Source organism: Ornithodoros turicata, chromosome 10 (assembly GCF_037126465.1).
Source record: "Ornithodoros turicata isolate Travis chromosome 10, ASM3712646v1, whole genome shotgun sequence".
NCBI lineage: Eukaryota > Metazoa > Arthropoda > Arachnida > Ixodida > Argasidae > Ornithodoros > Ornithodoros turicata.
Genome location: NC_088210.1, coordinates 33365618 through 33609410, shown reverse-complemented (window position 1 = coordinate 33609410; position 243793 = coordinate 33365618). Strand labels below are relative to the sequence as shown.

At 46.0% G+C, this 243793-nt stretch overlaps 4 protein-coding genes across 14 annotated transcripts; 2 read left to right on the top strand and 2 right to left on the bottom strand.

Annotated features, from left to right (window-relative positions):
* Nucleotides 1–7452: 7452 nt before the first annotated feature.
* LOC135370629 (F-box/LRR-repeat protein 2-like) lies at nucleotides 7453–10451 on the bottom strand. Its single transcript, XM_064604409.1, has 3 exons — nucleotides 10072–10451; nucleotides 8468–9961; nucleotides 7453–8273 (listed from the first exon to the last, which is right to left on the bottom strand). Exons 1-3 carry the CDS (start codon nucleotides 10096–10098, stop codon nucleotides 8055–8057), a joined length of 1740 nt encoding a protein of 579 aa, XP_064460479.1. The 5' UTR covers nucleotides 10099–10451; the 3' UTR covers nucleotides 7453–8054.
* Nucleotides 10452–11832: 1381 nt separating this feature from the next.
* Nucleotides 11833–136222, bottom strand: LOC135369968 (polyhomeotic-like protein 3). 8 transcript variants are annotated; one of them, XM_064603590.1, is made up of 18 exons: nucleotides 135893–136222; nucleotides 88136–88185; nucleotides 42924–42967; nucleotides 29944–30119; nucleotides 29199–29468; nucleotides 28235–28582; nucleotides 27149–27451; nucleotides 26025–26105; nucleotides 21316–21529; nucleotides 20312–20673; nucleotides 19421–19507; nucleotides 18180–18902; nucleotides 17475–17717; nucleotides 17206–17308; nucleotides 15435–15632; nucleotides 14083–14171; nucleotides 13398–13616; nucleotides 11833–12660 (listed from the first exon to the last, which is right to left on the bottom strand). In XM_064603590.1, exons 4-18 carry the CDS (start codon nucleotides 30016–30018, stop codon nucleotides 12466–12468), a joined length of 3510 nt encoding a protein of 1169 aa, XP_064459660.1. In that variant the 5' UTR covers nucleotides 30019–30119; nucleotides 42924–42967; nucleotides 88136–88185; nucleotides 135893–136222; the 3' UTR covers nucleotides 11833–12465. The 8 variants fall into 8 exon arrangements, with proteins under 8 accessions (XP_064459660.1, XP_064459664.1, XP_064459663.1 ...); XM_064603594.1 differs by having other exon boundaries at nucleotides 26025–26078; XM_064603593.1 differs by having other exon boundaries at nucleotides 17475–17699; nucleotides 135893–136220.
* Nucleotides 136223–188160: 51938 nt separating this feature from the next.
* LOC135370618 (hemicentin-2-like) lies at nucleotides 188161–191488 on the top strand. Its single transcript, XM_064604394.1, has 3 exons — nucleotides 188161–188497; nucleotides 189017–189160; nucleotides 190032–191488. Exons 1-3 carry the CDS (start codon nucleotides 188252–188254, stop codon nucleotides 191478–191480), a joined length of 1839 nt encoding a protein of 612 aa, XP_064460464.1. The 5' UTR covers nucleotides 188161–188251; the 3' UTR covers nucleotides 191481–191488.
* A 2639-nt stretch (nucleotides 191489–194127) lies between these two features.
* LOC135369967 (urease subunit alpha-like) lies at nucleotides 194128–220726 on the top strand. 4 transcript variants are annotated; one of them, XM_064603587.1, is made up of 23 exons: nucleotides 194128–194366; nucleotides 199085–199218; nucleotides 200456–200522; nucleotides 201208–201290; nucleotides 203049–203141; nucleotides 203318–203497; nucleotides 204123–204200; nucleotides 205353–205432; nucleotides 205781–205886; nucleotides 205946–206029; nucleotides 207617–207703; nucleotides 207909–208034; nucleotides 208133–208404; nucleotides 209825–209874; nucleotides 210080–210152; nucleotides 211604–211685; nucleotides 212811–213055; nucleotides 215025–215139; nucleotides 215917–216105; nucleotides 217515–217614; nucleotides 218151–218257; nucleotides 220246–220369; nucleotides 220505–220726. In XM_064603587.1, the coding sequence occupies exons 2-23, from the start codon at nucleotides 199093–199095 to the stop codon at nucleotides 220624–220626; spliced, it is 2589 nt and encodes an 862-aa protein (XP_064459657.1). In that variant the 5' UTR covers nucleotides 194128–194366; nucleotides 199085–199092; the 3' UTR covers nucleotides 220627–220726. The 4 variants fall into 4 exon arrangements, with proteins under 4 accessions (XP_064459657.1, XP_064459658.1, XP_064459656.1 ...); XM_064603588.1 differs by having other exon boundaries at nucleotides 203037–203141; nucleotides 203318–203467; XM_064603586.1 differs by having other exon boundaries at nucleotides 203037–203141.
* Nucleotides 220727–243793: the final 23067 nt, after the last annotated feature.

The following is a 243793-nucleotide window of genomic DNA, read 5'->3' as shown; positions in this document are numbered from 1 at the left end:
CAAACTGATTAGCGCAGGGTTCGCAACCACTCTGCACCAGCATGGGAGCTTGTGCCAATGTGTAAATCTGTGAGCCTGTTAACGTGTGTTAACCCGCAGCGGTGCATTCGTTGTTGTCGTGTTATTGCCGACCGGATTGCCTGCCGGTGTGGCTGCATGGTGGCTGCCTGGGCCGACTTCGCAGGGAAACAGTGCCAACATTTGCTCTACATCGAACGAGGAACGTAAAAAGCGATCTAATGTCGCGAAAACCGCATGAATACGAGGAGCAGAGGGATTTTGCTCTGTTTCGTTTTCAATGCGCGTCTCCTTCATAGCCGGAAAGCAATAATAAGCCCATAATAAAAATATAAATCAAAACAGATATTTCTCTCGGGCATCCTATTCGCATTCACAATGCGAATTGGTTATATATTTTTTTTTAAACCAGCGAGGCGTGAGACCGTGAGAACCGTTCGACGAAACTTCGTGAATCTTCCCGTCATTCACTTCTAAAACAATGCACGGAGAACCTACCCATTACGTAAGACACACTAACGGCCAATAATTTGCCCCCAGAACACCTCATCTCCGTCTTCCAAATAAAAACTGGGGCAAAAAAAGAAGAAGATGAAAGTAACACGGAAGTGAAGCCACACTTCCCCCATAAATCTTGCCTCCATGACCCGAACCTCTTCACGGAAGTCTGTGAACTTCGAAGCATAACACGCGGCGCCCATCTCAAGACGACGTTATAGCAACACCTCTGTAGAGAGAGAGAGAGAGAGAGAGAGAGAAACGAAGAAGAGTAAAAACGAAAAAAAAATAATAATAATAAATATACAAACATATAAAAGCGAGGTTTCGATCACGTCTCAAAACGAAAACCACTACGAGAAAAAGAAAAAAAAAAGAAAAAAGCAGAAGGCTCCAGGCTCTACCAGAAGGAACTACCGGCAAAAAAACAAGCAACAAAAGTTTTTAAACAAACAGAATAATTGAAAGTTTCTCCCCAACAAAATGAACAGGGACGAAAACTAGGCCACGGCAGCCCGTGGTTACCGGGAAAAAGCACCGTCATGTATACCACCACCATCTTCCATACCACGAGTTACACAAAATCTTCCAACTTGACGGATGGATGAGCTTTTTCTGAGGGCGAGCGACAGACGGGCGGAGGAAGAGAAGAAGACGTACGTACACGATGCTATTCATCTGCGTCTTCCTGTAAGAACTGTCGGTGACCCCCTGCGTGTCGCTCCCCCAGAACAACGGGGTCACCACCACCAGGAACGAACCCCCGAGACGAGTGCCTCTTTTAGGATTTAGCCTGTCTGTAGGTACCCTAAGCCGGATCATCTGGGTGGCTGTGAAGAAGTAACGGTGTTGAGATTTTTCTCTTGTTTGGTTTCTGGTAGTTGCGTGTGACAGTGGTCTGGGATCGGAGGTGCAAAATGTGTTTCTCTTCGGGATTTTTGAGTTGTCCCGGCCGATCAATTCATGTCGATACGGGATTCCGTTTTCGCGTGTTACATGCCGATCAATAACTTGCTTCATCGTCAAGCATGGTCTTGATTCGGCTTTTTCGTAACTTTGTGTAACGCTTGGATAGATTTTCCGCACCAGTTTGGGTCACCAGCATAGACTACGAGGTGGGATATATGTGTAGACGGGTATCTGTGGATTTTCTTCTTTCGGATGGTAGCCTTCTTAGCTTAGTAAATTATAGTTAACTGCAAAATTCATTCTTACAGTCATTTATTCGGTATTCCGCACGTCGTGCCATCTATTGGAGGTTGATGTGGCGCATGGTCAGAATCTTTGTAATGGGATTGATCACGCATTGTGACAGTGATGTGTATGTATTGGGACCTGCTTTACTTAATTTCTTCCCTTCGCCAAATGCATGCGCTTGAGGTCATGAAATGTTTAGCGAAACAAGCACCTTCCAGTTTGCAGTATAACCAGGAAAGGGAAGTATGGTATTTTAGCGTAGTCAAAACTGACTTTGCTAAGCAGAATGCAGGAGAGACACACATAAACAGACTCTCAAAGTGACAGAAAAGAAAAGTAACGAGAAAGTTCAGAATACACTATCCCCTCATGCTCAGCCTAAAAACCGGAGCGAAATTATCTTCACTGCAGTTCCCATATTCATGCCCTCTAATATACGACCCGTTAATTATCGCAGACGACGCAGACCTGCAAGGAAGTCGCCACCGTGACGGGGTCACGCTTACTACCCGGAAGTCAGTCACACACACACACACTAGCTATTCTTTGTTGTCATATGACCGAGGCTCTTTCTCTCGAAACTACAAAGTCACAAACTTTATGCGCAGCGAACTTGTGATTACACAGCTCACACACACACATGAAAACAACGTTCCCGCCCAGCGAACTATCGTTAGAGATGCGATGATGATGACATCGCAGTCACGAGCGCCACCTGTCCTAGTAGAGATGAAGCTCCGTGTCACGCGCAATTCCCACCAGACACGTCGTCTGCGAGTTATTATGCCTGCCTTCTTCCGAAGTGGGGGCGGCGGTTGTGTTGTTATGGCAATTTTTTGCTTCACTTATGCGTTCTCTACGCATGTGTGTGTATATTACAGCGAGGCGAGAAAATGTAATGCAGTGACCTGAAAACGTCAGTCGCGGTTTGGGGGGGAATTCGAAGTCTTCCCACGCCCGGGCGAGTTCACGAATAACCTCATCTGTCTCACGATGTGTGTGTGTGTGTGTGGCTTTTGTTGGGAGCTTGTCGCATGTTGACGGTGCTTATGTGTGCGTTTGATGGCTTTCTCACTTCTGATCGAGTTCTTGCGAGAAGCTTCTTTGATAGAACGGTTTCCTGTTTGATCAATCACCGCACAATATCCCTTATTCACTGTAAAACGTCTGCGTGTTGTGGCTGTGGATTGGTTCAGCCGTTAGTATCGGTCGTGTTGTGCAGAGGTGCCGGGGCGAAACAGTTGTTAAGACAACTTTTATTTTCCTTCAAAATTTTATAACCAAAGTCTAGTACAAGAGCAACTTTTTTTGTTGTCACATTGTGGATCGACAGGTTTTTCCTCTCATTACTAGTCGCAGTGCCATCTAAATTAACCCGAAGCCATTTGTAATGCCGTGAGGGGGAAAGTGTAACGCACCTTTCAATATTATTAGGTGAGTCAGAATGAATGAGTGAAGCAATGAATTGACGAATAACATGGTTCACCATACGAATAAATATGTTTCTATATAAATATATGCGTGCCAACTACAGTCCAATTACAACCTATTACAGTCCAATCGAATCCAGCAACAAGAAGCTACCATTATCCAATCGGAGTGCAAAAATATCCGAGAGAATCCATTAAAAGAAATCTCAGATAAGAAGGGAAAAAAATATAAAACACAAATGTACACTACTGTGTTAAATGTCAGTGAATATCTGAAGAAACCATTGAGATTCAAGAAATTCTGAAGCCAAACATCTAACAATCAGAATGTAATAAAACTGTGAAAGAATGCACATGACAATAAAAAAACAATCAATTGAAAATAAAAATAAAAACCGAACGAGACCACCCAAAATTCTATCAAACAAAGAACTAGAGCATCCATTAAGACTCGTAAATAACCAAGAAAATCCAGAGGAACCGGCAGAATCCAACAAAGGTAGTCCTGAAGGAACCCTTAGGTTTCATCAAATCGACGAAGGGGAACATAATATAATTTCACCAATCGAAACCACGGGATACTTCATGAAAATGCAGGTTTCTCTTTTTTATTCGACAAAGATGTTTTATATACTTAAAAAAACAAAAAAAAAACATTAGAGCTGCATCAATTTCGCTTTCGCAGTTGGGTTACGGCCAGGCGGACATCCCGTAGGACAGTGTATACAACTACTGCAAACTAATTAGCTAAAATTCATTAATTACATTATTAATTAGACGTTTCCTGGGAAATTCGGGACAGTACAATTGGAGCCAGTCATCATTCAAATCGGCCGTCCTTATTACACACCAGCTGTGCCATGCTAACTATACTATACTAACTAAGTATACTAATAATACTACGTCCAGGACGCATACTAACCCCGCTGTCCTCCCTATCCTTCCTGCTGTCCTCTCTCCACCTGCCTACATCTGTACGCCGCTCATATCCACAGTTGCTTCGCGGCGCTACACGGAATAAAAAAAAAATCCGAAACCACGCACTTCTTTGCGCGCAAAAAGAGAGAAAGACGAGGGTCACGTGTTTTGTAGCGACCGAGCTGATTGGCCAGATACGCTCTGCAAGTAACCGAGCGTTCTGCGCATATCTCCTCTCCCGGTTACTCCACTCGGGAAGCCCCATTGGCTACGGCGGCGCCCTCCCTCTTCCCTCTCACTGCCTCCTCTCATGCGCAGAGACGAAGAGATGTCTTTTCTGCGCTCGAGAAGTGCATAGTTCTGGTTTCAACTCCTTTGCGTACCAACGTTGGACGATTTATATACCGAGTGTTTCAGTTAAATCCCCGGGCTAAGTAATTCGCGAACGGGTGCACCAGTAGAAGAACTTTCTGCTTTTACGAGTATCTGTCCGATACCACCTACAAGCTGCGCACCGTGTGAATGAGTGGGAGGCGCTCATTATTTAAATAAAAATTCAAATGTGTTTTGTGACAAAAAAAAAAACGTGACTTCTAAAGCAAGCCGCTGTCGGCATTAAAATGATCACTACCCCTTTTGGGAACTTCACAGGACACCTTTTAGAGAAAAATCTGCCACTGAAGCTGGTCATTTGTTGCAGTAAGTAATCGGTTTCGGTTTACAGAATTTTGTCCCGGCTGGTAGCGGTGAAGCGCAAAAGGACGCTCTTTCACAACAAATGACCCGGTTCGGTGGCAGATTTTTCCCAAAAAAGGTGTCCACTGAAGGTTCCAAAAGGGGGTATAGTACCCAGTTTAATGTCGACGGCGCCCTGCTTTAGAAGTTACATTTTTTTCACGAAACTCATTTGAATTTTTATTGAAATAATGAGCGCCTCCCACTCATTCACACGGTGTGCAGCTTGTAGGTGGTATCAGACATATACTCCTAAAAAAGACAGTTATTCGATTGATGCACCCGTTCGCGAGTTATTTAGCCCGGGGATTTAACTGAAACACCCTCTACATCAAAGTACCTGCTCGCTCAGGATTTTTAAGGAAGAGGGTGGGTCCAAATAATGGTTACCTCCAATTCCGATGTCTCGCATTTTCGCGAAGACATCTAAATAAAAAAGTTAATTAATTTTAGGTAATTAGTTGTCTAGAAGTTGCAGGCCCTTTCTCAGAGGATGTCTGCCTGGCGCGTAACCCCCTCGCAAAAATGGCATCAGTGCTGCTCTCACAGTTTTTTTTTTTTTTTAGTCTGTAAAGGATAAAAAAAGTTTATATTTTGCCACCCTTTGCTTATGTTGCGCTTCTCGTCAGTCATATGATATACATATGATGCTTGCCTGGAGAGTTGGCTTCGACTCTGCTGCTGCTGACATCTACATGCTCTTGCAGTTCAACCATAACAAATTTCCGCGTCTCCGAAAGCTTCGTCGCAAACAGTCCACTTACAATGTTCATGATGCCAGGTAATGAGATAACACGTACGGAACGGATGAATGAGTTACACCTTCATAGTCCGGCAATTAAGGCTCGAGACATCAAGGCTTCGAGCCTTCTAAAGGAAAAAAACAATTGAGGCAGCTCCAGCGCTCCTCATAAACTATTCACAAATCACATCTTACAAAAGGCATTTTTTGTTGTTGCTGTGCCCCCCCACCACCACACCGTCCCCCACTCCATCCTGTTGTTCTCCCTCTCATAGCCATGTAAAGCTCGCGTAAATCCCACCTTGGTGCTGCTTCCACGCGCACCGAAAGCTTTGATACAAATAGAGTGCAAAAAGTTAAAAATATAGCTAAAGAACAGTTATAACTATTGCTCAATAGTTTTAACCACCGCCGATACGATGTTGTTGAACCAGTAGTTGCACTACCATTTCAAGAAGAGGCAGTTACTGCCCATCTCCGCAGCAGATATGGGCATATCCTCTCTCTTACGGAATTCCGAACAACTCCATCAAGGTGAAAATACTACACGCCAAACGGATGCTGGCACGGAGCGAAAAATGCACGTCTTCAATGCGTATATAACAACAACAAAAAAAAAAAAAAAAGAAAAGAAAAAAGAACTATACGTATTACCGTAGAAAACGGCGCTCCTCACGGTAAGCTGCGAGGCGTACCAGTTCCCATGGTAACTGCCTGCCCCTCCGCAGGAAAATTCCCCGTCTGACGCAGCGCTTTGTCTGCGCATTCATTGTATAATATGTTATGTGCAAAAGCTAACATCAAAGTTACAAAATATTATTTTCCCGTTTCCAAGCGTAATATATGACTTGAACATATGCGCGAAATCCGGCTTCAGCCTTGTGGTATCACAGCGTATCCTAGAAGGACGTAGTTGTAACTTACGCCATTCGCATTGCGGACGCAGTAGTAAAAACACCTATATTATTACTTGGAAAGAAACAGAAACACCTACCTCTCCGTGACAACGTCGATGGTAACCCTGCTTGCCTCGAGTAACAATTACAGCTGCTACTATATTGCAACTGGTGTACAAAGTGCAAATGTGCTCACTATGCGTGCAAGTTCATTCTTGCCTGTGCCGCACAAAAAACAATTGAGGTACACTCAAGACACACTCTGCTCACACGTGCTGCGAATGTTTTGTCAGGTACTTCTGGAAATTATCATTTTTCTTAGTGATAGGCTTTCACCGCACGAAACGCCTCACTTGAAGCAAAAGTAACACACAAACTCAATACTACACACACAAAAAGCACATCGTCTGCAAACAAAAAAGAAAAACGGCTTGGATTGGATTTGATACGAGAAGTGCCAGAAGTTGCCGTTATTTTACTTAACTCCGCTAATTTTAGCGGTGGAGATCTAGCTGCTCTAGCTTTGCCGAGTCTGCAGAGGCGATGGATCAGCCCCCGTAGATGATGATAACCATTCCACTCCGGCCGCAAACTAAGCACCGCATCCCATTCCTTCCTGCTATCATCCCCCCATCTTTGCGTTGCTCATAGCCATAGTTGCATCGCGGTGCTAGCGCAGAATTAGAATAAGTGATGTGCTCTCCCCTTTTCTGTAATGAACACTGAAGTGGAGTAGGCAGGATGGTGGCCAAAAAAATATTTCAGGGGGGGGGGGGGGGGGGGGTTCTATGGGGCCTTTACATGGGTCGAGAGGGTTTCCCACTTGCCAACCTCTCCCAAATGCACTACTAAAGGTACGCTTTTGTGGGGGTTGAACCCCCGAAACCCCCCTGGCTGCACCCCTGGGGGTAGGCTTACCAATTAGGTGCAAGAAGGCGCAAGAAACACAGAAATGGAAAGTTAGCAACAGTGCAGCCAGGCCATGATCAAGGCACATCAGACAAAACACAGAGAAAGCAAAACATCAAAAGTATCATTTATTAGACTAAAACCTTTAAAAAAATGTGTCATCATGTCTTGCTTTGACACACACTTTCACAGTTGACTAGCATTTTTAATAGGTAATAAATAAACCAGTTCATTCACCCTGTGGCAGTTTTATGATTTGGGTCTTACATCTTACAGTAAAACCCACTTTGTAACCCTATCAATAGACTTCAGATCAGGTTGGACCGGATTTTCCCACAAACCGAGTCCGTACCAATCTATCGTATAATAAATCTAGCGCAATAGCAAAGCATAAAAAACACGGTATCCAGCAGCGTACATGCGTGTACCACATAGGTTCACAAGAGGTTCTACCATAGCAGTGCGTAGGGTTGTAGAACCAATCCTAACACAAGACTGGTGTCGACTGTTTTCACGGAAGGCACCCCCCCCCCCCCCCCCCACCCCAAAATGCTACCCTATTTATGACGATGATTTCGATTCCTTTTGCGAAGAGGAAAAGATCCTTGTTACTCATATTGGGTTACCCCAACACATATTACTCTAGCGTACCACTCCTTCGAAAGTGCAATGCGCAAAAAAGTAAAAAAAAAAAAAAAAAAGAAGACACAATCAAGTTCTGTAAACTACCGTCAACCTCGCAGCCGAATCTTCTAGAAGACTGACACCGTGCAGCGTCACACCGCAGAGGGACACGTTTAGATAACGCAGTGCCCCGCACCGCGACATTCGGTGAAGGGCCGCGTCCGTCACCTTCGGGCAACCTTGAACGTCCAGGTGGCGCAGCCGCGAGAGCCTCTCGAGAGTTCCAATCACGCCGAAGTCTGTTAGCTGCGAGGTAAAGACAACGTGCGTGGATTACACAGTCCTATGCAGTAGAGCATAGGGCAATCTTTATCACTAGTAACAGCATAGGAGAACATGCGGGCGGTTCTTTTATGAAAACCACGCTTTCCAGCACATTTACGACTTTGTTTCCACCCAAGTCCGTTCTCAATACATGTCGGTGACCGCTACGTTCTCACCAGAATGCACTTGCTCACGACGAGGTGCTCCAAGCTCGGATTGTGGCTACCAATACACGCAAGTCCGACGTCTGTCAGCTTCTGGCACAGACTCAGGTCTAAGTGCCTGAGGCCCACAAACCGAACAGATGCACCGAGGCCGTCGTCGCTTAGATGTTTGCAGCCACGTAGGTTTAATTCCTCCAAGCTCTCGAGCAAAGCGAGAGATTTGCTGCGAGTCTTTCCGTCTTCCCGAGTTCTATCGCTGCAGATCCCGTTATCAGTGACCGTTTCACAGCCTGCCATACGGAGGCAGATCAACCGTCGCATATTCTGGCTTATCACGTGGACCGCTTCGTCCGTCAACAGGGGACAGGACGTCAGGTCGAGGTGCGTGAGATTTGGAAGCGATTTTGCGAGGGCTACGACCGTGTATGTGTCGATGTTGCAATAACTAACGTCCAGCCGTTTCATGCCCGGCCGCGAGTTCGAGCAGAGCGCTTCGACAAAGCCGGCAGACGACACCTTACAGCACGACGACAAGCTCAGCGCTCGCAGTCGCTGCAGACGCGCTATCTCGGCAACGCTGTGGCTCGTGAGGAGTCTGCAGCGCGTCATGTCGAGTTCCCGAAGCTGCGTCAGAGTGTCGCAGATCGAAGCCAGGCTCAGGTCTGTCACGTGATAGTTCTCGGCCAAGTCGAGGACCTCCAGTCCAGGAAGTGTCCGACAGAGAGACAGGATTCCGGCGTGGCTCAACTGGACGCAGGACACCAGACTGAGCTCGGTGAGCGAGTCCGCACAAGCCGCCGCTAGCCTCTGGACAGCTTTGTTGTCCAAGAGTGTTCTGCTGAAGTTGGCACGCTTCAGCTTGATGTTCGCGCGTTCTATGTATTCCACGACAGTCTGGAAAGTAAGGACACTCGAGCTCAGCGCCCGGCCGTTTGGATAGAAACGTTTATATATTCCAGGATGGAACGACATCTGGCAACCAGCCAGTGACAGGTTTTCCAGTTTCCCCACTACACTAACTATACGGTTAAAATCTGCGTCCGAAAGGTAACTGTTATCTGAAAGGTCGAGATCTCTGACGTTCTCGAGAGACGAACACAGACCGGGTGCGTGCTCGGGGCTCTCCAGGAGCTTTCCGGGGATCAGCAGTCCGTCGCAGCGGGATATGCAGAGGCCCTCCAGCTTGGAACAGTACCCGAGGACCATCAGGAACACCCGTTCGGAGACACCACATTCCCTAAACTCGAGACGCCTGAGGTGTGGGCCGACGTTCTCCCAAAAGTCGCGATTTTCGATCTCTTTGTCACCGTCCTTGATGACCAGACCGTAAAAAGTCCTCGACGACTTTGCCAGTATGTTCATGCCTCTCGTCATGTCACCCTGCAAGACGACGCGCATGTCGTCGTACGGTCGTCCGTCAAGGACCGCTCTGTACCACTGCTGGCATACAGCACTTGCAGAAAGCCTGTCAGGAACATTCAAGTACAAGAAGATCTTCCTTAATATCTGAAAGGATGGAGAAAAACTTGTCACATAAAATTTCCAGTTGTAACATATATGGCAAAAGTTGCAAATACAAATATGGTTGTCTCGGGTCAGGGTAGGTTCATACATACCTCTAAAGGCAGGTACTCGTAAGCCATTTTCCCGGTTTAATTTAACACCTGCATGACTGTCTGCTGCAAATTACTCTGACGCACGCCTTCGGTTCAGTATCATGCAGAGACATTGCACCAAGCGAAAAAGGATGACCTACCGGGTCGAGCGTAATTGTTACGAGAAAATACGCACAACTTTTTTTGTGTGCATTTGTGTGACGCTCATGGATTAACGTCATGTAGCAGAAGTCTATCGTGCCAATGCGAGCACGAGAGTGGGCGAATTGTTGTTGGTTTTGTCAGTTTTGTTGTGTCCCACATGCATATGCTACCGAAGGATAGCGTCATTGATAGCGTGAGCGTTGACGCGAATGGGTGTAAACATTAGTCTCGTACAGATGATGTTGCTGCCGATGGATTTCTTCTCGAGTTGGGAGGATCGGAATTTGGAGCAGTTGAGACGATGGCTGCGGCCAGCTGCGGCGCAGGCTTCTGATCCTTCTGATCGCGTATCAGGTAGATTCGGGACGTGAACGGTGGTGGATATTGATTAGTGTAATCACAACATGCACCTGCAATCCTGTGGCGAGGGACTTTCGACCTTTCGACGTCAATGCCGGGAGTCTTTCAGTTGCAGTTTCTATGGCGGGCTATACAGTTTCTTTCGTCTTTTCAGTTGGCTCTGCGCATGCTCTGTGACCCTAATGGTGCCGAAGAGGGTTCCCTACATATTTAATAGATGGCGCCAGCTGTGGCGCGCGCCGATCGTGTTTCGCTGGACAGCCGGTAGTATACAATGAGAGAGTGAAAAAGGTCCACTGCATGATTGGATGTCTGTATTGCTTGAGATCGAGGAAAATGCGTTTCCAATCTGTAACTGCACTTCGCGTTTCATGTTACGAAGAAGAAGTTTGAGAGGCGTGAACACACGTGGACAGATGGCGCGAGGACAGCAGGAATGAATGAGAGACATGGGAGTAAATGTGCTCCCTGGGCTGACTTCAGTGGAAACTTTGCTCACATCAGACTCGGAAGTCTGCAGCAAAAGCCTCAGACAGTGCAGCCAGTGGTAGGATTCAAACTTGCTATCCTCCAGTCTTCAGCCCAACCTTGGCACTATCTTGAGCGGTGAGGATAGCCACACTGCCAGTTGATGTACCGTTTAGCTACAGGCAACAATCACACACTCACATTTGTATGGAGATCTGACACAGGCCGACACAAAAATTGTTTGTGGGCCACAAGCGACTTAACTTACCAACTGGGCAACATTGGTTGCAGACGACGACAAACCATGAGCTTACCAACAGCAGGATTGAGTCCCGAGAGAGGGTAGATTTTGATGCAAGACTGTAACCTCCTCTTGCTGAAGCTGACAAGTGTTTTATTTCAGCAGCTCCAAAACAGGGTAAAATCGGGCAGAAAAGCAGGTTTCTTGGGGAGACAATAAAGAGACTGCCCCTCGCATTTCATGTGAACACCTGATGCCGAGCCGCTCTGTTGAATGCACAACACTTAGGACTGGTTTCACCGACGCTGCTTAACTTCGAGCCAAGATCAAGGTTTACTAAAACTTGAAGTGAACACTCAATTCTCTTTTACAAACGTTAGTTGGTGATGTGATGATTGTTTCGGTGACAATAACTCACTCTAGCGAAGCGGATTTAAGCGTTAAATTCCAGTCTCGGTTCAAACGTTAACAACTACGAAACATCAATTTGGCGTTATGCCACCATAAAGGCCTGGTACGGGGAAAAGAAAAGTGACATTTCAAACGTGTACAATATTATAAAGAGGAGGACGTTTTATTAACATCTTCAAAAGCATATTTAGTACATAATTACATAACATCTCTTTGCCACTGTGACAATAAATACGGGGTATCCGATTTTTCTAAACTTAGGTCAGAGCTATGGCTGCAGCGTAATAAAAAAAGAAATAAGGCTTCATGTACATCCTGCACAGAGTAAATCTTAATTTAATTTACAAGTCTGGGACCGAAACGAAAAACGATCACGTCATAAAACCTCTAACCAGGTTCCAAAGAAAAGAGTCTATGTACATAGTTCCAAGAAAACGTGCAAAGGCGTTACAACAGTTAACCTCAAGAAGCTGCTCTCCGTCGGAATCTTTTTTTTTTACATGGTCTACAACGCGACCTTCAAGGGCACGCATCCAAACACACACAAAAAAACAACGCACCCACAATGTTCCTCCGCCGCGCATACGCTACCGAAGTCACCGCAAAATAAATTAAATCGTGCACTCGAAGTCACACTTTTCTGTTCGCCAACGCGAGGTGTAGGAAAGGTCTCCTGTGGAACAGTGCTGGGCTTGGATTGGCTCGTGACGACACAATGGTTTCATCAACACAGAACACATTCGGTGATGACCGCGCACCGGGACGCACTACTACTGCTCCTCGCGGAGGGCGTTGATCTTGGCGCAGATCTTGAGCGCTGGGCCGAGCTTGATGTTCATGGCGGACATGAGGTGGTCTTCTTTGAGCAAAAGTAGGGCCTGGCCGTCGATTTCCTGCGATCGGAACTCCTCCGCGTAGTCTGTGCAACCCGGCAGCTCCTGGATGTAGTCTGCAACTTCTTGGACCTGTGGAGTCGAGATAAAGGAAGCTGGTTGTAGACAAGTATGGTACCCTCTTTTTCATTTTCATTTTTTTAATTCTGCGGACCAACTGTGGCGATCGGCAGCTGTTGTAGCAGCGATTCCATCCGACATTCTTTTATTTTTTTGCCCGTCGTGTACTTCTTGATGGCTGGGCCATGGACAAAAGGTTTGCACGTAGTCTCTTTTGCATGTCTTTTTGTTGTCTGCACCCAAAAACTTTTCTGATATGGAACCATCTTGCCAACTATACTTCATCTGTTACCGATACTTAATAATAATGTAATGATAATAATCTTCATTTCACCAATCACTCGGTGGGAGGAACGGGTAAAAGGCATCAAGCAAGTAGCATGTTCATAGTTCATTTCACAGTTCAAAAAAGTGTTGTGAGATCACCTTCATGCAACATAGCTTTCATGACATGTTTTGCTTTGTAGTAGTGCCTCGATTTGAATATGATGCTTTGCTTTGCATCACTTTTTTCCGCTTCTTTAGGTTTTTTTTTTGGTAAATTTGTTTTTTTGTATCACTTGTTATTGTCCACCGTGTGTTTAATGCCGCGTAAGCTTTCGACGTAACATTGACAAACAAATGCTTATTGCAATGCATGTCCTTCCTTCTTTAAAACGTCTAAACATGCCTCGCAACCGCCTGCCCATTCCTGATAATGTGACAAAAGTGTTTTGCGCATGCAAGTGCGGCAAAACGAGTCTTCGTACCGTCCATGTTCGTGGGCTCTTGCTTGGCAGAGCTGGAGTTGGTTCTGGAGCATCCACCTCCATCTCGTCACGAGATGGGATGGCAGGGGACACCGCACCTTCCGGTACAGAGGTCGGCTCACAGGTGTCGCCGGCCGCTGTCTCCATTTCAACGTCCCCTTTACCGCCGTTTGCCTCAGTTTCTGTCGGAGTAATGCCATCCAGGCCTGGTGGCTTCGTCTGTGGCAGAAATATTTTTAGCATTTTTTTTAGTAAAGTGGTAGAGCTGCTCGATGTGTCTTATTAAACCAGGGTGTCTACCAAACTGTAGCCTTCCGATTCCTCGACTTTTCCGGCTTTCCGCTGATTATTTCAAGCAAATCCCCCGATCAAAACAAAACGGAACTTGGTGTCTGCTCTTACGTTTTGTTACAGATCACTCATAAAAGAAATCATTTATTGAAAACTGACAATTCCCGGTTTTCCAGGTTGGTAGACGTCCCGTAAATGAACATGGAAAGGTACGAAAGAAGAAGTGAGTGAGTTACAGCGAGTGAGCCACAGCGAGTGAGTCACCGCGAGTGAGTCACAATGAATCAAAGTGAGCTAGTCACAGCGAGTGAGTCACAGTGATGAGTACAAAGAGTGAGACATAAAATGTGAGTGAGACACGTTGACACCAAGGTACGAAGGTCTGAATGCTCACCCATTCGTCTGTACTGTACGATGGAGTTCGGCCACCTTGCAGTTTCCTCCAACTTTTCCTTCCAACTTTCTTCTTCTTCGTCACTTTCCCTGATGAAATTTCGAGAGTTTCGCATGGTTAATGCAAAGATGACTCTACAGCTAGCAACAGGGCAGAGTATTGCCTATCATGATGAAACACCTCAGTAGTCATCATCATCCAAATAAAAAGTGTTGTTCAGAACTCAAACGTCCTGGGAAGCAGTTGGCACGAGCACGTTGCTAACGTTGTTGGGATCTTTCTTGTACGCCATTTTTTGCTTTCCTTTTCTACCCCTAAAGTCAGGAAGTTCGAGGAGTATATGCATGTACGCTACTTCTGTGAAGTCGTGTGCACACTGCTTGTGCATTTTCCTAGCAATGTCCCACGAGGTACTTCTTCTGGTAGCATCGACGTAACTACTAGAAACAACCCAGGAAGGCATTCAACAGAGCCTTTACCGTCTGCGAAGTGCCGGTACTCTTCACGGCCTCCTGCCGTCGTCCTCAACAGATCCTTTACCTTCCGCGACATACCGGTACATTCACAGACGCAAGAACTAGTCGTGACCACATTACCATACACCTGCAGAATCGTCCACAAAGTTTTGGCACCACATTTGCCTAGTTTTTTTTTTTTTTTTACACAAAAGTAGACGTATTAAACAGAGGCTGTTTTGCAATGTACAATATGAGACTGCCTCACAAGCTACAGGCTAGGGTTGCCACCTTTCAGAGTGAAAAATACCGGCCGAGGGAGAGGAGGTGGAATAGAGGGAAAGGAGGAAAGGCTCGTGGGAAAGGGAAAGTGGGTGAGGAACGTTCTAGCTGGGTCGACACAACCACGAGCAGCTTTGCACAACCACTGCTCTTGTACCCTCCGAACACAAGACGTAATGAATAACGATGGTAATAATAATAACAATGAATAATAATGAATAACTAAGAAAACGACTGGTGACTGCGGAGTTTGGTCTGTGCTCCAGATTTATTCAAGCTGCAGTGGAATGTTGAAGGAAAAACCTCGTAAAAGCCCTTATGAAGGTCTTAGCCACAAGTACCAGCAAAAGGCTGCCGGTATCACCTTCCTACCGGCAACCGGCAGAGGAAGCAAATAACCGGCCGTGCCGGTATAATACCGGCCTGGTGGCAACCCTAGCTACGGCCTCAGTTCAAAAATGTGCTTTCACTTTAGATGCAATAAAGCGACTTTGCCTCCGAAGAAGACACACAGGTTTCCTCACCAGAAGCCGACGGGATTTAGCTTGGAGAAAGAGGAGGAGGAGGAGGAGGAGGAAAAAGAGAAAAGATGGCGAGAAGGAAAGCGTCCCTCACCTGGAAAGTCATCGTCATCGGGCTCGAGAGAAAAGGTGAAAATGCCCAGCCGCTCAGAGCATGCAAGGTTATAGCGCTTGACGCAAGAAGATGAGCAGAAGCGCTTAGACTTTTTGAACTTGGCCTTTGTGCCCAGTTTGCCACACATTTCGCACGTGCCCAATTCAACGTGATCTCCCGTCTTTGCCTCGGCGGGAACTGCAAGAGAGGCGTGCAGAGAGAGCGTGCAGACAGAGAAAAAAGGCTTAGTGTGCGTGAGACTCGGATGTGCAGACGCGGTGCACATATAGCCAACGCCTTCAAGACTAAAGAACGCCCGTGTCAATGCGACTTCTTCCTCGATCACCATGCTAACATTATATATAGGGCCCGACTTTTTCGGGTTTTATTTTTGGCCAAATTCGGGGGGTAAATATCGGGCGATATTTTTCATTTTAAAATTCGGGTGTATTCGGGTAAATCCCGTTACGGCATATTCTGTCGTCAGGAATTCGGGTGATTTTTTTCTGTTTAATAAAAATTTGTCTTAACATGGAACTAATGTTTAGCAATGTTATCAAACTTTATTTTAATGCACGCTTATGAGTGTGCCACGCGACCCGGATGTTTTCGGGTAGATTCGGGTTAAACCCGAATTTTACAGATTTCGTTCGGGGGGTAAATATCGGGCGGATACGGGTTTAACCCTAAAAAGTCAGGCCCTAATTATATAATAATTATAATATTTTTCATAGTATTTATTTATTTATTTTTATATATTTTTTAAATTTGTAAATGCTATATTTTGATTATTGTATTTTTAATTTAATGTCTTTCTTTTTTTTTTTTGCAAACGTGCGACGTCAAGTTGCTGTCTGCTTTAGTCAGACGTTGCAGGTTATATTTCGAGCATAGAAAGCTCGTGGTTATGTTTAGAGCCCGAGGTTTTAGGGTCTAACCCGTTTCTTCCTCGAATTTGCACCCCAATTGAAGGTTGCCTCCTTAGGGTGAAACCCTAAGGATCCGGGGCGGGGGGGTAAAAACTGGGTAAATAAACGTGTGATCTAAATTCATGCAAATATCTGATGGAAAAAACTTCCGGTATGCTAAATTTGGGGAGAAATCGAGCTCCATTACTCAAACGAACTGTACTGGTTTGGTACAAACGGTGATGTAAACTGCATTTGCCGTGAAACAAGTTAGTGTTTGTTCCTACAGACGTCTCAACGAATCTGGTTTCGCCCTAAAGAGGCAAAACCTTCAATTCCGGGTGCGTATTCCGCATTCCGGGGAAGAATCGGGTCAGACCCTAAAACTTCAGGCTCTAGTTATGTGGTCATCAGGTGGAAAGTTGTGACCGTCACTACTCCCAGGGACGATGTTACGTTCGAGTAGCGGTCAGGCCTCGTTTAATCTAGATGGCGTTGACGTAGCTCATCTCTAACGGCGAATTCGGTTGGTGGTTTCGATGCTCATCGGAGCCGAACAAAGCGTCCGCAGCAGCGGAAGGGGTCTCGAATTGAACAGTTCACGATCTTTTTTTTGTCAGTTTGTCAAATAAATGTGCTACTTATTCGGCTTACAATCATTCTCCCAAATTCACCGTTAGGATGACTGTGGTGCACCACTTTTGAGTGAGAGGTTACTGCAGACGACAAACTGTTTGCCCCCCCCCCCCCCTTTGTAACGAACAGTGTAAGTTAAAAAAGTTAGAGGAGGGAAGGCATAGTCAACAGGCAATGTCAAAGGTTATTCGAGATGACGAGCAGGAGAATCCCATAGAAGAACTCACCTTGAGCAACTTGTTGAAGGCCATCTACGTCGTTAACTTTTCCGTTGATTTCGGCGGATGGTTTCGGAGATTCGGACTCGGCGATCAGCGAGGATCGACTCACCTTGGGGGGGAAAACGCACCGAGTAAGTAAAGACGACGACAAAAATTGGAAAAGTAAATGTTTTTGATGTCGTTATTAAAGCTTCGAGTACGTATTTTTGCGTTACTCCGCGAGACAGAAAACAGGACATTCTGTCCGTGGGACAGGAATTAAAAAAAAAACTCACGGGGAATGGCTCAGGTCCCTCCTGAATGATGTATCCCTCGATGACGTGCGTCAGGACGTTGGGCTTGACAACAGCCTTCTGCGGTGACTGGTTGACCGGCTCGGACGCGGTGAGCATGGTCATCTGGGGTGTGACTGCGCCTCCGTTGCTTATGGCATCCATCTTCTCTGCCTGCTGTCCTCCTTGCTTGTCGTACGGCATGGCCGCCTCAGGTGGTGCCGAGACCTGCGCATGGCGTAACGTCTGTAGAAACGACAATTTGAATTTGAATTTCTTAAAAGCGCATTAATACCTCCAAGACCACGGTGGTGCACTTCGCTACACACACACGCGCACTTCAACTACATTCTCAATTTCTTTTTTTCTTGAGAAGAGCCGCGTTAAAAACCCGGCAACCGTGTTTGGTGAAGCTGTTACGGTAAAGATGCACCACAATTCGTCGGCCCACCAAAAAATTAAAGGTGCATCATCCCTTCAAGGAGCAAATGCTAGCACAAGGGAGTTGTTGCAAATCTATAAGTTTGAAGCCCAGGCAGATTTGAATTCCAGACTCAGAACAATTACTTTCCACCCCATAAGTTTATTTTGGCACATCTCAAATTATTCTCTGCTTTCTCATTCCGTGGCAGGAGATAATTTTTCTTTTTCTTTTTTTGAAAATCGCAAAAATTCGAACGCAAAATATCGTACCGCACATTTCCTCACCTCAACTTTGTCCTCGGCTGACGACGTCTTCACCTGCGTCGGAGGAGGTGCCGCGATTGGAGGCGATGGCACGTTTGCGCACGTCTTCTGCTGAGGTGCTACGACTGCGTGGTTCGCCGTGGTGTGGCTCGAGGTCACGTGACTGCTCACCACGTGACTGGTTGGTACGTGACTCGTGGGCGCGTGATTGCCGGGCCCGTGATTGACGCCCACGTGACTCGTCGTCACATGTGGGCTCTGCTGCGGCGCCGGTTTCGGTTCAATCGGAACGTTCGTCTTCATGCTCTGCGTCGCCGTGCTCTTCATCTCGGGTAAGATCCGTGGCTGTATTGGTGGGTGCTGGTGATGGTGGTGGTGGTGGTGATGAGGATGCTGAAGGCCCTGTTGTTGTTGTTGTTGTTGTTGTTGTTGCTGCTGCTGCTGCTGTGCAGCCTGCTGAGGAGCCACTGCTGTCTGATTGGCCGCGTCAGCCTTGGGCATTGTCTGCGGATGGTGGTGGTGTACCTGCTGCTGGTGCTGGTGCTGAGGCTGCATTTGATGCTGGAATTGGTGCTGAACATTCTGCTGATGCTGATGATGATGGTGCTGCTGCTGCTGGGCTTGCATTTGCTGAGCTGGGAATGTCTGGGTCTGGGTGTTGGCGGTCTGGGTGTGGATGATGGCTTGTTGGTGACCGGGTCCGGGAGAGGTCCGGTTCGTCTGGGTTCTGGCACGTGGCTTAGCCTGCGTTTTTTTTTGGAAATGAGCGGACAGAATAGTTTATTGAAGTCTAACAAAACCTTTAACTGACTGCGTAATTAGAGCCTGAAGTTTTTAGGGTTTTACCCGACTCTTCCCCCGAGTATGCACCCCGATTTGAAGGTTGACTCTTTAGGGCGAAACCCGATTTTTACCCGGCAAATTCCCCTTACTGGGATGTCCGTAGGAATGCACTAACTTACTTGTTTTGCAGCAAATGCACTTTCGACACAGTTTGTACCAAACCACTACAGTTAGTTAGAGTAACTGAACCGAATTTCTCCCCGAATTCAGCATACTGGAAGTTTTTATCACCGGAATTCGCATTAATTTAGTGCACATGATTTATCCGATTAAACCCCCCTAAAAAAAAGAGAAGAAAAATATTTCCCGAAAACTCCACGCTCTATGCATAATCCAGGCTGCATGCAGCTATGCACCACACACTTTTGTAGACAGTGGCTATGGATGCATGGCATGTAAAAAATTGAAAAGAGGGTTACCTGAGGTCGTGATGGAACGACATGAGAGTTGACGGTGACTGCCGTGGAGGTCGCCGTCTGTGTCGCCACAGAGCTGGCGGGTCGAACCTGTTGTGCAATCAACTGCGTCAGCAAATGGTGTTTTCACCCGCTTTCACTTTTGGAAGTAAATCTCCATGACCTTCAAGCAACGTAACTAGGGCCTGACTTTTTAGGGTTAAACCCGTATCCGTCCGATATCTACCCCCCCCCCCCCCCCCCGAACGAAATCTGTAAAAATCGGGTTTAACCCGAACCTACCCGAAAACATCCGGGTCGCGTGCATTAAAATAAAGTTTGATAACATTGCTAAACATTAGTTCCATGTTAAGACAAATTTTTATTAAACAAAAAAACAAAAACAAAAATCACCCGAATCCACGACGACAGAACATGCCGTGACGGGATTTAATCCGAATGCACCCGAATTTTCGAACGAAAAATATCACCCGATATTTACCCCCCGAATTTGGCCAAAAATAAAAAACCCGAAAAAGTCAGGCCCTAAACATGACCTGCCAAGAACGCGCCCAATTCCACTCTACTTTCAACAATGCAACGGCGTGAATTGGATCAAATCTAACAGAATTTGGATTAGTAATACTAACAGCAGCATAGCTTAGCACAACCTGTACTAGCAACAGTAAGAGAGGTACATCAGGAATTCCCCCCCTCCCCCTCAAATATCTGCAGGAAAGGTTAGAAAAAATAAAAAACTCAAAAGCCAGCAGATATGGGTGCCCTAAACACCCTAGCTTGGCTAACATCTCTATAAACACATAATGATGAAGATGAAGAAGAAGAAGAAGAAGTAGTCTACTGCTTCCAGACAGGGCCGCGTTTGCCGCAACGAAAACGGACATTCCGACAGACCTGTTTCGGCTTGTGCTGTTGTTGCTGTTGCTGCGGATGTTGCTGATGCGGATGTTGCTGCGGCTGAATAGCTTGCTGCTGCTGAGGCTGGGGTTGAGGCTGTATGGGAGGAGCCTGCTGAGGTTGAGGTTGTGGAGCCACCTGCTGCGGCTGCTGCTGCTGCTGAGGTGGGGCGACGGGAGCCGCCACGGGCACAGCGTGCAGCGTGGCGCCACCTTGTTGCAGGAACATGTCAGGCTGCTGGCTGCGGATGTAGATGGGGTTCTGAGCTGTTAGCAGAGCGGCCGTGGGAGACTGCAGCTGACCGGGATTGGCCCAGGTGATTCCGTGCGGAAATGTTGCATTCAGGGCCTGCAGGGAGCCTGGAAAAGAAAACAGAATTGTTGCCTGCACTTCCTAACTGTGTTCAAAGGCAGTACATGACCCTCCCTGGGGACGAGACACTGATGGACTCAAGCAACACTGTCTGCTGCTGCTTTCTGCAACTGTCCTATTTTGTTAGGCCCATTTCTATGTGAAGAGGCGAGTGTAGCAGTGACACCCTGGCATTTCAGTCCTCACCGTCACGATCGTCATTATATTTTTACCGAATTAGCGCGAGCAATTGGGTAGAGTATCGCCTGTGGCAATGAAACACCGTCACCTTTAAAATAAAGTTGCACAGTGTTCCTGCAGAAGCATTCTGCAACATGGAAGAAAATATCACAAAAAAATCTAGAAGACCTCAAATATATTCAGTGGACATTTTGGACATGTTAGGTAGCATAAGTTTACGTTTCAAATATTGCATCTACTAGAGCCAAAAGGTGTTTGTGTGTAGGCAACAGAGTGTACCTTTTTGTCAACATTTTTTTTCTTTAAATGACACCTCAAATTACATGAAAACGCGCGAAAGAACAGCACACGAAGCGCGAAACATTCCCCACCCACCCACCCTACTTTCATGCGTTGCCGGTTAATGGTTATAAGAACAGTAACTATATCTCTGCTTTGAAATCACTCACCCAGCAACTGAGCCTGGCTGATGACAGTCGCCGGCGGCTGACTGGATATCAGCTGGTGCTGTGAACCCTGCTGGAGTTGTTTGAACTGGTTTGGGTTGAGCACCTGCGCCGTGGTTACTCCTGCCCCCTGCTGCACCTGTGTTGGTCCGCCAGCTGTTGCCTGAGTCGTCAGCAGCGGGGACTTGGGCTGCAGAGGTGTCTGCTGGCTCATGACCTGCAGGTTTAAAATACGCAAACGTAACCACGCAGTAAAACATGAACGCTCTAACGTGAGACGCCGGAAAGACAAAGATAAAAGCTGTCTCTGGTTGGGCAAGCACATTGTGTGCTAGTCCAAGGCGTGCAAGGTCCCACATTTGATAGAACTGAGCATAACCTCGCAGTACACTCGACCTTTCGGTTGAAAAAAGTGCCGCAGTGGGGAAGCACGAGCTAAGACAAATGCCGCACCTGCTCCAATATCCTTGAAATGTTTTGTGCACCGTGGAGCAGATAACACAAATAGGGCAGCCTGTGAAAGGCTGTGTTTTATCATTGATATACTCCATATACTGGCTATCAATGTTGTCTGAAGACGGACTCATCTTATTTTTCCAGCTTGGCTGTCGTCGTCTGGTGAAAGTCTACTGTGTTCCTATCAACAAATTTCATTTTTTTATTGGAAGCCGCGATTTGTCTGCGTTTACTCGGAATTTAATGTTCTTATCTTTATCTTAACAGCTACACAGTTTGTTAAACAAACCCTTCCAATTTTTTTGAAGGACTACCCCCCAGAAATAGAAACATGAGAAAGTGAGAACGGAAAGCCCTTGACAAAAACAAAACTATGCAGAAGACCCAACAGGCTCGTTAATGAAAAGCGTCTCGTGTTTGATGGATCCCCTTTCTGACTTTTGAATTAGGACTAAACAGATGATGCCGCATGTTTCATGTGCTTGCTTCATTCTTCCAAGCAGCTGGCCGTATATCACGTAACGAAACGCCGCTAGGGGCGTCAACGTATTTATTTCTAAGTGCCCACGGGAGTGAACGATGGGAGCGCCAATCAGGTGGCTCGTCGTGTGAAACGCCGGAGAGCACACGTACGCGGCGCCCCCTAGCATTTTCAGTGGCAATCGGAGCTCAGTTCCGCGCCACGTCACGGCAGCGTATTGGTCCGCTCTTTCAAAGTCGCGTCGCTTCGCGCATTCCCGATTTTTGAAGTTTTTTTGTGAACTGCGCTTAATCAGAAGACGCATCCACGCCGCGTCTGGCGATCGCCTACGCAGACGACAGCACAAAGCGAAGCCATGTTCGAAACACCTACTATTATTGGCGATTTCGCCTGATCACAAGCGTAGCTTGCGAGAAGCAGGTCACATCATCCTCCTTGTCATTCGCATTATCGGTGTCAATTGAACTTTCATCGCTACTAGTTTCGTAAAGATCCATGCCGTCAATGGTGAACGCAACAAAGAAACAGATGACAGGCCATGTGACAGCCAGACAGCCGCAGGAGCAATACGTAGCAGACGACACTCGCGAGGCGCACATATGCGCATGCTCGCCGTCTAGAGCGGAAGGAGCGGAAAAAACTGCCCCAAATGCACCACCCGAAATCGCCATATGTTTTTCGTTAGAAATGCTCGGGAGGTCTAAGCTCTAAACAAAAAGGCAGGAAATCTGAGGAGACTTGCATGTGCGGAGTTGTAGTTAAAGCTCCCTTGATCGGATCGCAAACACCTAAGTACGCAGCGAAAACATTTGCCTAACTTAACACTAACAATCAATCGTAAATGCAAGCGCTACAGGTGCACGTGTTTACTATGCTGCCGCCTCGCCACATCTCTTCTTCTTTTTCAACCACAGGGATAGATATACCAATACCAACGAAAATTTCAAGACTCATATCATGCTGTATGCTACGACGACAATTTTAACAGTGGTTAACCGAAAAGAATCACTTTCGCTTTTTAATCAACGTTTTAACCACGCAACGCTTCCAGCCCCGGGGTAGTAGTTGATGCGGTCACCGCTTCGCGAAGGATTGGCGCTACTTTCCGTCATCACGTGATTAGCTAACCGAAACCACGGCAATGTTTAGGACGACGAAACACTCAGACACTTTCAGATATATGTCGGCACAGTTCCCTCAGAAGTCTGCCCAGGACGCACATTCCCCCAGAGCGTTAGCCGTGACGTGACACAACCAGGACGACGGAAAGGGCTGCGCGTGCATTGCATGCAGCAGACTGAGCAAGCAGACCTAGATCCCCGTCCCGTTACCTGACGGACGGTAGAATTCTACGAAAATGATACGATAAAAGAAGCTATCAAATCGAAGCTTAGCAATGTGATGTCGATCGTTCCAAAGAAAGATGGTGATTGGCTTATCATGTTTTCGGAACTGTTATCGTGAGCACCTTCCGATGTACTAAAACTCCCTAATTCCTTCCCCCCCCCCCCCTCCAATGACAGCCCAATGATGGAAACCAGCACTTTGGTGGCTCGGACTGTTGAGATGGAGTCGGAGACGACTGTTACGCAAACGGGCCCTGGCATGTGTCTACGGTAGTAAGTTGTGGTTCTAACAAGCAGTCAGCCAACACCTATATTGATGGGACGGTCCCATCCATTACGGTCAATTTCGAAACTATTGTGTCATTTTATTCCTCATTGTCCCACGCGAAATAGCGGCGCAGTTTGACTGCTATTCGATGGAATATGTAGATGAGATGGTATTCCTCCACATGAGTCCTGACCGGCGGTGATGGAATGTCCCAGAGGGCAGAGGTTCGCGGCCTTACGCTAGGACGGTGCCGGTAGAACTAAAGCTTCTTCTGGTGGCGCGTGTCCGTAGCTTTGTGACTTTGTCGTCGTCCACCGGCCGCCACATCACTTCCCCCCTCAGACGCGGAGCCTCGATAATGTTAGAGCGCGGCGATAACACCGCGGGCGAGGATTTGTCGGGACGAGATACGTTACGGAAGGCGTGCACAACACGGCACTCGTTGCCGACACGACATAGCGTCGAATTGCGGGAAAGGCCGCTGGCAGCTAGGTGACGATCGTAGCTAGATATAAGAGCTATACAGCTTTTTCTCCCCACTCCACGTCTACGTTCAGACGAAATAAGGGCTTTTCATTCATTCATTTCATCTGCGGCGAAGTAGCGGAGGGCGCTGTCGAAGTCGATGCCTGGGGTGCCGCAACCGGCACAGGAGCAAGAACTCCAGGGTTCCAGGGAGGGTGAGGCTGCGTCAGCCGAGGCGAGCGCTGAGACGCTAGCTGTAGAAATCGCAACGTATTCGCTCCGAGATCGAACGGTGTCGGCGCGCTGCGGAGAACGGAGAACTATCGCAGTGTGGACGCGTCGTCTGCCTTTACACGTTTATGCCGCGTTCAGTGCCGTAGGTGGAACCGAATAGTATCGTATCATCGCGGCACAAGTGATCTTCCGCTGAATATACACAGGAATTACGGAAAAGAACCATCAAATCCGAACATCGGCCCACGTGTTATCCACACTAGAATGGTGACAGTGTCGCCCCTATAGGTCGATCTCGCAACGAATACCACAATCGGTAGGCGAGTGCGAGGCTCTGAAGATGCGGCCGTCAGGAAAGGCACTATGTTCGGCGTAATTGGAACCAGTACCATCCCAAATTTTGCACCCACCTTACGAACCACCCCGAAAGCCATCGTTGACGGTACTGTGCCCGGGTGTGCGCGTCCAAGGACGCGGTGACGCTCCTCACTCAGTATTCAACCACCTGGCATTCACGACACCGTTCCCCCACCGCACTACTCTCATGCCTGCTTATCGTGACTGCTTATCAGGTCCAAACAAGACAGCACCATTCAGTGCTGGCAAGGGAAAGTCTTAACTTCCGAATTCACACTATGATTAGGGCCTGACTTTTTAGGGTTAAACCCGTATCCGCCCGATATTTACCCCCCGAACGAAACCTGTAAAATTCGGGTTTAACCCGAATCTACCCGAAAACATCCGAGTCGCGTGGCACACTCATAAGCGTGCATTAAAATAAAGTTTGATAACATTGCTAAACATTAGTTCCATGTTAACACAAATTTTTATTAAACAAAAAAAATCACCCGAATTCCTGACGACAGAATATGCCGTAACGGGATTTAACCCGAATACACCCGATTTTTCGAATGAAAAATATCACCCGATATTTACCCCCCGAATTTGGCCAAAAATAAAACCCGAAAAGGTCAGGCCCTAACTATGATGCAGCTCCAGTTACCATTTTCTTACGCACTTTTACATTGTTGTGGCTTAGGGCTTAGTGTTTAGTTCATTAATGTAAGATTTCCCACGCTTTTCCTTCTGGTCTGCTGCACGTTCCAGAGGCTCATTCAATGGAGATTTCACCAGCCGTAGCTCGCTGACAGTGTGAATTCCACGCACAGAAGCCACAAGCGTCGCAACAAAAGGGCCGTTCCTTCTGGACTACAGTTCCAGCAGAAAAGGGGAACACATTATAATTCATGCACACGTACTAAAGGGAAAAGGGTTGCAAGCTTGCAGTAAGGACAGGGAGCACATAGCAACAGAGAACCAGTGGCGGGGCAGAGGGCTGTCGTTATGCACAAGGAGGACATTATCTGACACAAGGACTTTTTCCCAGAAAGGATCAGTGAATGGACACACACGGGATCATTAAGGAGTGCAGTTACTGCTTCCTCCGCATGTTCCTACTAACCTGAGAATAGGAAGTGGGGACCTTCTGGGACATCATAGGCGCATGCTTAACCATCTGGCCAGGAAACGAAAGGACATCACACTATCAAGGACAAGACAAAAAATGTACACCCGTGCACACAGTGCTCACACCAATCATACTTGTTTTTCCTCCTTTACACCCCTATTTCCCACTGCATCATTCCCTGTCCTAACCAGTACGGCCACTACAGATAGTAGAATTAAAATGTTTTCTAAGTGCCAAAGAGGACACCTAACAGAGAGGTTTAGCGAGAACAAACAACGTCCTACTACAACACACGGATGTACAGGATGTGCGCGCCAAATTATTATTATTATTATTATTGTTATTTTTTGTAACAATCGTGTAGTAACAATCAATTTTGTAACAATGACGTGTGGTTACTGCCGGCATCTCAGTGTGCACACACAGTACAGCGAATGTTTCGTCGCTTTGCAGGAATTCTGAGCATCAATAATTTTGGGAAAACTTTCACCACTGGCAACGTAGCACAGCGCAACAAAAGGTACACATTTTCTACGTTAAGGCGCGTGCACCAGATGTAACAGTACTAGTATCACAACCCCTGCATACTGTATACTCGAACAACTAGCGATTCCGTACAATTTTTTTTTTAAAGTTCTTCGATGATATACAGTTTAGATTAGAGTGAGCATTGATACACTCTACCCAAAACATCAATAAAAGGAGACAACACAAACACAAAAAAGCCCATTAATTTCTAGCTTAGCAGGGAGCAAGCACACTACAACAGGCCCACAACACAAGTTTCAAACAGGTCATGCAGAATAGTACTTGTAGAGCACTACTTGTATGAGATACAAGGCCAGCTCAGCAAACGAATCACCCCTAAAAAAATCCTTCCAAAGAGCCACTTTTGGAGTCAGAGTTTGGTCGGCGACTGCAATTGGTGCATTTAGCTGTGGCGCCCCTTCCACTAGCCCTAGTAATCAACCAATGAAACGTGCGACATCTAGGGTGACTCACTAGTGTGAAATCTAGGGTGACTCACTAGTGTGAAATCTAGGGTGACTCACTAGTGTGACATCTAGGGTGACTCACTAGTATGACATCTAGGGTGACTAGGGTGATGTGCGACTCACATAGGGTTTGCCCTTCTGCTGTTCCATGGCCTTGGCACCCTGTGTGGGTTGTGCTGGAAGCAGGCCCTGATGGCTGGAGAGCAACCCCAGGTGGTTGATGACCAGCGTCTGCTGGTGCTGGGGATTGTGCTGGTGCTGGGCTGCCGTGCTGGTAGAAGGAACATAACCGGCTGGCCCCATCATGGCCGTCGCTCCTTTTGCCAGCATCTGACCCCCCGGAAGGCAAGGCTTCCCTCCCGCTACCAGCTGCCCGTTGGATGACACCAGCGTAGGGGCACTGCTGATCGTTACACCCTGGACACCCTGAGGAGATAAGTAGTACACCTGTCTTACCAGGCATCCATGTGGGAAAGAGTGTCAGATGATTGGTATATCTGGGGGATTCTACAAATGCCTGTGTTGAGCCTGGCTCCAAAGACGTGTCTTTTTTTTATCTCTTAATTTTCGCCAGGAGGAAATCGTATTTGTACCCAGGGTACCGAAATGGTGCGTAGAAGGTACCGCAATCCTTCTTTAGCACTTTATTGTCTCATCTCGCTACATTCGCGAGGAAACAAGGCAAACCCTGGAGCCTGGGAACAGAAAAGGCATGTGCAAATCAGATGCTCAAAGTCCCTCAACCATATGAATATTATCAATATTTAACCAGAACAACAACAACAACAACAACTACTGCTACTACTACTACTACTACTACTACTTTACTTGATGATGATGACTGGAGAGTTTCATCGCCTTAACCATCTCAAATGCCTTTTCAAAGCCATTTCAAATGCCTGAAGACTTACACACAAACACCTTACATCACCCAGAAAGGATATACATAAACGGTATACGAAATGTGTAAACACAAAACGTAACAAGTGAAAACCTCTACCAAATGGTCTTTATAATCGTTTTTAATAACACTGACCAACCTGCAAGTCGCTTTTCTCTATTAAGACTGGATTTAGCCCGACAATCTTCGTCGGGGACTAGTTTTTGACGTCCACTCATGCTATAAAAGGTGCAAATCATCATCATCATCATCCTAACCAAACATTCAGCACTGCCCACTCCTTCTCTCTGTTTGACGATTATCCTCACCTTAGCCCCAGTCTGTGCCATGCCGGCTATGGACACGGCCGGGATTATGGTGGCAGTCGCCGTTGCGTGCTGTCCTGGCTGTCCCGCCTTGGTGGGATCCACTGGTGACCCGTGGGGCTTCCCCTGCAGCTGCAGGTTGATGCCCTGCAGGGCGCTCATCCCGTGGTGGCCGAGGGTCAGGTTCCCGGGAAGGAGCATCTGCTGTTGAGCCGCGGAGTACAGCTGGGGAAGGTAGGCATGGTTGTGGAGCGGTTGCTGAATCACTTGTACCTGGAAGCAGGACGGTGTTTCCTGGTCAGCAGCAAAATCCTTGTCCATTGTGTTCCAGTTTTTGTATCCGTTATTTACCTAAATGCAAGCTTTTGTTTTTTTACCAGTATGATCTAACACCTAGTAAGTAACAATGTAACGCAGAAGGTGTCACAAACCCCCCCAAGTCATGCAATGCAATCTTGTCAGGGATTGACTACATGACTTATGTGTTTGCTTGTGTTTGGCCTTTTGTCTATATGCCAAGGTAGTTTTTTTTTTTCTCGTTCCTTCGAAACTGGAGTTTAATTTTTCTTAGAGACCAAAATCTGAGTTCACGCCAGCGCAACCATACGTTTTGAACGCAGCAATTTTGGGTCGCAGAGTAATTTGTTACGTCTAAAGGTAAGTCTCTGTGGTAAACCCGAAGCGTTTTTGAACAGAGCTATAACTTTGATACTTACTATCTCACGTTCAAAAATTTCACATTTCTGCACCAAAGCGAGGTGCCAAACCTGCATTCTAAACATTCCACGAGCCTTAGGATAATTACGAAATTTTTAAGGACCCTTTTTTTTTTGCAATGAGGCACATTTTTGCTGGACATAAGATGCTAGCACGCATGCAACCTTTTTCATCGCAAGGCACTTCCGACTCAACACACTCACATGTTTTCAATTATCGATCCCAGACCAGACAATAACCCCCAACTCACGGGTTGCAGCTGGGACTGGGCCATGCTCTGGATCGTCTGCTGAGGGATGACTGTGCACGTGGATGAATGTTGGGGCATGCTGATCTGGGAGTGGGGCACGCTGATGGGTCCCTGGTGGACGTTGATGGAGGTCTGGGCCATGCTGATGGGGGACTGGGACAAAGGCTGCTGCACAGAGGTGGTCACATGGCTGTGCACCTGGGAGACTGCAGCCACCGAGTTTGCTGCCCCTGCTATCACTCCCACGGGGGATGGTGAATTGTTTACCGGCTGCGGGAGACATGAAAAGTAGCAGGAGGACCATCAGCCACTTAGTGGAACTTAAATCAACTCATGCAAGATCTAGATTTTGGACTTTTTCTTTATAGAGTCATAAATAGTGATGGGCAAAGCACTGCTAAAGACTTTGAGTGAAGTGTAGTGAGAAATGTACTTGAAGTACTTATTAAGTACCCTCAAATAGCTAGCTAGCCTCAATACGCGAGCTAGCAAGGCTCCGAGAAGGATACTTGTATTGTTCAGCAGGATTACTTAAGTAAAGTAAAAGTGTCCCCAAAAAATATACTTAAGTACCCTTAAAAGTACTACTTATGTACCGAGTACTTCAAGTGCTGCCCGTCACTGGTCACAGGATCAGCTAAACCTAGCCCTATTCGTGCAAAGTTACTTCTTGAGCTTCTGCTTCCTTCTACACTGCAGTATCTACCAGATATGTCAATACTGGTAAAGACAAAGATGTGCTCACCTGTTGGATGCTCATCGACGTGCTGACGGGAGGAGGAGGAGCGGGAGGTGGCATCACTGTCTGCGTCGACACCATGTCGCCCTGAGGTGTTGTCGCTGTCTCGTTCAACGCCGAGCTGTCCTGAGGAGACCTCACGCTATGTAGTTCGTGCTGCACAAGACCTCCATGCTCAGCTTCTGAAACGCACGAGGAAACGCAATATTCAGCGACCTGACACGATATACTGTACAAATTAATTGATTGCGCACTTCCGTTTCACATTCTGGAGATTACTCGTAAGCCATCTTGTCTAACTTGATTGATAGGGTGGAAAAATGTTGGAGCGACGAAAACATGATGGTAGCAGTGGAAGAAAAACAAACCAGAAACAAGATAGAACAAACAAAACAACAACAAGACACAACAAAACAACAACAAAAAGAGAGAACAAACCAGAAATCAGCTCCTACACTTCAGAACTGATCATTGCGGGTTGTCTAAAGTGATAAAGCTCAGCTGTAACGTTGCGCTGATCCCCAGGACAAGCAGTGTTCAATACACTATGTCCATGCAGTTCCTTGCATTTGGTTTCACATTTGTGTAATGTAGTATTGTGTTAACCACTCACACGCTGCAGTAATGGCTACTTTATCATATCTTATCATATGGCTAGGATGGCAGGATAGGGTTACAAGTAAGCACTGTAGATATCTGGGGTAGTTGGTAATGCGACGGCACAGCAATCAAGACTAGGGACAGACAACTTAATATCCCTCTGTGTTTGTCCCTGGTCTTATTTGTTGCGGCATGTCTACGTCGGTACAGTGCTGGACAAAAGTTTACGGAACAGTCTCAGGGCCATTCCTTCCTCGGAGCGAATGGTACAGTGTCACTCTGAATGCGCCACAGCTCCGAGAACTTTTGTCCAAAGTAAGAGCGTAGAAACCCTTAGATCTTATCAAGGTGGACCTTATCATGTTGGGTCAACACTTTAGACCTTCATGACATCAAATGTTTGAATGTGATACGTGCATGAAAAGGATTGCAGCTTCTGGGCTTTTACATAAACCACACTGCGCTCATAGCGTGACTGATATCATCATGAGGCCACGCCGGTTCTAATTTATCCAGCAGTGACGGTCGAACTTTTTTTCTTTAAGTCCGTGCTAGTACCGCGAAGCAACTGTCGCTATGAGCGGCGTACAGACGTGGACAGATGGAGAGAGGACAGCAGGAAGGAGTGTGAAAGGACATGCAATGCGTTGCCAGCCTATTCGTCTTGGAAGGAACACAAACGTACTACCATTGCTATTACTTATCTCACCAACGTGTTAAACGTCTGACGTTGAAGACGTGATTCATAAAGGAATGTCAATGCCGACCGTCTGCAGCAACGTGGTCACACGCGCAACCAGTGACCGTTCTGTTTCATTCCACCTCTTTGCTTGCGTTTATTGCCGAGGTGAAGCGGGACAAAGGCCTCTCGAAAGCACTCTTGGCATATGAAAAAGAAAAGAAAGATTAAAATCTAAATCTCTTCCCCTCCTCTACCGTGAGCCATGGAGGACGGTGTGTCGGGCCGAACGCAACATACCGCGCATATTTTGCAGCTCCCAAGCCGTCCATCCTTGCCGCTCCCATAATACCTCGTTGCCATGGCAACCGATAAGCGACAAATTAAGCGGCGTCACGAAGGCACTCCAAAGCCAACGGGCGGCTAGATTTTCTAACGCCCCCCTGCTCCGCCCCTAACCGGGGGAGAGGAGGAGTCACCCAATGAGCGCGCCGCTTCTCTTCTTACTTCTGCGACATGCCCCGCGGCAGCCATCTTGGGTCGTCAATTTCTCTTCATTTTCTCCCTCTCCGCGACATCTGGCAACCTGGGGTAGGGGAGAGGGGGAACCCACTAAATGCAACCTCCCTCACAGTTCATTTCCTTTTTCCGCGGCACTGGGAGAGGAGAAACGCAGTTTTTCTTCCTTTTCTTTTTTTCTTCTCTCCCCCCGCCGTTGTCTGATGGAGACGAGCCGCAGGGAGCTCGTGTTTAAGAGCAAAGTCCTGTGCGTTCCCCGAGAACGCTTCGATCACCGGCATCGAATGGCAGTCAGCAGCAAAGGAAGTATCCTCTAACAAACAGCCATGAAATTCGTGGAAGAAGCTACAGCTGTCTTTTTTGCTTCTGCGCGGTGTATTTTACCGTTTACGTGGACATTGAACCCTCCAATGGTGGGATCCTGGGACTGTTGAGGGGGCCCCCTCCTCCTCGCAGGGAGAGAGAGGAAATAAGCCAAAATATTTCGATCGAAATTCCATCCGAATCTGAAAAATATTGAGTTAATTGCAACTGCTGAAGACATTACCTACCACGGCAGCCGCGGAAGACAGAACCTTAGCGTTCGGTCAACGTTGCCAGCCTGTTTTCTTTTTTTTTTTACGTTCATGAGGGACCAAAAACAGACAATACGATCGCGAGGGACAAAACGGACAAGAAAAATTCAACCCCATCGTCTGCTACGCATGCCAGCGAAACTGCTACCAATATTTAATTCATCCGCCCTGCAGCGTTTTTACGTTTCAACGAGCTCGCTCTTTGGAAACCCCCCTGACAGAGAAAGAACAGGGCATGAAAACAACCGTGAGTAGCTCTTCTCTATAATAGATGGCGCTGCATACCCAGTGGAGTGAGAGCGCCCACGGTGGCGGAGTTTCGTACTACCTCCAGCAGGAATTCTCCGCACGACGGATAGCAGAAGGGCGTCATCATTTCCGCTTCTGCAATCTGTCATTGACAGGTCTTATATTGCTCGGTAATATGGATATTGCGTTGCACTCGTCACAGAGAATCCACGCCGAACAAGTATGAAAGGCGTTATGCACATTTCAAAGTAATTTTATTGTCGTTTTGGTGAGGATTCGAATTTTCGTGGCAAGCTGTAATTGCCTTATCGGTCGCAGGTCACACCACCTACAAACACGTAAAAAGCACTGAGACCCCCCCCCCCCAAATGCAGGCGAGACATCTATTGGTGTAGGGTAGTTGGCGGCAACACAAACTGAAAACATCTTTATCTGCGTCAAAAAAACTGGCCCTTCATTGTAACGTTCCCGACTCTCTCACGCAACACTTGGATTTGTGCAACAGACAGAGCTTCCAAATCCAATCACGCAAAGAGAATCAACACATACGCACGTCGTATCTGAAAAAGAAATAATTCCGCTAGTGGGCGCTTCCGCTTTTAGAAAGAAACAAAAATCACGTCATCGTCCTCGAGCCACAACCCAATCGACCTTCCGCTTTGTAGGGCTACAACGCGACCAACAACAAATACGTAATCTACACAGGAAGCTTCGTGTTGCGTTTTCTTCGTTTTTCCTTTTTTTTTTTTTACTTCCTTGGCACTTCTGCAAAGAAGAAGCAACATCGCCTGAATGCATAAATAGCAAAAATACTCCAGGCAACGCGAAAAAAAAAGAAAAAAGAGAAAGGAGGAAAGCGGGATCACTGCACAGCTCCGCCTACCTTCGCCCTCTCTTTTTTGATAGAGAGAGCAAAAAGGGAGAGGGCGCTACGCTGCGCGTTTTTCTTTTTCTTCGCCCTCTTTGCTATTTTTGTAGGGTTTCTGCTGCAAATGGCCGGTATCACAATTTATTATAAGCAGTTAGAGGCAGTGTACGCGTGTGTGTGTGTGTGAATGAATGATGGGGGAAAGGGAACGTAGCGGTGACGCGGCTGTTGCATTGTTGTGATGGGGAGAGAAGGAGAACGGCTTGCGGGACAGAATGTCCACGTGTGCAAAGAATGGCTCGGGCTCTGTGGTAAACATGACATACAGGATGACCTGGGAGTTACTTTTCTTTTCTTTCTTTTTTTCGATGGAAATATGCCGATGAGGTACAGCTGGTCAAGGTCATCTAGTAAGATCTTAGCAAACGCACACACGTTGTTGCAGACACAAAAGCACAAACAAATACATGCAGGCCTCGTAAACGCATATTTATGTTGTCTAGTTATATCCTCCTCGCGTCAGTTTCACTCCTGTGCCATTTCAACTCCTGCTCATAAATATTTATCATACCCGGAACGAAGAACTGTCACATTATTCTCGGAGCTCGGACTCTGTGCTTCATTTATGCTTCGTTATATTTATCATCTGTACTTTATTTACACCCTCAGAAAGAAGGGAGTATTTTTGGCTTTTTTGGGGGGACGAGATGCTTGCCACAATTTACTCTCGAATGCACAAAAGTTTATGTGACAGTGTTCGGGAGCAAATTTCAGAAATCAGGGGACCAAAAAATGTGGACAATTCCTACCTATGGGACGCTACGCTGCAATTGCTCGCCAAGTAACTGTTCTTTTTTTTTCTTCTTTGTCATATAAGGCGTGCTTCCACATTAAAGCTCCCGACCTTCCGTTCGCTCTCTCTCTCTCTCTCTCTCTCATTTCTTCCTCTATCTCCCCTCGCCTCTACACATCCTCCTGCTGCAGAACGTCCAAAGAGTGCTATGCATGCACCACCGGCCCCCCTTCACACTCGCTTGACCACCCCCTGCTGTGATGCAATAAACCAAAAGTGACCCCCAAATATCTCTCCCTATATCTCTCCCCCTCTCCCCTTTTCGCTCCTTTTATTATCGTCCCCCTTACTTCATTTCCGTCGCGTGTCCCGCGCAGAAACACTCTCGCCCTCTTTCGTTCGCGAGCGAGATTTCATTATCGGGAAAAAAGGGGAACTTCATCGTATACTACGTGTATTTTCTCCGCTGGATTGTCCGGAGCGTATACTTTGAAGGGGAAAAGAGGAAAACTGTGTCCCTCAATTTCGTACCAATTGTTCCTGGAATCCAAGACAGAAAGAGAACTGGACGTTTTCTTTTTTTTTTTTTTCACACTCGCGTGTTTCTTTTAACTTTGGAAGTCAATTGTGCACTATTGTGTCCGGATCCCATTAATCCCGATTTCCCAATTTTCGATTTCCCAATTTTCGATTAATCCCGATTTCCGCCAATCCCTTGCCATCCGTCCAGCTGTATAACAGATCTGGATCCGACGAAAAATAAAGGATAAGGATAAAAAAAAAAGACGGGAAATATTCTTTTTTTAAATCCCGCGTTTGCACTGCGAAGCAACAGTGGCTATAAGGGCGGTGTAAGAGTGTGGGAGACAGGGAGAGGGCGTTAGTAATGCTTCCTGGGCCGACTTCGGTGTGAACAGTGCAGACATCCGTCCGGGAATTTTCTTAGTGTGTCCTCGTTCTCGATCGTCGCTTTGCGAAGCGGCTGCGTTTTTGGCAGTTCCCGATATCGTATAAGTTTGCGAAGTGACATCGATAAAACATTGATCGAATACGCTACGACAGTATACGTCTCTGCGCATGAGAGAAAGAAAATGTTGGAGAGAACACGTGACAACGCGTCTGTCCACTCAGAAAGCAGCAATAAGGGGGCATTCGCAGACGGGCCACAACACCATGGTGAAAAAGATGAAACAACGTGGACCTCACGTGCAGTTGTTGTGGTACCTTATATTCGAGAGCGATCCAATGAGACCGTTCTACGTGCACGAGGGGAAAGGGAAAAGCTGAGGGGAAAGGAAAAAGCTGAGGGTAAAGGAAAAAGCTGAAGGGAAAGGGAAAAGCTGAGCCACTGCACGAAAGGCTGACCTATACTATCATATCACTCTAAGAAAAAAAAAAGGAGTAAAACGGGGAGTAATTGCAGCTTCTACTCCCCTATTCTGCAATTACTCCCCATTTTAGTCCCCTAACCCGACATTTACTCCCCAGGACTGCAAATCGTCACTAAACTTCGCGCACGGTCTCGTGAATGCAACAGTCTACATAAATATGTGCCCTTGGTCAATTTGAGCGGCATAAAAGGCTGTATAACTCAGAGAACGTAGCAATATTCCAACCACACAGAGTAAGAAACAGTTAGCGCATCTTTCTCCGCAAATTGTACCCTATGTATGGCGCAAGATTTTATATCGCGCGATATATCACGGTTGACGGTTTGCTTCAAAGTATTTTCATGCATGTTACACGAATTACGTACCTGGGACTCTTACAACTAGCGCGGGAAATGCAGTTTACACTCTGTGACATTCATTTACTCCCCCTGCACTTACTCCCGAAAGGGACTATTTTTTGTGGCAAGCCATTTAGTCCCCAAAAGGAGTAAAACTACTCCTTTTTTTTTCTTAGAGTGTAGCGTATTGATAAAAAGTGTGTGGTACAACCTCAGACGGCAAAGCCGGAGGTAGCATATTCGAACCCACCACCTCACGGTCTCTCGCGTGACCTCGCAGCTAGCAGCCGTTGATCACAACAACAAAACAAAACAAAAAGTAACGTAGCTGTGCACGGCGTCGTTCCCGGCTGCGACTGCGGTGCAATCTTTCCAGAATACCCATGAATGCACGATGCTAACATTTCGAAGCAAAGTGCGCGCGTTGAAAACAACCTTGGAGTACGCAACCGCAAAGGCGCTCGCAAACAGACGCCCTTGCGCACAACGAGCAGAGCGATACGAGAGCAGCATTTTTTTATTCTTCTCGATATAACCATATCACGGAACAGTAGCAGAAACAGATAAGAAGTGCTTCCCGCTGCTACTGTTGCACAGTCGGTTCTCTTCCGCTTATTTTCACTGTCACGCTGTTCAAGTAAGCCTTTCTTTACAGAGTGAAACTACCATATTCTTTGTGTACGTGCGTGTGTCTGTTAGCGCCGCAAATCATTGAGCGGCGTGCAGACGTGGACAGATGGAGAGAGGACAGGCGGGTTAGTGTGCTTCCTGGGCCGACTTCAGGGAAGACCTCAGGTGCCGGGATTTCAACCCGCGTCAAAGTGACCATCCACTATATGCCACGTGATCTGGTAAAACTACCGCATTCCCCAGCAGCATGTAACTGGCTACGCGCCGAATATAATGTGCCGCTATAAGAGACATATGTACACTTATAAACGCTCTCAGAAATAAATTGCGCCGTTGTAACAGGTGGCGCTGCGGAGGCCTGCCTGCCTGCACATATACAAAGTGTCTCGCCGTGAACCCTGGTTATTATTGACCATGGTTGTTAACCCAAAATGTTGGTCATAACGCGGAATTGTCACATTAACGGGGCGGATTTGCAGAGGTTTCACTGCATTGTTCCCCAGGAGTATATGGTCGTAAAGCGCGTATGTCAGATTATCGGGGGTCATATTAACGAGGAGGGTTCACTGTATGGCATCATGCTTCGTGTGAAAGATCGTGCGCCATGGGCAGACTTCACGGGGAACTGAGCTGACATATTTGCCTTACAGTGCATGAGTGGAAAAACACCCAGTCAGCACACAGCCGGGATTCGAACCCGGATCACCTACCCAGTTCCGGCGTGGAAGTCAACCATCTTAGTCAGTAAGCCACGCGAGCTTGGTTGTGCGGATGGAAGCCAGCTGAAATGTCGTATCCTTGCTTTTTTAAGGGCGTCCTCAAACTCGCCCAGATCTTTTCTTTTGTGTGTGTGTGTTTTGCAAGCCACCGTAAATATGAGCTCCTCTATCCATTCGCCTCGCCATGTCTCCTCAATGTTGCCAGTAGAATCCTGGAAACCTTCTTCTCTCCCTTATTTCGCAGTATCAATTTAAAAAATTGAAAGAAAGAAGGAAATGCACCCTCAAAACAACGTGCCCGGAACAATTCATTTCAAGAGATAAACTGATGTTCTGAGGCTGGAACAACATAGAAGGGACAGATACAAACAAAGCCTCAAATTGCCTAAGAAGTGACTTTCATTTCAGTGGCTCATCTTTCATCGTCAATTCATTTCCCCAGCCTCAGTCCCCATTCCCATAATACAATTTATTTCCCTCTCTTCCTAAAAACACTCTCAGGAAGGAGGGGGGACTTATACCCACCCATCCCGAAATGCATTCGCTTTGTACGACGGTATATATATCCAGTGATGACATCAGGACGGCTTTTACGCTGTGCGCAGCTTTCCATTGGCCACACCGAGAACAATGCGCCATTGGCCGATCCTTTTTGACGCGCGCGGGGTAGGGGGAAACCTGACGAATGACGTCATAGGATTATTTTGTGTACCCCGGGGGGCAAAATTAATTAATTCTCGACGGGCTCTCCATCCCCCTCTTCCCGCTCAATATCCTTCCCCGAGGCTTTACGCAATCACCTGCTCCAATCTATGGCCCCGCCATATTAGAGTAGCGAAGGCGAGGGCGTGGAAAAATTCGCCCCGATACAAAATTTCCTGGCTTCGTGCTTCCCATCACGTGACCATTTTCTTCGAAGGTTTCCGCCGATTCTGAACATACGCGAAATTCCAGTCAAATAAGGGCGCGTACGTGTTTCGCGTTAGCCCCACGATGCAACTGGAGCCCTAAGTAGTGCAAATAAAGCAACGAGCACAATTAAGAAAGAGGGAGGGAAGGAAGAGAGAGAGAGTGAAACTTACGACGTCGCGCTAATAGGAACACAATTAAAAGAAAAAGCTACGTAAAATAACGCACCAACCCACTTGATTCGCCTTTTCAAGCCAAGCAACGCTGTCGTCTGCTTCCTTCGTTTCGTGTTCACACCACGTCCACTAGATGGCGTGCCGGTTTCGCTCGCGTTGCGCCAACTAGTGGTTATGGCACGCAGAAACGAATCGAATAAAGGACACAATACCCGTCTTCAAAATGGGCCAGTGTGGAATTTCACATTGTTTTTCTGGTTCGACCATCTCAACGTCTCGAAATGAAATGGTAATGAAGCCAAGAAACTCGAGTAACGCAACATAAGATTTGACGCGAGAGAGAGAACTGTGATCATGGGTCGGTCTACGGATTAATTCTGCCCACTTGAGAGCTCTTTGGCATGTGCGCCAGAATAGTTAGTACACCGCATTGATTTATTATTTACCCAACCATCATCATTAAAATAAAGTTGTTGTTGTTGTTCTAAACAAGTGGCTGGCGTCCTTCGCCTGGGTCGAATCCGCAAAACTGTCGTCAGCACGAGGACACGGTATACCAACAGAGGGCGGTGGAAGGTCCACTAGGACGTCGTCCGGTACTTTATGGATGCATCCACGTAATTTTTACCGTTAGCAGCAATGCAGCGTGCTCCTACCAGTTTCTTTGAATGTAAAACCAGGCTTGCGAGCAGTATGCGGTAAAAATGCGCCACCGTGAAAAAGTCCAACGTTTCTGTGGTACTCTACTGGAAGAAATCGAAGAATCGCTATTCTACCGCTAGATGGAGTCCCGCAAGCGGAACATTTACTTCGCCGCACTTCATCTTGTGCATTATATATATCGGGGGAAGAATTGTGGCGCTATCTCCTGGACACTTTGATGTGGTGGAAAGGAGAGCCGGAATCGCCCGCCAGGGGGCGGATAGCACGGGCCATTAGTCGAAGCCCCCCAATCAGATTCCCAGGGCAGCACACGTTCATCCTATTAGGTTCTCCCCCACGTTGTCGGGCTTGTCTGATCGAAAGGGTATATGGATATCCAATATACGACTCCCCGCCACTTTCAAATCGACCTGTGTTCGGTGGTGCTGCCCTCTACAGTGGGGGTGACAGACACCCTTTTTCCCCCACACTATAAGAAAAAAAGGAGTAAAACGTGGAGTAATTTCAGCTTCTACTCCCCTAGTCTACAATTACTCCCCATTTTAGTCCCCTAACCCAACATTTAGTCCCGACATTTACTCCCCAGGACTGCAAATTGACACTAAACTTCGCGAATGGTCTCCTGAATGCAAGAGTCTACGTAAATATGTGCCCTTGGTCAATTTGAACGACATAAGGCTGTATAACTCAGACAACGTAGCAATTTTCCAGCCACACAGAGTAAGAAACAGTTAGCGCATCTTTCTTCGCAAGTTGTGCCCTAGTATGGCGCAAGATTTTATATCACTCGATATGTCACGGTTGACGGTTTGCTTCAAAGTATTTTCATGCGTGCGCACCAATTATGTACCTGGGACTCTTACAACAGCGCGTGAAATGCGGTCCTCACTCTGTGACATTCATTTACTCCCGTGCATTTACTCCCGAAAGGGACTATTTTTTGTGGCAATGCAATTACTCCCCAAAAGGAGTAAAAGTACTCATTTTTTTCTTAGAGTGCAGCTTCTTGTCGCTCTCGTTATTTGACAAAGATCAGTCCGCAGCGTTTTCTTGCTACCGAAAAGAGGGTTTCTTATGACGACGCCGAAGCCCGTTTACAGATAGAAAAAAAAACAACGAGCAGATCACGTGGCTTCCTGACGTCATAAGTCCACATTCAAGCTCTTCGCACGGAGATCTCGCGAAAACTGTGCACGACGAACGAGGACATGTGACACGAGGCACATATGACGTATACTTATCTGTTGATCCCTTCTTCCACTTTTCTTTTACGACTCTCGAGAACGCTCTTCATACCGAACGTCACCCCGAAACCCACAAACGCGATCAACAACACTCACGTTTACTGTACAACGACACCGTTCAAAAACTGGCGGATTATTCCGAAGTGATGTTGGCAACCCTGCCAAGCGCGACTGATCCGCGCCCCCCCCCCCCCCCCCATAGTATACGACCCGCCGTCGCTGCAGCCCTACTTGATTCTGATGGATCACCCTCAAAATGACGATCGCTGTATCGCAGTATGTATACCTCCCTGCCACGGAAATACTTCAAAAAAACAACGCAGCCACACAATAAATAAATAAAAAAAAGAACTGCTACTGGCCCAGAAACTTGTATAATAACAGGAATGGCGCGTAATAAAAGATTGTAAACAAAACAAGAAAAAATCTTTTACAAAACCGAAGCACGGACACATCGGTTGTGCTGCTGCGAGGGAGGGATGAAAAATAACCTCCCAATTTTTCGCATCCCTTTTCCTTCGTAGTATCCATACAAATGCGGCGGTTTTGTACGTCTGTGCGGCTAGAGATATGCGGCCGAATAGATGAGGGGACGGCCGCCATCCTTCTTTGGTGGCGCTGCAGTCGTATAAGTAACCACCGCCGCACACTGAGCGCTTTTCTCTTCGTCACAGTATAAGGTGGAAAGGGAAGACGTATGAGAATGTTTTCTTGCGAAACGTCCGCATTAACGAGGCATTTTTCTTTCGGGGACTGCAAGGAGATGTATGTCCCCCCCCCCCCAAAAAAAAGGGATGATAAATATGAGTATGATGAAAGGATTTCTTTTTTTTTTTTTTTCATGTAGCTGTGTTACGCGTGATGCACGTACTAGGGGCATATTAAGCGTCATATTTCTTAGAAAACAGAATAAAACTGGTTCTGTATTCTACTCGCACTTCTTTTTTTTCTCTCTCTCTCTCTATTTTTCTTCCGACTGACTAGCGATGGACGCTTTTCATATATTCCGTTTTATTTTTTTTTTTACATATGTACCAGTGCCGTTGAGAGTTTCGTTTTTTTTTTTCTTCTTTTTGACTGGACATATCACTTATCCTTACATATCCTATCTGTGCTCCGTAGGCCGCAGTATGACGTCTTATCATGACACACATGCGCATGCGGAACACATGGGCGAGCAGTTTCGAAGGTCGACATCAATGTTTTTGGCACGAAACGCCATATATAAGAGTCTGTAACGCGTCCACACAGTTTTGTATATAATCTTCCGTGCGGTGATCAAAAACCAACGGGAAAAAAAAAAAATCCTACTCCCATCTTTTAATTCCGCCACATCTCACCAGATGGAGTCCGTCTCCGAAGGCCCACAAAACCGCCACCTTCCGCACGCTCCTCCGACAGAACGTGGTCTGCCTGCTAAGCAGCCCCGCTAACTTTATGGGAAGGAAAAACAAAAGAATGACCGCCCTACGGCTACGGCGTCCTCGCAGCCCATCGGAGGCTCGATCTCCGCGGCACCAATCGGAGAAAGCTCCAACTAGAGGACGCCACGGTCGGCGGCTCCCGCAGATAACGCTATATACCGTCATAATTGGTTTATGATGACGGGAACAATAGGGAGCCCACTGTCTTTTCTCATTGCCACTTCCGCCGCCAGGGCGAGTCTCGCGTTATTGTCGTGGTTCGTTAATCCGTACGCCAGGATTAAACGCACGGCTGACCACACACTGCCGGGTTGAACGCTCGCAGGTTGCCAGACAAGAACGAGAAAGAAAAGCGAACGGAGGACGTCACCTACGTTCGGTTATTTGTTACGATCGATACCACGACCGTTTGGCGGTAGGAGGTATGAATGAAGGAAGAGGAGGGGGTGCGTATAATGGAGCAGTATTTAGTTGTGGCGCAAGGCCAGGCATGGCAGCGTCTTAGTCAACACAAGCCAAGCCAAGCCAAAGTGGATGATGTGACGTCATTTGCGGAAGAAGAAATGACGTCGCTTCTGCAACAGGCTTCGAACGAAGACGAACCCGCAACCTTGACACAACTAAGCGACGCAAATTGCAGAGGCTGAATCAATAATTAGGTCGAACGTAAGCCTTATTAAGGACATTTAAGACTGCGTCGTTTAAGGCAGTTTAAACCTCACCAGCGCCGAACCAATTATCTAAAATGCTGCGTTCGTCATAATTGTTGATTCAGCTTCTGTTCTTTACGTTATTATTACTATTTTTTAACGCCTGCCTCGTCTCGTTGTGAACGTGAAAGTGCATGGAGAAAAATGAAAGAGAATATGTGTCCTTCTCGAATGAGACTTCGGCTATGTTGACGGCAAGTGCACACGTCACAATCTAATCCAGACACGATGATTTTCCACATACACATATCATCAGGTTACGGTAACTTACATCTAGGATATGTGTCCCTGCGTCGTATGCTACGGAAGAGTTCCTTCCAGCTTACTCTTACTAGTCAGTAGTGTCGACAGCATGTCGCTTTGTATCGTGGCATTTGGGTCTGCTCTTGCCATTCTAATGATTAACCCTGCCCTGCTGCTATTGGTTGTGTTCCATGGCAATTCAACACACCAGTATGATACAGTGCAGAGAGTCCCCCTATAGAATACAGACACTTACCCCGCCTTCCAAATCACAAAGGTGACTGTCTACTCCACCAGCATCTGCAAAAGAGCGGAATGGACTCATAATTAGCCGGCAAAAGATAAGGGAGATAGATATACGGTACGAAAGACAAACACAAATGCGCATAGATAGAGGCATACAGGGAACACTGCGTCTACACTCCTCCACCAACCCATCCCTGTAACATTTCCCAAGCAGCACAGCATGTTGGTCCAATATTGGACCAATACTGGCCCAATATTGGTACAATCTTGGCAATACTGGCCCAATATTGGTGCAATCTTGGCAATACTGGCCCAATATTGGTACAATCTTGGGCCAAGAGGTTGTGCTGCTTGGGATTTATCCAGCACTGAATGGGCCTTAGAACTCAGTCGACTGAAGCACCACTCTGGCCACGGTAGCCACCGTATTCGAAGCTGATCCGGATCGCCTGACCCAGTTTACATGACGGAGTTTAGTCGACAGCCGTCGCCTGCTAACTTTATCCCATAGCGATTTATTTCCCATGTGTTGGCCACACTTTTAAGTGTGCTAACTGCTTGGTCCCTGGCCCAATCCAGCCCAGCAAAGATCTGCGCTCAAAGCTCTTTTGACATTTCTGGACACCATCGGACTGCGTTCGTTATTGTGAAGGGGCCAGTCGGTGCTTTCAGGATATTTTCATTGGTGAGGGGCAAATTTTCCCAAGCATCGTTCCCAGCTACCATCATAGGCCTATATAACTGACTGCCTAACACAGTGCATAGAGTCACGTGGCTACATGGTTTCCCCCAGAAGCGCGCGGGCGGATTTGTTTAGCGTTCCATGTAAACTACTCTTGTAATTACTTAGCGACAGCAACAAGAACGACATTTTCTTCTCTCTCTCCAATTTCCCTCTCACCCTCGAATGCTCTTACCCCAAATAAGCCGGTATGGTAAGGGTTCATCACCAGCGCCGGCTGCTGCTGCTACTACTACTACTCAAAGCCAAGGGACGAGCGGTAAATTAAAAGACCCTGCTCAAAGGGGTGCATTGGAAAGAATGAGTGAGTGGGCATAGTTACAACAAAGGCTTCGAATTAGGCGCAAATTTAATTACTTATGCGGGCAACGTTGTGAATTGTATGCGGGTTTGTTACGGCGCGCACTCAGAGAGAGAGCGTCAAGCCGGTAGACTCCACGTCCGGCGTGACGTCATTTCCTTTATGACGTCATATGTTTGTATTCAGTGAGTATAGCGTGTTCCCCGGAGCTTACTTCCCAGAGTTGTTTCCGTGAGGGTTTCTGGAGGTTCAATCATGCGGGAAAGAAGAGGATGAGAAAAGTGTGTATGTGTTGGGGGGGGTGTAAAAGACAGGGGGGGGGGCAAGTTTTGCTCCTTTCGAGACTTCGTAACTTCTCGTTGCTTGAGAAGGACAACACGAAAGCAAAGCTTTACACGCGCGGTTTTCCTCAGACGCTTTCAGACATATGTCGGCACAGTTCCCTTAGAAGTCGGCCCAGGACGCACATTCCCCCAGGGCGTGAGTCGTGACGTTGTCCACATACGTGAGGCCGACAACGGCAAGCCCTATCGCCATCACCACCACCACCTTACACGCGCCTCTTTCTTCTTCTTCTTCTTTATGGGTTTATAGAGATGTTAGCCAAGCTAGGGCTGGCTTGCTACTCTCGGGGAGCATTTTGATACGCTCTGATCGCATATCCACCCGGAAATTTCGAAACTGATCTCCAAATGTCCGGCGACCTCCTCACGTGAATGGCCCTCCCAACGTGAGTTTCTTTGGTAGAAGATTTTTATTGCGACTTTTTATTTATTTTTGAGTTTACAGAAGACTTTTATAGCGAGTTTCTTTTCCCGTCGATCAGAGCGCTTTTTCTCAATTCCTCCCGTTCAATCAATCGAGGTGAAAACGGAATCCATGCTGTCTTTTAAAGAGGTTGCGACAGGTCATCCCAGCATAACCCAGAAAAACGTAAAAAACGGTTCTTTGCACCGATGCGAACCTGCATTGAAAGTTTCACAGCGAAGACGGTAATAATAGAAATGGAGAAAACGGGCTCAGCGGAGACCGAAGCTCACGCGGCTCTGACGTCACAGACCCCCACTGTCGCCGCAGTGAGGCAGCGCACGAGAAGTCACGTGCTTACAGCTCCCAATAGAAAAGGACGCAACTCAGAGGTCTGTGACGTCTGCGCTTTGCTCGGGAGTGTGTTCAAGGGCTTATATATAGCTAAATATGACACGTAGAAGATTTCCTCAGTGTTCTGGCATGCAGTACAGTGTGTCCATGATGTAACGAACCACACGTACGAAAGTGTCTCAACCCCTTTAAGGCAAAGGCCCTGCTGAGACCGCGTGTCAATCACCCCTGTGCGAGGCCAGCGTCTACTCTTCGCCTCTAGGGAGGGGGGGGGGACAAGTGGGAAATTTGCGCCCCCCTTGTAGTCTTGATTTTCTTTCTCTCTTGCTGTCGTCCTGTCCGAAAGGTGTCTTTTTGGCGCCCCTTCTCGCGGGATCGGAGCGGGGGGGGGGGCAATCCCCCCTCCCCCCACCGTAGACGCCGTAACTGCCCCTGTCGATCCTATCTTCTGGTAAGTATGGTCAAGACGCAACCCTGCGCAGGTGCGTATCGCACATACGAGTACAGAAAAAGAAAAAGAAAAAAAGGACCGACTCTTGGCGACCCAAGACACCAAACATGTGATAAATAGAGCCTGAAGTTTTAGGGTTTTACCCGATTCTTCCCCGAATTTGCACCCCGAATTGAAGGTTGCCTCTTTAGGGTGAAACCCGATTTTTACCTGGCAAATTGCCCTCACTGGGATGTCTGTAAGAATGCATTAATTTACTTGTTTGGCAGAAAAATTCAGTTACATCACCATTTGTACCAAACCACTACAGTTAGTTGAGTAACTGAGCCCGATTTCACCCCGATTTAGCATACTGGAAGTTTTTTTCACCCGAATTCACGTGAATTTAGTGTACATGTTTATTTACCCGATTTTTACCCCCCGAAGTTAGAAAAAAATATTTATCGAAAACTTCAGGCTCTAGACAAGAGATAAACTGATGTTCTGAGGCTGGAACGACATAGAAAGGACAGATACAAACAAAGCCTCAAAAAACTTTCTTTCAAAGACTTTCATCGTTGATTTTTCAGGCTCTAGTTATAAACAACTTCAATGTACGCGTGGATGGTCCATAAAGTGAACGACCATTGCTTCAGACGCGAGAGGGGAACCAAAATCCAACTAGTACAGAGGGGGGATGTGGTCGAGGAAGGAGCAAAAAAATACTTTTCCTCTTTTTACGATTCATTAGCGTCACCTGTAGGAAAAGAGGAGCATTCCCACAGTATACCGAGCAGGGCCTTGCCACCAAGGTGGGACATTACCAAAAAATTAAAGAGAATAAAAACAGAGAGCGTGCCACCCGGGGAGGATTTTGAGTGGCCATTTTGAGAGGGGGAACGACTTCGCGAAGGGGGAAATCCCCGCTTTCTGGGCCGTGTTTATTTTTTATTTATGTTTATGGAAGTTTATTTCAACTAGCAACAGCAGTCTGTGGCGTGAAATGGGGTTATTACGTCAGAGTCACGTGCTGTGCTTTGGCCAATTACTGTGGCGCCGCCTGTCGAGTGATTATGTAATTAAATGGCGGCTGATCGTTTTCCTTCCTTTTTATTCTTTTTTTCTCTGTAAATGACGCGAAACGAACTAGTTTGTGACTTGTGCGGGGGTGTCTCGATGGAAGTGACACTCGATGAGTGCGAGGTTCTCCCGTTTACAGTAAATTTTAAAGTAACAAAAAATTCAATCAACCAGTCAATCAATCAATCAACTGGTTAGGTGATCCATATTATAAACACCTAAATGCCAGCGGGACATGGAAGAGTGTTTATGCCCAGAAGCATGACGAGAATTATGCTAACCACGGTTGCGCTAAAAACAGTCTACAGTGAACCCTCGTTAATATGACCCCCGATAATCTGACATACGCGCTTTACGACCATACTCCTGGGGAACAATTTAGTGAAACCTCTGCAAATGTCCCCCGTTAATATGACAATTCCGCATTATGACCAAAATTTTAGGGAACGACCATGGTCACAATAACGAGGGTTCACTGTATATGCAAACGGCTGAACTGTCTCGAGTCTTCCCTATGACTATCTGCCCACTCTCCAGGCGCAGCTGACCGCGAAGTGTGCGAAGGACGCCGACTAACACCCATTTGCGTAGACAGCTGAAAGCACCAGTTGCATCGCGGCGCTAACGCGGGTCGCAAGAATGGATTACATACAAACGACATTCCGGATAAAGTTTTACGCGACACACTCATTAAGAATCACGTTCAAGTATCGGGTGCGGCAGATGCTTCAACAAATAAAGCAAGCCAGGCAGGACGTTCCCGGTCGGTTTCGGCAGAGACACGAGTGAGGCTTAATCACCCTTTAATCGCTCTCCCTTTCCATCTCTTGAAGTGTCTAAACAATAGATTTACCAGGAAGACCAGCAACATGCATCTCGCCCCTTTCCTCTTATATACCATGCCGTCTCGTTATCCCTCTTACGGACTTTATTTTCCTTTTTTACTTTCGCTAATTTACTTGCTCCGTGAGGATTAAGCAGCGCCATCCACCTCCTTCCCATCCTTCCTTTTTAATCTCGAAATCCGAGCACGCAGCTCAGAAACGCGAAACAAGCACGATGGCGAGCCGAGATAATCCCTCCTTCGTTAATTTCCTCACCCCTTATCTGTACTTCTTCTTATAGCTGGCTCGTATAAAGAACCAGTCCTCGCAGTGTGTGTCTCTCTCCCTCTCTCTTTCACTTTGAAGGAATCAAAAATTAAAAGGAGAGGCCGTGAGAACAAGACACGCCGACGAACATTTCCGGTCATAGTTTCATCTTTTAATTATCTTTTGTTTCTTCTTTTCATTCCATGTCCGCAACGCAATGCAACCGTGAACAGCAAGAAGAAATAGGAGACACCGGGGTTAGAATGTGTGTTCTGGGCCGACTTAAGGGGGAACTGCTGCACCGATGCCTCTCTGAGAAGTCGGAAGGACAACCCAGGACAGGTCGCTGGAGGAATGCGAACCTGTCAACTCATAGTCATTCATCACTGTGGACTCGAAGTCGCCACGCACAAGTGGACGGTATACCTGCACCATTGGGCTACGTCGTCGGCCACTAGACACTCCGGTCCGGCCACTAGACACTCCGGTCCCTGGCTGAGCCCCTCAAAAGGAATGTCCAGTCAACGAGAAATAAAGAAAAAAAAAAAAAAAAAAAGAAGAAGGAAATGACAGATTCATGCGCACCCCGTAGCGACACTCTAAACTTCGATGCTGTCTTGTCGCGAACGAGCCGTATTATTTATGATTAGCCGTATTTAAATCTGCATTTAACAGTTACGCTGAAGTTGAAGAAAAGAAAAAAAATTCTCACAATCTGAAACTGGATAAGATCTGTAAAAGTACGAGCCCGGTTCAGATCGCTGGTTGAAATCGAATCTCCAGGAGGTTCTGATCCGGCGGAGAGTAAATGAAAGATGCAGAGATTGAGGGGCGAAAAAAAAAAAAAAAAAAAAAACAAAGAAAAAGAAAAAGGCGGAAAAGAAAGGGGCCGATTAGGGAGAGGGGGAAGCGACGCCGTTGTCATGGTTACCACATCCTTTTTTCATGATTGCACGAGGGAAGGTCGCCCCCGTTGGCGAAGAGCTTTCTTTTTTATTTTAGTTTTTTTTTTTTTTTCTGCTTTCAGCCTTTCCGCAGTCGACTTGTGAGCCGGCCGGCCGATAACAGCTGAGCCAGGACGGGCGTTGTTGCAAACAACCGGGTTGTTGTTGTGCAAATACGGCGCAAAACATGATAAGGAAACGATAGGCAGAACGGGAGGAGGAAAAACAATTTCCGAACTAAGAAATGAATTACTTTGCGGTGGCGAATGAATGCAACGAGAAAAATAAAAAAAGGCGATAAAGGAAAGGAAACGAACGAGAAGGAAATGGCAAAGAATACAAAAGAAAGACCAGGCTCACACTTGAGTCTCTCTTTTTTTTTTTTTTTTCGTCTTTTTTCTGCTCATTCGACTCTCAATATACAGAAGCGCAACAAAAGCCGGAATTTGGAAGCAGGACATAACGAGAGGGCAAAGTAAAATAATTCTGCTTGATTTTTTTTTTCTTTCTCTCTCTTTCGCTTTTTTTGTTTTGTTTGTTTTGAGGTTCCCAATTTGTGGTATGCGTACGGTACAAAAAGAGAAAAAAGGTACTAACACCACAGACAGACGGCACAAAAGACAGAGGGTATAATAAGAGCTGCGGGATACACACCGAAGGGCGGGAAAAAATAGAAAAAGGACGTATAAAAAGGAACACCTGCGCAGGACATTCGCTCCACACAAAAAAATGACATAAAAAGAAAAAAAAAGGGGGGGGGTCTTGTATGAGGGCTGCTAAAGATACCTTCAGCTTCAGCTACTGAGAAAGCAATATGTTGCAAACGAATACTGCTTGATACAACAGCATATAGAAAGGGAGCATGGAAGCGAGACAGGGACATGACGTGGTACACAAAAAAATGCTGCCTCCGTTTTGTATTAAACAGGGTGTCTACCAAACTGTATAGCTTTCGCATTACGTAACTTTTCGAGGTTTTCACCGACTATTTCGAGCGAATTCCGTGACCAAAACAAAAAGGGAAACGTGGTTGTCTGCCTGCTACGTTTTCATACAGATCGCTCATAAAACAGATCGTTTATCGAAATCTCGAATAATACGAACTATTTGTTGAATGAATTCAAACAAACAGAATAAAAAGTATCTTTCTTTCTTTTTTTGTGTGTGTGCAGATTTCTCCAACGAGTAAAATGAGTTCCTGCGAGAGAACGATGAGGGTACACTCTTAAAAATGAACTTCACCGCATAGCACGCTCGTAGCCAACCATAATCTCGAATGATATCGTTATCTGCCCTGATTTGTTGAAAAAGGGGAGGCGTATGCCTTTTTGTGACACTTATAATAATAATAATTGTCACAATTGTCATAAGTGTCACAATTGTCATAAGTGTCACAAAAGGCGCACGCCTCCCGTTTTCAACAAATCAGGGCAGATAACGATATCATTCGAGATTATGGTTGGCTAGGAGCGTGCTATGCGGTGAAGTTGATTTTTAAGAGCGTAGGTGCCCAAAATTCCCATGGAAGTGAGGCGCCAAAGTGTTTATCTCAGGTGCCGCCATGCGAATAAAATTCCATAAACCCTTTTCCTTTGGCTTTTTTTTGGGACCCGGGCATGAATTAGTGGTGGCGGCGGGGGAAGGAAGTGGGCGCCGGTTGGGATCAGGGGTCCCCCCTGAATGCGGGACGTTGCTTCGCCCCTGATTGTGAGAACAAGATGGGCGCAGGGATGGTGAGTGCGGAACGTTTGATGGAGTCCCAGACCGATTCCAAACTCGACGTCACGGATTCAGATGATAATGGCTGGGTGGTGGGTATATAATGCTGACAGGGTATCTCCTTCCTCACACACTATACATCATTATCTCACACCCCTGTCACACGGGCAGTCTTCAATGAGCATTGAAACCAATGACAATTGAAAATGCGTGTAGTGACACCTAGCGTGTGACGTGTCAACCTGTCGGGGAACACTGAATCCAATATTCTTTGGGAAGTTGACACGTTACACGCTAGGTGGCGCTACACGCATTTTCAATGACGATTGGTTTCAATGATCATTGAATACTGCCCGCGTGACTGGCGTATCAGTCGTCGTGCGTCTCAATTACCCGCAGTACTTGAAGCATTGATAGCCATATTATGCTGTGAAGCGAGGAGCACAATTTTCGGTCAGCCAGTCATTTTCGAAATTCAGTTGAAATGTATTCAACTGAGGAACAAAAAGAAATTCTTCAGTTTACAAAAGGAAACAATCTTAAACAGGCTACCGGTCGGACAATACTCCCTGTTGTCACTTCGCAAGTTCCCGTTAGCGATAAGCGCGACATTCTTTTCGCTTTTTTATATTTCCCTTTTTCCAGTGTCCAGTTTCACGCAGCGCCCGGTATTCGCGACCGGGCGCCCGCTTGCATGCGAGCCTGCATCGGTTGCTAGGCAACGGATCTTCCTAGGACGCCACTCCACGTCGCATTCCACGCGCGGTTTGGACAGCGTTACTGTCGCAAATTCTTCACTCGTACAGCCAAATAGTCGAGATTTCCTTCGTATATCCCCCCCCCCCCAGCCATTCGTCGGATCTCACAAGAATCCGCTTCTTCTGCCGAGTTTCGTCTTTTAAGTCTTCATATAAGACATGACCAGAAAAGGCTTCTAGCAGAACCGTAACCAAAGCGTTCCTTTTCTGCTACGTTTCTACGGCGACTGTGTGAAGCGAGCACGACAATCCGTTCGTGTTTTTGTTTAGCGCCACTCTTTGCTTCTGGACCCTCGAGAGTTTTAATGAGAGAACGCGGATGTTCCTTCACCCTCTCATTCCAAGTGAGAGGGTATCACAGCGTATTAGGTTCCACGGAGAACGGCTTACGCTCAACAAAAAGCGTCCCCAAATACTCATTACGGAGTCATCTGAAAACAAATGGAAACATGGAAACGTCGTCTGCAAAGAAATGCGAATGTCGTCTGCTTTTTCGTCGACAAAGTGAGGAAGCTTTGTGGCGGTGTTTTTCCCATTCGTGTGCTTACCTTGGCTACGGTACGTCCCTCATGCCTACACGACACCATATATTACGGGCAAAATATTTTCGCTCAAAAGTGCCTCGTCTCTAAACAACTTCATATACAATAGCGCCCCGAAAAAGATCATTCATTTGCGGTGTGACGTCACCTTGTAGGCCTGATCTGCTGGCGTCACGTAGCATCAACTACAGCGAGCGACCGTAAGCTCCCATTGGCCACTGAAAATCCGAACGATACGCCCACGACGCGGCGCTACTTGTGTCTCATACACTCCATTCCATTCAGCGCGGAGTGATTTCAACATCCCTCATTCACTTATGGGCTCATTGGAGAAGCTCAGTGGGTTCCTAGAGCGTCTCTATCTCTCACTCTCTCTCGCACGCTACAGGTTAGCTACAATCACCATGTAGCTCGCGTTATTTGTCGCACAATCCGCTGCAGTCAAAAACCTAAATATCATGGAAAGGGTTTTTCTTTTTTTGTCGTTGGTCCCTTTGACAAGTTCCTCGGCCCGCCACTATCTCATAGCGAACCAGGAGGAACGCAAGAAAATAAATCTCCCCTCTTCACCGCAACCCCTTTTTCCCGGCAACTTCTCCCCCCAACTCCCGACGGAGCCTTCGTTAGCACCCCAAAACTCGATTGCTATACTCCGCGGGTGGCTGCCATAAAGCTAGGAGTAAACAGCACCTTTCTCCCATCACACCGTCCCATGCGGTGGTGGCGCCAAACTCTTTGAGGCGCCAAACTTTCTTTTTCACGGCACAAACTTGTACGGCCATTCCCCTCAGTCCTATCCCCTCCAAACCGCAACTCCTCCTTTGCTCCCCATTGAAACACCCTCTCCACCTGTTTTGGGGAAGGCAACATCCCTTCTTCCCAAATTACAACCCCATCCCTCCCGTGTCCTTCATTTACCTCATTCAAAGACAGACTTCCCGAACAGCAGTTCCGAATTAACAGACAGGGGAGCTAGGAAACCGTAAAGGATTGTTCCTTCTGCGTCCTTTTTTTCTCCCTTACTGCAACGTTGGCTGATTAATGACCTAATCGCCTACAGTCTTCTTCGGTATATTTAGGCCAAAGCCACACATCTGACGCAATCTTGTTAGAGGTCCCGCCGTAATTGGAGGTCAACTGCAGCCGCCTCTTGATGTGTTGGGACAAACCGGGAGAGGACGTACACTGCTTGTGTAACGAGGTTAAGTACGCGACACAAAATGCGAGCTTTAGAGTAATGAGTGTTGCCGTGTTGCGAACGGTCGTTATGCTAGGGAAGCCCGCCCCAATAATCTGGTTCGGTGTAGGAGCATAGGCGATGGCAAGGAGCAGATGGGCGGTACACGTTACTCAAGTAATTTCAAGGTCTGAAACTGTTTCACGTGTAGCTAGTACGTACTAAGCCTGTAACTACCATAATTTACCGCACATGACGCGCAGCAACAGAAAAATCGATACACGGTACCACGACGTTATGTAGGGACAGTGCGAGAAATATTTCATGCACAACAATGGAGAATCGTATCCATGGCCGTCGAGATATTGTTACATCGGACATAGCTTTATAATTACAGCCGTAGCCAGACCGGTATCCAAAGCCACCATTAAAAACTCCTCCGTGTGCAGACACAGTGCCACCTGCACCTCCGAAACACGTATAATTAACGGGTGAGTCTGCATCGGTGGACCCAGGAACCCAGTCCACCACCCAAATGCCTTCGAGCGAGAGACAAAAAATCTGGACGCAAACAAAACGAGGCCCTTTTTGGGACTGAAGTCCAAGCACGAACCGAAACCCACTCATCTGCTATTTGTGTGCTGTCGTCTGCTACCGTGCGCGCGCCGGACGACACGAACGACTCTCAGGCGGCACGCACTGAACCGATTAGGCTAATCCCAAGCAGCACTCCTTCCCCTTCCAAAGTCCCCCTCATCCTTTCTCAATCCTCTCTCTTCCCCTCTAGCCAGATATCGATCCATCTTTTCCCCTTCTCCTTCTACTCACGGGCTCCTTCCTGCTAGAGGCGCCTTTGTGTTTCTCTCTCCTTTTTTTAAATCCACCTCCTCTTTTCTTACGTGCATTCTTGTATATTTGCTGCCCCTCCCAATCGTCGTCGTCATCATCATCATCAGCTGTGCGCGTGCGTCTGTTTGCGAACAGACTTGACGCTCAAAAGTTCAAAACGGCTCTGGACGCTCAGTTGCAGAGGGAGACGTCTGGCGGACAGCGAGACTGGGGACGATCGTCTGCTACGTTTGTTCGACTGCTGCTATTGCTTCGCAGCGCGCCTCACTGATGCGCCTATCCATTGTTTATATCGCCGCTACAGCTTTGAGCCATATGTGCTTCTGTGGCCGATCTCAATCTGCCGTTCGTCTCTGTAGCGTTGCTTGCGTAAAAGGCCTCAAGCACCAATTCGAAACGTCGCTCAATTATGGAAGAACTCGAAGAAATTCGCAAATCCTTCTGGCCTTCCAGATTTGTAGAAGGACGATATTTGCTGGTTTTCACCGAAATCCTAAACTGCAGCGAAATCTAGGCACGAACCCCAAAATATTTCGAAAGCCAGCGAATTTTAGCAAAAAGAAAAGGTAATAATCTGGTGTCTGAACTATAGAACGACATTCCGAATTGCACTATACTCACCATTCATCATTTTTAAATAATGTTGTTGTTGTTCTGTTTCCGCAGTTTCTCAGAAATTACAGGACAAACAGTAAAGCAATAACACATATTTAACCCCGCTGCCATACCTGCCGCCTACACCCTAACAGACTCTCCCCACGTTCACGAGGCAAAGAGAAAAACAATTTCTTCCTATACCTCACTCGTTCTTATCTGAAAGTAAAAATTCCCCTTTCAAAAAATTTAGCGCCAGCGTGTTCGCGAAATTTCCCATTTCCTTTTATCAAGAAACGACCAATAAACGGCGACAATACAAGCACAGTAACACACTATTCCCCGCACTTTGAAATGAACCAATTAAGAAGCGACAGGCTTCACTTGCTTCCCCCCCCCCACCCCCCCACCCCCAACAAGGCTTCACATTCTTTCGCCCCACCCCCTTGTAAAAACACGCGGCCGGCCATTGAGGGGACGGCACAAAAGCAATCGATAATGCCGGGGGGGGGGGGCACATAATAGTAGCTGTATCGCCCCTCCCGGACCCACATACAAAGAATAAATAAATAAATGAAAGAATTTCGAATATGAAAGGAGCCCTCCCGGGGTATTTTTAATGTATGAGAGAGCACATTATGTTATGCATGCAACGGAGCTGCCCCTCCACTATCTGAATACCTCAAAAAGAACGTTATTGCTCCAAAATAACACGTATCTTTCAAAATTATAGTGGAAAGCACGACGAAATCGATGTTGTGCGCCTTGCGACGTTCTACGGGAGCTCTATCTAGCCACGCTGTTCCACGTTTTTCCTCGATTTTGCGCCAGATTTCCAAGAAGGCGCAGTACCCCGTGAAGTCGCCCCAGGACGCACACCAACACTCTCCTATCTGCCACGCCTTTCCTGCCATACTCTCACAGGTTGTCAACGTCTGCGCGCCGTCACAGCAACATTCGGCTCGCTGTACGAAGCAAGGAAATTTTTAAAAAAAATTTAAAAAATAAGAAGAAAAAGATCATTCCAAGAGTGGAAAAGCTATAAACGCGTGGCTCGCACGAGCTATGTTGCATATATGCCATAATGCCCGTCCGAACTCATACATCGACAATGGCCCCAAAAGCAGGGAGATGTTCATTTTTATGTCCCGGACGGTCCATTATGCATACGTTATCGATTCCTCTCCGAGATATCTTTATCTTTACAGAAGGGTTTTTAGCGTCAACTCTTTCCGCTCCATGCTTTTGTGGATTCGCTCGTTATGTTGAAAGGCCAAATTTGCCGAAAAACTGCGCGCTCATATTTAGTAAACGTGTGAAAGAGACTGAAAACAGTGTATTGACTTGTCTGTCCCCCCCCCCAAAAAAAAACAAATAAAATAAAAATACTTGATGCTCCACAATTCGTAGCACAAGGTCCTTAATGACAAATATGTACATCGCCAGCATCAGTTAGACTATACCAGTAGGCTCTGTTCCGAAGCAAGAGCCGGATATTTATGAAACATGCTGCTAGAAAAATAAATAAAGTATAATAGGTAGCCTGTTTAACACGAAATCAGGAGGGTCGAAGTCAGTATCCGGCACCGATGCTCATTGGCATTTTCACAAATTCCTCGAGAAAAAAAAAAAAAAAAACATCAATCACATATGTTACGCAGCTGGCTTAAGCAAAAAAATGAAGAAAATAAGAAATAACGGGGAAAAAAATAGAAAGAATTGGGTTTCTGCCTGTAGATTGGAGGACCCCGTGCAGGACCCCGCCATACAGAATCGGATTCCCGCTGAAGCCCCATATCCTTCTTCGTAAAAGCTTTTCCATGTGCGGCCATTGCAGAAGGGACGGGGCACATACTATACATAGGGAAGGCAGACGCAGCTGGAGGGCGCAACCTGTCACCATCGCAGAGCGTTGTGGTCACTCTAGGAAGAGCTCAAAAAAAGGTGCACCTTCCCAGAGGAGTTGGCTCCCTTTTTTACGAGTGACAGGGACAAAAAAAAAAAAAAAAAAGAAAGGCCTCCACTCGATGGAATCTATAATGGATATAAAGAAACAAAGCGAAATGAGATGCGCGAGATGAAAAGACCCTGGTGTTGGACGCTGCATTTTGGGAAAAGGGAAGAAAAAAAAGTGCAGAAAAAGAAAGAGAAAACGTGCGAAGAGCTAGTGCAGCAGCGGGTGGGATTTGAACCATTTGATTTCGGAATCTCAATTTTGGTAAGTCGTCGGAAAGCAAGTGTCAGCGTAGCGTAATTGGTCAGCGCGCTCGACCGGCACTGGAGAGGTGCGCGGTTCAAATCCCGCCGCATATCCATCATGTTCACCGGATGGCGCTACCTCGTACAGGTTGGGACCAAGAGTTTAGGGAACACGCGAGCGACGTACTTTTTCTTCGGTGCGACACCCTATAGCGGCTGCCGGAACAGGGTGAGTTCACTGTTTCGGAGGGGTGGAAGAGTGCGCTGCTAGCGACACACTTTGTTAGTTCCTGTGAGGTGTGCCGTGGTTGTGCCTGGGACGCATATCTGGGTAGTAATGTTATTACTGTAATGAAATTACAGTAACGAATTACTTTGTCTGGTAATTTGTAATTTAATGCATTACTTTTGACATTACGTAATTTGTAATGTAATTTAATTACAGTTGGGCAGTAATTTTAGTGACATTACTCGTTACTTTTTAAAAGAAATCGAGTGTGTTTTCTGTGTTGGCACTTGGGTGTTACAATGCATCCTGCGGACGCCGGTCGGACCTGCTACCCCAGTGGCCCTGCCTTGAGGTAACTAGACTAGTGTAACTAGTGACTAAGTAACTAGACTACGAATAGTGCGAGCGAGCTGGCCTATACTTAGGGCCTGACTTTTTCGGGTTTTATTTTTGGCCAAATTCGGGGGGGTAAATATCGGGTGATATATATATAGTTTGAAATTTCGGGTGAATTCGGGTTAAATCCCGTTACGGCATATTCTGTCGTCAGGAATTCGGGTGATTTTTTTTTGTTTAATAAAAATTTGTCTTAACGTGGAACTAATGTTTAGCAATGTCATCAAACTTTATTTTAATGCACGCTTACGAGTGTGCCACGCGACCCGGATGTTTTCGGGTAGATTCGGGTTAAACCCGACTTTTACAGATTTCGTTCGGGGGGTAAATATCGGGCGGATACGGGTTTAACCCTAAAAAGTCAGGCCCTACCTATACTGCAGTAAAATGTAACATTCCCCCGAGTTTGAGGAACACACGAGACGATGACGACAAAATAGGGGGAGGGGAAAATGGAAAGCGGAATATCTTCGTCTCCGGCAGAGCTGGCAATTAACCGAAGCAGTCGAAGGCAGACGGAAAGTCACAGAAACCCACTTTGCTTTTTTTTTTTTTCAACATTTTTTTTTGTCACTTTCATCGAGTCTTGTGTTGTCCTATACCTCTAACTAAGAACTAAAAAGTAAACAGAAAGAGGTTCAACCAGTAGAAATCATTGGCGATCACACGTTAGAGGAGTGATTTGCAGCGTTCCAAAGGCACTTAAAGCTGCCCACACTTTAATCACACGGACAGTTTACCTTGGAAAGCTTTGCGCGCGACACCAAAAGCATCTCTTGGCCTCCAGTTCGCCAGCACACCGCGCAAGGGATGGGTCCAGCTGTGAGGCCGATGGCGTTTTCGTGTTTCTGCTGATTTCGCCGCCAGCAGGAAGGAGAGGGCGAAACGCTGTTATGTCTCTTTCTCTCTTTTTTTCTGTTCTCTCTCTCTCTCTCAAAATAGGCATTAGCTTTCGCGTTACGGTTTCCAGTCGTACGGGGTCGTCGTTGTTGCTGTCGATCGTGGCAATGCGAAAAGTGGATGGCTGTTTCGACTAAACAGATTGAATTCGGGGATTCTTTTCTTACTTTTTTTTTACAGATATAAAGTAATCAGTGCATCTCAGCGAAAATACTAGAGCGGCGTAATACGAACGGAGAAGAAAGTATTTTAAGTAACTATATTTGTAATAAAGCAAGAGGATATGTTTTAGCGCCAAGGAAGCGCTGGTGCTTCAATTTATGATGGTAACTACTCACATGAAAGACAGCGTGAAGCGTGGGTACGAAAAAGCGACGTTCCCGCGTAACACCTAGAGCCATAATAGAGAGGTATATACAGTCAAACTCCTTTATAGCGAACACCTTTTTAACGAAAATACCAGTACAGCAAATTTTTTTGCGGTCCCGCTGGAGCCCTATAAGTCCAATAATGGACATACTTTTTAACGAAAATACCTTTACTGCAAATTTTTTTTGCTGTCCCCTGAGTTTCGTTGTAAAGGAGTTTGACTGTAGTTGTCGCGTATGTTAAATCGCCTCGCGCACGCTAAGGAAATACATACACTCCGCACGCGCTAAACGCAAAACCATGTTCTGTTCTGTTGCACCCTGCACGTAAAACGTAGCTTACAGTGCAACACGAAGGGGTACTCCGGAGATCAGAGTACCCATTCAAGTTCCCTAATGAGATCCCAACGCGGCGCTCCTTCGGTGGTTAGGATCCCGAAAACCGCAAAAGGAGATGCGTCTCTGCCATCTTCTCTGTCAAGGCGGGACCCAAGAAGATAAAGCGACAACGTCTTCGCCAGGTGGCGCGTCTCTGCCATTTTCCTTTTTTGCTTTTTCCTTTTGGATCATGGTGTCCTTTTCGGGTACCTAATTGGGGGCTTTTATAAAGGGGGGTGAGGGGGGTTATATATATTAGAACGAAAGAAAATAAAGGGCGAAAAGGTCAGCCAAACGGGCCGCCGGCTTGCCATTCCACAAAGAAAAACAAGGTATTCCCATGCGCTATGGGATCCCATTGTAATTGGGGTTCGTTACTGCCCATGCTTAGTCGCTAAGGGGGCGGGGGGGGGGGGGGGGGGGCGTACGCTATTTTTCGAACATAGCGTGGGCACCCAAACTCGGTCCAAAGTGAACTTGAGTCGCCCTAGTGCGGTGAGAGACTTTGCGTGAGGGCCACTGAAGCAAAAGAAGCGCATCACTTAATGTAATTATAAATTAAACGCCGATATGTAGGACCAAAAGTAGTGTTTTCTTTTTGTTCTTTTTTTTTCGCAACCTAAACGAATTTCGTTCCCAAAAAGAATACTGTGGCTAAACTTTTGATGGTGCTGCTAGCGCGTTTCTGCGGGGAAACCCTTTTCTCTCGCGCATTACCTTATACACTCTCAAAAATGAACTTCACCTCGTAGCACCCTTTCCAACCATCATCTCGAATGATATCGTTATCTGCCCTGATTTGTTGAAAACGGGAGGCGTACGCCTTTTTTGTGACATTTATGCTGTTCATAATCAGTGTCACAAAAAAAAAAAAAAAAAAGGCGTACGCCTCCCGTTTTCAACAAATCAGAGCAGATAACAATATCATTCGGGATGATGATTGGCTAGGAGCGTGCTATGCGGTCAAGTTCTGTTTTTAACAGCCTATGTGAGAACGCTGATGCAAAAATTCCTGTGTTTCGACAACAGCTACACTCTTAAAAATGAACTTCACCGCATAGCACGCTCCTAGCCAACCATTATCTCGAATGATATCGTTATCTGCCCTGATTTGTTGAAAACAGGGGGCGTACGCCTTTTCTGTGACAATTATGAACAGCATAAGTGTCACAGAAATGGCGTACGCCCCCCGTTTTCAACAAATCAGGGCAGATAACGATATCATTCGAGATATTGGTTGGCTAGGAGCGTGCTATGAGGTGAAGTTCATTTTTAAGAGTGTAGAACTGTGCTAAAACGGGTCCCGTTTTTCTGCTTGATTTCTCGTTAGAGCAGAAAAGTGGTTCGAAGTGCGCACCTGAATGCAAATTCCGCTGAAACTCGCAAGAATATTTGGCACCATCACGCTGCATACTTTTCCACATTATCTGCCGACGATATATATATATGCTCATACTATTCGATGCTATACGAAAGATTTCTACGCCAAATGGATTCTTATGAAATCGAGAAATATGAAAATTTTGAAAATGCCGTTGGCGACATTTCTCTCGCAGCAGCCCACTTTTTTTGCGTTTTCCCAACATTCCGTCGCAACCGGGTTCACACCGCGATATCGACGCCATCCTGAGCACCACACTCTTAAAAATGAACTTCACCGCATAGCACGCTCCTTGCCAACCATCATCTCGAATGCTATCGTTATCTGCCCTGATTTGTCGAAAACGACAGGCGTACGCCTTTTTCTGTGACACTTATGCTGTTCATAATTGTCACAGAAAAGGCGTACGCCTCCCGTTTTCGACAAATCAGGGCAGATAACGATATCATTTGAGATCATGGTTGGTTAGGAGCGTGCTATGCGGTGAAGTTCATTTTTAAGAGTGCACAACGAAGGATTAGTTAATCGTTACGAATGCCTTCTCACTGGTCACGTGATGCCTTCGTCCCTCGCCGCCGAAGCAGACGAAGAAAAGAAAACCGCCAGAGAAAAACGCGAGTGTGAACGGCAAATTCGGCCTCCTACGGCAGGGACATGCCTTCCCGCAACGTATACATAAATTACGATACCCCAAAAACCAAAAAACAAAAAAAAGGAGAACCCATCAATGCGAGAGACTAACTGCGAGGGAAGATCTCGTGTAACACGATGAGATGAAGTTGGGAGCAAAGTCACGTACAACACCTGACCCAAGAGACAGCTTATCTCGCGAAGAGGTACCGTACACACCACCACCACTACCCCCACCACCACGGCTGTACGGGACCCTCTTTTCAGGCATGGATTGCCAGGCAACGATAGCTATCTGCCATCCCTCCACCCCACCCCACCCCAATCCTTGTGCCGGCATTGTATAACAAACTGCCATGATCAAGTAAGAAAAAAAAAAGAAAAGAGGGGAAAAAAAAGAAAGGGAGAAAGACCGTCTGCAGCAGAGGTTTCGTGCTGGTGTTCGTGTCTGGAAGAAAAGGCGCCCATCCAGGTTTCTATCCGTGGCCGTCGGCACGTTTTGCGTTCGTTCTATACAAGGTCCTTAAATCTATATATAATGCTCCTCCCGTTTTCTTAGAGACAGCTCGATAGTAAATAAGGTGGGATTGTCGAGAAGAGGAGAGATTTAGTACCCAGTTAATCTTTTTTATCTTTGGGGGGGGGGGCATTTCTCTCGGAGACAAACATGGAGGAGACAACTGGTCACATTCGTCGCTCGGACAGATTATAACGACGATAACGCGCGGCTTTACACCGCGAGACAACTATCGTCATCAGCAACGCCTGTATCTCCACAAACGGCACACTTGTGCCTGGCGTGACCAGACGACTATAGCACCCAGGGTTCAAGTTGGTATTGATCAAGTATACAGGGTGTTCAAAATTAAGCTTTCACGAGCGCTACGCAAACACAGCGATGACAGGAAACCGGATGATAACTTTACGCTACTTGTGTAAGAAACAGGTGCTGCTAATTATGTAGCACCTGTTTCTTACTCAAGGAACAGAAAAATAGCACCAGTTTTCTTTTGTTCGCCTATTTATCAAGTGCTAGTGAAAGCTTAATTTTGGATATTCTGTATACAACTAAAACAGGGTGCTAGTGGGTGGCTGTCGGCGGAATTCGTATCCGCAACTGTGGGATCAGCGGGCGCGGACTCGTATAACCCGAAAGATCCACCGAGGCAGATATTATTTATGAGCGAATTTATGAGCTGGATCTGGCTATGGACCGAGCAATTTTGACACAGTGAAAGAGGGCGAGAGTCCAGTTGATTTAGAGAAACTGAAAGTGTGGTTCTGCCGCAAAGGTTGCTAGTGCGGGGAATGAAGACGAATGTAGTTTCCCTTCCTTTTCTGAATAACGGGTCTTGGAGTAGCCAGTCCCGAGTGGCTCGAGACTAACATCTCCATTTTTTTTTCTTTTACAAATCAATCAATCAATCAATCAAGACGAATGTGCTCTATATATATCTTTCAGATCGCCGCAGGTGTCGGCATCTTGGAGAGTCACCTCGCTACAAGCGCTAACTTTTTTTTTAATTCCGTGTAAGCGCCGCGAAGCAACTGTGGCTATGAGCGGCGTACAGACGTGGACAGATGGAGAGAGGACAGCAGGAAGGAGTGGGGGACAGGGGGGGTTGTATGCGTCCTGGGCCGACTTCAGGGGGAACTGTGCCGATGTATTGGCCTGGAAAGTCTTCGGAAAACTCAGGGAAAAACCCCAGACAGCACAGCCGGTGGTAGGACTCGAACCCGCCACCTCCCAGTCTTCAGCACGACCTGCCGCAAGCGGTGACGGCATCGAGCTTTAAAAGCCACAATGAGGCGCGCATCCGATGAATTTACGGAGCATCTTGACGAGAGGTATTTCGCGGCGTTCGGAAAGCGAGCGTTCATATACAGGGTGTCTCATGTAACGTGTCAATAAATTTTGTTTAAAGAGAGCAATAAAAGAAGAAAAAAAAAACGACCGTTACTTTTCTGCTACATGAGTTTACAAACAGATGACACTTTTGATGTAACACCTGTTTCTAACTCAAATAGCAGAAAAGTAGCGATCGTCTTTCTTTTAGTCCTCTATTTCAATAAAATTTATTGACACGTTATACGCGAGACACCCTGTAGATTGTCTGTGTTAGAGTCACTGAATAAGCTACGCTTCAGAGTAGCGACACTGAGGCAAAAAGAGCCGCCATGTTGTATCGGATGACCTCCAGCCCCACCTCTCTTTTGGCAGTAGAAATAGATGAAGATGAAGTTCAGCAGTGGAAGAAGACAACACTTCGAAGAGCGCTAAATGGATGGCGCTTGAGGTCATCCGAAACAACATGGCGGCTCAGTGTCGATACTCTGAAGCGTAGCTTATTTAGTGACTCTAGTCTGTGTGTGTGGGGGGGAGGGGGGATGGTCAGTGGTCCATTGGCGCGGGAAGCCAGGGGTGCAACTATAGTCGTCCAAGAATGGAGCGCCGGTCTCCTCTTATAGGGGTGTACTAATATACTCGTCCGTCTCGTAACATCCGCACATTTTCTCATCCGGCGTCCGTTATGCATTTTACGTGCTTTATATGAGCGCGTGTTAGTCATGCATGCTTCGAGGAACGGATTAGAAGGAGCCCTTCCTTGGTATAGCCCCGGCATGCCTTCCTTCCCAGTAAACAAAGTTATAAGCGTCAATTGTGTCTTCTCAAAGCGTCCATATGCCCCACTTCAACGGCTCCCTTTGTCCCAGCCTGTGTCCTCACCGAGAACGCCGCGAAACACGCCGCATGCGGCACATGCTGTTGGTGTGCGTGCGCACGAGTTCAAGGCGGCTCTTCAAACAATGGAGTTTATTCACACGACGTCACACGCAGAGAAGCACTATGGGCCCGTTGCACTAAAGTTTCAACTGTCCTCCTCTAGCGTCGAGCGCCCTTACTAGACCTTCGCGTCCGGCGTGTTCCCTGCCTTCCCGCCGTACCGGGAACGTCATCTCTTTTGTGGAAATCCTCGCGCCACGATTTTTCACAGCCGCAGTGTAGGTGACACACGCCTCTGTACGGAAGATCCTCCGGGGTCATGTCATGTGTCAGAACCGCTAAGGTGTCAACACTATGAGGAAGGGATGACCAGGAGCGTGTTCCGTAAACTTTCGTCCAGCACTGCACAACACCGGAACAGAGTTTCACCTGATCTACATCATAGCGACGGTCCTCTCTTTTTCGAAGCTGGCGCCCTCTACAAAAGTTGTGACGTCAGGGAATAAACATTATACCAGAGGAAGAACGCCAAGAAGAGTGTCTGAACTCGTGCGCGGGGTAAAACGTAAAAGTGGGGCTCTAGTGCTCTACCTCTTAACTGCGCCCTTCCATTTAAAAGCGCTTCTCCCGAAGGCATCATTATTGATGCGGCGCAAAAGGAACTAAAGATGTCCGGTAGACGTCATTTCGTGGAAGCCGCTAGGAATGGTCCAATTCCCACGCAGTTTAACAACCGCTTATACATCTATGACCAAAAGACTTTCGCCTCCAACAACCGGAGATGTCTCTGAACAACAGCACTTTTCCGTAATTGCAATGTAGAACTGTTTCCCTCGAGCGGTTAACGTCTCAGAAGTCTTTCACGCAGTTCACGATCTTGACCCCAATTACGGGGTTCAACCACCTTCGGCATCGGTGAAAATAAACTGAAACTAGGGTTGCCACCAGCCCGGTATTATACCGGCACGGCCGGTTATTTGCTCGCTCTGCCGGTAGGAGGGTGACACCGGCAGCCTTTTGCCGGTATTTGCGGCTCCAAAACCTTTCATAGGGCGGGCTTTTCCGGGCTGTTCCCTTCAACATTCCACTACAGCTTGAATAAATCTGGACCACCGACCCAACTCCGCGCAGTCACCAGTTGTTTCCTTAGTTACTCATTATTATTATTATTATAATTACTATTATTATTGTTATTATTACACGCAGGAACACGTTTTCTCCTATTGTCTTGAGCTCTCTCTCTGGTTTTCTGTGTGTGCTCTTCCACCCCTCACCCACTTCCCTTTCCCCCGAGCATTTCATCCTTTCCCTCTATTCCACCTCCTCTCCCTCAGCCGATATTTTTCACTACGAAAGGTGGCAACCCTAACTGAAACTGAGCCACGGGAACGCGTAAACTATCACCTGGAAGCTTCCAACCAATCACGGGTCGTCCTTGAACTGTTGCTGCGAATTCAAGCGCAGCAACGAGGCGTTCAAACCGCGTCAATTTCTTTTGATTTGATGCTCATATTACAGTTGCCGCGAGGAACAGACCTGGCGAATAAAAGTTAGGGCATCCGAATAAGTTACGAATTCATCCTTGCAGTGCGAGTGTGCAATAAATAGCGTCTTTTATGTTTCGATCGTCCTTTATTATTCGAAAAAAACAAAGAAAAGAAGAAACGACGAACAGAGCACAAAGCTCCGAGACTTCCTGGTAAGAAAATGTTACGAAGTGTCGTAAATAGCCTGTGTAGACGAAGTCTGGCACCACGCTGGACAATTAAAACGTTGTGTCACGAATATCAATAAAAATGAAAACTGGAACAGAGCCTTCAACTGAATTATACGCATACTTTGGAATGTCAAACGTTTTTATTTAGGAACCCCCCTCCCCTTTCCTTATTATTTTGCATCTTACTTTGTTCTTTGCCCTACACAAACTTTCTGTAAAAAAATAATAAAAAAAAGTAAAAAAAACTGTCGCCCCTCATCTCAGTACTCCCACTTCATCCACGCGTGCCGAAAAAGCTGGAAAAGCCCCCCCTTAGGAAAGCCGGAGGTCCCTCTCGCTACACTCTGGGATTTATGAAAGGGAAAGAAAGCCCAGCGTGAAACAATAGAGAAGGCCGACTCACGCTGCGAGCGGCTTGGACCGAACCACTACACCCCACGAGGGAAGGTGGGCAGGCGGCAGACTGTTCCATTTCTCCCACCCCAACTAAAGAGGGGGGGGGGGGAGAAGAAAGTAGCTCCTAAAAGCAATAAGAGAGGAGGAGAGGGAAGACCGCGAAATGAAAAGCCGCCTCTATCTGTCCGGCTATATATATATCTATATATATATATATAAATCCATGGGCTGCTGTCTATAATAGCAGTCTATATATAGCCGCGAACCCAGCGGGGTGTGTGTGCGCGCATGGCGTAGAGTGCGCATGCGCCATCGTTCGTGTAACGACCAGTGGGCGGTAACTGGCACGGAGCACCACGGGGGTGGAGCCGCCCGCGGTGTTTCAGTCATGCGCGTTCTCCTACTTTGAGGAGCCAGAATGTCCGAACCTTCTCTCTCACGACGTAAGAGAGAAAGAGAGAAATCCGAATCGCAATAAAATAAACGCGAAAAAAAAAAAAACGGGGGGGCCTCGCAAGCAATCTCGTCGTCCTCTCTTCCATTCCTCATTTTCGCCCTCTCTCCTCTAACGACACAGAATACTACTTTCCCCCCCGCGCTGCGCTTCTCCTTTCTCTCTCTCCCCCCTCTTCCCTTTCCACTCTAGTTTCTCCCGCATGCGCATTTCCACAATAGCGTCCCGAGCGGAGAACCGCCTTCTTCCACTTTTTTTTAGCACTGCGCTACATTCAGAATTCATCTCCGCCCTTCCCCCCCTTTCCCTCCACACCACCACCACCATCACCACCACAACCCTCCATCACACTTATTCCAACTTATCGCCGTCGTGGCCCCCATTTCCTTCCACGAGAGAGAGAGAGAGAGAGAGAGAGAGGTTTCTCCTCCTCCCCTCACACAAACTTGTGTCCTTTCGAGTAGAAATCGTCCCTGCTTACCCCCCCCCTCCCCCCACGCTCTCATTTCACTCCCCCTCTTCTTTCAACGGAGACTTCTTTTTTTTTTCTGCAGTGCACAGCGGTCGTTAAAATCCATCGCGGAAAATGAATCCGCATTTTTTTTTTTTTTTCGCCCTCCTTCGCGGGGGTATGAGAAATGGAGAGAGGAGGAAGAAAGAGAGAGAAAGGCACTGGGCAATTCGAAATCGATATCTCGATTTCAACCTAATGGGAAATCCAGTTCCCCATTTGTGGCTCCACTGCGAATCGAAATGCAGCGTCGGCCAATCTATGGGGCCCATGAGCCGATATGAAACTATATAAGCCGACTCATATAGTGCCCCCGAGATATCAGCCTTGTCTCGCGACAAACATATCAGATCATACGATGCCAAACTATACTTCAGTGGAAGGCCCATTGATTGGGTGGCAACCGTATAAGTGCCCGGATGCCGGAAGAAGATTTAAAAATTAACATTCCCACAAAGTATCCCAGCTGAAAGATATTCCTGGGCCGTGTACGGCGTATATACATGTTGTTTAGTAATGCTGATGCTGATGAAAAGAACTCTCTACTTGTGCAAGATGGGACTCCGACTATCCGCATAGCATAGATACATTAATGTGAAAAAAAAAAAAGAAGAAGAAGAAGAAGAAGAAAAGATAAGAAAAAGAAACAGTTTTCTTGTATGTCCGTGCACACATCGCAATGCGACTGTGTAGCTACAGCGGTGTGCAGACATGGGCAGATCAGGGACGGTCCCAGCGAAGTACTTTTTTTTTGGGGGGGGGGGGCGACCGCCCCCAACACTCCCCCCTTGGGACCGCCACTGGGACAGATGGGGACAGGATAACAGGAAGGAGTATAGGAGACAGGGCGTACCGGTGTGCGTTCCGGGCCGACATCCTATAGGCAATGTATTTTCTTCAAAATCGACTGCTCCACATTACGGGTTACTATATACTAAAAATAACAACATTTTCACTCTATTTTTAATCTGCTTACTTAACTAACGCCCATGTAAATAAAGGTGATGCAACCCAGCAGAATAAATGGACATGATGGAAACGCGACTGTAGTCCAGAAGATGCGGGTTCGAGTCCTGCAGCTGGGCTAACATTTTCAGTGACTTCATTATTTCTCAGAATAAATGGATTCTTGGGTCGCCGCAGATATATATCCCCGATTCCTATATCGTTACTCTATTTTGCGAACTTTCTACGGAGTTATTCAATAAACAACACTCCATCAGCTGCTTGATCGAGTAACACAGCGTCATGCCTGTTGATAGTTTGATAGTACATAGTTCCAGGCTCACGCTAAAGCTCAGGGGGAAGAGGGTTCGGAGGATTCACTTGGTCTTCTATAAACTTTTCGGACCGTTTATCCTGAAGCCTGCCTCCGAATACTTGCTTCTGCCCTCTCAATCTGTCCAGTGTGAGTCACACCGCTCACAGTCATTGTTGCTTCCCGACGCTACCAGGAGAAAAAAAATCGCCAGCACCGAAAGCTGCACACACGAAAGTAGCTTTTAGTCACTACAAACGTAGCACCAGTAACGCGTGGACCCCATATTCCCCAGTTGCATTTTGGGCTGCCATTTTTACGGCGTTGGAGTTCAACAGAGCGTCGCAGCTCCGCAAGCAGAGTCGATAAACCAAATTCCGCTCTCGAAGTTCCAAGCGCCTTTATCCTACCTTATCTTACGAGGCGAGATAAGACAAATTGCTCTGCACTCCAAAAGTGCTTCAGCGGGTGAAGGTACAGTGCTGGACGAAAGTTTACCGGAGCACACTCCGAAGCAATTCTTTCCTCAGAGTGACAAGCTATAGCAGCGAACGGAACCGTACGGTCTTATACCAGGCATGTGCCGACAGGTAACCCAGTCACCTATATTTGCAAGTCCGTACGAGAGCGTGTTCCGTAAACTTCTGTCCAACACTGTACATATATACTGATGATGAAAGAATGAAGTCACTGAAAAGGTTAGCCAGCTGTATAGGACTTACCAGCTGTATAGAACCCACATCTTCTGGATTAACGGTCCAGGGCTCCTACCAGTGACTGCCTTCATTCGTCCTTATTTTTTTAGGCAGTTGATGGGGAAGGGGGGGGGGATATGTTCATTACAGGAAAAAAAAACGGGGGAGAGGACAGCCAAACGGGACGTTGGCTTGCTATTCCGCAACAAAAAGAAAATTAGTGAAGATCAGGAAAGAAGACGAAGAAAGAAGGCTTGAGGCCTGTACGTATTTGTCGTTTCTATGTGTTCCAGCCCCAAAACATCAGTTCCCATCATGTTTAACATATACATTGAAACAGATTGGCTACGTGAATTTGATCTTCAGTGCAGAAAGCACGCTGTACCACATAATATTTTTACGTCGCGAGACAACTAGGACCATAAGCTATCCCACGTTCCTCACACACCTTATTGAAACACCTCCCCTCGCGGGAGAAATCTACAAGCCTCGGCGAGTCTCACTGTGCCCACCGGATTGCAGACATTCTCAGCCGGATTCGAACCCGCAACCTTGAAAGCAGTAAGCGCTCACAATCTTATCCACCGAAGTCAGCATAAATTAATTATGGACGACAACCTCGGAAAACAGAGAGATTGGTCGGTCTTATTAAACGCGGAAAACCATGCCCTACTATTACCTTCCTCCATTTTCCACTCCCCCTTTCTTTTTATTTTCTCACCGTGCCTCCGGTTGTTTACGTGCAAGCGCGAGTTAATTTTCATCTGATTTGCCGTCCGTGCCACGGCCGCAGCGAACGGCGACAAGGGACACCCGCAGATTCTGACGATGGCAGAGAGAAAACCTGAGGGGGATTCAAACAGGTTCAGGGGGGGGGGTGAATTGTGAATGAGAGGGAACGAAATGCAGACATTAACCGGGACATATATGAAAGAGCTGACAATTTGTTGCGAAACAGCCAGGTAGCCAAAGACAGCGCGTGGAAACAGTGCCAGACACCCAAACCATAGACAGATAACGATATCGAGTTTTTTCTTTTTTTCTTTATCACATCTCCATCACAACGATACGAAGATTTTCCTTATACCTATACCGTTTTTGTTCGCTCTTGTATCATGAACGTAAGAAAGTGTAGTATAGAGGCAGGGACGCCGCTATATGCCATTTTTACGGGAAGGGGCAAGATATTGGGCCCGGCCGCCACACCACAGTCTCACATTCTTTAAGGACAGGTCGTGTGCTGTTTGTCGACGACGGAATGAAACACAAAAATACAAGAAACACGACAGGAACCTTCAGAGATGTGCGGCAGGGCTCTGGCAAAGTCACACACACACACACAAAAAAAGAAATCGGAGCCGGGGGGGGGGGGGAGCTGCCCCTTGCCCCCCTCCACGGCGCCCATAGATATCATTACGGCCGGGGGCCACCGTTAGGCCTATTCTGATAGGAGCAAATAACAGTACAGCAGTGACCGTTAGCTCAAGAGCTAAGAAGAGAACTTTTATTACGAAACGGACACGACGGGGAAACAACAACTGCGAAAATCGAGAATCGACACTCGATAGCCTATACGTCCGTAAGTGTGTTTGTGTGCATAATTTACGAAGAAATGCAGAGAAATGCCTGGTTACATAAACATTATGTAACTGAAAAAAAATGTTATACAAAATTTATGTGTTCGTTTCAAGCGGGCACTGCGAAAACACCATTAAGCACCCCACGCTGCACTCACCGGGTACATTTTGAGCAAGATAATTAGTATACCTATAAACCCCAGTTGACAACAACTTTTTATTATTTCCATCTGCTGCGCGCAACGTGATACACTAATATATAGCAAAGTATTGTTTCAGCAAATTGTTGTATAAGTGTATAAGCCCTGGACCAAAGTGTTGTTACATTACCCCGTCCCACACTCCTTCCTTCTATATCCTCTCCCCATGTGTCCATGTCTGTACGCCGCTCATATAGTTGTTTCGCGGCGTTAACAGGGTAAAAAAAAAGTTGTTAGTGCTGCCAATTTTAATAGTGTTGCCATAACCGCTCTGTGTAGGGACTTGCCTTGATGGTATGGAAAAAAAAAAAGAAAAAAAACATTTCGTCTGTCTCAAATGAATACCCAGAATTTTAAAAGCGATAAAAAAACCCATTGCAGGGGACACGAAAGGACGAGACGGATACGAAGAGCACTGAACTGACAAACAAATTTTTAATCCACCAGACACACACTTACGTACAAGACTGCTCGCACGACCCCTAGTGGGAGCCAAAGAACGACACTAATCACAAAGAACTTCCTCATTCTGTCCTGCTCTTCAGTCAGTGCTCAGTTCAGTTCTGCAATTCAGTTCAAAACAGTTCAGTGCTCTTCGCATCGCCCTCGTCCTTTCGTGTCCCCTGCACTGTTTTTTTTAATCTCTTTTAAAATGTACGACCAAACAGCACGGTTTTTATCGCTTTTTAACATATGCAGGATGCTGTCTCGTAGGACCAATAGATAGATACATAGAAGGCAGTGATGGCCAGCAGTTAACTACGTATAGTTAAACTTCTAGTTAAACTATCTGATTGTAGTTAAAAAGTAGTTATCAACTACTCGCAGAAATGTAGTGTGCAACTACTAGATAAACTACTATTTCGAGTAGTTAACTACAGTCGTTAGGTTACTGCAGGCGCCAACTACTTCCGATTTTGCCGCAAGCTTTACGGCACGATTGTGCTTCCGACTTTTACCTCGAGCTACTTGTTTGGTGAGAACGGAGGTGCAGAGCTATTGTGCCGTGCATGCGTACTAAATCTTCACTTTTATCGCTGCTTGTGATTCATATTTAGGTGTCCGAGAACACTATAGAATGGGATTGGTGTTGATGGACAACGTTAAGTAGTTGGAGGTGTAGTTGAAATACTTTGCAGTAGTTAAAGAAGTAGTTTTAACTACGTCCCCTGAAAAGTAGCTGAACTACTGGTTAAACTGCTCCATCACGAAGTATGTGAGTAGTTATAGTTAAACTACTGTAGAAGTAGTTATAGCAGCCACCACTGATTAGAAAGCAGCGGATACTTGCTTCCATTCACTGGTGTTCCAACAGGTGGGTCCATACAGGGTGTTCAAATTTAAGTTTTCACGAGCGCTACGCAAACACAGCGATGACAGGAAACCGGATGATAACTTTACGCTACTTGTGTAAGAAACAGGCGCTGCTAATTATGTAGCACCTGTTTCTTACTCAAGGAACAGAAAAAGTAGGACCAGTTTTCTTTTGTTCGCCTATTTATAAAGTGTTAGTGAAAGCTTAATTTTGAACACCTTGTAGAACAATTACCGAGCCCACTTTGACAACCAGCCAACCAATCAACCAATTAAGCTGTGACATTTTCAATCACGCCTATACGCTGTATACAGGCGTATACAGCTATAGGTAGCTCTCTCAGCACTGCCCCATCTTTTCTCCAGTCTAGGGGAAGAAATAAGACCCGCTTTGCTGAGAGCTGCATTCTTAAAGCTCATGCTGCGGTGCGGTGCCGAGCCGGAGGGGGATGTGGCTCATTATTTCCGCGAGTTTCATTCGCGGTACCCTTCAAAATGAGTCGCATTCCTTTTTGCTCCGTGCGTCTTCGGCTCAAAATGAGTGCGGTGTTTTGTGCAGACAGCTGCTAAATGTGCGGGCCTGGACAAGAAATATTAGATCATACAAGTATACGGCTTACGGTTGTAAACATACACTTCCCTTTTGCGTGTTTTTACTTCCGGTTGTTTTTTGTACTATCGCTACTATAGTATCTGGGTGTTTGCTCTAACATGTCCAGAAATTTTATTTAAGGCGAGCGATAAAAGAGGAACAGCTACTTGATTAAGAAACAAGTGCTACTAGTGAAGCAGTACCTGTTTCTTACTCAAGTAGCAGAAAAGTACCACTTGCTTTTCTTTTATCGCTCGCTTTAAATATCATTTCTGGACGTGTTAGAGCAAACACCCTGTATATATTATACACAGTACTATGCACTATACTATACTATGAGTCTCAGAACGGGGCTTCACCACAACGCACGCTGAAGACCAACCGTTGTACAGATTGATACCTTTATATAGCAGAGTAAGCGTTTGGGCTGGTTGGTTCATATTGAATTAAAAACAATTAAAAACCGTTCAGTGCCGGTCCTTGTCCTTTTATCCTCCGTCCTTGTCCTACCCAGCACTGGGGGTTTTTAATTGTTTTTAATTTGATACCTTTATCACCCTTGATTTGTGGAAAGCGCGGGGCGTACGCCTTTTTGTGACAATTAACGTAACTGCCCATAAGTATAACAAAACGGCGTACGCCTCCTGTTTTCAACAAATCAGGGGAGAGAACATGTCATTCAGGATTACGGTTGGCTAGCTGCGTGTTGCGATGCAGTTCCGTTTTAAGAGTGTAAGCGCACTAAAGATTGCCACATCTTCCATTCATCCCCGCAACAAGGGCATACCCGCACAATAATTCCGCCTATACAAATACGTATTTTTCTGTCTCCGAAAAAGATTCCCACCGGTCACATAATTGTTAAAAGGTGCCGAATAAGCTTCCGTTCACTGCCCCCTTTTTCGAGAAAAAAAAAATTATTTCACCAATGACACTTGGTGAGGGGATACAGACAAAAAGCTGCAAGAACTTCTGCTTGACGAGGTCTGACCCCCCTTTGTACACTCGACAGATACAACAAAGCAATGACAAATAGCAAACCAGACGAATTACGGAGCGAGACAATGGTAATGAACATAATGCATTAAGATGCATAAAACAAAAAAGCTATGAGAACACACGAAATAATATGACTATCCTAGTGAACATACATGGCCTTTATAGAGCGAATTGAAAGGCAGCTGATGGGAAATGTAAAGAAAACGAACGAGAAAAGAAAGGGAACTGGCAGGTTACTTTGAAGAAGTATTTCCTCGCGAAATGCGATATCAAGAAAGCGGGAAAAAGAAGGCCAAATTATTTTTTCACTACTATTTGTGCGCATCACAACTGCTTTGATAAAAAATGGTATAGGGTTTGTTGCCACACCAAACGGCACAATGTACTGAAAGTGCAAGTGCATATAGAGACGGACAGGTATAGTCTTCGTGGGCAGCTTCGCACCACACTGATAAGACACCTGCAAGCCAGCCCTATGTACTCGAACTTTCGGTGCACTGTCCTGCTTGGGAGGCAGAATTCACCCTCTCCCGGTCCGTTTTCCCTTCTCCTTTTTCATTCACATGTTCGCCTATATACGGCTACAAAATTCGGTCTGCGCTTAGCTTGCTGCTTCACGTAAAGGACTGAACTGTTTACACCCAAACCGCTTGCATTCAACAGGAGAGCATTGCTTTGAGCGTCCCCCGCTCAACAATAAAACAACAAAAAAAAGTAAAATAAACGAAACAGAAGAAAAACGCGCATTCCTCGAAACAAACGTTGCTTGCCGAATGAATACAACGCAAAGAAAACTTCACGCGACAAACACTCGCCCGAAATACCTTGGCGAAACTCACGCAAGGCAGTCGCGCTCGTTAGATACCCAACTTAATCTTCTAGAGGCACATACGCGCATACTAAGGAGAGCTACGCCTCTCTCTAGGTTCCTATCTTCTGTTTGTATGTCTGTCTGTATGCGCGGGAAATGAAAATGGCAGTGGGGATGGAAACTTGATTTAATTACAGACGGCAGGGAAAGACGCCGACGAAATGCCGAGAAAAATTGGTGCACTTAACGGCACGGGGAACTGCCGCGCCGCAACGCCTTCGACGTTTGTTCACGCTAATACTGAAGCGTTAATTCGCGGACGCCGTGACGCTCTCTCTCTCGCGCGCTGCATACTTACGTCACATTTTTCCTTTAAAGAAAAAGTTGTATAATCGAGTGCGTCGTTGTTTACGAAGCGATTCTAAAATGTTTACGGACAGGATAACGAAAAGGTAGCAAGAAGTCTTGGAACGCACACGAGACGACAAACGTGTTCTTTGCAGTCGTGGCTAAGTTACCTCACTTTACAACAGTAACGAAGTTAGTTTGCTCGTAAAAATAGTAACTGAGTTAGTTACGTTTTTCGAGATGTAAATAGATACACCTATAGTTAGCACGTTAAAGCAGCTGAGAACTCTTGTGCTTGTCTTCGTGTCTATTCGTTCCTTCATCATCATGCACCAGTTAGTCTGCGCCCTATCTCTTTGAACGTTAAAGCAACTTTGCTATTTGACAGTTACTTTCGAAAGGAACGAAATACGAGCACCCTTTCCTGACAACAACAGAACACCCTCCCCCATTTTCTAATTATTCGAGCCCCTGTCAAAATACTATAAAAGCGTCGTCAACTAGGTTCCAACTCGCAACCTTGGATATATCAGAAGTAATAAGCGGCGAGCTCCTCCTTGAAGCAACGTCTCACCGATTCATTCTAAATCATTAGATGACAAACACACATCATAATACCGCAATTATGATGTACCCCGTACACGCGTGGATGACGACCTGTACCTCGCGACCAAGTTGTCCGTCCGCGCGCTCGGCGGGGCCGTTCCAAGCCGCAGCTGACAAGCAGAAAGCCTGCTAAATATAAACGCGTACTAAAATCTCAACCCGCAAAACGGACGTCCTTTCAAGCCCCCCTCCCCCCCCCCCCTACAAGAGCGAAAAAGAAAAATCTGACCACAGCACAACACATCCCCGCAGCACCATGTATGTATATTACATGTAACGCACAAAACCTCCGTTGCACACTTTTCCACGTGAGACACACTCGCGCACGCAGCGACCCCTGGCCGCAGCGCTTATTTACGGCCATTCTCAACAGGGTGAGATACAGCGGTGATCATTATTAATAGGATTACCCCGCGTCCTACTCCACCCCAGCACCGCTTCGGGACCATCCAGTCTCCCTCCATCCAATACGCACTGTGTCCCTATATATATATATTTTACGCTCAAGAGTTCAAGCGCTGTGCAAGGACAGAAAGAGGAGAGACACATAACGCGAGGCTTGCCAGAATATAGGCAGTCCATTGCTACTTCTCCTGCACGGAGTGGGGAAAGTCCCAGACGGGCAATAACTACGGAATCACTCGATAGAAGGCAGAGTACGGTCCACTGGAGGGTACGTGCCTGGAGGTCATGTTTGTTCCCACTGTCGTGGCACAAGTTTATTTCGCTAGCCAGCTTTGTCTTATACATATTTAAGCGTGTTATATCTCTATCGCGTATCCAGGTAAACTTGACAGTTGTTTGTCACCGCCGATATTTCGAACAGAGACTGTTCTTCTTCTTCTGGGCGAAGTTTATAGTTTCGGTTTTATGTACTGGCGTGCTGCGGATATAAGACTAGAAAAAGAAAAAAAAAAAAGAAAAGTAAGTTCCTTTCCATCCAGCTTGGTCTTATTCGCGAGCCGCGCGGGACAAACAATACTACGGGCTCCGCACTTGAGATTTGTAGGGGCCGCAAAAGTAAGGATGAAACCGAAACTGATTGGTCGAAGGCTGCTACGTTGCGCCATCTCTGGCATCCGGAGAAAACGAAAGGAGTTTGGCTCTTGACGGGATGGCCGTCATTACAGCTTTCTCATTGGTGTTATCGTGCGAGTCCCGACAGCGTGGAAGATAATTTAATAGTCACGCCAAGCAGGCGCGGAAATTGTTCTACTACCTCTAAGCCACAAAATCTTCGTTGTCTAGAGACGTAAAGCCCAGAATAAGTACACCTTAAACGTACGCAGAACAAAAGCGCGTAGGGCATTGCCGAATCGCCTGCCTGTCACGGAAAATCTCATCCACCATGCACACTTCGGTCACATTTCGTCCACACATGTACAAGATACTCAAAAATGTATTTAAGATAAGATAATAAATACTGACGTTAGAATGTAATTAAGATAAAGTATAAATACATGAAAATTAATGTAATTAAGATAGAGTACCAAATACTCCAAAAAGTATTTGAGATACAATTAAGATACTATTTATCCTTGATCGCAAAACGTCATCGGTCACTGGTCAAATGCAGCAAGTCGCCGCTATGTGACATGAATCACCTAAACCCCGCGCACTACGCTAACCGCCGCCGTGTGATAGGAGTCATCTAAACACAAGTCCCAAAAAGATGACAAAGAGATACCACATAACTCCACTAAGTACATGTGACCCAGAACAAAGCAAACTTCTAGCATGTCCCTGCTCGGCCAGTTCAGAATTCGGCATCACCATGTCAGGGCACACATAATAGAACCCTGACTGGCCAAGGATTAGTACACACGGGGCAAGATCTCCAAATGGGGACTTCCAAGAAGGGCCAATGTCCGGGTCAAGTCCAAGGGACTCAGGAAATTTCCACTGAACAAGCAAGATAATGGAAAGACAAGACACAGAAAGTCTGAGAGGGGGATCCAAAATATGTAATTAGAGTATTGAGTAGAAAATACCATAAAATGTATTTTAAATAGAGTACAAATACACAAAACAAAAAGTATTGAGTAGAGTACCAAAATACCGCAAATTGTATTTAAAATACGGTATTTTAAATACAATACTCCAAATACGCACAAGTCTGATTCGTCACACGGTGGCTCAATGTTACCAGCACGTTGTTGAACCAACGCCGGTGAAGCGCTCCGATCGACGCTATAGACCCGAAGCCACATATAAGCATATTTGATGACCCCCGTAGTTCGTCACGTGTACGGCAGGCGACGCTGCGAAAATAAACAGGCTTTTCTCCCTCTCGAGTAGCGGACAGAGTAATTCCCAGATCGACTATATAATCAGAGCCTGCCGCTACTGTAGTTCCTGCAAGTTCTTTCGAGAGAGAGAGAGAAAGAGAGAGAGAGGGAGTATTCCGCGAAGATGCCGGTCGTTTGGAAAGAGCGTTTTTGGATTTGTTTATTGATTTCCCTCTCTCGGACAGCGGTATAACGAATTTCTTCGTTTTATGGGAGTTGGCCTCGTAAACTAAATAAAGGGGGAGTCCTACGGTTTCCCGATCACGTACGATCCGTGGCCTTTGTTTTGCGTATGCGTTACGGGAACTCACGTGCACCCATAGGACGCAAGACGAAACGATTGATTGATTGATTATGTGTTTAATGGCCCAAAGGCAACAAAGGCCATAGAGCGCCAAAACTATGGTGAGTGTGTCGGAGATGATTATGGGAAAGATGATGTGAGAGAGAGTGTGTGGTAGTTAAAACCTATCTACAGGTATGAGCGATGAGATTGACCAGGATAAGAGAGAGAGGAGGATGACGATAACAAGCGAGCATGGCAGTTAAAAGCTATCTACAAGTGTGACAATGAGATATTTACATGAGGAGTTCGGTGATATTGGATAAAAGCGGAGCAATGCTTATCATCCAAATGCGTATTCCAAATTATTTTACGCGTAAAAATATATGACAAACAAATCGTCCAGAGCATAAAGAAGTTGCATTGAAAGTTAATTTGACTCTATTTCTCGGAAATTAGTTATTTCTGTCGTCACTGTTACTGAAGTACGATTGAATTACAAACGTATAGCTTGTAGAAGCGTTCTTTCGTCGTAACTCCAGTTAATCTATCTAATCAACAACGTTTAGATTACTGCTCGCCTATATAGTTTATCGGACGTATCCGCCTGCATTTATGATCATTTTTAGCAGCGCCAAACTCGTCATGACAATTTACGAATGTCGACACAGTTTCCCTTGAAGTCAGCCCAAGACGTATACTAATTCCCTTGTCCCTCACTCTGTCCTCTCTCCATCTGTCTACACCTGTACGCCGCTCATAGCCACAGTTGCTTCGCGGCGCTTCCACGGAATAAACAAAAATATCATGACAATGACCTCGAAACAAAAGAAATTAAAAAAACAAACAAAATGTTTGGGACACCTCGATTATGCAAATTATTATTATTATTATTATTTGTTTATTTTTGTAACCTTTCCTATTCCAGTTAACATATTCCTTCCCAGTTCCAGGTATCATGTTATGCCCTCGCTTTCGAACCTAAACCACATTTCTGTATATAATATGACCCCCGATAATCTGACATACGCACTTTACGACCATACTCCTATAGGGAACAATGCAGTGAAACCTCTGCAAATCCCCTGTTAATATGACAATTCCGCATTATGACCAAAATTTTCGGGAACGACCATGGTTATAATAACGGGGGTTCACTGTACATAAATGTGTAGAAATAGACCAGGCCCTCATCTATAACCTGTAGCCATATTTTTTATGTTTTTTTTTTCAGCTCCGTTAACCTTTTCGAGGAACTCATTGCATCTCGCGCAGTTACTTTGTAAACGTTTTCTCTTTGTCGAGGAAACCTCCGATCTCTAGAACGTTTGAGTAAAGAAGAACAAAAAAAAAAAAAAAAAAAAAGATGACACTGCAGAAAGTTTACTAGCCGTGACGAACGCACAAGACGAGCTAACCCGCTTTCCCTTAGGAACATAAACAGAAGGCTGATAACGTCCCTCCCCAAAAAGAAACGAGTCAATAAACCACATCGATAGATGTAAAAGAACAGACACAGCCACGGAGCATGCGTGCACCACATAACAAAGCCTAAGAGAGAGAGAGAAGCAACCGCTATCAGCTTGTGGAATGACGGCAAAAAACGGGTTATTAAATAAGGCGGCAGCAAGACACGAGATAAACTCTGTGATGTTGTACGCAAAATATACACGGTTTATACATAGGCTTATCTCGATTCAACAGCCCTTATGCCTGGTTCATACCGCAACCCCTCTCCGTTGCGGGTGCGGTATAGATCGAGTACGGATGTCGATGCGGGTGATGGTGATACGGGTTGTCGTACGACACGCTGTTCAAACGCACGCGTTCTTGATACGGAACACGCCTGTGTTTGACCAATCATGCGTTCACTATCTCTACGTCTATCTCCACTCTCCAGAGCGCCTTCGCTCATTGGTCAGCTGCGTACGTAATCCGTATCGTTGCCATGACAACCGTGCCGAGCCGCATCGGTAACGTGCGAAAATGCAACAGTGTGAACCAGGCATTAGGCAGTTTTAGCACACCGTTGGTAAAGTTATCGTGCCTATCGGAGCCAATCGCAGTCGTGTGTGACTCAGAATCTTATCAACTGATTGGTTCCGGTTGATACGGTTCGACGCAAGCGACGCTATCAACGGTTTGCTAAAACTCTCTATTTACTCTTCCTGCTGTCCTTCCCCAACCTGTGCGTGACCGTGCAGTGCTTACAGCCAGCGTTGCTTCGCGGCGGTAAGGCAGGCAATAATCCCGCTGTTGAGCACCGTTGAACGTACAGGCCTCTCGACACTGCTTTTCTCGTGCCTTCTTCAAAATAACACGATTCCTAATAGTTGAAACGTTCTTTCCGAAATATCGAAACAGACACGTTATAAAGTGACAGTGAGTATTATGGCTTCTCTTTTTTGGCGCTGTTTACGCTACACTTAATCGCCGATTCAAGCCACTGTCCCCTCCCCGTATCCATCGCTCACAATCACCAAGCACAACGCAGTTCCGAAGCTACCTAGCCGGAGGGAATCAAAAGGTCTCGAGCCAACCCGCCACGAACAACAGTGAGTTTTAGCTATAGAGATCGGACGAATCCAGAATTTTCCAGATCCGGATCCGGATCCGAATCCGAATCCAAGGAAGGTTCTGCGAATCCACGAATCTCGAATCTTTCGAATCATTTCTTTTAAAAAAAGAGCTTAAAAACCCAGAAAAATAACTTCTACTGAAAAGCGTTTTTAAAGCAGAATATGATACATTTGTTTAATGAAAAACAAATTATAGTGCAGTTTCAGGAGAAAATATATACCCGTAATTATTTCCATAAAACTGAGCAACTATCAAAAACAAAACCATGTTACTTTTAAACTTGTAATGTAATAGTTCCTGCCTGAACTCTTAGTCCAGAGCAATGTAAACAAACAAACAAACAAACAAGAAAACAGCCGTCGGTCAATGAGGCTTTCGGCGGACTCGTCCTGAGGCGCCAATTTGAAAAAGAAACGAACAAACGTGGTTCGTGGATTCGAAAGATTCGGTTCGCCTTGTTGAGGACAGTGGGATTCGGATTCCCGAATCTCGAATTAGCGCGTCCCTAATTAGCGAATCTCGAATTAGCGAATCTCGAATTAGCGCATCGCACGCTATCGCCATTGCGTACGTATAACGGGTAGCGTGGTGGTTCTGCGCACTGCGCGAAGCTCCCTTTATGCTTTGCGCGTGCGCAGAACCTCCAACGCTATCCTTTGCGTACGTAAGGGATAGCGTTGGTGGTCCTGCGCACGCGCGACACATAAAAAGAGCTTCGCGCAGTGCGCAAAACCACCACGCTATCCCTTATACGTGCGCAATGGCGATAGCGTACGATGCGCTAAAACTCAATAATCTGTTACGCAAGGGTCGTTGTTGGGCAGCAGAAATAACTACACTTGGACCAGCAACTATAAAAGATCACGTCGACGATCACGACGGACTTATCGATCAGCATCGGCAGTTTGGTTTAGACGGAAGATGTTGACAGCTGACACAGCGGATTGCGACAAAGTAATTTAATGTATACATCCCTTATCGCTGGGAATATAAAGTCAACGTTCTCTCTCTCTCTCTTTTTTTTCATCTCTTCACCCTAACACACACACACACTCGTAACAGTTCCTCTCACTCCACCCCACCCGTCGTCCCCGAAAAGAACTCTGCTCCGGAAGTCCTTACATTAGCTCTTCTCCTCTCCCCCCTCCACACACAAACAGAGAGGGCGCTCAAGTCGACGAAAAGCGCCCGTATACTATGCAATAAGTAAATTTTACAGCTCACGGAACCGTGCGTATAGACCCTTTAAAATATTTACTGCATTTCTTCTCCGTTTCCTTTCACTCCTTTTCTCGGAATGAACGCGAGCGCAGCGGCGACGGCGGCGACGAGCATGAGCTGCTGCTGCTGCTGCTGGCGACGTCGACGTTAACAGAGACCCCGGTCGGCTCCATCGTTACACAATGGGGAAACCCTGCGTGCGGTATATAGGCGATATTATTTTTCTCCTAAGCATTGGGAGTCGTAGAGAGGCATATACACTTTCGCGGGACTGTGTGTACGGAGTGTCGGAGCTGTCTTTTTTTCTTCTTCTTCTTTTTCTTTTTTTCGGTACACGACAGTTTCCGTATATCGCACCTTCGAGAAGGAAATGGTTGCCGAGTCCCTTCTTGGTGGCAGCGACACATCGCTTTCATTGTATAAAAGCTCGGAGCCGAACACTGTGCATTTGGCAGCGGCAACAGAAAAAAAAAAAGCTGACGAAGTGACGTTTCTTTGTGATATGAAACGAACTGTGGAAAGCAAAAAATAAAAATAAATAAAAAATAAACAATATAAATAAAGACAGAGACAGAAGCAGTTGTGCATTTCCTTTCTTCAACAGTGTACAGCAAAGTGTTCAAACAATATGCGGGTGACAGTAAAGCACGCAACGGCAATTAACGATCGAATAATAAAGATCGAGAGCTGAGAATTACAACAGCGAATTGAAGCAATTGAGAAAATACTAATTTTTTTAATTCCCCGTTATCACCTCGACACAACTGCGGATTTGAAAGGGATATACACCGTCGAATGTCGTTTCACGTTTTCTATTAATTTTACGTATGCGCTCATTGTGTCGTCGCGCATTATCTTTTATTTACTTTCTACGGCACTACCATAATGATCAATTGTTTGCGATGCAAATCCCCTTCATCGGTCAAAACGTCCGTCACTTTTGAGTCCCGCGACTGCTGGACATTCATTCCCGAGAGAGAGAAAAAAAAGAAGCCTTTTCGGAGATGAACGTGGCGCAGTTGGCTGGAAATCATAAATCAGTTGGGCGCACAGTGCGAAAACGACCGAGGCACGAAAAATAAGAAATCCACACCCTGTTCGCAGTAACTAGCTAGGTGTGACTCCAGAGCAGATAAATCTTTCATCAAACACTGAAGGACGGGAATATCATCCATAATAAAGGGGGGAAATTAATGACACTCCACGACAGGCAGAGACAGCGGCCAAGGTAGGGCGACGTCGCACGGAACGGTACGGTGGTGTTCCAAATACGCGAGGTCAATTAAAATAATAATAATTAACGAAATACGTGGTTCCCACTGAATTTGGAACAAAAATTCGAGGGCTTTTCAATTACCTTTCGTGATTTAGACGTCACTTTGTCTGGGATGTAAACTACAGTTTATGAGCAGGGCTTCAAGTTCAGAAATATTTATCGGCTGCAGGTATCACGTGGGAGAATACATCGGGGACTGCACACTATCAGTTCACAGATGTGACTGACAACTACTGAATTTTAAAGATCATAGTACAGAAAGAACAAAAAAAATTAATAGAAGAGAGGGTGCTGTTCATTTCTTGCTGCTGATTCCTCTTGCAAAGAGAAATAACTTGTGCGGTTTGGAAGCCACAGTTCGGACTCCGGAAAAGCGTAATTTGCAGAAGCAGCTTCGTGAGAACAAGAAAAATATGCAAAATCGAGGGTTATCAAGGACTGTCAAAAAAATTCCAGGTTTTCCAGACCTCGAAAACGGCATTTTCAAATTCCAAGGTATTCGAGGGTTTCAAGGACAAGTGGGGACCATGGAAATAAAGCGGAATAAGACACACACACAAAAAAAAAAAAAAAGAAAAAAAGACGAAGGACATTGTTTTCTTTTTCAGAACATCTCAATCGATGGTCCGACGCAAGCACTCCTATGTACTGAAAGTTCCAATGCACAGGCCCAAGCAGGACAACGTACCAAAGATTACAATGACCGGCAATCCAGAAGATGTGGGTTCGACTCCTACAGCTGGCTAACCTTTTCAGTGACTTTCATCTTTCATCATAAGGGCTGGCTGGCATATGCCTCACAGGATGAGCGCAAGGAAATCCTCAGAGTATCTGTCCAGCGCTAGGTATTTCCATTTCAATTACACTACGCGGCTTAGGGGAATGGTTAGCAGGTGCTTCGTTCTGCGAAAGGTCGTACACCAGGCACCCACGAAAGAACGCCTCAATCTCTGCCCCACATCTGGCAGGCAAACAGGCAACAATGACAAGGTTACGCAGTGGAGGGTAAACAACGTCCATCATCACCTAGCTAGCGCACACCGAATCAGAACTGGAAACACGATCTTTCGAGCCAACATCGCAGCTGTGTTGAGAAGAAAATCGAGGCAGCCGTGTACGCCGAACTTCCACCGCGAGCCACACGATAATTGATGGCTGTACGTCGCGAGACAACTAATGCCATACGCGTGGGTTCTTTACAGTGAGACGAAATACTGGCGGAAGGTTATACGTCTCTGACCAACCTGGGGGCCCGTTTGCGTAAATACACTAGTCTCAGACTCAGAGCTGGGGCCCAAGGCGAATATCCCCCCCCCCCCCCGCCCCGCCTCCGATTTCCAGAACCACGGTCTAAAAATGTTACAATACCCGAAAACGTTTCTCTTCAGAGCTCTAATGATCCCTTGGGGCCTGCTTTATTGCCCAACTTGGCTCCCGGTATATGTGGCGTCCAGAGCCCCCTCTGGGAGAGTCGCCTGGGGCGGCTGCCCCTCCGTAACGCTCACAAAAAAAAAAAAAAAATCCAACGAAACTTCAGACAAATGGCTACCAGTCTGCGTAGTTTTGGGTTTGCTAAACCTTCTAAAAATTCCATTTTTACGATGCGATCGATTAGTGAAGCGTTTGCTAGACCAACCCTGTAGATATACCATAAATAGAAACCGGGAAAACTAGCGGTGACGTCACATAGCCGGTTCCCAATTTCAGCTTCACTTTCTCGGGGTGATGGAACTGGACGCCTCGCCTCATTCTTTCCTCCGTGATGGCCTTAATTCGCACCTCTATCCTCGTACGGACTTGAGACGAGCGTACTCGCTAACGATCCCCCTTATCCCTCGTAATAAGAGCGAAATTCCCCCATTCCCATATAGACCTGCTTCGCCGAAATTGCACCCTCACACTCCTTCTAGCTCTCCTTCTTTCAACTCTCCAGTCAGTCTCCGACGTTACGGCACGTTCGACGCCAACGAGACTCCCCCCTCCCCCCCCCCCCCCTACCTTTTTTTCCCTCCCGAAAACGTCCGATAAAGACGCGTTCGGGGATTACGTTTACTGTGCTTAAATCCTTTTAGTGGGCCGTCATTTCACATTTTACTCTTCTACCCTGCCTCGCATTATAATTCCCTGCCGCTCAGATCACGTGGTCTTATATAGCCCGTATATAGGACTATATGGTGCGTCGGATAGAAAGAGAGAGGGAAAAAAATGAAAAGGAATTTAAAAAGAGGGTGTTGCGAGTCTTGAATTCCGAAGAGACGCGTCTATACCGTCCAACAGTCCGAAGACGAATTCCAGACATTCTTTCATTTTATATCTATACGCCACACGCCAAAAAAAAAAAAAAAAAATGCGTGCCGCAAATGCGATGGGTAACTTGGGAGGGAGCGGAGAATAATGTTCATGATCCAAGCTTTCTTTTTCTTCTTCTTTTCCTGAGCCCATTTAGAGATGCTTTGAAGAATCCGAAACGTCCCTTAATGCGTAGAAGCAACAAATAGGGCCATTTCAATGGCGCGTACGTACGCTATTTTCGGGGAGGATATTCTTCCGTAGGTTATCTGTGTTGTTGAACACAGTATACCCAAGCGCCATGCCCGCAACCCACACAATGCCTCGCGCAATGACGACTCCTTATTTCCTCGGCGCATAGACCCAACGCCTGCTTGGGTACCCACTCTAAAATTTCTTATTGTGCTTTCAGACGCAATCTCTGCAATGCAATATACGAGACGTACAAGATGTTTTCTGCACGCTGAGGTCTCAGCAAATGGTCCCCCAGTGAGAAGCGTGCCCGATCAATTCGAGACAGGTCACTAAATTCTTGGCATCTTCGGCCCGGTTCGAACCGGTCACCTTGAAAATCAGTAAGCGGACATAACCCGTATGTGAAAAAAAAAAAAAAAAAAAAAACAACGCCGCAAGAAGGATTCTACCACTTTCGGACTATCCAAGCATGAACGTACGAGAACGATAAGACGACGGTGTGACACACCGCTTCTTTTTACAGCCGATTTGAACTTGGCTCAAAGTGGACACTTGGCCTGGTAGAATTATATCGATCTATCTCTTCTCGTGCGGACAAAAAGCGGAGGAAGAAAAAAGGCGGAGACGAGAGAGAAAATCGGAGGCCACGGAGGAAGCTGCTACGGCGCGGCAAACACCATAAAATTATAACCACACAAAAACATGCACGCACATACACCAAAAAAGAGAAGTTGCAGGGATGGGGGAGGGAGTGGGGGTTGTTCTTCGGACCCTCTTGCGGAGCAGTTGGTACATACGTTTCGTGTTGCCAGACTGTTTGCTACCCCTCCCCTGACGAGCGACAGAGGGGTAGTATGTGAGACAAGAACCTCCAGACAGCGCGCAAGGCGAGCGTAAAAATACAGTAAAAAAAATTGAAATAAACAAAATCGCTTCGAGCCATAAACCACGTCGCCACTCCCTAGTAACCGGCAGTATAGTCTCGGCAGCAGAAATAAAATTATTCGACGAAAGAAACAAGCTTCGTGAACGCAAGGCGCGAGGCTTCAGAGTTCTGTTCCGGTGATGTCTTGTAGGAATGGTGGTGCCACGGAGGGCACTAGTGAAGACATTGGCTTTGCAGTGTCTCCGTGGCCGTGGCTGGCGTGGGCGGCGTACACGTGTGAACAGTTGGAGGGAGGACAGCAGGAAGTAGTGGGGGACAGGGGCGGGGTTTAATATGCGTCCAGGGCCGACTTCAGGGTGAACTGTGCCGACATTCGTCTGGAAAGTCTGCAGGAAAACCCAGGGAAAGCCTCAGACAGCACAGCAGGGATTCGAACCCGTTTCTCGGCGTGGAAGGCGATCATCCTAACCGCTATGTCACGTGAGCTGGTGGTTCAAGGTTGTAAAGTAAAAGAACGTTTTCATTCGTGGTGGTTAAATGTGTGTTCGCGACGTCTGGATGCTACGCGTTAAGAAGATCTTGGCCAATAATTGTACTAGGGTCTTTAGGGGCGGTGCTCACTGTTAGCAGTAACAAGCTCAACCCGTACTCAGAAACCGGTACGATGCGGTAGCGGCTGCATCGTGACCTGCTTGCCAAGAAAAGCAGGTACACACCACGCAAAAAAAAAGCTACACTGTAACACCCATAAGAGAGAGACCCGTACATGTGATGAATAACTCACGCACGCGCGCGCGCACCGCAGAAGAGGACGTTTCGGGGGCTTCCTCACGGCGCGCGATAAGGACCTGCCTGAGGTTGACGCGCGCTCATAGATCTCGCGTCTTTTTTTTTTTTTTTTTTAGGCGGCCCTCAACCGGTTAGAGCCGGTTCTACGAAGGCGCGTGCCGTGACGAAGAAGCTGCTTGAAGGTTGATGTATGCCACGAGGGGGCAGAAAGAAAAAAAATACAGCAGAGGGCGCTCGCAATTGAATTATGTCCCGACAAAGGCAAGCCACGTCTCATTAGCGAAGAGTGAAGGCATCGCGGCTACAAAAAGATTGGAAATGGATTATATTAGCTGAAGAATGTTCGGCTTAATTTCACGTGTCCTCCACGTGTACGGATAGCGCAATTCAAGAATTCAGCGTGCGAGGAAGTGTCATGGTTCGAAACCCTGTTTCATGCGTAAAGCAGATTATCAGGCGCCCGGCGGAACAGCCGCTGGTCCGGCCAGATCTCCTCCTGCGACGTCAGCAGACCCCGTGTGTCATCAGGTCTGCGTGTTGAAGCAGCCGTAAGCGCTCATTGGCTGCCGAAGATTCGGCTGTTACTGCTACTGTGCTTCGGTGGCGCCGCGTCTAGGTAATGAGTCACATGGTTAGCCCTCCCATGGGGACTGCGAACGTCACGAGTTCCCTCCTTCACTTACACGCTCTTCGGAGGAGTGGAGGGTTTCTAGAGTGCAGAAGATCACAGGTCTTGCGCACGCGCGCGACACGTGATCTACACTCGTTCCTTCCTTCGCAAGGCTTCCCGTCATTTGTTGCACAACACGGAGCTAAAAAAAAAAATGGAGAGGGAACACTTTACTTTTATATTCTCCATCGTGGATGGAGCAGGGGGTGGAACAGGTAGAGGAACCGTCAATAGTTTTTTTGAACTTCTTAGGTGCACGAAGACCGGACGCATTGCTTACATTTGACCAGATCACTCCAGACAGCTACGAAAAAAACAACAACAACAAAAAAAAAAACACTATACCACTATTCTTATTCCAACACCGTAGCAAAATTTATCGTCGACCTCAACGAGCGAAGTAAATTATTTATTTGTGGCAGACGTTCCGAAACTGAACAAAGCGAAATGTTTTCGCTATAAAATATTCACCACAATCAACACTCGTGGCGCTGTGTAATCGACGTCTGACGAAGGCGGAATATCGCATAAGTTTTTCAACCTCCTTCAATACACAAGGACGAAAAGAAAAAGAAAAGAAAAAGAAAACACGCAAGCAAGGCTGGGCAAGGCAGCACCAGCCCACCACACGTCATGCAATATTCAGGACGCGCGACCTCTGCGCATGCGCAGAAGGCGCGCGTGGCCGTCTACATACTAACAGGAAGCAAATGAGCTTAGGATGCGCGCTTACCTGAGGCATGCTGAAGCAAGGGGACCCAAGGAGGCGTGTCGCCACAAATCCTGCGGAGGAACAAAAGGAATTGAGTATGAGAGACATGGCAGAGGAGGTCGCCAGCAAGAGATGGAAGAGAGATCTGGAGCAAGAGATGGAAAGAAGCTTAGCGGACAAATGTGGTCACAAAGAGTACAGTGAACCCTCGTTATTATGACCATGGTCGTTCCCGAAAATTCTGGGCATAATGCGGAATTGTCATATTAACGGGGAGGATTTGCAGAGGTTTCACAGCATTGTTCCCCAAGAGTATGGTCGTAAAGCGTGTATGTCAGATTATCGGGGGTCATATTAACGAGGGTTCACTGTACTACGTTCCCGGGAGCACCCGGGCAGAAAGCACACGTCCACACGCACGAGGGAAGTGACAGATAACACGGCATAAACGCAGGCAAGCCTTAGAAAAAAATCCGATCATGGGAGATGATGAACTGTTGATGAATGCCACTCCGAATGATATACAGTGAAGCCTCGTTAATATGACCCCCGATAATCTGACATACGCGCTTTACGACCATACTCCTGGGGAACAATGCAGTGAAACCTGTGCAAATCCCCCCTCCCCCGTTAATATGACAATTCCACATTATGACCAAAATTTTCGGGAACGACCATGGTCATAATAACGAGGGTTCACTGTAAGTATTCAGCACGCTCACAGTTTCATATATTTTTGAATGAATAAATAAATCGATAAAAATAAAAATGTTCAATTAAAGAATTAAGTCTTTCGACGGCTCTCTTTCTACGATTGTGAAGGTGTTAAAGACTTGATGTGTCTGTTCAGTTCTTTCCTTAGGTGAAGTCTCAGGGACAGTGCATCGTGAAGCCTTCTTGCGCTTAGTTCATGAAACAATACTGTGTCCTCCGCTTCACCAACCAACTCAAAGGAAAAAAATATGCGATAAATACGTCTCATATCCATATTATGACACGAGATCGGCACCATCATCATCATCATGAATTCGTCATCATCAGGCGCTTGTCTGCGTATAGACAGTCGATCTCGGACGCGGCATCATTCACTGCGACACAACAGATTCGATGCCAACCGAACTTCAACCTGCGGCAGGATAAACGGAATATGTAGGAACTGCCGCCCCTTCAAGTGAAGGCTCCGAGGCGGTTGCCCCCCTTGCCCCCCTCGCCCGGGACTGCCGTGCCCCCCCCAATATACACACGCACATACTCAATCGAAAATCCTGCTGAAAACCTGTCCTATTATACCGTCTTCGCAATTTCCCAGAAGGACCACAGGCACAGCCATTCACTTTGCATAACCGCAAGAAGCAAAACGCGAGGAAGGAAAATGTACGAGCTGTGTGCATCCGATGCAGGCTGTGTAGGGGTACATCCGGTACAGCCTGCAGACAAGGCTGGTGCTCGGGTGTCAGGTTCTCGCACGGACAGCAACGCGGCGGCGTCGCAGCGGTTCAAACGCGATTCGTCTCAAATTCAAGTACAGTCAAACTCCTTTACAACGAAACTCAGGGGGACAGCAAAAAAAATTCGCAGTAAAGGTCTTTTCGTTAAAAAGGATGTCCATTATTGGACCTATAGGGCTCCAGCGGGACCGCAAAAAAATTTGCTGTAGTGGTATTTTCGTTAAAAAGGTGTTCGCTATAAAGGAGTTTGACTGTATCTCTGTGGACGGTATAGCATTTTGCTCGAGCTTGTGGAGGTGGCAAGGGAAAACGACCTACTAGATTATAACCACCATGTCATAATCGGCAACTACTATATGAGGAGCCCGTCCGCACGATCCGCTAGGGGCGCAACTCATCGGCCCCCCGCAAGATCTACATCATGATTGGACAATGGGAATTTGAATTTTGAACGCGCAGAAGGGGACGTACGACCCGGGTTGGAATCCCGGTGCCAGCTGTGCTCTCTGGGGGTTTTTCCTGGGTTTTCCTCAGACGCATGAGCTGACGTATGAATTGAAATTGTTATTTCGTCAGAATTTCGATAGCTTTGTAGAGTAATCCGGAAGGGATGTTCCCGAAGAGGACGTCTCCCGCGTTCGCATGTAGCTTGACACACCTTGGAAAACCTTTGACCTTTGGAAAAAGCAAAGTGGATGGCGCTGGTGGGGCTAATGTTACCGGGACCTCGACTCCTCTAGTCACCGTACCGTTCTTATTGCACTGAGCCTGTGCACTGAGCCCTCCGAAGGACGGAAGCATACAAGACGACTACACAGCGTAGAACATACAACTGACCTGCAATTTGTGTAACATCTTAGCAGTTGTAGAGGCCTTTTTATTTTTATTTTATTTTTTTGCATAACGTAACCCTTTATACTTGGCATTAAATCAGTATATTTCTTCCTGTCTTCTTCGCCCTTGCACATGCGATGACCGCACTCACCCAAAAAGGGGGTCACAAGCCCCAAAACGATCGAGATATGGCCACGCAATCTGTGTGGATGTAGCAACTTCGGCTGAGTTTTTAAACGCGTTCAAATGGGACTTACTATCTTTTCGATATCTGTACCATCTGTACTGCTTTGAAGAAATAAAAAAAAAGAAAAGAGTAAGAAGAGGTCCTGTCCTCAGGCAAAGCTAGACGAGTTTCCTTTCGCAATATCAGCCCTCGTGGAAAGGGAGCAACACATTAAAAGCCATAAAAACCTCGCATTCCCTATCAAAGGAACTGAAACGTGACTTCGCCGCGAAACCTTTCACAATTCGCGTACGTATATACAACCAGGGCCTGGCAGAAGTTGCACAAACATTAAAGCTTGACCCCCCCTCCCTCCTCCCCTTCCCTTTCCAAAAGAGAGAGAGAGAGAAAGGGTGGAAGAGTAACGGAAATTGCCGAGATATTGCGCGCGGCAACACTTCGATGGAATGGCTCCAATAACGTAACAAGATCTTCTTTTATTAAGTTACAAAACGAAGAAAGTAAAAAAATAGTAATAATAATAAATAAAGAAAAGCGAACCGAAAAGATTCGGCAAACATTGCCATTTCCTGCACGTCATATAATGTTTGGGCAGATTGGAAAAAAGGGGAAAGAAAATGGGCTCGAAAAACTTTCCCGCTCTCCGTAATGACGGGGCCGTTTTTAATTACATTCGCTGCCAGTTAACAGTAATGACGGTCCGTCCGCGCATGCAGTCATAGAACCGGCGCAATTATGTGCTAAAGACGGCATTGCAAACTCAGTCATCTTTCTCATCTTCTTCTTTTCATCTTTCTCGTCATCATCTTCTCCTTTACGCAGTAAAAGTTCACAAGCTTTGTGGCACACTGAAAGCAACCCGACACACTGTATTGTAACCGACGTTGCACAAATGGGAAAGTTTTAGAGAACTGCCCAAGCAGCACAATGTACTGAAAGTCGAGTGCAACAGGGGTGGACGGTATGTGTCTTATCAGTGTTGTTTTGTTTTCCGGGTCTGTTCAAGGCCTTCCACCTACCCGTCCACCCCCATTGCACTCTACTTTCAGTACCCATGCAGCACAATGTACTGAAAGTCGAGTGCAATAGGGGCGGATGGATAGGTGGAAGGCCTTGAACAGACTTGTGAAACTAAAGAACATTGATAAAACACATACCGGCCACCCCTATTCCACTCGACTTTCAGTACATTGTGCTGCTTGGGTACATTTTGCTGCTTGGGCGTAAACGCCCTCGGATTCCGAATCAGTATGCTGCCAGAGTCAATCAGATATCAGCAACGTGACGTCAGCCACCCCAAAGGAATCCGAGGATTGGCTTACCATGTTTTCAGAAACGTTATCGTGAAGGTTCTACCTTCACCTAAAACGCCAATGATAAAATAAATAGCCGAAGTGTCTCGCGAACAAGATTAAGGCAACGCTGACAGCGAATCAATGCAACGGAACATCCTTCAGGATGGTACATGTACGTAACACATGGTACAGCTTGGGACAAAAGTTCACGGAACAGCGGGATGTGACATTTCTCCACTTGAGCAGCACCCTAGCAGCATACGGGAGCAAACACACATACTATAAGATGGAGAGAAGAGCTGGTCACCTGTTTCTTATTCAAGCTATTCTTGGCAGGTATCACGGGGCCGCTCCGATGAAGAAATACGCCAACGCCGTGTTCCGTAAACTTTTGTCCCAAGCTGTACACGTAAAAGATTCCGTATGCTGCCGTAAACGCTGTAATATGGATCAGCCTTTTTAAGGACCACTTTATTTTTATTTTTTCAAAGAAAAAACTTGTCCCTTTCAAGTAACAAGACTGACTGTCGAAAACCAAGGAAGTCGCGCAAGTTCCCCCCCTTGGTTCCCCCCCCCCCCACAAAAAAAGGACAGATAAAAGGAGGAACCGAGCGAATACATAAACACAAAACAAAACGAAAAAGTGAAACGAAACAAAGCTCGACAAAAAAAATGCAAGATAAATCAAAGAAATGAGAGACAGACAGGAAGGCAATCCTACTACGTCCTATTAGGGTAATAAAGACCTACAATTTCCCCCTCTCTCTCATCGACAGCAGCCGTCGAAATGCAATTTCCAAGGCGTGCGAACGAAACGAGTGGCGCCTCCATCGCCGTCTAAGATTAGACGCAATGAAGGTTAGATGGAGCCACTCCAATTGGGGGACACTGCACTCCTTCTTGGCCCGGAGAGACGAACAGCGATAGCGCGGTGAGGCTCCGAGAAATACGATATCGTCTCCCGTTTGGAAACGACGGGGTCGAAAAAGGGTGTGAAAGGACTGCGGGAATGTTTAGTTCCGTGACGAACTTTTGGGCGCTGTTTATATGGGGGACGAGATTATATCGGAAGAAGGGTTGCTAGGAGGCTTGCGAGGGGACGCCGACGTGAAGTGACGACGAAAGAAGATGGATGACGTTAACATGGCCTCGAGTTTGAGGTAAAACACGGGACGGGACGAAGACGAACACACGACAGAGTCTCGTCGTCTCGTGAGTCTGTCGTGTGTTTTACTTCAAACTCGAGGCAATGTTGACGTCATCAACCAACACCAGCTAGCTCGCCTATTCCTGTTACGAAAGAATGAAGTCACTGAAAAGGTTAACCAGCTGTAGGTTAACTCGAACCCACATCCTCTGGATTACCGATCCAGGGCTCCTACCAATTGAGCTAAGCTAACACGCCTCTCTTGATGCTTTGTATGTATTTGTCCTTTCTATGCGTTCCAGCCTCAGAACATCAATTCCCATCATAATGCTGTTATGTTCATCGAAAGTACAGGTTGTGCCTCATATGCACCAAATGCTCATAACCTCCAAACGCTCAAAACCTCCAAACGCTCATATGCACCGAAAAAAAGTTGGTGGTTTTGAGCGTTTGGTGGAAATGAGCAGGAGGGGAGAAGCTGCTCATAAGCACCAAACGTCCAGAACATCCGAATGCTCATATGCACCGAAAGGCGGGCGACCACAAAGGCCGGGTCTTCCTCTCCCGCATTTGGAACAAGGTCATAGGGTGAGAAAGGTGGAATGAATGGCGACTACCAAGACCGCTTAATGTGTCAGTTTGAAGTTTATGTAACAGCTTGGTCCTGCTTGTATGTAGCCAGAACGAATAGCGCCTTCTCGTTTATGGATCTCAATTTGAGCTTTATTTTCATAGACATGGAGGCAGCCTAGGACAAAAGACTTGATTCTAGCTCGAAAGGCACTCGGCTCCTAGGGCTGTAGCAACAAAAAGCGTGGTCCCCTCCGAACATATGTCCGGGTTCACTTACAGTGCAGAAGATGGAATACGATATTTATATAGGGTTTATATTATGCATACATAGGCCTGCAGTGAACATTTGCGCAAAACCCTTCTTTCGAACAAGAGAGAAACCAGGAAGGTAATCCAGAAGATGTGGGTTCGATCCCTACAGCAGGCTAACCTTTTCAGTGACTTTCATCTTTCATCCTTCTTTCGAGCCTTGTTCTTCGCAAGTTGGTTAATCAATGCATCATAGTCCAGAGATATGATAACCATGTTCTCGGTTGACTACGAACTCAGAAAGCCTGACATCTCTTATGGTTAATTGAGCACAGGATATTCTTGATCGGTCACTTTCATTGTGCTGAGACTTCTTTCAGCATCAGCGACAGTAGCTGGTGTGGTCAGAAAATAGAGTGCTGACGCAAATGCATCGTGTACGTTAAAAATTGTTTGGCGTCTCTTTGTTTGGCGTCCTCTCTTTTTCTCAATGACACAAAAGGATATTCCATTATAAGTTCGCTGGCATCGATGTCTACCATTATTTTTACTTCAAAATTTTTGCTGCGATTCTCCAGTTCAAGTTCCCATTGACGCTGCCTCAAGTTGTTAGCGTTTTACAGAAATCCAAACAACTTTTACCACTCCACGAGTTGGTTGACAAAACAGAAGATATGGCCTGATCAGTGAGAATAAGAAAGAACTGAGATTTGAATTTTCGTTCTGCAGAAAGACGACTCTTCCTTTTTATTTTTTTATTTTTTTCACTTTTAGGAGAAGGTAGCAGACATTGCAGAACTGCTTCATGATCTTGTCGCGTTGTCTGTACTCCGCAAAATAAAGAGAGGAACAGAAAGAACAGACGCAATTTGTACAATACAAGCGGTGCAGCAAATGGAACCGCTTTTATGTTCCTCACTAAATGGCGTCCAGCATTTATTGTTCATTAAGATTAATGCTAATTTAAAAAAGCATGCCTTCCAATTTCGAACAAATGAGGAGTGCGAATGATAGCACTTTATTGGCTATGATTCGGTTTATCAGATGTCCACAACGACGCTCCTGTATTTTTGGGCGCACGGAACCGCGCGCAACCAGGGACCAATTTTTCCGGGACGAACTTTCCCGAGACTATTTTTTTCCGAAACTCCATCCAACATGCTCTACACATTCTCGCTCCTATAGTTATTCTACCTTCGGTCTGGAAGATGACTGGTTTGGTTCTTTGGATGATTGGTTTTCAACTCATTTCTGCTCACCGTTTTAGGCATTCAAGAACAACATTATTACCTCTTATAAGTAGAACTCGGAAATTTACGTGCCAAAACCATGAAAATAGACAGATATTTAGACAAAAAAAAAAAACCTAAACAGGCAAGAACATGCAAAAACAGACACGTTGTAGCACATGCCAAAACTACTTCTAATGTACGCTTCACGACGCAGACTTTATACTGTGGAACTGTAGCGAATGCTACAGAACCATTCGATGACGCCAGTGCCTGACTGCGACGCTGTGCAGCGTCAATCCTCCTTCCTGCACCGCTAGTTCAAGCTCACTGGGTGTTATCGTTGAACCTCTAACATATATTCAGTTTAATGTTATTTCTTCAGTTTATTTTTACTACTCGTTTTCTCTTGTGTTTACTCGTTTATGTAGCTTAAGGCGCTATGGAGTCGACGGCGTTCCATGTTGATATCCGTTCATCGGCCACATCTTCTCTTACACGTTTTGTCAACCACACTCTACCTCAGGTAGGCGAATTTAATTCACTGTGGTGACGATGAAAGGTATCGCCGTTGTTGGCCTCACAGAGGTGGGCAACGTCATGACTGACGGCCTTGGGGAATGTGCATCCTGGTCGACTTCTATAGGAACTGTGCCGACATATGATTTGGTCGAAAGACATTTAATCGAAGATCGAAATGGCAGCGGTCGTTTGATCGATTTTTTATTGGTTCACTTGGAGTGTTGAACGCCGGAGTTCTAAATGCCGTTATCCTAAGCAACATTTAACTGCGTGTAACCCGTTTGCTCGTAAACACATTCCTCATGCTAACCCACTTTGTCAAATAATAATTGATTTCAAGTATTAAACATTCTTGGCAAATAAATAAAAAATAAATTAATGACATTTTTCGATTATTTATTCCTGTTGAATGTGGATAAATTTTAACAATGTATTATTATTTCTGACAATCAAATGACCATTGTATAGGAGAAAGAACAGTTTTAGTTTATTTACTTTTCGCCTATGTGCAGGTGAATCTAAATTTAGTTCTTGCAACAGACATGTAACCGAAGAAGTCCTTCGAAACCTAGACAAGATAAGCAGGGCAGCAGATCTTTGTACTTTCTCTATTTTTTCGGATAGCGTGCATGTGTAGTGACCCAGATCACAGATGCATACACTAAACGAGGTTGAACTAAGGTTTTATATGGTGTTAATTTAATATCTTTCGTTGTGCCATGGCGAAATTTCCTTCTTAGCATCCACAGACTTGGAGTGGCTTTCGCGCACATATGGCTATCCCGTTTCAGACCGTTCCCTTTAAATATGTCACCAGCAATGAGAAGGGTGCTCAGAAGAAACACAGACTGTCGGCTGCTCCCAACCTGGGGCAACTTTCTTCAACATGTGTCCGACTGGTTCGTAAATTACAAACGTCTGCAAGTAACCAGCGGTCTCCCTGCCAAAAAAAAAAATAAAAGAAAAGAAAAAGAAATAATAATAATAATAATGAAAAAAAGCAGAGTACCCTGATTGCCAGCTCCGTATGCTCGAGTCAAAAGTTACAGAAAAAGAGGTGCGGATGACACAGTGCATGCAGTTTTGAACTCCCTTCGAACAAACGTCTTTCGAACAAACGGCATCGATCAACCGGCTTTCGATCAAACGGTTTTCGACCAAGCGCCGTTCGATCAAACACCTTCGATCAAACGTCATTAGACCAAACGGCGTTCGACCAAATAGGCGGACACTACGGCGTTCAAACACCAATTGACTCACGATAGATAAAAATAAACTTCCATAAAAATTCGTTCTGACTACATACAAGCAGGACCAAGCTGTTACATAAACTTCAAACTGACACATTAAGCGGCCTTGGTAGTCGCCATTCATTCCACCTTTCTCACCCTATGACCTTGTTCCAAATGCGGGAGAGGAAGACCCGGCCTTTGTGGTCTCACGCCTTTCGGTGCATATGAGCATTCGGATGTTCTGGACGTTTGGTGCTTATGAGCAGCTTCTCCCCTCCTGCTCATTTCCACCAAACGCTCAAAACCACCAACTTTTTTTCGGTGCATATGAGCGTTTGGAGGTTTTGAGCGTTTGGAGGTTATGAGCATTTGGTGCTTATGAGCTACTACCGAAAGTACATACATACATACATTCAGAAGTTCATGGATTTTAGGGTCTGGCCTCCTTTGGGTCACCGGTTTTCCGAAGTGGTCTTAGTTTGTCTGAGTTGTTTCTGCTTTGTTTCTTCGTGTACCGGCACTGTTTCTTCTTCCCTTTTTTTTTGTGCCTTTTGCGAATCCGTGATATCGCCCGGAAGCAACCGTGGCTTTGAGCTTATTACACACGTGAGTAGATGGAGACAGCTGAAAAAAGTGGTAGCAAGCTCAGTACGCGTATTGGGCTAACTTCAGGTGGAATTGTGCCGGAAAAGCCAGGAAGAGCGTTATAAGACAGTATAGTCAAAATAATTTTTTAAAATTCCGTGTTAGCACCGCGAAGCGACTGTGGTTATAAGCGGCGTGCACACGTGAACACATGGAAGGAGTGGGAGACAGGTGGGCGGGTTCGTACGCGACCTGGGCCGACTTCAGGGGGGGGTACTGTGCCGACATTCGTCAGTAAAGTATTCCGATAGCAGCAGAGTTTGAACGCACCGCCAGCCTCCAGTAGAGCTGTAGTCGTTTGGTCCACTTACCCAATCCATCACTGAAACCAAAGGGAACCGTGAAAAGGAACGTTTTTAAAAGGAACAGCATCCATCGAGTCACAATGCGTATTCGTGACGGGGCCCCCCAAGAACAATGGGTCCTTAATGGGGCAGTCATTGTGTAAAATCTCTCTTCCGTCTCATTTCACAAAAGCCACACCAGCGTCCGACTCTTCTCCATTCAAACTCACCCTAATGGCGCAGAAAAAAGAGGGAGAGAGAGAAAAAAAATTATCCGCGGAAATGAAGTTATCGAGTCTTCGCCAGACGTGGGCCACGTCTTCTCCTCAAAATCTCCTCCCCCTTCATTTTCAAACAGGAAGTCCTCTTTTAATGAAACAATGGCGCTCGAGAAATATTTGCCTTATCCTTACACTCATGCATATAGGGCGGGAAGACTGAAACGTCGTCGCGTACCGGATTTTGTTATATGTGGGGGAAAAAAATCCGGGAATGGCTTTGACAGGATTTTGACAGGTTTTTCGGTCGAACTGGGAGCTAATCGGCGAAAGATGAAAGTCACTGAAAAGGTTAGCCAGCTGTAGGGATCGAACCCACATCTTCTGGATTGCCGGTCCAGGGCTCTACCAATTGAGCTAAGCTAACACTTAGCTTAACAACAGCTTAATAACAATTAGCTTAGCTCAATTGGTAGAGCCCTGGACCGGCAATCGAGAAGATGTGGGTTCGATCCCTACAGCTGGCTAACCTTTTCAGTGACTTTCATCTTTCATCGTTGATTTCTTAGGCAATTTGAGGCTTTGTTTGTATCTGTCCCTTCTATGTTGTTCCAGCCTCAGAACATCAGTTTATCTCTAGCTAATCGGCGATGGGTTTGAAGCGTGATGTCAGAAGGTCACCTGGGACGCGGTGCCCTCCCGTGCGAGTGAGAGCTTCGCCAAGAGAAAGCGTCTGTGGTGCAACGCAAGCGAAAAATAGTAGTACAGGGAGACAAGAAGCTCAATGGGCGGGCGTGCAGTACGTGATCTTGTAACTCAAACGTTCGCCGTATACCAGCAGTGGAGAACGGCTCCGATCCCATTGGGACAACGTGAGCAGTGCGCAGGTAGAGAACGTTCCCGGATATATAATATAGCGAAACTCCAGTCAAACTCCTTTATAGCGAACACCTTTTTAACGAAAATACCACTACAGCAAATTTTTTCTTGCGGTCCCGCTGGAGCCTATAGATCCAATAATAGACATCCTTTTTAACGAAAATACCTCTACTGCGAATTTTTTTTTGCTGTCCCCTGAGTTTCGTTGTAAAGGAGTTTGACTGCAGTTATATTTTTGTTATAAAACCACATCGTCATTTTTGGAAATGTGTAACTATACACCGGCAGCAGAGAAACCAATAAATAATGAACAATTAATTCATCTATAGGGATACTATTTAATAAACTACTACTGTATTTAAGACTATTTTAAACTGCTGTTTATTGAGGGACTACTACTTAAACAGTCACTGCCGCACACTCATTTAAACGCTTAGTTTAAACACTGGTTAGTTTTGTTGACCGTTACGGTTCTCCGCGTTGCATCTATTTGTATCCGTCCGCTCGGTACTTCAACGTTCAGTCAAGGTGATACTCCGCCGTCACGAACAGCTGCACCTAAAAAGAAAAGAGAAACAAAAAAAAAACGGGGGGGGGGGGAACAAGCATGGTGTTACACACTCACTGGCACCTGTCGCGTTCGTGTTAGTCTTCGCAAAGATTTACCTTTACGACGCGAGTGCGTGCTAAGGAGTAGTTAGCACGAGCATTGTTTCATTCTTGTAGGTTTTTACGGTTGCTGGGAGTGATGGTGGAGGAAATCGGGAGTCACAGAGAGACGGTGAAAAGAAAAAAGAAAAAATGTGTGGCTGGAATGAAAAAAAAAAAAAAAAAAGGAGGAGCACCTGCGTTTATGAGGGAATTTCAACACCCCGCTGGGCGTTAATGTTGACAAAGCAATTTCTGACACACCGTATTATTAAGAAGTCTGTTATGGCGACATATGAGTGTCTAAGCATGTGCTGGATGGATAAGAGAAAATTTTAGCGTATACAGCTTGGGGATAAAAGTTCACGGAACACGGCCCTTTCGTATTTCTTCGTCGGAGCGGCCCTCTGCTTAGCTACCAGGAAGAGATCGAATAAGAAACGGGTGACCGTCTATTCCATCCATCTCTCAGTATAGTGTGTCCGTTCCTGTGTGTTGCTAGGGGTGTAGCTCCAACGCAGGAATGTCCTGTGTTCCGTACACTTTTGCCCCAAGCTGCACCAATCAGTCAAACTCCTTTACAACGTAACTCAGGAGACAGCAAAAAAAATTCGCAGTAAAGGTATTTTCGTTAAAAAGGATGTCCATTATTGGACCTATAGGCTCCAGCGGGACCACAAAAAAAATTTGCTGTAGTGGTATTTTCGTTAAAAAGGTGTTCGCTATAAAGGAGTTTGACTGTATACCTACGTCTATCGCTGTTAGCGATATCGCACACCCCTTGATTTGGAAATGCAAAGGATCTGCGTAAGGTGTCGCTGAGTTTGTGTGTGGGGGGGACAGGAAAGGAGGGGGGCGGAGAAGCAACGCCCACTTGATAGCAGTCCCGCTTCGCCCAATACGATTGCGCAACAGTCCCATGTCGCCTAACGCCAGCCACCTATCCCACTAATCCGACAACTTGGATTAGGCGAAACGGAAAGTAACAACCTTCATACTTTCTCTTTAGCGATGCAATCGAACCTCGATGAGAAAACGCACCCCAAAAGTTTATAGGAAAAAAAAAATAGAGAAATGTACGATGTAAAAAGTACAAAAAAAGAAAAACATGCCTTGCCTAAGAACACCTAGCTCTCCCCGTAAAAACTTCCCTTCTGTCTCACTTCAGAGGAACGACCTTTAGCTCATCCTCAGCCATTCCGCAATCTGACCTTCGTCAACTGTCGGACCGTTTTCCCCCAAATTAGAACGAGGAGGAGAAGGAGGAGGAGGAGAGAGAAAAAAGCAGCAACACAGTCACTTGGGCGAAAGCGAAAGTCCTCCTAGCAGACAACAAAAGAAGCATCGCTATACACTCTTTCCCTCGACCAAAACAGAAACGGCGGGGTCAGTAGAACGGCTACCACTAGCGAGTTATAGTATAAAAAAAAAAGAAAGAAATGAAGGAAGAAGAAAAGACAAAAAGGAAGTAAGGGCGAGTGACCGACCCACTAACTGTTCCACCGTGGCCATTAGTACCTCGACACCTTCCCTCTTTCCCTCTAACGAAAAAGAAAGGGAAGCACGAGGGCTGGTGAGAGAGATAAAAAAGAAAAGAGACAAGGAACAAAACTTCCACCAGACAGGAAGCCTGCGCTCCTAAAAAAAAAAAAAAAGAAAACGTTGAAGAAAAAAAGCAAAATCCCCCCCTCCCCGGCTACTCATCCTCCTCTCTCGTAAGGTCGTTTTATTACAGAGAGCCGCGATTGGAATACACACTCTGTTCGGTCCAGAAGCGCTCCCAGGACATCCTTGCCTCCCTCCCCTCGAGCTTGCAAAGTGGGACCAACCCGTCCTCCTCTCTTGCCACGTGACAGAGTCACGTGCCTCGACGTCATGCCACCTCCCCAAGAGGAGGAGGAAGAGATCCAGGAGAGGGTCGGCTACTTTCTTTTTTTTCCTTTTGTCGCTTCGTTGGTGGAAGCTTTGCTCTTTTGCTTGCTCGTCCCATTTTTCTTTTCATTTATTGATTGATCTTTATATTTCCCTCTTGTGTTTTTCTCTTGCGGGTGTTGTCTTCCCGTCGCAGACCCCCCTTCTCTCTTTTGGTTTTCTTGAGAGCCCAAGGGCGAAAGATAGAGAATACGGTCTGTTTCCATTTGGGAGCTTCATAGCTGTGATGCACCGGTTGGGTGTGTGCACGTTTGCGTTTGCCTTTGCGCTGCGCAACCTCTTTCCTTCACCGACAGTGTTCTTGGCTCTCTTCAGAAACACGGAAATGAAAATCCGCCGAATGGTTTCTACGAAAAATGCGGACGAATGTCGCGCGACGGAATGCGCTTTGCCATATAGTATATTTCAATATACACGATAATTACGTGCACTGATGACATAGCGCTCACAAGCACGTGCATGCAACCACAAGCCTTTCAGCCGAATGCAAGGAGGTTGCCAGCAGCTGTTGACCAGAACGTCAGATTAGTGTGTATGCCAGGCAGTTTTAGGGTACGGCAGCCAAGAGCTTCGTCTCCCACTCAGGAACCCACTCAGTATTTTCAGGTTGTTTTTTGTGTGTGTGTGTGTGTGTGCTTGGGGGGGGGGGGGGGCGCACGTTATTTTTCGAAAATAACGTAGGTATTCAAACTTGAGTTGCTCTCGAGATGTTGCGGGAGACTGTGACAAAGACAACGAGGATACTTGCGACAAAAACATGTACTTTTTAAATAAAATTAATTTCCTACTCAAAATCAAAATGGTGCTGGAAGCGGAAGGTGCGTTTTTTTGCCTACTAGTGGACACACGTATCTAAAACTGTCCGCGTTGCCTTCGCACCATTTATTAGGTACGCTAAACTTGCACCTCCCCCCCCCCCCCCCAAATCCTCTATCCTAGTAGTCTCTATAATCTGAACTTGGTAATCCCGTGGTAGGAGATCTCTATCTCTCTCTCTGAAAATGCCCAGCGCAGTGTGCGATAAAAGCTAAGTATCTCCACAGGGGTGGCATCCAATGCGTTGCTCCGTAAACGAAAGCGTGCTGGGCGAACGCAATGCATCCTGGACAGGCCCTGGTCGCACGTCACAGCAAACGTCAAGGCACACGTGACCTTAAAGATGGCGGCGCCCGTGATCGGCGGCCAAACCCGTCTGTAAACAATGCGGTTGTTGTTTCCGCGCGATGTTTTGGATATCTTTCGATCACGGTGATTATTTTTATCCGATAATCTCGCAGTATAATGCACAGTTTTACACATATGGCCTCGTACTGTTGATGACTTTCAAAGATGTGATGACGACCGCGCGTTAAGACTCACTGAGCCGATGCGATGTACTTAAACAAGGAAGAAATGGTCTACCATGTTGCGGAAGAAGCCCCGCGTAGTTTACGCTGGCAAAATACGTTCATCTCTTGGCGTTATGACGACGAAAATATGTCGGTAAGCGGCAAAACGGCATGTAAACAAAGTCACATGACCTGAAAATGACGTTTTTTTATTACGAGCGACCAGGACAAGATGGCAGTTTTGCCAAAAGCACCCGCTTGAGGGTAGTTACAACAATGGCGGGTTTGTGTCACCCCTGTCAGTATCTTGTACCCGGCGTGCGAGTTTGAGATAGCAAAGACGATGGTGCCGCCTTGCGCAAAGACAGGTCTTTATTCTCGCCGGCGTTTCAGAGTCCCAAATTGACGAACGACGCCAGCCGCAAATTAAAGGACGAGCACACCGCCTTAAAACCACTATATCTCTCGCTCACCCCCTGCGAACCAATGTATTTCAATCTAGCTCTCCTTTCTTCCCCATATCTGTCCCTAGAAACCGTCTTCATCCATCTAGCTTCCCGATTTTATTTACGCAGCCGAATTACTCGCGCAGACGACACGAAAGCCCCGCGCACCAATCACGTTCGTGAAAGCGGGTGAGCACGTGACACGTCGTCCAATCGCCCCGCCCCCTTTTTTTTTCTTTTCTTCTTCCTTTATTATCGGCCGACGGGACAAAAAGGCGAGAAGGAAAAGGAGGGAGCGTAATATGGCGTAACAAAGGAAGGTAAACAGACGACAGAAGAGCTTTGGGGGAATAATGAAAACCTGAAGCGAGGTGACAGGCACCAATATCCTCACAGGTGACTCAATCCGAAGTGGGTATGGGAGAGACGGAAGAAAATCGTCTATAGTATATATATGTGTATGTATATATGCATGCAGCACTCATGGATACTTTGAGAGTCAGCCGGCTGAATCCACACGCTTCACGAGTCGAAGGACTACGTGTCAGACGTAATTCTGCATCGCTGGCAGAGAATAATGTATATATATGAAGAATTGACGAGGAACTGTTCGAAGGCTTACGCTCATATTATAAACTGAAGGGTTGAGCCGCTTTCTTCGAATATGAAGTCTGGGTCTTTAATTTCGAACATAGCACATGTTCTATACGCAATGTATACTTTGGATGTTCGGTATTATAAGTTGTACTAGTAACTTCTTTTGTAGTAGTTGTGAAAGGACGAGAATTTGCCAAAAAGAAAAAAAAAAACACAGCGATGCGAATAACGACAACTTTATTAGGAGATTATGAATGGGGAGTTTCATCGCCAGGGGCGCTGGTGGTGATGCAGAGAATGAAACACCTTCACAATAAGGATCGAAGCCCTATGGCATCTAGAAAGGTGAAGAGAGCTTTGAGGTTAAGAGTTTTGAGCGTGCTTCTCTTATCAGCTTTAATAAACAGGACACAAAGAAGTAAACCGTAGAAGCCAAAAAAAAAAAAAAAAACAGCGGGAATGCCCCAAAACCTTGGGATTAGGTTTAAGAATGCCTTCCTCGCTTCGCCGTATTGTCTACAACTCCGGTAATACCGGTATAATGGGGTAACATAATCATACTATTGCAGCTTTCTTGCTTGCTTGCTTAGTTTTACTACCCAACGCTAACGGATCGTGTGAGTACCTAAATGCAGCGTTTAAATTTCCATTTATTTTATCTCTCTTTTTTTTTCGCGAAAAGTGCCCTCTAGGCGGCAGCATCATCAGTAATCTACACATACAGATCCCTTTCCCAGTAAGTACACGTACAGTAGAGCGTCCGTTCGCGTGTAACTCGGAGTTTAAAACGGGACCGTACACTTTTGAAGAGAGCAGAGGGGGGAAAACGTCATTTGCATCGATCGGTCCCGTCGAATTTCCATTCCCAAAAAAAAGAGGGAAAGAATAAAGGAAAGCGGCCATCCCTTTAAGTAGATCGCGGAGAAAAATACAGACGTGATTGGAAAATTCTTCCTGTATTTACATTCGCCAGATACAGACCCTATGGACTCTATCTGTGTGTATATGTATGTCTCTGTATGCGACACACACACACACACTCCCATACTTAGACGAGCTCGCCCTATAAGATTTTGGCGGATAAATCTCCCTTGTCCCATATATCTGCATGCGTGTTATATATGGATTTCGCGTTTTCGAGCTCGATGTGGTTGTTTTGGTAACGCGGGAAGTTTTTTTTTTTTTTTCCTTAAAGGATTGTGAGCTGAATATACGTGAGAATATACAACGAACGGATTGGGGGGGTTCTCCCTCATCGAAGATTGGTTGTTGAACTTTTGATAGGGAGTTGCTTTATTGGAACAATGTTTGAGGGTCGCCAGATGTCTATATATAGAGCCGAGATAATATTGTGTGTGGGGTTGGGGTCGTTTGTGTTTGCGTATAGCGATCTCTGCCACTTTGCATCTTTGATCGTGTATACGGGGACAGCGGAGAATATTTCAATTTCACGTTCGAGGGACGCGAGTATATAGAGTACAGTAAGAAAACTCTCTCTGGTCTCTGTCTTTTTTTTTTAAATACTGCTTGCTACTTATGTTTTTTAATTACAGCGAATCCTCGTTATTATGACCATGGTCGTTCCCGAAAATTTTGGTCATACAGTGAATACTCGTTAATATGACCCCTTGACAATCTGACATACGCGAATTACGACCATACTCCTGGGGAACAATGCAGTGAAACCTCTGCAAATCCCCCCATTAATATGACAATTCCGCATTATGACCAAAATTTTCGGGAACGACCATGGTCAAAATAACGAGGATTCACTGTAACGCGGAATTGTCATATTAACCGAGGATTTGCAGAGGTTTCAATGCAAGGTTTCGTGCAAGCGGGCCCTGAACTGTAAGGGTTTCCTTTCTTTCTTTGTGTGTGTGTAAAACTCGAGGAAGCTAAAGGAGTCCCATGTAGTAGTCCTTCAGTCCCATGCACCTGAACTTTCGGTACACCGTACTTCTCCGGTAGACCTTTAATTTGGCGTGCGATCCAAGTAGATGAAGTGATAACATCTCGTATACCTATCTCACCATATTATATCTTATCTTCACGCACGTTCAATTTTGTCTCCTTCCGATATCGTAAAAAAAAAAAGTTACTAGGGACGCAAACGAGAGAGAGAGAGAGAAACTGCAATGCATTAACTCTCCCAAAAAACGCAGCATTAAAAAAAAAAAAAAAGAAAACTAAATAAAGAGAGTGTCTCCAAGGCAAAGCACTCTACACGTGATAGCTTCTCCCTATAGGTTGTCTCTGTCAATAGATGTCTCGTATCGTTCGTTGCACCAGAGGCTATGTGCTTCGTCTCAGCAGAGACGCATCCCACCATAGCGGATCCCTGTATGGCGTACCTAATGTTTGATGGATGTCCGCAGGAAATGGGACTGGATGGGGGGCTTGGTAATGCAGCCGTCCTTCTTTGTTCCTTCCCGCAGGGGCCTTATATATATGGAGGCCCGTATAATACCGTAGACCCGGCTCTATACCATCACCCTTCACTCGCACACTTTTGAAGGGACAGTCTCCAATCTATAGCGACTCGTTAGATTTTAAATTTTAAAATTACGTTAAATTTTATATCGCGAAGGAAGAAAAAAAGGAGCAGTTTTCGTGCTTTCGGGGACTAGGTGCCATTACTCTATATTTCGGGACTGACCGCGTATTCACACGAGCGACATCCTCACGGAATATTCTAGTGGAAGAAAAAAAGCGAAAACACTGCTCACAGAGCCGATGTTCCGTCCCGTGTTATGTTGAGCATTCACGCGGTGCGGGATATCGGGAGTGGGGCACTGCGTATTTAGCAGACGACACCGTCAGCGTGTTTTCCTGTCGTCTGCTACGGAATATCTTGTGGCGTACTGCGCATTTAGCAGACGACACAGTCAGCGTGTTTTCCTGTCGTCTGCTACGGAATATTTTGTGGCGTACTGCGCGTTTAGTAGACGACACCGTCAGCGTGTTTTCCTAGCTGTCGTCTGCTACGGAATATTTTGTGGCGTACTGCGTGTTTAGCAGACGACACCGTCAACGTGCTTTCCTGTCGTCTGCTACGGAATATCTTGTGGCGTACTGCGCGTTTAGCAGACGACACAGTCAGCGTGTTTTCCTGTCGTCTGCTACGGAATATTTTGTGGCGTGCTGCGCGTTTAGCAGACGACACCGTCAGCGTGTTTCCCTGTCGTCTGCTACGGAATATTTTGAGGCGTGCTGCGCGTTTAGCAGACGACACCGTCAGCGTGTTTTCCTGTCGTCTGCTACGGAATATCTTGTGGCGTACTGCGCATTTAGCAGACGACACCGTCAGCGTGTTTTCCTGCCGTCTGCTACGGAATATCTTGTGGCGTACTGCGCATTTAGCAGACGACACCGTCAGCGTGTTTTCCTGCCGTCTGCTACGGAATATCTTGTGGCGTACTGCGCATTTAGCAGACGACACCGTCAGCGTGTTTTCCTGCCGTCTGCTACGGAATATCTTGTGGCGTACTGCGCATTTAGCAGACGACACCGTCAGCGTGTTTTCCTGCCGTCTGCTACGGAATATCTTGTGGCTGTGTAGCAGGATATTCCCCACGGTTAGCAGTGTATACGTGAAGACACGACGTTGAGTGCTCGCGCTCACGTGACAGCAGAAAGCTATGACGCTTTCCGCATCTTCCGCTTTTGGGGGGAATGTCGCTCGTGTGAACACACGGTAAATGTACGGAGGTTTACGGGAAGTTTCGGGGCTATTTGCAGTGCCGTGCATGGAGTAATTTTTTTTTTTCTCCTTTACTCCTTCTTTCATCCATCTGAGTCCCGGATCACGAGAACGTGACTTTTTTGCGTCCGTCAAAAACAGACCTAAACAGGGTCACGTTCGCGTGGCTGCTATTCGCGTTGTCTGATACGCGCAAAGTCTGACCAGAATGGGACGTGCGGAGACGAACTCGAGGTCTGTGGAAAAAGATGGATGTGTAAAGAGCTCCGTATTGGTTTGAATGGGTCACTCGTCTGTCGTCCATTAAAAGAAGGGAAAACAGACTGACGAGAAAAACATCTCTGTGAATACTGAGGGTTCCAAGGTTTCAAATCTCAGCACGCTGCGCCACCTGTATGACGTCCCTCCCAACTCAACTCAAAAGTCTCTTTGATGGAGTGTCTTAGTTGTAGCGTACGTAATCGCATTGCGTACGCAAGGGAATAGCGTATTCACACCGCGCGTGCGCTGAAACGCAGAGCAACCTTCAGCGCGTGCGGAATGTGCACCCGCTACTTCTTTGCGTACGCAGAGCAACTGTGCAAGCATTAGTAAAACTGTCTAATAACTGTCTTGCGTTACTTGTGTTCACAGCGCAACATGGTTTCTTTCTTTCTTTTTTAATTACATATGTACCTATACACGAGTTGGGAGCACGGCCATCGACCAAAAAACCTAGCAGCTGCGTGCATCATTTCTACGAAAGAAAGAAAAAAGGCCGAACAATAAACAAAAAAGTACAAAAAAGAAGGGGGAGCATGCGTACATATACGTACACCTTCTTTATGACAAAAAAAAAAAAAGGTACATAGTAATGCCGCAAATCCCCGTGCATACGCTGCCAGTGTATATTCTTCCTGTCTCGCGTGTACTCATCGTAACATATTGTTCCGCATCAGAATACACAAATTTTCTATATCGCTATCCAACAGCAGCAGCACCTCTAGCGGTACGCGCTTTCTGAAAAAAAAAAAAAATAATAATAATAATAAAATAAAAATAGAAATAAAAATAGAAAAGCTTTCTAGCCCCGGCTGTCCCCTAATGGTTGAATCCGGTCCCCCAAAACCACGATTTGGAAGAGCGTATATAGAAAGCACGAGTTGATGATGCCTGCTAGGTTACCGCGGACGGGGCCTCATTTCCATATGTGTCTCGCATGAAGCGGCGGAATAATGTTAGGGTGTATATGCGCGCCACACCTTCTTTCCGCTGGCGCCCCCCCGCCCCTCCAATGACTTCCCCCCCTCCGGTGTGTGAATGTTACTGCACGTTAATAGTGGCGTCACGTGACGCGGTATATATGTACAGGGTTATTCTAGCAAACGTTACACATTTCGACCACACTGTAAAAATAGAAGACTACATTTTGCTCATCTCAAACTTTGCAGACTGATAGCCATTTATCTGAAGTTTCATTCGAATTTTTTTGTAAGCGCTATGGTCATGTAGAAAGAAGATTAAAAATACACCAAAATCTCGCCCCATGCATTTTCAATGGCCTATCCCACACAAACACCGCCATTTTTTCTTGTGTCTGCTTGACGTTCACATCACTTCACACAGGTAGCGCTGCCTACAACGATGTGACATGCTGATTTGGACCTTATGCACCCATCCTCTTGTTCTGTATGCTGGTGCCACCTGTGTGCGGTGAAATGAAAGTGAAGCGCACACAGCAGAAAATGGCGACTTTTGAGTGATATAGGCCATAGAAAATGCATAGAGTGAGATTTTGCTTGTTTTTTAATTTTTCTTCTACAGGACCATAATGCTCAGAAAAAATTCCAACAAAACTTCAGACCAATGGCTACCAGTCTGCAAAGTTTCGTGTTGGACAAACCCCGTCTTCTATTTTTAAGATGCGATCAAAATGTGTAACGTTTGCGAGACTAACCCTGTATATATAACGCCTTCGACAGCGCACAGAGTCCCGAGCAAGAATTTCGCCAGATACTCGTGGAACAAACGCGTCTTTTTTTTTTTTTTTTTCGAGTATATAGACCAGTTTCCGCGGGTGACGTCACAAGGTCGGTGTGGGCTAAACAAATTAACGCAGAGTTCGGGTCAATGACAATAATGTGACACTGTTTGCCAGAAATTATCATTCGACAACACCTGAAGCAGTATGCAATTACATACGGCAATCCCGTCCGCGTGGTTGCCCACACAGTAATGGCGTCTTTTGTTTGTAAACGGAAAGAGGCCTTATAGTATAGGGTGCTGGACGAACTGCTCGACACAGCGAAGCTGTATAGATGTGCAATCTCAGATAATTTTATCTCTTCGATAGCGCTTGGTACTCTTCGGACACAATATTTGTCCCAATTGCGCTAATAGTTTTTTTTTTTAAAGAAAATTAAAATTGAAAATAACTGGCAACACTGTGTCGAAGTTGCCACCAACTGCGCATCGCTCGTCAAGTACGGCGGCAAAACTACATTGCATGCTCATAACACTGTGCCTAAAACAAAAGAAGTCATCATGAGCAGCAAGCCAGTCGGGAACATAGATCAATGTTGCTTCACCAATTGGGGATTATTTCCCCACCAGACGTCGCCCCCAGGCGTTTTATCTAAATTTTACTAGCAACTTAAAAAAAAAAAAATCTTTAGCGTTCTTTGTCACGTGCATAACTTGTTGTGCTGGGTTCACAAGCAACACGCTGTTAAACTATATACGCCGGCAATATAACCTGTCTGTCTGCTGCCTTCAGTTACCTTTAAACACCACGACGCAACTGTAGCTGTGATCATCCTAAGAAAGGGGGTGGGGGACGAGGAGGGAGGAAGGGACTAAACTGTTGGAACTAGTTTCAAAGAATTCGGACGCACTGGAGACCTGTATATACATGTACATACATATACATACTGAGGTGTGCCTACGCCTGAGCGTCCGCGTATGTCGATTTGGCGCACCACCCGCGCTGAAGTGTCACAAAGCCACGACCTACTAGATTATAACGACCATGTCACAATCAGAAAACCCTATGAGGAGCCTGTCCGCACGATCCGCCAGGGGCGCCACTCATCGGCACAACACGATTGGACGATGGAAATTTGAATTCTGAACGCGCAGAAGCGTATATGTACGACTACGGTAGCAGACGACAGCGATAGCCCCTATGAAAACGCGTAGAATGATGATGATAATCAACCTCAGAATGAAACCTCTGTGGAACGTCCGCCGCTTGTACAGAAATACTAAGGTAAGCTGAAGTACAAAGTATTGTAGAAGTTGAGGAAGCAATAACTGGGACGATCAGAAGCGCCACCACTACCTTCCAAAAATGCGGCGCATAGAAGGGGTGCGCCTGACATGGTCGTTATAATCTATAGTAGGTCGTGCACAAAGCACATCCGTGAAACAAAAGCCTGTCGGAACAGGGAGACGGCTGTATCAAACGTGCCTCAATGGGGGCTATCTTCCGATCCTGGTCTTCGGGGCGCCCGCAATCGTTTCGGTGCCATTTTAACGTCGTCTTCCTTCTCTCTCCTCAACTGTTACGGACGGACTTACATGGCTGTCGACGTCGGCGGGCCCCAAAAAAGCTATCGCTTTGAAATGTATCGCTTTTTTTCTTCTTCTTCTTCAATGTAAATTGTACTGACTCGTGTATTCCGGGTGTTGTGGTGCCCACTGCGTGATTGTTTACACTTCCTCTGTGACGGTATATATGTAGGGGGTGACTTTCTCAGATTCGGGGGGTAAAAATCGGGCGCTATTTTTAAATCTGTAATTCGGGGAGAAATCTGGCGATAACTGTGCCTTAATGTGTTATCGGGTGTTTTTCTTTCTCCTCTTGTCTATTAAGTACTTTCCAAAATCTCTCTTTTTTGTTTTTGTTGTTTTTTGCAGGATCGTGACCTTTCAGCGGTAATCCCCGAAGGCATAGACAGTGTTGACACACATGGGTGTATCGCTGGGAAAGTAAGTGACCCATTCTTACATGTGTTACACGTAGCGACCTTATTCGTCTTCATTGGAAACGTCACTTGAGGTTTTCATAGTGACTGGAATTCGGGGAGAAATCGGGTTTAACCCCAATTGGTCGGAGGTCAGTTCGGGAGGGAATAATCGGGTTTAACCCGAAAAAGTCACTGCCTAGCAGACTTGTACGTAACGCGTTACAAGTAATTGCGTTACTTGTAATCAATTACATTTTGAGTAACTTTTCGAGTAATCAATTACATTTTTGAACAAGTAATTTTTCTAGTAATTCGATTACAATCTTGAGTAATCAATTACCAAGTAATCAATTACTTTTGAACTAGAGTCTGACTCAAAATAACAATGCTCTGCGACAAATTTCCTGTGTCTTTGTTGGGCTATTCTACTGTAGTAAGCGGGAAAATATTATTGCTACTTCTCACGCGCGAGTCTTTCGCGCTATTTTAGCTGTCTCAATCACGTGGGAGTTGAGGTTTCTTTTTTTCGAAGCACACAGGGGCGGAAATTTTTGCATGAATTCAAAGTAACGGCCCGAGTAACGCGTTACTTTTATACTCTTTACTCAATTACATTTTGAGTCGAGTAATTTGTAACGGTAATCAATTACTTTGGCTAGAAGAGTAACGGTAATCAATTACTTTTTTGGAGTAACGGGCACAAGTCTGTTCCCTAGGTATATATGGTTGCGATACTGTGAGATGTCACCGACGGCTGCATCCTCTGCGGCATCCAAGCAATCCGGATGGTAATATGATGAACTGATGTGGCCCTTCCGTTGTCAGACAACTTTCCATCATGGATTACTTTCGCCCCCACCTGAAGGTTCTCTAATGGGCAGCGAAATCTCAGCACACCGTATTGTCGACGCACTTCGCGAAAGAGGATGTGTCTGAGGAACTTGTACCCTGCCACCAAGTTGCTGACGTCATCCAACGGATCTGAACCCGCAAACCTTGGGACCAATATACGACGTATATACGGACACGCTACTCAAGTTCGTTTGAGTGCTATAGTTGGATCGAATTTAAAGTCTCGAGCCCTTACAACCTGATTTTCTGAAGAATTTAGGGGGTTGCGACCATTCTGGGCATCCTTACGGTTCGTCTGAATCGGTTCCCATTTGTTGAATCGTATTTGGATTCAAGTTATCGTCTCTTAAAATGGCGCAGTGATAACTTGACTCTATAGAAAGCTAGAAAGAGGGTTACTATAGAGCTTCAAATCGATCAGTAAAGTGTTCATATGGAGTATAGCTCTACCTAGCCATATGCATGGTTGACCTCTCTCGACATTTATAAAGAAGCACGTTCTTCAACATAACACGTACACACTTAAAACAGAGCTTCACCACATAGCACGCTGAAAGCCAACCACTGCACAGCATGATATCTTTATCACTGCTGATTTGCTGAAAACAGGAGGCGTGTACGCCTTTTTGTGACACTTATGCAGCTATCTAAATTCTCACATGCATACACATACAAATCTTTTTGCACCCTTTAGGGTGTAAAAGTGGTGTAATTTGCAGATAACACTCCTTTTTTTTTCAGTTACACCCTTTGCTACACCCTTGTAAAACTACAAGGGTGTTTTATGGGCGTAATATGGGTGTGCATTGGAAACACACCCTAATAACACCTTATGACTGTGCTACTGTCCGCTATGGGAAAGCCTAAAAACACCCTTAAGGGTGTAAACAGTTACTATTTACGCCCAGCGCTTTCCACAAATCAACAGTAAAAAAGGTATCATTCTGCGCAATGCTTAGCCTTTTTATCGTGCTATGCTGTGCAGGCATACAACGCAAAATTTGTGTTGTATAAGCCTCTCGCCGTCTTACATCCTGCGTGTATGTCGAAGAATATATGCTTCGAATCGATACCCCCTGAACCAGCTTGAGCAGGTTTCCTCTTCTATCAGAGCCCACGCCGCATGCAATCAGCCCGAACAGCATTGCAACGGCAAAGTGCAACCAGGCGACGCCACACACACACACGGGGAGCTCTCTCCCCAAGGGACGGCCTCCCCGACGCTCTGCAGCGTGCCCAGCGGCGCCTGTCACTGCCAACGTCGTTTCGCGTTACGCCGAGAGATTCGCGTCACAACATCCGGGACACCACCAGTCGTTCTCGTACACATCTGCAAAGCAATTGAACATCAAAACGTTTGCTTTCTTTTTGTTTTGTTTTTTTCTCTCTCTCTCCCTCTTTTTGCACCGCTAAGCAACAGTGGCTTATGAACGAGGTGTGGAAAGACGTATCCTGGGCACTACTTCTGGGGAAACCGTGCTGGCATCCGTCGGCAGCGTTTCCTACGAGTGTGGCAATGCGTATACCTCAGGTGTTGTATTTTTCTGTCGCAATGTTCGGCAGACGTACTTTTTTCGTTTTCTTCGCACCAACGCGAGCCACAAACATTGCAAAACAAAAACGATTGTCACAACGTCTTGCACGGAGTTTGACATGCCCACGGCAACACCGACGTCTAAAAACAAGAAAAACTACATTAGCAATTCCGAATATTTCGGCTAAACTGCGCCGAAAGCTACATCTCGAGCAACAGCAGATCCAACTGCTTCACGAAGCCGAATATCTCTGAGCCGTTATCTTCGCCACAATTTATCCGGCAGGGTCACGTCACATTGCTATTCGCAGAACCAACCAAACAACGCGCCCCTCTATATCACTTCAAGAAGCGCATTAACAACCGCCGCCTAGCGGCAGAGCCTGTTTCTCTCTCTCTCTCTCACTTATCTCTCTTTATTCTCTCACTCCCTTCCGATGAAAATCTACCTTCTCCCAATCGCGCCCTTTCCTCCACAAGTTCCCTCGCCGTTGAGAGTTACGCATGCGCAGAACCGACGACCGAGAGAGTAGGTGGAGCTCCTCTCGCGTCGTCTGCTACGCATGCTGAAAGCAGACGACTTCGATTCCTCGATTTTCTCGCGGGCGTTTCTCTTATATTTTTTCCCCGTCATTCCTTCTTTTTAATGTGTGCAGATCAGAAAGTAAACACGACTCGTTTCCGCGTGTGGGAAGCCTTCTTTCTCTGCCGATTGAGATGAACTTTTCTTCGTATATGCTTCTTTTTTTTTCTTTTTTTTTTGCTGAGGATCAGACTCCCATGACAGGGACGCACCCATTCTCGAGCAGATGTGTTTGCTCGCTTCCAAGGAGACATCATCGTCGACCTCAAAAGACGCAATTAAAGGCCGACATCGAGCGAGGCGAGGAAATCCATCTACGCATTTTCTGGTCCCTGTCACATTGCGGTTTACACAAATAAATTCTGGCAGCTGTGCAGGGATACATCGACTGGACCGGGGCATTGTTGAAGCAGGAGCTTCATGTAGGGGCTGCAGTAAACGAAAGGGCATTCACCCAAGCGATGACAAGTTCAGGATAGATTAGCGACTGGAGTGTTTCCTGTTCTACTGGCGTCCAGTGGTTTCCGCAGTTTCGTATTACTTGGCGAGTTTTCACATTTTTCGCAGCCTTTAGCAAGAAGCACGAGCAGTGGTCATCTAAAAACGTGATGCAGTAAGGCACAGTAGGCGCATGTCGCAGCTGTGTTTGCAGTGAAGATTGATAAGCTAGAAAATTATAAGGACAGGCAAGAAAAACAAGCTAGCTTGGAGATTAAAGCCTATACATCCATAGGTGGGTTCCTAACTTAATGATAATACGCAGATTAAGGATATATGCTTAGAATTCAGCTTATATAAGTCACGTTCATGAATATATATGGGACGCTTGATCAACTCTTAACCGGCGTTGGTGAAACTGGGCCTCATACATTCAGTTCCAATGCAAACTGAAATACAATGCCTCCCTGTCGTTCTTATAAATTATCCGATCAACCTTCCCCACTGCTTCGTGATTAGAGCATACACTCTCCAATAAGTGTATCTCACGTACGCTTAGAGAAGACTCATAAAACCGGAAAGAAAGTGTCAAATATCTCATCGAAAGATTCAAAGTTTGGTCCCAAACTTTTGGAACAAGTCAGATATATCTTCAAAAACGAAACGTTCGTATCTTCCCCCTCTCCCTCGTACAAAGAGCCGCCAAAACCACAGTCCCCCCGCCGTGAATCCGCGCCTGCAGTTTTCTCCAATCGTTATTTCAGCCCGATAACGAACATCTCTCCCGAGAGACCCCCCCCCCCCCCCCCCCTCTCACAAATGAGCGCCGTGCAGAAATAATAAACGTGCAACGCCACCTAGAATGAGATCTGGAACTAGTGCGTATGGGAGCAGCGCCTTCCTCTTCGTGTATATATATATAGTGTGGCAGGTGAAGTTCACGTTTTTACCCCTTTATATAACGGGGGCGAAAAGGGTTGGGTCGTAAATTCAATTTCCCCCGACGGATATACGAGTCGCAGACTCAATCTGGCATTCCTATAGCCCTAGCTATATGGAGCCCGTCGATCACCTAACACGTGGAACAAATGGGTTTTGACGAAATGAAATTGGAAAAAAAAAGTGGAACGAAAGGCCTTCAGTACATATCGCGTACTTCTAAAGGAAACATTTTCCCTATTATCTTTCGGTGCCAACTTCCCTTTTGAAAAAAAGGTGATATCAGGTCTGATGTGACTCGGGGCTATACCTTGATGTTGATCTCGATCTCAGGGCTGTGCTTGATGTGACATCAACATTCAACATCAAGGCGTCCCGGCGTAACACCAGAAAATGCTTCTATTTCTTGGTGTGACATCCGAAAAGTTTGACGCGACCCGAACAAAATTGATCCGCCAAACTTTCGTCGATACTGCAAAGACAACATTACACGCAGGTATTATACCATCACGCACATACACACTCACAAAGAGTACCTTTCATCAAAACTCAACGCCATACCTTGGAGCCAATCAAACGCGCGGGCTTCACGTGCATTCGGCCGTAACAGTATTTAAAGTGAGCATTAATTATAGTCATTACGAAGTCCACGTACCCCCTTCCCACCCCTCGAGGGACGATTACGCCCCTCCCTTCAGCGACGGGGTGAAAACGAGCAAAAAAACATCTTCCCACAACACGCAATAAAGGGAGCAAAAATCACCATAAACATGAGCTATGTTTCCAAAAGGACGAAAGATGATAATTGAAGCGGGGCTAACGTGTTGCAGTTAGATGTAAAAAAAGAAAGAAAAGTAAGCGCTTCATTCATATTCAAGCGAAGCACTGAAGTGCGCATGCACGCGCAATGTTGCTCGACCAGCGACGCAAACGCGTCAATAAACACCACGTTAAGCGCCACTTCCATATGGCTGCTCCGATGTGTCGCTGTTTTTGTAGCAATTTGGCCGGCGTGTGGTTCACGTCGGCAGAAGGCTCGTTTCTGTTCGCGACGTTAGTTTCGATGCAAATCAAATGGGCAGCTAATAGGCAACATTGCGTCACACGTTTGCACTGTATACTGTATTTGTTGCACATCCAATGGGAAACTGGGGGGGGGGGGGTCAGGCACAAAGGGAAGGGTCGTTGACGAGGTACGCAACCCTGATTTTGTGGGAAGATATATGAACTGTTTATGCGTGAACATTCAGATTAGATTAGATGTGAAAAGAAAGTAACGCAGACTTAAGCCTCGACGAATACATACAAAGCCTCAAGCCTTTGTATGTACTTGGCCCTTCTATGTTGTTCCAGCCTCAAAACATCAGTTCTTTCATGTTCAACAGTTGCCGCCTGCGTCCATCCCGTCGTATGAATGTGTGTATGAGTGAGCAAAAATTAAGAGTGAAAGGAGGATGAGTGAGAGAGAGTGGCTGGTTTGTCCCTTCAGATGTCAAAACCCTGGAAGTCGCTGAGAAGGCGTGTTAGCTTAGCTCAATTGGTAGAGCCCTGGACCGGCATTCTACAAGATGTGGGCTCGAGTCCTACAGCTGGCTAACCTTTTCAGTGACTTTCATCTTTCAAAGAGACGGAAAAGAGACGAAAGCAGAGCAAAAGATAAACGAATGAAGAGCTTCAATTAATTTCGACAGTGAATTCAGTGCAGTTGAAAATTTTAATTGCGCACGTACCAGGTGCGACTAAAACTTCCATCAAAGACTCATTCGAAGAGGAATTCCACCAGAAATCACGCAAGAATGGTACCATCACAAAACCCCCTCACATTCTCCACTCCTATCTCTGTGCAGCATGCATTGTACACTTCCTGCTCGACTGTACGCCAGTAGTTTTTTTCTCTCTCTCTCTTTGTTTCCTTTTTCTCCTACAAACTCTTAGGAAGCTCCTTTCTTTTGATAGTTCTTTTCTCTGTGTGGTACCATAGCCTTCGTTTCAGAACCACACGCGAAAGCAATCTCGCTATTTTTACCGAAACATCTTTCTTTCCATGCGTGGCTCTGCCAAAACCACGAGAGAAACAAGCTCACTTTGATACGGCATACCACACGGCAGGACTTGCTCGCTGCACAGAATGCAGCGCTGCAGGAGGGCTGGGAAGAAGTTGATGCGGGAGCTATGCGCATGCGCCATAGAGAAAAAGCCTCTTCCTCCTTCTCCGTGGGCATCAGCTGGCTGCGCGCACGCACGCACAAACACGAAGCGCACGCGAATGATTGCACGACACCCGCGTTGCCAAATATGCCGAAAAGCCGCTAAATTAAGCGGATTTCAGCGGCCACACTCTGAGCGGATGATTGGCTATGGGGAGCGACTTTCTCGGAGGAGTTTTCAAACTTTTCGGCAGAGCGGTGGATCATAATCATTGTAGCGGTGGATCATAATCATATCATTGTAGAGTTCATCGTACTTTTTATCCACGTTTTTGTCACCCGTCTTCTCCTTTGGCGCGCATGCAGTGTTGCTTTAATGACATTGAGAACACTAGTGTGGACATTTTTGCTAATTTTACTTTATTTTTATCCTCTTTGTAACTTTTTATCGTTTTGTAAGTTAATCTTCTTTCCGTGCACCTCTATGTAGGCTCACGCTGTTGGCGGGCACGTGAAACTAATAAATAAATAAATAAATTGGCTGGTTGGTAGGCAAAAAAAAAAAAAAATCTTTTCTCTTCCTTTTTTCTTTTTAAATGCATTAAAACGGAGATGGACACATGCAACGTCTAGTTACGGTCTAAGTCATTCTTTCTCGTCATTTATATGCGCCCCGCCGGCTCCCAACCTTTCAAAGTTCTTTGCTGAACGAGCCCAGCGAGTGCTTATCGGTTCAATGTTATCATACCTGGAAGGCGTGCACTTCTACTAAATCATCAACTCACCCACCCAACTATTTTTTCGTAGCGCCCCCAAATTTTCAGACGAATATGGCTGATATGAAGAAACGAGGACATGCAGAAGCAAATACAGACAAAGGGTTCGATTGATTGATTGATTGATTGATTATGCGTTTAATGGCACAAAGGCAACAAAGGCCATAGAGCGCCAAAACTATGGTGAGTGTGTCGGAGATGATTATGGGAAAGATGATGTGAGAGAGAGTGTGGTAGTTAAAACCTATCTACAGGTATGAGCGATGAGCGATGATTGATTGACCAGGATAAGAGAGAGGAGGATGACGATAGCAAGCGAGCATGGCAGTTAAAAGCTATCTACAAGTGTGACAATGAGATATTTACATGAGGAGTTCGGTGATAATGGATAAAAGCGGAGCAATGCTTATCATCTACATCTGACTAAGAAACCCACACGTGGTCGAAAATTTGATTACGTTATCAAACGGCACAAGAGGGGTGTCACCCAGTAGAAGGGCTGGGTGGAGTGGGACATGGGGGTTCGAACCCACAGCTTTATGATCAGTACGTGGCCATGTTACTCGTTTACCCCTATTTGCAGGGGCACAGTGACGTCATTTCACGCGACAACAGGACCCGCATGTGTATAAATCCGATTCGAATCATTACCAGTGCCTCGTGAAATATACTTCCATATACTATAGACATGTACCGTCGTCCATATAGAGGCTCTGCAATACGGCTATGCGGAGCGTTGAACCGCTAATCGGCCATCATCTCCAATCGCAGACGACCGACCTCTTTCTCGCGGGTGTATACATGTCGTCTGCAAAGGTCACGTGACTGGTGCTTCTTTTTTTTTTTTTTTTACCTCTACGCGCTTCTCGCAACGAAGCCAGCTGGTTCAAATTTATTTGCCGTGACCGCCGAGATCCGCAGCCACATCCGCTCAGAGTGGAAAGTTGGGCAAGTGGATTGTCGTATACACTGAACGGAGAACGAAGACACGAAAAACAACAGCTCTCCCGGCATTGGCAGAGGGCTGCTGGAACAAGCCATAAAATCACAGGGACAGAGGAAGCCAAGCCAAGCCATGTCTCTTTCTCTGTCCCCGTGTGGTTTTGTTGCAAGTACTGTATTTACCGTTTTATAACATGGACGCCCGAACACCCCACAATTTCTGTCGTCACGTGACGCTTGCTGTCCAAGGCCGGACCTATACCTCCTCCTCAGAAAAATCCCGGGTCCGCCCCTGGCTGTTTCCCCAAATGACAACCAACTCCGATAAGCGTTGCTTGCCGCTATCTTTGCTAGATAAGAGTAACGATAAGAGATTTTTGTGCGACGGAGATTATTCCGGGGTGTTGCTCACTCCCTCAAAATCTTGATTGTGCTGCAGTATTTAACGAGGGCTTCCGCTTATCTGGAAGATATCAGAAGAGCGTCTCTGGTAGTTGTTCGTTTATAAACAGCGAAACTGTCGTCACCATCCCTCCTTTATAAACGCCCCAAAGAAAAAAAAAGACAAGACAAGAATCACGTGTTTCGCAGATTTCACTGCGCCTCATCACCTCTTCGTCAAGGGCAGCGCTGTTTCGCACGCCAGTCAGCGCCAGCCAACGTTAACCAACGTCAGCCGCAGGCACGACCTCCACGAGATCCAGATAGTATACGGTTCACGTGCATGCGGGCGTACTTTATACCCTCCGGGCTCTCCCCCTCCCACCCCCCCCCTTTTTCTGCGCGTTCTCCGAATCGATCGCCGCCTCCTTCAGAGCCGTGAGAGAGAGGGAAAATAAGAGCGAGAGAAGAAGAGGAGGAGGAGGAAAGAAGTGAATTCAAACCCCGAACAAACAGGGCGAGGGATCACGCGCCACGGGATGTGGTACAGTATATCGCAGCGTGCCAATAGAATATTTGTCGGATGCGTCCACGAGGGGGAAGCATGAGCTTGGGCACACACGGAGATAGCAACCACAGACGACAGGCTCACATCAACCAAAACGATTGAATGACAGACCTCACGTAACACTCAAGACACCCTTTAAGCCATACTTTATGTCATAACATGGCCAACGCTAACATTCTGTAATTGCAATACAGACCTCCATAGATAGTTATCCTGCTTGACGACAATACAACTCCTCGAAAGACAGTTGCTGATGACGGGTGAGACAGCGTTTTCGTCTCTCGTGGACTTGTGTCAACATAGTCGAGGTTGCTAACTCCCGGGTGAAACTGTTAACAACTTTCTAGCAAGAATGGCATAACTTCAGTGCTTGCAAACGTGCACCGTCTCGCTGCACGTTCTGCTGACCCTTGTGGTCACAAGGTATACAGCACATTAGTGTATCTGCTACTCTCACACTGATATGGCCCCGATAATTAACGCCATGACTGTGTGTAAAATAAACATTCTTTGGCTGGTCGGAGCTTGTAGTGTGTGGTTGTTTCCGTTTGACTATTCTACATTCTCTTCTCACTTTTCTTCTCGCCTCGTTCCTCCATCAGGACGGTGTTTCTAACCGTGTGTTCACGCGAGCGACAACTTCACAGAATATTCTAGTGGAAGAAAAAGCGAAAACACTGCTCACAGAGCCGAACTTCCGTCCCGTGTTATGTTGAGCATTCACACGGTGCGGAATATCGGAGTGGCGTACTGCGCGTTTAGCAGACGACACCGTCAGCGTGTTTTCCTGTCGTCTGCTACAGAATATCTTGTGGCGTACTGCGCATTTAGCAGACGACACCGTCAGCGTGTTTACCTGTCGTCTGCTACGGAATACCTTGTGGCTGTGTAGCAGGATATTCTCCATGGGTAAGGAGTGTACGCGAAAACACGACGTTGAGCGCTCACGCTCACGTGTTAGCAGAAAGACGTGAAGCTTTTCGCGTCTAATGCTCCTGGGGTAATGTCGCTCATACGAATACACGGTAACTGTAGTTAAATTGAAAAAAAAAAAAAAAAAAAAGGACGGACATCTAATGACATGAAAGAAATGACGCGCGATGAAGGGCAGAGCGGTTGGTTGGAGAGGTCATCAAATTCGACACGTTGAAAAAAAAAGGCCATTTTTTTGGTGGGGTTTCTCGCAAGCAGAGCTCACGACGACGCTGGCACGTTTCAAACAAGTGTGCGTTGCCTTACGTCGGTCAAAAGTCGCTAAAAAAAAAACGATTCGCCCGCAGCGCTGTTAGGCTGACTATATACAGACCCGATCCCAGAGCTTTTTTTTAGGAGGGTATCGATTATGCCCACGATACAGTCGAAGCACGGAGAGATAGATCAAGTAGCATATATTACCCTCCTACATGTCTACAACCTCGATGTGATTCCAAGATAGAGAGAGAGATAACCCCACCAACTTATTTCCTTTTTTTTCCCTCAGAAGGGAAGCTGGTAATCCATCAGGAGGGATGCCACTGTAGGGTCGGCGCAACATACGTCAAGACAACACCTTGAGCAGGAAATGCCTGCTGCACGTAACCTGTCTATGCTGCGAAGGCTATAGGATACCCGACAATCGATCCCAAACTGCTCAATGGAATAAAACATTATAAGCAGCAGTAATCCCGAATGTTTTCTCGTGTCGACCTGCTTGCTGATAGCGCAACCTTAGCGCCGAAAATAAGGTGGATTTTGATACAGCAGCTTAATATGCATAGGTCTTCGAGGTATATTTGTAGGAAAGCACTCTTGTGCCTTCACAGGCATAAGCAAAAAAGCCGCGTAAAACTATTTCCAGGAAGTCCTCCTTCCTGACTTTTTCCGTCCTCGTCTATAAAGAAAAACGTCCAACATACACCGTGTAAATCACATCTCTTTGCAGCCTCCCACACATAGTCCGTACATGGTTCCCACTGAATTTTTGAACAAAAAATGCGGGGGATGATCTTGCAAGGACCTTTAAGGCTCAGCCGTCGTTTCGCTTGGGTTGTAAAACAGAGTTTATGACCATGACTTCAATATTTTACAAAAATATTTACAAGCTACAGGAACCACACGAGAGAATCCGTGGAGACTGCACAATAGCGATTGATGTGAAACAAACTTGTGGTTTCCGTTACTCATTCCTATGTATTCATTGAGTGCCAACACCTGTGGTTTCGAAGCTACAGTTCTGACTCCCGATCAGCGGAATTTTGCGAGTTTTAGAATTTAGAATTTGCGAGAATAAGGAAAACATGCAAAATCGAGACTGGTAGATATGCAGCGAACCGCTAAGGAAGTATGAAAGGAATTGCCTCAGGACGCGAGCCGCCGATATTTCGAACAGAGACTGCTCCCAGTAGAAGGACAGTCACAGTTCGAAATATCCGCGGCTCGCGTCCTGAGGAAATTTTCCCTTCGTGCAAAATCGCGGGTTTTCAATGACTGTGGAAAATTCCGGAGATAAACTGATGTTCTGAGGCTGGAACAACATAGAAGGGACAGATACAAACAAAGCCTCAAATTGCCTAAGAAATCAACGATGAAAGATGAAAGTCACTGAAAAGGTTAGCCAGCTGTAGGGATCGAACCCAATCCAGAAGATGTGGGTTCGATCCCTACAGCTGGCTAACCTTTTCAGTGACTTTCATCTTTCATCGTTGATTTCTTAGGCAATTTGAGGCTTTGTTTGTATCTGTCCCTTCTATGTTGTTCCAGCCTCAGAACATCAGTTTATCTCTTGTTCAACAGGTGCCGCTTGCGTCGATTTCCGTCGTATGAATGTGTGTATGAGTGAGCAAAAATGTAAGAGAGAAAGGAGGGTGAGTGAGAGTGAGTGGCTGGTTTGTCGTCCCTTCAGATGACGCACCCCGAAAGTCGCTGGAGAGGCGTGTTAGCTTAGCTCAATTGGTAGAGCCCTGGACCGGCAATCCAGAAGATGTGGGTTCGATCCCTACAGCTGGCTAACCTTTTCAGTGACTTTCATCTTTCATCGTAAAATTCCGGGGTTTTCCAGATCTCAAAATCGGCATTTTCAAACTCCGTGGTATTGAAGGGTTCCAAGGACCAATGGGAACCTTGAGAGAACCATTTCGTTTCCGTGACGTAAAAACCCGGTGTTTCGCAGCGGCCAAGACGCGCGAAAATAGGACAAACTTTGTCGGATCCCAAAATAAACAAACAAAATAGACTGCCTCTTCGTTAACTGACAACTTCAGCCTACTCTCCACAAGAAGAAAGAAAGAGAGAGAGAGAGAGAAACTGGCAGGAAAATAACCTCCTCCTACCTCTCAAGTTCGCAAACCTAATACCGAAACCAGAACCACTCCTCTTCCGTTCCCCCATCTACTCTATACGGAGTAAACACGCCATGGCAACCGACCACCGCAACGAGCGCTGCGCTGCGTTTGAGATTACTTCGGCGCTTCTAATACGGAGCTGGGATACGGGATAGGATCACCGCCGAAAATAATTGGGAAGCTGAAACCACCCTCTTCCCCACACCCTTATCCCTCATACTTTTTTTTTTCTTTTTTCGTTTCTTTTTACGTATAGCCTCGACGCCAGCCTCTTCCACCCGTGCAAGCGTCCTGACGTTGTCATGCCAAGCATGAAGATTATTCATAGAGCTTGACGTCGTCCGTAATTACGTGTCGTAAATTTGGCCGCGCGGTTTTATTCTACTACATGCGAGCTTTCCAACCGAACATGAGCGGGAAGTTTCTTTTTTTCACTTTTTTAAACGTTACTGTCAACCGCTGATGTTTTGCTAACAAGTGGTGCAGCGTCATTCAGGACTGTATACCACAGGCCGCTTGCTACACTAACCCCCTTTAACAGCGCTTCAAAACCTGACAGCGCCCCCCCCCCACACACACAGACAGACATACACGCACAAGACACCGGCGTGGACTAATGCTTGCCAGTTGCACTCGCAGGTGTGTTGTCAAACGCTTTTCTAGCATGTTTAAAGGCGCACTGAGTCAGTGACCAACAGGCTCCAAAAGAAGGCTTTAGTCGTGCGCCGCGTTTTTCAAAGGAGGTACATATGCGCATTCTTTTTTCCTAAAACACGTCCTCATGGCACTTTTCTTCCGTCAAAAGCACTCGAAATACCGTGAGCGACATTCCCCGAGAAGCGGAAGATGCGAAAAGCGTCATAGCTTTCTGCGGTCACGTGAGCGCGAGCGCCCAACGTCGTGTCCTCACGTATACACTGCTAACCGTGGGGAACATCCTACTACACTACACAGCCACAAGGTATTCCGTAGCAGACGACAGGAAAACACGCTGACGGCGTCGTCTGCTAAATGCGCAGTAAGGCACAAGATATTCCGTAGCAGACGACAGGAAAACACGCTGACGGTGTCGTCTGCTAAGTGTCGTCTGCTAAATGCGCAGTACGGCTCGCCTGATATTCTGCACCGCGTGAATGCTCAACATAACACGGAACGGAACCTCGTCACTGTAAGCAGTGTTTTTGCTTTTTCTTCCACTAGAATATTCCGGGAGGATGTCGCTCGTGTGAATACACGGATATAGTTGCAGATTTCCACATTTATTTTGCACAAGCTTACTCGGAGGGCCACGCCTCGTCAGGTACCAGTTTGACATAATTCGAAATTCGATACAAATCACGCGAAGTGTTGAGAATAAACGTTGTAGAAACTTTGACGAACACATCATTCAATCTTCAAAACAAAAGACCGAAATTCCTCAGCACGCGTGACAAGCCCCGCAGAGGCATATGTGGCACGCTGCCGCGTTTCGTGAAATGAACGCAAGAGGGCCTTGTGACCCGTCAGCCTGACGTCACGGAGAAAAGGCTCCAAGACATCATTAAAGGTGCACGGCCAAAAATATCGGAAACTTCGGGAGAATGGTTACGCCATGAAGGTTCAGTTGCATTCCATACTGTCTTTAAATGCACGGTTAAGGCAATTTCAGGCGAGCAAATCAAACCGTGGTCACCGTGCCGCAACTCATTGCGAGGGTTGTTTCGAGACGAAAAATCTCGGATTGTCAGTCAATCAATCAATAAACCGATCGATCGATATGTGAAACTGACACCGAACAAAATTGGCAACCCGTTTTCTTCTGCCTCCGGGCTTGTCTCTCCTGTCCAATTTCAACGAGCTGCTCCCTTCTAGCGTCGTGCGACTAGTCCATTATTCATGGAAATATTCGTAGAGCGTGCAGAGAATCCATAGTTATATACCCGAGGTGTGCTCATACATACCCATAGCCTATAGCAGCAGAGACAAAAATCTCATTTGCCCACTAACTTTGTAGAAGGCTCAGATAATGTAATCAAGGCTCTAAACTCACGTGCGATAGTGCTACGACTGCCTTTTTTTTTTTTTTTTTTTCGTGATCCCTGTGTGCCGGCACCTTTTTCTTTTTTTTTTTGGTAAGAGGACAAATTTGTCTTGAAAAGTACACACAAAGACATGATTTCAAGCAGCAGTCTTGCTGCTTTTAGGCCATCCGTTGTACATAGCCAGTGTAATTTACATTCGCATATCTTGAATAAATTCAAAATTCAAATTCAATTTGTGCAGGTTGGGACCGGAACACGCGTGCGGCGTACTTTTGCTTCGGTGCGACACCCTAGCGGCTGTGCGGAAGCGGGCGGGTTCACTGTTTCGGAGGGTTGGAAGGGTGTGCTGTTAGCGACACACAGCTGTAGTTCCGGTGCCGCTTAGGCGCGCCTGGGAAATTAGAAGCCACCACTGCGTGTCGCCACCAGGGCACCCTTCCACCCCTCTGAAACAGTGAACTCGCCCGCTTCCGGCGGCCGCTAGGGTGTCGCACCGTATAGAAAAAGTACGCCGCTCGCGTGTTCCGTGAACTTTTGTCCCAACCCGTATCCTACACATTGGGTCACACCGCGAGTTCGTTCGTGGTACTACTATATATTTTAAACTCCGTGTTAGCGCCGCGAAGCAACTGCGGCTATAAGCGGCGTAAAGTCGTAGGCACATGGAGAGAGGACAGCAGGAGGGAGTGGGGGGCAGGTGGGTTACTATGCCTACTGGGCAAACTTCACGGGTGGGGGGTGGGGGGGCTGTGCCGACATTCGTTTGGAAAGTTCAGACAGTACAGTCGGTGATGGGACTCGAACCCGCGTCCTCTCCCAGTCTCAGCGTGGGTGGTACGTAAAAAGTCACGATAAAGACGTTTGGAACAGCGTTGGTATTAGTATGGCGATACTACAAAGATACGAGTACTATTGAGTGGAACTTCCTGGGACACCTCATCGTTGGGACGGTCGCGCTTTGTCAAACCCACGCAGTGCCCTCTAGAAGTGTGACGTCAGCGAATAAATCTTACAGCGCCACCTGGGGACGCAACAGGGACTTTCCTTCTCACCTCCACCGAAAGATCGTAGAAAGTCCATCCGAAGTTTCGAGATGAGAATATATTTTATGCGCGGTTTATCCATGCATTTGCCTACACGTTAAATAATTCTGCATTTGCCTACATCCGTGTTTAGTGCAGGGTTTTAGAGCGGGCATTCAATTCGACTGAGGCGCCATTTCAATAAAAGTCACTTTGAGCGACACAGAAATGCACTATCCATCTTGCATTCACGAACGAGGAAGCAGTTTTGGTTGTACAATTAGGAACGAGATGCAACATCTGTACCCACACCGGGTAAGCCAACGGGCAAAAGGGGCAACACGAGCAACAAGTGAAACATCATATACAGGTTTTCCCGCTTAATCTTAATTCAACAGCAAAACTTTTAACCTGTGTACCATATCAAATAATCCAGATGCCAAAATTTTAGTCCAGGTGCCGCACAAATTACTCCAAAAACACACACACACAAGAAAACTAACCACAACGCTATCGCCTTTGCGTACGCAAGGGATAGAGTGGTGGTTCGGCGCACTGCGCGAAGCCCTCTAGGTATTGCGCGTGCGCAGGTCCGTCAACGCTATTCCTTACGTACGCGACAGGGTACGATACACTAAAACTCACGAATATTAAAAGCCCGCCCGGATTTTAACTTTATTTCACTAATATTGCTGCGCATACAAACTTTTGTGTTCAGATAGCGCGGCTGCATGCTACACCCACTACGTTCCTTCAGCGGTTTTAACGAAAAAACTGCGTTCAGTTAATTACGGAACCATCACAAGGTTATCTAGCATCTTTGAAAAGCAACCCATTTTGAGACCTCGTTTCATCTTCCCCGCTGATTTTCCACGCATTAACGGGGAAGCGAACGAGCAAAAAAGTTGTTGAGGCTCGCCAACGCCGAACCCATCCAGCGGTGGCTTCCGCCGCGAAAAACCCCGTTGCCATCGCCCTTTCCTCCCCGGCCCGTCTTCGATAAGCCGACGAGGAAGGCCATTATCCGCCCAATGCATGCTGATGTATCTACGAGTTTCCAGCTTGGATTTTGTAGTCATCCTCGCCAGGATGGCTCTTAACGGCAACACAGATAGCGTCTGCAGAAAACGTCCTTTTTTGTTCGTACATGAAGGGAGGTCTCCCGTCTTATCCGACTTCACATCGCTTCACACGAGAAAACGTGCGATGCTTCATTTCAAACTCAGGATGCGTTAACCGAGATTTGCATTTTCGTCGGAGATATGCCGGCAGAGCGCGAAGGATAGCAGACGACACCCCTGCCAAATGTGGTCGGCAAACGACATTCAATGCAGAAGTCACGGGACATTCTGGGAACGCGTGCAGCATAGCGGACGACATTGAAATAAAAGCGGAAATACAGTAATGCCGTCAATACAGTCGTCTGCAAACAGAAAATACGGCATCTTTCGGCAGTTCCCACAACACTATCAGAAGCAGACGACAGACATGAATTCTGCTAACGCTCTCACAGAACGCGTACGATCCGCTTCAAAATGCGCAATATACGCCGTCCTCTGGCGCCATTCCACAGACGCACATTATGAATTAACAAGAAAATGTTCCGGCACGGATTGAAGCGCTCGAGACTCAGCTTTGTCGGCTATAACAATAGCGGACGTACAAGGAAGTGCTGCTGTAACAAGCTTCATAATTGAGCGGCAAAATTAACGAGTGTTACGGTAGCATAAGCAGGAAAAATGCAGACACCGTTCACGAGCCAAAAACGCCGCTCTTGCTCATGATCTTTTTGTTCCGCGTCTAGACCCGAGCAAACCGTTAGCGCGCAGAAAGTAGCGAGCATTGTTTCGTAAAAAAAGTCCAAATGTAGCGCAACTAGCGCTCCCACAGCCAAGGAAAAACAGTCCTTCCCAGCCATTCTAGCGATGACCGCAATCCTGATCACGACCCCAATCCCCCGATCATTGTCGTGCTGATGAACAACGAGATTCTGATTCATCCTTATCCCGAGAGGTTGGCAGTTCGAACCCTGCTATGTACCAGGTACGTGGCGCCACCAGGCCCTGAAGGGCCATGATTAGCCTATAACTCTACGGATTCCGCATCAACATCTCATTCCCATTAGCGTTATCAGCAAAAATGTCTCTAATATCACGCCTTCACTATTACGTTGCTTTCTTGCCCTTAATCACGAAGTCATCAAGAGCGTTTCAACAGACCACAGAGAAAACAAAATTAAGACCATTATCCCAGGGTTGCCATCGACTTAGCTTTTGCAATGCCTTCTTGCACAATCCTTTTTGTAGCACATTGATTACAGAAAATTGAATGAGTCAGTTTGTGAACAAATTAGCTTCCAGTAATGAGTAGAAAAGCAAGCATAATTGATGTGCACATCAAGAGATTAAAGCAAAAGTTATGTAACAGCATCATTACATTACACACATAATGTAATGTAACGCGAAGCGATTAATGCAACACCCTTTCATAGTATAAAGCAACACAGCTGCAAAGAATGATTTGCTACTTAATAGCTAATGAGTGTCCAACACTGAAAACCGAAGAAAATCAATCCAAGCAAACCAACAGTAAGATATGTCTAGCACTCTCATTTAGCAGTGCTGGATATAGCACATGAAGAAGTTTCACGTAAGAAAATTTCCCATAACATTTTGTAACACAAGCTTTCGGGTACATGTAAACTAAACGTCAGTAGGTGATCAAAGGCACCAGCAGTGTGGCTTTAATCAAAATATGTAACTAGCCATTGTAAGGCCTAAGTGGTGTGACCGCCTTACTATGTTTCCTTGGCCTCAGCTGCAACTAATTACTCTTGGGCAAGGAAAGGTAACAGACATTGAAACAATATTATGACGGAAATATAGCAGGTAACGATAACAGAAACAGAAAAGTATATCACACACTAGGAATACCTGAAATGGAAACGAAAATAATTTAGGACCCGAATTATTGCAACCCTCTAGATAAATTTATGGTATAAAGCTGGATTCAGGTTTAGGAAAAATCTTTCCAGGAGCATTACTGCAAGTAATACAGCCCCGCGACTGTACGGCTGTATTCCAAGACACTGTCCACCAAGGCAGACCGAACTAAAATTAACTGAGGAACTAAAACTAAAATAAACTATCGAACTGGAGCATATAAGGAAATGGTACATAGTAAATAGAAGAAGCATAATTCTTATGGTGACTTGCAAGTTGCAAACATGAGTAACATTCGTAAAAACCATTGTCATATGAGCAGTTCAAAGAAACCAGGTATGTATGCATTAAAAGAAAAAAAAAGTTTGTTGTGCGCACATATCCCTAAAAGTCCTCAAAACAGATTTCACAATATATATGTAGAGGCATTACGTTTTGTCACAATCTCAAAGCTTACTAAAGAAGAAGAAAAAACAAGGGGCTTGGTGGGTACCGAAAACTGAAACGTCACGGAAACGAAAAACATCAATGGTGGTAACAAACTAAAACAAACATGGGCCAGTAACAGAGGCAGTAACAGAAACAAAAAAGATTCCGTTACCTTTCCTTGCTCATGGGCGCAATAATGAACTTGTTTAGCATTCTAGTGCGCGACGGAAATTAACAAAGCAGAGGCAGGCACAGAGACTGAGAGAAACAGTGTCAAGCTTCCAACACCCAAGATGACTAAGTTTTATATAACATAGCCGTAAAAAAAAAAAAAAGTTTTTTTTTTTAGTCGTCACGCATGCAAGCTTACCACTTGACTTATTATTATTGCCTGCTTTGGTGAGGTAACCCAACAAGTAATGCTCATACAAGAACAAGGTGTAAGATGTATGACCACCACTGGTTGAAGTTCCCCCCCAAGGAAAAACACTTGTGTACAAACATACAAAACGGGTGTACAAAGTTCACAGAAACCATGTAGTAGGTGTTATTACTTAAGGTACCAGTTCAATGTATCCAACAATTTCCCCAAAAGCTTACATTGTGGTTTGTTAACTGATAGTACCTGCAAGAAATGAACAAACCTCTAACAAACATAAGAAAAGTAACTGCAAGGAAAAGTAACAAATCTACAGGTGTATTCTCACTAGTAACAACGACACGCTGTGCCGTTCGGGTCTTTCAGGCAGCAGGGCTCACTAGGAATATTCCAGTTGATATTATCCCAGTGTCTGCTCTGCCTTTGCAATGTGACGAAACAGAAGAATACAGCAATAGGTAGTTCGGGATATCTCAATGCAATCTGCATTTAAGCCTTTATAGATTATGCTACTTTAATGCGCCATAAACTTGCACGGATTGCACATGGATAATTTTCACACTTTGGTAAACAGTATGTTCAAAGCAATTTTTCTATGTGAATTAATTTTGTTGATTTCGGGACTTGATTAGCACAGTCGGTGGAAAGAGAAGGCGGGAGACACAACACCGTTCCGTGCACATTCCGTTCCGCATGCACGCATGTGTTTCATGTTCCTAATTTCCGTGCCAAGAGTTCATGCGTTACATTGGTGTCCCAAATTTTATTTAGCATCTAAGTAGATGCATTCCAGAAATAACACTGAAAAAGAGGTTGTCACGTCTTCTCACTGCATGCGCAATGAGCTGTAGTGAGATTTCATTGCAAGTCAAAGAACCCTCTGGTGGACTATGAGAATTAGCCGAGGCAGACTACGAACATGGACGACACTATCACATAAGCCCCGAACGGTGGACAGAATCACTGCAAGGACTGACCACTACGAAGCTGTCATCGTCACGTATAGTCACCAGTTATTAATAAATCTATAAATCGTTCATTAGATGCGCATGCACTCACACGACGACTGCAAAGCTTCTTCAAGAAGACAGTTTTGTTGACAAAGCTACCAAAGCTACGAAGTACTGCACCAGGAACAGAAATCTAACATTACTCATCGCTGCTGAATACATAGCATGCATGCATGTCTGTACGTGTACATGCCAGACAGCCCAAGCATGATCGCATGATCCAAGAAATCTAATCACGTATCATCATTCAAAGGAAAGTCCATTGTTGTGAAGCCACAGTATCTTTTCTAAGCTTTCGAAATGGCTGCCATCTCCAAATGTTTCCAAAGACAAATATCACTTCTGGGTAGCATTTTCATACAAACAGCACCACAATGGTGGTTTTGTTAATTTAAATAATACTCTGAACACACCATGTGAGTCGTGTGCCTCTAATGACTAACAATGTGATTCGATTGGCAGCCACAGTAATAAAAATTCAACCAGTAAAGAGACAAATTAGGGGTACTTAGTATCTGAAGTCACGGCACAATTTACAGCTGGGGGCAAAAGACAGGCGAAACAGGGACAGAGCTATGCAAAATTCACCAACATTGTTTTTACAAAGTTTTTAATCCGTGTTCTAGTTGATCTGAGTGATATAGCACCATTAGTCAAATTTTGTATTCTGCCACCATGGTCCGATGGACGTCCAAACACCATTGCTGTGCTCTAATCTGGAATAGCGAACGGAACGTATGCACAATGATGTGCAACACAAACATGACGCATGTCCAATATCATCACACTGATTAGCATCATGATAATTCAGTCAAATGATACTTTAGTAGGAAACATGACGTCCTGCTCAAGTGCGAAAGAACTTGTACAAACAATACACGGGATCTTCCCAGAAACTTTGCCCCCTTTTTGTTTTACATATTCTGCGATTAAATACATCAGTCACTATTTGAATCCCACGATTTCAAACTAACATTCATGGGGATGTCCCCCTCAAGAAACAAATACAATGTCCAAATAAGTGAGAACCAATACCCCCCTTTTAGATACAAGCATTCGACACAAGTGAAGTGTTGAACACAAACTGCTGCTCAATCCAGCAGTGGGAGGTATTGTAACGACAAAAAGTAGAAAGAATGAAGCACCTGAAAACGATTTTAATGAATGATGTGTTTCTGTGCAGAGTCTACACTTCCACAGGTGCAGAATCTACACGAAACCTCGCCATTCATTAAAAATTTTCCGAGACGCTTCATCCTTTTGTACTTTTTTGTCGTTTCAATAAATGTTCGAGACATGATATCAGGAGAAAAATATCAATATGACGATAATGACACACTGGTAGTTTGCCTAAGCAAAGGAACTAACGCATGGTCTGACGAAGAAAGCAATAATCACATATTCACGGTCATTACAAAAATGTCCACCATGAGCATGCACATGCATGAGTATCAATGCATGTGAGCATGATGTACATGCAAAGTACCGATAAGTGAGAGTGTTTACGTGCACACCAGTTTCAAACATCATAAGCATCAGGAAGGGGGGTTGTCGGAATTTGTTAGTTCAGATATTACTCTTGATTATATGCTCTTCCGCAATCTTTCTCTGATTTGACCACCAGTTCAAGGTTAGCCATTGTGAATGTCACAATGAATGCATTTCCGAAATCTTTCTTCTGTAAGACTGCTGTTCACCGAAATGGTCTCCCTCAGAGTTGGCTGTAACAACGGACTGCCAAACACTTCACAAGTCCATATCTGATGGCATGTAAATCACCAATAAATTCCTGCACACATTTGTGTGTTTTTGTACAATGTGCATGTGCATTGTAATTTTATACGTGTGCATTTTTACGTCGTCCACCCCACTCCCTATACAATGTGCTCAGGAACGCTTGGGGTACGTTGAATCAATAAATAATTTGGGGTAAGGGCACACACAGCACGATAACTCACACGATAACAACAAAACAAATGTCCAAGAAAACCCGCGCGGTGTAGAAGTACTTAGGTCCCTTTGAAGAAGTCTTCCCAAAGACAATGACGGGAAAAAGCATCGACGAATAAGATTGACACAGTATATAGTATCGAGCAAAAATGCACGTTGCGTTGCATTGTGGACAAACGTTCAATCGAAAGTTTTTCAACTGCGTTAAAGAAGAAAACTTCAAGCAAATATAAACAAAAAGATTCCTTAATTTCAAGGTAAATGACAGGAAACTCCAAACTTTCGGGATGCACAAAACACGCGCCGAATCAGACGACACGAATGGCCCTTACGACGGAACACGCTCTTGTAAAGCGAATGAATGTGCGTAAAATAAAGGAATAATTACCGTATATCCATTCCTTTCCAAACACTGAGTTGTTAACACAACTCCCGCTCACACATAGAAGGACACAACGCAGAAGTTCGGCAACTCAAACATAGTAACAAGAAAAGGAAGGAGTTCACCGCCATTTTAAACTTTTTCTCCGGGGGCGCCCAGTCAAAACCTGACACGACAATTTTCAGAGGATCAAAACTGTTTTGTGCAATAAACCAGATGCAAATGTAATAAGTATTACTTCTCAAAATTTATGAGCACTCCTTTGTAGTTACTAACGCCACTTGTTGACAAAAACACAGAACGCTGTCACGCACTTCTCGAGTTGAACAAAATATCGAGCCGGGTTTTACAACCAGCCATTTCCTAGCGAACTTGGCTGCGGCTTGGGCTGTGCGCGTTCGTCTTTGTTTTGTAGTTGCACTTCAGAAAGATGTGTTTCGAATTTTTGGCGCTGAGGAAACGCTGCTATCCGAAAAACGTACGGGACACCGGACTCGCAGGTAACCTGCTGGGATGCCCAGATCTGTTGTGGGGGTTCCGGGTGGCTTTGGTGCCAGGGGGTCAGGAGAGTGCTCGGAGGCTGTTGTTATGCATGCAACGAAAGGTGCTTTCTTCATCATCTACTGCCAATCGCAGACGGTGGGAAGAGAATGTCAAAAAAGTGGGAGGAACTGCGCTGAACGAACGAGCATCGACGGGGTATCTCCACATTTAGCCGGGGAAAGAGCGGAAGAATGAAAAACAGAAATAAGTCTGACAGCGTTGAAGGAAGCCAACTGCGCGGGGAGAGGGAAACTCGAGTGGGGGAGCGATAGTCCAGCACGGAATGATTGGAAGCCATTCCCTTCCCTCGGGATCTCCCCGGCGTGCATATTTATTTCCAACCGTTCCCAGCACGCCGAAGCAAAGAGAATGGCGGCGCGGGAAAGAGAAGCACAGTGGGCGGTCAGGCACCATTTTTGCAGACGACAGCCGGAGGGGCGTCACGGTAGTCATGGCAACCGGTGCGGGTCTGTGGCGTCCTCTGGCGGGTTTTGCGTTTAGTTTTCTCGCTGCCCGCTCTTCCGAATGGCTCTCCCTCTCGTAGCCTTTTCTTTTTTTAGTATTTGTTGCGCAGGAAATGTTTTTGGGTGTGTGCGTGTGATGCGAAAATTATTATTGCAGGCCCATTCGCTCCGTCGCTCCCCAGTAATTACTATGCGAAGTGGGCAGAAGCACGTAAGAGGGGGGTCTACAGCTGTGCCTTGTTGGCGGACAGCCAGGAAAGCAGAGGATTGTTCCACAATGCGATGCAGAAGGAAGGAAAGACTGTATTGATGTGGTGGTGGTGTCCATGGAACTGCTTGCAGGAAGCCACGCTCAGAAGCGTAACTTTCTTTGGGGGCGAATTAAAACCGAACCATAAGTACGTGATAAAAATGCAAAGCTCTGTGCACGTGCAACTAGTAACTAATACACAATAATAAGTACTGCATGCAAAACAGTGGCATTTTGAAAACAACACATGGGACGCCAGAACCGGACGACCCAGAGACTATCCGTCCCTGGCCCCAAATTGCAGCTTCTCGTACTGATTTCACTGAACCGAAGGTGAGAGGTCCATATCGGACACTCGTTTGAACAAGAGATAACAAACAAGATAAGCACCAACATGTGATAACTAAAGAATAGAGTGCATGCGAAGCTCAAGGTGGCAATGCGTTCGACTTGTCAAGTTGATCAACCTGGTACGGTCTCACAGATTGTGTGACACAAACGCTATCTGGCCTCTGCCCTCATACTGACCCTCGAACCCGTGCAATAACGGTGGTTAGGCTTACCTGTCGCACGTTGAAATCCAGCGATATGTCGTGAAAGCGTTCGGAGTATCCAACAGAATGACGATAGCACTCACACACAGCAAGGGTCACGAACTTTTTCCACCACTACGATGGTTCACACACAAATTCCCAGAGCTTACAGTGTCGTCGCACCCAGCAAGGAACTCGGCACTTCTTGAACATCCGGCTGGCCAAGTTTCTGCTCGACGTAACACGCTTGCCATTGGACAGTAGCACGGGTGACGTCATATGTTGCCGTGGGCTGTGATTTTAATTGGATACGCCTTCCATTGCAGCTGCAAACTTGGACAAGGCGGGGCCTCGCTTAAGCCAATGATTGTCTCGGTTTACGACGGTGAGCCGCTTCTGTCATTGGCCACCTTTTCAGGTCTCGCGCGTCGGCGCACTGAGCGGAGGCTTGGTTTGGAAGGGTCCACAGAAGCGAGCGGAGGGGTGGACGGCAAGTGTTTCTCCGTACTTTTCCGAAGCGGTTCCGAAGGCTGTGTATTTGCCGGAGGGGAGGATGTGGCAAGGGCAGTGAGGGGGTTTTGTTGCACCGATATGTAATGCATGCACACTCCCTTTGTGCTCGTGTCGGGTTGGAGATCACGTGATGCGCTGGGGACTCTGCAGATAAGCGAATGCAGGACGGCGTTTCCCCATGGGCCATTATAGCGCAGCAAATAGGCCAGCTCTGCAACGTACATTTTTTCACCATTGGCATCGTCGTGGCGTTTTCGCAAATGACAGTCTTTTCCTTTTTTGTTTTTGTTTTTTTCTTCTTCGGACTACAGCGCCATCATGAATAAGCATATTGGTAAAGACGCTCGCTGGGAAACTTGCTGGCATGCCTGTCAAACAAAGGGGATAGGGGGTGTAAGACTTCCCGTTCTCTTTTTTACGATTCATATTATGCAACAAGGCAGACAGTGCAGCAATTCGCAGGAACAGGACACTTGCAAAAGTAACACAATCTGCAAATTTTCAGTAGCAGACGACAGTAGCGAAGGGATGTCAAAAATGGTGCTTTCTTCGCTCTCACATTGGATGCAAGCAACTGTGTCGTATATTATATACGCCATTTTGGCACAGGAACTCCGCACATTTTCCCGAAAGATGATGATGATGATCCTGGAGGCTATCCCCTTTGTATCGAGTGGACTTCGTAGCATGTACTACGCGTCCCATAGCCAGTCTCATAATAAGAGTAGTTGGTGGTAGTTGGCGAAAAACCAGTGTTGCTACCAATTTTAGTACTCCCTCCAAACTCGAAGATTAACGGAAATGAACAGGTATTGTCGTAATGAGATACCTATATACTTTTGGGGCAACCTCACTTTTATCAGATATATATATAGGCAAACGAGCCGAGGCGAGCTCCATCTATGGACAAACACAACACAGTGACACTCATTGACTTTTTCGTAAATTGCTCGTTTACTTTTTCGCTCTCCGTTTGCTGGGCAGTGGCGTAGCCACAGGGGAGGGGGGGGGTTCGAACCCCCTCCAGAAACTGTACCTTTGGCAGTGCATTTTGAAGAGGGAAAAAAGGGCGGAATTCTCCTCCTCTATGTAAAGTTCCCATCTAACCCCTCCGGAAATATTTTTGTGGCTGCGCTACTGGTGCTGGGTATTGAAACACACACACACACAAAACATATACCGCAACATTACTGATGCTGAGATTTTATTGGAGCTTCGAGCACAGGGCGCAATTTTTTGAGCGTCAAACAAAGCTGGCGCAGTTGGTAACGTGTATAGACACAGTGCAGCCATTTATGAACAGGGACACAAGACAGAGGAAGACACCCTTCCATCAACGTATTTAGGACAAGCCGAAAGCTGACCTCCAAACTATATCCAAACCGGCCTTCCCACCAAGGGAAGAAACAGCTCCCTGTTTCCCGCTGTTTCCTGTCATAAATTCTCCATAAACAACGCGAAGTAGCAGAGGCAGACTATTTAAGGACAAACACGAACACGTAACCTCCAACGCCCAAGAGTCCATGAAATCAAACAGGGGCGGCGCAACGCCCTGAATTCAGGGGGACCCCAGATTCCAACCGGGGTCCCCTTTCATCCCCCGCCGCCCCCACCAGTTCATGCGCGCGTCCCAAAAATTCATGGCAGACGTGAGACTGAGAGTTGTGTAAAACATCCTAGAACCCGTGAACACTTTTCAGGTGATGTCGTCGTGAGTTCTACCGCATCAATCGACAAAGCCTCGATAATGCTGGCAATTTGTTCGATTCAGGAAAAAGGTTTATGGGATTTTATTCGCATGCGGCACCTCAAGAGATAACACTGCCCCTGAAAACAAATAACTCAGGAAAAGAGTATTTGAATTGTTCGATTTTATAAATTCTCCAGTTGTGAATTGCAGTCATTGTGTGCAGTCATTGCAGTAATTGCAGTGTCTTGTCTTCTTCTGCGTTGTGGCCCAGTTCCTAAGTTGCTGACGAAACAAGGGCTATAGGGTGCAGGCTAGCTGGTGTATATAATCCACGAAGAAGACCGAGAGACACGGACACGGAAGACGACACACGCAAGTCCTCAGACGCAGCAATAAGTTATCGGCTCATCTTAACTTAAAAGCTAAAAATCTTCGAAGGGGTGCGAGAGGGATAAAAGACGCACTACTAACTAAGTTTCCCTCTATCTCTAAGGATTCCCGAAGCAACCTTGGGTGTGTGTAGCGTTCCCACGCAATCACGGTTGTGTCCTTGAAGCAAGGCTGGCAACCTCTACAATCCCGTAAGTTATGTAAGGACAGAAATTTTGCTAGAGAACAGTAATATTTGTTGTTACTTTTTTTTTTCTTTTTTCGTATTTTAGGCTAGGACGCGCTATTTTGCGTTGTCTGCCCGCTACAAAGGGTACAGCCACTAGATCATCATCGTCGTCGTCGTCATCATCATCATCATTATCATTATCATCCACCAGCTCCGAAGTTGCTGCACTATGTCTACACAATCGTGTTGTGTTCGTTGAGTTTTGTGCTTCATCCTCAGAACAGTTTCAACGCATCCAACGCATCCGCGCTATCTCTCTCGGTAAATGTTGGGTTTCCTCACCGGTCAACCCATAAGCGTAATGCGCTTGCACACACTAAAAAAATTCACACCTTTTTGGGTGTTAAAAGGGCGTATTGCACAATTTACACCCCACACTTAACTGTCTAACACCCGTTTGAGTGTAAAGGGGGTGTATCCTGCTGTTTACGCCCTTCTGTCTGCGTTTTACACCCCTTCCTGAGAAGGTCATCAGGCCCATAGGGTGTAAAAAGCGGGTGAGCTGCACGCAGCATTTCTGTAATTTTAGCAGCGATGGGACTTATGCACCTTAGCTTCTGTTCGTTCTGTGCTGTGAGGATAGTCCTTGCACTCCAGTGTTTTTAAGTGTGGCACTGAACATCATGCGCATTACTTAGAACTGCAAGTCACGGTCTCAGTCTTTAAAATGCTGTAATAAATTTTCAAAACCAAATACAGAGGTACACCTTTCTAAGGGGTGTAACTGCTTGCACCCTACAGACTTTACACCCAAATAGGTGTGAGTTATCAAACACCATTTTTACACTGGAAAGGGTGTAAAAAAGTTTAGTGTGCAGCAGTAGCAGTAGCCATTCTGTGTACGAAGTTAATCTAACAAGCTTTGGTTCCAAATATCGTCGTTGGAATTTATATGCCGCACTATATACGATCTGTTCTTCTTTCAGTTGTTGTCGGAACCTCTCGCGTGACCTCTCGCGACGCAAGTTGGGAAAATTACTTTGATTTTGTAATGCATTACTCGTGACAGTTCCGTAAAGTCGCTTACTCCGAAATAAATCGTTATAAATAAAACATTTGAAAGATCCACGCTTAAAAATACACCCGTGAAAATTCACTTTCAGAAATAAATCGCTGAAAAAATCCACGCACTCGAAAGAAACACTGCCAAAATAAATCATACTTATAGGCTTAGTTATTTTAAGTTTATTTATTAGTAAGTTTATTTAGTTTATTTAATGTTAATTTAAGGGTGACATAAAGTTGTTTTCAATGCAACGCACAACTCGAACGTTTCTTTTTTTTTATGACTATTTCTACCGTTATTAACGATGTATCTTCTAATAAGTGCTTGAAAAATTGAAATACCGACACTCTTAAAAAAAGGGTGTACTTTAACTCATTTCCTTGCTACATATATAACACCCTTTTGGAGAGTACAATTACGCTCAAAAGGTTGTCTCCTCACTCCCTCAAGGGAGTGTGGAGACACCCTTTTGAGCGTAACTGTACTCCCCAAAAGGGTGTTATATATGAGGCAAAAAAAAAAAAGGAGTTCAAGTACACCCTTTTTTTAAGAGTGCAGTTCAAAAGTGCAAAGGGCGACGCGCGTATGAATACAATTAAGGGCCCTATCTCGGAATCCACGGCCTCGAAAAATAAATAAATAAATAAATAAATAAACTGCTCGATTGCTTACGCAAGACGATATGCGTGAATCCCACATCACTAATGAACCGCTCAGCTTTCACGAGGTTCCGACGTGTCCGCCCTGCTAAGCCTAACGGCCGCGATGTTGATTGATTGATTGATTGATTATGTGGCCGCGATGTGACTTTTCGCAAAGAAAGAAAGAAAAACGTGCGCCCCCGACAACCAAAACACAGATTGGGTTCTGGATATGTGCGCAGCGCAACATCCCCCAATAGACCTGTCCCTGTTTGTAAACAAATGACGTCATAGTGTTCGACAGCGCCACCAATTTGGTAGAGTCGAACTACGCTCGAAGCTATATAGGCGCGAACAAGGTCGCGCAGGAAAGCCACGGTCTTGAGGGGATTACGATGGTCTCTGAAAGGGACGCGACCTTCGGTCCTATTTTTCTTTCAATAGGAGGCAGAGAACAAGTGCCCGTTCGTGGAACCCAGCCCTCTCCTTCCGATTTGTTTCGGTTTCAGTCTGTCTATACCAACGTCACCATGACGTTTCTCGGGTAGAGGTTTATTTTCACTTCAGTATCGCAACACTTGGCTCTCCATTCTGCTGTGGTCTGATTTTAAGGCGGGAACGAACTGCATGTATGTATATACTGTACTGCATAACTGCACTGCGTGTATAAGTAAATGGCAAGTCTCTCCCAAAGACAAAACGGGGTAGAAAAAGCACTTCGGTCAATTGCAAACGCGGCAAGTCCGTAGATTAGATTAGATTAATACCATCAACAACAATAGATGATGACGATGAGATGGGGTGTTTCACCGCGGTGGTGCGGTAACCCTACCCCATTCGATTAGATTAAATTAGATATACACAATAGACCGGGGCTTAATCCCTTCATCGTCGTTACGGTCGTTACGAGCTAACCAGTGGCGGGAAATTCAAAAAGATGGGCACGTGACACATTGCGCGTGACGTATACCACGCTCTTCACGTATCGCGCGAAGAGCGCGCCTTGCACGTGTTTTATCACGTGCGCGTCTCGACGAGTGCCACGCCCCTCGTTAGCTCGGGTCAGAACACAGTTCCCGATGATAACTATACCAGCTCGAGTGGCTGAGTAGTTAGCCTGCTGGCCATGCCACGGCGAGATTTGGAGGTACCCGGGTTCGAATCCCGGTGCCGCCTTTATCCTGGGTTTTCTTCAGCCGCCGTCAGACATATGTCGGCGCAGTTCCCTTAGAAGTCGGCCCAGGAAGCACATTCCCCCAGACGTTGCTCACCTGTGAGGCCGACAACGGCGAGCTCTTTCACCATCACCACCACCACCACTACCACCAAATGACAACTACAAAAAGTGTGAGTTCCATAAGAACAAGCCAGAAAAAACATCGAGTGCAGTGAAAAGGCAGCTGGAAAAAAGTTGCGAAACTATAACTACATGAGTAGTTTAAAGAGTATTTGAAATAGAGTACAAATTCCTCCAGGAGAAAAAAAAAGTCTTGAGTAAGATACAAACAAAAATATTTAAAATACAGCATCTTGAGTATCTGAACTGGTCGTTCTTGGCGGAACTCTCAGACGTGTTTGGAACACGAACGTGCCGGGGAGCTCGAAAGCGTAAAGAACTGAAACAAATATAAAGCGGCAAAGAAAAATAAAATAAAATGACAATAAAAGACACCCATATCTTCATCTCCCGAAGACATTACCTCCTTATTTATCAGCGGTTGTTCGTGTATCTGCGTTTTCGATTTCAACAGCGAGGTATCACATTACGGCGTGCATGCCTGCCTCGTGGTTTGGCATGACGTTGTGTGGTTTCCTCTTACACCATCAACGTGCTCGCGGTGCAACCTCTGTGGTGTTCATCATATTTCTGTTTCTCTTCCTCAAGCTATATACAGTCCAGAACAAATGCCAGACAATTCCCATTCTGTGTTATATAGCGCCACGAAGCAACTGTGGCTGTGTATACGGACGTCGACAGGACAGATGGAGAGAGTATACATTCAGGAAGGAATAGAAGACGGGGGTTAGCGTACGTCCTGGGCCGACTTCAGGGATAGCTGTGCCGAGATCCGTTTGGAAGGTGCGCCGAAAGATCCAGGAAAACCTGAGGCTGCACAGCCTGGATCCCTCCCCTCCCATATACAGTGAACCCTCGTTATTATGACGATGGTCGTTCCCGAAAATTTTGGTCATATTGCGGAAATGTCATATTAACGGGGGGATTTGCAGAGGTTTCACAGCATTGTTCCCCAGGAGTATGATGGTCGTAAAGCACGTATGTCAGATTATCGGGTGTCATATTAACGAGGGTCCACTGTATACGATTCCGATCAACCATTATATAGACCTCGATATGACCTTTAGGGAAACCAGCACATCAACGTGCACACGGCGTTTTCCACTTTACAAATCTTTTAGACAGAGACTTATTGATTGATTGCTTTGACTTATTAATCTGAACAAAATACGGAACAACATCAATTAAGTGGGGCTGCAACGAAAAAAAAAAAGAAAACGAGCGCAAAGGTGTGGGTGGTTCGGAAGTTTATTGAGCCGAAATTTGAGTTGTAACCGTGTTTCCCATGCTGTTGTATTCTTCGCGCTTACACAATGTTCTTTTCTATGGCCTCTTATGTGGAATCTAGACAGTGAAAAAATAAAGAGCTGCGATGCTAACGAAGGGACCTCGTGATATAGCGCAGCATCGGCAACACCAGCAATTAATCTATATACCAGGGGGCAGGAACACGGGGCCGTCCACGCACTATATAAGCGCAGAAATGCATCGCTTATTCTGGCATCACCGATAATCATATATTCTTTTTTATTCAGGGTTAGCGCCGCGAAACAACTGGGGCTATGAGCGGTGTACAGACGTGGATAGATGGAGAGAGGACAGCAGGAAGGAGTGGTAGACATGGGGGGTTAGTGTGCGTCCTGGGCCGATTTCAAGGGGAACTTATGTGCCGACATTCGTCTGGAAAGTCTTGGGAAAACCCCAGGGAAAACCTGAGACAGCACAGTCGGTGAGGGGATTCGAACCCGTGTCACTTATTCCCAGTCTCGGCGTGGAAGCTGGTATATAGTTCTTATTGAGTATCAAGAGTGTACGAAAGGTTCCAATTCGGCACAAGGTTGTGCACGGGCTGGAACAGGGGCGTACACTGACGTCAGCAACTCATTTTTCTTTGTTTTTTTGGGACGTGGTACAAGGTGGATACGGAGGGCTATGGGCATACCTCGAAATAAAGTGATCGAAATCCCCGTTGCAAAATAAACTACTGGAAATAAACGTTATTTGACTATAAAATGCACAGTCGCGCTCGGGAAATTGCCAACAGCGAACTTAGACTAATCTGCACAGAAAAATGCAAACACCAAACTATTTGACTAACCTAATAATAAACTAACCAACGCGCTGTTCCGTCGTGTCTGCCCCGCTAAGCCTAACCGTCGCTAAAATTTGGCTTTCGTTTGCTGTAGAACGACTTGGACAGACATCGAAAACCCGTGAATTTGGGTGGTTAAATAATGATATACCATGTTTTTAAACACGGCATATACCATCTTACGAGCACTCTCCTTGATTTCCCTTAATTGTTTCGAGAACGGGAATTTCCAGATCGGGGATTTCGCAACCGGGAATATCGAGGTCCACCCAGGCCTATACACCCTACCATGCCCTTTACGTAAGCTTCGAAAGGTAGAAAATAGACCTCTCCCTGTTTTTAAACAAATGACGTCATAGTGTTCGAGAGCGCCACCAATTTGGTAGAATTGAACTACGCTCGAAGCCAGGGGCGAACAATTAAGGTCGCGCCCTAAAGCCACGGTCTTGAGGGGATTACGATGGTCCCTGAAAGGGACGCTACCTTCGGTCCTATGCTTTTCTTTCAGTAGGAGGCAGCGAATAAATGCCCATTCGTGGAACCCAGCCCTCCCCTTCCGATTTGTTTCGGTTTCAGTCTGTCTACCAACGTCATGATGACGTTTCTCGGGTAGAGGCCTATTACGTAAGCTGGTAACAGAATACGAATAATGAGGCATTTTAAACTAATGCATGGATTTAATGTATGTATGCACGGTCGCTTCTTGGATCTGACGCATACATCCGCTTCTTCATTCCAGCAATCGACTCTGTTCGTTTGCGTTTCTTCTCAGACATTGTTGGTGTATGCTGTTCGACTGCAGCAGGTCATTCTGAGTTCTTACCATATGACAAAGGACACTGCTCTTTCAAGCACATCAGTCAGGGCATCATGAGTCACTCAGAAAGCAGGCCCGCATTTTGGCCGCTATATACAGTGAACCCTCGTTATTATGACCATGGTCGTTCCCGAAAATTTTGGTCATAATGCGGAATTGTCATGTTATCGGGGAGGATTTGTGGAGGTTTCACTAAATTGTTCCCCAGGAGTATATGGTCGTTAAGCGCGTATGTCAGATTATCGAGGGTCATATTAACGAGGGTCCACTGTACAGGTCAGAAGAACCGCCTCTGCAGTGACCAACGGTCGTAGTAACGAGGGTGAAGTACACATGTTCGCCCCTTTAGTTGTGGTGGATCATTATAGAGAGTTTTAGTATACATCGTACGCTGTCGCCTTTGCGTACGTAAATGATAGCGTTGGTAGCTCTGCGCACACCCATAACAGACACAACCACCAACGCCCTTACGTGCGCAAAGGCGATAGCGTACGTCGCCTCGTTAATATGACCCCCGATAATCTGACATACGCGCTTTACGACCATACTTCTGGGCAACAATGCAGTGAAACCTCTGCGAATCCCCCTGTTAGTATGACAATTCCGTATTATGACCAAAATTTTCGGGAACGACCATGGTCATAATAACGAGGGTTCACTGTACTAAAACTCTCTATTATGCGGAACGTACAGAAAATACAACGTTGTATATACTTCGTTCTGTGCCGGCCTTGAAGACTTCCGAAGAACGACCCGAGTTAGTTACAGTGGACCCTCGTTAATGTGACCCTCGATAATCTGACATACGCGCTTAACGACCATATACTCCTGGGGAACAATTTAGTGAAACCTCCACAAATCCTCCCCGATAATATGACAATTCCGCATTATGACCAAAATTTTCGGGAACGACCATGGTCATAATAACGAGGGTTCACTGTATTTGTGTGATGCGCGTGTTCACTGGAACACCCCAACGTGACAAACTAACAGACAGTCCTCTCAAACTGTAAGATAACACTAGATAAAGCAGGTACAATCGTGCTCGTATATAGATAATATGGGTTTCCGAAAACAAGATCGTGTTAAACGTAATCCCAGAAGCTCGTATAAACAACAGTGACACCGTTGTACTTATAACTTATAAAGTTGTACCCCAACATTTTCTTCATCTCTCTGTCCGTTGAAGTAACCGCCTATATTTGAGAATATTTTGACAGGTATGTGTGAGGTGCCTCGCGATATTTAGTGCATGACTGTTTGCCACTCACTAGTAGCGTGCCGTTGAATATTTTATGGGCGTCGCGACCTTGAACCAACGAAAGACATCCGCAGTCTGACAGCACGCGTTGCATTAATAGTGAGGGCCATGCGCGTGCGATGCAGAGAGACAGACAAAAATAGTGATAAAACTTCATGATAAGTAGCTATCAGAGGTGATAATTGCTTATAGTAACCAATCGTATCAATCGATTCAGACCATGGTGTGCCTATGGTAACTCTTGCGGTCACAAGGTGTCCAGAGCATTAGTGTTATCTACTTACAGGAATCTGATATGGCGGCGTCATATAGGACATCCACTTTGATACCAATACATGGGGACACTAATCTGATATATATAGCGGCAATAGATGAGGACCGTCATATAGGCAGTTCGTCGTTTGTGGTATACAAGGTCAAGCATTGCTGCTTGCCCCATCCTCCAGTTAACAATACAAGGTACTCAGCACGTTAGTGTTGGGCGCTGACACTAATCTGTATATATATATGTATTGGCATCTGTCTGTGACACTAATCTGAGATGACAGCGTCGTACTTGTTGACAATACACACACGATTGAGAGCTGGCCCTTGATCTTCCACATCGGTCAACAATCAACGCACACGATGGCGTGTATTGTATACTTTGAAGACAGCACACTCGTCTTCGCTTCCCTATGCTTGATGAAAATACTCACTGACGTGTTGGTGACAAACTTCGATGGCAACACACACGTCATTTAAGCAATCTCTCGAGTGTTGTCACCCGGTATGTATAGGGTTGTCTATATCTGTGTAAAGGGTACCTCCACAGGTAAATTCTGTTACTTGATCACAGTAAACACACGGAGTAGGTTCCTTACTTGATGACAGTACACGCTGACATGCTGATGGCACACTTTGATGCCAATACACATGATGATCTGAGCAATCTCTGGAGCGTTGTTGTTCGCTATGTAGGATAGGGTAGTCTGTGGTGTACCTGCATAGAGAGATCCCCGCTTGATGAGAAGGCACACGCACTATAGGTTATTTACTTGATGACAATACATATACGCATCGGTGCCGCGAGGCGTATTGCCCACGCCTGCTGCTGCGGTGGAACATGTCACAGACTCAGAAGTTCCTGCCTTGGGTTTAGGTCAGAGGTTTCTTCTCGCCGATGCAGATAACATATCAACCTCTCAATCCGCAACCGCTGCGCAGTCCTTCATATTCAGTAGTCTCCAAAGGAGCCTGTGGTCAGCTGAGAGTGGAACAGGAGGAAGTTTTAGCAGTTCTCTCTGCAATGTACTCCGGAAAGTCCTCTCGCGGATGGTCCTCTTCTTGAGTTTTACAGATGCTTGTGTAGCACCCTCGGGATCCCCAACAACAACAACAACAATAAATGAAGGAGAAGTGATGATGACATGCGGGACGTTTCCTCGTGGTAGCCACATGGCCCTACCCCATTTCACAGAGGTTAATATGAGAGGATGAATTATGGTGAACGCGAAGCGACGACATGTCGGAATTCTGTTTAGAGGCTCTTCTGGATCTCCATGACTATGTAAGGTATTCAATTTCTATACCTTTCGTCTATAGCGACGATAAGATTGTACACGTTGACGTTTCTTCGGTAGAGGTCTATTCAGCTTAGCTCCTGTAGCAAGGACCTATATTCAGCTAGCTCCTGTATAGCTTGTACAGTTTCCTACGAGCTGTTGCTGAGTTCCTCTCCAGCATTGGATTAATGGACGAACTCTAATAGGACACCTTTCCATCATCATCCCTTCCACAAGCACAATGGGGCAGTGTACCGCCATAACGGCGTAGAATTAGCCACCACATCATCATCCCATTCGTGTGTGTGTATGTGTGTGTGTGTGTACAGTTTCCACGCAAATGGGTTACGTTTTTTTTCTTCTAAAACCTGTGTGCCCGGCTCTGCCGTGTAGCAAGCACCTGTTTTCAGCAAGCACCTGTAGAAAGTACCTGTTTTCACTGAAGAGGGGGGAGATATATTTATTAGACCAAAGGAAAAAGAAACGAGGGAAAAGGTAAGCCAAACGGGACGTCGGCTTGCTATTCCGCAAAGAAAACCATAAATGAAAGAAGAAGAGGGCTTCCGACTCTTCTTGAAGCTTGGGTGTAGCAACACGTGTAGGAAGCACCCGTTTTCAGTAAGCTCCCATAAGTACATGTATTCAGCTAGCTCCTGTATATAGCTTGTACAGTTTCCACTGCACATGGCTTATACGGTTTTACTGAAACTTGGGTGCGCGGCTCTCCCGTGTATAGCAAGCACCTGTATTTTGTAAGCTCCTGTATAGCAAGTATCTGCTTTAACTGCAGATAGGGTCACTAAATAAGCTAAGCGTAGCGTATTTAGTGACTTAAAACTGCAGAGGAATTACAGCTTTTCTGGAAACATGGGTGCGTAGCACAGCCGTGTAGAAAGGTAAAGGTAAAGAAAAAGTAAGCCAGGAACCTTACAAGGAAGAGACGAGTTCCGAGCGTGAGGCCTATAGTCGCTATAGACTGACCTCTCTTTTGGCTCTACCGCTGCTCGTACCGAGACAACTCGTACCACACCCAACTCATACCGGGACAACTCATACCAGGACAATTCATGCCAAGACAACTCATGCCAGGACAACTCATACCACACTTAACTGTGTTTTTTGTTTTGTTTCATAATTTTTGTTTTATAATTTATAAATTTTGTTTTGTTTTGAAAATGCTATGAATGGACGATGCTTTACACCGGAACCATGCAGCGTTCCAAAACGGTACCCGGCGAAGGGTACCTGTATACGGCACTTAGAGGGTACTTCGCAGGAGACAAAGCTCAATCTCTAGGAAAGAAGAAGGCAAATGGTAGAAACCCTTTGTACCACGCCGTCTGTATACATTGCTTCTGATCGGACGAAGGAGAATACTACGTCTATTTTTTTCGTCGTGGGATCAGCCAAGGAAAGGCTCTTCTCCTCATTGATCCCGCGTGATGCAGGGAAGCCGCATTACGAAAAGCTTCCTTGCGAAAAACGACAACTTTAGTTTAATGGTGATGAAGGGGGGGATTAATCGCCAGGGGCAATGCTCTACCCAATTGCTGACGGTAATGTGGAATGGAATGGAATGATGAGTTGCCACAGAGCGAAATTCATCTACTGAAATGCTACATCGTCAAAAGCATCGTGTCTTGCATCAAAAATCCATGCGGAAGCTACCGCTTTCCCCAACCCTGGTTCGCCAGACAAAACAAATGTCTTCGGGGGACGTCCAAAGTCTTAGCATATGCCGGCTCCGTACATCCCTGGCGCAGGACGACGTGTCCAGGCGACTTGTATACCACGCCATGAAATGGCCGGCGTTTTCACACAGGATGCTAAGGTCCATTTCATTTTCAGATTAGGCAGCGTCACCGTGTATTCACGCGAGCGACATTCACCCAGAAGCGGAAGATGCGAAAAGTGTCATGGCTTTCTGCTGTCACGTGAGCGCGAGCGGTCAAACGTCGTGTCTTCACGTACACTGCTAACCGTGGGGAATATCCGGCTACGCAGCCACAAGATATTCCGTAGCAGACGACAGGAAAACACGCTGACGGTGTCGTCTGCTAATCGCGCAGTACGCCACAAGATATTCCGTAGCAGACGACAGGAAAACACGCTGACGGTGTCGTCTGCTAATCGCGCAGTACGCCACAAGATATTCCGTAGCAGACGACAGGAAAACACGCTGACGGTGTCGTCTGCTAATCGCGCAGTACGCCACAAGATATTCCGTAGCAGACGACAGGAAAACACGCTGACGGTGTCGTCTGCTAATCGCGCAGTACGCCACAAGATATTCCGTAGCAGACGACAGGAAAACACGCTGACGGTGTCGTCTGCTAAGTGTCGTCTGCTAAATGCGCAGTACGCCACTCCCGATATTTCGCACCGTATAAATGCTCAACACAACACGGGACGGAACTTCGGCTCTGTGAGCAGTGTTTTCACTTTTTCTTCCACTAGAATATTCCGTGAGGATGTCGCTCGCGTGAATACACGGTAACTAGTACCACACTGGACCACATTACGAGACGAACACTAAAAAACCCCTCTCCCGCCTCCTCCCACCCGAGAGTCCGCTCGCATCTCATCATCGTTGGCCTCATTTTTCATTTCGACGCATAGCAAAACAGGATGCGACCCCCCTTATCCTACCAAAGCCCTGCTCTGGACCCCGCAGGGGATTTGTCAGTTTTCCACTCCAATCCCCTTTCCATTTCATCCTCTCTGTTTTCCTCCGCCTCTCATTCCCTTTTACTTCCCGACTCCCCACTTTCTCCCTCCTGTCTTCTCCTACACGCACATCATGCATGCAGAGTCGTTGCCCTCTCCGTTTAGCTGCATACGACAGTCACTTTAGTTGCAGACGACACATTACAGTGTTGCCACACATTACCTAGGTTGCGCTATTGCAATAGAGGGAAATTTGAGGGACTGCGGGCACGCTACGTTCGAGGAATCTGTGCAAATTGTTTTGTCTCGCACTCGCATGAAACGTTGCGCCGGTAAAAGCAGCAGAGGAGTGGTAGCGAGAGGTATTGAAGCTGTTTTCTGTGTGGCTAAAACTGAAACCGAAACACTACATAAGCCCCTCCCTTCACAGACCCTTCAGCCCTTAGAAAGCGCACCTCAACTGATCGGGGAACATATAGGGTATTCTGTCCTCCATTCTGGATACTGACAACCGGAATTGGTTCCTACGCAATGGCCCCGTACGTTACGTTACAACCTTTTACGGGAGCATCTCGCAGGATTTCGACTTGTTCGATATCAAATATGGCGGCGACGCACCAGCAAGCACCAAAGCGGTTCAACGCAAGTGACGACAACGGCGCCAAACACAAAATAACGTGAAGCAAAATAAAAGTGTGAAAAAATAGTGTTAAGATGCTATATAGGCTATGTTGGAGGCTATTTTAGATTTTGAAGGGCGACTGAGGGTCTGAAGGTCAGTTGAAGGTGATGTTCATCGAGATAGCAATGGCGATGGTTATTCCTCGCAATAGAAACATGGCTAGCTTGCAAGACGGGTGTCTTCATAATTCCCCTCGAAGTCGGCCCAGGACGTGTAATAACTCGTTGTCTCCTATTCTTTCCTGCTGGGCTCTTAGCTTCTGTCCACGTTAGACGACTTGCGCCCCTACGTTACGTAACGCCCTCGTGCAAAGCATGCTGATGGGCACTATCAGCTTTATGAGCCAATCAGCCGACACTTTTTTCCCGCTTCTTGCCCACCACAACGAAATACAACCTCGAACCAGTCTTCTCGTGATGTCGCATGTTTGTAAACAGAAAGTCGTCTATAGACCTCTACCCGAGAAACGTCATCATGACGTTGGTAGACAGACTGAAACCGAAACAAATCGGAAGGGGAGGGCTGGGTTCCACGAATGGGCTATTGTTCGCTGCCTCCTCTTGAAAGAAAATTAGGACCGAAGGTCGCGTCCTTTTCAGAGGCCATCGTAATCCCCTCAAGACCGTGGCTTTCGGGCGCGACCTTGTAATTCAACTCTACCAAATTGGTGGCGCTTTCGAACACTATGACGTCATTTGTTTAGAAACAGGGACAGGTCTATTCCGCTCAGATTCACGTCTCAGTCGCGGAACATCGAATACGATAACAGTACAATAACACGGATATAAAAGAAAACTATCATCTCAGGCTGGTTTTCGACTGTACTATTACCCAGAGTCCGGCAATACCAGAGGGTATTGGGACGCGATCCCACGATGCTCGAAGACGTCCGGAAGGAAAAAAATGACGCGTATGTCTCTCGTTAGTCACGCCTTGGAGCCTTGACGAATTTCCGTTTGGATGTCGCGCTCTGTGACACCGCTGTGACGCGTATACGAACCAACCATCTACGCGGGGGGAGTCAAAGGGTACAGGGTGGTCTCGGAATGGATGACAGCAGAATAGGCTGGTGGCGCCCTCTGGTGGTGACAGGTCTTCCCCGAAGCGTACCCCGTTCAGTGATGGATCACGAGAAAATGGGGAGGAAATTTAGAACTTCTCAGAAAGTTCGCTCGAAGCTGCTGGTGGAAATATGTGCATCGATTTCTATGTGCATATTTTCTTCTTCTTCTTCTCCTCCTCTTCGTTCGTAAGGAAAAGCGAGGGGGATTAGGGGGATAACTTGGGAACCGTAGAAAAATTGGATTTTTGATGTTGCGTTAAAATATTCGGCTCTATAGATTCGTGTCCGTGATTTAGTGACGTTTCCGAAAATATTTCTATAACCCATTTTTAACGTGAATAAGAGTCAAAATGCCGGCTAACTGGTGATGCATGATGAACCATTACTGTGTTCGAGAATCTGTTTGTCATCGTCTGTGTTTTCCTTGTCTCGGGGTTCAGTCAAGTTTCACAATTTTTAACATTTCAGATTAAAAAAAAAAAAAATTGTAGTGCTCAATGTTCTTGCAGTATGTACCCTCTTGTGTAGGAGCTTCTGCTGCATGGAGGACTTGTTGTTTGTATACTAACGCGACAGCTTTACAGGGCCAACCACCACGTGACGTGGTCACGTGATATTGCCACGTGGTTCCGTGTTAGCAGTAACGAATGGACTGTCTGTGAGCGGTGTTCAGAAGTGGACCTATATGTATGGACAGGAGGAAGGAATGGTCAGCATGCGTTCTGGAACAACCTTAGGGGAACCATGCCGACCTGAAAGATCTGCTGGAAAATCCAGGGAAAACCTCGGGCAGCACTCACTGAAGACTTGGAGGTCTGGAACTCGTTAAACTATATACGTGTTCAGGTACTTAGACCTTGAAACCTGCGGGGGCTTGCTGAACCACTGAGCTTTATTGTATTGTATGAACACAGCAGTTACATGGTCTTCAACTATACAGGTTCGTGATACTATCTATACTATATAAGTTAGGGTGAAGCGAAATCCAAGCATGAACACTATTTATCGGGATTAAGCATTGCGCTGGAAATTCTTCATTGAACAATGGAACTGTGCTCATTCCGGGGCACAACGAAACCGACGTTTCGAATAAAAAAAAAGACCCTATAGAGAGCGTTTCCGCAATCTGATCAGAGATGGCGCTATACTCGTTCGCAGCGCCCTAAACTATGGTTCAGGGCAAGCACTTTCGGTTTACACCGAAAAGTATGATGGATACACGTGTTTCGTTTTTTTGTTTTTTTTTACGTACGTTTAAATAAATTTTCGTTTTTAACAGAGAAACGCCGACTGTAGGCCAAATATAGGCCGAATATAGGCACTACTACTCGACTACACTGCACTTTGCATTTGCAAAGGAAACAGAAAAAAAGAAAAAAAAACCCGGTCTGATTTGAGTTGAGTCGGTAAGAAAAGAAAAAAAGTGGACAAATAGGCACTCATTAAGAGAGCCGGCTACTCGAGGTCACTTAGGAAAACAAAAGTGGCTAACTACAGTGAAACCAATGATTGACAAAGACACTCCGTCACTCACACACACACATTGTCCACACACACTGTCACACACACTGTCTGTCACACTGTGTCCACCAACTTGGAGTCTCTAAAAAAACGGTCTCTTATGATTGAAAACAGTTGCAGTTTTGTATCCCACTATATCCAAGTTCGCCGAACGTCAGCGGGTCAGCGAAGTACTCGCCGTGACACTAGCAGAAAAACGTCGATTTTTTCGGACGATATTAAACACCGAAAAACATATATATACGTGAAGTTTTTTTTTACCATAAGAAACACACTGATGGCGCGGAATTCACCCACTAGACTGTGCATGTGAAGGAAGCAAGAAAAGCGGGACCCAAACAAATAAATAAAACCCGAAACGGAGAGAAAAAAGAACACCCACGTGACCTGTCGGGAAATGGTGATGGATCACGTGGGGGTAGCGAGACAAGCGGGGATTTCCCCTTCTCCAATTTAATCCCCGGACGGCGACTTTTTCATGGAGTCTCCCTCTTTCCAACACTCTCCTTTCTTCTTCTTCTCTATACGTCGCCGTTGTCTTCCTGTCGCGAAATCTGCGTTGTCGATGTCGTGTAATCAATTTTACATCGATCTCCCGATATCAGTATATACATGGGTTGGTGAATGCGAATCCAGTGTTTCCGCGTCACTGTATGTAGGCAAAATGGGCAATGAAAGCGATTTGTTTCTCAATACTGCACATTCGATTTTTTTTTTTTTTTTTGCCGGTGCATTGTAGGAAAGACGCGTGCAGAGATGGATGAATGATAACGACTTTTTGAGTGGTATATAAGCCTTTCGTGAAGAAGGGTAATGAATAAGAGGAATGTATTGTTTTCCAGGAGGGCTTTTTCGCAGAAATCTTGAGTGACGCGAAGACAGTCTAGAGAGGTGAGACGATATCCATCGAGTGAGATTTTTGTTTCGTAGTCCTTATACATTCAATAAGATAATAATAATATAATAATAAGATAATAAATAAGATAATATATAATAATATATAGAAAATAGATAATAACGCATCAATAAGATAATAATAGCATTAAGATTGCTTACAAATTCACTTTGAGAAATATTTTAAATTTCGTGTTAACGCCGCGAAGCAGCTATGGTTATGAGCTGCGTACACAGGCGACATCAGGAAGGAGTGGGGGGGTAATATGCGTCCTGGGCCGACTTCAGGGAAAACTCTGCCGACATATCCGACTGGAAAGTCTGGCGGAAAAACCTGGGGAAAACCTCAGACAGCACAGCCGGTGCCGGCATTCGAACCAGCGTCATCTCCCATTCTCGGCGTGGAAGGCGACCATCCTAACCGCTACGCCAAGCGAGCTGGTAAAAAATGGAAGTAATGTAAATTAAAAAGCAATTCAATTTTTGTAGCCAAGGCTTCACTGTCAGCAACTTGCAGTTTCTGCTCTGCCAAGCAATCGAGCCACCCATTCGAGACGAAACTTGCCTATCACACATGGGCAAACACTATCTTTATACTTACGTAAACACTGACCAATTGACTGACCAAACACTGACCAATAGACACCAACACTGACCAACACTGACCAATCGCTATTGTCAACGAATGAGGAACAAGAACGACATCATTCTGGCTGACGGTTGTTTCTGAACGTGTCCCGAGCCGTGTCTGCATCGGTGTGTTCACACAAGCGACATTGTCCCAGAAGCGGAAGATGCGAAAAGCGTCATAGCTTTCTGGTGTCACGTGAGCGCGAGCGCTCAACGTCGTTTCTTCACGTACACTGCTAACCATGGGGAATATCCTGCTACACAGTCACAATATATTCCGTAGCAGACGACAGGAAAACACGCTGACGGTGTCGTCTGCTAATCGCGCAGTACGCCACAAGATATTCCGTAGCAGACGACAGGAAAACACGCTGACGGTGTCGTCTGCTAGGTGTCGTCTGCTAAGTGTCGTCTGCTAAACGCGCAGCACGCCACTTCCGATATTCCGCACCGTGTGAATGCTCAACATAACACGGAACGGAACTTCGGCTTTGTAGCGGAAACGACACGACGACGACTTTGTACGAAACTTTGTGAGCAGTGTTTTCGCTTTTTCTTCCACTAGAATATTCCTTGAGGATGTCGCTCGTGTGAATACCCGGTATAGCCAGTGCCGACCGAACTCCTATAGGACTCGTCTCCACTTTTTTTTCTTTTTCCAATCAATCAATCTGAATGTGTTACGCTGTGAAGTTCTGTGCTGCAGTGTAGGAGCCCGGGACCTTCTGCCATGACTACAGGACAGCTTTTATTTGTTTATTTATTTAGAATACGTCAAAGGCCCCATTACATGACTGAGTGGTGAGTTGCTGGTCAGAGATTATAACAAAACTACAGGTTATCAAAAGAGATAGCGAAGCGCTATACACATTAGACAAGAAGACGTAACAATAAGAACTCGAAAGAACTGATTGAAAGCTCAATTGGTAGAGCCCTGCGGACCGGCAATCCAGAAGATGTGGGTTCGAGTCCTACAGTTGGCTAACCTTTTCAGTGACTTTCATCTTTCACCGTTAATAAGAACTTGCTTTTCGCCCCTGACTGGAGCACTTCGTGAAGATAAAACCGGAACACGATTTTAGACTTGAGCCTGGACAGCTCGCCAAAACCCACGTTATCAATGCATATCCTACCCAACGCAACCACAGAGAGACCACAGCATTTGCAAGAACCACATCGCGTTCACGCATCGCCCACAGCCGGAAGGATGGAGGGATAGTTCCAGAAGACGAACGACGCCTGACGGAGCTCCCCGCCGCACACGCCATGCTTTTGCCGGAGAGTTCCGTCGTCCCCCGCCCTGCGTGTTGCGGCTGATACGGTCCGTTGCCTCCAGCAAAAGTTCGCACTCGGTGCGGGTTGCCAGACGTCGTACTAATGGTCGGCATGTTGCATTCATTATGAAGGTGTCTCTCTCGATTAGTGGAAATTGTTCGAATGCTTATGGCTTTCGTAGTCACGTTATCACGGCGCACATGGGAAGGGTCGGCGGACGAACCTGTATGTGATGAAAGATGAAAATCACTGAAAAGGTTAGCCAGCTGTACACTCTAAGAAAAAAAGGAGTACTTTTACTCCTTTTGGGGAGTAATTGCATTGCCACAAAAAATAGTCCCTTTCGGGAGTAAATGCACGGGAGTAAATGAATGTCACAGAGTGAAGACCGCATTTCACGCGCTGTTGTAAGAGTCCCAGGTACATAATTGGTGCGCATGCATGAAAATACTTTGAAGCAAACCGTCAATCGTGATATATCGAGTGATATAAAATCTTGCGCCATACTAGGGCACAATTTGCGAAGAAAGATGCGCTATGTGTTTCTTACTCTGTGTGGCTGGAAAATTGCTACGTTGTCTGAGTTATACAGCCTTATGTCGTTCAAATTGACCAAGGGCACATATTTACGTAGACTGTCGCATTCAGGAGACCATTCGCGAAGTTTAGTGACAATTTGCAGTCCTGGGGAGTAAACGTCGGGACTAAATGTTGGGTTAGGGGACTAAAATGGGGACTAATTGCAGACTAGGGGAGTAGAAGCTGCAATTACTCCCCTGTTTACTCCTTTTTTTCTTAGAGTGTAGGGATCGAACCCACATCTTCTGGATTACCGGTCCAGGGCTCTACCTATACGTAGCGAGATGCACTCGGGTGAAACTCCTTGATGTAACATAACAGTAAGTAAACTAAGTGACAATGAGTAAACAGGAGTAGTAAGCGCGACTGGGATGGGATTTTTTTCCCCGCCTTTGCCAGCGGGACCATTTCTTCCGTGGCCATTTTTTCTTACCCCCTGGTGGACGACTTCCGTAATGAAGGTGCCTTAGGCGACAGCTACTTCGTGTTGTGTTTTATATGTCTTCTGCCCACTGCTCAGGCAACTTTCTTATGGAGTGGAGGGGTCTCACTTTCAGCACACATTTTTGTCCTGTATTTTTATGTCAGCGTTGACGTCAGTTTTGGTTCCGCTGATTGGTGGGAGAAAGATAGCTTTTCCTTGACGAAGGCATATATATATATACAGGATGTTCCAGCTAAATGCGAACATATTTTTTGAAAATATGTATATCACTTTCTCTGAGACGAACTCAATTGCAATATAACATATGCTGAAGGGCACTCCTTAGGAGGGCATTAGCAAACTCCTAAGGCAATGTCTTAATTATCTTTCAATAATTAACTTTTTAATTATAAAACCTACGAAGTTGTCCCAATGAGAACATCTGATCCCTTCGGTGACATGAGACGCGTCTTCCCTTCACCCCCAATGTGAGAGGGTGAAGGAGCACAGTGCCGCCTCATGCGTCGAAGATGAGCTTTAGTAACTTGCGGCAATAAAACAAAAACAAATGTATCGGGCGACTCTATCGGAACTGCCCTTATCTTGGGTTGCATTTTCTGTTTTCTTTTAATCTATTTCCAGGACGCAAGAGGCGATAGTGTGCTCTTTCACCCTCTCACATTGTGGGCGAAGGAAAGTCGCGTCTCCGAAGATGCGCAATGAACAAAATAAAGAAAAAAAATGGCGTTCCTTCACGGATTTTTTGCGGACGATCTATCGAACGAATTTTTGTTCTGAGAACGGCTCCGGTATCACGTGACCGAAGGGACCAGATGTTCTCATTGGGACAACTTCATAGCGTTTATAATTAGAAACTTAATTATTGAAAGTTAATTAAGACATTACCTTAGGAGTTTGCTAATGCCCTCCCAAGGAGTGCCCTTCAGCATATGCTATATTGCAGTCGATTTCATCTAAGAAGAAGTGATATATGTATATTTTTAAAATATGTTCGCATTTAGCTGGGACACCCTGTATAGTATATATATAGAGAGAGATTAGAAGCTTAGGAGGGCGGTTGACCACGAGAATGAAATAAGCAGGAAAAATCAGAAGACTACAAAGAGCTTTACGAACTTATCTCATGTGAAAGAAGGAAGTCACTGAAAGGTTCGCCAGCTGTATAGGACTCCAACCCAAATCTTTTTCTGTGACTTCCTTCTTTCATTTTTAATTTCTTAGGCAATTGAGGCTTAGTACTTGTCCTTCGTATGTGTTCCAGCCTCAGAACATCAGTTGCCATCATGTTATCTCATGTGCTCACGACTTGTATTTCGTCTTTTATAGGTGGTCACTGATTATTCTCGGGTGGACCTCGATATTCCCGGTTGCGAAATCTCCGATCTGGAAGTTCCCATTCTGGAAACAAGGAAAAATCAAGGAGAATGCTCGATTGTAAGATGGTATATGCTGTGTTTAAAAACGGTATCACTATTTAACCACCCAAATTCACGGCTGTTCGATGTCTGTCCAAGTCTCTTTAGCGAACGAAAGCCAAGTTAGGCTTAGCGGGGCAGACACGACGGAACACCACGTTGGTTAGTTTATTATATCAGGTTAGTCCAAGTTTGATGTTTGCATTTTTCTGTCCAGGTGGTAGCCTAAATTCGCTGCTGGGAGTTTCCCGCGCGCGACTGTGCATTTTACAGTCAAATAACGTCATTTCCAGTACTTGTGTGTAGTTCAGTTTGCAGCCGGGGGATTTCGATCACTTTATTTCGAGGTACACCCGTTATTCTCTTTCATACTGCAGCCAGTCAAATTTTACCTGGATCCTGATGAGAAAATACTACCGTAAATTACTACCGAACATTTAATGTAAGGCAACTCTGCAGCGCAAACCATAAAATACCACGCCATCCGAAACGACACAGTCGCGTATACATATAGTGACCGACCTGAATTGATAAGATCGCTCCCTGCGACCCAGCGGGGAGTCCAGGAAGAACACACATCCACATAAAAGGAAGATAGACGGAACCTATAAATATATAGACGTTGAATCCACCGGCTTTACAGTATTTATCCTATATACGTCCATAGAATAGAAGACGCGAAAAGAATGATGGGTAGAAACGTTGCAGGCTTCCGACTGATCCATCAGAAGAACCTCAGGGGGCGCTTCCGTCGTCGCTGACGACGAAAAAAAGAAAAGAAAAGAAAGAAAGAAAAGAACATGACTGGTGCCTCGGGGACACTGTGTGTGACGCTGCAGGCGCAGATGGATTAGTCGTCGTTTGGTTCAGTAGGACAGGGGATTAAACCGAAACTGACAGGCTCTGCTGCATTGTGACACAATTAAAGACGAGAAGGAGGTCATATATACTTTCAGGTCGCGTAGCACGGCGGGTTACTTGTAGGCACCTTTCAGTATAGCTTGCAACTGCAACTTGACACCTTTTTCAGCATCGACATCGTTAAAACAGAACGTGGCCAAATAACATGCTTCTTTTTTTGCTTTTCTTTTTCCAATCCAATCCAATCCAATCCGAATCCGAATCCAATGAAGCTTCTGCGAATCCACGAATCTTACAAATCTCGAATCTTTCGAACCCTTTCTTCAAAAAGAGTTTTGAAAGCCAGGGACAAAAAACTCTTCTACTGAAAAGTGTTTTGAAGCAGAATTTGATATGTTAGTTAAAAAAAAGAAGAATAAAAAAATTCGGGAGAAGACATACCCATCAAATATACCTCTTCCTAAGTGTAACTTATTTAACATGTTGTTCATCGACTACAGGAAACACATAAACTCAGGGGTCTGAATTCCCTCCATAAAACTAAGAAACAATCAAAGCAAAACCGTGTCATTTTTAAACTTGTAAATATCGGAGCTGAATGTTGCGGTTTTGGCGCGCCCCGGGGGGGGCCGCCGGCCAAGAAGGCTGTTGGAAGAGCCGATTTTAAAAAGAAACGAACAAACGGGGTTGGTGGATTCGAAAGATTCGATTCGCTGTTTTGGGCAATGGGACTCGGATTCGCGAATCTCGAATCCCTGCCTAGGATTCGAGCATTCGCGGTCGGTTGGAGCATCCCTATACAAAAGATTGTCCTGTCTGCTGCTCCGTCCTTTTGGCTTTTGCGTCGTGTTTACCTCATCAAACATGCTTCTAACCATCTTCTATACCAATGACATTGTTCTCTCTGCTGATTTATTGAAACGGGGAATGAATTCGGCCCCTTTTTGGACACTTGTATTTTGCAGATTATGTCCAAGAGACATATGGGTATATGAGATACATGGGTTTACGAGATATATGGGTATATGAGATATATGGGTATATGAGGTATACGGGTTTACGAGATATATGGGTATCCCGAAGAAACTACGAAAATACGCTAGGCAATCTAGCAAACACCCAAACTTGACGCCGATACGACGGGCAGTCTCCCCTCAGTATAGCAACCGTCGCTCGTACTGTAACGTATTCCGTGCGGTGTTGCGCGGACAAGCTGTGTTTTAACAGTGTAGTTACAGTAACGAGTTACCTCGATCTTGGGAAAAAATAACTTACGATTCTAAGTAGCTACTATTTTGGGTGAAAGAAACTGTAAGATGTAACTGTAAGTAAGTCGCTCAGGTATAGTGCCGAATTTTTTCGAGACATCTTCCTCAGCACGTTGACCGACGTAGCTCTCCCGCTGAACGACGTTTTTATGGCGGGAAAGGTTGTGAACTGAAGAGACGGAAGTGTAACTGACGGTAACTTCGAAACTAGCATGGGTTGTAACTGCGGTTGGACAACAAAAGTGCAAAAAACGAAGTTTTTGAGAGTTCTATTTACTCGCATTTTGTTTCACAAATGCCAAATGTCAAGTAGCGAAGTCACTTTAAGGTGCGAGATGTATGGTTAATTGTAGCTGCAACTAGGTGCATTTCGAAAAAAGAATAATAATAATAATAATAATAATAATAATAACTGTAACTCAGTTACATTTTTCAGGAGCTGGCTGCAACTTCAGTGCTTTTTTTTTTTTTTTGAGTAAGTTTCGCATGGCTGATCCAGAGACAAACTCTATGACTGTCTGCACGCGTCAGGAACGTTATAACACGCCCTGCAAGTAGACCAGCAGCCTGCGCAGCTCTCCTGTTTTCCACTCTCCCCTATTGTCCGCGGAGCGGTCTAATTGGTCCCTCTCCCAAATAAGGGGGTAGCAGCAAACGGCTCAGGGTACGAGGAGCACGTGGCTTCTTCTGTGGGCGCATGCGGAGAATCACGCGTGTCTACGAATACCCCCTTGTTGCCGCCTTGTGATTGGACAGACGCTTCGTCACGTGGTTTCTCCAAACTTTGCCCTCTTCCATGCGCAGAAATAAACTATGGTAGTAAGCTGTCGCAGCGTATTTCTTTGCAGACGACAATGACGACGCAGACGACAATTCTGTCGTCTGCTTCGAAAATTGTTAGGAAAGAGCAAGGAGATATTCTAGTATTTTGGCTGCATGGTTTTGGAGAGAAGCAGCATAAAAGAAAACAACAACAACAACAAGAATGCATTCCGATGAAACCGGTTTATTAATTTACCAACCCAAAACTACGAATTGCCATTGTCATCATGTTCCCAACGAGCCGGCCCCTGTAGCCGTAGTCAACTTCTAAGGTCCACCACTTCAAGTCTTTTATCTCTGCCTTTAATCTCTTCCTTACACACACCCACTTCTCCTCCAAGCCCAGCCAGCAGAGCACATCGACCGTTCGCCCCCCAAACTGCCATAACCGTGGCGCCATCTCTCGAGAGAAGGCGACCCAACTGAGCTGAAATACAACAAAACGAAACCGACCATCTGTGCGCGCGGGACGGGGCGGTCCGGTCATGACGTCATGCGGTCCGCGCGTCCTGTGTTGCGCAATCAGGAAAGGAGGACAGAGAAGATATGTTATTATAGAGTCTCCTCATTTTTGGGAGGGTCCCCCCCCCATCGTTCGTCTTTTAAGGCGGGGAAATTTATCCGGAGGCTTAATTTTCGTCTCAACGCGCTGCACTGTGTTTCCAGTACCAGTTTGAAGCGAGCGGAAAGAAGTGCCTTTCTTGGGAAGGGCGAGCCGTGATCGAGGCCCTCGCCCAAGAAAAGTTATGTTTGACGTTGATGAAGATGATACGTAGCTTTATGCCGCGACACGGCAACAGGGCATGTGCCGGTAAGCCTACGAAAGTATAGCATTTGCACACGCAACTAAGTTATCTACTTATACCTGCATGACGTTTATGCGAACCTCTTGCGCGTTTATGCGTGCGAAAGCTACAGAAAAATCGTGGGAGCCATACTCAGCGTAAAAATAAATACAAATAAACAGAGCCACGAACACATCGGCTTCCGTGCATTATAGAACAGGGCGACATGGCGGTCTCACAGGGAGGAGAGTTGCGTGCAGTTACCGCTAGGGGCACTACCGATGATCGTCCCCATGGGACATCGTTTCGGTTTTTGCGCCGACAGCTTACCTAGCGGTACCCGAATACAACTCTCGTACGACAGCCATTTTGCCCTATTCTGATGCACGGCAGGCGATGTTTTTGTGGCTCTGTTTATTTTTATTTATTTATTTTTTTACGCAGTGTACGCCGTCGTGCGCCACCGGAAGTTCGTCATGGTAAGCAGACATGAAGTAACGTGTGCAAATGCCACCTAGGTTTATCTGCAAACACCCTGTAAAATCATAAGCGCCGCCAGTGTGTTCGATCTGCGGACGATTTTCCTTACACTTGCCAGGCTCTTTAACGTATACGATGAAATCTCAACGTCTGGTATTTAACGTCCTCAGCAAAGCACGGGGTGTCTGAGCAACTTGTATACTATGTCGTGTTGGTGGCACCCGGTCTCGAACTCGCAACCCTGGGAAAAAACATGTAGCGTTCCCACTGTTCTACACTCTAAAAACAGAACTTGACCGCATAACACGCTGTGCGCCAAGCATTGCCACGAGTGATAGGGTTATCGCTTCTGATTCGAAGAGAGAAGGGGGCGTACGTCTTTTTGTGGCAATTTGGTGACGTTGCCCACATACGTGAGGCCGACAACGGCAAGCCCTATCACCACCACCACCACCACCACCACCACCACCACCACCACCTTGTGGCAATTTGGATATATGAAAATTGACACAAAAAGGCGTACGCCCCCCATTCATCTTCGAATCAGAAGCGATAACCCTATCATTCGTGGCAATGGTTGGCGCACAGCGTGCTATGCGGTGAAGTTCTCTTTTTAGAGTGTATACTTACCAGGCACCACCGTCAATGGTTGACGAGGAAGAACTGAATTAGCCGAAGCTCTTTGGCTGCACGTAGAGAGTATGTGTTTATAAGTACTCAACGCCGCCATACCACGAGCACAGTGCTGTTACGGCGGCGTTGAGAACTTATAAACTTCAATGGTTGAGTAATTCGTACCATGTACTCCATGTGCCGAAGCCTTCGACCAGATTCGAAGGTCAGGAGGCGAGCACTTTACCAACTTGTATATGTATTTAAGAAATTAGTTTGTATTTTTTAAAGTATTTAATGCACGCATTTTTTAGCCTGGTACAGGACAGGTAGTGGTGGTATAGAAGCAGGAAGATACGGCAAAAAGGAAAAAAAAAAGGAACTCGAGCTTTTAAACGTTTCGCTATACAGTATTGGGAAAGTATTTTTCAAGCTTCGGAAAATATCCCAAATCGGGTATCTACATAGACAGCGGTATAGTGGGACGCAAAAAGGATGGAGAAAAACAGAATCTGTTATACGATTCGCTAGAATTCGTAATAATAATAATTCGAAATATAGTACAGTATAATAGAATAGAAGTGATAATAAGTACGCGTGAAAGTGTATACTACTCGAAATCTTCCAATCGAGAGCAACTTGACGAGTCAGGGCGTAAACAAAAAGCTGGGCCTGCAGAACGGAGTCGAATCACCAATGTCGTGACCATCCAAGGAAACCGCAAGAACTTCCGCTTTCTAGCCTTGACCAGCTTCTTCTTCTTCGTCACCCTCTATCCGAAGGAGATTTCAGGCGTCGCGACACCGTATACTCTGATCCTGCTGTCTCACAAAAGTTACAATCCTTTAAAATGACGAGAAAACGAAGGGGGGGGGGGGAGTAAATCGTGCATCTTCCACTTCACTGTAAAGCAATGGAATCAGTGGGCCGACACTCTGACAGAGGGTCAGGAAGAGAGAGAGAGAGAAAGAGATTCGTTTCGCTTCTTGACCCCGAACTGAGCAGCGCCCTCTGCCCAGCGAGCAGTGAAACGAAAAAGGAAGCCTGGCTTAGGGGGACTCGTACAAATACCGAAGCGAGAATACGGCTTCAATGGGACTGTCAAGCAAAAGCCTCGGGGAAAAAAAAAAAAGGAAATTGTGGGGTCTTTTTGCAAAATGCCACGAAAGTTCAGAGGCCGCAGAACTCGGATGAGTTTGTTGATAGGGTCTTTCTCTTTCGTCTTCCGTCCACTGCCCCGTTCGCCATCGTGGTCGATAGTGTTCGACAACGACCTTCGATAAACGCGCTGTCCTGTTTTGTGTGCAACATCCCTTTCTTCATGTGTCTGTAAACTGACAACAACTTTGCATAAACATGCGGCCAACATACCAGGGTTCGAGACGTGTCTTGTCATCGAGAAGGAGAACTACCTAGTACCTATGGAGATGGTTCGATATGTGTGTATTGTCATCAAGTAGGAGAGCTACCTATGGAGACAGTTCGAGATGTGTGTATTGTCATCAAGTCGGAGAACTACTATATAGTTCGAGATGTTGGGCGTATGTTTCCTCTGTACCTGGCAGGTCCAGTTGGCAGGGCGGCAAGGCACATCAAGCAGTCGCGTATACCGTCCTTTACGGCGTATACAGCTTCAAGGATGAACTTGTAAGCACTCAAGTGCACTTTAAGCTCTTGATGGAAGTTAACGCCGGCAACGCCGAATGTCGGCAATGAATGTGCCCGAATGTCGACGAATGTCGGCAGGTTGAAACACATTTACAAACACGTTTTAAAAGTCGATTCGGAAACTAAATATGGCAATGCGTGTTCGGATCTGGAATGCGTAATATGACTGGGCAGACCTGGGCATAATATACATATATGTTATGCAGTCAAACTCCTTTACAACGAAACTCAGGGGACAGCAAAAACAATTCGCAGTAAAGGTATTTTCGTTAAAAAGGATGTCCATTATTGGACCTAGAGAGCTCCAGCGGGACCGCAAAAAAATTTGCTGTAGTGGTATTTTCGTTAAAAAGGTGTTCGCTATAAAGGAGTTTGACTGTATATGTATATATATTTTTTTTCTCTGCTGACGGGCGCAGCACCAATGATTGGTTCCTGTGGAACAGTGGCGGATCCAGGAAGGGGGGTGGGGCGGTTGGGCGATCGCCCCGCCAAAGGTCAATTTATACATTGGATTTCCTTCTCTCTCCTCCCACACTACGCGCTCCGACAATGAAACCGCCCCCCCCCCTCAAACCGAGGTTCTGTAGCCACCCATGCTGTGGAGTCGCCTTTATGCTTCACCCATGCTTGACCTTGCCCCTTTGCCTTTCGGCGAAGGCGATGCGAAAGCACGAACCGCGGGCTCGGAGCGACACAGGGAAGCGATCTCACGTGTAGTCTTTCCGAGTCGTATACGCATGCACGTGCATGTGCCTCACTGCAGTGCTGCGGTAAGGCGACGAACTTCGAAACCGACGGACCCTGATTCAAGCCCTGCTGCCCTGGGCTATGTGAGGCCCCAGGATTATGTGGCGAGGCACAGATTATGTGAGGATTCGAGCTAAAGTCTCGCCGTGTGAATTCATGCTGGTCCAGTCAACCTATTGCCCATTCTGCGTTTTGAAAGTGCCAAAAATCAGCCATGGGGATGATAATGCTGGTGATAATGCGTGGCTTTATGTCGCAAGATAATAACATGGCTGAGTGACGAAAAGGAAAAGAAAGACACACACAAGAAAAAGTGGAAAAAATAGGGGCGTGGAGCATTCCTGGTTGATGGATGATCTCACATATACTGAAGGACCAGTCGCATGGCGTAGCGAGTCAAGACGTCCCGCTCGTTTGTGGTAGCCAAGGCCGTGCTGAAGACTTGGAGGTAGTGGGTTCGAATCCTACCACCGGCTGTGCTGTCTGAGATTTTCCCGGGGTTTTCCGAAGACTTTCTAGACGAATGTCGGCACAGTTCCCTTTGAAGTCGGCCCAGCACGCACACTAACCCCCCGTGTCCCTCACTCCTTCCTGCTGTCCTCTCTCCACGTCTCTACGCCGCTTATAGCTACAGTTTCTTCGCGGCGCTAACATTTAATTTGAAAAAAAAAAAAACATACAAGAGGGAACACAACTGAAAAGAGATACAAGGATGTACGTATCGTTATGTATGAGAGAGAGGACATCACAAGGAGGTTTCTATACGAGCTCCTATATCCCTTGACTGCAAGATGTGGTCAGTATAACGCGTCATCAGTTTGTCAGTAAATATCTGATGATGATCTCCAGAAATACGTCGAATTTGTATTCGCTATACAGTTAGGAGGGTAGGTAGGTAGCTATGAGGACGAACTATGAAAATGAAACCACGCCAAGAGACTTCTCTTTTAAAAGTCATATCGTTCGTTCGACATCATTTACAGACAAAATCGCAGCTTTACATCTCCTTCTCCGAAACAAAAAAAGGGTTAGCAGTAAACAGGACAAGTTTTAGTTTCGGTTCCACATTCTGACGTCATAGTTCACTTAGCGTATCACACTTGGTCAAGACGATTAAGCGCAGCTTTTCTCTGACACGCCTCGATAGGTAAACGCTGAGAAAGCAAAAATGCTAAATGTGTTTCCTCAACTAGACGTTTGGGGGCTTCATGCGCGGCTCTACTGTGACGTCACGACAGAAATACCAGAAACCAAATATTCGCTAAAAAGGCCACGTTCCGACGCAATTTTCCGATGGTCACCTTCTTGTATACAAAGCAGAAGTGGACAATTTATCTTCCAGAACGTCCCGTAAAACCACTTCATGTCGCGAAGCACGAAGCGGCCATGTCCGACACCTGGCGGTGGTCTAAATGGCTCGCTCAAATGTCTCCGTCGTTCTCTTTGTTTCGACAGAACGCGACAGCCGACTTTCATGGCAGCGTAAGAAACCATAACGCCTTACCCACACCATTCTCGATGTGCGCTCCCCCCCACCCCCCACCCCCTCGCATGGACACATATACCCATATAAGCCTAATGACCACATCCCACAGCTGAGGACCACGGGGTTTAGAGGACAGCTTGGACCCCAAAAAGAACGCCGCCGGATTAATGGATGCTCCGTCTCTGTGGATACCCAAGGGACTTGGTTCCCAACCATGAGCCGATTTGACCCGGGGCGACAATCCGCCTAAAAGGGAATGCCCATTACGTGGATCGCCCACTCGTCGTGTAACAGGAGACGAGAAGTACAAGGTGTATATACCAGAACGCGAAAAGAAGGCATTCTGTTCCGTATGAAACCTTCCTCAATGATCCCGACACACGCATCTAGGACGCTACCATGATTGCACCTACTCCCTGCAGTGACAGTTTCTCTTCTTTGTTTATTTTTTTTTTTTCTTGGCGAGAGAGTGGGGTTCGATGTAGAAGCCGTTCCTCTCCTCCTCTGAGGGGAACCTCCATCAAGCCTCGCGCCACGGATCGGCTTGTGTGCATATGAAAGGGGGGGGGGGGGATCGAACCCTGGAACCTGAGCCCTATATTTACGGCACTAATTAGTATACAGATATTTGCCAGCCCTCCGCGGAGAAAATCCAAACGAAGCCTGTAAAGCATAGGTGATTGGGGGGAGGGGGGAGGAAGAAAAATATAGAGATATTAATTGGCTCCTGTATCTAAAGGCCTCCTGATTGAATAAAACCGTTCTCTTGATTTCTTTTTCTTTTCTTCTGAATTTCAGAAGTGAAATATCTTTTACTTACAGATGGATGACTGTTCAAAGGGACAGTCCGTATAGCTTTGGAACGATTTTGAGGTGGGAGTTGTGTAGACGCTAAGTGCGGAGTTTCGTCCTGCAGGATGTAAGCATGGTCTGTATAGCTCCTTGGCGGTGACGTCACAAGCAACGTTGTAGTAGATGAGGCAAATAGTATACGTTGAAGAGAGGGCGTGGAGTATCGCTGACCGCGGCAATCAGAGGGTGTGGGTTCGAATCCCACTGCTGGTTCCTTCTCTTCAACAACCACCATTCAATTGACATCACGAGACTGTGCGACCGAGATAAGGCTGATCGAGAACTGTTATGGTAAAATGAATGGTAAAATAAAATGAATTGAATTTTCTAATCGGACCTTTCGCGTTCATGATGCATCATGACCGCGAAAGCTCCGATTAGAAAATTCAATAACGCATATTTGGCTGCGAATTGAATTGAAATATTTTGCACTATGTCTCTGTGCATCATAAGAAAGCATTGTGACAGCGTTTGTCTTGCTTTGATTTGGGCCAGGACGCGTTGGCGCCGCGAACCAACTGTGGCTATATGAGCAACACGCAGACGTAGACCAATGGGAAGTGAAGAGCAGGAAGCAGCGAGAGAGAGAGAGAGGGGAGTTAGTGTGCGTTCTGGGCCGACTTTAGGGGGAACTATATGTCCACATCTGTCTGGAATGTCTGCTGGAAGACCTATAGAGAAAACCGTCTGACAGGCTGTGTATTTCTAGCACGCTTATGTATGTTTTAGTCTTGCCGGTAGAACTCCTCGACTTTCTTGTTCCGAAGGTTATCCGATATTCTTCCCCGTGATTGATGACGCTCGTGGACCTGAGAGCTCGAGATCACTCACGTTACGAGGTGGGGATGGTTAGAAGCATATTTTTTTGCACCCGCTTAATGTTCGGAACAAAGGAACTCCACCTAAGAAGAAGAAGAAGAAGAAGACGGGGGATGTATGAAGGGGAATGTATGAAGAAGGGCCAACGCTTTCGCGCCCACTCAAGAAGAGCCCAATACCTTGTAAGGCACCATTGTGTTCTCGCGTTGTGTCACCCTCGTTCCTTTCTGCTTTAACACCGCGAATCAACTGGTGCCGGGAGCATGCACTGTACGGGCGTCGACAGGTTGAGAAAGGAGAGCGAGAAGTAGTGAGAGACAGGATTTTTACTACATTAGGTTGACTTCATGAAAAACTGTTCTGACGGATTCTGAAGATTCTGCCGGAAAACGCGAACAAAACCTGAGACAGCACAGCCGGCGATGGAATTCGATCGTTTCACCTCTGAGTCTTACTGTGTATATACACACGAGCGACATCCTCACGGAAGATTCTAGTGGAAGAAAAAGCGAAACCACTGCTCACAGAGATGAAGTTCCTTTCCGTGTTATGTTGAGCATTCACACGGTGCGGAATATCGGGTGTTGCGTATAGCAGACGACACTTAGCAGACGACACCGTCAACGTCGTTTCCTGTCGTCTGCTATGCGACATCTTGTGGCTGTGTGGCAGGATATTCCCCACGGCTACCGCGTATTCACACGAGCGACATCCTCACGGAAGATTCTAGTGGAAGAAAAAGTGAAAACACTGCTCACAGAGACGAAGTTCCGTCCCGTGTTATGTTGAGCAACTCACATGGTGCGGAATATCGGGAGTGGCGGCGTACCTAGCAGACGACACTTAGCAGACGACACCGTCAGCGTCGTTTCCTGTCGTCTGCTATGCGACATATTGTGGCTGTGTGGCAGGATATTCCCCACGGTTACCGCGTATTCACACGAGCGACATCCTCACGGAAGATCCTAGTAGAAGAAAAAGCGAAAACACTGCTCACAGAGACGCAGTTCCGTCCCGTGTTATGTTGAGCAACTCACACGGTGCGGAATATCGGGAGTGGCGTACTGCGCACCTAGCAGACGACACCGTCAGCGTCGTTTCCTGTCGTCTGCTATGGGACATCTTGTGGCTGTGTCGCAGGATATCCCCCACGGTTAGCAGTATACGTGAACACTGGACGTTGAGCGCTCGCGCTCAGAAAGCTGTGACGTTTTTCGCGTCTTCCGCTTCTGCGGGGCATGTCGCTCTTGTGAATACACGGTTAACTTAACGTTGGAGCAATACTGGCGATGCTGTATCCACAAAGCCATGCCGCTGCGCTATGGCACGGCCATATTGGGCGACAGGTCCCGGTCGCTCTCCATTCGTATAACCTGCCTTGTAAATTCCCCCAGCGTTCGATCACAAGGATGCTGGGCCGGCACACCTTCTTTTGAAGTGCCGTCTGTCCAGCAAGTTTGCTTCGAGGCTTACGTGGACACTATGCTTACCTTTTCTGTTGACCGTGTTCAAGTTGAAACAGGTGGAACTACCTCTCCGCGTTGCGAGAGAAAGAAATTATGCAGGAAGCTGACAGCAGGGGCCCGTTTTCGTTTGACGAAAATAGTCGCCGCCTTCAAATTGCCAGCGATGGCTTTCTGAAGCATTCTGCTTGTCGGAGGTAGCCAAATAAATACGCAAAGAAGAAAAGTTGTCAAGATTGAGTGCAGGCCCTGATGATGTGGTGCAAGGAAGGTACAAGATCCAGAGGAAAAGATAAAGGTAAGAGGGCAAGGGGAAGAGAATGCTTTCTGGATGGATCATGGTTGACAGAGCAAAAAGCATCTGGGCGTATATAGATACGGCTCTTGGAAAAGGCGGCTCTGTTGTCCATGGGGGTCACGTGAACTTTCTCATAAGTCTTTATTGATTTCCTTGTACATCCGTATGCCATTTGCCGTGAATTTTAGTACGTCGTAAGGCTATCGCCTTTGCGTACGTAAGGGATGGCGTGCGCGCTGCGCGAAGCTCTCTATGTCGTTTTTCGCGTGCGCAGAACAAAACAACGCTATCCCTTACGTACGCAAAGGCGATAGCGTATACGATGTACTAAAACTCACCAATGAAAAGGTCATAATATCGCCTATGGGTAAACTGCCGTAGCTCTAGAGATCACGTGACACAACGTATATCCGCAAACGACACCTCGCCAAGAAGCAAGAAAATGTTCGGTTCGTCGACACACCGCGGTGTCGACGGCATAGAAGGTATCGGCAAGGTGTAGGTATAGGCGTCTAATTTTATTTCACACCATGAGTGCGAGGAGACACGAGGAAAAATGTCGGGAAAGACTTCACTCTGCCTGAGTCCCCCTTCACCAGCAGGCACTATATATACAGAGACTAGACACCGAGTAAATGGAAACTACACCATACACCATAACGCCAAATAGACAGAAGCTACATCGGAGTACTGACACAAAAATTCTAAAACATATACTACGCTCATTTTAGAGCATAAAATTTGTTCATACTTGGCAATTTTATAGCACGCTGAAAAGCAAAGTTTGTTCGACTAAACGGTGTACAGAAGGAGGCGGAGTTCTATGAGAATAGATGTTATATACCTTGAAGTGAAATGCGACCACCAGTAGTTAATTTTCACACCAACTGCGGATATTATTAATTGCTTTTCAATTTGCCTTCCATGTTAATCCAGCATGGAGAACTTCTCATTATGCGGCCAATGTATTTAAGCCTTTGTCGCAACATTTATTTATTTTAATAATACTGATTGATTTGATTCCTTTGCAGATCGAGGAATTCGCAAATGCTTCCTTTAGCACCACAACTGAAAAGCGTCAATTCTTCGTCCCTTCAGCCGATTTTGATTATTTGACGACTTCAATGGCAATAATACCAGCCAAGTTGCTCCTACCCAGTATTTAAGACGAGACAAAGTAGTATATCCAAGTGTCGGGTATCGGACCTATAGTCAGTTAGTGTGTTTGAGTGAGCGACTCTGATATTTATTTTTTATTTTTTAAATAAGGTATTGTGAGACGAAAGGTCCACTTAGAATGACCATTTGTGTACAAAGTTGTCTTTCCTTCTGTCATATGTTCAGCGTGTCTTTGTAAAAAGCTCCAGTCGGTCTGAAAACACATTTAGGTGCGTGCTTGGGAAAGGGTTGCCAGTCCACGTTCGTCGATTTTGACGTTGGGAATGAGATCACTGGGGTTGATTCCTAGAATGTGAAGGGAGCCTTGTTTTGTCTGTGGATGGTTGGATGGACTGACAGTAGGTGACATAGGTGCAGACCAGCTGGGTGGACTATGGGGTGGACTGTTACGTGTGACCTATGGTCCTATGAAGCGCGTGTCACGTGACACGCGAAAGCCATGATGCGAGATATCGCCGTCCGTGCTTCGCCGTCGTGTTGTAAATAGTTCGTCTGTTGAACTTGGGCTGCTATTCCGTCTTTCATGGCACATGCTGTCCGGGATTCAAGAATTGCGATTAAACAATCATTGCCAGACCCGGCCAGAGAACCAGTGAAGACTCTTCGGTCGAGCCGGGATCTTGTTCTACCTGTTCTTCTCTTCTTGTTCTTCTTCCTCTTAGACAAGAAGAAGATGGGCGTCTCTGGTGTCAGCTGGCCCGGAGCACTCGTTGCCATCGTCCTCCTTATCGTCGTCATATTCAACACCATAACACTTCACCCCCATGACCACCAAACACAATTCACCAAAAGCTTCACTTGCATCATTTGTTGACGCGTGTCACTGTTCAGAGGGATCACTTGCGGTACGTTCCCGCTCTCACGACGAGCAGATTCCGTCTAACCCGACATGTGGTGCACCTAAACCCCAAACCCGAGCACCCAAACTAACTCCAAGGTTCCTTATGTACAGACGCAACACAGGAAACCCTCTTTAGCTAACATTTGTTTCGGATCAGGTGCACGGTGAACCATGTTCAACGTTGGACACGTTCAAATCCAACGCTGGGGAAAGAGACTATATTCAAAACACCGGAAGTCGGTTGTAGTGAACAGCTCTGTTTACTTTATTTATGTATTTATTTTAATTATCCTCAGGGTTACCGCTACAGAGGGGATGAGTGGATTATACTTATACACAGGTAAACACTTATGATTCGAATGCGTGTTACGAAGGTATGCAACAATGGAATAACAATAGAATGAAAAGAAATCAGATCAAGCGTCAGCAAATACAGAAGAGGTAATAATTTAACGCATCATTGAAGTGTTTAATGGAACTGACCTTGCAAATTGATAAAGGAAAGTGATCCCACGGCATGATGTGCGCGGAACAAATATTTCTCGTCATGACTGCCACACCAGCCGTGGGGCAAGCTGCATGATCCTAACCAGAACTAACCTCACTTAGTATATAACCCAATGTTAAATGTACTCGGACTTCGGCGGGCCTGCAATTGTACGCACATGAATTGACTGAGAATAAATTAAATCAAATCAAATACAAATCAAACCAACAAATCAGAGAGTTATATTCATAGTCGACGAGAGTATAACAGAGTGATTCACTATGTACTGCCGCATGTTTACTTCTGGCTTTTCGAACAACAACAACAACTACATGAATGACGATGGAATGAGGTGACTGAGACGAGGTGAGGTGAGGTAATGGTTGAGGTGGGTGAGTTTTTGAACAGCCTCGTTGTCTCGTTCGCGTTGTTAGGTTTGAGCGTGTCCGTGTTGAATATGTGTCATTCCCACAGCTGCATGTCTCGAGCTCTGCTACCGTCCTTGCCGTTAAGTACCGTAACAACAATTTTATTTGAGGATGATGATGATGATGGTGGGGGAGTTTCATCTTCAACACCGTAACAGTACCCCTGTTTATGCAAATTTTGAATCTGTAATTCCGGAGTCCTGGCAGGCTTCCAGCCCGCGTTCCACGCGTTATTTGGTTGTTACTTTATTACTTCGACGCAGCAATTACAGGACGTCTCGGCTCGGCTCGAATGAAAACGAAACAACACAATGTTAGAATGTGTAGAAATTTATTAAATTTATTAATGCCTCACGGCCCTGAGGGTACATAAATAAATAAATAAATAAATAAATAGTGCAGAAAGTAACTCGTGTGTGAGATTGGCGGGCCATGTCGCTCTTCTGTAGATTGGTTCTCTAAATATGCACAAACAGGTGGGAGAAAGAGAGAGAGAGAGAAAAAAGGGGGTATAACGTTACGTTTGTAATCGTGTAAACAGCATGTATAAGAGTACACGGCTAGCCAGGGTAAAAAGTATGCCGTATTTCGTCTGCTTCATAAAGAATACCGCTGGCACGGCAGACACCGGAACTTCTGGCTTCTACATTTTTTCCAGTGCATTAGAAAAAATAAAAAGAACTGCTAGTTCCTTATAAATTGTCAATACCCTATTCCGCCATTTTTTCTTGAGCTGACGGGAATCCTCGGTGGCTTTGCACTTAACTCTACTATTATTTACTAAAAGTGGTGGCATGTTTGGTTCCATCAGTGGTGGAAGGCATTTTTACTAAAAGTGGTGCAACAAAGCTGCATATTATGCTTGGAAATTGCTAGAAAACTGCAAAATAAATATATATAGGTTGCTATGAAACTACGCAAGTGCGCATACACACGAGGCTTAACAGGCGGTATACAGGCCATTGGAAATGTTAAGAGGGCAGCGTTTTTTTTTTTTTTTCACAGTTTTTCACAAATAACTGGACAAAGTTGTAATTACTGTATATAATATTTTTGCGCATCATCCATCTTTCAATGTGTAACTCGGCTTCAAACGCACGTTTTATTCATTTTATCTTCGTGACAATTACCCGGTACTTTATCTTGGCGAACCCTGCACATAAACTGAAATCTGGCTGAATGTGTCGCAAAGTCTCAAAAACTCACAGCAATCCCAATGTTTTGAACTACAGGATGTGCGCTCCTCCTAAAGAATTCAAAAACCACAAGATTCAATATAGGAAGGGAGTTGCCTGAGGACAGAAGCCGCCGATATTTCGAACAGAGACTGTTCTCTGTTCTCTGTTGACTGTTGTCTCAGAACAGTCTCTGTTCGAAATATCGGCGGCTTCTGTCCTGAGGAAACTCCCTTCCTACATCTCTACCGGTTCGCTGGATTTCTAGTTTCTACCCATCTACAAGATTCAATAGGTATTTCGACAAACCTTCTATTGTCTTTAAAACTAGTTCAAGGAATGCCAGCAAGCTCTTGAACCATCTTTAATTGCAAAAAGTAAGCAATTTTATAGGAATTCGACATCTCCTCAGTAAAATTTCTCTACCAAAGAGAGAGAGAAAAAAAAAACGTATAGTACTCCAACTGCTCTACGAAATCTCGCAGTTTGTAAAAAAAAAAAAAAAAAAAAAAAGTAAAAGAAAAGAAAGTTTTTCACCACTTGTCAAGTTTGGTGGAGGTATCCTAAAACGATTTTTAACTTTATACCTAAGGACATCTTTTAAAAAGCCTATGTGTTGACTATGGGGACACAAACAGGGCATCGTCACCATTGTGGTCCACGTAGACTACATTGTAACCCAGGATAAATGAGCGCCAAAAATTTCTTGAAAATCGTTCACAGATCGAGAGATCAAAGTTCCGAAGGGCTGGAAGGCGCCATAACGCGTATAGAAAACGCCACGCCAAATTTTGCGACACGATACGGACGTAATGCACATAGAAGAAACGCAGTCACAATAATGATTTATACTATCGTTCCATAAGTGTCAACTCTATATTCGCGTGAAAGGTTGATATGGACTGACACACGTTGAGATGACAGAAACATCATGAATATGGCCGATCGTTTTCGTTTCCGAAGGATCGCTTCAATACGACAGCTGCGTTCTTGCGTGTTTGCACCACATTGACAGGTCTCACTTTATTGAACTCTGTATGTCGCAGCTTATTCGTTCATGGTCTTTAGAGAGTCTCTGGTATTCTAGTTCTGATTCCCCCAAACTGCATTCACTGTTCGGAAGTACACTCTAAGAAAAAAAGGAGTAAAACGGGGAGTAATTGCAGCTTCTACTCCCCTAGTCTGCAATTACTCCCCATTTTAGTCCCCTAACCCAACATTTAGTCCCCACATTTACTCCCCGGGACTGCAAATTGTCACTAAACTTCGCGAATGGTGTCCTGAATGCAACAGCCTACGTAAATATGTGCCCTTGGTCAATTTGAACGACATAAGGCTGTATAATTCAGACAACGTAGCAATTTTCCAACCACACAGAGTAACAGTTAGCGCATCTTTCTTCGCAAATTGTGCCCTATAGTATGGCGCAAGATTTTATATCACTCGATATATCACGGTTGACGGTCTGCTTCAAAGTATTTTCATGCATGCGCACCAATTATGTACCTGGGACTCTTACAACAGCGCGTGAAATGCGGTCTTCACTTTGTGACATTCATTTACTCCCGAAAGGGACTATTTTTGTGGCAATGCCCCAAAAGGAGTAAAAGTACTCCTTTTTTTCTTAGAGCGTAGAACGTTGACAAAATGAGCAAAGAGTTGTTTGCTATACGAGAGCGACCACGAGCTGGACAGCTGTTTCTTTCTTTTTGAGTGCGTAAGGAGAGGTTAGCCTATAAGCATGTCGACTCGCTACACCTGCAGCAGGCCCGGCGTTTCATGAACTGCCGTTCTTGCATCGGGTACTATGCAAATGGGTGTGGTATATGGGCCCTTCTGGGTCTCGTTGGCTTCAGATACAATTCGCGACATTGCTCACATAAGAGTTCAGTGAGAAAATATCTAAATGGCAAATCAAAAATAATTTTATTGTCAGATGATCGCACTTGCGAGTTTGAGACTTATGTCCTGAAGCGTATTGGTTTGCGGCCACCTCTCTCAAGCGATAAAAAACTTTGATCTCCAGCTAAGAGTATAACTGTATATACTTCAAATTTACACACATACCCCGAATAAGAAATTCATGTTCCTACTTGTGCACTTTTTACTGACTCGCGTTTCTACATTTTTGTTCCAGTTCACTTCGCGTGACCAGCTCAGAAGTCAATGCTGTTGTTCACGCTGTTCTTGTGCACCTGACAGCAGGTACAGAACACGGAGAATAAAAAATGATGATGATTAGCTAAATATTAACTCCACGCGATGTATATTGAATCGATGGAAACGTGCTTTCAAAGGAAACCGGAATGAAAATTCAAAACATATACGGAGACTGATATCCAACACTGGATATCGATGTTCTTTCTTGTTCTGACCGCAAGGACCCATTCCCGAAACCCGCGAGAACTGAATTTTTAGTAGTAACTGCGTTACAGTTACAGTAAGCCTTTTTGAATGTAACTATAGTTGTAGCTAAGTTACAAAGTTAAAGTAAATTAGCTACTTTACAGTTACCGTGTAAGAATCGATAGTCAACGCAACGCTCATTTTAGTGTTTGTACTGACCAAAATTACATCCCATGATTGTTACACTGGAGCAGCTTTTCGTGCCCGAAGAATACAATACTACACTCGTAACATATAATTACAATTGTTTCTTCCAGCTGGTTTACAGTTATAAGTTATTTTCTTATGAGAAAAAAAGTGACCCGTTACTGGAACTATAGTTACCGGAAAAGTGACTATATAGTTATTGTAACTTAGACACCCCTTAGACACCCCTGCAACTAAACAACGTCACCGCCATCTCATTCTACAATGACAAACATCCAGAAATATTTCAAAGTTTTGCTCGAATATACCAACTCATCATTGGTATACGCAGGTGCAATATGCCGCACTAAACTAACCTAAAATATCGCTGGTTTTGGTTAGTTTATGATATTTTAGGTTAGTTTAGGTTTAGGTTTAGGCTAGTTTAGGGATATTTGAAGTGAGTTTGGTGTGTGTTATAATTTAGGTTAGTTCAGTGCGGCTTTGGCAGTTTGCCTCGCCTCCCCAAAAACAATTTCGACAGTCAGTAGTTTCGGTTAGTTTATTATATTTTATGTTAGTTTGACTGGTATTTGAGGTTAGTTTAGTTCGGCTCTAGCAGGGGTTTACCTCGAACTAAAGTGATTGAAATCCCCGTTGCAAAATAAACTGCTGTAAATAAATGTTATCTGACTATAAAATGCACAGTCGCGCGCGGGAAATTGCCAACAGCGAACTTAGACCAACGAGGACATAATAACGCAAACACCGAACTCGGACTAATCTAATAATACATTAAAAAAACGTGGTGTTCCGTCGTGTCTGCCTTACTAAGCCTAACGGTCGCTAAAATTTGGCTTTCGTTCGCTAAAACGACTTGGACAAACATCGAAAACCCGTGAATTTTGGTGGTTAAATAGTGATACAGTGTTTTTATAAACACTGCATATACCATCTTACGAAGCAACTGAGCATTCTTCTTGATTTTCCTCGTTTCGAGAACGGGAATTTTCAGATCGGGGATTTCGCAACCGGGAATATCGAGGTCCACCCGATATTGCATATGACGTGCGCGGTTTCAGTAGGGCAGTATTGCGATCAGAGAATCAATGCCGATTAAAACGTGAAATATTACCAGAACAATAACATTGCTGGTATATGGCTAAACCCCTTGAAGGAGATCGAGTTAAGTGAGAGATTATTTTGTGCATAACCAGCTTCGTCGCTGTATTTCTTGAGGGGATCGATATACTGTATTCCAGCAAAATGGTTCGACAACACGCGGTACTGGAGCCACAGAAAGTACAACATTTACAGAACGATACGTACAAATTGAAAACACTTTTTGGGTGTCAGTACTTACATAAGACTGGTATCAAGTAGTATTGTAAAGTAGCAACAAATATATTGAGGTTGAAGCTAAGAACTTAACCGGTGGAGTCATACTTTTCCTGCTAACCGTACACTCTAGAAACAGAACTTCACCGCATAGCACGCTTCGCGCCAATCATTGCTACGAATCATAGGGACATCGTTTCTGATTCGAAGAGAGAGGGGGCGTACGCCTTTTTGTGTCAATTTGGGAGAGTGGTAATTGACATCTGATGAACATGAAACCCTAACGATGCTTCACAACAACAACGACATGAATGACAATGGGATGGAGGCTTCACATGGTGCTTTTCCAATATACAAATCCCCACAGAAGAGATAGAAAAAAAAAAGGTTAGAAAGAAAGCTTATGCGCAAAGCAGAGGAGACAAAATCAGTGACTATCCACAGACATGACCACCATCAGAACCACATCCCTGACACATCCCAGAAAACAGAAACACTCAATATCCTGAAATGAGACACATTTAGGCCAACATTTAGGCCGCAGGAATTGTTTTCCGAAACATATCCACAGAAAATGGCCGACGACAGACACAATCACCGCACACCTTGATCACCACATCAGACGGCACCGAAGCAGACGACACCGAAGCAGACGACACACCAACCTCACGAGCCAAAGAACGAGACGGCGCAGAAAACACGTCTGCTATGGATGCATGTCCCACTTTATGTTTTGCCGCTTTTTAACTTGCACCACTCCCTCCCCACTCATCCCCTTTCTAATAAACGCAATAAAAAGCGAAGTAAAACAGCAATAAACAGAAACGAGGGAGGGCTGGTTGTGCGGGAGCGAAAAAAAAAAAAACGAAAGAAGAAAAGAAAAAAGGAAAAGCAGAAAGAATGAAGCCGGCTTAGTTGGGCTCTTCTTGATTGAAGGCTTCCCTCTTCTCGGAATCCCTGGGCAGTTTTTCTTCTATTTCTTTTCGATTTTTTTGTTTCTTTTTCTTTTTCTTTTTGCATTTTCCTTCTCCCTTCGGCTGGAGGCGACCTTGAAGTCCTTCCGGCGACGTGATGGGGCAGCAGATGGGGGGAACACTCTGGGCCTGTACAGAGGGATGCATCGATTTCGTGAGGGGCGCAGGGTTTTATTGCCGTGCATACGGGCTTCGATGGTTGTTACCTCCATTCAGTTTTGCGGTTCTACATACAGTGACTCACGGCTGCAGAGTTCGCGCTGATGATGTTGATGATTGGATCGAGAGAGAGTGAGAGAGAGAGTAGGATTGATGTCTGCATTTTTTTTTTCTTTTTCATGCTAGTCGTAGGTAGTATAACGTAACTTCACAAAAATGTCTGTGCTGATCGAACTCAGCAAAACAGATAAGAATCAGAGCAACGACACGCTGTGGAAATGGATCATGTTTGCGTTATCGCTAACAGATAAAGGAACAATCTCCCAAGGAGTACCATGCTCCTGTTTCAGACGCACCCTTTCAGCTGTTCTCGAAAAAAAAAAAATGACAGTGAAGCTTTCTAAAGATTTACAAGCTTTCCCGTGGTGAGCCACGCTTCATCAGGTACAAAATGAAATGGTGCACTTATACAAACCTATGCCAGTGCAGTGCCACAAAGCAGTGCCAACTGTCATCAACATCTCAACGGCAGTTGACTTCAACTGAGACCAGCGATTTCAGTTCAACCAAGGTGACTAACAAGCCTGCGCCCAATACTGGGATGAGCGTCTAACTTCGTGTGGAACGAAGCCTCTGCTGTACTGTCCCGCGCGGCTTGTATATATGGCTTAGTTGCGTGCTTGAGAATGCAAAAGCGCGATATAATTGCCGTTGGCTCCAACGGCAGCTAAGACGGGACCTTTTATGTGTGGCATCTGTAGGGCTCAGTAGGCACAGGTCTTGAGCTGAGAATGCTCGTGATACCGAGGAAGTCCGTCACCACCTGTCCAGCTGCTCCAAGGACCGCTCTTTTACTCTATGTTCTGCACCCGATTGTACCTCATTACGGCCGAAGTCTCATATGGTGGATGCTTCTTTTTTCTTTTTGGCCGTAATGAAAAATCTTCGGCCGAAATGAGACTACCATCGGCCGTATTGAGACTTTGGCCGTAATGAGACACTTGGGGATTAAAGGATTTTCGGCCGTAATGAGACTTTCGGCCGTAATGAGACTTCGGCCGTAATGAGATGTTACCCAGCACTCTGCAGGTTCCTGCTCTAATAGTCATTGGGGGTAGATTCACACGTAAGGTGAGTGATCCTATATGTCCTTGTGTGGCTGCAGAATACACGTGCTGCGGGGTATAGGACTGCGAATAATTTCGACCACTTGCGGTTCTGCGGTATATCGTAAAGCAGCAGGCAGACAGGTTATCTTGACGGCGTAGTTTAACAGCTTGTTGCTTGTAAACCCAGCGCAACAAGTTGTACATATAACAGAGGACACTTGATATTTTTAATATATATATTTTCGCTAATAAAGTTGCAGTAAAATGACCCGAGGCGACGTCTGGTGAGAAATAATCCCCAATTTGTCGAGCAACAGTGATCTATGTTCCCGACCGGTTCGCTGCTCATGATGACTACGTAGCCGACTTCTTTTGTTTTAGACACAGTGTTATGCGCATACAATGTAGTTTTGCCACCGTACTTCACAGGCATTGCGTAGATGGTGGCGAATTCCGACACAGTGTTGCTCGTAATTTTTAATCTTCATTTTCTAAAAATATGTTAGCGCAATTGTGACCGAAAATTATGACGTAAGAGCATACTAAATGCACGGGCTATCGAATATATAAATTTTCTGAGATTGTGTGTATTGTCATCAAGCAGGAGAGCTACCTATGGAGGTAGTCCCCTTTGGACAGTCGTATTGCAAACTGTAGGATGGGACAAGCGAAAGCTTGCCCACATCACATTTCAAAAATAGTACTGCCCTCGCCCTAGAAACGAAGAGCAGGGTCAACTAGTGCTAGGCAATGCCAAACATCCCTCAAAAGCCTTCATTAACTAACTAATTATTGTATTGTTGACTGATTAGACGAGTGACAAAATTAGTGAGCCCATCTTCGTTGTCGTTTTAGCCTACCATTCGCTTCATCCTTAATTTACTGATTCGCTTTATTTTTCCCAACCAAGTCAACAACTGAGGTCAGTTCTAAAACTCTGCTCCATTGCTTTCGCACTTGAGTAATTCTAACTAATTCTATCTAGCAAAAGTGAATAGGCACCAAATGGAGGCCGGCTTCCTGTAGCATCTCAGACTCGAACAACATTCTGAATACATTCACGATTGTATTGTCATCACGTACCTATGGAGGTAGACCCCTCGATTCACGATTCCCCTACATTCACGATTGCATGTATTGTCATCGAGCAGGAGAGCTACCTATGGAAGGGGGTATCCCGAAATGCCGCCGTTAAGAATCCACCGTTTAGGATCCCATATGCCCAAAATCCCAAACGGCGCTAGAGTATAGTGTTGCTTGCGTGCCCAACTATGGGTAGCCCCCCCCCCCCCCCCCCCCAACGGCGTGGTGAACTGTAAAAAAACATCTAGACTAACCTAACCTCTGAAAACTAACCTAACCTAACCAAAATCTGATAATTTTTGCTGCTCTGATGTGACCGCCTTGCTAAGCCCAACGGTCGCCAAAAACTGGCTTTTATTCGTGACAATGATTTCTACTGACGTCAAAATCACGCAAAACTTCGAGGTTTGTCAGTAATACGCATTATTCAACACTTATCATTTCGCCATTCTTCACATTAGAGCTTTAATTTAGAAATCTGGGATTTTGAACATCTGGGATTTTAACCAGTGGAATTCTTAACGGTGGAATATCTTGGCATCCCCCTATAGGGAAGTACGTTTGCACGTGTATTGGCATCGAGGCAGTACGTAAGGCAATAGGAAAGTACGTTTGCGTGTGTGTATTGGCATCGAGGTGGAAGACTAGTCACAAGGACTGGCTCTCATGTAATTATCTCAACAAGCTATATAGGACTAAAACTAGAACTAGTGCACTGCGAACTCCTGCTTGTGAAATCACGTCACGTTAAGGATTGCTGTTCGTGCTTCTCGTCGCCATGCAACGGACCAAGCCTGCGGAGAGTAATGCTTAGTATTGGACAACGTACACTGTAAACTGGCACCCTTATGGGTGTAAATAGCTTGTCCTGTAACTCACACCACTTTTTACACCGTATGGTTAAACACCCTTTTAGGAGGGTGAAATATTGTTAAACACCATCCTAAAAGGGCGTATGAAGGGAGAAAGGGTGCAAAAGACGGCATTTCCAAGGAAAAGCACCCTTTCAAAGGGTGTTTTACACAGAATACACCCACTAAAAGGGGTGTTCCAGACCATACGGTGTAAAAAGTGGTGTGAGTTATAGGACAAGCCATTTACACCCATAAGGGTGTTTTTCAGTTTACAGTGTACCTTCCATGCGTTTCTTCGAATAGCACAGACGAAGTTAGCCAGCCAGTTAGTTAGCCAGCACGTTTGCCACTCGCTCTGTATTGCCACAGCTTCTCTACGGTATACCTTTAACCTGGAAATCTTCGACACAGGGTGTGTCCTTTACGAGACGGAGGTAGAAGAAGAACAACAACTTTCTCGGTGTGCGCGGCAGCAGCGTCAGCCAGAGTAAACCACAACCGAAGCAAACGACAAAGTTCCCACGCTGCTTTGCGCCACGCGCTTGGTGGCGCGTGTATCTTCGTAAAATCGGAGCAAACTCGTCTATTATTCCTTCTCACGGAATTTTCTTCACGGCGACATCATCTTCTTCTTCAACTTTCTAGAAGTTCATTTCCAGGTGCTACAGGCACGTACGCGCAACCATGACGTCATTCCAGTTCCAGCAAGATACACTATTGAAGAAGTTTTTTAGAATCATAGCGAGATTTCTGTGTCAAAACGCGGACCCATATCCGTTTGCTAATAACAACAATAATAATAATAATGATGATGATGATTTTAATAATGGACATTTTTCGCTCTCGCGCCCTATCCTAGCGGCCGTCCAGCGAAATACGCTCGGTGCGCGCCAAAACACAGCCAAGTCGAAGCCATAGCGTTCGCTGATTCCCAATCTTGCCTGGAAAAGAAAACACACAGGCACTTCGTACGACACCACCACCAACAACAGATTTATCATCATCAATTAAAATAAAGTTGTTGTTGTGAGATCATTGGATTTTATTTACAAAAAAAGGGAAGAGCCTCAAAAAAGGAACTTTGGTCCTTGTTCTCACGTAATTTTTGGGAACGGGTGCAGGTGCCTCGCCCCACAGTCGAAAGTAAGATGGACTCGAGTGGCTCAACCACCACTCCACACAGATTCGACCGACTCGGACGTAGAAGTTCCCACGCATGGTTGAAATGCGAGTACATCAGAATAACACTGCAAACTGGAAAACACCCGTATGGGTGTAAATGGCTTGTCCTATAACTCACACCACTTTTTACACCGTATGGTCTGGAACACCCTTTTCAGAGAGTGTATTCTGTGTAAAACACCCTTTGAAAGGATGCTTTTTCTTGAAAATGCCTTCTTTTGCACCCTCTAAACACCCTTGAAGGAGGATGGAAAATTGTTAAACACCCTCCTAAAAAGGTGTATAAAGAGTGCAAAAGACTGCATTTTCAAGGAAAAGCACACTTTGAAAGGGTGTTTTACGCAGAATACACTCTCTGAAAAGGGCGTTCCAGACCATACGGCGTAAAAAGTGGTGTGAGTTATATAGGACAAGCCATTTACACCCATAAGTGTGTTTTTCAGTTTACAGTGAACGGCTAATCCGCAGAGGCACATCGTGACCTTTGAAAAGTCCATCCACATGCTCGATTGGCCTCTGAGTTAGAGAGCGCCGTAGTTGTGCCATTGGCTAATAACTACGAAACAATGAAAGCTCTCTGACATTTTCGTATATAGACACATGACTGTCCAGTCGTCTTTAGCAATGTCACGTGTTTGTGTCAGTGTTATAGTGCCGTGCACTTGGGTGCAGTTGTTTATAGCCAGAATCGCAAGCACGGAAGTGCTGAAAAACAAAAAAAAAGGTTGCGGGGGGAGGGGGGGGGGGGGTCATTATAAACAGTTGCGTAAAAAGCTTTATGTATCACTACAGGCCCCTCTGTCGCTCTTAGAAGAAGGGTGGAGCGGTTACACCTTTTAGGAGGTAATAGTTGTCGCATATGTTGCGCCTAAAAGGTTGCAAAGTTGTACCTGCTACCTGGTTGCGGTTTGCGCAACAGATTAGCGCAAATCCCAAAACAAATTTTAGCTGCAGTTACCTTCGTTGTACACAATGTGCTCAATGTCTTCTGCACTGTCAATACTGGGAAAGCAACCCACTCCCTGAAAGTGCATTGCTTCTGTGCGCATTGCATTTTGCGCTGTATATACCTGCAAAGAGGCGGTAACAGGCAAGGTTTACCACCCTTTCACACCCTTTCGTCAGTAGGGGTGCAGAGGAAAGAAAGGCGGGGGGTGTCACCGAACATTTGGGTGTTGAGGTGCAGGGGGAGTCTGGAGCTTGGGTGTATCACAGAAACTGGGCACTTCTGCTTTCTCTACTTTCACAGGTAGCACCTGTCTGCAAGTCCTAGCAGCTAACAATCCCATATGTTCGAGGCAGTGTTTCGGTTTAAGCTCACGTCACTCCAGAGGTCGATGATATTGGTCAGGACTCAGGAGACTACTGCAACAAAGCTGTCACAACTGAATTCTTGCCTTGTAATACATACAAACAAATGTGTCGAACAAATTTCAAAGTGTGTGTCGAACACCAAGCAACAACAAATGTGCCGAACGTGTTAATACAGTTCTCGGTCAAGCTGTCTCAATAGAGAATTTGTGCGTTATTACTTGTGTTCTGTGGAAAGTATCTTCGGCAACATACTGCAGCTACGGGGCATGGTGTGTAGATCGAAAACAGCGCCATTTAGTTGTGCCATATTAACGATATTGCGCGTGATTTAACTTGCCGATTTTCGAAAGCCACGCACTTTGAAAACAAAACTTCACCACCTAGCACGGTGAACGACAACAATTGTACAGAAGACTACCCTTATCGCTGTTGATCTGTGGAAAGCGCCGGGTGTACGCCTTTTGTGACAGTGGTGGTGGTGGTATAGGGCTTGCCGTTGTCGGCCTCACGTATGTGGGCAACGTCACGACTCACGCCCTGGGGGAATGTGCGTCCTGGGCCGACTTCTGTGACAGTGAGTGTCAGAAAAAGGCGTTCTTCCCCATTTTTAACCAATCAGGGTGCAGAACGATGTCATCCGGGACGGTGGTTGACTAAGAGCGTGGCTATGCGGTGAAACTCCCTTTATGAGTGCGCGAGGGTACAGCCCACGCCAAAGACGCGTCTACAGCATTTGTTGGTGACCTCACAGATATGGTGCTGCAACGTTTCTCTGCGTCTTCCGCCTGCGGAAGTAACAAGCCAGCCCGGCTAGGTTTAACCTCTCTCGGGGTCGAAGCCCACAAAGACAGAACGAAGTCTGTGGCGGCGTGAAGAACTCCTGCGAGAGTGCAACCACAGCAAGAAGAACCAGGGACTGTACAGCCTTTGTTTCAACGGGCATCCGCTAGGGTGCAGTGTTAGCGCGATTCTCATCCGCTTTCCGCTAATGACAGCCCTTATTACCTGGAGCACAGCATCACGGAATTCAGGGGGCGTCGCAAAAAAAAAAAAAAAATTATCCCCCCCTCACTTATGCTTACCAAGCGGACACGTCAAGACAAAAGGGAGTCGGACTTTATCACTGGATTGGCTACAATCCACCAACGAATAACCTTCCACCATTTTCCTTTCGCTTGCGTCTCTCTCTCGTCCTGTCTGCTTCCTCCTCTCTCATTTATAGCCCCCATCCCCTCTCTGCGTGCCTCTCTCTCACGCTTTTGTACGCCATTTACTTTGCTCTCCGCAGTCGCTAGTTGATCGATGCGATCATAGATGGCGCCACTAGCTAGACAGAGCTCTGCAGGGCGTGAAGCCGTTTCAAGTAGCAATTTCCTTTTTATTCGCGCAGTTTCTTTACGTTTGTTTGTTCATATTTTGTTGCTATTCTCGGTCCTGGCGGAAAGGGATGCCCCCCCCTCTCTCTCTCTCTCTCTCATATTTTTTGTGTATTGTTTTTTTTCTTTCGCTATGAATTGCTTGTGCCGCACATCATTACAGTCAAACAAAAATAAAAATGAAGAAGGAAAGGAAAGGCGTGGTGGCCTTGAGAACCGCTCGACGGAAAATAAATGAACACTGTACTTTTTCTGCTGTTTCTGTTGTGAGGTGGTTGCTTATTTTGAAACATACACACAGACACACGAGAGAGAGAGAGAAATAGAGAAAGAGAGCAAGAAAGGGATATGATCAGGCGTTTCGAGGGGTCAGTGTGGTGATCAGCAGTCTCCGACAGGGTCGCTTTTACACTGCGCGTGTGCTATGTTAATTCGCAACACTTATAAGTACTCGCGTGTCCTTCCGGGGGGGGGGGGAATATGTTTATTATATATAAAAAAATAAGAGGGAAAGGTTAGCCACCGGTATGGCGGCTTGCTATTCCCAGGAAAAAATCCTTCCGGGATAGGCAATGTATATACTCAGGAGCGTTTTGCATAAAAGTTATGCACTGAAAGGAGGGTAAATATAGGCAGGTCATTAACCAAGTTACCAAGCCTGCCGATATGTCTGGGTGCTGTTCGGAGGGAAGCCTGCGTCCTGGGCCGACTTCATAAAGTCTTAGACTCGTCTGAGTAGACCCAGGGTAACCAGTCAGAAATGACAGCTGGTCCTGGGATTCGAACTTGAAACGATTTGGTATCTGCAGCGGGAACCACGCTGGCCGGATGACATTCACGTGAAATTGATACCGCTGCCACTTCTGAAATATCAAGGAGGAGCCCAGGCAGCACACGGCATCGGGCCGACGTCAGTAGCAAGTTGGGCATGTCGGCCCAACATATCTCCGACACTGCCAACTTGTGACCGATATACGACAGGGGGTGGCAACGTCGGCTTGATGTTGACGAAAAAACGCGACATCTAGCCGACACTGCCAACTTGCGACCGATATCACGTTGAAATTGGCAATGTCGGCTTGATGTTGACCTAAACGATCGACATGTACCCGACAATGCCAACTTCCGACCGATATCCAGCAAAAGCTGGCACTGTCGGCTTGATGTTGACAGACACCATGGAGATGACGCTGACAATGTCAGCAGCAGGGGCGCATTTAATGGGGGGGGGGCGAACGCCCCCCCCCATACGGCTATGTTCTCTATGTCAAAACCCTATCTCCTGGATGATGCTGTGCCCCCCCCCCCCCCCCCCCCCCCCATGAGAGACCCTTAAATCCGCCCATGCACAGTCAGCTTGCGGCCGACATCCCACAGAGGTTGACAATGTCAACTTGATGATCACAGAAACCTCATTTATAGAGGAGGCGTTGGTCCAGGCCTATGGTGCACCAGGAGAGAGTGAGGAAGAAGAGGAATCTCGTGTTATTCGTTAGCCGACGGCTTCTCTCGTGGAAGAAGCGTCCTGTTCTACACCTGTCTGATGCCACGAACCATTACCATGCTGCGGAACCTCCTTCTCGTCCTGCTGGGAGGATCCGTGGTGCGTCTCTCAGCAGGAACGGTCGCCTACTACGGACAGACGCGAGTCCGCGAGGGCGACAGCTTCCTCATCAGCTGCGTCACCGGCAACAGCACCGTAGTTAGATGGATGAAGGACGGTTGGCCCATCAAGTCCACGCCCTTGAACAAGTACGTCTTCGAAGAATCCCACGAACAGACGGCAAAGGTATGTACTATATACACCTGGATACAGCTGGATAGACGCTATGCGCCACGTCCTTCATTCGCCATTGCAAGTTAGGGCCGTGTGGCGGATAGAAGGCCTATGGCTTATACAAGTATTCCAGCCTTCGTACTAGACCCCGTGCACCCCGCCGTCGGCGTGCTCCTTTCCTGGCCCGCGGCGCACCGACGTTCTTTGCGCATTTCATGTCTGGCTACGTGGGGTACACTCTTAAAAAAAAAGGTGTACTTTAACTGCTTTCCTTGCCACATATATAACACCCTTTTGGAGAGTACAATTACGCTCAAAAGGGTGTCTCTTCACTCCCTCAAGGGAATATCATAACACCTTCTCCCTGCCGGGGAGTAACAAAGAACCCAACGTATACTTCACATGAGTCCAGCACGTAGATGACTTCACTCGTACTATTTGTGGGAGCTATAGCTTCCAACATGTATATACTGCTCCAGGTTTATCTCAATTCCTTCTTGAACCGCAGTGCGTTGTTTTTCTCTTATCAAGGTGAACAAGCTGTACGTTGCGCACTCCAAGCGAAGACACGCCGGTGACTACACCTGCGTGAACAACACCCGAACGTACCACCACCTGCATGTTGAGCCCAGAGAAGTAGAGCGACAGGTTCAACACGTGACCTGTTTTAACCTGGTAAGCTTACACAGAGGCCGATGAAACAAACAGTAATGTCGAAAAAAGAAAAAGTCCTTTGTCTTGAAAGCCATGACTTATATAACCAACGGGATCAAACACATTTCAGCCTCTAAGCCTGACGTAACCTAACCTAACGTAACTAAGTGCACTGAAGAGGTCAACTCATGGCGAAACTGCCGTCCGCACCTTGGGTATTCGCAACGCTAGATAAAAAAATAAAAATGAAATGAAATAAATAAAACACACGTAAAATCGGAGCTAATTTCTTTTTCTGCGAGGGGATCTCGTCTCGAAAGGAAGACCGCGGCCTAGTCATAAACCTTTATCACATTTCGACATATTCACCTCCAAGTTCAACACAACTTGGCACATCGTTTATGGATCTTTAACCATTCAAACAAGATATCCTACGTCTGCTATCCGAAATATGCTTCGGCTTCTCCTTTATCACCTCGTAGACCTCCGAGAATCTCTTTCCTTTCAAACTTTATCTCCAGGTTTGAAAAAAAAAAAAAAAGAAAACATCAGACGGGGCAAGATTTGGAGAGTATACACCGCATGGCCAATGCATTCGAATCGCAAGTCATTCAGAACATTTATTTTCTTGCATGCTTTTTTGAGCCAGTACATTGTCCTGCAACACAGCCTTTCCGCACCGTTTGTTCGAAACATCATTTAACCGGCAGAGTAACCTACAATAGTATATGCTCGCATATATACCTCCAGGTTCAATACAACAACATCATACTTTACCCCATATACTTTATTACCCTTCTTAATATACTCTAGGTTCTTTGCTCACAAAAAACGCTATTGCGTAACCTACTGCTCACCATCAGTGTTCACGAACATTATTACCATGTTGCAGGATGTCAGTAAACCCTTGGAAATCCCATGCGAGCATCCAGGATTCAAGGACAATTCTAATCTAACATGGTACAAAAACGACGAGTTCTTCCACCCCGAGAACCGTCGCGTTCATTTTCGAGCGAACAAGCTCATCATAAACCCTGCCCAACTATCCGACGTTGGCGTCTACACTTGTCTCGACGCTGACCACGCCAATCGCACCTCCGGCAGGGCCAGCTATCTGTTCCAATATACCCAGGTGGTCAGAGTCGTTCTTCCCATTGTCATTGAAAGTCTTCCACGATATCATGTCGTCGACGAGGGCTTGGACTTCAACATATCCTGCAATATCCTGTCCCGGCCTCCTCCCAGGGTGTCCTGGTACGCCGGCGGTGACCTCGTAGACCCTTTATCATCGAGCCCGAGGATCCTGCTGTCTCCTGGTGAACGCAGCATTCCGGACACACTCCTCACCATCCGCAACGTCACCATTCGTGATAAGAAGAGATATAGCTGCCACGCTGCGCACGACGGTTGCGACAGTAACGCGGTGCACGTCTCCACCGTACTGTACGTCCAGCTTCAGAAGATTCACACCAACGAGGCGCAACCTGGCGGTGGTCTCGTCATCTACCCTGACGATCCTTTTCTTCTTATCTCTTGCATTCACACGGATAACGCGACCGTCTTCATCTGGAAGAAAGACGGCGCCGATTTCGTAGCCAGTGATCCTCAAACGTCCATATTTGCCAACGGCACTATAAGAATAGGGAATCCCGATGCTAGAGACGCGGGCAACTACACTTGCGACGTGAACGGAACCGCCGACAGCGCAACGATCGAGGTACGATACAAGGTGACCATTGTGCAAGAGCCCAGTCAGACCACCGCGTCTTCAGCCTGGCTGGAAGGCAGGGACATCCGGATAGCCGTCAAAGTCACCGGTGTGCCTGCGCCCACCCTGTCCTGGCAGAAGGACGGCAAGGAACTGATAACAGACGACAGGCACGTGCTGGAGGACTACATGAACGTGACCTCCGCCATTTTGAAAATTATAAAATTGCGCGAAGAAGACCGCGGAAATTATACGTGCGTGGCCAGCAATGGAAGAGATGAAGACACACTGAGCGTCTACGTAAGAGTCAAAGGAAAATACGCCGCTTTGATTCCGTTCCTGGGCATCTGCATTGAGGTAATAACTCTCTGTATTATCATCTACATCGCGGAGAATAGAGCAGCGAGGCAAGGAAATGAACCAGCGGAGCCGTCGGAACATTCGAGAAGGGACGGAGATTCGAGCGAAGAGAACCCACCCCCGGTAGAGCCTCCAATATTCTCTCCTCGAGCTGAGCTGGACGTTGGTACCAGCACAGCACCGACGTCCGCGTCCGGCGGAATTCCAGAAGTGGAGGTCCAGCGGCCGTCGGCCATAGTGACACCCGGGGAGGATAATAAAAAGGAAGTGTAAAAGTATAACTTGGAGGGCGTTGGGGGATGAATTTTGAAGGTGGTGAGATATGGGTTTGGCGGGGGGGGGGGGGGGGGCTCTTTTGGGTCCAGTGTGGGCTGGTGCTAAAGGCACCGTGAAGCAGCAGACAGACAGGATATGTTGGCGGCGTATAGTTTAACAGTTTGTTAACCTTGTAAATCCAGCACGTTGTACACGTGACAGGGAACGCAAAATATTTTTAATTTGAGAGTAAAATTGCGGTAGAACGGCTCGGGGCGACGTCTGGTGGAAAATAATCCTGAATTTGTCGAGCAACAGTGATCTATGTTCTTGACTGGTTTGCTGCTCGTGATGGCTACGTAGCCGACTTCTTTTGTTTTAGACAGTGTTATGCGCATGCGATGTAGTTTTCCCGCCGTACTTGACGAACAATGAGCGGTTGGTGGCTACTTCGACACAGTGTTGCCCATAAGTTTGAATTTTCTATAAAAAAAACACTGAAAATTGTGACGTAAAAGTACTGACGGCTCAGCCTGTCGAACAGATAAATTTTGTCAGATTGCAGCTCCACTGCTTTACAGTATACCTTTAAACGTGTGTGTGTGTGTGTGCTGAACGTAAGATTGAGGCGGTGCTTCAGCGTATTGGTGCCACGGCATAGACACAGGAACAGAGGAAAATGTATTGTTGGTTAAAAGGACGTACACGAGTATGACCTTACTACGAGATCTTGCGATACTTGCATATATCAAGCACAATATCCGGCAGCTCTATATACTCGCTGACTCGCTCCATCAGTATACAAGACAATAATCCGCCCTTTGCTGTGGCCTTGGTGTAGCAGGTACGGTTCTTACTGTGTGCGCTTAGATACAGGTGGACGTAACAGACTCCATATACGCAATGGAAGACTAACTGTCTTGTACACGATCAAGGCGATCCCCGCACTGTAAACTGAAAAACACCCTTATGGGTGTAAATGGCTTGTCCTATAGCTGACACCTCTTTTTACACCATATGGTCTTAGAACACCCTTTTCAGAGGGTGTATTCTGTGTAAGACACCCTTTGAAAGGGTGCTTTTCCTTGAAAATGCTTTCTTTTGCACCCTTTAAACACCCTTTTAGGAGGGTGTAAAGTTGTTAAACACCCTCCTAAAAGGGTGTCTAAAGGGTGCAAAAGAAGGCATTTTCAAGGAAAAGCACCCTTTCAAAGGGTGTCTTACACAGAATACACCCTCTGAAAAGGGTGTTCTAAGACCATATGGTGTAAAAAGAGGTGTCAGCTATAGGGCAAGCCATTTACACCAATAAGGGTGTTTTTCAGTTTACAGTGCGTATGTTCAGTTGACAAGACCAAATGATCCCGACGGCTGTACAGCGACAGCTGGTCTTTTCGATAGAACAATTTCTTCGCAAGGCTGCTGATGATAGTGACACGGAAGTTGAGTAAAGCAAGTTTTGAGCGGTTACTTTTCTCCATCCTCCACTCTGAGTATATTGACCTCATGTAATGACACTATACAATGTCCATCTCTGATGTAGCCCCCTCCATGGTGCCTTCCACCAACAGCTGGCGTGGTGCCTTTCGCGTGCTCATTACTATACAATACTTTGCGCGTATCCCTACTTGTCTCTCTCTCTGACGAAGGCGATGTCTTTCAGCTTCGAAGCAATGGACGATTTTAAAAAGATGCGCGCGCCATCAAGCGCGTGGCGCAAGGCATCATGGGAACTTTGAGGGACACTGCTCTGTCGTCTGCTTCGGATATGGTTCATATCGGCTGACGCTGTGGCTGCGCACACCGGGAATGTTGTTGTTCTTCATCTACCTCCGCCTCTGGCCGTATCGTAATGCTTGAAGGCGCTCTAAGTTCCCATGAGCCCTTGCGTACCACAGGTGGCGCTTGCTTTTCTAAAATGGTCTATTCTGCTCAAAATATTTTCTGAAAATTTCCGCGCGCAACAAACGAACAAACAAACAAACAAACAAACAAAAACTATTCACTTAAAACAACAACAACAACAGCAACTTTATTTCTGGATGATGAATGGGGGAGTTTCACCGCCAGGGGGCGATACTCTACCCCATTGCTGGTGGTCATGCGGGTGAATGAAATAATGAGCCCCTTCATAATAAGGATAGAAGTCCTATTGTATTCAGAAAGGTGAAGAGAGCTTTGAGGGCGGAGCGTTGGTGTGCTGGATGTCGTCAGGGACCACGCAATTTTGTGAGAGAGAGGGGGGCGAGAACCATAAAAACTAAAAAAAAAAGAATATTCATTCTAAATATAAAGCTTACAAAAACAGCCTATACATTCTGTTCCTCTCAGTCGACGTCATGCACTTTCACAGCCTTTTCATTCACATTCACGCAAAAACTATTATTTTGTTCTTTCTTTCCCTCAAATTCTTTCCTTCAAATATTCGTCGATATACATCACAGTTGCATTGCGGTACTATATACCGCTGCGGTATACTCACTGGAAAGTGCAGCCACCGGTATGCATGCTGGAGTACTTCGGCGAATCCACTACTCTCGAGCTCTCGAGAATATTGTCAACAGACGGTGTTTGCTCACGATTACACAGACAAGTGGGACATGTGTCACGTGATTGAGACCACCTATATTTTCGAGAGAGCCACAAATATGCTGCCGCGCCGTGACCGCCGCCATACAAAGCGTGCAGACTAATACATACCAACCCTCGGAGTACGCTTGATTAACATGCTTCACTATCTCAGTCGTTATGCAATGAACACATGGATAAAAAGATGACCGCGAAAGTTATCTCTCTACACGTGTTCTTGGGCTATCGGAAGGAGATTGACTCCACTATAGCATCTTCTTTGCGCGATGCCAAGTCAGATCGGTCTGTTCTAGGAAAGCTACGGCGACAGTACAGGTAGGTGACATTGTTTTGTGGTATGGCCACTGTTTAATCGTGGTTGTTTAGTGTTTAGTCGTGGTGTTTAGTCACCTTGGAAGGGTGACAGTTTTTTTTCTTTTTGGCGAGGGAAAAAGAGCACCCGGATATAATTACCGACACCGCGCTGCACTCTTAGAAAAAAGGGGTGTACTAAAAACTCCTTTTTCTTGCCACATATATTACTCCCTTTTGGAGAGTACAATTACTTTCAACAATGGAGTCTCCTCACTACCAGAAGGGAGTAACGGTACTCCCTTGCTCCCTGCCGGAGAGCATAATATTACTCTCCAGTAGGGGATCAGAGCGTAACCACACTCCCTAGAGGGAGTGAGGAGGGACTCCCTTTTTGAGAGTAATTGTACTATCCACAAGGGACTAATACATATGTGGCGAGAAAAAGGAGATAACGTACAACCTTTTTTTTTTAAGAGTGTGTGACCAGGCTTTATGAAAGGCTTTGTGTTGTTGTATTGCCAACTGCAGGATATGGGACCAGCTTGCGCAAGCTTTGACAACTTCGTGAGATGCCATACTGGCAAGAAATGACATTATCGTCTAATGCCGTTGGGGTCCTGAATGGCATTATATATCCACGAAGATCTTGCAACACGTCCCGTTTGTATAGTGACGTCGGTAGTTTATTCAGAACCGCAAGCCCCCCTGGGGGGGAGGGGGTGTAGAAAAAAAAAAAAAAAAAAGGGGGATGCAGTTAGAGTGTAACAGTAGTAGATCAAGGAGTGATATTAAACGGTAGGAGCAACTTATTTATTTACACATGGTAACAAGACTTTCGAGCACGAGACTGCACTTCTTCAGGTTCGTAACCTTCGTAACCTGAAGACGTGCAGTCTCGTGCACGAAAGTCTTGTTACCATGTGTAAATTAATAACTTGCTTCTACCGTTTAATATCACTCTTTGATCTACTCATCACCGGCAACTTGACATCGCCTATTTTTCTGTCATCGTATCTTCTTGTAACAGTAGTACAGAGAAAAAAAAATTGGGGGTGTTGGAGGGGGGGGGGGGGTGTCTTGATAAATCACTGGTAGTGACATTAACTGGAATTATGTCGATGCCACCCCTTTGGCGCCGTCGTGCTCTCTCTTGCCTTTCATTGGTGAAAGTTAAAAAGTTTCAAAGTCCAGCTAAAAATAGTTGTGTAACCTCAACTTTTCAAATAATTCTGTCCTGCACGGTACCAAGGGCGTTTTACGCCAGAATGTGTCTGCGCAGACGATGGGAGCGAGATTATATAAGCGTTTCACCGGCAAAGGAGTTGTGCCAATCTCATTAAGTAGAAACTGCCATTCAGACAAACTTCACTAGAGATATCTCCGTGTGGCACACCACACAAATAAACCGATTAATGTCATTTTTCGCGCCCGTGTGATCACACGTACACTTTATACCCATAGACCTCAGTGTTGGTCAGTTCAGGTACACTCCAAGAAAAAAAGGAGTACTTTTACTCCTTTTGGGGAGTAATTGCATTGCCACAAAAAATAGTCCCTTTCGGGAGTAAATGCACGGGAGTAAATGAATGTCACAGAGTGAAGACCGCATTTCACGCGCTGTTGTAAGAGTCTCAGGTACATAATTGGTGCGCATGCATGAAAATACTTTGAAGCAAACCGTCAACCGTGATATATCGAGTGATATAAAATCTTGCGCCATACTAGGACACAATTTGCGAAGAAAGATGCGCTAACTGTTACTTACTCTGTGTGGCTGGAAAATTGCTACGTTGTCTGAGTTATACAGCCTTATGTCGTTCAAATTGACCAAGGGCACATGTTTACGTAGACTATTGCATTCAGAAGACCATTCGCGCAGTTCAGTGACAATTTGCAGTCCTGGGGAGTAAATGTCGGGACTAAATATTGGGTTAGGGGACTAAAATGGGGAGTAGAAGCTGCGATTACTCCCGTTTTACTCCTTTTTTTCTTAGAGTGTATTATAGGCCGCAGAACTAGGAGGCCATATGTACTCTTCGCGACATAAATCAATTAATTAATCGTCGAGTTACGAAAGTCGCATATACGCGCACACCTTTTTTCCTCGGCGTGGTTCGTATACACAATAAGAGTTTTGCTATGTGACACGAAGTATCACCGGGTCATATGTATACATGGCACTCTCACTAATACACACCTCAGTGACAACTTCTTTATGTTTGCTCGTGTTGCGTGATTGTTGATCCAGTTCGTTCTTTATTTTCTAAGAGTCTTGCACGACACCTGGTGCAACGGGGCCATCCCCCGCGCTCATCGGACTTCGTTCATGTCGGGTTGTTGACTGATAAACTGATAAGTAACTGTGATGATGCCCTATATTGTGGTGGTCAGCATAGCTTAAAGAAGAGAGTGCACTTATCGTGAGTAAAACACAACCGTTATTTGTGCCAAGATAACGGAAGTCGCTTCCAGACGATTCTCTGTCTCTCTCTCTCAGACGTGTCTGCGTTCCTTTGCTGCCTGAGCTATGATTAATGGCGTCATTGTGATCTTACGTTCGCTGATAGTGAATATAGGCAGAGCCAGGGAAGTTTAATGGACGAGGGGTAGAAATTTAGCTGGAGGAATAGATAGAATAGATAAGGATATAGATAGGATTGCAAACGTTATATGTGGCCCGTGATAGATTACAGCAGCGTCGGTACAAGGGCTCATCGGCAAGGACCACCTTATATGCCCTTGGTTGTAAACATCCCGTTTCTGTGAAATACTGTCATTCAGAAACGTACGCCAGGTGACAAAATGTAATGGCCAACACGCAGCACCAACTTAAAATCTTAATATCCTCCAATTTGAACACTTTCCATATAGTGTTGATCAATGTCGCCGGATGTCTAAAAATTGGATACTCCACATTACTGCAAGGTCAAAAACGGCGTAACCTAAAAATACAAACGGTTTTGCGGAATATTGGGCTAGAATTGCATTAATAAGTCGATAATATATGTAGTTTCAAAAGCAGTCGTTGAGAGCCCTGCCGCATGTAAATAGGGTTTGGATTTCCGAAGTCTTTTTTTGGGCTGGTATCGTTCAACTTCATTTCAAGTCGCTCCAAGTCGTATTAAGCGATATGTTGGGAGAACACGGCGGAACTCGTTATCAGACAGCCACCGCATAGGTATATGGTGGGTTAGAATGACTGCTGTGCTTACCGCTATGTTCAATCCATGGAATACGCGATGCCCCTGTTTTGAAGCCAGGCGCCTGATCTCCAGCGCTATGCCCTCGCTGCGAACCGTGCGGGTTCTCGTTGAACTAGTTAAACATAATCCCGTGTATGTATGCGTTACTATTTTTATAGTGAACATATTTCGAGCAGCAGTACGCTGATTGGCGTACTAACCGTTTACGCATCAGCAGTTCTTTGTAACGAAACCACGTGACACACCGGTATACAGAGATCTTGGAGGCACCTAGAGTGAAAGATTTATTCTATTGCTTCCGTTGGTTAGCTGCAGTTAACATATATATATATATATATATATATATATATATCACGCTCATAGCCCAACACCTACCTTAACCTTTCTATCACAATTCCCCCTTATACTCGGATCTCGCAACCTAGGGTAAAGAGTGCTCAAATAAAGGGAAGGATGAGCACTTACCATTACGCAAATGCAAAACCGGCCGTTCAAACACGTCTTTATCGTTATCAGAGCACACATGCCCCAAGATCCGAGTGCTAATCGGAACGAGCCGTCGCATATCAGAACTGATACCTAGGTATGCCATTCGTTTGCTGCTCTAGGTGACACTCGAGGTGCTTCGTGCCCAAAGAGCAAAGAAAAGGCAAGCACATGGGATAACAACAGGTGCGAATAATCACGTGACGAGTAGCACCGAAATAAGCCGCTACAGGCGATCAGATCGCATAGCGCCGTGCTGCTAAACGGCTCTGGCGCCGTGATACGCTTGGCGCCATCTCTCGGCAGGAACATCGGTGGGTGGGTACCCATGACAGTCGGAGAGCGGCACACCAGTCTTTCTAGCCCGCCATACAGACCTTGTCGCGTTACTCTCAAACCACTAGTCTCCGTGCGCTCCTTAGCCTCGTTCTCAGCGACGACACAATAACAGGGGTGGACTGCCAAAATCTCTCTTCCCATTGGAATGAATACTAGTGGCTTCCGTTTTTAATGAGTATGACTAACGATAACGTACCATTGTCATATAACTAGTCATCCGGTAAACATCTGACTAGCGTATCAACGCTCGAAAGATGAAGGAAAAAAAAAAAGATTGCTCGCGTGCGATAGGCACGCAGTTGCTCACGTGAGGAGTGCTGTCCGATGCGACACCGGTTCCCGAGCGGGAGAAAATGAACTGTCATGAAATGAATACGAACGGACACGAAAATGAACGAAAACACACAACTCGGCAACCGGCAGTCCACACGTGCACAGTTCCTGTGGCTACCACGGGGTGGCAGCACTAATGGCGGCGCCCATTCCTCGAATCGCGTTTTTGTGTATAGTAAGAAGTCTCAAAAGGTGCGTCCTCACTTGACTTTGCCTATCGGCTTTCTCGGTGTGCTATGGCTCACTATGGCTATGGCTATGGCTGTGGCTCACTATGCCGATCGGCATAGTGAGGACGCACCTTAAGGTTACCTTGACGCAACGCATTTTTCTTTTTTTCAAGAGTCACTTCTGAAAGGTTGCCCCTTCTTCACGCAGGTAACAAAATGCGCCTAACCCCAAAGGAACTCGAAGGACTGCTTGTACACCAGGCAGGATCCCTAGCACAGAAACGTTTAGCCAGAGGTGTACTTCTCAATCATCCCGAAGCTATTGCTTTGATCGCCTGTCAAGTAAGTAAAAATTCCTCTTAGTGGGATCCATAGCACCCTGGCACTTAACTCAGCTGCAGCGCTTTCGTAGTGACGTAGCAACTGGGCGTACATTTTGTTCCTGGCATTGTATACCGCACTCGAGAGACTACCTTTAGTGGTCGACCCGTCAGTGCCTGGAACTAAGGCCACATTGACAGACAGACAGACAGACGGATAAAGAGATAGATAGATGGGCGGAGAAAGAGATAGACAGATAGACAGACAGACAGTCAAAGAGAGAGATAGACGGACAGAGAGATAAACAGAGAGACGGACGGACGGACAGATACAGACGGAGAAAGACACAGACAGAAAGACAGACACACGAACGGACGGACGGACGGACGGACAGATACAGACGGAGAAAGACACAGACAGAAAGACAGACAGACGAACGGACGGACGGACGGACAGACAGAGAGCTAGACGGAGAAAGAGATAGACAGACAGACAAAGAGAGAGATAGATGGACAGAGATATAAACAGACAGACGGACGGACGGACAGAGAGACAGGCGGAGAAAGACACATACATACATACATACATACAGACAGAGAGAAAGATATATATATATATATATACCGAATGAGAGATAGACAGACAGACGGACGGACGGACAGAGAGACAGGCGGAGAAAGACACATACATACACACATACAGACAGACAGAGAGAAAGACAGATATATATATATATATATATATATATATATACCGAATGAGAGATAGACAGACAGACGAACGGACGGACGGACGGACAGAGAGATAGACGGAGAAAGAGATAGAGAGACAGAGCGATAAACAGATAGAGAGATAGACAGATAGAGAGATAGGTAGGTGCTAATCTGCATCTGCTTTGATGATGGAGAGACCTTACAGAGGGTGTTTCTAACAACTTAACGGATCCGGGCTCCCGTTGTACCCCTCAACCGTGGCAAGCTTGCGCTAAATCTGGCGGCTGCTGTGCACACCACGCTCCGAACCCCTCTTGCAGCACGCGCTCTGACAATGCTCTTTAACTGCGGTTCCCTTGGGGTCTCTCGCGCAGTTCGAATACATGTTGAGCATCACCGCTTTTTGTTAATGACCCGCGGCTACCTCTGCTTCCTCATGCCGCGGAGTGTGCTGTATAAATGAAAATGAAGTTTCATAGAGAGCAGTACAGACTCAATGTGTTTCCAAAATTTTGAAGCTGGGACGTCTTTTTATTTGCCTCAAGGTTCAGGAGATGGCCCGGGACGGATTGAGTTTAGCTGAAGTAATGGACAGAGGAACACAGTTATTAGGTAAGCTACCAGAGAAATATATATTCGCTCGATAAAATCTGACTTCGCGCTATACGGTCAATGATGTGGTGTAAGTCCAGACTTGTGCCCGTTACTCAAAAAAAGTAATTGATTACCGTTACAAATTACTCCACTCGAAATGTAATTGAGTAACGAATATAAGAGTAACGGGTTACTCGTGCCGTTACTTTCAATTCCTCCAAAACTTTCCGCCCCTGTGTGCTTCGAAAAAAAGAAAAACCCCAACTCCCAAATGGTTGGGACTAGAGTCACTAAATAAGCTACGTAGCTTATTTAGTGACTCTAGTTGGGACAGCTGAAATAACGCGAAAGACTCGCGCAAGAGAAGTAGCAATAATATTTTTTCCGCTTACTACAGTTGAATAGCCCAACAAAGACACATGAAGTTTGTCACAGGACATTGTTATTTTGAGTCAGACAGTACAGACTTCAAAAGTAACTGATTAATCGGTAATTGACTACTCAAAACTGTAATAGAATTACTTGAAAAATTACTTGTTCAAAAATGTAATTGATTACCGGATAAATTACTCAAAAAAGTAATTGATTACAAGTAACGCAATTACTCGTAACGCGTTACGTACAACTCTGGGTGTAACATTACTCGTTTAAAGTGAACAGACGTCTGACTCGACGCCATGTCCATTTTTTTTTTTTTTTTCAGGTAGAAATCAAGTGTTACCGGGAGTACCGGAACTGATAGAAGAAATGACGGTCGAAGCTACTTTTCCAGATGGAACGAAGTTGGTATGAGTCGGGTACTCGCTTAGCGTTCAAGATTAGAAGACAAGCTGACGGAAAGGGAGAATTGTATAGCAGTGAGAAAGGCTCACCACTGCGTCTAACTAGCAACCACACACAATCTATTTCTAAGCATAACATATTAGTGGACGTAGGGCTTAAAGGAGTACAGAGGGCCATCCAAAAAAAATTCAGATTAAGACATCTGATGAAAGTGTGTGTGTCATTATACCGAATAGCGCGAAAGGTTTTGATGTGTGCAATTTGTTTCCCAGAAAAAAACTCACATAAACGTAGCTCCGCGCCTTCACCCTTAACTCGCCACTCCAGCTATAACGAGGATGAGGAGGTATGATGGCACGTCACCGATGACGGCATAAGGAGACTCGTTCTGATTTGCCGATCAGTGGGGGTCAGCGCATTGTTCCTTTGCCACCGTAAACCTGTTTTGCCAGTTTTCCCGGAGAATTGGGGATACAAGGAGCGCCCGAAGCTTTACCGAGCAAGGAGAAAGGCTTTATCAGAACCCCGAACAGCCGAGTAGCAGACGACAGCGGAGTAGCAGACAACATTTTTCTAGGCCAATCAGCGAGCGAGTCCTTATAGCGTCAGCGCGAGGTTCCAGGCAGATCACAGGCTGGTACTGCTCTTCACCACCGTTGCGCACGGTCGCTTTTGCGGCATATTTTAAATTCAGTTTCTGCGATAATTATGACTCTGTGGTGTAAATTACTTCGCATGGTGCATCTTACTGGCAAACTTAACAGTTTTATAAGAAGAAAACTGGGTGTTAAAAATGACTTCTGTGCTACTTTAAGGACTTACTGTAGACCCCCTGAATTTGCGAAGGGGTCACACAATTCCCGTGGAGGTGAGGCGCCAAAGTGTTAGGTGCTGCATGCGAATAAAATGCCACAAACCCTTTACCTGAATCGATCGAATTGCCAGCATATAGTCAAGACTTTGTCGATTGATGCGGTAGAACTCACGACGACATGGACCTGAAAGTGGTCACGGGTTCCAGGATGTTTTACGCAACTCTCAGAGTCATGTGTGTGCTCATGAGCTGTAGAATCGAAAGCTACACCCCGGGCATGAATTGGTGGTGACGGTGGGGGTTGGAAGGTGGCGCGTCGGTTGGGATCTGGGGTCCCTCTGGATTCAGGACGTTGTGCCGCCCCTGAGTGGTGGGAGCCCGGTTTCAAGGTTTCTCAAAATCCAGTGTTTTCGCCGCCAATACGTCGTAACGCTTTATTTTAGCAGACGACGAAGTGTGCGCCTTTACCATGTATTCACACGAGCAACACACTCACGGAATATTCTAGCGGAAGAAAAAGCGAAAATACTGCTTACAGAGTACCGTCCCATGTTGTGTTGAGCATTCACACGGTGCGGACTAGCGGGAGTGGCGTATTGCGCATTTAGCAGACGACACTTAGCAGACACCGCCGTCAGCGTCTTTTCCTGTCGTCTGCTACAGAATAGTATATTGTGGCTGTGGCACAGGATGTTCCCCATGGTTAGCAGTATATACGTGAAGACACGACGTTGAGCGCTCGCTCTAACGTCGCATCTTCCGCTTCTGGGGAAATGTCGCTCGTGTGAATACACGGTAACAGTGAAACAGTAAGAGATACTGTGTTGTTGTTTTCTTTTTAATGGGGAGACAAAAGGCATAGTCGGCCTTCGTTACGATCACTTTTCTTCCGGGTCCCGCTGTTGGATAGAGAACCTACATCTTTTTCATTATAGGCTTCCCTACAGTATCCAATCAGACGAGAAAATGGAGACCTGGAGCAAGCCCTTTATGGAAGCTTTCTGCCTGTTCCCGAATGCTCAGTCTTTGAAAAGAACAAGGTATACGCTAACGAACTTTCACCAAAGCGCGACAAATATACAAAATAAATTGAATTGACGATTAAACTAACGAAACAAATGACTGAAACGAAGTGACTGTCAAGTGACGAATGACTGCACCTATGCTGTGCTATATACAGCCGACCTATCTCGAACAACTTGCTGCATTGTTTCAGGCCTGTGTTCTGGAGCGCATTCAACCTCTGAACCAAAATCACCTGAGCAAAGAGATAAAGGCCCTGCTGGAGGCACCTCCAGGTCACGTGATTCCCGCCAAAGACGGCGATCTTCTGCTGAACAAGAACAGAAAGACAATCACTTTGAGGGTAACAAACATGAGTGATAGGCCTATACAAGTAAGCCTACAACAACTTTATTTTCAGATTATATTCACGCGCATATTAGCTCTCTCGCTAGAAGAGCTGACGCATGTTTTTTTTTTTTGCTTAAAAATGGCTTTAAGGTTTTTAAAGAAATTATAAAATGATATTCTTCATGCATGATGTAAAAACCCCGAGACTAGGGAACACGAAGGGACAGACACAACACGAAGACTTCGTCTGTCCCTTCGTGTTCCCTGTATGGTCTCGGGTTTTATATTATGCATCAACTTCACCAGCTCGCTTGCGTCTTAGCCGTCTTTTCATTGTGATATCCTTATTCATTTATTCAAATTAATTCTACTCTCTCTACACTATTTGTACTCCGTGTAGAAGTGTAGTAGAGTGTGTGGAATCTCGTGACGTATGACGTCAGCTTGACGAAACCAGGAAAGTACGCCAATAGCGCGCGTGGTCGTCGGACGTCTCCTGTGCATGCGCGTGGTGCGCTGGGCTCGAATTTCATACGTGAAAAAGTTGTGCAGTCGTCGATCCAAAATCGGCTGCACTCATGCAAAAATCGTTCGTATTTAATTAATTGTGGTGCAGTTACTTGCGTAGCTGTAGTTTACTGCTTACGTGTATTGTCTTCCCCTTGCAGGTCGGAAGTCACTACCACTTTATTGAAGCGAACAAATACCTCGTCTTTGATCGTGAAAAGGCTTATGGCATGAGACTTGTAAGTACATCGCCCTTTGGTCACATCGTACAAAGTTAGAGCTCTAATATGCCGCTATTGGGAAAAAACAAAACCTCGTCCGAGCCCCTTTGGCTATAACTAGGGCCTGACTTTTTAGGGTTAAACCCGTATCCGCCCGATATTTACCCCCCGAACGAAATCTGTAAAATTCGGGTTTAACCCGAATCTACCTGAAAACATCCGGGTCACGTGGCACACTCATAAGCGTGCATTAAAATAAAGTTCGATAACATTGCTAAACATTAGTTCCATGTTAAGACACATTTTTATTAAACAAAAAAAATCACCCGAATACACCCGAATTCCTGACGACAGAATATGCCGTAACGGGATTTAACCCGAATACACCCGAATTTTCGAATGAAAAATATCACCCGATATTTACCCCCCGAATTTGGCCAAAAATAAAACCCGAAAAAGTCAGGCCCTAGCTATAACATGCAGAAAGGAATACAGGGGGCTGCGCGCTTTGACATTGGGGACTAATCATGCGAAGTCATGCTAGTTTTCCCGTACATCGATGTTGCAGAACTTTGCAAGCGCCGTCGCTCGAAAGTTTGTTTCGAAATTCCTGGCATAGATCTGTCCTTTGGGCGTCAAAATGGCGGCCAGAAGTGGCGTGTGCAAAACAAAAACCATTGGGCCTCACGGTACGCACGAAGACAAAACCGATCTTCTCATACGTCACTAGTCCGCTAGAGGGCACATCGTCTTTTCCTACTCCAGAGCCGTTTGTCATACTCACCTTTGGTGCGGGTGCAGTGCTTGCGGTTACCTTGAGTTCGTTCCGCGCTCTTATTACCGTTTGCTGCACCAGATGTCGCCAGCTCCGCTTTCTGAATGCGTAAAAGTGTTATAAAAATAACGGTGGAAACTGAAAAGGGTGAACGCATTGTGTGTCCTTCGTTGTGGAGTCGTTCGGCAGTCCCGATAAGAATGTTCGTTGCCCAAACCGGTGATTCAGAAGGTCCTGGTTCATGTTCGGGCTCCGATGCAACAACAGTTGCTTGTCAGCCGCTGACTCTAACGATTTAGCCATATTCCAATTAAAGTACCCATGACACACGAGTAGTATACTGTAGTGTACTCAACTTGGTACTAACACTGCGTTCACTTTGTGGTTCCTCACAGAATGTTCCAGCGGGGCAGTCCATTCGGTTTGAACCTGGAGATGAGCGCAAGGTTCCTCTGGTCGAGATCGCCGGTTTTAAGTAAGCGCCTTGCTTTGTAGGTGTACTGTATACGGTAGATAAAACATTCACACTATGTGTTTATTATGATACAAGCTTTCATGGAGTGGGCTGCATTTCATCAGGCACAAACATAACGAGGAAGTCACATTTATTAATTATTAATGAATATTAATAAACGTATGCACAGCCTAATCTTTTTGGAGGTTCAGATGTGTTCAAATGATTCGGTATCACATATAAAGTAAATGCATTGTTAGTCCGAGCTATCGAACTAGCGTAACTTGTCCCACATTATACTCTATAATGTGCTTAATTATCAATCAATCAATCAATCAATACATACATACATATCGGTGTCACCGCCAGAATCGTACGAGGTGGAAACAATCTGTGTGATGGGGAGGTCAGCCCTGAAAACCTGCCTATGGTCATGCAGAGAGTCATCGAGAGAGGTTTTGGACACAGAAGACAAGTAAGTAGCAGTTCAAGCTCTGGGACATGTATTTCAATATATTGCCATTCTATTTTTAGGAATATTGTCGAGAGGAGCATTCGGAGTTAACAATGAACAGGGTGGACTACGCTGCAAGTTACGGTCCTACAACGGGGGACAAGGTCAGTTGCCAACTGCTATATTGAATAAATAACCAGTCTTGGGTACTAACTGAGTTACAGTTATCTTGTAACTGTAACTAGTTGTTTTTGCAGTAACTAGTTACAATAACTAGATAATTTTCTGCAAAAGTATAAATTGTAACTGTAACTAGTTTTCTTGTTAAAGTAAATGTAAAATGTAACTGTAACCAAGTTACTCGGGTATTGCAACAGTTTCCACACGTCAGTTCCCTATTCGCTCCGAGATCGAACGGTGTCGGCGCGCTGCGGAGAACCGATGAACTACAGCAGTGTGGATAGCTTCGTCGCGTCGTCTGCTTCTACACGTCTATTCCGCGTTCAGTGCAGTATGTGGAGCATTGGGGAACCGAACAGTATCGTACCATCGCGGCACAAGTGATCTTCCGGTGAATATACGCAAGAATTACGGGAAAGAACCATCAACTCCGAACATCGGCCGGCGTGTTATCCACACTGGAAAGGTGACGGTGTCGCCCCCTATTGGTCGGTCTCGCAGCGAATCAGTTGTGAAATAGGTCCATTGGACATCTTTCACAACTACTTATGCGCATGAACTTGAGTGCGCCGGACAAGGTTATCTCCGTGTTCTATAGATGGCGCTGAACGGGGACGACAGAAGCGAGGACGAGTGGGGACACCGCGCGAACGGCGCGAGCTCGTCGGTCCCACTCCGGACCGGTTTTGGTCTTTTGTGCTACCACCCACGTGGGTTTGTTTTGGCGGGCGCCGAGGGTGGTTCGCTGGAGAGCCGCTAGGATAAGACGCGAATGTGAAAAAAGGTTCATTCCGCGAGTTCTGTCATCTCGCGCGCAGCTAGGACATCCGTGAGACTAACTCCCATCGTGGTGCTAGGGCCCATGGGAAATTCTCTGTTGATAACACGGTATAACTATGCTTGGACAGTGCAAGTGCTAAAACAAGTTTTTGAGTTACATTTATTCTGCTTTTTTGCTTTAAAGGTAACGGTCAAGTAACTAAGTTACTTTAATCTGTAGCTGTGATGAAGCTGTGACAAGTTACATTGCAAAACGAGTAACTGTAACTCAATTACAGATACAGTTACAGATAAAATAGCGTAAACGCAGGCAAGCTCGTGGGCAGGATTCATGACGAGGAAAGACTGAACTTGGGCACGAAGTTTTAGACGGCCCCACACAACGACAGCTCTCAAACCAGCAAACGTGATTTAATATGCAAAAAGTACACAAATATACGTACAAGCTAAGAGTAGCCATCATCGAAGAGTGAAGGGAGAGAGGGGGATATGTTTATTAAAAAAAGAAAGCGAGAAAAAGAAAGGGGATAGGGGGTATCGCTCGTACCGTACCAGCAGCATTGTTACATATCACTAAAGTGCAAAGAGGCACCATTTGTTAGAGTTCAAGTGAAGGAATGCTTTTCGCAGTGCATACAGATGTTTTCCATCCAGCTTCACTAGGTGGCAGAAGCCAGAGCGCTCAAACGAAATGGGATAGATTGTCAATACTTTCCAGCTTAATTAGTAATTATAATGTGAGTATTTTTTGGCATCATCTCATTATGTAACTGAGACCTTTACTCTTGCAGATACAACTCGGTGATACGTGTTTGGTTATAGAGGTGGAAAAAGATTACGCAAATTACGGGGATGAAGCCAAGTTCGGAGGTGGGAAGGTAAGTAACAGCTCGGGTAGTCATCTCTTATTGGTTATCAAAAACACGTAACCTCCCCTTCCTATATCTTGGAGACATCCCAACCCCTATAAGCAAAGTAGTAACCCAGCGTGTCTTTTTGTGGACGCTATGTAGATGTCTTCGTTACGAATGAGTAGATGCTAACGTGGACGATGGCTGAAATATGTCTTTCGTTGTGTGTCAGGTAATTCGCGATGGAATGGGTCAGGCATGTTGCCGAAAATCGGAAGAAGTGTTGGACACCGTCATCACTAATGCGCTGATCATAGATGCATGTTTGGGGATAGTAAAAGCTGATATCGGAATAAAGGTAGGTTGAGAAGGCCGTCCTTCTTTGCATAAAATTCAGATAACGGTAACAATTGCAATTATACACCCAAATTAGAATTTGCAATTACCGAATCGCAGGGAAACAAGATTAAGGCCATCGGAAAAGCGGGCAACCCCGACATCATGGAGATGGTGCATCCGGATCTGGTCATTGGATGCAGCACAGAAGTGATCGCCGGGGAAGGTCTCATAGTGACTGCAGGAGCCATCGATACCCACGTGCATTTCATATGTCCGCAGTTGATAGAACAGGCTATAGCCGGCGGAATCACCACGCTCATTGGCGGAGGATCCGGCCCAGCATCGGGCACTCGGGCAACAACGTGCAGTCCTGGTCCGGAGTGCATCCGGTACGTATCTCTGATATCCGGAACAAGATGAGCGAACTTCATCGCGTTCTGAGAGTTGCAGTGCTCCAGAAACATTTGACCCTTTCACCCTTGCACCCTTTCATCCGGTACGTGTATCTGATATCCGGAACAAGATGAGCGAACTTCATCGCGTTCTGAGAGTTGCAGTGCTCCAGAAACATTTCACCCTTTCACCCTTGCACCCTTTCATCCGGTACGTATATCTGATATCCGGAACAAGATGAGCGAACTTCATCCCGTTCTGAGAGTTGCAGTGCTCCAGAAACATTTCACCCTTTCACCCTTGCACCCTTTCATCCGGTACGTATATCTGATATCCGGAACAAGATGAGCGAACTTCATCGCGTTCTGAGAGTTGCGGTGTTCCAGAAACAACTATTCACCCTTTCACTGTTTGCAAACAGAAGACACAACCGGAAGTTGTCTAGGGTTCCCAGCGTTAGCAGCTATACATGTGGCGCCACACCGTGTCACTCATTTCAATTTAACCCTTTCACAGTTTTAACAAATAGTGGAAGGGTTTAACTCAAATGAGTGACAGGGCGTGGCGCCTCATGTAGCCACTGGGAACCCTAGACAACTTCCGGTTGTGCCTTCTGTTTGTAAACTGTGAAAGGGTGAAGTGCGTTAACCTATTAAGCTACGCTGGCATCTGCTTTTCGACGACTCACAAAAGAGGCCTCATTCAAGTAACGGGACGCGAACTCACTCACTCTTCACTTGCTCACCCACATTTCTTCTCATACGCACACACATACATACACGCAGCGGCATCTTGTGAACACGATGGAAAGTAACAGTTTTGATAGGCTGAAACACGCAAACAGACGAACACAACACAGGCCTTAAGGTTACCTAAGAACATGAACAATTGAAGTGTGGCAGTCGTCGAAAAAGTCAGTTTTTTCTTTTACAAATCAATCAATCAGACAGAGGCGGAAATCGAACCACGCATCTCTGGATTGCCAATCGAGTGCGCTAACCAATTACGCTACGCTGGCAAAGTCGCTAAAAAAAGTCGCTGCGATGCCTCATTCTTGACATTCTTTGTAGCGCGGTTCACCTACCATAAGGTGCAAATTTGTTCCTTTATTTTGATTAGACCTTATGTAGTCAAAACCAATACGAAAACGATTATAGAAAAATAGTCAGTTTCAATTGAAGATACGCGAAAAATCTCTAATTATATATCTTCCACCTTGTAACATTTTTGACCTGGGACTCGTGATTAGGCAGTTACTACCTAAATAACAGCGAGGCAAAGAACATTTTTCGCGAATGTGAAAATAGAGGCGATGTGCATAAACCGCAGTGTTATAAATAAGGCCCAACACTGTGAAGTAAGTAAACATGCCCCGCAATGCTGCTCCTAAACATTTTCGTGCACCTTCTTTTTCAGCAATATGATCCAAAGTACCGACGATTTTCCAATGAACTTCGGATTCACCGGTGAGCTATGCTTGACAACCACTGAATGCAGCCGAATTCCACGTAGATTTTCCCCAATACAGCCTCCTTATTTCCCTATAGCACCCTTGAGTTTCGCTATATTACTTCTCTATTTCCCCACACAACGTCCCCGCTTCCCTATGCTAGTAGTACTCCGCAACAGTTCAACTCTTTTTCTATGCTGACACAGTCTCGTTATCCACAGGTAAAGGAAACACGTCCTATACGCAAGGTTTGGCTCCCGAATTGGTCTCCCAAGTCGAAGCTGGTGCAATCGGGTGAGTTTGCAGAAGCGACATTTGCAGCGTGCAGTGCTGCTCTGAATAGACGATTTCAGAAAATCCCAATGTTCCTTGCGCACGCATTGCATCCTGGGAGATTACTGGGATGAACCATCTTTCACGTTTTGTTTTCGCTGACCTTGACTCCTCGTGGGCTGTTGGCCGAGAGGCCGAAAGACCAAAACTGCGATACCGAAACTAACGAAAGAGCTTGGACATGTTCTCCTCCTTTGTTTCCAGCAAGTTCCCATAGTTCAAAGCGGCGCTAAGCTCTCGGGGATTTTCTGAAGTTGCCTTTTGCGCCCATTCCCCTATCGAATCCTATAATCAGCTGTGCTTCCTGAGGTTTCCCCAGGGGTTTCCGGCACGCTTCCCAGAGGGATGTCTGTACAGTTCCCCTGGAAGTCGGCCCGAGACGCATACTAACTCTCCCTCTCCCACTTTTTCCTGCTGTCCCCCTCTCCACCTATCCACGTCCGCGCACCTCCCGTAGCCACAGTTGCTTCGTGGCGCTAATGGAGGGCAATAAAGAATGAAAAGTAACAACCAGATGCTGGGGGTGACTAATAGCCCTGTCACACAGGCAGTCTTCAATGATCATTGAAACCAATCGTCATTGAAAACGCGTGTAGCGCCACCTAGCGTGTAACGTGTCAACCTGTCGGGGAACACTGAAACCAATACTCTTTGGGAAGTTGGCACGTTACACGCTAGGTGTCACTACACGCATTTTCAATGGTCATTGGTTTCAATGACAATTGAAGACTGCCCGTGTGACAGGGGTGTAATTAGGACTAAGTTCTGCACGTCTTCGGCACCCAGGTAGCATTCTTTTAAAAATTCCACGTTACCGCCGCGAAGCAACTGTGGCTATGTGCGGCGTACAGACGTGGAGAGATGGAGAGAGGGCAGTAGGAAGGAGTGGAGGACAAGGGGTTAGTATGCGTCCTTGGCCGACTTCAGGGTGAACTGTGACGACATTCGTCCGGAAAGACTGCTGGAAAACCCAAGGAAAACCTGAGACAGACACCCTGTGCCGGGATTCGAACACGTGTCACCTCCCAGTGTCGACGTGGAAGAGTTCAGCTAGCATGTTTGATACCGTGTACTGCTGTACCGTCACCTACACGGTATTGCCGTGGTTTTCTACGCTGCTCACAATCATCTTCATGATTGAAATATAATGACGTTTTGTGCTCTGCCGTGTCTGCTGCGAAAAATAAAAATAAAATCTAGACGGAAGGTTTTTTTTCTTCGTGACGTCAAGACGTTGACCTGTTACTTGCTTTGCTTGTCATCCCTGTTTTTGTAGTTTTTTATATTTGTTATAAAAACTATAGTTGTTTAGTATAGTTGTCTATGGTTGTTATAGTATAGTAGTTATAGTTTTATATAGTTTTTAGTGTAGTTTTTGCAGTTTTTTTTATATTAAAAAACCTTTATTTCAGGTTAAAGTTGCACGAAGACTGGGCCTCAACTCCCGCCGCCATCGATGCGTGTCTGAAGGTCGCCGATGCTTACGACGTTCAGGTGACTTCCGTATACTTTGAATATTGGCGCTCAATGTTTTGTAGTTCACCCGCTCGCTACGAGGAGGCGCCTCCTTCCTGCAGCGTCCGTCATCGGCAGAAAGGAAATGTGCTCGACTCGGGGGGGTGTGCTGACGATTGAACTCGTGTGCTGACGTGAAATGTGCTCGACGATTAAAATCGTCTCTTAAATTAATTAAAATTGTCGAACAATTGGTTGGATTAAAATAAGTCGGTTAATTAAAATGGATTATAACGGTCGCTTCCAATTCTACTGTCTCGCATTTTCGCGAAAACATCTAATTAAAACATCTTTAATTTAATGAATTTTAGGTATATAATTTGTTGCCCAGTAGTTACATGCTCTTTCCTACAGGACGCTCGCCAGGCCACGTGACCCGTCCGCAAAAAATGGCATCAGTGCTGCTCTCACAGCTAAAAAACAAAACAGAAACAAAACAAAAAGATTTGTATTTGTTTTAAAACCAGCGGCATGGCCGAGCGGGTTAACACCGGAAGGTAGTGGGTTCGAATCCTACCACCGCCAGTGCTGTCTGAGGTTTTTCATGGGTTTTCCGAATACTTTCCAGACGAATGTCGGCACAGTTCACTCCGAAGTCGGCCCAGGACGCATATTAACCTCCCTGTGTCACCCACTCCTTCCTGCTGTCTTGTCCACATCTTGTACGCGGCTCATAGCCATAATTGCTTCGCGGCGATAAGACGGAATTAAAAAAAATATTTGTTCTAAGAGATCACATTACATAGATAGATACGTCATACGTGTTTTTTAAACGTCTATCAACTGCTCATAGACACAGTCAGTGATTTATCCAGACCTGCCTACACCCCCTAACACCCGCTCAAATGTTCAGTGACACCCCCCCCCCTAACTTTTTCACCAGCGTACCCTCTACAGGGGGTGTCCTCTTGATTTCAGCGTTAGGCGCATGTCGGTAATGACATATGTTAAGCTGTAATGGTGTAACTGTAATAATGACCCCCCCCCCTTCAATTTTTTCCAACACTCCTCCGTGCTTGGGATTCTGGGTCAACCGCTGAAGACAGTCGCTTCGCAAGGCTAACACGATGTCACTTGGCATTCGCATGATTGACTTACTTTCAGGCACTTATTCACACGGATACACTGAACGAATCTGGATGCCTGGAACAAACAGTGGAAGCCTTTGATGGACGAACAATCCACGCGTACCATGCTGAAGGGGCCGGAGGGGGCCACGCGCCAGACGTGATTGCTGTGTGTGGCGAGCAGAACGTGTTGCCTTCGTCCACGAATCCAACCAGGCCGTACACGAGGAATACCATAGACGAAGCCTTGGATATGCTCATCATTTGTCATCATCTCGACAAGTACGTAACCCGAATGGCGTTCAAGGGACAGCTCTGGGATACAGTGAACCCTCGTTAATATGACCCCCGATAATCTGACATATGTGCTTTACAACCATACTCTTGAGAAACAATGCTGTGAAACCTCTGCACATCCCCGCGTTAACATGACAATTCCGCATTATGACCAAAATCTTCGGGAACCACCATGGTCATAATAACGAGGGTTCACTGTACACAGTGAACTCTCGTTATTATGACCTTGGTCGTTCCCGAAAATTTTGGTCATAATACGGAATCGTCATATTAACGGGGGGATTGCAGAGGTTTCACTGCATTGTTCCCCAAGAGTATGGTCGTAAAGCGCGTATGTCAGATTATTGAGGGTCATATTAACGAGGGTTCACTGTAAGCCACATTGTACAGTGAACCCTCGTTACTATGACCTCCGATAATCTGACATACGCGCTTTACGACCATACTCCTGGGAACAATGCAGTAAAACCTCTGCAAATCCCCCCGTTAATATGACAATTCCTCATTATGACCAAAATTTTCGGGAACGACCATGGTCATAATAACGAGAGTTCACTGTATAGGGTCTCTTTCGTTTAAATTTTCTTCCATCTCCATCTTTCACCACTGCCCGCATCTATACAGAATCTTTCAGAACCTCACTTTCAGTTTCTCTAAATCTGCTGGACTCTGGCCCTCTGTCGCTATCAATATTGCTTGGTCCATGGCCAAATCCAGTCCACCAAAGCTCCGGCCTAAAATCACTTGTAAAGTTTTCGGGACACCGTATAGGACTTCTGTCCTTACTGTCCTTACCGCCAGCAATGTGATACAGTATCGCCCCCCCCCTGGTGGTGAAACTCCCCAATTATTCATCACTAAACTAAAGCTGTTGCTGTCGTTAGTTTAAATTTGCTCTGTTAGAAGTTCTCGCTATACCTTTTTATCCACCGGCAACGGTACTATAGTGCATGTACTGAGGGCTCATGCTATCGAATAGATAAATTTTCTGAGATTGCAACTCGACTGCTCCACAATATCGTTAAAATACAACTTTATGGCCATTTCTCGTTGGCCTCTCGTGTGATATAAACCTGCTAGGAGTCATCTGTATATAGTTAATTACATTAATTTTCATTGACTTAACATTAAATAACGAAAGCACGAGAGTGAAAGGAGAACAATGTCTTCTCTCTGACGTGCCTCTAATACCGTGACAATATTGTCTCGCTGTTCAGTGACTACAGTGAATCCTCGTTAATATGACCCCCGATAATCTGACATACGCGCTTTACGACCATACTCCTTGGGAACAATGCAGTCAAACATCTGCAAATCCCCCCGTTAATATGACAATTCCTCATTATGACCAAAATTTTCGGGAACGACCATGGTCATAATAACGAGAGTTCACTGTACAGTGAACCCTCGTTAATATGACTCCCTATAACCTGACATACGCGCTTTACGACCATACTCCTGGGGAACAATGCAGTGAAACCTTGCAATCCCCCGTTAATATGACAATTCCGTATTATGACCAAAATTTTTCGGGGACGACCATGGTCATAATAACGAGAGTTCACTGTGTGTACTAAACAACAACGACAACTTTATTTTGTGATTTTGATTTTGGGGAGACTCATCGCCAGTGGAGACACTCTGCCCCATTGCTGATGGTAATGTGGTGACTACAGTGAACCCTCGTTAATATGACCCCCGATAATCTGACATACGCGCTTTACGACCATACTCCTGGGGAACAATGCAGTGAAACCTCTGCAAATTCCCCCCGTTTATGACAATTCCGCATTACGACCAAAATTTTCGGGAACGACCACGGTCATAATAACGAGGGTTCACTGTATATACTATACATGATAAACGTGTTATAGGGACTTCATTGCTCCAAGCCTTTTGTTTTCAGTGCTGCCCCCGATTTTTGACCCTTGCAAGATGTTTGCGCTAATTGCAGGAATATTAAGGAGGACCTGGCCTTTGCAGAATCTCGGATCCGTGCTGAGACGATCGCGGCCGAAGACGTCCTTCACGATATTGGTGCGATCAGCATCTACACGTCAGACTCGCTGGTGAGTGAAGGCATTCTGCTGTGGAGGAATTTTTTCATTTGGCATCTACAGTGAACCCTCGTTATTATGACCATGGTCGTTCCCTAAAACGTTCGTCATAATGCGGAATTGTCATATTAACGGGGGGATTTACAGAGGTTTCACAGCATTGTTCCCCAAGAGTACGGTCGTAAAGCGCGTATATGTCAGATTATCGGGGGTCATATTAACGAGGGTTCAGTGTACAGTGAACCCTCGTTATTATGACCATGGTCGTTCCCGAAGATTTTGGTCATAATGCGGAATTGTCATATTAACGCGGGGGATGTGCAGAGGTTTCACAGCATTGTTTGTCAAGAGTATGATTGTAAAGCGCATATGTTAGATTATCGGGGGTCATATTAACCAGGGTTCACTGTACAGTGAACCCTTGTTATTATGACCATGGTCGTTCCCGAAAATTTGGGTCATAATGCGGAATTGTCATATTAACGAGGGGATTTGCAGAGGTTTCACAGCATTGTTCCTCAAGAGTATGGTTGTAAAGCGCGTATGTCAGATTATCGGGGGTCATATTAACCAGGGTTCACTGTACAGTGAACCCTCGTTATTATGACCATGGTCGTTGACCATGGCATTGTTCCCCAAGAGTATGGTCGTAAAGTGCGTATATGTCAGATTATCGGGGGTCATATTAACGAGGGTTCACTGTACACGTAACTTGCATTGTACTACCGGTCAAATTTCAGCACCTCCAGACTTTGAGGTTGACGTGAAAAAAAAAAAAACTAATTTCAGGCAATGGGCCGCATCGGTGAAGTTGTAAGTCGGACGTGGCAGACGGCGGACAAAATGAAAGCGTACCGTGGAAGGCTTCCTGAAGATTCACCGCAGAACGACAATTTCAGGGTGAAGCGATACATAGCAAAATATACAATCAACCCAGCGATAGCACACGGTGTGGACGAATACATCGGTTCTGTGCAGGTACGGATATTACTCGTGTATTAAACTCGTAACGGAACTTAAACCGATATTTCACGGACGAAGAGTTTTACGACCACAATGACACGGTCAATGAGACTTCAGCCTCACAGTTTCATCTGTTGAGCTGATTACTAGATTATGGCGACTGTGTCATTTGTACACCTCCGCAGCGCCGCATTTGGAGGTTAGCGGTGGCGCTGCTCATCGGCCCGTTTATTACTCCCTCCATTAATTTAATGTCTTTTACTTCAGCTTACCTTAGGATTTTTACACAAGCGGTGCACGTCGCACGGGATATGCATTCTTGCTAAAGTTGTAAATTGATTATCATCATCATTCTAACAGTTTTCATGGGAAATCTTGCTTCGGTCGTATATGTCCTCTTCTGCACGTTCAAAATTCAAATTTCCATTATCCAATCATGACGGAGATCTCGCGGGCCGATGCGTAGCGCCCCTAGCGGATAGTGCGGACACGCTCCTGCATAGGAGTTGTTGGTTGTGACATGGTCTCTATAATGTAGTTGGTCGGGGTTGAGCTTTTTGCATGCTTCAACTGTTCGCTACTATATTGTAACTTATGTTCACGAGAAGCAGACACAGAGGGGTGCCCTGCACCCGCCATTTCTGTAACTACCCTCAAGCGGTTGCTTGTGCTAAATCACCATCTTGTCCTGGTCATACTTCATCGTTGTGAGGTCGTGTGATTCGGTTTGTTTGTATTGTGTTTTAGTGCTTGATGACATAGTATTCCCATCCGTGTAAAATCGAGAAATGAAAGTATTTTGCCTGAAGTGTAAATTATACTGTGCTTCTTACGTGACACGGTAACTTATTCCTCCAGTAGTGCGAGTCACATCACATAGGCTGAGTGAATGTTAGCGGCTGTGTCTTTATTGCACTTTTGAGAGTGGTCAGCAGTGCGATGGGTTTTACTGCAGGGATACCGGATAAACCTAATTTTCGAGGTCGAAATAAGTTACAAAGCGGCGCTCAGAATAAACAGCAATTGTGTTGCTTACAAACTGTTTGGCCGCACATCATGGGGAAGGCTATAATTGTGGTCACGTGTATGTTGACGTTTGCAATGACGTGATACCAGGACCTTCCCAGAATACATTGCGGTCGCCTGGCACCTATCATCTCTGGAGCCACATATGATATAGGACAAGCCTGTTGGAGCAGCACCGTGCAGTCAGGATGTGTCCTGTTATAATAACTTTCATCGTCGTATTACATTAATATCATAAGCAATTAAACAGTCTATTAATTAACTAGGCAATTATTTCATTACGTCAGTCACTAATTCGTTGATTATTAGTTCGTTAATTAATTATTTTATTAGTTAAATCATTCATTCATTAAAATTAACAACCTTCATTATAGCACATGTTGCGCGTGCTATTCCAGGCTGGAAAAATGGCAGACTTGGTGCTCTGGAGGCCATCTTTGTTCGGAGCAAAGCCGGAAATGGTGATCAAAGGAGGACAAGTGATTAGCGCACAGTTAGGTTAGAAGATTTTGCATGTTGTCGGGTTGGGTACGTTTTGTGTTGTACAGACCACGAAGCAAGTAAGTAAATGTTATAGCTTTGAAATTCAGAGTGACGCTGCACAACTCTAGGACCTGTGCTAAGCTTAGTGACAGCGTACAAAAGATAATAAGAAACAACAACAAATACCAACAAATGAATAAACAACGACAAAATAACGAGCCCTGCACGCATGGTTAAAGTTCCTTGGCGATGCTAGAGTGGAATAAAAAAAAAAAACAAAAAAAAACGAAGCCTGACAAATAGGTTTTTATTTACATTATGATGATACATTCGGCCTCGCAATTCGGCCTTGCGAAATCCCGGGTAGAACCCTATATAGGTATCACTATTCTATTCCTGCTAATAAAAATACCAATCAAAGGCTTAGTAGTAAAGAGCGCGAAGCGGTTACTCCGTTGGTCACGAACACCCTGGAATGGTTATAAACAATCAACGACGCAGTTCCATTTTTCTTTGACCATGGCATACCATCCGTTTGAATTTCATTTCAGGCTTGGCGAACGCATCCATCCCGATCTCGGAACCCATTGTTCTTCGAGAAATGTTTGGTGCTTTAAGCCATTCGGTGGGAAACAACTCTGTACTCTTTGTGTCACAGGTGAGCTCAGAAGAAATTCCTTTGGCAGTCCAGTCCTTTCCCGTTTAGTACTGGGTAACTTCGAACACGCGTAGCCTTACCATCGGGGACGCGGCGCAACGGTGCGCATTCATTAACTTCCTTCCCCAACTTTCTCGCAATCTAGCGGCTTTTCAGCGAACTACTCATGTCACAAAAAACAAAAAACAAAACAAAAAACACACAAAAAAACACACAAAAAAAAAACACGCGCAGCACTCGACCACACGGGTCGTCCTGGGGATGCGCAAGAAAGTTCTTGTATAGACGGTTACGTCGATCTTCCCGGATTCCTGGAAAGATACGCGTTCCCCGTGAATCGGTTGCGCATACCGCCACCTATTGAGTATTCATTGAAGACTACTCTGCGCCTCCAATCGCATGGGTGCATCGCGCATGCGCGTACGAAAATTAGCAAAGAGGTCTATTATTTTACGCGTAGACACTCGTTTTGTTTTTGTTTTTTTTTGCGGGAGAGCGGAGTGACGTGACGTGACGTGACGTAAAGACGTGACGTAACAATTAAGAGTCTGCCAATCGCGACCGTTCTTTCAGCGGCCGTACCTCTGGAGGCGAGGCGTCATAAGCCGCATGGGAAGCCCGTGTTTCAAAATCATCTTTCGTGATTGGCTGACATCTAAAAAGTTATTGTATGACTATGACACACTACTGCAATATTTTCACCTTCACCCACTGGCCACACGTCGCTCTATCGCCGACGCCCTATTTCTGTACAAATGTGTCCATGCCCGTGTTGATTCGCCACTCCTGCTGAGCCTCCTAAACTTTTGTATTCCTCGCGCGGCTTTTCGTAATCCACCAGTCTTCTACGTTAAACGCTTCTGCCCCAGCGATCCGATTACCCGAAGCCAAATTCTTCTGAACTCGCTTCCCCCCACATGTGATATTTTCCACACCTCAAGCGCATCCCTTAAACGCGACGTTATTTCTTTCCTTCAGCAGTGAATTTTCAATCGTGATATTCTTTCCTTTGTTTTGTACAGTATATAGTCTCATTCCATCTTATTACTTATGTGCTGCGCGTAATCTATGTATTGTAGTTTTGTTGCTGATATTTCATTGCATGTACTGCGTGGTATACTTGTCTGTAAATATGTAAGTACGTATGCCTGTTATGTTTGTAATGTACCTCTGCTAGTATCCCACTGTATATGTATCATATATATGTCTGTACATAATTATTTGTGCGTTTATGTCTGTATTGTATACACTGTGAGTTATGTGTATTGTGTGCGCCAACACCATGGCCTTAGCGGCCGTTCTTGGGCACTAATAAAAATTATTATTATTATTATTATTATCATTATCATTATCATTATCATCTTGGCTGGATGCGGCGATTGGCTGACTTTATATGATACGCAGAGCATTAAAATTATCTGGGTGCTAATACATTCACTTCAATATGAACCAAACATTGGTTAGAATAACGGAGATATTATCTAAAAACCATGAAAAACAAAAAGCGACTACAGCGACCCGACCGTCGGCGGCGCGACGGAGAAACTAGACGCGACGTCACAAGCAGGTGACCTTCCCCGCAGGCGGACTGGCTTGGTGCAACCTTGGAGTGAGCAAATGATGCAAATGTCGTCAGGCGGATCTTAGGGGGTAGGGGGCGGAATTTTCAAGATTGATTGATTTAAAAGAAAAAAATGGAGATTGAATTTGTTCGTTCACATACGGTTCTCGTATTACACTAATGAACAAAAGTGTCTGTGTTTGTTTTCTTGCCAGCAATCGCATACGTCAAACAACATGTTGTGATCGTGTATGTAGGTATACCTTCGAAAACGTTTTATTGAGACAGATATTGAGACAGATATTTTTGTTGCCTTTATCGTGTGTTTCAACCATTGGCGCGTTCCTAGAAAACAAAGTAAATAAATGGAGCCGATGGCGTTCACGGTGATGAAATGAAAGCGTGCCTCCCTGCTTCCACGCTCTAGGTTTCCTTAGACAAAGGCATTGTCCAACAGTACGGCGTGAAAAAGGCATTGCTTCCCGTCCACGGTTCGAGGAAGGTCAGGAAAGCGGACTTTGTGTACAACGACTGCGCTCCCACATTAATAGGTAAGATGAATCAAGATAGTTTTGAGGATTTCCTTACTCCCAGCATGGACGAACTGATGAAAGCCTTAAGCACCAGAAAATTTTTTCACCGAAAGTTCACGGAAAATAGCAGTATTTTTTTTTTTTTTTTCACAGTAAACCCAGAGACTTACACCGTAGAGTGGCTCAAAGAAGAGGACGGAAAAATCATCTACGACCAACTCACTTGCCCTCCCGTCGATGAAGTTCCATTGGCTCAACGGTATTTTCTCTTCTAGCTGCGTGAATAATTTATTTTTACACACGTTCTATTTATATATATAACGCATTTGTCTCAATGGGAAGAGAGGACGAAATAAAGTTTGCTACCAACTTTGCCTTGATCGTTTTAAAAAAGCCATCCGCTCGGGCGTCTAATCTACATTTCCCAACATTCAGGACATTTCGACTGGCTTTTGTCCGTTTCAACTATCTACGAACGTATTTATTCCCGTGTATTTCTTTCGCTTCGATCTCTAAGGCAACATCCCAACAGCGCGCCATCTGCTGTCAACCTGTAGAGAAAGCAGACCGCTTCTTCAAAAGCGCGCCATACCTAACGTTCGCTTTCCAACGCGTAGATGGCGGGAAGTGCTCATAGTGTAGGTGAGAGCTAGCTCATAGTATGGTATAGTTCTCATAGTGTAGGTGAAAGAGGTCAAGTGCTCAGTGATAGGTGATAGCAGACCCTGTCTTTCTTGTTCAGAACTGCCACTAGGGCCTGTTGGCTGAATTCACGATTAAAAGGGGCAAAAAACTCGTAAACAGACATGGCCACACGGACAACACACCACAAAGCGCCACTTTCAACAGTTTATTTCGTTGTAAATAAACAGTTCTGGAGTTCTGCCCTTCTTTCCTTCCACATGTCGATCGTAATGTATTCGGGACAGGTCTCGGTCACGTGACACTGCAAATGTTGCCATACACTTGGCTATAGAGGCTATATAGGTATCTGCGAATAATAATTTTGAAACCGAAACAAAAAAACGAAGCGAAGTGTCACATAACCAAACCCAACACATTTACATCCAACAACTTACAGGCTCGTGCCAATGCCAATCGTGATGATTGGATTGGATTGAATAGAATTGGATTGGATCGGATTTTCGCGTGCGATTGTTTTATATACCTGCTCTTGTTTTTGGGCTTACGAGGGCAGCTTCGGAACCGCGGATATTCCCAGGCTATTCACCCGTGTCCCGTTGGGGCGACGTCCATATCTGCTGCTTTTGTGGCGTTTTTTGCCTTTCGGGCCGGTATTTTCGGAGGGTCTTAAAGGATTTTTTTAGGGGGAGGGGCATTAGGGAGGTGAGGGAGGGTGTAGCTGGGAAAATCCCTGTTCGGAACTATCCGAATGTATATTTCGCTTGGAAGACACATCACTTCGATTCGTAATTGGCTTTTGAATTCCATATTCGATTTGGAATTGCAGTCGAATATACAATTATTCGCTTCGGTATTCAAAAAATTCGAATATTCGCGCAGCCCCGAAAATATCTGGCGGCGCCCCTGGGTCAACCGTTTCTAAACAACGCGATTGCTGTTTCTGCGCATCGTTTCCGGAGGCCTTTCGACCCCAGTAATTAGTTTTACACGCTATTCTTGCAGGAGAACAGGTTGTTTTACAAATGTGGCCTCGTACTGCTTAATGGTGCGCAAACGAAACTGGTGCAGTTCAGCAGGCCTGCACCTGCTGTTCTTGCAACCAACCTCGAGCAATCGCTTTGGCAAATCACCATCTTTTTCTGATCACATGTCACGAGGAGCATCATATTCAGGTTCTGTGTTGTCGTCAATTAGTGAACCTGTCTATGGAGATCGATAAAAGGGCATATAATGACATATGCAGGCAAGCCGGTGGACAAACTCAACACTCTTAAAAATGAACTTCACCGGATAGCACGCTCCTAGCCAACCATTATCTCGAATGATATCGTTATCTGCCCTGATTTGTTGAAAACGGGAGGCGTACGCCTTTTTGTGACAATTATGAACAGCATAAGTGTCACAAAAAAGGCGTACGCCTCCAGTTTTCAACAAATCCAGGCAGATGACAATATCATTCGAGATGATGGTTGGCTAGGAGCATGCTATGCGGTGAAACCCTTTTTGTAAGAGTGAATGGTAATAAGCCTGAGCAGGGAACACTGAACGACAAGACGGCTCAAAACCAGCAAAACATTTAATTTTCACAAAATACACAGACAAAAACGAACGCAGTTATTATATATACAGCTACTAATTTACTATGGAGGTAGGCCCCTTTTTGTGTGGCTTGATATTCCGTTTTTGGCGCTTTCTGACACATTCCCATCAGCATGAAACCGACAGACGGACGTATTTCGCCTGCCGTGTAAATATGTGCTTTTTACGCGACACGGTAGCTTACACCTCCCAAGTATGAGTGCATCGCATCTTTGGGAGTAGTCAGCAGTACGAGGCCATATTTGCAAACCTCATTGTCTTGTACCAAAACGGAATACAGACAAAATCATCACGTCATGACGTCAAAATGATGTCGCCTGTGATGTGTATTCACGACGGGATGGCGATTTTGCCACAAGATACCACATGTGGGAGTTACAAAAGGAGTTACCTTATTTCTACACTCTTAAAAATGAACTTCACCGCGTAGCACACTCCTAGCCAACCTCCATTTCGAATGATATCGTTATCTGCTCTGATTTCTTTAAAAACGAGAGGCGTATGCCTTTTTTTGTGACAATTATGAACAGCATAAGTGTCACAAAAAACGCGTACGCCTCCCATTTTCAACAAATTAGGGCAGATAACGATGTCATTTGAGATGGTGGTTGGCTAGGAGCGTGCTATGGGGTGAAGTTTGTTTTTTAAGAGTGCACCTCCACCATTTTTTCCCCTGCTCTGACGTCATACGTCGAACCCATAGAGCACTACGAACCCATGAACTGAACTGCCATCTGTAGCTAAAAGAGGGAACGCTCTTGAGTGAACTTCAATTGCTTGTGGAGAGGTGGCGCGACCTTCATGTTGCTCATGGTGTACTTCTCTACCTTCGACGGGCTTTGGATTTCTGAAGTTGGTCTATTAGCCATTCTCCGGATTTCCTTTACCGGGAGTATCCGGAAATGGCTAATTCACCATTTACAGTATTTACAGACTGATAAAACGACGTTGCAACCAGTGGTGTCCGCAACAAAAGAGACAGGACTGCGCCAACACAATTCCCCGGCGTATCCGTCCCAAATGAGTTTTCAAATTACCAAATTATTTCTATGGTCGTCGGTGCTACGTACAGTTTTGCTGCATCGATTAATTTATTCCATCACCCTATTTAGCCGCATGGTTGTATGACACCTGAATTAAATTCTTTTTGCACGTGCTCTCATGCGTGTCACACAGGCTAAAAAATTGATTTAAGTTGTGCGGCATCTGGAAGATTTCATATCGCGCATAGAATAAATTATCGCGATTGGATTAAAATGAGCGCGAAAATTCTGGAAATTAAACTAAACGTCGCGGAATATGTATTTACGTGAACTGACAGCACGGCACGAAGAATCTTGCCAGGACAAAGTCTCAGACTTGCCCCCCACCAGTCTGAGATGTTAAATTGATTGAGTTGTCGTTTGATTTGACGATTGATTCACTGACGCCCTTTGTCAGGCTCCGAAGTTCCCGCCAGCGGTGTTGTCACAGTTAGCGCACTTTGCAGGTAATCCAAAAACGTACCCAAGCAGCATAATGTACTGAAAGTCGAATGCAATAGGGGTGGACGGGTAGGTGGATGACCTTGAACAGCCTCATGAAACTAAAGAAGATTGATAAGACACGTACCGTCCACCCCCATTGTACTCGACTTTCAGTACATTGTGCTGCTTGGGATATGTTCCCTTTGCTGATTATCTTACCCGTCGATCGCCTTGTCATGTCATGATGTTTGGTAATAACCAAACTGGCGACGGGCGACGCAATCAGACATGCCACAATCTATAAGAGAGCTTTAGCAGACCGTTGATAACGTGGCTTGCGTCGAACCGTATCAACCGGAACCAATCAGTGGATAAGATCCTGAGTCACGCACCACTGCGACTGGTTCCGATAGGCACGATAACCTTATCAACGGTATACTAAAACTCACTATTGATATCTGCACTACTGCACTTGACTGAAAATAGACTGTGCCTGTATCACGGGCGTTTGGCACAGTGCTTGACAAAAGTTTACGGAACACGCTCCGGCGCATTCCTATCTCAGGGTGATACGCTAGCAGCGAAAGGGACTTATACAGACACGTGGCTACGTAACCCAGTCACATGTTTGCAAGTCCGTATATACGGTGCTAACGTGCCACTCTGAGGAAGGAATGCTCCGGAGCGTGTTCCGTAAACTTTTGTCCAGTACTGTGTATTGCACGGGGAGTCGCTGGCCGCGTGCCCCTGCTTAGAAGAAGACGACGGTAAGAATTAACTTTATAGCATGTTTTAGCATGACCGATGTCTTAGTAGAACTAGTACAACGGGTATAACTTCTGGGTTTCGCCCAGCTCCCGGTAGCGGCATGCTAAAACTTTCTTTTGTGAGGCTTGTGCAGTGACGTCACGTTTGGTCACGTGACATTGGAAAACATATTGCAGCACCGGAGTCACAGTATAGGAGGGAAATGCCGTGAGTTGTTGCGGCATGCGTGCGATTTGGAGAGGAAATTGTAAAAACGCACGCTGCTGCTTCATTCGACCCGCAGTATACGCTTGTCTGTGACGCGTCGCCATGTTTTCCCCATGTCACGTGACTCCGAAGGTGGACGTCATGTGCATAAGCTTCAACGAAGGTGCGAAGTGTGTCCGGTTGTGTCGGTAATCGGTATAGACGACCTACACCCCCTACGTCATTCATTACGCAACGGCACCGCGCAAAGCACACTGGTGGGCACTACCAGCTTCATTGGCCTTATCAGACGACGCGTTCTTTCCGCTTCTTGCCCACCAGAGCAAAATATAACCTCGAACCGGTCTTCTCGTGACGTCACATGTTTGTAAACAGAGCGTCGTCTGTACCAAGACCAAGAATCTGCGCCCGAATTTCATCTCAGGGGCTGTTGGCATGGGGTGTGTGTCAGAACAGACAGACAAAATGTACTATGGAGGTAGGTCCCTTTTCATGTGACTTGATATTCCGTCTCAGCGCTTTCTGACACATTCCCATCAGCATGAAACCGACAGACGGGCGTATTTTGCCTGCAGTGTAAATATGTGCTTCTTACGCGACACGGTAGCTTACACCTCCCAAGTATGAGTGCGTCGCAGCTTTGGGAGTGACCAGCCGTACGAGGCCATATTTGCAAACCTCATTGTCGCGTGTAGAGAGCAGTAAATGCTTCAGTGCTTGTCCGTGACCAATCTCATTTTGTCCGTGTCTATTGCACTTATAACTATGACAGATCTTAATTTTCTGCACATGCGCAGAACGTCGCCAGACAAAGTCACGTTCTCCTTTAAACCCCAGCTAAAACAAGCTTATGTTTACAAGACGCTATCAACAACACGTACGCAAGTATGAGAACCGCCTCGGATGAAAGTGTCGCAATCAACAAAGCGGTAGAGTGTCAACACGGTCTGAAAGACGAGTCTCACACGTACTGTTGACTGTCTACCGCTTTGTTGGTTACGACACTTTCGTGACAGCGTGTGAAAATCAGTACATAAAGAGAAGCCCCGCAGACGGCGGGTTTTCAAAGACTAACACGCTCGCCTTATTCTATGTGCGTGTGAGTTCAACACCGGCGACAGTCTATGCAAACAGGCTATACGCAGAAAGGTAAAAGCCATATCAAGCTAGAAGCCATACTTTAAGAAACAGCGGTTCTTACCTGACGGGTATCGTATTTCGACATTACCTCTCGACTTTGCCTCCGAGGTCTGGAAGAAAAACAGGCAACGAAATCCGGTTGCGAATGGATTTGACTGCTCGAAAATTATCTCTAATAATTCAATCGTATCAATAGCTTGCGGATCAAGCTATACCTTATGGTGCGATCGGCAAAGGGACGTACACAAAGTATATGCGCGCCGTGCACTGAGGTTATAAGACGGGTCTAGGTCGTATTGCGACGACGAACGCAATTACGCAGCGACAGAGTTCGCTACGAATAAACCACATTGGGCGGCCAATTCACCCCCATGGACGTGGACATCATTCACTTCGTTCAGTCATGGACAGCATTCACCGTCACATCACGGAGATATCATGTTGAATGATACGTTGTGATGTGATGTTAAAGTTGATGTTATGTACTAAGCTACAAAGTGATGTCACTTTGAACGATTTGTTTTGAAATTGATGGGTTATGGTGTTGATGGTCTGTGATATTGACGGGAAATGATGAGTGGGATGTTAATGATGGCGAATGATGAGTTAGGATGCTGATGAGTTGTGATATTGATGACGAACCCCAAGCAGCGCAATGTACTGAAAGTCGAGTGCAATAGGGGTGCACCGTATGTGTCTTATCAATGTTCTTTAGTTTCACGAGTCTGTTCAAGGCCTTCCACCTACCCGTCCACCCCTATTGCACTCGACTTTCAGTACATTGCGCTGCCTGGGATGATGGGTTGGATGATAACAGATTATGGTGCGGCGCGATGTGATGGGCTGTGATAAGACGCATCATGAAGTGATGTTTAATGAATTTCTAGAAAATTGTCACACGGCACCAATCTTCCGCTCGCAGCAACTGCCTCTGTACCACTGCAAATTTTTACTTTGAGTGCGCGATTTCCGCGTTCAAAATTGCAAAACTCCACTTTATTTAAATTTCTGCGTCGAGATGTTCGCCGAATTCGAGAATATATGCGCACATGACTGAATAAAGTGAACTTTGGAAGCAATTGACTATCTCGTGACTGAACGGCAGAACTCCCAATTCTGAATACACCGCACACTGTGGGTCCAAAACTTCTTTCCTGCTTTCTTATCTTCTCTCCACCCATAAAAAAGTCCACGATAGAAGTTCATGGACCAGAACTACGAGTAGATTTGCGCGCGTGTTTCGTGACTAAAACCAGGCCCGCGCTGTCCACAATAATGCATGCAGGCGTACGTGTACGAGATATACAAAGGCTATACTATCTCAGAAAGAGGTGCGTGGGCGCATTAAACTTTCATTTCCCAGAGTGCAATTCCCCTTCTTTCTCTCTTTTCCTACGCTCTCATCCTTTACATTTTTCACTTTCCAGCACGCTGTAAATGGAAACTTGCGTCGCTGTTTTCCGGTCCTCTTTGGTGTCGCAATGAAAGTTGCAGACTCAGAGAAGAACACTGTTTCATTTAGTGAGACGACGTTTTAAGCAGACGTGCGTCTGCAAACGCAGGAGGCGAGGCGGGGAAGCTCAAAGCGAAGCCATTCTCTCCTGTCTTTTGATGTCGCATTACCCTTCTTTGCTGATGCATATTTAACGTGTTGTGTCTGGTACGACTCTGCGAGTGCTCAACATACGGTTGCATGATGGCGCAAGGTTGCTGCAGGTTATATCTTCTACGTTGAGGGGAGCTACACTCTAAGAAAAAAAAAAAAAAAAGGAGTTAAACGGGGAGTAATTGCAGCTTCTACTCCCCTAGTCTGCAATTACTCCCCATTTTAGTCCCCTAACCCCGACATTTACTCCCCAGGACTGCAAATTGTCACTGAACTGCGCGAATGGTCTCCTGAATGCAACAGTCTACGTAAACATGTGCCCTTGGTCAATTTGAACGGCATAAGGCTGTATAGCTCAGTCAACGTAGCAATTTTCCAGCCACACATAGTAAGAAACAGTTAGCGCAACTTGCTTCGCAAATTGTGCCCTGTGTATGGCGCAAGATTTTATATCACTCGATATATCACGGTTGACGGTTTGATTCAAAGTATTTTCATGCATGCGCACGAATTATTTACTTGGGACTCTTACAACAGCGCATGAAATGCGGTCTCCACTCCGTGACATTCATTTACTCCCGTGCATTTACTCCCGAGAGGGACTATTTTTTGTGGCAATGCATTTAGTCCCTCAAAAGAGTAAAAGTACTCCTTTTTTTCTTACATGTGCACGGCATGCATGGAGTGTACATGAGCACGGCAGACTACGACTAGTATACCTCTCCAACGCTAAAGTACCGGAGCTAGGTAAGATAAGAGCAATCCTTTGCAGGCGACAGTACGAACATACGGACCAATACAGTAAAGAACACGAATAGTCGCAACTTCCAACCATTTACTTCACACCTATACAACCACATGTACACAAAGTATCTGAAGAACAGTACACCGCCTGATTGTCGAAGATTCGAACGACCCAACATTTACCCCTAATCACAGCGCTCTGAGAATTGCCAAACCTTACCACCTAAATTTGCGACCGGAGTCGGTAAGGTGGTACTGCTTTTTCGTCAGGACCTCTGTAGCCGACCTGATACAGCTATCTTTCTTCTGTGCAATTGTTTTTACCTTCGATGACATGCCTGTGATGCAAGTCCGTTGAATAAAACAATACACTAGAATCATTATATAACGGATGGCATAGACATTTCAAAACATGACTAGCATGCTTATAAGAGCAATGTTTGGCATCCCTGGTGTCCAATCCGATCCGATCCGATCCAGTCCAATCCGATCCAATCCAATCCAATCCAAGTCGTGTTTTCTACGTGATCTGCTTGTGTGAACTGTCGTCTGCTATGGTGATATGTGATAAAGAAAAAATGGGGTCGTCTGCTACCGTCACCTGTACCTGTATTGCTTTCTTCACTTTAAGGAAAGGGTTAAAACTTTTGCTCTCTCCTATTACACAATTTCTTATTATTATTATCATTATTAATACACCAATGATAGCCACCGTTGTTTGGCACTGTTAACGTGGAATAACAAAACAGCACCATAGCAATTTCGGGACTCACATGCACTTTGCGAAACCTAATGTTTCTTTCTGGCTGCGTAGCTGCTCCAGCTGTTGCTAGGATGTTTCTGCTTCATTCCTACATTCCCCTGGCCTTGTTGTCTCTCTTCATTACCGCATTCTTTGTCGGATTCTTTTCCGAGCAACGTGGATACATTTTCTTGGTCTCGACCCAGTAACAGAGGAATGCGACGGTACCATGCATAGCAGTACATGCGTTCCGCAATGTCCTTTCCTCATTCGTGACCATTCCAGGCGCGTTTCTTGTGCAGCCAAACGATTTTCTCGGGAACCCTTGTGTGCTATACAGCTTCTATAGTCACGTTAGCGTTTAGTTCCACTCTTGGCAATATAGTTCTTTGGGTGTCGGACTCATGTGCGAGCTTTGCAGTGGCACGAACGTGTGCTCTGAATCGAAACCGCGTCTCGTTCGTTGATGGGTTTGGTTTGATGGGAGATAATTAATAGAATGTAAAGTGTGGCGCTCATGGAGAGGGTCAGTTAACACAGTTCTCGTAATTGACAGAAGAAAAAAAAAATTCAAAGACGAAAAAAAAAAAAAAGCGGTGGACAAGTGGACCCCAGAAGCAACAGCAGCAACAAACACACTTATCTTTTTTTTGTGTGTGAATACTGCCGGCAGTCAGTTGACAGGCAAGCCAGGTAAAAACAAGATATATGCATAGTGAGAACTATCAGCTACCTATCAGCTATCAGGTGGTGATGAATGGGGAAATTCGCCACTCCAGAAATCACATTCCCGGTCACAGCAAATCTATCAACTTGGTGTCCGTGAGAAACCAGTTCAGGGACCCAGGGCCTCCGTTACGTCAAAAGCTCTGCTGTCCAATCGGGCCAAAGGCTGCCTGGAGACGCTGATCATCCGATGATTCAAACGCAGCTTAAGGCAGTGCAAGGGCACAACCAGTGCATGATGTCGTGAGTATCTTCTCGCATTTAGTGAGCGGCAAAAACAAAAACAAAAAAAAAAAACAACGAAAAACTGTGAGAACCTTCGTGAGGACCACTCCGTACGCTACTCATAACTATACGGTTACTTCGCTGTGCTATGCGAATTACAAACTCATACAGATCCCTCCATTTCGTGTTGTTTCTTCTCTTCCTTCGCATTTAGGAAAGGTAGCGTTTCAAGTTTTAATTCCCGCAGCGCGATGACATTGATTGATGAGCGATTACTTGATTTTTATGTCCGAGCGGGCACAAGCGTCCGCTCATTGGTGGTAGCCAAGGTCGTGCTCAACACGGGGAGGTGGTGGGTTCGAACCCTACCAAAAGCTGTGCCTGTAGGATTTTCCCCCCTGAGTTTTCCGGCACACTTTCCAGACGAATGTCAGCACCGCTCCTCTTGAAGTCTGCCCAGGACGCATACTAACTCCTTCTGCTTTTCTTTCTCTCCATCTGTCCACCCTTGTACGTCGCTCATAGCAACAGTTGCTTCGTGGCGCTACACTCTTTAAAAAAAGGGTATACTTTAACTCCTTTTCTTTGCCACATATATCACTCCCTTTGAAGTGTGCAATTACTCTCCACTAGGGAGTTAAAGGGTTTCCCTCACACCCTGAAGGGAGTGAGTAGACTCCTTTTTGAGAGTAATTACAGTCTCCAAAAGGGAGTGATATATGTGGCAAGGGTGTACTCCCCAAAAAGGAGTTAGTGTACACTGAACCCTCGTTAATATGACCCCCGATAATCTGACATGCGCGATTTACGATCACACTTTTGGGGAACAATGCTGCGAAACCCCTGCAAATCCCCCCCCCCCCCCGTTATTATGACAATTCCGCATTATGACCAAAATTTTCGGGAACCACCATGGTCATGATAACGAGGGTTCACTGTACAACCCTTTCTTTTAAGAGTGTAAATAACAAAAAAAAAAAAAGGAAAAATTGCGTACGCTTTATTTCTGCGCTTCCTCCACGAAAAAAAAAAGAAAAGAAAAAGAAATAGAAAGAAGTGTCGGTAATGTAAAGGAGAAAGTGGTGCTCGGTTCCGAACAAACGGGTCATGACTTTGAAGAGTCAACGCCGTTGATTACTTTCTCTCTCTTCCCCGACGTTTATCAACGCGGAACAATCAATCTCACGCAGACGTCGGACGAACGTACGGAATGAAACCTTCCCCGGCTCGCAGCGACGTCCCTGGGCAACGTTGGGAATCCAGCCAAAACCCGGCTGGCGTTCCTCAAATGCCGCTCCCCTCACCGAGGTGAACCGCGTCTTTCGCGCTCACTACGCTGGGCATTGTTACTTGTTTTTTTTTTTCTTCTCCTGCATCCCTCGGAATGCTCGTACTCTGTAATATCCGCTTTCGAGCTCGCGAGTTTACTATATTTAAAAAAAAAAAAAAAAAAAAAAAAAAAAAAAAAAAAAAAAGAACACGCGCGGGCACAAAGTTGGATTCTCGTGATGAGTTAGTTCGGAGTTTGCGCTTCGCCAAGTTTGGCGTTGTTTGGAGCGAAGGATTTAAATGAGGCTCGTGTGAAACGAGTGTGAAATGGTGCGGAACTGTTGTGTCCGTGCCGGGTTTTGTGCTGTGTTTCGTGGTGCGTAAAGTGTCTGTTTAGTATGCGAGAATATTACTAGAAACGAGAGTCTATATCATCAGAAGAGTTAGATTGTTTCTTTTTTTCTTTTTACTGATAAGTAGCGGTAGGGATACAACCAGTTAGACTTAGTGCTGTTATAATTTTCTACTGTACAGAGCACAGCTCGACCACTTTCTCGATCTTGCTACCGCCTAGCGGCTCCTCCGCAAAGTAGTCTTGTAGCGCGAGAAACGCAAAACACAGTTCTTGACATTCCCATGGTTCCTATAGGAACACACAAGACACAGAGCAGGAATGTAGCGTACTCTCGCATACGGTTACGTTTGGGCAAATGAACGCGCGAGGTTGTTGTGGTTGTGCGATGCCCAACTGTGACGTCACGAAGCAAAAGACACGAAACTTGAGTTTCAAGCCACGTGAAAAGATTCAAACTACAGTTCGTTTTTGAAGCGAAAGTGATAAACGAACCTTTCAGAATTATACGCTGAAGTAGATGAAGCAATTGAACATAGAGGGACAAACACAACACATATGCCTCACAACGCCCTTACTGGAAATCAGAAAGTGTGAGTTCGAATCCCACTGCTGGGGCCTTTCCTTCAACTGCCATCATTCGATCTCAGAATGACGTCATAACTAGTCTACAGTATTCACTACTAGGACGACTAACTACGTTCCACGTGACCTTCCGACGCCACTCGCTCAAACGTCGCCCACCTACGCATTGCTGATGAAAGCCCAATAAGGCCGAAACAGCTGTACAGTGCTGGTGTGGCGACGTTTGGGACTTATAAACATACTTTGTAGTCGTGTTTGACGTGAGAAGGTATGTTTTGCGGCTGCCCACCCTGCACTGTTCCCAGTGGGGGCGGTAACTAGCGCTGCGTCGGCTGACCCCGAAGTTATGTATAGGCAGAACCTGGTATAGGGCTGCAGTATAATTTAGGGTTGACAAATTACAAGCGAGTAGCTCAGCGTATTGCGAGGCATACAAGAAGAATACTCGCAGAGTCCTGCATATTTTTCGCTTTTTTTCTCGACTTTTCTTTCTAACAGCCTGCTGGTGATTTCAATCTCCCATTCAAGTATGGAATTCTTCATTCTACCTTTCCCTTATTCTATTCTTCTCCGCATTTCTCTTCGGATTTCCTATGGAAAACGAGTATGGAAATAGTAGACGCGTGCAATTTAGCCTCTCAATTGGACCGGCATCATCTTCAGACGGCCTGGAATTGGGGAACCTCATGCAACGTAGATGTTCTCCTTATTCTATCGCTTCTTTTCAGTATAGAGTTCCTGTATTGTGAAGTGAGGCGGTAGTTCTCGCAAACTTTTCCACCGCATCGTCATAGTAAGGAACAGCAAAGAGAACGATGGCGACGCTTGAGAATGGGAGGCTGAAATCTTGAAAGCGATGAGAAGTTCAAGTTTTTCAAGAATTTTAATGCAGGACTGAAAGCGTTTGAGAACTTAAAGGGCTAGGGACACTGGATCCAAAGCGATGCCGAATGAATGTAAAAGAAGGTTATCGGTATCTATGTGAATGTCTAGTTTTCCAATTAATTAATCAATCAATCAATTTCAAGTCTTACAAGAAGTGGGGTAACAGAAAAAAATCGCGAACCGTGTACACCAAAACTCAGCTGGTGGTGGTGGTGGTGATGGTGAAAGGGCTTGCCGTTGTCGGCCTCACGTATGTGGGCAACGTCACGACTGACGCCCTGGGGAAATGTGCGTCCTGGGCCGACTTCTAGGGGAACTGTGCCGACATATGTCTGAAAGCGTCTGAGGAAAACCCAGGAAAAATCCCAGACAGCACAGCCGGCACCGGGATTTGAACCCGGGTACCTCCCAGTCTCGACGTGACAAAACTCAGCCACGTGACAAAACTCAGCTTGCTGCGTGACTTCACGGTAGGCACCTCAGCCAGTGAGCCGAGTATGGAAGAGGTCACGTGCTTAGGAGAACCAATAGGAATGGCCGAGGCCTTCGCTCCTGTGAAATCAGAACGCGATGTGGAAGTTTCTTTGAGGATTTGTATCTCGACAGGTACGCCACGTAGTAACCGCGGCCTCGGTGGATTGGATAAGCTGGTAGCGTGTCCGTCCACTTATCCCAAGGTCGCGGGTTCGATCCCGGCAGAGAACCGCAGAAACTTGGTGGTAGCGTACAAGTTGCTTAGACACGCCATTTTTTTCCCGCGATGGACGTTAAATACGGTGTGTGCCGTGTGCAGAACCACCACTTTGGCGTCGCTCATGCTAACAGTTGACTTGCGACGTAAAGTCACCAATTATTACCACGATCCGTAGAAAAAGAACGTTTGTTTTTCTTCTGTATTCTCTGGCAACATGTACATAATCAACAACAAGTGTACAACAACAACAAAAAAGAAAAAGAAAAGGAACTGGAGGGAAATACACGAAAAAATTTTGTAAAAAAACAACAACAAAGAACGAAAACATAGAAAATTTTTTTGACATAGCGAAGTGACGATGTAACGCTATGCGGAAGTGATGGGGGTCGATGACATTGACAGCGTCCTGAGGTAAGTTGTTCCAGTCGATGATAGTGTTAGGAAAGAATGATTTACTGAAACAAGTGGTGCGAGACCGAATACGCTGGAAACCTTGTAAGAATGATCGAGTCGAGCTGAAATGCGAGGAATCATTTAGTGCAACTCGTTTTCGCAAAACTTTAGTTTCTCCACACTGAACGCGCGCCGGAGGCAGGCAGTTATACCAGCGTTCGGTTGACACGGACGAAAGTTCCACTGAAAATGTCCACATCACGCCAACGTATTCATTTGGGACGACTCTGTGCGACGCTCATGCAGTATCGCTTCATTTGGGCTACACTTGGAAAACGGCCAGGCAGTGAACTGCATATTGAACCGCTTCTCCCGGCTGTCTCTGTCAGCTAATGACGTTGCGTCCGTGGATGTCGCCCGCGTAGCAATTTGGGTAATGACAGCAGGGCTTGATTGCGTTCAACTGTTAGGAAGCCCAACCCTTTGCTGCGCCTATCGCGTAGATAACGATTTGGGACATTGCCACGAAGTAAGATGTACACGGGCGCATGTATGATGAGGCAGAAGGGATATCGCTGGGACGCAATAATCGTATACTGCTGCCACTGAAAGTAGTGTTCCGGAGTGCAGATGGGCGATTTGTTTATATATATATACATATATAACATAATCTCGAGGACGGCATCGCAATTTACGAAACCGTCCTAAGCGTTGATTTGCGAGAGATAAACTGATGTTCTGAGGCTGGAACAACATAGAAGGGACAGACACAAACAAAGCCTCAAATTGCCTAAGAAATCAACGATGAAAGATGAAAGTCACTGAAAAGGTTAGCCAGCTGTAGGGATCGAACCCACTCGGTAATCCAGAAGATGTGGGTTCGATCCCTACAGCTGGCTAACCTTTTCAGTGACTTTCATCTTTCATCGTTGATTTGCGGTTTACGTTGAATAGCATAGTTTAGCAGATTCGGGCAGTAGAGTTGCTGAAAACGTCTTAATATGCATTCAAAATTCGGACTATTTTAGGACATGCTGTAATATTAAAACTGAAAGGAAAATAAAGATTAAATTGAATTGAACTATCCAACGCTGAGAAGCAATGCTCCGAAAGAAACCGCCTTTTCTTTAAGAATACTTACATTTTGTACGAGCTATTCGCATGAAAGATGAAAGTCACTGAAAACGTTAGCCAGCTGTAGGACTCGAACCCACAGCTATTCGCACTACGGCGAGCACTATAAACCGGGTGTTCCGACATGAAACATGATTTGAAAGGACGGAGCGCACTATGCGAACGAAACCTATTCAAGTTTGCAAGAAGTCGTGGGTATCGTAGTCGACAGTATTTCTCACTGTGCTTAATGAATTAAATGGACGGGACTGACTAGCTCGCTTTCAAACTATTGCCGTACCAGCCGAGGTGCCAGTTGGAAGGTTTGTACAGCGTGTCGATAAACGCCACATCGAGATACCCTTTTTGCCCGGACTATAGAAAGAAAGCCAACGCGAACTATAAAAAAGACGATAAGAAAATTAACTCGCGCTTAACACTTTGTGACCCCTTAATTTTGACGAACATATTCAACTTTCTTTTTCTAATTCTTATTCTCGCTTTTTCTCGGTTAATGTACACTCTTAAAAATGAACTTCACCGCATAGCAAGCTCCTAGCCAACCATTATCTCGAATGATATCGTTATCTGCCCTGATTTGTTGGAAACGGGAGGCGTACGCCTTTCTGTGACACTTATGCTGTTCATAATTGTCACAGAAAAGGCGTACGCCCCCCGTTTTCAACAAATCGGGGCAGATAACGATATCATTCGAGATGTTGGTTGGCTAGGAGCATGCTGTGCGGTGAAGTTCATTTTTAAGAGTGTAGTCTATAGGTGTCCTGCACTCTTAAAAATGAACTTCACCGCATAGCACGCTCCTAGCCAACCAACATCTCGAATGATATCGTTATCTGCCCTGATTTGTTGAAAACGGGAGGCGTACGCCTTTTTTGTGACAATCATGAACAGCATAAGTGTCACAAAAAGGCGTACGCCTCCCGTTTTCAACAAATCAGGGCAGATAACGATATCATTCGAGATGGTGGTTGGCTAGGAGCGTGCTATGCGGTGAAGTTCATTTCTAAGAGTGTGGGTGCCGGGATCCAAATGGTAGCGTAGCGGAGGCAATGTCGCCACGTGGTCCGCATATCATAACCACGACCTATACTAAATTATAGCGACCATGTCATAATCGGAAACATCTATGCAGGTCCCCACCGCACTATCCGCCAGGGGCGCTACGCATCGGCCCGCGGAATCTCCATCATGATTGGATAATGGAAATTTGAATTTTCGACCCGCAGAAGCTGACATATGACCGTATAACACACGACCGCGATAGTTCCCATGAAAACTCGTAGAATGATGATGAAGATGAATTTTTCGTAGCTGACCTTTTTCTTTCTTTTTGTTTACCAACAAACGCGTTTTGGAGTAGCCAGTTCTGACTGGGTCGGGACTAACCTCTCCATATTTTTCTTTCTTTTCCAATCCAATCCAATCCAATGAATTTACAACTTTAGCAAGAACGCACTGTCTCCCGTGAGACGCGCACGGCTTGTATAAAAACCCTAAGGTAAGCTGAAGTACAAGGTATTATAGCAATTGAGGAAGCAATGGTGTTGTCGGTGGTGAGGTGATGTAGGGAGAGGGTGCGGTCAGCCTGCTCTGGAGTGGCGGCTCGGGGCACACCCAGGGGAAGGAGAAGAGGGGAGGCTGAAGCAGGGAGGGGAGAGATGATGGTGGCACAGAAGAGGGAGAGGTGTGCTAACGCTCAGTAGTCTTCATTGGGATGCTTCCTGTACCACGGTAACCACCAGGATTATTGGCGAAGTTACCCCATGTTGATCGAGGAAGCAATCCTCCGAGCAAGCCTCCAAATGCGGCGCATGGAAGGGGTGCATATTAGGGTGCCTGAATACTAGCTCCCACTGTGTAGGGTGGAGTCACCCTTTGTAGAAGCGAATGCCGCCAAGCCGCCATATTGACTCCCACGCTTACCACGCGTGAATGCTGTGTGCCGACACCGCCAACGTTTTCTAACCTCCTTCGCTACGCATTTACTCAACTCTAAATTGCAGTGTGTCGCTACAGGCGTGTCGCTACAGGTCTGTGAGCGTATCTCAAGCTGTGCTTGGGAGTCAAAATGGCGGTTAATTCGTAGCAGACGACGCGGTTGTCTTCACCCTATGCAGAGGGAGCTAGTATTGAGGCACCCTAGTGCATATGACATTGTCGCTATAATGTAGTAGGTCGTGATCGTAACATGAGGTAGCCAGTTCGACCTCGTTGCGCCTCATGTTCACGTTTCATCAACATCATCATCATCATCATATCATCCAGCACTCAACACTGTTTTAGCAATTTTACACAAATTTTACCCAGATAAAACTTACAGTAGTATTTGGCGCATTATGACCTTAGTAGATGCGCCAGAAAAACCCAAATCAAATCAAATCAAATCATCATATCATCATTATCATCATCAACATCAAACTTAGTCCTCGACCCGCAACTTTCGGTGCAAAACATAGCGAGACTGAAGCGGAAATGATGTGAAACCGGATGTCTGGCTTCCTCTCGCCCGCGGTTGGTCAATGTTAGCAGAGCAAGGTGCAAGGGGGAACGATCGTAATCTCGAAATGGAAAACGGCGACCCAGCCGGTGATCAAACTAGGTGGAGGTGGCTCGGAGGGTTTAGCTTGAGGAACGCGCATAGATGCGCCTTTATAGTGTTGCTAATTTGCAGATGGGTGTCAGTGTGATTACGCTAATTGCAGCGGCAAACCGGATGGTCCGCGGAAACTGCTGCTGCGAAGCGTGCCTGGAATTCGTACGCACCGGGGCCAGCCCATAATGGACTCTAGCTCTAATCGCGCAAAAGATTTTCTTCATCACTTGCATGCTGGAAAGCGCTATCGCGTGTATGTCGAAATGTGGGTTCTAAATGATCGTATCTCAATAGCGCTCAAGGATAAGGTTGATGATGATGTCTGTTTTCAGGGAGGTGCGTGCTTGACGAGGCATGTTAGGAATTCTCAGATCACCGTTAGGGTCGATTCACACGATGCAACTTTTTGCTGCAACTCGGTTTCCGCTATAGTTGCACGCAACCGAAGTTGCACCAAAAAGGTCCCTTTCATACGGCGAGCAACTCGGAATGCCGTAGTTGTCACCGAGCTCGCCAGATGGCGCGAAAAACATCATTGTCATTATTTTCGTCCAATCGCACTGCGACTTCTGCTCGTTACGAGTTCAATCCGTTGCGAGTTTGATAATTTTGCATAATTTCCACTGGTTAGTGATAATTTCATCGTCTCGCGTACTGCCGCTGCAATAACTAACACATGGAAGTCTTCCTGATTGGTCGCGCTTGCAAGGCGGAGCCGTGTGATTGACAGGTTGCAGCTAGAGTTGCAGGAGAAATCGCTCGTGAAGCGATCGGCTCTGCAACCCTTGCAACTCGAGTTGCGCAACCAGAGCTTCGCGTTCACACGGTGCAACTTGGTGGCGCAACCTGGTTGCGCGCAACTAAAGTTGCATCGTGTGAATCGACCCTTAGAGTGCTTTTAATCACCGATGGACTACACCATTTCGGAACGCACAAACAACGATAAAAGGGAAACCTCTTTCGAGACACTGGTCACGAAAGAGCAGCAAATCCTCCTCGAAACGCATCCTCCAACTTTAATCCTTCAACAGCAGACCCTCTTTCCACTGACTCCGTGACTATACAGCCCGTCTCAAAACTCTTTCTTTTAGCATCACACTTCTCCGAGTGGTACACCCGTGATATTGGAGCATCCTCTAATCCAGCCTTCCCGCAGTAATAATGCCTTTTTCTGAACACAGAGGGCGCATTCTTCGGGCCTTCCCTTCATCATCATCATCATCTTCTGTATAGATCAACGCGTCACGTTTCCCTCTTCATCACTTTTTCTTCTTCATCTTCTTCGTCGTCACCGCTTCGGTAGCTTACTTTTCGTCGGGTTTATCCCAGCGTAAAGGTAGTCATGCTCTCGATCTTCGCAAGCGCAACTTTTCTGAAAGAAGATATAAGAAGATATATACTACCTACTTTGATTGCGACCGTGCCGTTTTTGTTCGTTGCGCCTTTTCTTCCTTTACTTTCTTCTCTCTCGCTTTTATTTTCCGTTGCGCGCTTCAGATTTTTGTTGTGCCGGGTTTTTCGCCTCCCTGTAATGGCACGGCGTTCCCTTCCGTGCCTCATTTTCTCCGTTTCATTTGTGGAGGTGGGCGTGGAAGCAGCGATTCCTCATTGCGTTAAAATCCTATCAACGTTCCGTTGCCAAACGGAGCACGAGGGTTACAGCCATTGACTGTGAGAGTTCCGCTGGTAGGACCTGGGGTTGGGAAGGCTATACGCTTCGTGGGCATCAGTAAGGCCGGCCATGTGTGCACCTCACGAGAAGGAGAGAAAAGTTGCAAGCACAAATTGCAGTCTCCTTCGCGCAACGTGCAATCTCGGAAAATATATCTATTCGATAGCCTGAGCCACCCCGCACAATTACACACGACGTACAACACACACTGCAGCCTCATCCTACACAATTTTCGTCCCCGTTGGAGTCAAACATTCGAACAAACAACAACAGTTTAACAGAACAATTACTTTCCATCATGTCTGTTGGACTCAGGTTTTTTAGGCAGTTAAAAAATCGAAAATTACGTTCAACACTGTGTCGACGTACTCACCAAACACCCACTGGTCGTCAAGTGCGGCGGAAAACTACATTGCATGCGGACAACATTGGGTCTAAAAGAAAAAAATGTTGGCTTCCTGTCGGCTACGTAGCCATCGGCCAGCAAGTCAGTCGGGGAACATATATATATCACTGTTGCTTGACGAATTGAGGATTTTTTGCAACCAGACGTCGCCCCGAGCCGTTTTACCTCAAGTGTGCGAGCAAATTAAAAATCATAAGTGTTCTCTGTCACGTTTCTGACTCGTTGCGTTGGGTTTGCAAACAACAAGCTGTTTAGCTACGTCGTCAACGTAAGCTTACTGTCTGCTGCTTTATGGTGTCACGAACAACGTAACGAATGTCTCCCGTTCCTTTTGGATTGCTGTCGAAGTAACGGCAGCTTTCATTTCGCAAGAAAAAAAAAACACTTTAGTTCCCTTTTAAGCTACGTTGGAAGGAGAAGACTTAAAACAAAAACACGATTCAAACATTTTGCGTTTCAGCAACCACCTACATTCACCATGAACTAAACAGGAACGCACGAAAAATAACAACCGAGTAAGCTTAGAAGCCGTCAATTAACCATTTCCATGTTCGCGTCGCCCCTGGCGGCTGAATGTCGAACGTTGTGTCCCCCCCCCCCCCCCCAAGAAAATCATGGCGACGCTGGCACGTCGCGTGGGAAAGTGGCAAGGGAAGATAGCAAGCAGAATGCGGAAAGAGTGAAAGCGCGTTTAGAGTGATTAGGAGTAAAGCCCTGCGCGGATGAGATTTTTGGCATCCGCATCCGACCCGCATCCGCGCACACGTTATCCGCATCGGATCCGCACCATACACAACAGTTTACATACGCATCCGATCCGCAAAATCCGCACGTTTCGAAAGACGCGTAAAGAACGCCGGGAGCATGTGGGTATAATTTCGGGTGCCTCCATGCTGTCACGGAAGGACTCAGTCATGACGACAAGCACAGGTAAACCTTTCAACAAACGCGATATGGAGAGACTTCTGGAACGCGTGGAACGCTACCTCGTCGGTGCTCGCGCGGTTCGAGACGCCAGAATGCCTCCTCTCCCGTCTTGGCGCCGTGCATGGTCAAAGGTGAACCCGAGCATGCGCTCGCTGTCGGCTGTCGGCGCGCAATACAAATAAATTGCTGGTGGAAAAATGACAGCACGCGGTATATACGCATCCGATCCGCTACCGATCCGCTGCCTTCGTATCCGCATCGGATCCGCATCCGACCTCGCGCCATCTGCATCCGATCCGCACACCGCAGAAAGTGCTAAATTTTCATCCGAATCCGCAACTATCTTGCGGATATCCGCGGATATCCGCCTCAGTCCGCGGATGGTGCAGGGCTCTAATTAGGAGTACAAATCGTAGTCAAGTCTCGTCCTCAAACGTCCACGTAACCTCGCAACCGATAGTCTCCCCCAAGCTAACATGGCGGCCGCCCACAGGTGGCTGCGCATGCGCATTCGTTTACTCGGAAAAGGTCCATTCTGTACTCAATCGTAGAAAGACACACACACACACACACACACAAACTCTTCCTTTGCAACCCTTCTGCAAAAGAAATGACGTGCGTTACCATGGTTACCGTAATCTTTAATGGGAATAAAACAAACGTGGAGAAGTACTTACCGTTACTTAAAATTCCGATAACATCCTGCGACACGAACGCGCCTGTGTTTTTTTGTTGCCCCGTTTGGGTAATCTCGCAGGGAAAATACTCAATTCCCGCGCGTCGCTTTTATTACGCCTCGGAGCTAATCCTTAGCGAACCAAGTGGCATTTCCAATTCCATCGCCATGCATAGAAGACGCGAACGAAAGTGTGAAAGTCTTTAAAAGCGCCTTAACGGCCCGAAATGATGACGTTCCCCCGAGGAAATTTGAAAGTGTATCATTACCCGGTGTAATTTTGTCGTGTCCTTCCCTTTTTTTTTCTGTTTCCCGTCGAAATGATGAGGAGGGGAGAAACTTTTTTGCTCGAGGCTGTTCGCGGTTTAGATGTCTTAAGGTCTTCGAAGAAGAAAGGCTCGTACAGAAAATGTGGGTTGGTTTATGTCCAGATATACCTGTGATGGGAGTGTGATGGTTTAAAAAAAAAACTGTGTATAGGTAAGCTAGGCTTATGGATCCATCCTCCGATCCTCATGCATATTCGGGTGCATGGACTTTCAGTGTCTCTGTATCATCATCTTCTTCTTCTTCTTCCTTCTTCTTCCTCCTTCTTCTTCCTTCTTCTTCCTTCTTCTTCTTCCTTCTTCTTCCTTCTTCTTCTTCCTTCTTCTTCCTTCTTCTTCCTTCGTCTTCTTCCTTCTTCATCCTTCTTCTTCTTCCTCTTCTTCTTCCTCATTCTTCTTCACTCTCAACTTCTTCTCACTCACTCTCAACTTCACTTCTGGCGTCTGTGAGGCGCCAGCTCGCGTGGCTGAGTGGCTAGCGTGCTGGCCATGTCATGTCGAGACTGGAAGGTACCCGGGTTCGAATCCCGGTGCTGTCTGGGGCTTTATCCGGGTCTTCCTCGGACGCTTTGAGACATATGTCGGCACAGTTCCCTTAGAAGTCTGCCCAGGACCTCAGTCGTGACGTTGCCCCACCTCTGTGAGGCCATTTCACCCTTTCACCATCACCACCATTAACGAGCGGCATATTTCTACAGGAGGCGGGTCTTGCCCAACGACCCCTCCAGCCCTTTGCACTTCCCAATGAACTCACGCACCCTCTACGCATCTCCACTCTTCATCCTCCATCCCCGTTTTTGTTTTGGCTGTAGTCGTGACGATGCCGACTTCTGTATGGCCAACAACGGCGAGCCGATTCAGTCACTACCTCCCCCCCCCCGACTAGTATGTCGGCACAGTTCCCTTAGAAAGTCGGCCCAGGACGCACATTCCCCCAGAGCGTACCAGAGCCCCACCTTTGTGACCAACAGACTAAACGGACTAAACGGACGAACAAGCATAACTCAGCTCCGAATAGCTTCAGCCCTTGCGTGACTTACACATATATTGTGCAAGGACGTCTTTTTCCAAAGAACCCGATGCGCTCTCGAGTAAAAAATTCGCACTTTGAACGGAACCTCTTCTTTTCCCGCTCTCCCTCTCTCTTTCCCTCTCTCTCTCTTCGCGTAAGCGGAGAAATTTTGTGGCAAAATAGCCTTCCTTCTTTTCATCGCCAGTCCCTTTGTGGCGGAGTTTTCTTTGCAGCGCCATCTATGCTGCTTTTGTACGTCTTCAAAGAGAAATATAAAGAGAGGAAAGAGAGGTTTAGTTCGAGGGATTGCCAAAGAATATAAGTCTGTTTCAGACTGTGAATGCGTGGCAGGGGGCCGTCTGAGCGTTTGGTATTTTCAGCGGGCAATCCGAATGTTTCAAAGGGATGTGAACCTTCTATAGGAGGTTCTTTTTTTTTCCCCTTCTCTCTTTCGTGTTTCGTAAATACGTCTAGGATAGCGTAGTCCGTTTTGTATGTGACAGCTGAGGCTTTCACCCTTTCACTACGAAACTAGAGATACGAAGGAAGTGAAGAGATAGGGAATGTTACCATCAAAAGCCGCGTGATAAAGAAGATATTCGCCCGAAGAGCTAGCTGTTTATTAAACACTGGTCAATATTTACAATTTT

Excerpts from the sequence above, each read along its gene's own strand:
- LOC135369967 (XM_064603586.1), top strand. The coding sequence starts at position 199,093 with ATGCGCCTAACCCCAAAGGAACTCGAAGGACTGCTTGTACACCAGGCA. Across the intron at positions 206,030-207,616 it reads GTCCTACAACGGGGGACAAG|ATACAACTCGGTGATACGTG; the intron begins GTCAGTTGCCAA and ends TTACTCTTGCAG. Across the intron at positions 218,258-220,245 it reads CTGTACTCTTTGTGTCACAG|GTTTCCTTAGACAAAGGCAT; the intron begins GTGAGCTCAGAA and ends TCCACGCTCTAG.
- LOC135370618 (XM_064604394.1), top strand. The coding sequence starts at position 188,252 with ATGCCACGAACCATTACCATGCTGCGGAACCTCCTTCTCGTCCTGCTG. Across the intron at positions 188,498-189,016 it reads CCCACGAACAGACGGCAAAG|GTGAACAAGCTGTACGTTGC; the intron begins GTATGTACTATA and ends TCTCTTATCAAG. Across the intron at positions 189,161-190,031 it reads ACGTGACCTGTTTTAACCTG|GATGTCAGTAAACCCTTGGA; the intron begins GTAAGCTTACAC and ends ACCATGTTGCAG.
- LOC135370629 (XM_064604409.1), bottom strand. The coding sequence starts at position 10,098 with ATGGCTTACGAGTACCTGCCTTTAGAG. Across the intron at positions 9,962-10,071 it reads ACGAGTACCTGCCTTTAGAG|ATATTAAGGAAGATCTTCTT; the intron begins GTATGTATGAAC and ends CCATCCTTTCAG. Across the intron at positions 8,274-8,467 it reads TCGTGAGCAAGTGCATTCTG|CTAACAGACTTCGGCGTGAT; the intron begins GTGAGAACGTAG and ends TTTACCTCGCAG.
- LOC135369968 (XM_064603590.1), bottom strand. The coding sequence starts at position 30,018 with ATGGTGTCGACGCAGACAGTGATGCCACCTCCCGCTCCTCCTCCTCCC. Across the intron at positions 18,903-19,420 it reads TCGTTCCATCACGACCTCAG|GCTAAGCCACGTGCCAGAAC; the intron begins GTAACCCTCTTT and ends AAAAAAACGCAG. Across the intron at positions 15,633-17,205 it reads CCTTCAACAAGTTGCTCAAG|TTCCCGCCGAGGCAAAGACG; the intron begins GTGAGTTCTTCT and ends CCTCTCTTGCAG.